This window comes from Xiphophorus hellerii, chromosome 1 (assembly GCF_003331165.1).
Source record: "Xiphophorus hellerii strain 12219 chromosome 1, Xiphophorus_hellerii-4.1, whole genome shotgun sequence".
NCBI classification, from domain to species: Eukaryota; Metazoa; Chordata; class Actinopteri; order Cyprinodontiformes; family Poeciliidae; genus Xiphophorus; species Xiphophorus hellerii.
This window is the reverse complement of record NC_045672.1, coordinates 25815431-26100578: the sequence shown is the minus strand read 5'-3', so window position 1 is coordinate 26100578 and position 285148 is coordinate 25815431. Positions and strand designations below refer to the sequence as shown.

General features: G+C 37.4%; 15 protein-coding genes and 3 long non-coding RNA genes across 28 annotated transcripts; 8 read left to right on the top strand and 10 right to left on the bottom strand.

Moving 5' to 3' along the window:
* The first annotated feature begins 1265 nt into the window (after nucleotides 1-1265).
* Nucleotides 1266-16004, top strand: LOC116711591 (uncharacterized). 2 transcript variants are annotated; one of them, XM_032551044.1, is made up of 9 exons: nucleotides 1266-2076; nucleotides 3218-3442; nucleotides 5884-6024; nucleotides 9016-9087; nucleotides 9652-10710; nucleotides 11491-11598; nucleotides 12788-12837; nucleotides 13571-14660; nucleotides 15592-16004. In XM_032551044.1, exons 1-9 carry the CDS (start codon nucleotides 1438-1440, stop codon nucleotides 15745-15747), a joined length of 3540 nt encoding a protein of 1179 aa, XP_032406935.1. In that variant the 5' UTR covers nucleotides 1266-1437; the 3' UTR covers nucleotides 15748-16004. The 2 variants fall into 2 exon arrangements, with proteins under 2 accessions (XP_032406935.1, XP_032406852.1); XM_032550961.1 differs by having other exon boundaries at nucleotides 5884-6042.
* A 2044-nt stretch (nucleotides 16005-18048) lies between these two features.
* On the top strand, nucleotides 18049-20402 carry LOC116711501 (uncharacterized). The gene is made up of 2 exons (XM_032550854.1): nucleotides 18049-18288; nucleotides 19523-20402. Exons 1-2 carry the CDS (start codon nucleotides 18053-18055, stop codon nucleotides 19803-19805), a joined length of 519 nt encoding a protein of 172 aa, XP_032406745.1. The 5' UTR covers nucleotides 18049-18052; the 3' UTR covers nucleotides 19806-20402.
* Nucleotides 20403-26157: 5755 nt separating this feature from the next.
* On the bottom strand, nucleotides 26158-49230 carry LOC116711193 (uncharacterized). 4 transcript variants are annotated; one of them, XM_032550676.1, is made up of 26 exons: nucleotides 49167-49230; nucleotides 46742-46876; nucleotides 44947-45092; nucleotides 42948-43113; nucleotides 40629-42334; nucleotides 40267-40393; nucleotides 39483-39536; nucleotides 39296-39333; nucleotides 38889-39038; nucleotides 37622-37675; nucleotides 37372-37521; nucleotides 37187-37294; nucleotides 35867-35996; nucleotides 34274-34393; nucleotides 34145-34189; nucleotides 33990-34069; nucleotides 33490-33602; nucleotides 31527-31710; nucleotides 30260-30344; nucleotides 29729-29874; nucleotides 29565-29655; nucleotides 29314-29462; nucleotides 29143-29228; nucleotides 28006-28075; nucleotides 27800-27918; nucleotides 26158-27310 (listed from the first exon to the last, which is right to left on the bottom strand). In XM_032550676.1, the coding sequence occupies exons 2-26, from the start codon at nucleotides 46863-46865 to the stop codon at nucleotides 27169-27171; spliced, it is 4383 nt and encodes a 1460-aa protein (XP_032406567.1). In that variant the 5' UTR covers nucleotides 46866-46876; nucleotides 49167-49230; the 3' UTR covers nucleotides 26158-27168. The 4 variants fall into 4 exon arrangements, with proteins under 4 accessions (XP_032406567.1, XP_032406655.1, XP_032406516.1 ...); XM_032550764.1 differs by lacking the exon at nucleotides 49167-49230 and adding an exon at nucleotides 48951-49151; XM_032550625.1 differs by lacking the exon at nucleotides 49167-49230 and adding an exon at nucleotides 48977-49151.
* A 29620-nt stretch (nucleotides 49231-78850) lies between these two features.
* Nucleotides 78851-81966, bottom strand: LOC116711134 (uncharacterized). The gene is made up of 2 exons (XR_004337177.1): nucleotides 81837-81966; nucleotides 78851-79355 (listed from the first exon to the last, which is right to left on the bottom strand). It is a non-coding gene; the product is annotated as an uncharacterized LOC116711134 (long non-coding RNA).
* A 636-nt stretch (nucleotides 81967-82602) lies between these two features.
* On the top strand, nucleotides 82603-121698 carry nol4la (nucleolar protein 4-like a). Of its 2 annotated transcripts, none has more exons than XM_032550375.1 (11): nucleotides 82603-83061; nucleotides 102640-102795; nucleotides 107086-107197; nucleotides 109059-109168; nucleotides 111845-111986; nucleotides 113076-113356; nucleotides 114620-114805; nucleotides 116387-116575; nucleotides 116663-116782; nucleotides 118276-118465; nucleotides 120656-121698. In XM_032550375.1, the coding sequence occupies exons 1-11, from the start codon at nucleotides 82720-82722 to the stop codon at nucleotides 120889-120891; spliced, it is 2064 nt and encodes a 687-aa protein (XP_032406266.1). In that variant the 5' UTR covers nucleotides 82603-82719; the 3' UTR covers nucleotides 120892-121698. The 2 variants fall into 2 exon arrangements, with proteins under 2 accessions (XP_032406266.1, XP_032406186.1); XM_032550295.1 differs by having other exon boundaries at nucleotides 116660-116782.
* LOC116711072 (uncharacterized) lies at nucleotides 104857-107126 on the bottom strand. Its single transcript, XR_004337163.1, has 2 exons — nucleotides 106838-107126; nucleotides 104857-105475 (listed from the first exon to the last, which is right to left on the bottom strand). It is a non-coding gene; the product is annotated as an uncharacterized LOC116711072 (long non-coding RNA).
* Nucleotides 121699-134394: 12696 nt separating the features above from the next.
* Nucleotides 134395-136732, bottom strand: ppdpfa (pancreatic progenitor cell differentiation and proliferation factor a). The gene is made up of 5 exons (XM_032549931.1): nucleotides 136575-136732; nucleotides 135906-135987; nucleotides 135758-135835; nucleotides 135578-135671; nucleotides 134395-134777 (listed from the first exon to the last, which is right to left on the bottom strand). Exons 2-5 carry the CDS (start codon nucleotides 135958-135960, stop codon nucleotides 134648-134650), a joined length of 357 nt encoding a protein of 118 aa, XP_032405822.1. The 5' UTR covers nucleotides 135961-135987; nucleotides 136575-136732; the 3' UTR covers nucleotides 134395-134647.
* Nucleotides 136733-138027: 1295 nt separating this feature from the next.
* Nucleotides 138028-147983, bottom strand: LOC116710551 (tumor protein D54-like). Its single transcript, XM_032549709.1, has 9 exons — nucleotides 145189-147983; nucleotides 144125-144240; nucleotides 143889-144037; nucleotides 143249-143296; nucleotides 141442-141543; nucleotides 138903-138929; nucleotides 138635-138670; nucleotides 138504-138552; nucleotides 138028-138417 (listed from the first exon to the last, which is right to left on the bottom strand). Exons 1-9 carry the CDS (start codon nucleotides 145199-145201, stop codon nucleotides 138340-138342), a joined length of 618 nt encoding a protein of 205 aa, XP_032405600.1. The 5' UTR covers nucleotides 145202-147983; the 3' UTR covers nucleotides 138028-138339.
* Nucleotides 147984-148245: 262 nt separating this feature from the next.
* On the bottom strand, nucleotides 148246-154893 carry dnajc5aa (DnaJ (Hsp40) homolog, subfamily C, member 5aa). Its single transcript, XM_032549812.1, has 5 exons — nucleotides 154719-154893; nucleotides 152706-152828; nucleotides 152405-152618; nucleotides 151451-151622; nucleotides 148246-149731 (listed from the first exon to the last, which is right to left on the bottom strand). The coding sequence occupies exons 2-5, from the start codon at nucleotides 152813-152815 to the stop codon at nucleotides 149628-149630; spliced, it is 600 nt and encodes a 199-aa protein (XP_032405703.1). The 5' UTR covers nucleotides 152816-152828; nucleotides 154719-154893; the 3' UTR covers nucleotides 148246-149627.
* A 2219-nt stretch (nucleotides 154894-157112) lies between these two features.
* On the top strand, nucleotides 157113-160942 carry LOC116710477 (glucose-induced degradation protein 8-B homolog). Its single transcript, XM_032549589.1, has 5 exons — nucleotides 157113-157293; nucleotides 157586-157713; nucleotides 158783-158979; nucleotides 159157-159354; nucleotides 159771-160942. The coding sequence occupies exons 2-5, from the start codon at nucleotides 157593-157595 to the stop codon at nucleotides 159942-159944; spliced, it is 690 nt and encodes a 229-aa protein (XP_032405480.1). The 5' UTR covers nucleotides 157113-157293; nucleotides 157586-157592; the 3' UTR covers nucleotides 159945-160942.
* Nucleotides 160943-164241: 3299 nt separating this feature from the next.
* On the top strand, nucleotides 164242-175712 carry LOC116710402 (solute carrier family 17 member 9-like). The gene is made up of 13 exons (XM_032549458.1): nucleotides 164242-164542; nucleotides 168098-168295; nucleotides 168417-168556; nucleotides 169552-169651; nucleotides 169738-169862; nucleotides 170710-170806; nucleotides 170895-170991; nucleotides 171075-171162; nucleotides 171251-171285; nucleotides 172473-172588; nucleotides 174005-174060; nucleotides 175010-175039; nucleotides 175120-175712. Exons 1-13 carry the CDS (start codon nucleotides 164427-164429, stop codon nucleotides 175287-175289), a joined length of 1368 nt encoding a protein of 455 aa, XP_032405349.1. The 5' UTR covers nucleotides 164242-164426; the 3' UTR covers nucleotides 175290-175712.
* Nucleotides 175713-178205: 2493 nt separating this feature from the next.
* On the bottom strand, nucleotides 178206-187751 carry ythdf1 (YTH N6-methyladenosine RNA binding protein F1). 2 transcript variants are annotated; one of them, XM_032549276.1, is made up of 6 exons: nucleotides 187434-187751; nucleotides 187111-187138; nucleotides 185321-185415; nucleotides 182564-184171; nucleotides 180782-180826; nucleotides 178206-179462 (listed from the first exon to the last, which is right to left on the bottom strand). In XM_032549276.1, exons 1-6 carry the CDS (start codon nucleotides 187461-187463, stop codon nucleotides 179448-179450), a joined length of 1821 nt encoding a protein of 606 aa, XP_032405167.1. In that variant the 5' UTR covers nucleotides 187464-187751; the 3' UTR covers nucleotides 178206-179447. The 2 variants fall into 2 exon arrangements, with proteins under 2 accessions (XP_032405167.1, XP_032405245.1); XM_032549354.1 differs by lacking the exon at nucleotides 185321-185415.
* A 1265-nt stretch (nucleotides 187752-189016) lies between these two features.
* On the bottom strand, nucleotides 189017-197485 carry LOC116719215 (sodium/potassium-transporting ATPase subunit beta-1-interacting protein 3-like). 2 transcript variants are annotated; one of them, XM_032561694.1, is made up of 6 exons: nucleotides 197323-197485; nucleotides 194705-194842; nucleotides 193547-193627; nucleotides 191582-191775; nucleotides 191095-191152; nucleotides 189017-190032 (listed from the first exon to the last, which is right to left on the bottom strand). In XM_032561694.1, the coding sequence occupies exons 1-6, from the start codon at nucleotides 197374-197376 to the stop codon at nucleotides 189847-189849; spliced, it is 711 nt and encodes a 236-aa protein (XP_032417585.1). In that variant the 5' UTR covers nucleotides 197377-197485; the 3' UTR covers nucleotides 189017-189846. The 2 variants fall into 2 exon arrangements, with proteins under 2 accessions (XP_032417585.1, XP_032417594.1); XM_032561703.1 differs by having other exon boundaries at nucleotides 189889-190032; nucleotides 191578-191775.
* A 4266-nt stretch (nucleotides 197486-201751) lies between these two features.
* On the top strand, nucleotides 201752-224097 carry LOC116710072 (verprolin). Of its 4 annotated transcripts, XM_032548914.1 has the most exons (8): nucleotides 201752-202152; nucleotides 212788-213014; nucleotides 214827-214884; nucleotides 216326-216404; nucleotides 216529-216570; nucleotides 218525-218988; nucleotides 219836-219973; nucleotides 221859-224097. In XM_032548914.1, the coding sequence occupies exons 2-8, from the start codon at nucleotides 212881-212883 to the stop codon at nucleotides 222390-222392; spliced, it is 1449 nt and encodes a 482-aa protein (XP_032404805.1). In that variant the 5' UTR covers nucleotides 201752-202152; nucleotides 212788-212880; the 3' UTR covers nucleotides 222393-224097. The 4 variants fall into 4 exon arrangements, with proteins under 4 accessions (XP_032404805.1, XP_032405038.1, XP_032404881.1 ...); XM_032549147.1 differs by lacking the exon at nucleotides 216529-216570 and having other exon boundaries at nucleotides 216326-216359; nucleotides 218435-218988; XM_032548990.1 differs by lacking the exon at nucleotides 216529-216570.
* A 2278-nt stretch (nucleotides 224098-226375) lies between these two features.
* On the top strand, nucleotides 226376-227850 carry LOC116724704 (uncharacterized). The gene is made up of 2 exons (XR_004340264.1): nucleotides 226376-227095; nucleotides 227532-227850. It is a non-coding gene; the product is annotated as an uncharacterized LOC116724704 (long non-coding RNA).
* A 1202-nt stretch (nucleotides 227851-229052) lies between these two features.
* uckl1a (uridine-cytidine kinase 1-like 1a) lies at nucleotides 229053-245230 on the bottom strand. The gene is made up of 15 exons (XM_032548798.1): nucleotides 245086-245230; nucleotides 242198-242385; nucleotides 241123-241229; nucleotides 239702-239872; nucleotides 238460-238531; nucleotides 238139-238328; nucleotides 237998-238059; nucleotides 235184-235200; nucleotides 233847-233945; nucleotides 233685-233778; nucleotides 232757-232819; nucleotides 232547-232669; nucleotides 232254-232361; nucleotides 231014-231170; nucleotides 229053-230063 (listed from the first exon to the last, which is right to left on the bottom strand). Exons 1-15 carry the CDS (start codon nucleotides 245103-245105, stop codon nucleotides 229987-229989), a joined length of 1548 nt encoding a protein of 515 aa, XP_032404689.1. The 5' UTR covers nucleotides 245106-245230; the 3' UTR covers nucleotides 229053-229986.
* Nucleotides 245231-245741: 511 nt separating this feature from the next.
* On the bottom strand, nucleotides 245742-265088 carry samd10a (sterile alpha motif domain containing 10a). The gene is made up of 5 exons (XM_032548682.1): nucleotides 264561-265088; nucleotides 261321-261502; nucleotides 250183-250351; nucleotides 248686-248826; nucleotides 245742-246026 (listed from the first exon to the last, which is right to left on the bottom strand). Exons 1-5 carry the CDS (start codon nucleotides 264571-264573, stop codon nucleotides 246004-246006), a joined length of 528 nt encoding a protein of 175 aa, XP_032404573.1. The 5' UTR covers nucleotides 264574-265088; the 3' UTR covers nucleotides 245742-246003.
* A 2730-nt stretch (nucleotides 265089-267818) lies between these two features.
* Nucleotides 267819-282116, top strand: emilin3a (elastin microfibril interfacer 3a). Its single transcript, XM_032563426.1, has 5 exons — nucleotides 267819-268068; nucleotides 276264-276348; nucleotides 276459-276578; nucleotides 277850-278361; nucleotides 279357-282116. Exons 1-5 carry the CDS (start codon nucleotides 267819-267821, stop codon nucleotides 281159-281161), a joined length of 2772 nt encoding a protein of 923 aa, XP_032419317.1. The 3' UTR covers nucleotides 281162-282116.
* Nucleotides 282117-285148: the final 3032 nt, after the last annotated feature.

Here is a 285148-nt window from a genome sequence, read left to right as displayed (position 1 = left end):
GAGTGAAAAAAGAAATCAAATGCTGCTCAAGTACTGAATAACTGATCAAAATATTAATCATTTAATATTTAAAAATTACATCATCGAAAGGACCCAAATATAGTTATGTGGAAATGTTGGTATTTTAGGAACCAAAATTAGAATAATTAATATAAATTACATAGTTATAATATAACAAAATAGGGAAAAAATACTTTTCCCATAATTTCAGTTTCTTTCAATATAAAACTCACGAAGCTTTAACAAAAGCTGCAGGTGTGTGACAGTGTCTGGCAAATTCTTGGTTAAACTTTTGTTGTCATTCAGTGAAAATACTAACAGCGGAATATCCAGAGATCTAACTAAAGTAAAAGATACTTCTTAATAAAATAACTCAAGTAAAAGATACAGCATAGTAAGAATACTCGTATAAGTCATTTCTACCCCCCAAAAAAATCAAGTAAACGTAATTGAGTAAATCTACCAAACTTTTGTTAAAATAAATACCACGAATCTGAAGAAACACTGAATAAAATAAAATATTTTTTTTCTTTTTTACTGATGCCCACTATATTTATATTTTAGGAAATGTGCGCCTCATTTATTTTAAAAAGTGAAGGGCTTGAATGACTAAATATTTTCTTTTTATAATCTAAATCAATCAACCAGAGGGTTATGAATATTTTTGTACTTATAGATCTTATAGATTTATTTAGATCTTGTGTACATACAGGTTAAGAAAAAGTCGCTCAAAACTCAGTGAATTTCAGAACAAATTAGTCTGTTTATGAATTAGTTTGCTTTCATTTGTTGCAGACAGTGTGGGTTTTAAAATAATGACACCATTACAAATCTTCATATTCCTCTGAATGTAAAAATTGTGGATGGGTTATTGTGATGGAAGCTGTTCACCAAACATGTAGAAAGTAATTATTTAGTTGCTTGTTTGTTTTTTTAATAACACAAACATTTTCTAAAAGAGGCTGAACATGCAACCTTATTTTAACAGGAAATGAGTCCAGAAAACAAAACTCTGTTAAAATAGAAAATTTTATCAACTATAAAGACAAAAGAGAGGGTTACCAATACTGAAAACTTTGGGATTATCCTTAAAACTATTCAGAGATTACATTTCCAAACCCTTTACCAGGATATGAACATGTGGAGTCATGACTCAGATATTGAGTCATTTGTTTTTGCCGCAAAGAATGTTGAGAATAGTGACTAAAAATGATGGGAAGAACCAATAATCACCGTGCACCGTTTTATTTTGCAATGTAACCGGAAGTCATTTCCCCCAACACGATTTATTTCTGTCTTTACGCGCGGTGGAAAAGTTTCAGTCTTGAAGACGCAGAGCTCTTGGCCAAACATCCTCCAGCAGTGAATTTTGAGTTATAACACTGAAATATGGTATTTTCACCCCGAAAAATATTGTTTAAAAACTAGAAGAAGAGAATGACTAAAGACGGTGATAAAAGCGCAAAGTCTGCGCTCCGCAGTCAGAAGCAGTCCAGGACGCAGCAGCAGCAGCAGCAGCAGCAGCAGCTTTTGGTCCAGAAGAAGAAGAAGAATCTGACAGGTGAAGAGGACACACAGTCCGGTCAGTGGGAGAGTAAAGCAGACATGAAACCAGCCGGACCGCAGAGAAAGCAAGCGGGGAAACCCTCTGGAGTCCCCGCGGAGAGCCACCGGAGCCCCGGCGCGCAGAGGAAGCTGTCGGACGCCAGCAACGCCTCGGAGGATCTGAGCAAAGACTCCGGCTGCCCCTCCGGGAAGCAGTCCTCCTCGGACAGCAGCTCGGAGGTCTCCGACTGCGCCTCGGAGGGCAACAAGCGCGACTCTCCGAGCAGCGATAACGAGTTAAGCTGGATCGACGGCAGAGCTTATGAGAGCCCGGACAGCGGGGGGACGCGCCAGGACGCGCCGTGCCGCGCAAAATCTGCGGCAGATAACTGCGCGCTCCAGCCTGATGCGGCGGCGGCAGCGGGACTCGGTTCGGGTAAAACAGCCTTCATGGATCTCCTGACGGGGGAGACAACCGAGGAGCTGCAGAGGGAGATTGAAGACTTGAGGTCAGAGAACGAGTATCTGAAAGTAAGTCGGAGCTCAGTGCGCTATTTATAATGTTTTTAATTCCCTTTGCTGATTTTCGTTTGGAATAACTTAATTTGCAAATTTGGAGCATCTCTGAGTTAATTTATTCTCCACAAACTTCAGATTTCCAGTATTATTTTGCGAAAGTAACTCTGCTTAAAATTTAATGGCTATATATATATATCACTAAGTTTCTCTTTTTTGTATATCTTAAATTGTTTGCACTATTTTTGGTGTTTCCTTTCATTTCAATGTACATGTGTGGCAAGTAAATTCTAATTTTGGCATTTCAGTCGTCCTCTTTCACACGTCACAACTCAACTATTGATCACAATATCTAAAAACCAATAAAGATGAGGTTATTGGCATATTTTCTTCTAAATAAATGGCAATGAAACGTCAAGTTTTACTGTTAACTTGTTTATTGTCCATAAAAAATGTTGGATCATGTGGTCAGGGTTGGTGGGAAACCTTCAGTTATTGTTATTTTTAAGTTAAAACTTGAACAACATAACTTCTAAGTAAAGATTGAATGTATAATAAACTTCATTATTTAATAATTATTTCTTCTTATTTTTTGTTAGAAAACCTTGTATTTACGTAAAAAGCAAAATGAAAATATGAATCTTAAACTCCTTCCTTTCTTTAGACATTGAGAATAAAAAAACATATCTTCAAACTAGTTCTGTCACTAGAATACATTTTGCTGGACCTAAAATGTTCCTAGAAGTTATTTTAATAAACAATAATATTGTTGTTTTGTGTACTATAATGATGATAGCACAATAATGCAAGTACATAATTTAAGATCAATGAACTTTAATTTCTAATGAATATTTGATACTGGAACTGGAAGACATTTTAAATATCTAAAATAAATAAAACAAAACAATCAAAACAACAAATAAAATTAATTATGAAGTCTTTGGAAACAAAATTGCCCTTCAGAAAAAGGAGCTGGTTGAAACCAAAGCACCAGACTGAAGAATTTTGTCGTCCAGTTTTTGGTAGAAAGAAAGAAAAGAGAAAAATCATAAACTATGCAAATGGAAATTGTTAATTTATTTTTATTTACCATGCAGTTAATTTAAAAAGCCCCTTTAATTTCCCTGAATCATACCAGCTGTGTTGTTTGCCACAGGATGAGGTGGAGGAGCTTCGCTGCGAGATGCTGGAGATGCGCGACATGTTCCAGGAGGAGGAGGTGTACCAGCTGCAGGAGCTGCGGCTGCAGCTGGAGCAGGCCAAGAAGACGTGTCGCATCCTGCAGTATCGCCTCCGCAAGGCCGAGCGGCGCAGCATCCGGGTGGCTCAGACGGGGCAGGTGGACGGGGAGCTGGTCCGGAGCCTGGAGCACGACATAAAGGTCTGAACCCAGCAGGAATCAGTCTGAAGTGATTAATTGTGATTAATTGTGGTTAATCAATTATTGAAATAACCGTCTACTAATATAGTTTTTGATTAGTCACTAACTGGAGTTCAAAGACTCAAAAGAAAGGCCATTTGCTAAAAACCCCCCCCAACAAAGTCAGAGCAGTAATGAAGCCAAACCTGTAAAAACATAAACATTTTTTAATTAAAATATAAATAAAACCCCTTTTTTTGTAAATATATTCTATCCAAAACTTCTCCAGTGGCAGTTTTAGCTTCCCCTGGTTCTAATTCTGCAAAATAATCTCCTATTAAGCATCTTTTGCTATTATTTGGTTAATTCAAAAAATAATCAACAGATCTGTGAAAAAATCAAGGTGCTTTGCCTTCTCCCAGTACAAACTAGAAACAACCAATCAGAGCTAGGAGGCGGTTCTTAGTGCTGTCAATCACTCCTGTGTACTCTCCCTCCTTCTTTCTGCTAAAGATATTTACCTGACATGGTAAAAACATAAATGGTTTTTCTGTAATGGTAAGTTGTTTTTCAGCCATTAGCAAGTTTAACAGCAAGTGCATGAAGATGATTGACAGCGCTAAGACCCGCCTCCTGGCTCTGATTGGTTGTTTGTGGCCGAGAGCGTTACATTTCTTCAGACAGTCATAGTAGCTCAACGAAGATGTTCAGGAGATCAATCTTCACAGATTATCTGTCTCATGTTAAACTGTTATGGTGACAGTTTTAACAAATATGTAAAAAAAAACAACATATTTTCATAAATGTTACATAACTTTAAATAAAACATCTGCAGAATATGCCAATGATTTATCTGATTAATCATCAGAATAATTGTTAGTTACGGATCTAAAAACTAACTAAACCAACAGTAAAAGCTCAAACCTTTTCTGCGTGAATCATCAAATTGACTTTCAAAACCTTTTCTCCTGTTATTGCTTTTATTCTGCATACTTGCTCATACTGACTGGAAGAGCTCAATCAGTTGACTGTAGCCTGATTCATGGATGTTTGCTCTGATATAAAGTCGTTCCCGCTGCTCACCAGGACCACAGTCATGTCATTAGACTAAAACAGCCTTCTCATGCATCCTGTTTATATTTTTAACATACAGGATTGTAATTAGGCGCTGACTTGTTCTCCCATCTACCAGAAACATGAAAGTGTAGCGACTGTTGTTGAATGTTTTCAGTGCGGTGCCTGACCTGACTCTGACTCCCCCTCTGCATTCACTCAAATGGAGAATTCCCGTCACAAGAATTTCCTTGTAAAGTGTGTCAGCCAAGACCAGCTGCTGCAGAAACCACGCTGCACGAGCTCATTAAAAATAACGACACTACTGCAGAGTGGAAGCAATCCACTCTTCTTTTTCCCTCACTGGAGTTGCCGGTGTTACACCAGATTCTGTTACCACTGCATATTGTGACGCTGTTGCATTTCAACACTGTGCTTCATCAAAAACATAAGCTTTATGGGGCGGGGGGGGGGAATAAAAAAATCCAAAGAATCATCAGTAACATCTGACCGCTAATATTATGACTTATCATATATTGTAACCACAGTTGGGTAGTAACTAGTTACATCTACTTAATTACATTTACTTGAGTATCGTTTTGGAAAAAATTTACTTTTAGGAGAATTTTTACCACACTATACTTTTCACTTTTACTTGAGTAATTTTATCATGAAGTATCTCTACTCTTACTTAAGTAAAATTTGTTTTAACATGTTTTAACCAAAACTTCACCAGACAGACACACACCTGCAGTTTTTGTTAAAGTTTTGTAAGTTTTTTATTGAAAGAAACTGATTGGAAAAAAAATATATTTACCAGATTTTGTTATTTTTTTAGTTACTTATATAAATTACTGTCATTTTCACCCTTAAAATACTAAAATTTCCACTTAACTTTATATTCTGGTCCATCTGATGATGTAATTTTTAAATATGAAATGATTCTTCATAATTTGATCAGTTACTCAGTACTTGAGTTGACTTTTTACCAAATACTATTTTTACTTTTACTTGAGTAAAAAGTATGTTGAAATAATTCTACTCTTACTTGAGTACAATTTCTGGGTACTTTGTTAATTTCTGACTGTAACTTATAGTAAAATACAAAATATTTAAACCAAACTGTTTCTGCTGCCTCTCTCCTTCCTCCAAAGAGTAAAAAGTAACTATTGGATCACTAATATTATAACGTTACATTTTATTATTCGGAGGAAGGAGAGACTTAGCAGAAACAGTTTGGTTTAAATAGTTAGTATTGACTAAATACCAAATATTTTTTAAATATGATACGTGCTGTAGGTATGGCAAAGTGTGGTGGAAAAACTGCAACAGCGCCCCCTACGGTCACAGTTGTTACACAGGATATGACGTAACAGCTGTTGCTAACCATCTGTTCGTTTCGCTCCCAGGTTGCGAAGAGCGTCTCCCTCCGCCTCTACAACGAGCTGGAGGCGGTGCAGAAGAAAAACTCCCAGCTGGAGTGGGAAAACGAGATGCTGCGTGAGAAAACGCAGGAGCTGGAGGTCGCCAAGCAGGTCCTGCAGAGTGAGGTGGAAAAAGCCAGAGAGGTGACTTTTATTAAAAGTCATCAGTTCAACCATAAAATTGCGCAGCGTGACATTTCGAAAATAAATTTGCTTAAACATAGAGCATATAACTTTTAATTAAAAAATGTTTTTATATATATTTATATGTTGGCTAAAACTATTGCCATGGTGTGACAGTAGGTTATGAGGCAGATTTCGTCAAACAAGATGGCCGCCATGGACGTACTCAGAATCGCTCTGAAGTATGGAAACCCGAGGAGCGCATTGGTGAAAAAAATACAGATTTTCCAACAGTTAAAGCTGCAGGTTGTAACTTTTATGACGCTGTCAGTCAACCTCATGTAGTCGCTGCTAAATGTGCTAGTGGCGGAGAAACAAGTTGCCATTACAGGAAAACCGTTTATCCAGCGTCATCTGTACTTAACTAGGTTAGCTGTCATGACAAGCTATGAACCGAGAGAGGGCGGAGGAGATGCATTGTTTTGCAGATTGTCTGTTGCATAACAAACTGTCAAAACATGGTGAGAGTTTTAACGGATATATACAAATCTTTTTTTTTTTTTAAATAAAAGTTACATACTACAGCTTTAAGAAATGATAATTAAAACAAGCTGCTACATTTGATTGCACTTTAAAAACACAAAATCTTACCAAGTATTCTTGGTCTAGTTTTGATTGCAAATATGTTGACATGCTTGAAATAAGACTAAACTGACAGCCAGATATAAGAGCTTGATTCAAGTAAATAATTCCTTAATACAGATGAAAAAGTACTAGTTTCACCAGAAAATGTTTTCATTTATAAGATGGAAACAACGTCTTGCTAGAACTGAAATAATCTGCCAGTAACTAGTACTTTATTTGTTTTTAAAGAAATATTAAATTAACTTAAAACAAGCTCATATATCTTGATAAAAAGTTACTTATAAGTTAGTTTTGTCTTATTTCAAGTGTACTAAGGTGTTTACACTAGAAACTAGACCAAACATACTTGGCAAGATTTTGTATGTATGTTGTTTACATGAAATATTTTCATTTAAATTTCTACATAAGTTGCTCAGTACATGAGTCACCTTTTTACCAAATACTTTTTTACTTTAACTTAAATATTTCCTTGGACGGTTACCTTTTACTTAAGTAGAATATGTTAAAGTAGTGCTACTCTTACTTGAATGCATTTTTTGGGTATTTTGACCTCTGCTTGTAGAAAAGTGAGACTTTCAGCTGCTTCCATTCACTCTCGCTCTATTTTATACAATATAATATTGTCATAAAGGCTGTTCTGGTAAAACAGTAGGGCTATTCTTACTCCTTACTCAGCCCACCCCTGTCTGACATTGGTGATTGATTTATAGTTTCCAGATATACATTAGATCAGGGGTGCCCAAAGTCTGTCCTTGAGGGTCGGCATCCTGCATGTTTTAGTTCTCTCCCTGCTGGTAGTAACAACCTTTTCAGCATGTCAGTGTTCTTCTCAGGCCTTCTAACGAGCCATCATTGGATCCAGGTGCGTTAAACCAGGGAGAGAACTAAAACATGCAGGGTGCCGGCCATCGAGGACCCACTTTGGGCACCACTGCAGTAGATGAAAGGAAAGCTTTCAGCTGTAATAAACGTCCATTTTTGTGGTCAGGCATCATCCTCTCCGTTACCCACCACCGCTGCACCCATCCAGCCAGCTGTCCCCTCATCCCTGGGTAAGGCGACCCTCAGTGATATGAGAGGAGGGCTGGGCGGCAGCTGCTTGGTGCCGGGGATGGGTGAAGCTGCCCGCTGGTATGCTTGGGCCAGAACCCTGAGCACAGCTGACACAGTCGCCTGAGATGACAGAAAAAAAGGCACAGAGATTACAAAAATAGACCCTCTGTGACTTTCTGCCGTTCTGCTTACAATAAGCTGGGCTAAATCTGGATCAGGACGTATTATGGCATCCAGAAAGGCGTCGGTGCCCACATGCACTGACCCAGAACCTCCATCAAACGTTGACGATTCTCCAGCACTGAACCGTTAGGCTGAGTTTTACCCATTTAGATCCCTCGACCATCTTGGAGGACGGTGACATGTGTTCGGTTTAATCCTGGATTCAGCACTTTGGCTCTGAGACAGCCGCTAGTCTCTTTGATCCCAGCAGTGAAATCCACTTAAATTACCTAATCCAGGGGTCTGCAACCTGTGGCTCTGGAACCGCAAGTCGCTCTCTGCGACTTCCACAACGGCTCTTCATAATCTTTGGCTGGAAATGATGAAAGAATAAAGAAAAGTTTGGCAGTTTTTCTATTTTTTATTGCATTTTAATACAGAAATAATTAGATTAAAAGTCAGAATTCTGAGAGAAAAAAATATGAATTCTGAGATCAAAGTCGTAATTCAGAGATTTTATTTTTTTTATTTTCTCTCTTTCATCACCTAAAAATAGAAATAAAATAGCGACTTCGCACAAATAACAAATTTCCCTGACACAGTGCAGATAGAAGTGAAGGAGAACAAACATTTCAGGAACTGAATCTGCTGTTGTTTCACAGATGACGTGGTTAAAAGTTTTAAAAAATCAAGTGGAACTAATATTTTTTTCATCAATATTAAGGAATTATTGACTTAGAAAAAGCTCTTATATCTCACTGAGAAGTTACTTTGAAGTTATTTTGTCTTATTTCAAATGCATTAAGAAATTTGCACCAGAAACTAGACCTAAAATATTTGGTAAGATTTTAAGAAATTAATTTACTCAGTAAGTCAATACTAACTTTTTCCTGCCAACAGTCATCAGTAGCTACAATAACTCTTTGAAGAATTTGAATTCATGACTTACAACATTTAATTTCCTTTTGCGATCAATAAAGTATTTTTGAATTAGAATTTAATTGATCTTAGTTGCTAAAATCAAGTAATCAGTATAGTAATTAAGCTACGGTGCCTGTAGGTTCAGTGAAGTATCAGGATGACTTAAAAGTTTCTGCTGAAAATCTGAACTGAAGCGTTTCTTTTCTGTCTCAGAGCACGTTGAAAAGGAGAAGCATCCGCTCAACGGTCAGCAAGGCAGAGAAGCGACTTTCTCAGCAGATTGAGGTATTTTCTTCTTCTGAAACTTTCAATACTTAGTTCTCATGAGACATCGCACTTCCGTGAACCTTGTAACTGACAGCCATCTTGGTAGGCAGTTGCTATTGAGTTGCTATGACAACAGTAATCCAGCCACCAGCTTTGAACTAAGCTAAATTATACATAGATCTCAAGTGATGTCAACTTTGTAGCTGACAGCCATCTTGGTAGGTACCATAACTGGCATGACAGTTGCTATGACAGCAAGCCACAAGATTAGAACTAGCTCTTGCCTCATTTCTATCCAAATTATAAACAATAGACGTATATTACAAGTATTACTCAATTACACCTCTGTATAAAACAAGGATAAATATCAGTGCTATTTACTACAGTCCTTACTGTGGAACTAGCAAAATTAGCTTAGCTAATGTAGCTTTTATCTGAAAGCTAATAGGGACATGTAACCATTGTGTTTGTTAAAATGTACTTACTCACATGGGTCCACTATGCTTTGCACTGTTTTTGCCTACCAAGATGGCGCGGATCACTTCTGTTTCACTTCTGTCGTCTCTGATTGTCTCGTTGAAGGAGGACAGCACTGACCTGAAGTGCCAACTCCACTTTGCCAAAGAAGAGTTGGCTCTCATGTGCAAGAAGCTGACCAAGCTGGTGTCAGACAGCGAGGCCATGCGAGAGGAACTGGCCCGATACCAGTCGACGTACGGAGACGTAGACATCCTCCTGCTGCCTGAGGGCAAACACAGCTCTGCCCATGCCAGGGAAGCAGAGGTCAAAGTTCATTTGAAACTGGTGGAAGAAGAGGCCACGCTCCTGAGCCGCCGCATCGTTGAGCTGGAGGTGGAGAACCGCGGCCTGCGAGCGGAGATGTGTGACCTCAGGGAGAAAACAGGAGGAGAGGAAGACGCTGCTGATCAGAATCCATCGCTGACTGCAGCAATTAAAGATGGAGAAATGAAGAACCAGAGAGAGAAACCAGAGGAAGGACAAGGGAACGCAGGGGGAGAGTCGTTCTGCAGCCAATCGCAGACTGACAAGCAGATCAGCGAAGGTCGGGAAGGTCCGGTGGGCGGAGAGCAGGAGTCTCCATCCAGCCAGGAGAGAGACGCTAACCAGACAGCTAGTGCTACGCTTAAAGAGATGGCCGCCAAAGACTACGAGTTTCTGCTTGCTCTCAGAGATCATGCCTGCATTTTATCTTCAGCCATCCAGGTTCTGTCGGTGCCGCCCAGAAACGGGCACAGCTCCCCTTCGTCGTTTTCCCTCACATCTCCGATGGACGTGACCCCAACCGTCCAGGCACAGCGACATCTAACGGAGACGCTGGAGCTCCTGCAGGCCATGCTGCTGGCCTTCATCGAGAAGATGGATGCTCTCCTCAGGGGCGACGAAAAGGGCCCTCAGAAGGAGGGATTCGCTTGGGATTTTTCCTCTTTTCTCTCGGCAAACTACGAACGTTTGAAGGAGTTGCATGTGGAAGAAGTCTGCAGCATGCAGGCGAAACAGAAAGCGAAGCAAGGGGAAGTCGTGGACGGCCGAAGGGATCCGAAGCTGCAGCTGTCGTTGCATATTCTGTGGATCCTTCATCAGTGGTGCAACGTCAGAGGAACCAATCTGGAAGGAAAAGAGGTACAATGGAAAACAGATGAAATATTCAAACCTGTGGATTAATCGATTTATCAGATTTTTTTTTTAAAACGGCACATTCTACAGATTTTTCTGCAGGTGAAGCTGAAACGATGCCACTTGAGGAGTTCTAACTATTTCTATCCATTTATTTACTGGCTAATCAAAGAATACTCTCATCTCTACACTGTATTTATGATAAATTAATTTCTAACACCTGAGCTTTTCACATGTTAGAAGTATTTTTTAGCTGCAGATGCATTCTTTGCTACAAATGATCAAGCGTTCACTTAAAGAACGCTATTTTATTTCATTTTAGGCAATGAAATGTCTATTAGTTATTTGAAAAATTAATTGTATTATTTGCTTATTTGCATTTTTAATGTATTTCTAGGGTTAAGTTCAAGTGGTCAAATGAGAAATCCAGTTTTCTTAATTCAGTTAATCGTCTGAATGATTAGTAAAATAATTGACTAGGTGCAGCCCTACTTGAGGTATTATTTTTTAAGTTACTCTACATTAAATGTCTACACAACTTTCTCCAGAGTCTTAAGTGTTCCTTGGTCTCCGTGGTTTGTTTCAGATTTTACTACTTACATATTTTCCACTTTCCTTCCACTTCATAAACATACAAAGCTCTACTTTGCATTAATTTGTTCCATAAATGCCTAAAAAATAATTAGGTTGCAGCATGGCAAAGTGAAAAGTTGTCAATTATTGCATGTTTTTTTTTTTTTTTCCAAGCTTGGTTAAGAACGTCTCGTTTTCTGTTTTTATCTCCAGTGTAGAGATAAAACCCTGTCAGCGCTGCTCGGGTTGCTGCAGGACCTCAGCGCCGAGCTTCGAGATGACAGCAAGGCGAAGTCGGCTGCGTGTGAGGAGGCAGCCGAGGTAACGGTGCCGCTCAGACTCCAATCCTCCCGCTGAGTGTGAGGCTGTCTGACACAGTGGGAAGTCCTCCCCATGATCTCTGTCTCTCTGCCTGCTTCATGAGAAGACTCATGCCAAAGTATTTAGGGTAATCTCTTGTAGGAGCTGCAGCCAACCAGGACAGGCGTGTTCAGATATACAAACTCTATATGCAGGAAAATTCTCCAAATGGAGCTTTTCTGCTTTGCTGTTCACACCTGATTTTTATATTAAGCATCTATAGCTTCAAAAATTGCATTTTATTATTTATTTTTCCCTCTTTCTGAGAACATTTAGTCTGCAGTGATGAAAAGACTCTAAAGGCATGCCAGCAGCTTTATGTGGCAGCGTTTCAGCTTCAACTTCAGCAGGATAACATGCTGATAATGTGACTTATCACCATTATTGCTTTTAGATTCGTTTAAGTCGGATTCGTGATTACGGGCTGCACTGTCAGGGAGGATCCAGAAACACAGAAAATGGGGTTTGTAGACTTCAAGAGCCAGTCTGGTTATTGACAAATATTAACAAAAAACTTTTATTACTAAGAAATTACTCATTAAGCTAATTTCCCAGGGAACCACATGGAGAGTCTGAACTCATAACTGGTGGGTCTCCAGAATGGCTGCTCATACATGTGGTCAATTATATACAAAACAAAACATTAACATAAATACTATATCTAAAGACATAGTACATTTAAATAATAATTTGCAAAACTAAATTTGTGCTTTAGTTTTAGTCTTTAAAGTTAGCGCTTTAGCATTATCATCCGCTAAATTCTATGTTGATATTTAGCTTTGCCTTTAGCACAACTAGCTTCCTAGTTAGCGGTGCCCACCACTGCCGGTTTTACTTCCTTGTGTCATAACTAGCTTCGTATTGGACTGTATATTCATGCAGATTTGCTTATACATTTTGTATCAGATTTATAAAGTATATTGAGGTTATAATTCTGTAAAGTGGTGCTGGACAAATAAATTGAGTAAAAAATGCAAAATAGCCCTGAATAAGGCAAAACCTTATTCCCATTCGAGGGAATTGGAGACTTTAAGTGGCTAACTTGAGCAATAGATCTGCATTCAGTTGGAATTTAGCTAAAAAATCAACAGTTCAGATGAAGCATTAATTTGCTTTATTTGTTTAATTTGCTTTCTCTTTCTTTGCTCAGCTTTCCGTTGGTGCCGTTTTCCACGATGGGCAACACGTTGAAGATCGCAGGTCGGTGTTTTCCTTTTGTTTGCAATGCTTTGCTAGCAATGGTAAAAACTACGACAACTAGATAACAAGGTCAGGAAAAAGTTTTAATAATAAAAAATGGTGACAGAGAGGGAAGTGGGTCCGTTATGCTAGCTTGACTTTTACAACCATAAGATGTAGAAGTGGTGCAGAATTCGATGCGTTTTGGTTCAGTTAAAAAAAAAAGGCGACCTAAACAGCAACTCCGTTACTGATTATAAGTAGAGCAGGAGTTTAAATCAGCTAATCAATCACCTGTGTGTTCAGACAATCACTTATTAATAATCGTAAAATAAACATCAAACCTAAAACTGTAACAGACTGAATATTCTGTTCTTTGTGTGGGAAACGTTTGCGTGTTTTTTGGTGTTGAATAATGACACATTAGTGGAGCTGTTGTCAGTCAGTTGCTATGGCAACGAGACACATAGAGTGAGAGATGAGAAAAATAGGAGTGGTTTTGAGTTATTCTTCAAAGGTTATTTTCCCTTTGCAGTGGCGCACTGCACTAAATAAATAATACCTACATCTCCAGGTTTCATTTTGTTGCGCAGCTACGGATGACAAGAAGAAGAGGAGCCTTTTTGCCCTTCGACATTGTTCGCGTGTGCGCAGTTTCCAGATGTAAACAATAACATGCAACATGTCTGTAAATAATCAATTAATCACGATTTGTCTGATTAATTGTTTCATTTTTCTCTTGCTGCTTCCACAGTATCTGCAGACTTCGACAGCTGTTTTCCCCACGCGGCCCACGAAGGAAGAACTGGTGCTACCTGAGCCAGGAGGCGGCCCAGCTGGACCGAGATGATCCGGTTAAGACATGGGACCACCTAATCATGCCTCTCAGCTTCCCTGGTCTCAATTTTGAACAGATGTCGACGGAGCGCAGCCACACCGCCCCAGAGAAGACGACTTTCCGTATCTACTACAGCCCCCCGTCGGCCCGCAGAGTCCAGCTGGCTCAGCTGAAGCAAAGCCCCGCTGCAGACCGGGCATCGGTGGAAACCTCGTCTCCCTGGTGCACGCCGCCGACATCCTTCTCTCAGCTCTGCCTGGGCTCCTCCGCTAACCTGAGCGACGACATGAAGGAGATCACGGCCGGCTGGAGGCAGACGGTTCACGCCGGCTCTCCGGAGAAGAAAGGGAGGATAGCAGGCCGCTGGGTGGACGTAGCCTGCTCAGGTACACAGACCCACACGAAGCCGCAGATGGTGAGCGTTGGCCAGCAGACAGATGAGACTCAGGGGTTGAGAAGTGGCTCCTCGCTGGTTTCCGCTCGCTCCCAGCACATCTCCACCTCGCTGGACGGGTTAGCAGGTCGAAGGAGCTCCACTTCCTCCCCCAAACCGTTCCGCAGACACTCCTCATCTCCTTCCTCACCCCCCAGTTTGAGCTCATCTTTGTCGTCCTCCGGCTCCAGAGATCGAGGGTTGTGGCACCCGTCGCAGCAGAGCACAAACGGCCTCACCTGGACTCGGCAAACTGGTACCAGATCAAACCCAGCCCAGAACCAGAGCCCCTCCAAGCTGCCCACCAGATCTACCAGCGCAAACCGATGCGGCTTGGTGACCGAGTTCCTGCGCCGGGTGAGCGGCCGGGCGGACAGAGCCTCTGCGGGGTCGGGCCAGAAGACGAAGAGCGGGCTGAAGAATCTGGAGCGGGCGCCGACCAGACCGCTGCAGAGGAACGACAGCGTGACCCGGATCGTCAACCAGAGGTTCATTAAGCAGAGAGAGAGAGAGGAGAAGGGAGGCAGCGTGAACCAGAGAGCCAGAAACAGTCAGAGCGCGGCCGCAACAGAGGTGAGGAAAGAAACATCGTACCACCTCCGGGCGGGGCTGGGCGATAAATAGGTTTCATCGATTTCTTTTGGTTTTTGAAGATAACATTTTTCAAAATCTGAATTTTTGTTACATTAAGGGTGATTTCAGCACATCCAATGCAATCATCTTGTTTCACAATTGCGTTTTACAGCTTCTATTTATTTGGACTTAGTAGGGCAATTGTGGATAAAAAAAACTCAGAAATTTTTAGATTAATCTCAGAAATTTTCTAGAGAAAAACAAGAAAATTTCTGAGTTTTGAAACTCAAAGGTTTCATATTTGTGGAGCACTTTAGAATCTATAACACTAAAACAGCGGCCGAATAATTCCTCATAAATTAGGGTTGGCATAAAACACTTAACTGTAGGTTTCAGACTTTAAAAAGCTGTTTGTTTTCATTTACTTAAATCATTATCAAAATAACACAGCCACTGAAACTAACAGCCAAAGTGAATTTATTATGCAAAATTCACATTTTGCGTGTTTTTAATACTTTTATTTGGTTCTCAACTGCTTCTAAAAACAGCCCAAGCGCTTAAGAAACACTTAACCGGTTTTTACAATAATTTAATGTTTTTAGCTATAAAGGAAAACAAGCCGTTTCAAAAACCTTGAGTCGCATTGGACAGGCAATGTGCCGTTACCTAGCAACCCCAGCCTTGCCTGGCCCCGTTACCTAGCAACCAAAGCAGAACTCTACTCTATTTCCATTCTGGCTTCATTTTTGTTTAATAAATATTGACAAAGTGGAATATGTTGTTTTTAAATTACCATCACAAGAAGGTGTAGCTCCTTTTCATGCTTTTTGTGATGGTAATTTAGAAACCATTTAAATTACAAAATATTGTTTTTTTGTTGTTGTAATTTTTTTTTTATTTGGAACTTCCTTCCTTTATTCTGTCTGACCAGGATGGAAACTACGACTGCAGCTCCAGCAGCACTCTGACCTTCTGCTTCGCTCGTCCGTCTCGTCAGAATCAGAGGCCGACATCCATCCCGCCCAAACTCCAGCGACACAGATACTCGGCACCAGTGGGACCTGCTGCAGACTCCAGCTGTGGCTGAGAAGACAGAAAATATATGGTGCTTTTTTAGATTAGAAAATGCCAGATAAGAACAGTGTAGGAGGGTTTTCATAGTTACTGTACAGCTGTTTTAAAAGGCAAAATCTGTTTTGTGTGGAGTGTTTAGGAGAGCTCTGAGCAAACTGTTGGTGCAATCTGAATGCTCATCTCTTTTTATAAGTGACTGTATTTACTTATCTTTTAATTAATTTTTGTATTTTCTAAATTCTATTCAATAAATTTTTGTTCAGACCTTGACCTATTATGCTTCCTTGCACGAGTTGGGATAGATATACAAAACATGTTAATTACATTTTTTACAGAAAATAATTATTAAATAATGAGATTTTAGTTTGGTCAGTTCTGCCTATTTTGATTTCCTTTCAGAATGAGCTGCAAAATTTTTTTTTTAATTTATAGTGAATTACCGGCAGCTGTGGCTGCAAGAATTTCACCGTATAAACACAGATTTTACCATATTTATTCTGTAAAATTCTGGCAACCATAGCTGCTGGTATTTTACCGTAAATTAGAGAAATTTTTTTGTACAGTGTACTTAAGGGCCTCTTGTTCACTTTAAAAACAAATACCATTGACACTCACATGTGAAAATGGCTGCAAACGGATGCCCAATTATACAGCCATACATCTTTGAACAGCATTATTAGAGCCTCGTGCACAACCAACAAGAATGCAGGAAGTGGTTCCTGAATGGCAAGTCAACAACAAAATATTTCCCCTTTCCAGCAGCCATTGTACAGCCCATACACGGGTAAAACCAGCTGACCAAACATGCTGGGACATTGCTTGAGTTGCCAGGTGACGGACTGGGCTTTGCTGGGGTTGCTAGGTAACGGAGCAATGCCCATTGAATCTGACTTGGCATTTGGGAAGTTTTTGAAACGACTCACTTTCCAGACACCAAAAAACAAAAAGTGTGGGTGTTTTTCTTTTTAAACCTTTTTTCTTTAGCAGTTGAGATCCAAACAGAAGTACAGAAACACACAAAATGTGAATTTTGTATAATGGGTCGTCTTTAACCTTCAAAAGTCTGATTACCTCCCAGTCTTTACTTCCAGGACGTCTGCTGACTGTTTACGCCACACGCTCCAAAAAGGAAACGTCACCTTCTGAGAAGTTAATAGGATGAGATTTCCTCACTTGTTGAGGTCACCACCTTCCTCTCCTCCTGCCTCTTTATCTGTTTGACTCTTTGCTTTCAGTGATGGGAAAAACAACAAGCAGGTCGGATATGAATTTCTGACTCTCCCTCAGACTGATCTGCTCAAACACTTACCCCCTCACTCAACAGCTGGTCAGCTGCGGCCAACGACGGCGCCAGCACTGAAGCACACAATCACACGGGGGTCAGATTTCCGCTCAACCACATGTGCTTAAGATCTACGATTTCAAACAAAACATGCTGAAATATCTGCTTTTCATTAAACACAACAGTGAGGAGCTACTACAATGATTAAAAACGACAAATACTTTCTAACCCATATAGTAACTATTGGTTTGTTTTTTTAACAAATCACTGCAGAAAGATGAATCCAAGCCAGTAATCTAAAGTAGTCTGCAGTAGTTTTTATAATATAATGGTAACTTGCACATATTTTATAGCAAACATATGTGTGCAGTGGAAGGAAAACTACAAATGACTTTTTAATTTTTTTAAAAAATTCAAATTCAGAAATACTTTTATGATTCCGAAAGGAAATTAAATATTGTTGTAACTCATTAATTCAAAGTCTTCGAAGAGTTATTGTACACAGTGATGGCTGTTGGCAGAAAAGATCTCTTGTAGTGTGGTCTGTATTACAGTGAATTCACAAATTAAACTTAATTAACATAATTATTAACATCCTCTTATCACTAAGGATGTTTCACATCTGATATTCTGGAAAACAAATAACATGCTTATTTATTAAGAATTTGAATAATATCACATGAATAGTTTCAGCATAAATTAATCTCAATATTTTAAATTGTGTTAAATTTAAGATTTAAAGTAGGTGGAAAGTTTACTTTGTAAAAGGACTAACACTAATCTTATACATATAGTTATAGTATGATTCAAGGATCGAGTTTAATCATTTTTTATCTTTAAGCTTGGTTTATTCTTTAAACATTTTAGCAATGCAGATTTAACTAAATCTGTACTGAAACGCTGTGAGTGGAGATGACTGTACCAACGGGACGAGAGGCCCCAAATCTTCCCTCCCTCAGTTATGCATTGAGTTTCGGTGCAGTTCCACATCTCACCATCGGTGTCGCTGCAGCGGAAGCTGTGCGGTTTAAATCAGATGAAGACCTTCTTCGGCGCATTGGTCATCAGGAAGTTTTCTGTTTATGTTCACCAGGTGAAGCTTTTGTATATATACATATATATTTATGAAGCTAAAGTAAACATGGAGTCCGTATTTTCCCGGTTTGACTCCTATAATTTCGAGGCAGATGAGCGTTTTGTCGACGGCCTGAAGACTTTAAACTACAGAGACCAAACCGAGCTGCTAAAACTGAAGCTGTTCTTCTATAACAGGTCAACTCTGTTGTGTTTACCCACATATCCATCCTCATATTTATTAACTTCTTTTGTTTTCCTTAAAGCTGTTAGTACACCTGCAGTGTTTATTAGATTATGGAGATGCTTAATCTTTCTGTTTATTTTGTTAAAGTGATTCTAAGCTACACATTTTATACATTTTAAAGTATAAATTTGGCTTGCGTCGTCTGCAAATGAATAAAGATAAACGTTACCATTAAAAAATCGCAATCATTATTCTTTTCTCTTTTTTTTTACTTCTTTTACTTGTTTGAGGCAAAAATAAAATAGTCAAATAAATGGAATGAAGATATGATGGAAAGCTGTAACAGATACATGAAAGAAGAAGAAATAAACATAAGTATATGATAAAATAGAAGGATGTAAAACAGGAGAAAAAAATCGTACTTGATCAGAAACAGCAAAATATAACTTTTAAAACAGGTGGGAAAAAAATCTTAAGATATCTTGCAACATTTCTCTCTTTCACCATACAACCAGACAAGATATTTAAAGAGGAGCAGCAAAAGCAAATGAGGTGGATTAGAAGTGCCAGCCAACAACTGATAGTCATCCAGGAAATATTACAGTCTTCAATCAAAGGGTTCTGCGTTAAAACCATATTAGATTTTCCTTTTGTATTAATAAAGCATTTTTTAATTTAACTGAAAAAAGGAGACAAGAAGGTTGATCAAAAATAACACAAAACTGTTAATCAGATATGCAGCAGAACAACACATCAATGAAAAAGGAAAGAGCAATTGAACAAAAAAATCTGATAAAATGGAAAACTCTCCCTAACATACCAACTATAAAAAATAATCGTAAGAAAATAAGATCAATGTACCCCTAATTGTGATGTTATCTACTAGTCTTGGTTGATTCCATATTCTTTTCTCTACTAAATATAAAAATATCATAAATGAATTATTGTAAAGTTTATTTTGCAAAGCCAGCATGTTCTGGTGTTAAATAAAATATTTTTGTGTTATTAAGGATCCAATAGTTCTGGGATTTTATGGTCCGGTAGGCTTGAGCTGCTGATCAAACTGGGAATCTAAAATACCATAATTAGTCTCAAACATTTGTTTTTATAGCTATTCATAATGTTTATTCTGTTTTATTTTGCTACATTAGATGTTAGCAACCATAAATAGTATTTGTTTTAATTAATTCTCCTTTAACTGTGGCATTTTTCTTTTTTAAATCCCTCCTTCATGTCCGTCTTCAGGTTTGTGGAACCAATAGATCAGCAAAGCTACAAACAGTGGATCTCTCCGTCTTGTAACAACCAGCAGGACCAAACTGCTCAGTCAAATCCAGATTCAAATGAAACAGAAACGTCTGCAGATGGAGAAACGAAGCAGCTTTCTTTTGCAGAGGTGATGCAGCTGGTTCAAGAAGGAAAAGAAGTGCCAGGAGTGACGAAGCCGGACGTCCAGCCCAGCAACCAGAGTCCCACTCCGTCTCAGATGCAAAGAGTGCAGAAACCGTGGGAAACTACACCATCATAACTGAACTTCCACTTAAAAACCAGTGTAAGATTTAAATGGCTGAAAAAATTACATGAACTCAAAAACTTTTTACCAAGTAAGAAATCCTAACAGTGTTAATCTGTCGGATGCTGTGGAATCAACAGTCTAGCCATTTTTTTGTGGTAAGACTAAAAAATTAAGTTGTTAATTTATTATTTTTTACGCTTTAGTCAGTTTTACATTGACTTACATGTCCTTCAGTGAGGTTTGGTATAATGCCTGAACTTTCAGTTTTCAGTCTTTTCCTCTTTTTGTGTGTCAATTTTCTAAAAATAAAACTTGGGAAGAAGAAAACACTGATCTAAAGATAAAAGAAATGTTCACGCTCATCCGTCTGGTCCTGTAAATTTATGCAGACTTTATGCAGGCATCTGAGAACATTATTTTGTTTTGAAACTGCTCCAGCTATAATCTGTGCCTTGAATGATGCACTCTGTAACAGAAACTGCAAGTAGTTAAGTTAGAAATTGTGTCATTTGTGTGCTCATGTAATAAAAATAAAAGTTCAACTTTGTACATTTTATACAAAATCTAGATGAGGAGATATGGCTAAAAAATAAAATGTCCGATTTTTTCTTACCAGATCCAGTTTTTTGTTTTAATTTATATTTTTCTTGCTTCCTAATATAAAAAATAAATGACAGAAAAACATTTTCTGTAGTATCCATATGTCGTCACGTTTTCGGAAACTTTGTAGCCGACAGCCATCTTAGTGGATACAGTGACTGCCATGACAGTTGCTATGGAGTTGCTATGACAACAGTGAACAAGCCACAGACTTACGCCTCGCTCCTATCTAATTTATGAACAATACAAGTATATTACAGCTATTACTCGATTACAATTTGAGTACTCTACCCACCTCTGTGTAATACTAAGATAAATATCAGCTATATTGTAGTACTTACCGCCAAACTAGCAAAATGAGCATAGCTAATGTAGCTTTTTTCTGCTAGCTAAGACGGACATTTAGCCTAGCTTTGTGTTACTACATGCACTTACTCTGCCAGTCACCAGAACCTTGTTATTCATATGAAGAGTTCGTACGTCCTTTATAAAGCAGTTGAAACGTTGCCTGTATGCGTCCATAGATTTCAGGCTTAACTCCTCCATGGTATAGCACTCTGTGTTCACTAAATAGTGAACTACGTCATAGTAAGAGATCGGAGGCAGCTTGTCCACATCGTCTAACAAGTTTCCATTATTTGTCTCAGCAGCGATTTTGTTGATATATCTTTCTCTTGCACATTGATCAAAAATGTCAAGAAACTTTCTGTTTGTCTTGAAACCATGAAGTCATATTCCTTGCTCTATGCTTACCTACTAAGATGGCGCGGATCACTTCCGGTTCAGACTTGTGACAATCATATTTTTAATTCTAATTACGAGAATATAGCAATGATATTGGCAGAAAAAATATGCAATTTTATCAGAAAAAAGTTTTAAAATTACAAGAATGAAGCTAAGATGGAGTCAACAGGATCTGATGTGAGCAGCACATCAGTCCCTGTGGTTTTCTTCAGAATAGACTGAATAAACCAAACCAAAGTATAACTTCACAAGATGCTCAACATTCCTCATTTTAATTTTTGTATTCTCATCAAATTAATACTTTATTCTGGTAATATTATGACTTGTAATACTATAATACTAGTATAATACTGGTACTTGTAATACTGGTAATACTATTCTTGTTTGGGCGTGCTGACATCACTGAACTATGGAAACCCAAGAAGCCCATTGGTGGAAAAAAAATAAATCCTGATTTTTCAGAAATTAAATCTTCAAAAACCAAAAAGCTGGTTTAAGGTGAGGTCAGTCGTCAAGTCAGGATTTTACAAAGTTAATCTCACTTTGTGTGACATTTACAGTTACATGTTCTAATATTGTTTTAAAAACCAGTGAAACCATCAGAGAGAATTTCATTCTTATGGATGAACAATAAATGTTATAATCTGGCTTTTAGGACTTAACAGCAAACAGAAAGGTAAATAAATAACAAAACCACACCTTCTATGATGAATCCCACAGATTTATTTATTGTTTCACATGAGAATCAACTAGCGTTTTTTTTTTCCTACGTTACTTTAAAACAAACAACTGAACAGTCGACACGCTACTGAGAAACCCAGCTTAACTGAGGTGATGTTAAAACTGCGTCTCCTAAGGGACAAAACTAAAAGTACACAAAAAAACATCAGCACCATGAGTGCAGCACCATCATACGAAGAGCGAGGTAAGCGTGTCATTTCAGTGCATCCTCTCATGCATCCGGAACACACTGAAATGTTTGTCAAACACATGAAATGACACAGACCCACTTCCTGATTATGCACCATTACAGTAGATAGCATGTAACATGTAATGTGACCAAAAACAACAACAACAAAAAAATCTGATGTAAGCCCACAGGTTATTTTTGTAAGTTTAGGAGTTCAGAGTTTATTTTAAACTCTGAACTTATGTTCAGAGTTTAAAATAAAACAACATAAATCCTGATGACAATGCATGACTTAGATGGTTTTCCTGGAGCATAAAATGAAACTTTCCATGTCAGGTTTTTGGCCGCAACATCATTTAGCTAACAGACAAAAGTATTGACAATAATTTGATTATTTTTGAGATCTGGATAACAAAAATGTTTTGAAATTTGAGACTTTATTCCTTTTTCTGTCATCTAGGATAATCGATATGAAAGTTTGAGCTTATATCTGCTCTTATGGCTGATAACTGATATTTACAGATATTACGAATTACGTTTCTCTACACTTTTGACACTGTGTAAAAGTAACCACAAAAACCACACTGCAAAAACGCAAAATCCTACCCAGTGATTTCGGTCTAGTTTCTAGTACTAATATCGTACTATAATTCAAATAAGAGAAAACTAACTTACAAGTAACCTTTCAGTAAGATGTAGGAGAAAAATACTAGGTAAGATTTTGTGTTTTTGCAGTGTATATTGCTTCTCATCCCATAATGCTTTGCTGCATCACTATTATGGTAACATGACCAAACAAAAACATGGATGGAAAGCAACAAGATTAGTTGTTACCATCAGCCCAGTTTTACTTATACATATATTTTGACAAAATACTAACATCTGCTGGTGCTGATATATTGTACAAATAAAAATGTTCCTATAAAAATAGTAAAAAAAAACCAAACATTTGCTTTTAGGTAATAATGGGTAAAAGTACATTTAATTAAAGTAGAGATGCAAAATATATCAGCACAATGTCTGATAACTAAAAATGTGCTAATATTAATTTCCATCTTATTGGTGTTTTTGTGTGTGTTGGATGAATAATGATATCAGTGCAAATTTTCAAATCGGCACAGACCAAATTTGAAGATTACAAAAAAGCCAAAGTTTACATATAATTCATCAACTGGGTCTGGTTTAAACTTCACACTTACTATTGATAGTCCTGGTTTTATTTTTATTTTTTAGAGTTTCAGGAAACAAAAACATCAATCTGTATGTATTTTATCATATTCGAAATGTTTTGACATGTCGAGGTTTTGCAGATTTTCAAATGGAGCTGATCTGAGTTTGTCTAGATGCTAAAAAAGCTTTTAGCAAACTGACGAAACAGAAAACAATTTTATTCCCTCATTGCTTATGAAACATACAGTTTTCCACTAAAATATCCAAAATCTTTTAAAAACCTTTTTTTAAAACCAAAAAATTAGAGTGTAGAATCGCGTCATATTCAGAAATTGAAACGATTATTGTAAAATCTTAAAATGTGTCACTATGAAAGTTAAACTGCTGGAAAAATTCAAGTTTTAAATCAAGGATTGACTTTAAGCAGATTTTTTTCCAAAACACATCAATCAAGCATTTCAAATATCAAATTTAAGGTTTTTATTATTTTCACTGCATATTTTATGTTATTATTTTCTGTTTTTTTTAATCCAACCGAAGAGAAACCTTTTTTTATTAGTTAACTTTAAAGAATATTAATATGGTAAAAATGATAACATGTTTTTTATTAAACTAAATCTTGCAAAATTTACATGATTTAAAAATTAACCAGGCTGAATGTTGATTCCGATGTATGTAAATTGTAACATGTAGCGGTGGTGAAAGGTCAATAATTTTCCACATTTCTGATGATCTATCTTTAAAGAATTTGATAAAATTGTTTCCTTATTTGCTTTATTCCATCAGTTAACTGGAATTTTAACCATTTACAATCTAATTTATGCTTTTTATTGAATAAGCTGCAAATTACACCTCAAAGCTATGTGTATTATTTCAAAGCTACGCTCATATTTAGCTTTTATTCTGCATTTTGTATTTATTTCAACACAATTATGTGGCTCAACTGGTTAAGTAAGAAAACCGTTGATACAGTACTTTAAGCTCAGTTCCTACTTTAGATATTTACTGCAGCAAAACTCTACAACTAAAATATTGTTAACAGTCACAGTTCATTTTTGCATACACAACAAAAAGTCCTTGAAAAACACAAAAATGTAAGTAAAAATGCAACAAATATGAGATTGTTTTAAGAGAAAACGTGGCTCCACACTGGGATTAATAAAATGAGTTACACAGAAAAACCAGAAAGTCAACAAATTTCATTTTCATTACATATATATTGATATATAAAAACTAAACAAACTGAAACTGCTGATTTAAAGTCAGGGTTGAGGTAGAGAGCGAGGCCTGCGCCACAAAGTGAGTTCAGTGGTTCTTTAGGTCGTCCTTCGCACTGGATTAAAACCAAACCGGGACAGAAAACGGGGGGGATACTGGTGAGATGTTCATAAAAAAAATAAAATAAAATGCCAGGTTTATCGGATGCTAAAAATGAAACTACAATAAATCAGTTGAAGTTATTTAATCCTGTAAAGTTCAACTGAAAACAAACAATGTGCTAGAAGGAAAAGTAAATAAGTATAATCTGAAAAGTTATTTTTAACTTTTTCTCCAGTTGTTTGTTCAACGAGAGCATCAATATATATCAGTAAATGTAAAAATATGATTACATGCAGTTACTGTGTGTAGATTAATGATATAAATCACACTTTATATCACTAAATATAAGCCGGTTTCAAATGGGAATGATTTTTTCTAGAGCAGTGAAGGCTGTAACATGCAGTCACAGCCATAGAGTTACCCAAAAAAAGAAGAAATATATTTCTTCTTTTAATCATAATTTTCATCATTGTAGAACATATCAAATATCAGGATAAAATTCTACGTCGCCCAGCCGTAGTGAAAAACCGTGAACTGGATTTCAGTTTGATCACATCCACTATAATGAACCCAGGAAGACTTAGTGCTGAAACTGAATCAAATTTGCTTCAACGAGAAAATGTGCAGACTGTAAGTCACGTGCAAAAACTGTAACAACATTTCATCACCACAGCCTGGCATTTTAACAGTTCTGAGAGCCACTGCAGCTTTCAGGTGCATTCCTGCTGCAACACACCTGAATCAAAAATAGATCATTTATGTGGAGATAAATTGGGGCCATAAAATTTGTTAACGTTATTTTTAAGCTGAAAAAATAATCCTGAAACTGGAAAAATAAGTTTAAAACTACTTTTCAACTTGACAACAGAGCAACTGGACAAAATATTTCCTGCTGTTGTCATGGTAACTGGAAATGTCTTTAAAACATATAATCTACAGTTACCTGTTTATCACAAACAGGGTGAGAAGTTTGAAGCTACACAAAAAACTTTAAATCTAAAAAGTATATATATATATATATATATACATATATATGTATATATATATATATATTTTTTTTTTCAGTTTAAAATATATTTTACAGTTTCAAATTTTTTTGTGTTCCAAATTATTTTTTGGTTTCAACATTATTTTATTTCAAAGACTTTTTTTTTTTCCAGTATCAATTATTTTTCAGTTTCAAACCTTTTAGTGTCAAAATTATCTTTAAGTTTCAAAATATTGTTCGGCTCCACATACTTTTTGTTTTAATGTTTTTTTTATGTTTTATTTTTGTGTTAAAATGTTTTTGTTTTAAAATTATTTTTTCAGTTTCAAAAGTAATGTTTCAATTTAATTATTTTTTCATTTTCCCAAACTTTTTTTTTTTTTACCCCTTCAGGGGGTCTTTTTTTGTGGGCTCTAGTGTCCCTTATACGACAGTAGGCTGACAGGAAACGGGAAAGGAGAGGGGGGAAGACATGCGGCAAATATCGTTGGGTCAGGGAGTCGAACCCGCGACGGCCGCGTCGAGGACTCAAGGCCTCCAAATATGGGTCGCGCTAACCACTACGCCACCAAGGCACGCCCCATTTTCCCAAACTTTTCTTTAAATTCAATATAATGTGAACAATCTTTATGGCCCCATTTGAGCTCCATAGTTTACCTCCTCAACATGTCATTGAGGTCTGCAGACACCTAATTAACACTCATTAGGTTCAGTCGTGTTAAAACAATAAAGCAGGACATCAGTTCTTGCGGACTGACATTGAACAGTGTGTTAATTGCATTGTAAAACTGAAATTTTCCAAATTTGTTGTGTTTTTGCCTTGTTACAGTAGCAAATGTAGGTCATCTGAACCTTAGAGGGGTCTCAGACACAGGGGTAAAAATATATGTGATAATTAATCACAGGAGCGAGCTAAACTTCGCTTTAAACCGCAATAAAAATGCAAAAGCCATAGATAAGGCCTGGAAAAATAATTTTTTAAACACCTGGATATAAAAAAGAAAAGCTAATTAGGATAAAATATCTGACTGCAGATTAAAATTGATAAAACATCAAGCAGGAGTTAAAAATTAGCTTTTTGGTCACATGATTAATCTAAGCTCAATAATTTCTTTAACATAACTGCAGATTAAAAAGTACTTTATGATGATAATTTATAATTGTGTTGTGTTTATACAAAGTTAAAAACTGTGTGCGGTTAATAGTATTTTTAAATAAACTTATTTTGTTTCTAAATCAAATCATGTAGCAGATTGCTGCTTTTCTAGTCAGTTTGTGCTGTTGCCATGGCGATGCAAAATTGTAAACATGTCAGTAGTGATGAAAAACCTGAGCTAAACCTGAAGATGTGGCGCTAATTGTCTCATCTCACTTTGTGACACAGGCCTGTGTTCTGAGTAACATCATCGGATCACAGCATAAAAAAACAAAAACAAACAAAAACACAAATAAGTAGAAAAATAAAACATGTAGAAAGACGACCCTGGCTGCTGGCAGTCAAAGGGTTAGAGAAAGTTAAAAGACAAAATGCCAAACTGGATCTAAAGGAGAAAGAAGCCCAGAGAATCTAAACTATTAAAGCACCAAGAGATAAGGCGTTGGGTTTACCGCTGCTGATCCGCCTCAGGATCGCCTCACTGCTCCTATTCACATTCAAAATAATCCTTCAGCGGCGCGAATAAGTGGCGAATCACGGGAACGCTCCAGGAGCGACCCAGAACCTTCTGCCTTTGCATCCGGCTCATGTTGTTCACATCAGTGTAGTGTTTGGGGAAGCCAAAGATCCTGAAAGAACAGGAAACTTTCTTAAAACCAGATCAACGGTAAATAGATGTAACCGATATGAACACCTCTTCAACTCATCTTTGTTCCCAAATGAAAGCTAAACAGTAATAACAAAAGGCTTAATCTCATCATTTATTTGTCTTGCAGAACTTGAGCCATCTTATAAAAATTACAAATAGGTAGAAAAAATAACATATAGAAAGATGTGTCTTTTAACATAGAAAAACTAGTTTGAATGAAACTTTTTGTGTCAAAACACAGCGTAATCATTTATCAAAGTTGAATAGTTTCTAAGTTAATGCAACTTTTTTTCCCCCTCTTCATGATGCTTTTTAATTTTTGTATTGATACAATGTATGGTCTGGGATATACGGTAAATGAAACCCAAAACAGATGGAGTCTTAAAACCCTAAAACACTCCAAATATCAACCACTGCTGGAGTGCCAGCACTCCAGCATGGCAAAAACTGGTAAACCAATGACACTCACTGTTCCATTTCAGTGCACCACAAGTAGTCCTCCTTTCCGTTCATGGAGACAGGAAGTGGCCCCATCTTCCCTTGCCTTATGGAGTTAGACTTTGTTGTGATTGTGCGAACTTTATCAAACTGCAAAATCACACCGTTAAAAAAAGCACAATTCAAACTGCAATGAAAACAATATGGAAATAAAACACATAACAAACATGAGGTTACCTTTGCCGTCCGACCAACTTCCAAACAATCCTGCAGAGTGACTTTATCGTCAAGAGAGGTAGCCAGAGGTCTGGCGGAAAGCAGACAAACTTAATTTATATTCAACTTTAGAGCAGAGTTATGTTCAGCAAGGCTGCAACTAACAATTATATTAGTTATCGATTGATTTATCAATTATTCTAATGGTTAATCAGATAAAAATAACGTGTACATTCTGCAGGTTTTTCATTTAAGCCTTTTTTATTCAATGCTATAAATTAATGAAAAGATGTAAATAAAGAAATGATTAAATTTCCTCTTTAAATAAGAAAATAAACATTTTAGTTCCTAAAATGCAATAATATAACATTCCTTCAGCGAACATTTTATTATCTGTTATGGAAAGAAAAGCGCTCTAAAATTTGATGTCTTATTAAGTATTATTATATATTTCACCAAAAAAATAAATCATAAATCAACAAATTATTGTTTATATGTAGTTTTTTTTTCTTTTTAAATCACAAATCTAATTTTGGGAGTCAGTTCTGCATTTTTCTAATTAACATTTTTGAATCCTGAACAATAAAGTGTAGAATTATTTGTTGTGATCATAAGGGGATGCAACAAAGGATTATTTTAGTTATCAATTATTCTGACAACTAATTGATTAATTTGATAAGGAACTGGCACATTCTTCATATTTTTTATGTCAACTTTTTTTATACAATATTAGAACTACATTAAAATATGCAAATAAACAAATAGTTCAACAACGCTTGACCATTTGCAGCAAAAAAAATAAATAAAACTTCTAACATCAATAGGTGAAAAGCTCAACCCTTGCTGGTGGACTTAACATCAGTACAGTGTAGAGAGATTTTTTTTTACTGAATGTGAACCAGTAAACATTAAAACTACGACACTTAATAAGACAAAGAAGATATATTTTTTATTTTAAATGCTAAATATATATCTATATATATATTTTGGCTTATTTGCAGCTCTAAGGGCGCTATTCTTTCAACAACTGGCCTGGTTTGAGTCTATATCCTCCAGTTAACGGTTAATCTACTACTAAATTATATTTTAATAGTTTACATTTAATAGTTTCAGCTTTAACACATGGTAAGGAAGGAACGTGATTGGATTAGAACGTACCTGCTCATTCCAGGTATGTTTCCCCAGAAGTATCGTGCTCTGTGAGCAGGGCTGACTTTCACTGCATCAACAAGCACTGGGTTGCACTGGGAACAGAGCAGAATTCCCATGTTAAGCATCCACATTAACCACAGCGGTTTTACCTCCATCATGCTGTTTAAAGGTCTTCACCTCCAGGAACCTGCAGATGTCGGTTTTGTCGTGGGCGCTCATCAAAACCACGTTCTCAAAGAGCCAGAAGAATGGACGGTTGTCGTCCTCCTTTGGCTTCAACAGGGTCAGAATGCGGTAGAACTCGAAAAAGAGTCTCCCGGTGCCCTCTGCAGGAAGAAAAGGGAGGAAAAATGAGGCAATACATAACAACAATCAAATCTCAATAAACTTATCACCCCTTAAATTAAAAAAATAATTTTTAGACGTACCAAAGAGTCCTTTTCTCAGTGGGTTGACCATGGACAGGTCGTTGCATGGGCTGCCTCCGATCAGGAGGTCAAAAGGGCCCCATTCAGCCAGCTTAAGCATACATAGAATAACTTAAAATCAGTTTTTTGTGTAACCTAACTTCAGCTTTAAGTGAGGGTCTCACATGTTTTCTTGTAATGGTGCGGACGTCGTTCACATATTCAATCTTCCCCTCGTGCTTAATCATTCCCACAACAATCGAGTCATCACAGATCTCAGAAGCGATGTATCTTTTGATCTTGAAGCCCAAGTCTTTGAGCACCAGATATCCTGTCGCAATGTCAAAGCATTTATTATTAGCTTTAATGAATGTTTTTTTTAAGCGCTTGGTCTGTTTTTATAAACAATATGCTTCCTTGAAGAGGTTAGGATAAGTTTATGGACAAAAAAACCCATTTAACAAAATTATTCTTAGATAATGAGTTATTTTAGGGCCTCTTGTCACTTTAAATCCAAATAAGCGCTTGGGCTGTTTTTAGAAGCAGTTAAGACACAAATAGAAGAATAAAATTGTGTAGTTTCCCGCTATAATCATAGATCCAACCCTTTAATCAATAAAAAAGACACTTTTGTGTAGCTCAAGCTCAATTATTGTCACACTGACACAGAAATTGCTTTGTGTTTTCATATATAAAAACATCTACAGGGAACCTACCTGTTGCAATCCCATCAAAAAGCGAGAGCACTTTGAGTGGCTTTCGTTGATCAGCAGGGATAGATGGGTAAATCCTGTGAGGCTCCTGTGGTTATTAAACCAAAAGAAAACAAAAGTTTTACAGAGAAAAAACTAAATTTCTTCCAACATTTATCAACAACACATTAGATCCAGTGGAGAGCTTTTAGGAAAACAAAACAAAACAAAACAAAAAAACCTTTATTATCAAAGTGACAATATATTGTAATTTCTACAATGTAATGACAATTAAATACAAATTGCAAAAATATTCACCGCCTTCACTGCAAAAACACAAAATTTTACCTATTTTTTTTGGTTTAGTTTCTGATGCAAATATCTTACTACAAATGAAATAACACAAAACTAACTTACAAGTAACTAATTAATTAATATTGATTACAAAAAAAACACTAGTTCCTCTGTCAGATTATTTCATTTATAACAATAAATGTTATTTCATTTATAACAATAAATGAAATAATCATTTGTTGTCATTGATCAGCTCATAAAGTGGTAAAACCAACTTACCAGACCTGCTTGGAACTCTGCCTGGGTTGCTAGGTAACAGCTGAGCAATTATACTGTTACCTAGCAACCCAGGTAACACTAGGAAACATGAAAAAAGTTTCCTACAAAACACCAAAAGAAGCACTTCCCTTCACTAAGTTCAAGTCTGAAATAATTCCTCAAAAGAAAAATAACTTGAACGTAAAGAAATGAGATGTAGATGTTCATGAGCTTTCCAGAAATCTAAAATATTTGCACTTATAATTAGCTTTTCTTATGTTTTATAATTTAATTTGATCTATTTATTTTATGTTGAGATGCTTTTAAGTACTTTAAACATTTTCACTATTTGTCTTGTACAATTCTGCTTTAACTAAAGAACTTTATGTTTATTAGTCAATGTTGCCTTTATAGACAATGTTAAAAAATAATAAACCTGTAAAACTGCATTGTTAAAATACAATGGGTTTACTCTGGTTTTATGCTGGTACAGGTACAGTAGAGAAAACAAAGATAAGCAGACCAGTGAAACCAGTTAGTCCGGAGTCCTGGGAGAGTTCAATGCCCAACCTTAACAGCTCACAGCTGACTGCACCCATGCAAATATACTTGTTAGCATTTTATCTGCCACCATTCAAGAAACAATATTTTACAATTTCAGTACAAAGACAAACAGTATGAATGTAAAATTAGAAGTTTTTACCAAATGATGCACCATCATGTTTAACATGGTACTTACAAACTCCATGGCGCTGTTATTAGTGAATAAATCCTGAATTTTGACACTCCAGTCTGGTCTCAGTTTGAGGTTTCCGTCGCACTGCGATGGTTCACACATGAAGCAGCTCCAGGGGTCGATGTCTTTCAGTTTGTCGAAGGTTCCTTCGGCTACCAGGATGTCCAGGCAGTCCTTACAGAAACACCTGGACGAAGAAACAAAGATGGGAGGTAAACCAACTTGAAAGGAGAAGGGAGAAATGCTCTAAGGTGGATGAGACATCTTTGAGAAAACAAAACAGATAAAATTACACTCCAGAAATCGTAATTAATCAGAACCACCAGAAGATGGGAGTTTTATTTAGATAAAAAACGATACTGAAATATGTGAGATAAAGACATACTGTTGCTTTCAGTGTATCTTTGCCTTTGACCTGACACACAGTCCAACACACACTCATGACCTCAATATGTTCCCTTAAATGACTTTCAGCTCTTGACTTTGAACATTATTATGTATACAGACAAAACACACTTTCTTTCCACAGCTTTTTACAAAGCTATGGTGATAATTCACCATAGCTCATCATTTATGTTTTGATGAGAGACATGAGATGTTTTTCTTCTGTAAAGACAAAGTACACAGTGTGTTGGCAGTAGATGGTCACTGGCTCATTGTGACAAAGAACTAAAGGTGCTAACAGGAACCATCCAACCTGGATCTCCATGTTTGTGTCAACTGATCATCCTGGTCCGTTTCTTCTCATCAGCAAAACAAATGCAAATCCTCGATGACGGATTTGTAAAAGTGAAAATGTATCCAATATGCGTTCTAGAAAAATATACGTAAATGTGTAATTAATTAATTAATTAATTTCCTCCTGAAGCATGATTTTCTCTTTTTTTTTTTTTGTACATTTTGCCAAGTTGCTGAAAGTTTAATTTGGATTCATGAGACAGACCAAAACAAAGCAGTGCATAAAGTGGAGGGAAAGAAATACTAACGGTTTTGCGCAGAGTTAGGTTATAAAACAACGTATCAAGATTTAAACATCTCATGAAGCTGTATTCGAGCCATCATTTGAAAATAGAACTCTATCAAATTCAGCCAGAGCTAAAGAGAACGGTTTGGTTAAAGGATGTATATGTGTTATAATGGTCTAGTCAAAGTTCAGACTTAACAGCAACTGAGATTTTGCTGCAAGGCTTCAACATTGATGTTTATAAACACTCCAATCAGGTCAGGTTTGGATGTGTAAAATGAATAGAGGGAACCCTAAAGACTCGGCTGTCTTTGGAGCAAAAGCTGGTTTCATAAAGTATGGAATTGTAGGGACAGTTGAAAAATAAAACACCACACTTTTAAGATTTTACATTGAAAACATTTTTGAAACCCATCTTCTGCTTGACAGTTATACATAACATTCTGCTGATCTATCGAAACATTTTTTATGCATTTTGTTTTGTTGAACCCACTGAGTTAAAGCTGAAAGTTTGAACTTCAACTGCATCAGAATTGTTTGTTTAATCAATGAACTGGACGTTAGAAAATGTTAAAGGATATCTTAGCCTGTAACTTGTATGTTTATTATGACCTGCAGCATTTACAGACCCAAGAAATTATTGAAAAGTTAAAGTAATTCAGTGACATAAACAACTAGATGAAACACATTATATAAAGTAACTACACATAGCCTTAATTTCTGTCAATTATGATGATTTTCTGGTTACATTTAAGATTAACATATGACATCAGACCAAATAAATAACATTTTAATACAAAAAATGAGAGCACTACGAAAAGTAACACTTGCCTAAAAGGTTATTTTCAAAAACTACTTTTAGTCTGACAAACAAATGAATATTTACATTTATTGACAGAAACTCTATTCATCAATAATCTTATTTTATTCCATTTATTTGCCTTCTGTGTTTGTTTCATGATATAAAAGCACTAAAAACAGAGTGAAGACTTTTGTGTTTACCTGCAGCAGCTGGCGTTCCCACACAGAATGACCTCCAAGCCCGCGCAGCAAACCGTGCAATACGACTGGTAGCCATCTTCATCGTAACGATACAGCGTCTCTGTGAAGTTCTCCTGCAAACGGAGACATTTCAAGGTTTCCCCCAGAAAACGTGCTACGCCCGGTGGTTAGGACACAACAGAGAGGATTCTTCTGTTGTGTTTTTGAATTAAAAAAGGTTTAAAGTTGACAGGAAGTTTGATAATATCACGTGATAATTATGCGTCATTGATAGATTGGAAGATTAATACCTGAACATCAACTATAAAGTCTTAAAAAATGCAAACATTTTAAAAAGACTTAAATAAATAAGTAATGCTTAGCCTGGTGGAGGCACAAGCAAAGCATGGTGACCCGCCAGGCTTATAATACACTGGGGAAACCCTGGATCTGCTGTTGAACTGAACATCTAAACTCCCGGCCCGGACGCATAACGACATCAAGGTGGGTTGTCAGATTACCTTGCATCTTAGACAAAGACCGCCTTTAAACAGGGGATGCTGGATATCGATCTCAGATGATGCACAAGACAAGCAGAAATCTGAAATAAAACAGGGTGTTATTAAAAAAATAAAGTGTATGTCTGAGACTTTAAATCTACAAATTGCAAATTTACCTTCAATTGTTTTGCCTTTTTCTTTCACCTTTTCTTTCAGTGATTCTGTAAAGAAAATTATGAAAAGAAACCACATGTAAGAAAACAAAATTAATGTTAAATAACTAAAATGCTTCCTATATGCCAAACCTCTATTGTAAGGTGTGTTGGGGGCTGCTGCCCTGTTTTTATAGACATATTTTCGTTTTGGTGGAGGTTGATAGTCGGAGGAAGGAGAGTCGCTAGGATCTTGATTTGAAGAGGATTCTTCTAAATGAGAGGAAGAAAAAAAACATTCAGGAAAAGCAGAAATGTTTGAGACACAGATGAAGTTACAAACAAAGACTCTAATATTTGACACAGAGTTCTGGAGTCAATCATTTCACAGCAATGAAGCTTACCCAAAGTCGGCTTTGGTGTACAGAATTAGCATCTGTGTAAGACAGACCGTCATGTTGTGTAGTTGCATTTATTTTCCAATACACCACTAACTAGTTTAGCTAACGGTAGTTTTGCTAACCCTAAAGCACCAACCCTAAACATTAGCTCCGCTAACACTAAAGCACTACATCAATACAATATTTAGCAAAAGCTAATGCTAAATCGTTGATACCTTCCGTGTCCTGAACTCTTATATGTTGTTATATGTTTTTTATTATTTATGGTAAAGGTCATAGTCACACCTCCAAAAACCTGCAACTAAACCTAATTTTCAGATTTTATCATCTATCTTAAAATTAAGTTTTAATGCTGAAGCTATTCAAATTATTTTCCTTGAAAGACTACAACCTTCCAGCACTAATTTGAGTTTGATATTATAATGTACATGCTCTAAAAATGCCCTTAGATAATGTATTTATGTTTGTCTTGTTCTCTAATGTCTGTTTTATTTTGATTTTGTTTGTTTCTTGTTTTAAGTAAAGTTAAAAACAGAACTGCTGGTTAAACAGTCTTCACCCACTTCAAAACAAAAGCATGAATATAAACATAACTCTACTTGAAGAAATCGTAATCACCCAATAACCAGAACTTCAACAGAGATATCTGGAAAAATTAGTTTTGGGGAATCTAACTGCGCTAAACATTTTCAAAGTTAGCAAAAGCACCAAGTGAAGAATTAGCTCTGCGGTTAGCACATTGGCAGAAATATGACCAAATGTTTTCTCTTTGCTTAACCATCACTTCAAATAAGAACAAAAAACAAAACTGAAACAAAAATAAAACTGTGAAATTGAAATGAAGAAAATACAGAGTGAAAAACATGAAAAATATGCCAAAAACATGCAACGTTTTTATCCAATAACACTGTCAATCACAAATCCATATTCTTCTCACTCTTCTCTTTTCTTTCCATCACTTATGTAAGTACCAATAAAGACTCAAGACTAGAAAATATAAATAATTTGGTGATTCTAACTGAAACAAGAGAAGTTTGGTCAGATTTAATTTCAGAAAATGAGAAAAAAAAGGTTTGAGTGTCTTCTTTTGGTGTATGTAAACTTCTGGTTTGAACTGTACATTATTGGCATGCAGTGTGTGAACGCATTGGACTTCGACGATTACAGCTCACCAGAAACTGCCTCCAGGCAGCCATTGTAACTGCAATATTGTATATTTATGACGTAATTACGACAAGTCTGAAATATACAATTTGTTATGTGGTTATTTTATGCTGAAAAAACTCAAGAGATTGAAATGTAGAGATTTAAGGTAGAAGGAAAAACATGTCGCCATCAATTTTACCAAGAGGTGCAAATCCCTTGGCTCCTGTAGGCAGAAATCCTTCAGAAGCCCAATCTACCATCATCTTCAGCTCTCGCTCTTTATCACCTTCTGCCTTAGAAAAAGACTTCCCAGATCGTTCAGCTGCCAACTAGAAAATAAAAATGATATGAAAGTCAGAAATAAACATATAATGTTAAACTTCACAGGAACAGGTTGGTTTACAGATAAATTTATCACTGTGAAATAAACAAATTCATTCCACGTTTGTCACTCTAAATCTATTTAACTTATGATTATTGCTAAATTACACATGAATCATAACTTAATTTTAACTCTTATCTAACAATCCTTGGAAAAGTAGAGATAATTTTGACAAAAAAACACAGTAGTAATACTTTGCTTTATAATAAGAGTAAACATAAGAAAAACTGCATTTCCTGTTTCAAAATAAGAGCTCACAACACAGAATTATTTGTATTTTTAAGCTTTTTGATTGGATTTTTTTTCCTAATTTCAAGCTAGAAACAACTGATTAAGACATAATTACACCATTATGCCTTACAAAAGCATATACAGCTCTGGTAAAAACTAAGAGTCCACTGCGCTGAACCCCATTGAAAACAACCTGGTTATTCCACCAAATATTGATTCCTGGGCTCTTCCTGAGTTAAAACATTAGTATTGTTGTTTCTAAATGAATATAAACTTGTTTTCTTTGCTTTATTTGAGGTCTGAAAGCACTGCATCGTTTTAGTTATTTCACCATTTCTCATTTTCTGTTAATAAATACTTAATTTTTGTTTGGAATCTCACAGACATGTTGTCAGTAGTTCATAGAATAAAAGAACAACATATAAAAAGTAAAATCAGAGAAACTGATCATTTTTAGAGGTCTCTTAATTTTTTTCCAGAGCTGTATATTTGGTTTAAATATCCGGAGATTCAACTAATTTTTCTATTCGTCTTGAGAAAACAGCTCAAGCTCAGTCAGATTTTATGGAAAGCATTTCTCAAAGACAATTATTGCCATAGATTTTTATGTCTAGTACATGGATATTCATTGATCTACACCACTGTAAATCTGGTTGTATGTTTAGGGTCACAGTCCTGCTGGAAGGTTAACCTTTGGTTCAATCTCAAGTCCTTTCCTTAAACTTTAAAACTACGCACAATTTTGTGTCAGCTGTTTTGAGCCATGGTGCAGATTTCAAGTTGTGAGTAAATAATGCAAAGGGAAGGAATGCAGACAAGAGCTAAAAGACATAACAACCATTGAGGAAAGTGAAAACATTCCCTTTCCATGCTGGCTGCGGGTAGCAACATGTTTGTTCTGATTACCTCACAGATTTGGTAGATGGCGTCCTTATAGACCGGCAGACTGGCAAAGGAGTTTTTGCAGAAGCACAAAGTGAAGAAACTAAATGGCTTCAGCCTTTCTGTGCTGACCTGCAACAGAAACCCGACACTCAGTTACAAATAAATATTAAAAATTAAAACTGTTTGACCAGAGCAGCAGATTTTACCTCTGAAAACATCCCATCGCCGAACCATTCCACCCTTCGCATGCCTGGGGGAGCGTGCTTGGATTTCCACGGCATCACCAGTCCAGGCCACATGGACATCCCAGTCAGTTTCCCCCACACCAGTTCCCCCACAGAGAATCCTTTCCCATCCTGCAGAAAAACAGAAGAAAAACAAGACAGAGACATTTCATAAGACCGGGCGTCCGGTCTGTAAGTTAGATCAACCACACTGTCAGAAATGGATAATTACCTGGTATTGACCTTTGGATGGAGTGTTTTTACTGGACGGAGAGATTCCTTCAAGCTTAAAGAAATATCAATGAAGTCAAATTATTACAACTAACTTGAAAAACGTGTAATTTTTCTATTGTAGAAAGCTTTAAGTCTTGAGTGTTGAACTCAGTTTCATTTTGGGCCACATCAAATATCTAAATGTTCTTAAAGAGCCAGAATGTATTGATTAAACCCATTGAACTGTTAAAATATCTATAAAAAGCTATTTGTTTTTTGATTCAATAACTGTTGCTTAAAATTTAATAATTTTGAACATATGTTCTCACTGATCAATTCATCCAGGATTTTGTTTTTTCCCCCCCCAATCAAAATCACAGATTTTGTGGCGCTAATTTAGGAATATCTGTAAGGAATTTTAACAATATTTGCACTAATGTATGTTGTTTTTACTAATCGCCATATTTGTCTTGGACAATAACTTGACATCAAGTAAAGCTGAGGCAGCAGTCATTCAAACCCAATGTTTTTGGTCAAGTTTGAGAAAAACATTTGCATTAAAAATGTGGGGATTTGTTGATTTTGTGTGAATTTTGAGAATCTGTGAAAAACTGGAGGGACTAATTGATGTAATTTGGAGTCTGGAGGGCCACAAAAAAATCTCCAGTGGGCCAGATTGGCCCCCAGGCACTGAGTTTGACAAATGTGCTTTAAGCAGTATATTCTCCAGTTTTGTTCCCAAAAAGTATTTACATTTTTATATTGAATGTCTGCAATAATTACTCAGACCCTCCAGGATGTTGTGATGTTTTTTTCTGATTGTTGCAGCCTAAAATCACAAATTTTGCAGTACTTTTTCCAAAAAGTTGTGATTTTTAAGCCTTAACACAATCTTAGAAAAAAGTTTAAATTGTTGACCATAACCTTCCCAAGACGGACTTTAACATAATTAATACTACAGACGCAACAATCCGATATTTTCTGTATCGGTGATGATATTGGGAAAAAAAAAAAAAGAGTGAACATATGGCCGATCCAGAAGGGCAGATCTATTCCGTCTAATTCTATGCTTTGTGCTCTGTGCTTTACTTTCTGAGCCGTTTGAAAGAAGGTTTGTTGCTGTTTATTTTCACACGTTAGACCAAAGTAATCAACCTCTTATTTTAGTTTCTTTAACATTTATTTCGCATTGGCTCTTATACTCCTAATTACACTGACTGAACAAATTAAGATTATAATGGTTCCTGCAGCAAATAGCTCTGTATGTTACAAACAGGTATACCTACCTCTTCATCTATGGAGTCCGCACCACTTTTGCGGCCTTTAATTAGGCCAATGGGTTTGGACCAGGTACCAACACCAGCCTGAAAGACTTTTCGGGCCTGTGGTTTCTGGCGTAAGCTGCTCTCCCAGCCATGACCTCCCCTCCAAGCTCCCTGAGACAAAACACACTCATTTCTTATCCAAATACCATGCACATGCAAATACACAAACAAAACAGGAATGTCTTGATGTAGGACAACCAAACGTAACAATATACACTGATCAAGAAAGTCAGGTAAGAGGTTTAAAAACTGGATCACTGGGGGGAGATTCAGATGTTTCTCGGGTCCAATAGCAGAGTTTAGATTTGCATTTATGGTCTATAATCTAATCAAAGTCAGATAAGAAGCAAATAATAAACATATATTACCTCATGTGACAGAGAGCCGTTCATCAAACCATCACAATCTAAAGAAACAAAAGGTACTTTATTACTAATGGCATCAGACACTTTCAGTGCTTACTTTTTAAACTTTGAAGGCTAGAAAGATTTTTTAAATGTTATCAATAAAAATTTATTTATAGTTATTTAGGCTAATAAACGAATTTATTTTTACCGTTTATTTTGATAAGGCGGACTTCACAAGGCTTCAAATCGAAGCCATTCAAAGCTGGAAAAGCAAATCAAGAGATAAAATATGACAAAATATGATTCTAAAACATAAATCATAACGTAATGACAGAAATGTGATGTTTTTCTAGGGATGCGAACAACCGACTTACGATTAATTGTTGATTAATGGTGTATAAGACTAAAATGATCTGCAATCAATTAACTAATAACCTCGCTTAGAGGTTATTAAGCAGACGTTGTGCTTAGTGTTGTAGTGTGGAAAGCTTCCAGCAGAGGGGGCTGCTGGTCATCTTTAAGCGGTGCCAGTTGATACAGAAACAAACCTAGCGGGGCCATACCAGAACGGGAAAAAGAAACTGTCCAAACAGAGTTTGGTTCGGGTTGCAAAATGCACTTTATGTGTTTCTGTTTTGAAATATCTTCATTCATTCAGCAACCTCAGAGGTTTCTTTTTATTATATTTTATAAATATGTCTGAGTTTAATAAGGTGGGAAAACCACATTTTTATCCAGTCAGTATTTAATACAGCTGACACAAAATAATGTTAAGATTTAAAGATTATTTTTAACTCAGCATATTATGAAAATGTTTTCTTAAAAGACAGTCGGCTATCTTGATACATGAGAAAATTCAAGTATTTCAGAAAATGGCCACTTAATGAATCATTAGTCAATCGATAAGATCAATCAACTTTAGATTAACTCATTAATCAATAACTTGCATCCCTAATTTTCGTTCATCTGCTTCATGGAGGATCGCTTTGTACCGGCAGCGTAAAGGTGGAGGTCTTTTTTGCTGCCGTTAGTGAGAACACGGTCAGGTATGACCTCACTTTCGCTTTCTGTGACGGTATCACTCTCAGAACACGGTGCAACATCATTGTTGTCTAAAGCCTGAAGGAAAGAGGACAATATCAGTTATTTAGTTGAAGCTGCAGTTTTTATATATTTGTTAAAACTGCCACCATGTTGTGACAGACAATCTATGAGACAAATTATCTGCCTCATATAATAGTTTCATGACATGGTGGAAGTTTAAACAAATATGTGAAATTTTTTTTTTATAAAAGTTACATACTGCAGCTTTAAATGTAAAAGTTACAATATTTTAAGGAAGTTGTTGGAATACCTGGGATAAAACATGCTGAGCATCCAGTGGAGGACATGGGAATGACAGCAGGGTCAGAACCAGCTTCCTGAACACTGAGCTGGGCTTTGTGCCTTCAAGTACCCTCGCCCAGTGATTCTCCAGTGTGTCTCCATTCACTCCCTGGTTACTCCTCTCCTCCTCCGCCTGCTGATACTCCCTGAACTTCTGTTTGAGCTGCCTGACCTCCTCAGGGGAGCTGCAGACTCCCAGCTTCCTCCCAAGCTCCTCCATGGCTACATCGGTAACCTTCAGGCTGCTCTCCGGGTTTAGCAGCTGAGCAATGTTTCTTAGCACCGTGTCGCTTAAAGGCAACTCCTCTGCGATGCAACATGTTGCTGCAACATAAAACAGCAGCAGCTCTTCTTGTAGCTGTGGCAAAACCTCTGCAGCCTCCTCTGTTTTTAGGAAATCTTCCATGTCTTTACCACCCAGATTGAGGTCTGGGCGTGAGAGGTGGTGCTTCTTGTTTTTCAGGATTTGAGCATTGTGCTCGTTGAGGTAGCGAGCGGCAGCATTGGGCTGAAGGAAGCGAGACGTGTACGTGCTAAGCAACATGCTGGCTTCTTCCAGGATGAGTGGCATCTTAGCCCAGGACGATTCCTGAATTTGCTTTTGAAATGTTTCCAGTGGCTTTAATGCGTAGTCCAGCGACATAAACATCGCCTTGACTTTGGGATTCTTCAGCTGGGAACACAATGACTTGCCTTTTTCTTCATCCTCAGGACAGGAACTGAAGTAAAGTATCAAATCACTCCATATTTCTGTCAATTTGGTGACCAGCTGGTGGAATCTAAGGCAGCTGATGCTGAGGTAAAATGGCTTGCTGTTTTTAGTGATATCTGAGTCGAAGAGAGCCTTGAGGTTGTCGTTCTTCGTAGAGCAAGAGGAGTAGTGAGCATACAAGTCGACCAGCAGCTCCTGGATTTCACTGGGGAGCTTCTGAACCCCAGCGTGATACGCAGCATCAGCAATAGTGTACAGGCCTCCTAAGGCTATTATGTTCGGGTTCAGCTCCCTGAGATGTGAGCAGATTTGCTCCGAAGCTTCACTGTCACCGGGGTAACAAACAGCGAGGTTATCGGTAGAAAGCTCGAGTCTTTTCAAGGCCTGCACCACCGCCGCTGCTGTTTGGTCTCCGGCTCCGTCCTCCGACTCAACAGCGTCCAGAAGACAGATGCGGTGACCAGAGGACTCAGAGTCGAAAAAGCCCAACAGAACGACGGCAACAGTGTCGCCATTTCCAGCTGCCAGTGCTTCGTAAACGTAAACACAGTAAGGAGTGCGGTTGCTAACAGCGACGAGGTCTTTGGGGTACTTCAGCCCCAGTTTGCAGCGTGCAAAATGTCTGGAGACCTGTTCGCCTTTAGCAGACCCGGTGTAGCAGCGGTTGAAAATGAAGCGGACAGCCACGTCACTGCAGGGGAATCGTTTGCCGACTTCAGTTTTATTTTGACACATTTGGAAATCTTTTGCCCTTTTTTGGTGTTTGTTTGTTTCCATGTGCCGCTGCAGCTCAACAGCGCCCCTCCTGTACGAAGACAGGTTGGTGTGGCAGATGGAGCAGTAGGTGTGCTGCTCTCCCAGGGGGCTGGGATCGGCCCAACCGTATTCCTCCTTCCACTTTTCAGTGTACGGAAAAGTTTTAGTTGTCCTTTCAGTGCCGTTTGTTTCCATGTCTGAGTTATCTGAAAAGACAGAAGAATTTGATTATACTGAAGAGGATTGGGGCAACTGAAAAAAATTAATTCTGACTTTTTTTCTCCAAATTTTGGCTTTTTTCTCAGAATTCTGAATTTTATTTCAGAAATCAGACTTTAATTTAAGAATTTTGACCATTTCCACAGAATTCTAACTTTCATCTCAGAATTTAGATTTTGTTTCTCAGAATTTTGACTTTTTTCTCAAAATTCTGACTTTAATCTGAGAATTTTTACAACTTTCTCTGTATGTTGACATTTTTTCTCAGAATTGTTTATGCACCATCAGGCAAATCCAGCTTCAAAACTCAAATCTAAAAGCTTTCAGAGTGGATCAAATGGAGGTTTACAAATCCTATAACAGAGAAGAAACTGTTATGTTATGTTATTTTCCCCCCAATAACATAATGAACATTCACCTAAGAATATTTATTGTTTATTTGGATGTTGACATACATTGACACAGAATTAGAATCCCGAGTTTAAATTATGAGGAATAACCAAGAACGTTTTTTGGTTGCCCTAATCGTCTCCTGTAAATTAAAGCCAACTAACCCCTTTTTCTTTTATTACACGGAGGAAAAAAATTAAAAACGGGTACCTGAAGATGGTGAAACTGGAGTTATCTCCTCGCTGTTACAAATTGTTGCTTTCACAGGAGTAGATTCTTTATTTTTTGTATTTTCTGTGTAAAAAAGTTTTAACCACTTCATGAACTCATAGCAGGTTTTGAAATCTCCCTCTATGAGCCCGTCAACTGGGATGGTCTGTCACAAAACAAAAAGACATGAGAGAATTTAAAGACATTTTACAGAATTTTGCACAATCATTTATTCCCCTTTAACTTTTCACACTTTTTCACATTTCAACCACCAACATCACTTCATTTAGTGAATGTATTGTACATTTTCCAGATTTTTATTTGTGAATAAAAAATTTTTATTTTTCCATTTTCAGCTGTGATACTTTGTTTCTATAACATAAAATCTCAATAAAATACAACAAGGTTCCTGGTTGTAATGAAATGAAAAAGGAGAAATTCAAGAGGTGTGAAAACTTTTCCAAGGTGCTTCCTGAAAGAATTGTTTGTTATGAATACACTCTCCCTTACCTGGCGTCCTTAATCCCATCCATTGGACAAATCTAGGTTGTCTGAATTCTCTGCCGTCTTCTCCTCTTTAAACTCTGCCGGTGTCCATTATGACGCTTTTATTGGGCAGCCTAGAGCTCCACCTTTTGATTGACACCGCATTCGACCAATAATGTAATGAAATGACTTTTCCTAAGCCAATAATATCCAGAGAGCGACTTGAGCTCATTTCGACATGCCTGTATTCTTTCTGGAATATTTCTGACTGGTCAACTCGGAGACTAAATCTAAAGCCACAGATGTGTAGCCAACACGTGTCTTGTCATAAGGATATAAGGCATTTTAGGGTTTGTTTTGACATGAATCCACCAGCTGCATGCGTAACCACGTGTAATGTGTGCGTCTAAGCTGCGTCAAAGTCAGGCTCTGTGCGCCCTCATGCGTAACGGCGTTTACAGGACTTTTTCTCACCAACGGAGAGCCTCAAAGAGAGACGTTGTCAGAACATGTCAAAACTGGATGTATTTCTTCAGCAGAACTTCACAACTCACGCGAGTGGAGGATTATGGCCGTAAAAGTGCTGACAAGTTTTGGATCTGAGAATAAAGGAAACTTTTAGTCGTCCGCTGTTACTGTCATTGCGATGTGGGTAGAGAGTACCAAAGAGCAAGAATGGGGGGAGAAGGAGAGGTGGGTTAGCGTACAGTTAGAGGGGGTGCAGGGAGTGGTAGAGTATCGCAAGAGGGGGGATGAGGTCTCACTGTACACTAAACACCTTTCCATCCGTCCCACCCCCGCTCTGACGGTGGCGGCAACCTCCTAAATGTTTCCTGTATTCTCAAATCCAAAACTTGACAGATATGCTATTTTATTTATATAGTTCTAAGTAATTTCCACTATCAGAGGATTCCTCTGGTCAGAATCTTTCATTAGAGCCCTCAATGATGACTGTATGTTGAAGCACTGAGGAGTTACAGTCATTTGAAGTTTGTATATCAGGTGTTGTCTAAGTGTGCCATTTGGAGTCTCCAAACACCTGTACATCCTCAAAAATAAACATGTCCAAAATGACATTTCTTTTTGTGCTATTTTGATCAATCTTGAAATCCACGAGCAGAATACTTTATTCTACAGATTTATTGTATTTTCCAGTTCATACATTCAACACTCAATGTGCATTTACAAGAAATAAAAATGAAAAATCTGGGTGAAGCAAAGTTTTTCAATTTCTTTTGTGTTACAAAAGTACAAACTACTTACAGTTAAAGTATTTTTGACTGCAAAAATAGAAAATTTAGCTTGTCATCTTCATAAAAAGGCCAAGCTTCTGCATGTACTAGAAATTGTTTAAGAACAGCAGCTGATTTAATTTGGGTATAGCTTTTCAGGCACTTTTGGTGATTTTGGTCTTGCCAGTGAAGGGGTTAAAAATGTCGGCATATTCCTTGAGAACAACAGTACTTTTTTCCCATAAAGAGTGAATTTTGTCAATGCAAACACAGATCCATACCTTTTTAACACCCTTCAGGTTGAAGGCGTCCTGAAGAAGACTGAAATTGTGCCTGAAGTCTTCTTTACTCTGTGCATCAAACTTCACCTTAGCCATGTCAATGGAGCCAGGAAAAGTGCAGTCCATCATCTGACACTGGCATGCACCTGTTGAACCACACAAACAAATTTACAAGCTGTGACGATGGAAAGCAGGAAGGGCATTTGCAATAATGAAATCCAAATCATGGTGATAAAGGAGCCTCTTAGTATTGTATAAACCAGTTTTTTTTAAAGCCTTTTGGTGCTTGTATTACTTTAAGACAGGCAGCAGCAGAACCACGGTTTGTACTATACTTGTATTTATCGTTTTTGTTCAACTTCAGCCTTTAATATCCACTTTGCAATCACAAACTAAGATAAATCCCATTAAAATGATTCCTCATGAGATGCAAACTCAAAATAAAGCAATTATTAGGCAATGTTGTAGACCTCAGTATCCAAATATGTCTGGAAACTGAAGGTTTCAATCTGTTAAACCAACTTTTAAACAAACCCATAAGTTGACATGGGGGTTGTAAAGTGAAACAACAACTTCCCTATATGGTTTAGAGAAACTATGTTGCACAAAACTTCTGTTATGAAGTGTGTAGAATTCACTTTAAATGTAGTATGAACAAACTCAGTGCTTAAATACGTTACAGGGTGTTCAAAATGTATTTTTTATAATTCTATTTTTTACATTCGATCAGGTTTCCTCTTTGCTTTGATATTACCTGTTGATTTTTTTTAATGGTAAAATCTTCCAGTTAACTGTCTGTTAACTGGAAGATTAACAGACAGTTAATCTTCCAGTTAACTGGAAGATTAACTGTCTTCCAGTTAACTGGAAGACAGTTAAATGTCTTCCAGTTAACTGGAAGATTAACTGGAAGACAATCTTCCAGTTAACAGACAGTTAACTGTCTGTTAACTGGAAGATTAACAGACAGTTAATCTTCCAGTTAACTGGAAGATTAACTGTCTTCCAGTTAACTGGAAGACAGTTAACTGTCTTCCAGTTAACTGGAAGATTAACTGGAAGACAATCTTCCAGTTAACAGACAGTTAACTGTCTGTTAACTGTCTGTCCAGAAAGTCTGTCTGACTTTCTGGACAGACAGCTTTCTGAAAGCTGTTCAGAAAGCTGTTCAGCTTTCTGAAAGCTGTTCAGCTCAGAAAGCTGAACAGCTTTCTGAGCAGTTCAGAAAGCTGCTCTCCTGCTTTCTGAACTCAGCGCATTGATTTAAATATTGCAATAACAATTGTTTAATCTGTGTAAGTCTCTCTTCACATGACACAAACAGGAAGCTGCAAGATCCAATACAGTTTCTCTCCTATTGTGAACATTTTCATTAAGGGTGAAAAAAAACCAATAGCTTTTTAGGTAAAACCCAGAATTGTTAGGTTGAGAAAATACTATGCATAGCCACAAAAAAAAAAAAAAGTTTTGCAAATAAAAACAGGCCACGACTGTTTAAATTTGAAGAACAACTAACAGGTGTTGGGAGCTGAAAGCGAGGGACTCTAATGCTGACAGAAATGGCCTGATCTGATAAGGTAAGTCACAGATGATCCAACACCTGATTCAGGTCATTGAATTATCTCCTCAGAACCAAGTTCTTGCTAATGATGCAATTATTATTAGTAACATTTAATGCGTGCAGAGCGTCTGATCTCAAGGGCTGGAGTTGTCCATGCCTTCACCATGTGATAAAAGTAGGCTAAATGAGTATGATGAGCATGAAGTGACCAGTTCATATGCTGTAATTAATCACCTGTTCCCATCTCTTGCACATTTTTGAAGTCTGTTTTGAGCAGCCTGTTGATCCACGACACCACATAGAAACGGCTCGACTTGTCACGGATGGAGTTGGGGGTCACAACCGGAGAACCTGCCATGTTGTGCGTCTCTTTAAAAAAATGAAGAAGAAGAAATAAACATGTATTAATTTAATTCATCTGAAGGTAGCATTCATGCAAGGTAGTCACAGATCTGCAATAATTGGCTTAATTAAGGATTTGGATCTTAAGGTTGTGATGTGAACAGAAATATTTGGGCAAAAACATTCCTGGGCCACAGGAGTGGCCCAGGAATGTTTAACACAAACTGGATTTGTTGCACCTTAGTATGTTGAAACAAAACAAAGCATCTAGAAATAGTGTAGTTTCGTTAGTGGCGCCCATAGTTTCTTTGATGCCTGCTTTTATATTATTAAGTGTCAAGTGTCCAAGACAAGACTTTATTCTAACTAATAATAGACTTATCCCTTTGAGTTTAGTAGGGCATGACAACAATATGTGAAATATTAATATCACACAGAAAAGTCTGGCGTGAAATAAATGTAGGCGAATATATTCCAACTGTTATGACACAAATTTAACACAAATAACATTTCTCAACTTGCTAAAGTTTGCAGTTTGGTGGAAGTACAGATGAGAAAGTAGAAAGTAGGAATATATCCCAACCGGGATCATCTTCGCAATATGTACTAGGGATTTTAAAACATATCAGTATCAGCCCGATAAGTAAAACTTTGCAGACAAACGATGTCTATTTCCATTTTGTTGCCGTTTATGTTTCTGTTTCATTAGGACAGTGTGTTAGTCATGTGACAGTGACAGTGAGGTTGCTCAAGATTGTGGAGCGTTTAATTGGATAAGCAATGTCAGCAGTGAGATTGTTTTTTAACAGTGTCGAAAGAGTAGGGAGTACATTTAATACCGTTAACTGCAATATTAATATTGGAAATTTCCACATCGGTGCATCCCTAATATTTACCAATGTCACCATCATCACAAGACTTTCTGATAGTCCTACGTTTTTAATGAAACCGGATTTTACTACATTAGACAATAAAACAGGAAATTCAGGTAAGACCAGTTGTTACAGAGCTGCTGCTACCTTCTTTGGTTGCTTCAACACCACTTATTGCTTTGGTTCTTCCAGAAAACAGACCAATTTAGCAAGAAGGTGTTCTAGGATTTTGTAGAAGAGGCTTTCCACGAAAAAGAGTTTTAACACCAAAACTTCATGTAAACAGACGTCCCTGTCACTCGCAAATAAACAAAAAATAATGTTAATATCAGTATTGCCTTCTTTTACTTTCTTTTTTTTTAGCTACCTTGCTTCCATTTACTGTCAGAAAAGAGTTCTACTGCAATATTTTTGGTTAAGATAAACATAAAAATAAAAAAAACAAACATAAGTAAAGAGAAAACGCGTCACTTTTGGCATTTTTATCACACGTGGTTGCTACAAGTAATCACTGGCAGGCTTGGCTGGTGTTGGCGCTGCTCTCTCCATGACTGGTGTCTGAGGAGGGGGTTGGTGGGTGGAACAAGGCCGTTTCCTAATCTCCTTTTGTCTGAATGACCACAGGATAAAAGCTGAGATTTCTTCAATCAAATCAAAACGTTACTATTTGGTATTGCGGTTTAGTCGTATCTAGATCTCCCAGCTTATACACAGAAGGAAACCGCAGAATGTTTTATCGGAATATTGCGGGACACGAGTCATGACGCTGCGGGATATGCCCCCTCCAGGCCCCCTGCCATCTCCTCAATGTATGGAAAGCATGTGTGAAATCTCGCGTTATCTTTCTTGCCGCGAACTTCTTCACGACACACAACTTTTACTACCACAAAAACACGAGTTTTGGGGTCCCGCTCAGTTTAAGATCCTACTGTTTTGACGACAAGACACAAAGAAAACAATTGTGAGCGCAATAGTGACAACCGCGCCAGCTTGTATTGAATGTTGTCTCTCCTGGTTCAGTTTCCACATTTGTAATATCGACACATTTCGCAGTGGAGCACCAACAGTCCGTGTTTCCGTGTGAAGAAAGCGATGTTTATCTTTTCATAAACTATTGCGTTGTAGACAGGGATACATTTTACAACCATTTTATTGACGTGCACGCTGATACGGAACGCAAACGCGACTTTTCCCCACTAACTTGCTTTAGTAAACAAAATAGGACTGACTTATAGTTACTCCTAAGAATTCAAACCTTTCGCGGCTTGCACTGCTGGTTACGCCGGTCTTTGTTGGTGTTGCCTACAGACAACCGGGTTCACAAAAAGCCAGAACAAAGAAATGCACTCACTGGAGGGTATAAAAATAAAACTATTCTACAAGGAAAATGAAACAAAAACGGCTTGTTTTGTTATTATACTGTGGTTATATGATGGCAGACTTACCACGGCCGCTTCCCTATAGATACAAGACGGTCCTCCCTTTACTCCGTCATAGTCTTTTGGATGACCCAATAGGATGTTAGTTAAAAAAAAAAAAAAGGTGCTTGCCATAGCCCACACCCCTATAATTACTCTGTAATAGTCCTCACACAAATGCCGAATAAGGGAAAACAGTAACTGATTGACAATAAAGTTACCTCGTCCGTTTAATTCTTAGTATAATAATGATTTCGTTTTTTTTAAAGCTACTTCTGTCGAAAATAGTGTTTTACCTAGATATTATTTCATCAAACTTTTGAATTTCGAAAACTAAAAAACAAAATCGGTTTGGCGTATTGGCATACTACGTACATTTATTTCAACCTTGCGCAATGATATCCATACCCGATACGCGTCGCCGTCAGGCTAATATGTGGCTACGAAAGTGTTAGCGTGTTATGCTAGCACATAATCACAAATGAGATAATCGCGGCCGCTCTTGTTGTTTGCTTTTCGTGTCTGTTTGCTTTAGACGTTATTCGTAATAAATGTGTTTTACAGCCAAAGCTTATCCAAAAGAAGCCCTGCATAGAACAAACACTACCGAAAGCAAACACTGCAAACCTAAATGCTGTCATTGATTATTTCCATACTTCCAAAACGAAATTTGATCACTCTGCCGCTTGTACCATTGTGTGCCATATACATTATTAATTCCAACCATTGCGTACAATGAACATGACAGGACAATACAGAGTGTATCTAAATTATTTAACCCAGTGGATATAAACCGTTCTAACTATTAACAATACGGTTGCTATACATTTCCGGTTTTCATGGTTTAAAATTTCGGCCGTTAGAACTTTCCTTTCTGCCGCGGCCATTTTGTAACATGGTCACAACACACCAGACGCCATTACATGTTCAGTCCAATGCAAGATTGACACATGGGGGGAGTTATAAGAAATCATCATCATCATAAAAAAAAAACAAGCAAAAAATGGTTTGTTTATCATTGAATGTTGGTACTTTTATTTTTGTATCAAGTGTATGTCACATTTGTACAGAAATTCAATATTACAGAGCACCAAGTTGGAAAAATTAAACACAGTGCCAGCACCCTCTTCTATGTTACTTGGCATGTTGGATTTCTCATGGTGTAGTTTATACTATCAGGTTGGATTATTTTCTTGCGTGTGAATTGTCAGGTTAGAGCTTCAACTTCTGAGATAAATTAATAGACCAACATATTTGTTTGGAAGTCAGATTTTCTAAGTTCCCAGTCAAAAATGGTTTGTTCCATTTGTTGACTGAACTCGGAAGTTACGACTTCTGAGTCGAGAAACCCGAGAAGTCGGACTTCCCAAGTGGAAAGTCTGATCATTTTTCTAACGCTGACTTTAAGATCCAATATGGCTGCTCCTCACATCAACAATAGCAAACTGGTGAAAGCATGGTCATTTTACAAGCCTTCTGCATTTGTAGCGGAAATCTCAAACTTCAACTTATTGGACCAAAACATGTTCAGGGTGAAATTTAACAAACCCTCCCATTCATTTTACTTGTAAGAGTGTCTGTAAAACTAATGTTACATGTAGGACCTGTAACTCTATAAGGTGCATTTGCTATACATGTGGAAAGTACAGCTTAAAATAATGTTTGTTAGAGGTACTACTTACGACTACTTAGATGTCGTCATATTGTAATTCCTACTTCTCAACCATTAACTCGGGTGTGACGTCATTTCACGCTCCAAGTTCTGACTTCTGAGGCAGTTGGAAAGTATCAAAATAAAGCAGGAAACTGAAGGTTCCCAACCTTCCGAGTGGGTTCAATTAGGTGGCCCAAATTTAAAAAATGTTGTTAAAGTTGCCTGTTTAAACTACTTACTTGCACTTTTGACAGTTTGTCTATAAATAAGCTAGACATAACGATGTACAAATGCTGTTCAAATGGTACTTCAAAGTGTTAATGTATTTGAACTGTAGGAAAAGTAAAATGTTGTTGCTAAAAGTGGGTAGCACTCCAACAGTTAGCAAAAGCTTGTTGAAGTGCTAACAACTAGTTTTTTGGTTTTCAACAAAGCACCCTTATCAGATGTGACCCATTCCAAGGTCTAAAGTCCACAACAGATATGCTGAATTCATACTGAATTCTGGATATTATTAATATCGAATCAGTGGATCTCTAGACTAAACTTTGAACTTTTTAATCAATCAACACCCGAAAATCCTAGCAGTTTCCAGACAGCGTTCTGTAAACAAAGCCTAACAAACTTCCCATGGTCGTTGAAAAAGAAATGGGTATTGAGGTACTTCTCTTTTGCAACCAACCAACCTTCTGCATTTGTAGCGGAAATCTCAAACTTCAACTTATTGGACCAAAACATGTTCAGGGTGAAGTTTAACAAACCCTCCCATTTAGGTTTGTTACAGTACAACTCTTTCTTCCCCTCATTCGATCCAAACAACTGGTTGGCATGGAGATAATGTGCAATGATCCCCAAGGTACACTCTATACTGTAACATAAAAGTTTGGAGATTTTTGCCTTCTTTGCTGTCCTCATCACCGTGTGTGGAAGATGTTTTTGTCCAATAGTGAAAAGAGGCATAGACTTTTGTGTCACATAATATTTACACCTCAGGGAAACAAAGTTATGGATTGCAAATTAGAAGTTCCTATGAACTCTGATCAAGTCATCTTTTATTAACAAATCTTAATTTGTTGTAAAAAAAACAAAAATACTTTTAGTTGTTTGACTGACAATACTTTCTTTGAAATATGGAGTACTTTTTGTCCTGATAGTATTGTAGTACTATGAGAAACAGAATCCTGGAGTTAATGATTGCAGGTGAACACATGTTGGACTAAACGAGAAACTACTATATGTCACTCGACGTTCTTTTTAATCCCTTTTATTTCGACATCCGCGGTGGATTGAAGCTCACAGTGGGTTCACAGGGTTAAAGGTCAGGGTAGGCTTTGTTTGTCTTGCCCATCCTCCAAGAAGCAAGGGTCGCCAGAAAGTAAAGAGAGACAGAAGTCTTCACTTTCTTCAACAACACCTTTTAGTTTTGTTGTACTAGTTAGAAATGTTTGAAGACTCCATGTCAACCACAGTGTGAGTGTTTTTATGTCAATATTAAAAACTGTTGATATTTGTTGTGATTTCTTTCGGTGGATTATGCGTTTCGTCAGGATGTCAACCAAAGGAATGCGAGACAAAATGAGAGAAAAAGATCCAGCTCAAGTTAAGTTACTTAAAAGCTTTGGTTGGCAACTTTATTTAAAAACTTATTTAAAATAATAAGCTTCAGAAAGTAATATTAAAACATGTAAGCAAAGCTCTGTTGTTCTGGTGCAACAATTAATGTATCTGTAAAGCTGTCCTTCCAAAGAGATTTTCCCTCTTATCTGTCAGATTGTATTGATTACATTATCCTGTATTTGTTTAGACTGATTATAAATATATTTAGAAAATACATGAGACTAAAAAAAGACAAAGGTGTGCAACATGTGGTGTATGCCACGGGACAAAAAATATGAAGGGAAACTATGGCAGGAGGAAAGTGGGAAAACAGTTTGTTTTAAAGAGGAATAAATTGAAAGAAATAGCCAAACTTTTTCATTAAAACTTTGGGATATTTTTTTTTTATGAAAGGATGCCTGACTGAACTCCAGCACATGACCAAATATTCACAGAGTACAAAACAAAAGTGAAAGTGCTTTTGTTTTTGTCATTGCTGCCTGCCTTTTTCAAGCTAATTTGTTGTGTCAGAGTGCAAAATAGTCTACCTTTGTTATTCTTTGTAGAGTTCTCAAATAACATGATTTAAAAAAAAAAAGATTGATGTAACAGCTGTCCTTCAGCATGTCGTCATCATTCACTAAACCAGAACAGGTGAAGCAGACGGTAATCTGCCAATAGACATCCATTTAATGAAGCCCCAAACAAAAAGGAAATGAAAAACCTCTGTAAACATGAAGGAAGTTATATAGATCCCATGACATTTCATTAACCAGGACAGGAATACAGTCAAAATGACGTTTTGGAACGTAATCCATTTTATCTGTCTACACAATTACTGGCCACTTTATTAGATACATTTATTCGATTTAATTCAGTTTATCAATATAACTCAAAACAAATGTCGTCTCAAGGTAGCTTATAACAAACCCATCCATTTAATCCAGTCACAAAGACAGACTTAAAGTCCGTTACATACATTTAAATTTAATCCAGTTATCAAACAATGTGGTAAAGTTCAGTTTATTTTAATTGGTTAAACTTTTTCAAACCAAGCAAATTGCATCAAGCATCACATGCAGTTGTTTGCATTACATTGTTGCCTTCGCAGTAATCTCTTATACTGAGCATGTATGTAGCGACAGTGGACAGGAAAACTCCATTTTAAAAGGAGAAAATCATACATAAAAAACGCTAATCCAGGGGTACTTTCTATATAAAGTTAATGGCAATAACTGCACCTTATTGTTTGATCTGGGAGACAAATACAATTAATCAGACAAACTGATTCAGTCGTCAAGTGTTTAGAATATTGTATAAAGAGTAAATCAGCCAATCACTTTACCTATCAATAATTATGTGAAATTAAATAGGCCTAATCCTTTTTTAATATTATTTTTTTTACAATTTTTGTAATAAAATTAGGAAAATCAACTTTTAAATTGGGTATGTAAAATAAAGTTTCTAATCTTTGAAAAAAAGCTGTCCCATGTTTTATTTTTTTATTATGAGTCAAACTCTCAGCCTGAGTTAGTTATCCTTTAATCCTGTGTGTTGCTAAATTCAAGATCACAGTAAGATTTATGTCTTAAATATTTTACTTGTTCTCGCAAAGGAAATGATCACGGTGTCATGGCTGAAACCTCAGCCCCCAACAGAGAGAATAGAGTGAGGGAAATGTACCATATGGAACAAATTACAGCAAAACTTCAGATGAAAAGTGACATCTTCTTAGAAAAATCGTCCCCAATTCAAACATTAATTTCAAACCACAGCTGATGGAGATTACGATAAACAGGAGATTCTCCCTTGTGTTCTTTTTTAAGACTATGGACAAACAAAGCCTCTTATGGAGCACAATATGTGAGGTTGTACATGCAGTTTGTAAAATATATGATATGTATGATGTATGTGATGTGACTCGCACTGGAAAATCTGAATAAAAAGTTAAAAAAAATAAAAATTCTGTGTGTTGCTCATGTGTGGTGTTAAACTGGTTCTTGGATCAACTTACTACAATTTATTATTTATCAATTTATTACAATCTGCTGTTGCAAAACGTACAGGTTTCACTTCCCCACATGAACAAAGCAGAAGGAGTTTATTCCATCTCAATGTAAACATTTCTGTCCTCTGAATTCTTCTTTCAGACACAGATGCATGTTTTCCCACACAGATTTCTACTGTTTTCTCCAGTTAAGGTTACCTATACCACTTTCTCTGCAAGCAGAGTTTATACAGTATACATGGAGAAAGGAAGCCTGCCGTTTCCTGCCTTGACGGAGTCGGTTACTGTAAAGAATGGAAAAGCTGGGCACTCTAAAATTCACTTCTGCATTTCGGGTTCCCGCTTTGGCTGTTCCAACTTTCTGACTATTTCATAAGCTGCTTATCTACTGCAATATTAACTATATCCATCCCTTAACTTTACAGAAACAGCTTCAACAGAGTGAAACTCTTCAGTGAGCAGCAGATGAAACACCATGAAGGACAATGGGGAAACTGGTTTGACATGAAAGTAGGTAAATAGTGACTACATTACAAGTTTTCATAACAAGGTCTGCTTTGCACAAAAGCATGCTCCAATGTCTTTTTTCACACACCTTGTTGAATCTGTTGTGTGCATGATTAAAGGCAGTTCTTTTTAAATGAGAGAGATTGTGAAACAGGAATAAGAGTTGCATATGAACATTTCCTTACAGCAAACATTACCAGATTATAAAAACATATAGTTTACAAACATCCCCTTGTGAAGTAGTCAGAGTTGGATAATAACTAGTTATTTACTCAATTACATTTATTTGAAAAAAAAAATACTTTTAGGAGTATTTTTACTACTAAAAATAGTAGTAGTATTACTTGAAAAACAAACATGTTTTAACCAAAAACAAAAAAAGCTAATCTAATTTTTAACATACTGTAAATAACAATGAATATATATTTTTAGTGCAGGAAATAAAATTACATTTGTAACACTCTCAGACTATCACAAAATTGATAACTGAAACATAACTTTGTAATCAAAAATTAAAACATACCTAACAAAAGAAGAAATTAGAAGAAGTTAACATCAGTCCAGCAGCTTCTGCCACAACACATTAAATAAAAAACATTTATTTAATGCTTTTTATTTAAAAAACATTAAATAATGTTTAATGCTACATTATTTAGCCTAGTTTGTTTAACTAGGCTTAACAAACTAAGCCTAGTTAAAGGCTGAGCAGCTAATAGCAGTTAGCAGTAGTGCTCAGCAGTTAACAATTGTATAATCAAACAAAGGTAAAATCCACAACATTAATAATGATAACAGTTAAAAACATAAACCAAACATAGCAAAAGTACTCATGAAACACTGTATGTGATTACATTTGTTTAAAATATATGTTAAAATATAATACCTGTAAAGAAAACACAGATCTGATCCCAATATTTACCAGTTACCAATGGTAACAAAAAAGGGGGCGGAGCTGTCAGTTACTGGTTACTATGGAAACCACCAATCGTCAAGAGCAGCGTAACAGAACTTAATGGAGAAACAACTTCTTTACTAAACAAAATAGATTCAAAGAATAAAACAAATGTTTTGACAAACTTCACGTCTATAACATTGTTAAAATAAAAAAAAAACCCTGTTACACTAATTTTAAAGTCTTCTCTAGAAATTCTTTGAGATTTTTTGGCAGGGATTTACTCCTCCTTTTGTTTTCCTACCTACGACGGCCGTAACACGCTGTCTTAGAAAAGAAGGTCAACATGACAATTGAGGGGATCAGGCTTAAAGGACCGGGCCCGACCAGTGCAATCAGATGTGTCACACATCCACAGCACAGTGGATGTCAGTGCAGCCACAGGAGACCGCTATAAGTATGTCACAGCCGATCCGGAGGCTTGACAAAGAGCTGCTGAGCTTTGAGGCAGCTGGGAGTGATTATGTCTCTCCACCTTGAGCCTTTAACAGCTCACAAGACCAGGCGGTAGTGCAGGGAACAAACCAGCAAAAGAGCCGGGGCAGCACTGGTGGATTCAAACACGTCTGAGAAGGAGCCGGTGGTTGATTGAGGCAATCTGCTCCCATCAGGTGAGAGCCACTGCTGAGCTGGATGGTTGGCGGTTGGCTCGCAGACCAAACCTGAAGTACGGGATCTGGAGCCAGTTTGTCATGCCTGTCACTTTACGGAACAGATGTTGTGTCACAGATAAAGTACTTATCAGAGGTGGTTAGGTCAAGAGGGGGGTCATACATGCAATAAATTTCTTTGTGTCATGTTTCCTTTGGGCCCCTGGCAGCTTTTCCTCCCGCTAACAAGTTCCCAAAAGCAGAAGGAGAAGTACCAGAACTTCCACTGCTTCAATTAAACTGCTGGGCCTCAAACTCCGTCCCGGTTACTTTCATTAACCGCCGCCTCCACAATTAGCACCAATCCCATAAGATAACGTTTTAAATTTATCTTATTTGTAAAGTTATATAGTCAAACAACAACACCAATAATCTGCATTATTTAGCCAACAGAAAAAAATGTCAGCAGTTTTCAAAGTCAAAATTTCCCCATGTTATTCAATAATTTATCTTAAAGTTAAAACAAAATCTTTGAATAGTAAGCTAAATATTTAGTTTAAAAACTGAACTCCAAACTGACCATTTAGTTAGCACCTAAACATTTATCTCACTAACTAAATAGTTTGAAGCTAAATAATTAGCATATGAACTAAATATTTCATTAGTACACTAAATATTTAGGTTCAAATTAAATATTTAACTTTTAACTAAATATTTAACTGAATATATAGGTTAGAACTAAATATTTAGCTTGATGCTAAATATTTAGCTTCAAACTAAATATTAGGTTTGTTACTTAAATATGTAATTTGGAGCTTTATATTTAGTTTGTAAACTAAATATTCAACTACATATTTGGGTCTAAACCAAATATTTAGCGTCAAACTAAATATTTAGCTCTGTTCCCAATAGCTTGAAGATAAATATTTAGCTTGCTAACTAAAAGTTTAGTTTGCTTATTGCTTTACAAACTAAATATTATAACTGACATTTTTAAATGAATTAATGACATGGTAACAATATGACTGAAAAATGTTCCCTAATTTTTTTCTTATTACAGGCTAAATAACCTAAATTATTGTTAAGTTTATACTTTGTAACTTTTCAAACACAGCATAAACCTAGCTTTTTATGTATATGGTACTTTTCAACTTTATTTGGCTATTTTCATGTAACAGTATGATAAGTTGTCATCATGTAACACTATGATTTCCTGTTACCATGGGTTACATATATCACATGATAGATAGAGGTCCATTTATCTTAGCCTCTCTTCAGTTAAACTGTAACATTTTTATTTAATCACCTTATTAGATGTACCCAAAGGTGGGATTATGTTACTTCAGGAAGATTAATTTATGGCAAAAGCTTTGAATGTATGTTTACTAAAGTGTAGCCATGGTTCCTTTGCTGGCCACACGGGGGCAGCAGAAACACATAAACTGAAATAACTTCTGCTTTATTTCAAGGAACAAATGAATGCGAAGCAAAAGTTGTGCATATTTACACATTTACATTATTATGAGCAAATCTATGCATTCAGTTTTTTTTCATGGTGATTCTGCTCACACAGATAAAAATATCAAAATTACAGATTCAAATCTACAATAAACATATACTGTATATTCCTGTTATTTATTTTTCTTTTGACATTTTGTCACAAACGTCAGCGTGGTTTATTGGAAATTTACATGACAGACAAATTTCTACACAATTTGTGAAAGAGAAACTATAAATGGTTTTCAAAACTGGTAAAAATTAAACAAATAAAAACGTTGTAAATAAATTTATTTCTTGATGTCTCAACACTCAGCTGATCTCTCGTGCAGTTGGGATATTTTGCTTACTGTGCTGCTAAATGTTGCACAATAAGTCCGGAGGAGACAGAGATCAGCAGTGAGTAATCTCATCAGTTTTTCTCATGACAGCATTTTCCTCATTTTGGCTCATCGACACCAAATAGGAGATTCTTTTGGCAGAACAATAAACGGCGTTTCAGATTAATATCCCTGTTTGTTGTTTGCAGTTGTATATTAAAACCAACAAGCTTTAAGGCCAATAGTTTCTCTTTTTAGCTGAGAAACTACTGCAGCTGACAACAGAGTAGTGAGTTTCGCAATGATTTGAAACCTGGTAAATAATTTAGATGTAATTCAATGTCATCTGGGAAAGCTCAGGTTTTGTTTTTCACAAAGAAAATGAGGAATTCAAATTCAGGCAACATTAGGAAAACTTCAATTAAACACAGTTTTGACCTAAAACAGTTCAATAAACTAATCCTACATTGAGCTGTTGATTATAAGTTACATCTGGTTTCCTCTTCATAATCAAACTCTGCCGTATGTAAATAAACTGAACTGAATTTTAGTTGCTTCCTGTTCAGACAAGGGAAACAGAAAGTACACCCTCCTTCATGTCTGAGGTCCCTCCAGATTCTAAATGTATTTACAAAAGACACATTTTTTCTGACTCATTCTGCATTATGGAAAGATTTTGCCAAAAATGGAAGATCTGCTCATAAAAAGCTAAATGCAGTCTAGACCAGGGGTGTCCAAAGTGAGGCTGGAGGGCCATTAGTGGCTGTTGAACTGATTTTATGGGTCCACTCAACTGTAGTTTTAAAATCATAAAAGCTTAGCAGATGTCGACAAAGATAAAGACTTTTTATTTTTAATCAGAGTAAAATTTTTCCCAACACAATTTTGTTTCAATGGAAAATATTAAATACAGCACAAAATATTCATCTTTTTACAACCAAACCTGTACATTTACACTAAGACTTTGAATAATTTGAATTAATATGAGTTAAAACAGCATTAAATTTCCCTTTGGGGTCAATGGATTTGAATGTATTTATTTAATTAAGTACAACCATCTTTATCTACTTAAAAGCATAATTTGCTACACCTAAATCATCTTTTTTTTTTTTTTTTTACTAAACTCCACTAAATACAGCAACTGTTTTGAAAGAAAGTGACCCAAATCCTATTTTTATAACTGAGAATAAATGTATTCAGTTGAGTCCAAAATTATTTGAAAACTAGATTCCTCTCTTTTCATACAAGAGAGGAATCTAGTTCCTCAAAGTGTGAAAAAAAAAATCATTTTTAAAATCCTGGATAAAATAAAATAAGACTACTTTATCTGCTTCATTTTAGTTTATTTTTTTGTTTTAGTTTTTGACAATTTTGGCCAACGTTACAAAAAGTTTGGACACCCCTGGCCTAGAGGCCTGCATACAATTTAAAAAGAAAAGCCTCAGAACGGTGCTGCTATTGAAAACCGTTGATTTAACAAAAATAACTCCAAGAGAGAATCAACAACTCATCCAGGAAGTCACAAAAAACCTCACAGCAACATCGTTTTTCACAATTAAAGTCAATAATTACGATTAAGCAATAAGAGATGCAAAAAAACAAACAAATCTCTTACATTTTGTTTTTGACTGATTTAGAGCCTGATGACCTGCAGTGATCGGTGGATTTTCTGTTAGTTAAGCTAAAACATATGATAAATGTCTCCAAAAATATAAAAAGGAGGTATTTACGTATGTAAGCTAGTTAAACTTTAGGAAATAATTACTTTCTCACATAGGCGCCATGTTGGGTTGAATGGCTTATTTTCTCTTACTGCATTAGAACATACTGTATATTAAAAACTAAATTTTCTATTTTCCATAAATTCGGGTTATTTTACTCTGATATAAAATTTTTTGAATGATTTTGAACATTTCAGTGTGACGAAAAAGCAAAAACAGAGGAAATGCTGAACACTTTTCACAGTATTTTACGCTTCCAAATACCTGCTGCTGTTCTTCTTCTCTGTCTCCTCTAGATATTTACATAATGACAGAGACAATAATCAGTTTTAATGGAAAATTGACTAAATATTCACAAAGCCCTTTTGAGCACCATATGTTGCCAACTGGCGTGCTGTGAGAGAAATTTGATGCTCTGTTTATGGATTCGTTTCTTTTCCTAATGTCTACATGAGGCAACAAGTTTTGCACTGCAAAAACACAAAATCTTACCAAGTATTTTTGGTCTAGTATCTACAAGATATCTTAAGTAAAATAAGGCTAAACTAACTTCCAAGTAACTTTTCAGCAAGATATAAGAACTTTTAAGTAAATAACTCCTTAATATACATTAGTAAATTAATAGTTCCATTCAGATTTTTTTACTTATAATTTGGAAAAATGTTTTAAGTCAATCTGCCAGAGGAACTAGTACTTTTCATCAATATTAAGAAATTATTTACTTAAACAAAATGCTTTCACGCAGCTGAAAAGTTACCTGTAAGTTATTTTTGTCGTATTTCAAGTGTACTAAAATATTTACAATAGAAACTAGGCCAAAAATACTTTGTAAGACTTTGTGTTTTTGCAGTGTAGCTGATGATGACTTTGTTTTTTTAGCTATTTTGCACCAAGGTTTGCATAAAATTATGTTAGAAGTAGATTTTAAAGTTGCTGATCAGTTAAACTGTAAAGCTTTATCGCACTATTTCATTTGGAGTTATCACAGAAATATTGATTGTGTCCTCCTTCCGTAGTTACATTATCCTCTCATATGAAATAACAAAACTAACTTTGAAGTAACTTTACAGCAAAATATAGGGGCTTATTTTAAGTCAATAATGTCTAAATATTAATTTAAAAAGTATTAGTTCTACTGGAAGATTATTTTAATTATAACAAGACATTTTCCCATTTTAGAGGTGAAATAATCTGCCTATGGAACTTGCATTTTTTAAATATTAAGAAATTATTGAGTTAAAATAAGCTCCTATATTTTGCTAAATAGTTATTTGTAAGTTAATTTTGTCTTATTTAAATTGCGATAAGATATTTGAACTAGAAAAAAGACCAAAAATACTAAAGACTTTGTGTTTTTACAGTGTAGTTTTGCAGCAAACTCTGCATGAAATGATATTAGAAGTAGATTTTAAAGTTGCTAATCAGTTAAACCGTAAAGCTGAAAAATGCTTCCTTTATCACGTTGACATTTAATTTTAGTCGTCATAAAAATATTGATAGTGTCCTCCTTCCGTATTTTACATTATCCTCCCTTTGCTCTGCATATGAAATAAGACAAAGTTAACATTCAAGCAAATTTACAGCTATATATATATATATATGATCGTATTTTAAATCAATAATTTCTTAATATTAATAAAAAAGTACAAGTTCCACTGGCAGATTATTTTAATTATAACAAGACATTCTCCCATATTAGAAGCAAAATAATCTGCCATTGGAACTAGCACTTTTTAAAATCAATATTCAGGAATTATTGACTTAAAACAAGCTCCTATCTTGCTGAAAAGTTACTTGTAAGTTAGTTTTGTCTTACTTCAAGTATGATAAGATATTTTTACCAGGAACTGGACCAAAAATATTTGATAATATTTTGTGTTTTTGCAGCTGGTGATGACACCAACGTATTGATCGTGTCCTCCTTCCGTAGGTTACATTATCCTCTCTGCTTTGGATCGTGAGAGCTTTTCCACCCCCTCAACAAAGTGATGGGAACGGAAGGGTGGGGCCCACGATCTCCAGCTAGCATCAGCTCCCATGCCAATCTGACAGGCTTAAAGAGGAGGAAGTGATGCGTTTCCTGTCCCCCCCTCCCTTCCTATTGTGTCCCGTCCTTCATAATTAACCGCTGATCACCCTCCAGAGACACACACAGGCGTAAAAATCTATGATCTCCCTCCATATTCCTCTGCTTCCTGTTACTTAGTTACCAGTTGCCATCATTATCCTGGGCCGCATCTGTTTCCATGGCGACTGTGCCCGTTCTGTCGTCTCCTGGCTACCTCTCGGCAGCGAGGTCCCGATGGCCTGCAGCCACCCCGGGCCCTTGACCCCGCAGCTCGGTGCCCCTGCCTGGCGGAGCCGCACGGCTGTCACTGCGTGTTCACGTCCCGCCGCAGAACGCCGCGCCGCTCCAGACCACCCGAACCCAGAACTTCTGGCCGCTTCTGCCCGTGGCGGCTGACAGGACGGGGAGTCACAGCCGATAAATATGCAGCCAGCATGAGCAGAAAGAGGCGACAGTAAACAGAGGTGTCAGCACATGAGGAGGGAAGCAGACAGAAAGATTTAGGTTTTTATTCCATTTGGGTTTTTAATTACAATCTTCATATACTCAAGGCCTCATTATCGTCAAGAAGAGCTGCAAAAGCAAACAGTTAATAATGTAGTTTTATTAAAGCGTCACAGAGAAATCAATATGTCATTGTGTCAAATTTCACACTGGTCTCTGAGTGAAAACTAAAATCTGACCATCATGTAAGTAGATTCCTAATACTAGTAATAAATATATGTACAATTTAATAGCTTGATTTAATTTGTTATTTTATTAACATTTTAATTGGTTCTGTTGGTAACTGCAGATACATCAGAAAAAATCCTTAATAATAAAAAATGTAGATTTTACTGTGCAGTTTTTAAAACAAACTGAACACAGTTTGAGTTAATCTTTGAATGTATTATTTTATTAATATTTTAATAGATTTTATTGATCATGTAATTGCAGATTTATCAAATTTTGATCAAACAAATTACCAATAATAAAAAAAGTGTATTTGACTGTGCAGGTAAAAAAACAGATAGTTTTATTACATCTTTTTATTTATTATTTTATTCATATTTTTATTGATTTTATTGATTACATAACTGCTGATTCATCTTATTTTTGATCAGAAATATTTCTAATAATTAAAAGAATAGATTTTACTGTGCAGGTTTTTTTTTTAATTTGAAGATAGTTTGATTAAATTTTTTAATTTATTATTTTATTAACATTTTTAATAAATTTTATTGATCACGTAATTGTAGATTTATCTTATTTTTCTAATATGGCAATAAACATGTATTTTTGTCTACGCTATATACTGAAAAAAAAAATTAATGGAGCTCAAACTTAAAAAAATTACTTGTCTTTTTTTTTTTTTTTACATGTAATTGAGTCACATTTTTTTCTTTTTAACATAAAATTGAATTAAATACAAAACATATAGAGTCACCTTCCTAAAATAATGGCCAGTCTTTTTTCTTTTTTTTTTTTGCCAAAAGTGGCAACAAAAGAAAAAAAAAACAAAACAGAAGAACAAAGCAAAAAAAACCCAATAAACACTTTTGGCAATAATGACTTTGGTATTTGAGTTATAATGCTTATTTAAAAAAAGAGCTGCACTTACCCGGTTCTCCGTTAGGGGGCGGTGTAAATCAAATCGTTCTCTTCCTCCCGCTGATGGACGAACCGGGCCGAGCAGAGTGAACCTAACCGAGGCTGATTCGCCATCACTCCTCCTCAGAGTGTCTGCCTCTCATCCAGTCACAGCCGTTTCCTCTCTGCCTCGGTTTCCCTCCTCTTCCTGTTTACAGGTGGTTTGTTCTTTTAACGTCACAGAACCAGTGTAAAAATGTCATTAGGACGTCAATGAAGAGTCCTGACAATAACAGGAAATAATAATAACACAGTCACTTTATTAAGGCGTCTTAGGGTCACTGAAGGTGGAGAAAAAGGAGCAAATTTCTGCCACAAAAAGTTTGAGATAAAATTGTTTATTTATTTATTTATTTATTTATTTTTAAGCAAAAACAAGTATATCACTAGGTTACAAAATTCAAAGATATGCATAAAAGAAATAACTTTTTTTTTTAGATTAATTTTAAGAAATTTAAGAAAAGATGGAAATGTCTGTGTTTTAAAAGTTGAAAATTTGCTAGAAAAACCTGACAGTTTTTAGTTTAAGCTCAGACATTTTCTAGAAAACAACACAAAACAGAACATGTCTGAGTCTGAAAAGTTGAAAATGTTTTACTTTTACAACTCATAAAATTCCACTTTTGTTTCTGGGAAATTCCTGAGATTAATGTGAACATTTCTGAGTTTTTCCCCCCAGTAAATGTTCAACTTTTCAAGCTCAGAAATGTTCTTGTTTTTTTCTACAAAATGTACAAGATCAATCTCAAAAGTTTCTCTTGTAATTTTTTACTTTTATAGCTCAGAACAGTAAAAAAATTAACCAAGTTTCTTAGTATAAAGATGTAATAAACAATTTATTAATATTTTGTCTAATGTTCAATATGTCCTAATGACATCACTCCTCAGTAAAATACTGATAGTTTTCTTCTGCATCACAAAGATTTAGTGTTGCTTTCTGTGCTGCCCCATAAATCTGCTGTATGCAATATGTCAGATATGGAATAAATGAACAATTCCATTCATTTATTTATACTAAATAAAGTATATTACTTTATTTAGAAGTCAATAACTTTTACATAGTTTGTTTGTTGGATTTTGTATGATTTCCAGTTAAGTTATAAAACAACCTCTAAAAATGTCAAAAATATGTCATATGCATAAACTAGGGAGTTTTTTAAAGCTTTAAGCAGTTGAAAACAACTCAGTATCACAACATGAGACGATTTCACACAAAGAATAAAATGTCTGAGAAACAGAGGGACGCGTGTGCAGCTGCTTTTATTTGCACTGACTTCAAATTTCACAATAAAATGAACATTTAAAAATAAGAACGTTATCCGGTCAATGTCCTGAGAATGATTGTCTAAGACTTCTAACACAAGTTTTACTTTGTTTAATTTATAAAGGCAATAAGCTTAAAATTATACACACAATAAGTATATACTTTAAAAAAAATATGTAAACCTGTTTCCTCAGAAAATCAAGTTTTCAAAACTTAAAAATGATATTCTGCGCAAGCTGGACATTTTAAGTTTACACAACTCGACTAACGTGGTAATTTTAAGTGAGCTGTAATAGTAAAACCAAACTAGAAAATTTCGGAAGAAATTTAGCCGGGGCCTGCCAAGGCGCGCCCGTCGGGCATGGGCCCGGCGTCGTCACGCCACAAATCGGCATCGACGCCAAAGAACGCCGCGACGTAATCAGTGGCACGCGGAGAACCGCAAGAACGTTAAGCGAGGCGGACGTGCACCGTTCGGTACGATTTAAAATGTTGTCAAGGCTTTTATTTTGGAAGTTTTGTTAAACTTCATTTCAAAGGGCCAAACTAATCCCAAGCGTAATAGTCCTTGGGTTAAAATAGTTATATAATGCTCAAAACACAAGTAGCTGATGTAAAAATATTCAAGGCTTTTATTTTGAAATTTTTAGTATGCTTCATTTTAAAGTTCTGAACTAATACCACGTGTAAGAGTGCTTTGGATGAAAAAGTCAAATAAAGCGAAAAAGAGCAATTACGTCATGTAAAAATATTCAAGGCTTTTATTTTGAAACTTTTGTTAAGCTTCATTTCAAAGGGCCAAACTAATACCATGTGTAACAGTGCTTTGGATGAAAAAGTCAAATAAAGCCAAAAAGAGCAATTACGTCATGTAAAAATATTCAAGGCTTTTATTTTGAAATTTGCAGGATGCTTCATTTCAAAGGGCCAAACTAATCCCATGCGTAATAGTCCTTAGGTAAAAATAGTTATATAATGCTCAAAACACAAGTAGCTGATGTAAAAATATTCAAGGCTTTTATTTTGAAATTTTCATCAAGCTTAATTTTAAATTGCCACACTAATCCCATGTGTAACAATTGCTGGGTTAAATCAGTTATATAAAGCTCAAAAGAGCAATTTTCTGATGTAAAAATATTCAAGGCTTTTATTTTGAAATTTTTGTTAAGCTTCATTTCAAAGGGCCAAACTAATACCATGTGTAACAGTGCTTTGGATGAAAAAGTCAAATAAAGCCAAAAAGAGCAATTACATGATGTAAAAATATTCAAGGCTTTTATTGTGAAATTTTTGTTAAGCTTCATTTTAAAGTTCAAAACTAATCCCATGTGTAACAGTTACTGAGTTAAATCAGTTATATACAGCCCATAGCAGCAATTAGTTCTAAAGGCCAGTTCAGTCCTGATCTGTTTCAACTCAGGGTTTCACTATAGATAGAACTACAATGATGCGTATTTGTAGTCCAAATCAGCAGCCAATAGCCTCTTGAGTTCCGTTGCTATGTTAAATAAGTTTCACACCAAGGTGTGAAGTGTTACTGAAAGAGCCTGAGAGCCTCAGAAAATCCTGTCGCATGACTTTGCTCTGAAGCACCGTGACAGAAAACCGTACGGTCTAGATAAATTTCGAAAACATTTTACCGGAGCAGACAGGCGTATCAATGTCAGGACCGATTTTGATACTAATCGTGCGATATTTGTGGCCGTGATGGCGATTTCAAAAATGATTTGGGCTGAAAAAGTTGTCTTCATCTCTCACTCTAAGCAGCCAGAGAGACACTCTAACTTTAGGAAAAATGAGAAACTTTGGGTCGCTTAGAGACAAATTGTGGACAAACCGTAACTGGTATCGACGAGCCGTCTTCACTTTCGAAGAGATCACAGACGTATCTACAAAATGAAATTTGAATGGCATTTCTAGGTGAATTTGTGACGACACAGAAAATCCTCAAAAATAGGGTATTTCTAGGATTTTTCCCATTGACTTATAATGGGGTTTTTTTCGTAGTTTTTTGCGAATTATGTCGCCACGTTAACCCCAAATCCCACCAAAAGTAATAGCTCCAATGGCGTGAATTTTCTGCACGTTTTGATACCTCATTTGTAGGTGTGCACCCAGCGGTATGAGCCGCATTAACGGTTACGGAAGAAAAATAAAGAATACTAGAAAAACAAAATTTCTGAAGAAATTTAGCCGGGGCCTGCCAAGGCGCGCCCGTGGGGTATGGGCCCGGCGTCGTCACGCTACAAATTGGCATCGACGCTAAAGAACGCCGCAACGTAATCAGTGGCACGCGGAGAATCGCAAGAACATAAAGTAAGGCGGACGTGCACCATTCAGTATGATTTAAAATATTTGTCAAGGCTTTTATTTTGGAAGTTTTGTTAAACTTCATTTCAAAGGGCCAAACTAATCCCATGCGTAATAGTCATTGGGTTAAATCAGTTATATAATGCTCAACAGAGCAATTATCTGATTTAAAAATATTCAAGGCTTTTATTTAGAAATTTGCAGTATGCTTCATTTCAGAGGGCCAAACTATTCCATTGTGTAACAGTGCTTTGGATAAAAAAGTCACATAAAGCCAAAAAGCGCAATTACCTGATGTAAAAATATTCAAGGCTTTTATTTTGAAATTATTATTATGCTCCATTTGAAAGTTCCGAACTAATCCCATGTGTAACAGTGCTTTGGATGAAAAAGTCATATACGGCCAAAAACAGCAATTACCTGATGTAAAAATATTCAAGGCTTTTATTTTGAAATTATTGTTATGCTCCATTTTAAAGTTCCGAACTAATCCCATGTGTAACAGTGCTTTGGATGAAAAAGTCATACAAAGCCAAAAACAGCAATTACATGATGTAAAAATATTCAAGGCTTTTATTTTGAAATTATTGTTATGCTCCATTTTAAAGTTCCGAACTAATCCCATGTGTAACAGTGCTTTGGATGAAAAAGTCATACAAAGCCAAAAACAGCAATTACATGATGTAAAAATATTCAAGGCTTTTATTTTGAAATTATTATTATGCTCCATTTTAAAGTTCCGAACTAATCCCATGTGTAACAGTGCTTTGGATGAAAAAGTCATACAAAGCCAAAAACAGCAATTACATGATGTAAAAATATTCAAGGCTTTTATTTTGAAATTATTATTATGCTCCATTTTAAAGTTCCGAACTAATCCCATGTGTAACAGTGCTTTGGATGAAAAAGTCATATAAAGCCAAAAAGAGCAATTACATGATGTAAAAATATTCAAGGCTTTTATTTTGAAATTATTATTATGCTCCATTTTAAAGTTCCGAACGAATCCCATGTGTAACAGTGCTTTGGATGAAAAAGTCATACAAAGCCAAAAAGAGCAATTACATGATGTAAAAATATTCAAGGCTTTTATTTTGAAATTTTCAGTATGCTTCATTTCAGAGGGCCAAACTATTCCATTGTGTAACAGTGCTTTGGATAAAAAAGTCACATAAAGCCAAAAAGCGCAATTACCTGATGTAAAAATATTCAAGGCTTTTATTTTGAAATTATTATTATGCTCCATGTTAAAGTTCCGAACTAATCCCATGTGTAACAGTGCTTTGGATGAAAAAGTCATATACGGCCAAAAAGAGCAATTACCTGATGTAAAAATATTCAAGGTTTTTATTTTGAAATTATTATTATGCTCCATTTTAAAGTTCCGAAGTAATCCCATGTGTAACAGTGCTTTGGATGAAAAAGTCATATACGGCCAAAAAAAGCAATTACGTCATGTAAAATATTCAAGGCTTTTATTTTGAAATTTTCAGTATGCTTAATTTTAAAGTTCCAAACTAATCCCATGTGTAACAGTGCTTTGGATGAAAAAGTCACATAAAGCCAAAAACAGCAATTACCTGATGTAAAAATATTCAAGGCTTTTATTTTGAAATTATTATTATGCTCCATTTTAAAGTTCCGAACTAATCCCATGTGTAACATTGCTTTGGATGAAAAAGTCATATACGGCCAAAAAGAGCAATTACGTCATGTAAAATATTCAAGGCTTTTATTTTGAAATTTTCAGTATGCTTAATTTTAAAGTTCCAAAATAATCCCATGTGTAACAGTTACTGAGTTAAATCAGTTATATACAGCCCATAGCAGCGGGTAGTTCTAAAGGCCAGTTCTCAGTCCTGATCTGTTTCAACTGAGGATAGATAGAACTACAATGATGCGTATTTGTAGTCCAAATCAGCAGCCAATAGCCTCTTGAGATCCGTTGCTATGTTAAATAAGTTTCACACCAAGGTGTGAAGTGTTAGTGAAACAGCCTGAGAGCCTCAGAAAATCCTGTCGCATGACTTTGCTCTGAAGCACCGTGACAGAAAACCGTACGGTCTAGATAAATTTCGAAAACATTTTACCGGAGCAGACAGGCGTATCAATGTCAGGACCGATTTTGATACAAATCGTGCGATATTTGTGGCCGTGATGGCGATTTCAAAATTATTTTGGGCTCAAAAAACCTCTTCATTTCTCACTCTAGCCGAGATGGGCTGTCACTCTAATTTTAGAAAAAATGAGAAACTTTGGGTCGCTTAGAGGCAAATTGTGGACAAACCGTAACTGGTATCGACGAGCCGTCTTCACTTTCGAAGAGATCACAGACGTATCTACAAAATGAAATTTGAATGGCATTTCTAGGTGAATTTGTGACGACACAGAAAATCCTCAAAAATAGGGTATTTCTAGGATTTTTCCCATTGACTTATAATGGGGTTTTTTTCGTAGTTTTTTGCGAATTATGTCGCCACGTTAAGCCCAAATCCCACCAGAAGTAATAGCTCCAATGGCGTGAATTTTCTGCACGTTTTGATACCTCATTTGTAGGTGTGCACCCAGCGGTATGAGCCGCATTAACGGTTACGGAAGAAAAATAAAGAATTATAAAGAGACACCTTGTTGGGTGTAGAGTAATAGGTTCCTGCCATTGCTTTGCATGGCAGGCCCCAAATACTTAAAGAGACGCTTCTCTCCGACAATAGTAATAGGTTCCTGCCATTGCTTTGCATGGCAGGCCCCAATGATTTATTCTTACTTAAAACATATATGCAAAATTAACTGAGTGAAATTAACTTGTGCAATTTTAGTGAGCGTAACTTGATAAATCTAAATATGTTGTACTGAAACGGCACCCAGACAGGAATATTTTTTTATTTAAAACTATTTAAATAAATATAAAAAGACACTGTTTCTGTTTCTTTAAATTGGCTTCTCTGATGATAATAAAAATATTTAATAAGCAGAGGAAGGAAGAGTTCCCACAAATTGTATTCAAGTAAAGGTAGCACTACTTCAAAATATTTTTACTCAAGTAAAAGTAAAAAGTAGCCGCACAAGAAATTACTTAAGTAAGAGTAACTAAAGTACTTAGTAACTGATAAAATAATCTTTTAATATTTAAAAATCACTTTGTCAGACGGACCAAAACATAAAGTTAAGTGGACATGTTTGTATTTTAAAGATGAAAATGACAATAATTCACATAAACAACAAAAAATAACAAAATCGGGCAAAAGAAAAGTTTTCCAAATCAGCTTTTAATAAAAAATGTATGAAACTTTAACAAAAACTGCAGGTGTGTGTCTGGTGAAGTTTTGGTTAAAACATGTTTGTTTTTCATTCAGTGGGAAGAAAATCCAGAAATTTTACACAAGAGTAGAAATACTTTATAATGAAATTACATAAGAAAAAAGAAAATGTACAGCATGGTAAAAATACTGATAAAAGTAAATTTTCTCAAAAGAAGTTACTGAAGTAGATGAACCTGAGTAAATGTAACTAGTTACTCTGCACTGTTCTGAAAAACCCATCCTAGATTAACCGACTGTTTGGAGTCCTTAAACATCTTAAAGCTCATTTTTGTGACAAATAAAAAAAGTGGTTTCATTAATGGCAGCTGCTGCCGCCGCAATGCATTCTGGGATACGTAGTTGGACAATCAAATACTTAACTTCTTTTTAACTTATCAAGCATTTCTTTTAATCCAAAGGTTCACTCCACTTTTTTAAGATGAGTAAACAGTTAAGTTCACTTTCAATCTTTTATTAAACAGAATGTTTTGTTTTACAGTGTTGCAGCAGGAAGGACTGGTGCACCTAAAAACAGATGACATCACGATAAAAGAAGATTATGAGGTCATTTTGACTTGTTCAGTCAGCAAGCTGAAGCCTGGGCTTTAGTTACAAAGTGACTTAACGAGAACAAACCATTTTAAATTTCCTCAGGTCTACGTTAAACGTTTTTCAACAAACTTCATGAAGGAAAGAGAGCGACGGCAGGTTTGTTCCTGAATCTGAATCTTCTGAATGTTGTGGCTTAAATAAAAGTAACAGTATTTAACCTGGAGAAGCTCGTCTGAACGTCTTGTTGTGACTTTCCACTGAACAAACAAACTGAAGTGACACGAACTCAATATAATTCACTAATTAGACTTCAGTGATTTCATTTCTCAGGATAAAATTTGAGTTTATACACCGATTTATCACAAAGGCGGTCTATAAATACCGCAGGTATCAGAAGCTTGCAGCACTGTTGCTATGGAGCAGAAACCTGAGGAGGTCTAAACTGCAGCAGCAACATTTCTGCAGCTTATATTAAACCAGAGAGCGCTTGATTATGGCAAAGGTTGTGCAGGAATGAAACCCCATTCCTACACAACAGAGATCACAAGTTATGGAAAGTTTTACACCCAGAAGTTTTCCCTCCTGAATTTCTGAATCAGTTGCAGAGTAAGTCTGCGATCACCTCGGGAGTATTTGAATATTTCAAGGATTAAAGAGCAAATGTCTGACAGATTTAGCAAAGCTGCTTCATGCAGCGGACTCGATGACTGCAGCTGAGTTTTATGGTCTGCATGAGGGGCTGATGGGACGGCAGCAGCTCAGGAGGCTTCACTAAAACCTGAAAAGTGCGTCTGAGCTCTCTACGCTGCTGGAGCTGATTTTTAAAACTGGTGGTTTAAATGTAAAAACTCAGAACTTATTTTCTGTCTCTCCATGGAAGTTTTTATTTAAAACATTTTTATGTTTTATTATCCGATGTTACCCCTGTCCCTTAAAATAAAAGATTTACTGATTAAACTTTAGCTTTAATAACATAAAGCTACATATTTTTTAAAATTTAATCAGTAATACTTTTATAACAAATTTATGTCAGATCATCATTTTGTGGTTAATGTCAAGTTGTCATAACAAAGACATTTTGAAGAATGTGCACTTTGTATTAAAAGTGTCATGATTTACTGAATGACACTTTATGACAACAGTCATAAATATTCATGAAGACTTACTCATGTTCATGACAGGTGTTATGTCATGTTTATGATGGTGTCATGTCATGTTTATGACAGGTGTCATGTCATGTTTATGACAGGTGTCATGTCATGTTTACGACAGGTGTTAGGTCATGTTTATGACGGTGTCATGTCATGTTTATGACAGGTGTCATGTCATGTTTATGACAGGTGTTAGGTCATGTTTATGTCAGGTGTTATGTCATGTTTATGACAGGTGTTATGTCATGTTTACGACAGGTGTTAGGTCATGTTTATGACGGTGTCATGTCATGTTTATGACAGGTGTCATGTCATGTTTATGACAGGTGTTAGGTCATGTTTATGTCAGGTGTTAGGTCATGTTTATGACAGGTGTTATGTCATGTTTACGACAGGTGTTAGGTCATGTTTATGACGGTGTCATGTCATGTTTATGACAGGTGTCATGTCATGTTTATGACAGGTGTTAGGTCATGTTTATGTCAGGTGTTATGTCATGTTTACGACAGGTGTTAGGTCATGTTTATGTCAGGTGTTATGTCATGTTTATGACAGGTGTCATGTCATGTTTATGACAGGTGTTATGACATGTTTATGACAGGTGTTATGTCATGTTTATGACAGGTGTTATGTCATGTTTATGACAGGTGTTAGGTCATGTTTATGACAGGTGTCATGTCATGTTTATGACAGGTGTTATGACATGTTTATGTCGGTGTCATGTCATGTTTATGACAGGTGTCATGTCATGTTTATGACAGGTGTTATGTCATGTTTATGACAGGTGTTATGACATGTTTATGTCGGTGTCATGTCATGTTTATGACAGGTGTTATGTCATGTTTATGACAGGTGTTATGTCATGTTTATGACGATGTCATGTCATGTTTATGACAGGTGTTATGACATGTTTATGTCGGTGTCATGTCATGTTTATGACAGGTGTTATGACAGTCTTGTTCACCCATCAAATAAAGTGTTATCAATAAATGTAACATTATGTAGATAAGGAGTGGGAAGATTGATGAGTTTATACTTCCACCCACTCTATTAAATATGTACAACAAAAGTTTTGAAATTATACTCCTTGCTGTATATGCTTGTATACATATTCAAAAAATAAACAACCTTTTTTTTTAACAAAACTCTTTTGATTATCTTCTTAATACTTAGATTTTCTTCTCTCTTTTATTTATTTATTTTTTGCGTAAATGTATTTCTAACCACTTCAATTATAAAGAAAATGTTTCCATGAAAATGTCAAGGTTCATTTCACTTGAAGAGCTTTTATATTTCAGACTCACTTGTTGAAAGGAAGTTGTCATCACTTTGATTTTGCCACATAAAATTATACATTTTTCTCTTTTTTTCCATCTACAAAAATCTCTGATTAGTAGTCTTTGACCCAATGGGTGGTTTGTCATTTTGGTTTTAGGAAAACGGTCATTTATTCAGGTTAATTCTGCAGTTAAATAGAAAATGTATTTGTTAAAGGTTTTTATTTTAAGTCGTGTCATAGATGAAGTGAAAATCTATTGTGAAACAAAGAAAATGAACACAAGGAAGACAAATTTCTAAGATTTTTATTCCTGCTTTGTCTCGACTATCATAAAAACCTTTTTTAAGTGTTTGAATAAGAAAGATCTTGACCGTCTCCATTCAGTTTAGAAAGCCGCTGCGAGGCCAAACACACTAAAGAGACACATTTCTCCAGCTTTACTCCCTTTATATGTCAGAATTAGTTTTAAATTCGACTCTTTTCTATTCGAGCCGTGCGGGGTCAAGGTTCTGCCTCCGTCTCTGACCCTCTGGAGATCTTCCAGTCAAAAGGTGTTAATGGTTCCACCAACACATTTTAAGGCAAGAGGGAATAAATCCTCCATGATCTTGGAAAGATTTACTCCCATCTTTGCGCTGCTATGTTTCTTTTAGAAAGGAGTCAAATAATTATTTATTCAGACTGGATTTTACGCTGTTATTAATATTTGGCTTAATGTTTTGGGATTTTTTCTGTAAACCACTTTGTATTTTTTAGCCTGTGAAAGGTGCTATATGAATAGAGTTTATTTACTTACTCACTAGAAGAGGAGGAAGTCAAGAGAAAAGAGAGCAGCAGCCTGAAGACCTCACAGACCGGCACCCTGTCAGGAGATTTAAAGGAGCAGTGTTATGTAAAATCAACTGTTTTCAGCTTTACATCATGTCATAATGCTATTTTGATTCTCTCCTGACCTTTAAACACAACTCAAAACTCATCTGTTCAAGTTAGCTTTCTCACTTTAATTTGTTTTAGTCATTTCGTGGTTTTGTGTCTTTATAGCCGTTTTCTTTACCGTTTTAATTTATGTTTTTAATATTGTAAAGTGTCTTTGGGTGTTTTGAAAGACGTCAAATAAAATGAATTATTATTACTATTATTATTATTTGCTCAAAAACATACCTGTAGTGTTTCTTTGATTCTTTCATGCCAGGTTTGAGAAATCATTTAATCTCCATGGCAACTAGCCAGCTGTGGGTGGACCTAGCTCCACCTTCGAGGCGCAGCTCCTCCTCAGAGCTGCAGTTCCCCACTCTGCTCCTTCAGACTAGTCAGTAGCAATTAGCAAACAGCTGGTGGAACAGCACATCAGTTGAGCTCATTGTAGCATATTTCTCAGTAAAAACGCTGTTAATGGAGGAGCGACGTTGTGATGACCTCCTGAAGGCAGAGTGTTAGAACTAGTAAGAGTTTAAAGAGACAGAGGCCCAATTTCAAGGCAATAAACCACAAAGTAAAATTTCTTTTAAGTAATATTTTATATATAAAGCATTTTATAACAACTGAGGTTGTTATAAAAAGTAGCATAGCTACTCAATAATGCTGTAAAATGTCGGTATGTGTCTGGAAAGCACATAATATCGCCCCTTTAAGATTAGTCTCTCCGTAATTCACCACAGTTCTCTTTTAGAGAAATGTGGCTCCATGCATTTTTTTCACTATTACTGTAATAGAGTCAAAGGGGACTTGGTATCCATCTTACACTGTGGACAGGTCATTAGTTAATCAGTAGGCCAATAAAGACAGAACAAAAACATTTAAACTTGTACTCACCAGCCCTGTTTAGTCCGCTTTCATCCAACTCAAGTTCGTTTGCCGGTTTGTCTGGGGACAAATGTGGATTTTACTCTGATACGACCAAAAAAGTGACGTCTGCTGCGGTTTGAATGCATATTTGGATGCAAGCGGATCGGGGACCGCTCCAAAAGCAGGAAGCGGATTATAGTGCAGGGCATTCTGGGTAAATACAACCAAAACAAGCGCTAGCGGTAGAAATAGCTTGTTGTCTTTTACCGACAAAAAAGGAGAAATCGTGCCGCTAAAATCTGACGCTACTCCATTTTTGTTTACCTCAGAGGTTTTTGTGTCGTTACCTTCGATCGTCCTTGGTGCAGCGCCCCCACAGGCGAGAAGGGGAACAGGTTTTTCTAAGGGATTGGTTGGTTTTACATTGAAAATGTAACAAATGTTGCAATTTGTTCCCCAAATGACTCGACTATACCGGACTATCAGGTGTGAAAACACCCTTAGTCGATGAAGGAAACTGAAAAACTCAATTATGAACAGGAAGAACTTGCAGTTAAAGGCCCAAGGATCCCCTTTACCTCCAAATCACCGCTGGTTCAGCTCCTCTACCATCCTCCATTCATATTATTCTTCAGGCAAAACTAGATCAGGTTTTATCAGGACCGGAGACAAAGCCCAAACCTTCACCTATTTCCAAGCTACATGAAACCAACATGATTCATAATCAACACATTTTCAGTTTGTGGCCTTCATCAGAGTTATCAATTCAGGAATTATTGTTTTGGGGGTTTGATTTCCTCCCAGAATTCAAAACATTAGTGTTGAGTTTGGTGGCGATAGACACTAAATTGCCCGTAAATGTGTGTCCTTGTCTGTTTTATTTTAACTATCTCTGTGTGAAAGATTGACGTTGGAAACAGGCTAATTTTACAGAGACGACTCAGAGTGATCCACTCAATCCAGATGAGTGTAAACACACACATTTCTGCTTGCTTGTTTGGAGCACAGGATTAGATTCTTTCATGTGGGGTCTCTCAGTGTGAGACAGTCTCGACTGTGGCCCTCCGGGACAGAAGTAGTTCACCTCATGGGGATCGGAGAGCGCTCAGCGGGAGATTGTGAGCATAATTAAGGCATCTTTGGCTCATTAGGAGCGAGGAGGCATGACCCCTTCTGTCCACAGGACTAACAGCTGAGGAGCACGGATGGTGGCAACGATCTCTGCTTTAAAGCTGCAGTTTGTAACTTTTTTTTAAGTGTTTTTTTTACATATTTGTTAAATCTATCACCATGCCATAACAGTTTGTTATAAGACAGATAATATGTGAAAAACTCAAGCTTCTCCACCTCCTCCCTGAGCTGCTATTGCCGTCTGAAGTAATGCACCAGACCAAAAACAACCAATCAGAGCCAGGAGGAGGGGCTTAGCGCTGTCAATCATCCTCGTGAACACAGTGGTCAATGTGCTAATGGCGGAGAAACAACTTACCATTACAGAAAAACCATTTATCTGCCGTCATCAATGACCATTAGCATTCCGGATGCTGACATTGCATAGAGTTTTTTTGTGAATCTTTATCCACATATAAAGGAAAACGTGTTGCTGTTTAACTTGTATTATAGTTATTTTTTTTATCAATTTAATTCACTTCAAGATGAGTACTTTTAGCTTTAGCCTATTTTGCTTGTAAAATATTGTGGCATTTTTGTGACCAAACTAAAGGGTTAGGAATCTCTTCATTGCAGTTTGATAAACTAGGGGGCCCCGAACAGCATCACAAAGCTAGAGACGGCCCTGCATCCTACCTTCATAACTCTATTAATCATCAGTGATGTTTGTTAGCTCAGTAATTTCAGTGTCGCAACCCAATAACCACATTTGTAGCTCATAACATTCACATGAAACAGCTGTGCAATAAAATTTGACACAAATAATCAAACTGCGTTCTGAAGCAGTTTATTTCATTTAGTTTGGATAACATCAACCCAACGGTACCATGTTAACCCAAACCGGGTCAATAAACCTTAGTGTGTTACCACAATGTGTTACTTATAGCTTAGCTTCATGTTTTCAGGTTACAAAAAAAAAAACAGGAACTTCAGCAGAGTCTCTCAGATTCTAAATCTGTGATCACTTTTCACATTAGAAATAAACATGTACATCTGCAAACTAACAGATACAGATAGCACAAATAAACTGGAGACATAAAACCTCTCTTTAAAAAGTTACTGATTAATTTAAATTCATTAAAGCAACACAGAAATCTGAATGTCTGCTAAAGTGCTTGCACTTTCTGAGATAGAACAACCAACTTGGAGATTTATCACAATTTCAGCTTTTTAACGACAGAAAATGATCAGACTTAAGAGAGATTGTTTTCTACAGACCTGATAACTTCACTGCCTTTACTTACTACCTTGTAATATTTAAAATCTCACACATGGCCTCTCTGATGTAAAAAACAAAGTTGTGTTCTTAAGCTTTACAGTTGCGGGCCTCTGTGTTACGAAATTCGCAGATGTCTTGACCTCAAAATTCCTCAAAAAGTTGCAACCAGGAAGTTCTTGCAACACCTTTTGGGGAAGTAGTCATTTGAGCAGGAGAATCTGTGTCCTGCACTGCAAAAACATCAAATCTTACCAAGCATTTTGGTCTAGTTTCTAGTGTTAAAATCTTAGTACACTTGAAATAAGACAACCAACCAATTTACAGGTAACTTATCAGCAAGGTACAAGAACTTGCTTTAAGTCAATAATTCCTTGATAATGCTATAAGTACTAGTTATAAGTGAAATAATCTGCTTTTGGAAAAATACATTTTTCAATATTATAACCCAGATATTTAAGATTCGTCTGTTAAAACTTTGCTTCACATGCAAAAACTTATAATATAGAAAATGTGTTGTTCCACTGGCAGATTATTGCACTTATAACCACTTTTATATCAATATTAAGACGTTATTGAACTAAGGGGGCATTATTATGCCTTTCCAGGCACATAGTGCTATTTTATAGCATAATCAAGTAACTATTTTACTTTCAGTTATTATAAAAATGCTAAAATGTGACTTAGAAATTTCACTTCATAATTTAACGCCTTGAAATTGGGCCTCTGTCTCTTTAAACCTTCCTGCTCTTTCTGAAACTCCATCACAACGTCGCGTGTTTTTACTAGCATTACGCTAAGACGTAGCTCATATAATGAGCTCAGCAGATGTGCAGTTTCAACAGGTATTTGCTAATTGCTGCTGGCTAGTCTGAAGGATTTCCGTGTGGAGAAAGCTTAGAAACTTAGAAACTGCAGCTCTGAGGAGGAGCTGTGTCTCGAAGGCGGAGCTAGGTCCACCCAGTTGTTTTGCTCAGTTGAATAGTTGCCATGGAGATTAAAGGATTTCTCAAACATGCCTGAAAAAATCAAAACAACACTTCCAGATATGTTTGTGATGAGGGAATGACATTATAACATGATGTAAAGCTGAAAAAAGTTGATTTTTCAAAATGCTGCTGCTTTAAATCAAGCTGCTCCATCTCACTGAAAAGTTTAGCTTTGTTTTATTTCAAGCGTAACAAGATATTTGCACTAGAAGCTAGGCTAAAAATACTCTGTAAGATTTTGTGTTTTTACATTGCTCTTGCATGTGAAACAAGAAATCTGGAATATTTGGATCTTAAAGCTACTCTTTGAGATTAAAGCAGGTGCAGCAGTGCAGCTTGGGGAGCCTGTAGTTCAGCTTGTATGCAGGCCAGTCCTGAGTGAAGAGACAACATGGAACCAAATGATGAAATCAAATGAAATAGCATGGAAAGGCCTTCGTTCTTCACTCCGCTCCCTTCCGCGTATAATCCGTCTGTTGGACAGACACAAAAACAGGTTGGAGCTCCGTGCTTCTTGCAGCTGACGGAGTGGAGAGCGACTGATCACCCAGTCGAGGTGGGGCTTCTTGGCCCAGCGCGCGGCCGTCTGAGTCAGGATGGAGCGATGAGGATGGGGCATCCCACTCACCCTCTGCACGGCCGGAGACACTGCTGCTCTGCTGTCATGGAAACAGCAGCAGTCACCACCACCAGCATGGGCCCATGATGCTCACAGACACACACACACACACACACACAGGGAGCAAAATGAGATATTCTAAATGTGCTGCTTCTTCCTCAAACATCTGCACACATTGAAGCAAAAGCAAAACACCTCAGCGGCTGCTGAAGCCTTTAACATGCGAGACAAACAGAAAACACACGACGCCGCTCTGGTTCGTCTTTCTGACTGGGACACAAGCTCCACAGGTGATAATTCACGACTCATACGTGCTGGTTTTTATTCATAAATCAGGGTGTAAACTCCTCATGAGGATCAACAATACTGATTTATAACAGCTGTTCCACACAGAGTATTGCAGAAATATTTTAAATCTTACACATTTTATCGTTTATCAGGTAATTTATAGGGATTTTATATGACAGACCAACACAAATGCGTAGAATTAAAGAACGGATAGAAAATGAAAATGGTTTTCAAAATTGTAGAGTGAGACATGGTGGTGGCAGACTGATGCTAAGGGATGTTTTCCTTCAGTTTTAGGACCAGGGAATCTTAATCAGAGTTGATAGAAAGATAGTTGGGCAATAAAACCAGTTAGTAAAGATTTCAGACTCCAAACGTTCAGTCAGTCTTATAGTGGAATGATTTAGATAAATATATATATATATACTTATGTGTTTCAATGGCCCAGTCAAAATCCAGAATTAATTTCAATCGAGAATCTTGCATAGTTTAAAAAGCGATGTGCACAAACAGGGGCGGATTTACAAGGAAAAACTGGGCTGGAGCCAGTTTTGGTGCCTTATCAACTACAAAAAAATATTGTTAATGCAAACTACATTACGTTTGCAGTCATAAATATCAGCAGGTATGAACTGATGCATGGTAGGTTTAATATGGCTGTCAGTCAACAGCTTCCAGAGAAATCTACTATAACTTCATAACTGTAAACTACTTGAATATTGTTTGTATTCAGAAAAATCCCAAAATATAAAAGGGACAGTATGAAGTGTTTTCCAGGCTCAAAGCGCCATTTTATAGCAAATAAAATAACTATATTACCATCAGGTTTTATAAAAATGCTGTATATTTCAACCATAACATAAAAGAAATCTGATTTTGCTATTTGAAGGCTTTTAATTGTCTCTTTAAAATCCTCCTACTCTTTCTGACTCGCCACTTCAGCAATCATTTCAACATTTCTCCACTAAGCTGTTCTGAGGAGCGTTGGACTGAGAAATAGTTCATATGATGAGCTCAGCAGATGCGCAAATCCACCAGGTGTTTGCTAATTGCTGCTGCCGCTAGTCTGGAGGAGCTGTGTGGAAAAGGCTGTCAGAGGAGATTAAAGGATTTCTGAAACATGCATGAAAGAATCAAGGCAACACTTCAGGTATGTTTATGATTACAACATAATGTCAAGCTTAAAAAGTTGATTTGATCATAATACTACCCCTTTTAGACAACTCATCTGATATCGGCCTATGACTTTCACGTGAAGTACAAGGTTTGAAAAACATGCAAAAAACAAAAACAAAAAAGTCTTTGGGGTCCCCAAAATTGGGAGTCCTGCGATGGTGACCCCTTAAAGTCTGTCCCAGTTCATAAACGACCTCGTCCCCCTCAGAGTTAATGCAAACCACCAAAGTAAATTTTGCGCTTTACCTTCAACGTTACATTATCACTGTAGGCCTTTAATGCTCAGGTCCGATTTTTTGTGAAATCCTGTTTTGTTTTGCATGGCTCTGGATTTCCAAATATATGAGACTTGTATGTGATCTCCTAACGCGAACTGCAAACAACCTAAAAGTGTCCCGCATGTGCAGTAGAGGACGCAAGACCATCACGAGCAGCAAGCGGGTTCAGTGTTTGAGGAAGTAAACCTGAATGCTAACAGTGGAGCTCATCTTGCGATTTTAAAGTTGTTGCCATTATTGTCCACAATTGGTTGTTGTTTTTATTCCTGCTTTGTGTGTCTGGATGCAGAAAAGTGACGTTTGTCGAGTATCAATGACGTTCAGGTCAGATGAATTTGACCTCACAGGTGACATTTGAAAAGATCAATTAAGTTTCAGATTTAGAACCACATATCCAGGTGGGCTGGGTCGCATGTGTAAAAATCTCACCTGTGTTTTTCAGATTGTCATGAAAAGACCAGGACGCATAAGGACAAAAAACTGGATTTGGGTCAGTTCAGGCTGCAGAGTGAACATAGGCTGCACCCAGGCCAGCAGGAAATGTCCCGGTGGTCCCGATGGACGGTCCGCTGCTTATCTCCATGCAATCTAACTGAGCTCGATTTGTTCTGAGAGGAAGAACTGGCAAAAATAATCCATCTCTGCGTGTGCAGGGCCGACATATAACCCAGCAGAAGGCGGCTAAATTAAAACTATGCATCATTTTCAGAGTTGGTCGATCACATAAAAAAGTACTTTAAGTTTGAGGTTGTAATATGACAAAATGTGTATAAAGTTACCGTGGTGTGAATGTTACCATGACTTCTGCCACACTTTCATAAATGAGTGTTTTTCACCGGATGATTTCTTCCACCTGCCCATGTCTCGAAATCGGACATTTTCCTCCGCGCCTACATAACGCTGCCTTTTCCTGCAAATTAGCCAATAGTAGAGGTCTGCGTGTGCTTTCCTGCGTGTTAGCGGGGATCCGCCAGCAGAGCAGCGCAGCGCAGCGCAGCGCAGATCCCATTCAAACAGGTGTGAGGAGCAGAGACGGTCCCAGGTGGCGCATGTTGGTCGGATACGTGGCTGCAGCCTGGAGCCCGCAGGAGCAACGGCGTGAGCATCTTCGGCGCTTTTCTGAGGGCTGAGCAAGCCGCATCCGAAAATAGTGTTGGCTGTTAGAAAGTAGGTCGATAGGAACTGAAAGCGACGGTTGTTTCCACGCTTTTGTCTCTGTTCTTTGTTGTTTAGCGAGAGGACTGTGGTCTCTCTTTTTTTTTCTTCTTCTTCACAGCCCACCCTTGTGTGTGTGGAGCCTTTTTACGCACAGGTGGGAGAAACCCGCTCTGCGTGTAGGACAGCCCCCCCCCTCCTCTTCTCTCTCTGCTCCTCAGCGGATGATATGAGGAAGTGACATTTTTTTTTAACCGCTGCGGTTCGGGACAGCTCGGCTCCTCTGCAAACAGGTGTTCCGCTTCTCCGGGTCACTTTTCACCACGAAGCGTCCCAGAACCTGAAGGGAGGCTTCTGGGTTCGGGACAGCCGCGGGTTTTGGGGGGGTGGGGGGAATAAAAAAAGCCAGAAGAAGTCAGCTCTTTATTAGCCTGGGCTGCCTGATCGGGCTCAGACGGAGAGAGAGAGAGAGAGAGAGAGGAGAGAGAGAGAGGAGAGAGGGGAGCGATGGCAACGAAAAAGGCGTGCGTGGATGCGCCCAAGAGGAGCCGGAGTCCGGTCGTGCTGGAGGCTGAGATGTTCCGAGAATTTCAGGACTGGTGTCTCCGAACTTACGGGGACTCCGGCAAGACAAAGACCGTCACCCGGCGAAAATACAACAAAATCATGCAAACACTGTTGCAGAACGACGAGCCGGACGGGGTGTACGTGGACAACAGCCACATCAACGCCAAATTCAAATTTTGGGTGAAGTCCAAAGGCTTCCAGGTCGGAACCAACGTTCTGGGGGAGCACAACAAGAAGGGAGCGCCGGGGAAGCCCGTCCTTTACGTCCCGGTCAAGTCAACGGTAAACTGTATTTTTTTTTTTTTTTGTGCATGTTTGCGTTGCATGTGTGTGCGTGTGTGTGCGTGTGCTGGTGTGTGTGTGTGTGTGTGTCACGAACTGTCCCGCTGTAAGTAGTTGTCATGATGCGGGCTGCGCCCACGCACCCGATAAAGGGGAATAAAAACGACAACTTGTGACGCTTTTGTGGTCCTGATGAATCGCCACTTTGTCCATATCCCAACCAGAACAGCCCCGCACACTCTCCACTCTCATCCCTTGCTGCCATAGCAACGCCGGTGCCTCCTGGCGATGGCAATTGCAAAAAAAGAGAAAAAAAAGAAAAAGGTAGGCCATCATGAGCGCCAGCGAGGTTGAAGTCCTGTCAGCAGCAGGCTTCAGAGAGGGAGAAAATTGATTATTTAATTATAAATGTTTATTTCTGCTGGTGTCTCGTGCAGCCCGGTGTGGTGCGCGCGCACGTGGATGCAGCGGCATGTCGGTGGGTCTGCCAGGGTGCACTCCAAGTGTCTACACGGGCTGCAACGCCACTTTATGGACTGTGAACATTTCGCTTTAAACGTCTGGCTTTCATCCGGTGACGCGCTGTCCCGTCCAAACCCGGAGCTCGTGCTTTTTATTTTTTATTTATCTGCTAAATAAAAAGCGACGATGTGATCCACAAACTGTCACGCATGAGACGTTTTTTTTTTTTTTTTAGAGGATGTGATGCTGTGTACAGCGTTGCGTTGTCACCCCGCACCTCATTGTCCTGGGCAGGATGCGGCTCGGCTCGGCAACTCGTTGCTCTGGCAACACCTGTGTGCAACCCAGGACAGCCTGCCGCTGCCGCATTTTATTATCTGGGCCACATTCCGACATCATGAAACGTGTCCCGTCATGTTTTTTTTTATTAAAGGTTTCTTGCGCGTAAATTGGTGACCACGTGAATGGAGAGCGGGGATGAGGGGGGGGGGGGGGGGGAACAAAAGGCTCCGCTCGGGACTGAGAGCGACCCACGCCCACAGTTGGTGCTCAGACTTGGTGATAGGTGGTGATGCTCCTGTCGGGTCACATCCGTCCCGCTGTGCGGCTGCGCGGAGCGTGAAGGGTTAAATCACAAGAAAGATAAACATGTGCTTGACGGACTGTCATCCGGTGGTTTGGGGTGAGAGGGGGGCCGCCGCTGTGCCATCCGACAGACAACCACCATTTTAAATATGGGCGCCTTCGGGGATCCAGCCATCGTTTTGTGTTAACAAACCGGACCGGATACTGGCCCGGATTAGAGACAGAGCCGTTTGATTCGAGCTCGGCGGCGCTGATCCCCTCCACAGGTGTTTTACCTGTGTGAATGGACGATTGAGATTTGGGCCAACCGCCTTCGCTAAACTCCTCTAATCTCTGCAGGATATTGTGTTTCCCTGTGGGCAGGTGCAGATGGCGCCTCAAACGTGTTGTTGATTAGCTTTTTGTTGTTGTGTTTTTATCTTTCCTGATCTAAAATCCTGCCTGACATACATACATAAACCAGAGACCAATCACATTGATGTTATGTATAAAAAAATCAATGTATATTTTGACATTTTTCACATTTTGTCACGTTGAAAACCACAAACTTGGACGGATTTTTTCCCGATTTTTAGTAGTTAACCGACACAAGTAGTTGTAAAGTAAAACAGAAAAGATTCGGGATTTTATTTTAAAGTGTTACATTATTTATAGATATAGAAAAAAAAAGATTTGGACATATAGATGAGTTCAAACTCATTTTTATTTTGTGCCAAATCAAGATTATGAACGTTCTTAAAGAGTCGAATGTATTGATAAAACCTTTTAACAAACTGTAAAAAAATATTATCACATAGCTGCGTTTTGATAAGTGCTTCTTAAAATTAAATAAGATTAAAAATCTTTTCACACTGATCGGGATTTTAAGATTGTTTTTGTGATTTTTTTATTTTAAAATTGCAGATTTTGAGGTGCTATAATTTAGAAATACATTAAAGGAGTTTAGCAATATTAGCGCGTATGTGACTTTGTGTAACTGGCCATATCGATCAGTGATCGATAACTGGAAAACAATGAAGTCTGAGGCAAAAGTAAGGCCACCTACAGGTGGGAGTTGCAGTCACTTAAACCCAATGTTTTTGACAATTTTTGCGGAAAATTTGCGTTTAAGTCACAGGTATAATAGCGCGAAAAATGCGGGAATCTGTTGATGTTGCTTGAATTTCCATGATCACAAAAAACTACATTTATATCGAATTGATTGATTGTAATTTGATTGATTGAAAAGGATCTGACACCCAGGCCTTGAGTTGTGATCTAGGGATTTAATATATTTTTTTAACTAATAGCTCAAGCTCAATCAGATTCGTGTTTTAGTTTTGAGACTTTGACTGGACCATTTAACTCATAATATCTATTGATCAACGTCATTTCATAACTTCTGAACAGATTTTCTTCCAGTATTGATTTGTAATTAGCTCAGTCCATCTTCCCATCAATCATAATCAGCTTCCCTGTCCCTGCTGAAGAAAAACCTCCCCACAGCATGATGCTGCCACCACCATGTGCCTTATGGGCGAGATGCTTTATTGGATCATAGGCCAAAAAAAGTTCAGTTGTGGTCTCATTTAGGGAACTTATACTGTTTATCATTGCACCAAAAACTAAATTTAGTGTCTGGATGGTTACTTTTCCTATTTTATCCACTGCTGGTCACAGTAGAGGAGAAATAGATGCCAGTATCTTTAAAAATATGATTAAATGCAGTTATTATGTGCTGTTTGTTCTCTGCACCTGTTGCCAAAAACATTTTATCATTATCACAATTATATTTTGAAAATATAGCGATAAATATTGTATAATATTGTACCGTCTCTTTGCTGACTTTAGGCAATCTTGCCGGATTACCAGAAAGCTCAGATTAGAATTATAATATAGATTAGTATATTATTATTATTATTATAGGACTAATATTTGTCCTTCTGACAGATTCTCCCACTCTGAAGTTACACTTGCAGCTCACAAAATATGATGCTGCCACCACCACCGTGGAGATCATTTTTGCTCTCATCAGAAGAGCTGCTGGCAGGAGATAAAATGTTTACACGATAAAAAATCTTGTAATCTGTCGTCCTTAGAACAAAACTGGCCCGATTAGAGGCAGAAGAAAGCCAGAAGTCTGCTTGGCTTATCGGCTCATCTCTAATGAGAATAGATCATAAAATCACGATAAAGGCGTTAAAACTGAGCTCATAGTCAATAAAAAGAAATACATAAGGTAAGAAGAAGGAAAAAATCTATGTTTAATTTAAATACTTGGTATACAAGCTAATTAATTAAAGCGATAAACTAAACAAAATGGTATCTATATGGTAAACGGAAACAAGTCCGAGTTCTTGCCAGAAATTAGGTAAATAATTACTCAAAATGAGGTTAAATTTAGAACAGATAAAGTTAATTACTAAAAGTCTGCTCAAAGCCAAACTTTTAATAAAGTCTGACTGATATTTAAGACATATGTTTTAAATATCAGTGTTAGTTTTTCTTTAAAATCTGCAGCAGATATCTTTTATGAAAAGGAAACTACACATCTGTATTTTGACGAATACATATATATACTGTATATATATAACATATTTATTCATGTTCTGATAGTATAATATGAGACAGATAATTTGTGAAAAGATTGATTTCCTCCACCTCCTCCCTGACCTACGATTGAAATTAATGCTTCAAACAAAATCAACCTATCAGAGCCAGGAGGCGGGTCTTAGCACTGTCAATCACTCATGTACTCAGTGTGCTCATGGTGGAAAAACAACTTTCAGTGACAGAAAAACCATTCACTGATGGTTATGCTAACTAGTGTTAGCACGGGGTGATTGACAGCTCTAAGCCCCGCCTCCTGGCTCTGATTGGTTGTTTCTAATTAGCACTGTGAGAAAGCAGAGGGGCTTGATTTTTTTCAGAGACTATCTGTCTCATACCATACTCATACCATAGTGACAGTTTAAGCAAATATATATAAAATATATAAACATTACAAAAGTTACGGCAGCTTTAAAGCCTGGTTGACCACAGCAGAGGAGCGTATCGTTGCTGGGTCAGACTGTAGCGGGCTGAGAAAAGCTCAGTCCTCTCAAAATAAAACGTATTCTGCTGTTTACTGAGGGCAGAGCACATGTTTTGCAGCTAATATCATAAGGCATCGGGGGGGAAGCCTCCCCCTGACTCAGCTCCACTTGGGAAATTTAAACAACAAACAAAATATCAGCCAACACAAGCTGCTCCTAATGATGACTCAGAGGCCACAAATCAACCAATTTACTTGCATGCTCGTGCATCAGGAAAACACGACTTCGGCTTCAGCTTCTGTTTGTGGCTTTTATAAATAGGCTGTCCTGGGCCAGTGGAAAAGTGACATACACGTGCAGACAGACCCACACGCACACACACACAGAGACGCAGCGGTCGGTGGCTGCTCGCAGCGCTGCAGGGCCGGGGGCGTCTCTCTGCTCTCTGGAAGCCCCGCTGCAGCTGCTTCCAGGGTGTGCCAAGTTTCTGCATGGGGGCAGGACATGACAGGAGGCCGGGTGGGGGTAGGGACGGATCCTGGCTGATGTGAAGACAGAGAGGGTCTCTTCTGCGCGTCGCTGAGACACACAAGGGCGACTTCAGTGTGCGGCGGGACAGAAAGGGCAGGACGGCCGCAGCGCATCGCAAATATATTATTTTTTCTTTCTCTCTGGGCTTTTTTTTTTCTCCAGAGAATCCACGCAGGCCTCGGTGTGGAGATGCAACCTCGTTTAGCTCTCATTATGTCCTGATTAGGGGATGCTACAGAGGAGGAGGGGACCAGACACACACACACACACACACACACACACACACACACCCACATTCAGACGCAAGCCTTTCACCGAGTGCAGCCAGTTTCAAAGGAAACACTTAAACGCCATGTGCATTTTCCTGTTGCTTTCTGTTGCCATGTCAACTGAAATCTGTAAAATGTTTTTCATTTCTTCACATAAAGAAACGCGTCCCGTATTGTTATCAGGCCTGACGCTGGACTGACCGACAGCCGCTCAGCTGACGGACAGAAACATGTTTGTTTACCTTCAATGATGCGTTTGTTTAACAAACAACCCCAAACTGATAGCGGCAGATAGATATGTTGATCAGTTTTATTGTTTCATTGTTTCTGTCTCTCTTGTTTTTGATAAATTGACCTGCTTTATCTTTAATCTGCACCATTGGTATTTTGGTTTTCAACTCACTTAATTCACACTTATTCCTAAAAAGAAAAGAAAAAGTCAGTTTCACTCCCTGTTTGGTCTTTAGACAAGTTTAATTCCAGGTTGGAATGTGTCTGTGGTTCTAAAGCATTACAATTTTAATTTTATGAAAGTTTTACAAACAAAACTAATTTACCAAAATTCACAAACTGTTCTTAAAAGAAGTTGCATGTACGTAGTGTAAGAGGCAGATTTTTAAATAAAGTTGACATAAGTTCATCTAGATGCCTCAAAAGCAAATGGTCAAAAGATCAAAAGGCAATTTCAGCATCAAGTTTTTTAGACTTTAAGACTCAAATTAATTTAAAGCAGCTCCAAAGATAGTGTTGTACTCAAATGAGCTGGAATTTGATTAGAAAAAGCAGAACAAAATCTAAAAATGTGAGGAATTTTGTATTGAAATCTGAAGGAACTCGGCTTTCAGCTGCAGTATTTCATGCAGCCATGCCCTGCAAAGGATAGTGACGGGAGCTGAAAGAGTCAGTCTGTTCAGCATCTGTCCCACAGCCGCTGCAGGAACAGGGCCTGAACTTTGTCAGACTCCTGGCAGCCTCTGGATTAACTTTTTGAACGGCTGCTGTCAGACAAATACAACTGCAATTAAGTACTTTATATGATTGCAATGACAGTAATTGTTGTTTTTAAACTTATTTTGTATTTTTCCATATTTATTTTTCACAATGATCTTCACTTGAGCTGGTGTGGAACTCTGATGTAATGATAACGTGTAGTAAATATATTTTGGTTTTGTTGTATTTACACAAAAATGTAAACAAGATTTTCAACATTGTAAAATTAGCACAATAAAAACAAAAACAAACATTATTTGTTCTTTTCTATATTGACTGAATTTTAGTGAAGTCCGATGTAAAGTGAACTGGTTAATGTGTATTGTTGGTTAATGTATTTATAGAGCTAAAATAGAGGGAGTGCTTCTTTTGATGTATTTAAGGTGCAGGGGGAAAAAGCATATTTTTCAGTATTTTACCTTCTGATCATTACAAAATTTGCTAATTTTGATCTCTATATGGATGTCCTTTAGTTTCTACATCATAACTAAGTGTTTATGTACTTTGAACAGAAAGAGCGCACAGCAACAGGTAGGGGAGGGCAGAAACTGTATCACTCTACAGTCTGTACAGCCAGAGAAAACTCAGGTGACTCCAATTCTTTATCTTGTAAAAAGAACTTAAAGTTTATGTGGTTTTGAAACCACAGTATTATATAATTTATATAACCTGATCTGTTGTACGCTATTACAATGAAATGGCAGACATCCATTAAGCTAATCGCTAGCTTGTAAAGTGGCTAATTTTCTGCAGTGGACTGCGTGTATTTACGGTTCAGCATTCGTAGGTTTTTCTTCGGAACGTAACTCCGAATTATTCACGGAAAGTTCTGCCTAATTGTGGATTTATTTGGTAGTCATATGTAAAAATAACCGATAGAGAATGCAGCTTAGGAAGCTAAAATATCTAGGCGGCGGCGCAATGCTACTTAACACGCTATTGGCGGACGTTTGCAAAGTAGCCAATCCAGGAACGGCATTCATTGTCCATGGCGCTGATTGGCTGAAGAGTGTAGCCAGTGAATCCCTTAGCTACGCTCTAGAACCAATCAGCGAATACTGAACCGTAAATACACGGAGTCCACCGTAGCGAATTAGCTTCTGTGGCAATGCTAAGATGATTTCCGCTGTGTGTACTAATGCCTATTAAAGTATATTTGGTGTTTGAACTAATAAAACAATCAAATTAAAGCGTTTTTAAAAGAGGTTAGGGACTGTGGAGGCAATTTTACTGCTGTAAAAGAACTTTGATCCCTAACCCCGTGAATACCAGGGATAAACTGAATTTATTTGCTGTGAAATTTGAAGATTTCCATCTGCAGTTAATTGAGCACCTTTTGGTTTAAAATGAGTTCAGCTGAGTCTTCTACTGATCTTTCTTTTCAGATTTTTTGGCTCTAGGTGCCTTTAATGAATAGTAAATTGAATGGAAATAGGTTGGAGAAAAAAGCAAATAGCCTGAGCTCAGAAGTAGAACTCAACTGAATCCCCCTTTTGCAAATCTTTTATTTAAAATAAATTGCCTTATGATTAAGAATTAACAATTGAAAAAAATTCTATCAGCTCTGTCACAAAAAGAGGTTTTCCAAGTGCTGGATTCAAAATGGCATCTTCTTACGAAAACAAAGGTTTGTCCTGGGACGTCCCCTCCTCGCTTAGAAATCACAATGGCGGTTCCCAATCTTTGTCCTGGAAATTAGGCACCTAAACGTTGGCGCCTCACGTCAGATGGGATGAGGAACATCGTCATTATTATCTGATTAATTAGTCCGAATTTCCCCTGAGGGCCCGTCTTTTATGGAAGGGCCGCAGAGTCAAAAGAATACTGGCCCTATTAGCCGGCAGCATTTGCATTAATGCTGTTTTTGCATAGTGGATCTCCGGCTCTTTTGTCCTGCATTTTTTATTACTTTGTTTCTTTTGGTCTGGCGGAGCTGATTAGGAGCAACACATGGTAAAATGCTCCTGTGGCTCTCAAAAGGATTCACACCCAGTTAAAATTCAAAGCTTCTGAGACTAGGAAAAATTCATACTAATCATTTTCACTTTTTTCTCATTCAATTTGAAATATTCTGTACCATTCAACAGAAACACAAATTATGTTGGTGGAAAACATAGCATGAAAATAGCAGTAATACGAGGTTACGTGTGTTTGGTTGCCAAATTCTGTATTTAGTCTGATAGCAAATGTCGTCCAAATATATTGAATTATTAGGGTGTGAAATGGGACAAAAACAATGCAAGTGGCCACTACAGTGGTCAGGTACAAACATGTTTCACATGGGTGTGGTTTTCTTTTAATGATGTGCCAAACACGTCTTTGGACATTGTGGCATAAAAGTTTGATACTTTCAGATCATAACATATTTATCTGAAAGGTTTTCAAAGATTTTAGCCAAACCTGTTTTTTTTCTTAGCAACTTTTTTTAAATTTTTGTAAATGTAGAACACGATCAGCGCTTGTTGAAAACTTTTACAGGTCTTTATTTTTAGTTATGTTGTTTCTGCCTGAAATCTTGGTTTGTCAGTTGACTCATGTGTCACATTAACGGTGGAAAAAGTTTGAAATGGATTTTTTAATGGTTTGAATTTCATAAGTTTTGGTTTTTACCACCGGTGTTGTCCAGACCTGCTCTGAGTTTGGACGAGGCGAACTCTGGCTGGAGGTGAAATGTGTCAGTTTGATAGCAGGAACTCAAATTGATCGTTTATTTCATTTTCAAAGCAGTCAAGTAAATCGAAGTTTAAGAATTTACTTGGAAAAATTCATTTAGCGGAAGATAAGTGCTCAAATTTTTTTTCCAAAGTTAGCAAGGCGTTAAGCTAAAAATTAGCTCCGCTATTAGCGCTTTAGCGAAGGCATCCACTAGTAAGATTTTTTTGGGACAGTTGGACTGTTTTTTTTTTCAGATTAATGAGATTAGTTAATCTGAGATATAAAATCGACAAGACAATTTGTGACAACTGATTTATTTGTTTTTCAGTTGACTCATACACAACATACGTCACATTAATTGTGGAAAAAGTTTGGAAATTATTTTTTAATGGTCATTATTGTCTGATTAATTAATTGAATTTCATAGGTTTTGGTATTTTAACACAGGTGTTGTCCAGAGCTGCTGAGCTTTTCTGTGAACATGTTCAGTGGTGGATGAATTGGACTCTCACTGGAGGACTTAAAGATGAAGATGGGTCAGCGGGAGAGCAGGAACTCAACTCAGATTGAAAGTTTGTTTCATTTAGTCGTGTTTACAAAACAACTAAGTAAATCAAAGTTTCAGAACTTATCTGGAAAAGTTAACTTTGTGGAAGATAAATGCTGTAAACACTTTCATAGTTTGCAAAAGCACTAAATACAAAATTAGCTCTGCTACTAGCGCATTAGCAGATTAGCGAAAGCGGTAAAATTCCTCTGGGACAGTTGATTTTTTTTTCAGGTTAGTGAGATTAACTTGGAGATATAAATTTGACAAGACCATTTATGACAACTGATTTATTTGCTTTTTAGTTGACTCATACATCTCTTTAAAAATGGAAAAAGTTTGAAAATGATCTTTTTAATGGTCTGAATTTAATAAGTTCTGGTATTTTACCACAGGTTTTGTCCAGAGAGTTTTCCTGATGTTGGAGCAGGAGCTCAGCTCAGATTGATCTGGAAAGTTTATTTCATTTGTTCGTGTTGAACTTAAACTCGGACTTACAGTAGGTGCGTGATGAAATCCATACTGAGTGTGTGTGAGTGTGTGTGTGTGTGTGCGCAGGGAAGGGGGGTCGCCGATCGCCTGCTCTGTGTTTCCTCCCTTCAGCGCTCTCTCTGTTGCCATGGAGAGACCGTTCTTTGCTTTCCCATAGGAGGAAAAATTAACACCATTTTTAACTGGCCCGGGGGCCTCCCCCCCGTGTGGGAGATAGTCTTGAGTTGTGCTGCCACGTGCACGCGCGCGCGCGCTCACACACTCCTTTTAAGACGACAATAATCTTCCCGCTGTCATTTTTAATACCTCTGCGAGGCCAACGTTTAACGAACTGGGACAGAGTAATGATGGCCTGAAAATGCCGAGGTGGACTCTGGGATGTGATGATGTATGAGGAGAGTCATTTACGTGGCGTTTTCTTTTTTTAAAGTCGGGGACTGGAACATAAACAGTGGCTGTCTGCAGGGGCCAGTGGGATACTGGGGATGTCACACACTCCATCAAACATCCCTCATCGTGGGAGCTGCAGACAGAGACGCACACACACACACACACACACACGCACTCTTACGTGGGACAGTGAGGTCGAGCTCGGTGCACCTAATGTGGATTTAATGACGGGGCTTTATGAACTGAAGCCGAGTGCAGAGCATGATGGTGAAGAAAAGGAGAGGGAGTGGTTTCATATGTACATGAATCTGTGCACACTCTGTCATCCCTGATTTCAGTCATGAAAACCTTCATGGAGCACTGTACACAACAAACACACACTGGCTATTTTTAAAGTGGTCACTATGGCTCACTACCCAGGGCGGACTGGTCTAGGGGTGGCCCAATTCTGCTCTAGACCAGTGGTGTTAAAAGCTGTGATTGTCTATAATATTGGTTTTTTTCTTAATAAAAAATGCAAAAATAGGTTTTATGTTAACTGTTTTATTGTTATTTGCTCAACACTTTATTTTAATGGGGACATATAATGCAAAATTCACATTTTGCACATTTTTAAACTTCCATTTGGGCCTCAACTGCTTCTTAAAAAACAGACTAACACTTAAAAAAAACCTGTTTGTTTATTTGGCAAAATGTTAATATTTTTTGTTGTCTGAAAAACAAGCCATATTGAAAATCTCCTAATTTATTAAGTCACACTGCGCAGGCACCGTTCCATTACCTAGCAACACCAGCAAAGCCCAGCCTGTTACCTAGCAACCCAAGCTGAGTTCCAGCACATTTGGTCAGCTGGAGGTGCTGTATAAAGGCTGCCAAAAAAGACAAGTGTTTTGTTGTTGACTTACCATTCAGAAACCACTTGTTGCATTCTAGTTGGTTGTGCAGGAGGCCCTACTAATGCTTTTCAAAGAAATACATTTGTGTACTTGTACATGTGCTTGCAGCTGTTTTTACAAGTGAGTGTATTTAAAGTGAGAAGAGGCCCTAAAACATCTCAAAGTGGGCAAGATTAAAAAGATTAAATCTAAGAATGGTTTTGCGCAAAAAATTTTATGAACATGTTTTGTAAAGCCCATTAACCAAGGAAGCATAATAGGTCACCTTGAAAGGGGAGAAACATGTAAAATTGACTTTTTTTGAGCTTTACATCATGTTATAATTTTATTCCCTGATTGTAAACACAGTTGGAGGGTTACCGTACTTTGCTCTTTTCATGCATGTTTAAGAAATCCTTTAATCTCCATGGCAACCATTCAGTTGTGCAAAACGCCTGGTCGGACCTAGCTCCGCCTTCAAGGTGCAGCTCCTCCTTAGACCTGCAGTTTCTAAGTGTCTAAGCTCACGGCCTTAGACACAGCCTAAACAGAGCAGCCTAAGTCGGCTCCTTCAGACTAGCTAGTAGCAATTAGCAAGCACCTGGTGGAGCTGCGCATCAGCTGAGCTCATTTTACTACGTCTCAGTGAAGTAGCTTGTATGATGAGCAAGCTGTTATACAAGCTTGCTTGTATAAAGCAAACGTTATTAAAGGGTGAATAGAGGAGCAATGTGGTGACTTTCGGAAGGCGGAGTTTCAGAAAGAGCAGGAGTTTTTAAAGAGACACAGACCCAATTTCCAGCCGTTAAATTACAAAGTCACATGTATTTTAAGTCATATTTGATATATACAGCATTTTTATAGCAACTGAAGGTAACATATTTACTTCATTGTGCTATAAAATGGTGCTATGTGTCTGAAAAATACAGCTGCTTTAAAAAAACAGGATGTTTTAAGCTTCCTGCGGGGAGGGAAGCTGTTGGTGGGGCAGAAGCGTTCATAAGAACCAGGAGAAACGAGGTCTGTCCCATTTATGTGTTCATTAGCTGGTTGACAGATTTACTGCTGGAAAACGGGACTTTAAGAGGTGACCTGTTGTCACATCTGCAGTGAGATAATCTGAGTCATGAGGTTTGTTGACACAGCCATCTTTACTCCCCTCCTCTCTGAGCACACACACACCTGAACACACACACAATTCCCTACTGTTAAGCTACTTATTGTGCAGCCTTCTCATGAGAATAAAGTCTCCATCTATCTGCTTCTTGACTTTAAAAAAAAGTTCGGTTCAAAGCTTCATTTCCTGCCTTTCTGATCTTTGGCTCGTCACACTCGCAATTTCTTGTGGGTCTCGTCGCGCCGCGGCGGCGTGCCTTTGTGACCCAGCTGCTTCCCCTCCTCTTCCTGACCTGCCTGTGTGCAGGACTGCTCCTCTCTCCTCGCAGCTTCAATGTGTGTGTGTGTGTGTGTGTGAGAGAGAGAGAGTGCCAGCGGGGGTGGGGGCAGCAGACTCAACCCCTCCAGTCTCCTAGCAACAGAGCGGTTTGTTGCGGGACGGGGGGGAGGCGCAGGCGATGGGGGCTGGTTGTACAGCGGCTGGGGAGAGCAAAGTCCTGCGGGATTAGAAAGCTGGAGAGGAGGAAGGAGGGACAGAGTTTTGCTGTGCTGTTGGTGATTAGTGATGCTACCATGTGTCGTTTGCTCCGTAAAGCGGCGTGCTGCTGAGGAGGCTAAATGTCTGCAATGCTGCTCAGTGGCGCAAAATATGGGTTTGCACTAAATGCGACGCAAAGGGGCGCTACGCTAGAGGGGGCGCCAAAAACAATGGTGGAAATGTTATTTCTATTCAGCAATTTCTGCATTTGAAGAAAATGCAGAAAATTCATGCATTTCTGCATTTTCTTAATGCGTTCAGAATTAAGTATTTTTCAGACACATAGTAACATATAGCCGATTTATCGACGCCAATTTCCTTAATGTGGGAGATTGGTGATCGGCTCAAACTTAAATTTGAATCCGATCTAATTTACCTCAGCAAAGATCTAAAAATCATCCACTGTCCTCTTCTGCTCTCCTGTGAGAGACGTTTGACTGGCAGACCGGCCCACCGGATCATGTCTGCACGTTTGCAGGTAAGAATAATGACCTCACTGTTACCAACTCAGCGACTTTCTTGCTACTTTTATCAACTTTTCAGACAAAAAAAAATTGGCATCGGAATCAACAACTGTAATTGGCGATCGACCAGAAAACGGCAATGTTACCTATAAAAATCATATATGAGATATGACTTAAAAGAAGTTTGACTGCGTAATTTAAATGCTTTGAAGTTGGGCCTCTGTCTCTTTAAAAACTCTTTCTCTTTCTGAAACTCCGCCTTCAGGACGCCATGACAACATGGCTCCTTTATTAACCCTTTAACAGCGTAGCACTGAGAAGCAGCTCCTGTAATGAGCACAGCAGACACACAGTTCCACCAGGTGTTTGCTAATTGCTGCTGGCTAGTCTGAAGGAGTTAGGGAGTCATGAAGGAGGGTGGCCTTGAAACCGCAAGCTCTTAGGAGGAGCTGCGTCTCGAAGGCGGAGCTAGGTCCACCCAGGCGTTTTACACAACTGAACGGTTGCCATGGAGATTAAAGGATTTCTCAAACATGCATGAAGAATCAAAGCAACACTCCAGGTATGTTTTTCATGAGGGAGCAGCATTATAACATGATGTAAAGTTGATTTCACACAGCACTGCCCCTTTGTATTAATTTATAAATGATACGATCAATAACAGAGGTGGGGGGCCTGGGGCCTATAATCCACCTCAAAGTGTATAGTTACGGCCCTGATGCTGCTCAACATCTGAGATATTTCAGCTTCTGGCCAGAAAACCTGCTGAGGTTTAGCTGAATGTTTGCCTTCGCTGCAGATTTGTGTTTATGTTTCAAATTTCTTTTTTAGGCAAAAAGAGAAGACTTCGTATGAAACCTTCGTTTCTTTTAAGCTCATATTGCATAAGCTTATTTAATTGAGTCATATTTCTTTATTGCTTGTTTTGTTGCTGTGTTTGTAATTTATTTCTTTGTTTTATCAAAAAAGCTCTCTAGTAAATGAGATCTGTTGTTTAAATGAAGCAACCTGTATAAATGAAGGTCAAATGAAGATAGAGATAAAAACAAACAAGAAACTCATTTATTCAGAAGGACATGAGAATTTTGATTTAAGTTATAAATATTTGTTTTTGAATTTTATTATTACTTCTTTTTTAAATTTCTTAAATTATTTTAATTGGTAGTTTGCTTTAGGTTTTTGTATCATTTTAAAATATTATTTAAATTTTTTGTCTTTGTTTTTTTTTCTTTTCAACAAATGTTTAAAAGAAATTCATAATTTAGTTTAAATTTTTCTATTTATTTAATTCTGTTTTGACTTGTTTTCTAATTTTGAAATTTGTCATTGTAGTTTTAATAATTTCCATTTGCATTTTTTAAAATCTTTTTTACTTTTTATAAAACTTCTTAAGAAGAAGAAAAGTTTTTTGTCAATTTTTGAGATACTAATCTGCTGGTCCCAGTTGTAAAAACAATACGTTGTTACCATGGTTACACTTCATAACAACGTAAACACATTTTTATATTATGAGACAGATAATTTGTGAAATAAAATCACGCTCATAATGTAATATTAGGTTGTTTCTCCACCATTAGCACAGCTGCAACTTGTACATGAGCATGACTGAGAGCGCTAAGACCCTCCCCCTGGCTCTGATTGGTTGTTTCTGACAGGGAGCATTTACAGACGGCTGTAGGACCTCAGGAAGGAGCTGGATTTTTTTTCACAAGTTATTGTGTCAGGACATAGTTACAATTTTAACATCTAAAAAACATATCTTTAGAAAAGTTACCTACTGCAGCTTTAACTTTGTTCTGTTTTAAAGTTCCAGTGTTATTGTATAATGTAGTTTCACCACCAAACCAATAGGTGGCAGTAGGTACACAGAATCATCGACTAAGGATGTGTAAAAAAAATGTAAAAAGATTCTTCATCAAGTTGTCCTGGAGTGATGAAGCATTAACTTCTTAACTTATTTATCTAATTTCTTAATTTTGTTTAATTTTTTCTCTTTTTCCTAATGTCTTTATCCTGGATTTCTACTCCCATTATTTTCCCCAATTTTCTAATTTAGTTTTATTTTGTTTTAATTTCTTGTGTTTTTTTCTAACATCTTTGACTTGGATTTCTAATGACCAGTTTTATTAATTTTTTGGCACATTTTTTATCAACTTGATGATGTCATTTCCTGTTTGAATACAAACGTACTTCCTGTATTGTTCATGGCTTTAGAGTGTTTTAAGGACAGGAGTTAGTAACAAAACAAACATCGACCATGATGAAGACCTAGTTTGGTCTTAACTCTTTGGTCAGTCTTGTTTTTGTTCCCACTGCCCTGTAAAATATATTTTTTAAATCACTGTAGGTTTTCCTTTGATTGTTGCTGGAACCAGCTTGAGTTGCATTTTATTTACTTCAAGAAAGTTGAGTCCATACCTCAATAAACATCTTATGTATTCATTCATTTTGGGTTTTCTCACAGTATGCTGAATATATTATCATCTCTTACTCTTCAGCAGACAAAAGCAAGATACTCAGAGAATGATTTTTCCTGCAGGTTTATTAGAGAAAGTTGCAAAAGCGTTGCAGATGCTGGTCTCAATCTCTTGACTCCAAACCAGCAGGATTGGTGTGTTGTGTATCGATTGAGGTCAGAGAAAATGCTCCCAGCTGAATATCCTGTGTGTATGTGGAATATTTGGTGGAGGGATGCAGCAGCAGCAGCAGCAGCAGTGGGGATGTGGGTGCACCGCACACCCCACAGTCGTATGAGATTATCCAAATCCAGCGTGAATGGATCTGACACCATTGTCCCGAGCAGAAGCAGCAGCAGCTTCGGCGGCGGTGATGTCACAGGGGGAAAAAAGATGATGATACCTCCAAGAGCGATAGATTACAGCTGTGATGAAGAGGCGGAGGGTCACTATTATTTCATTTATTATCATTACGTGGCGGTCCGTGCTGACAGGACGGAGGGGCGGGGATGGGATGGGGGGGAGTACTACGGAGAGAGAGAGAGGGAGAGAGGGCCGGATTAAAAACAAACCCGTTCTGTGAGCTGGTTTTAGTTGCCATGGTAACGATCATTACCTCGCACTTGGGAGAGCAGGAGCAAGAAGGGAGAGAACAGGAGGAGAGGGGAGTTGGTGGAGGGGAAAGAAAGAGAAAACGACCGGGATGGGAGCTGCTGCGGGATGAAGGCTCGGGAGGTTAGCATGTTAAGTTTTCAGTCACAACTTCCAACTTGGATCCAGAAAATGTCAGTTTTCATCTGAGATTTTGAGGGAAAAGAAGCACTTTACGAAGCTTAGCACCTGCTGGGACAGCCGCCCTATGCTTGACAAAATCAACATGTGAGAGGGAAAGGTGTTTATGTGTATGGAGATCCCCGTTAGCATCAGCTTCTTCCTGGAGTCAACTTGCATAAAAAACATTAGCAGAAAGAAATCTGACTTCAAATAAAATATAAAAGGTGACCAATTATGTTTCCTTGTACAGGTTATAATAGGTCTATGGGCGATACAAAAGATGAGCAAAATTATTCTAAGATAATGAGATTTTAGTCTGTTTTGAGCTCCTTTCAGAATAAGTTGTTTTAGGGTCTCTTGTCACTTCAAATCCAAATAATCTGCTGCTGGCCACGCACCCCCCAGTCCCCCCAAACTCAACATTTTCACTCACACATGAAAATGGCTGCAAACAGATACGCAATTATACAACTGTACATCTTTGAAAAGCATAAGTAGAGCCTCCTGCACAACCAACAAGAATGCAACAAGTGGTTTTTGAACGGTAGGTCAACAACAAAAAAACATTTGTCTTTCTCAGCATCCATTGTAAAGCACATACAGTGGTAAAACCAGCTGACGAAAGGTGCTGGAGCTCCGCCTTGGTTGCTAGGTAACTGGTTGGGCTCTGCTGGGGTTGCTAGGTAACGGCGCAGTGGAGATTTTTGAAACTGCTACTTTTCCAGACACCAAAAAACATTAACGTAATGCCAAAAATCAGCTGGGTGGTTTGTAGAAGCGCTTAGACCTTTTTTAGAAGCTGTTGAAATCCAAATGGAAGTAGAAAAATGAGCAAAATGTGAATTAAAATAACACAATTAATCTTCTAGAAGTTATAAAGACAGACAGGCTTTAGTTTGAGATAGGGAAATATGTTAAATTTCCCTGAAATAAAAAAAAAAGTATACCTTCATTTCACTCTCATGTAAAGCACAGACATTCATAAATACACAAATATTAACTCCTTCTAACCCCACGTCCACTGGATTGGACATAATGTACATTTCTGAGTTTAAACCAATAAATTTCAACGCTTCTTGTTACCGATTAGTTTCTTAGAACCAATAACACTGAAGTTTGAATCTTAATATAAGTGAACTTCAGCACAAGCTTTGTACTGAAACTAGAGATTGAGAAGGAAGTGTTTACTTTCTATCAAAAACACAAATATCAGTAATAAAATTGCTCTTGGTGTAATTTTAAGTATTTCCAGTGATGGAATTTGAAGTCATTATTTTATCATTAAATTGCAGGATATTTTTCAAAGCTGAATGTCCAACCCAGTGGACATCAGGAGTTGGGATACACTAGCCAATGCCTAATTATTTAGTGTTACCATGCAACAAAAAAAATAAATACATCTGAAAGCATTTTATAGCTTATTTGTGATTTTACAATTCATTTGGTTATTTCTATGTTTTTATTCACATAAACTCAAACTTTATTGGAAAAGCTTTATTTCAATGAAGGTGGTAAACATTTGTTGATAAAAAATAATATTTTTTGCTCTGTAGATAAAAATCTGTTCTGAATGGGTTAAACTAAATTATTTTCATAGTATATTGTCAGTTGTTTCTTAACTCATCCAGTCATCCATTGCTCTGAACATTGCTAGCTTAAGCTAGTTTTACATCTTAGCAGAGTGAAAGTCCAACGATGGGACCAAGAGTTGTTTTAGAGGAAAACATGCGGGATCGGAGGCGCTGAGAGCCCCATGTGGTGCTGCGGATGGAGCCTGTTGTCCTGGCGGTGTGTCACATGACCTTCTGCCCGGCACACCTGCCCGGGAGAAATCAGTGGCAGTTTCTATGGCGACAGGGTCAGCAGTACGGGAGGCAGGATGGCTGCCAGAGGTGGTGGTAGGAGGGACTGCTGGTCTCGAGCCGTGTCAGTGGTGTTATTTTTAAACATAGCAGAGATGAGGGGATGGTTGCAGACCCAGCCGAGGATGAGACTCCTCCAGAGGATGGAAAGAAGAAGAAAAAAAATCTCAACTCGGCCGGAAGATGGACACTTTATTCTGTCTGCGTCCGCATGACCTATGACTCACGTGTCTTTAAGGTCACGTTCACACAGCTATCGATGATCAATTCTGATTTTTTTTGCGTAAATTGAATTTTTTATTTTGTATTTTTTGCGTGGTCGTCCATAATACTAATAAAACCCGACGGCAATCAGACTTCCGTGTCAACTTACGTACCTAAAGCGCCCCGCATGCGCAGAAGAACGGCGACGTCACGCAGCAGCGCACTGTTTACGGAAGTAATACTGGATTCTGCCGTCTGTGGATCAATTTTAAAGTTTATTCAGCAGTATCATCACTAGGTCATAACATCACGAATGAAGCTAAGGGGGAAAAAAGCACAATTTATTAAAAAGCAACGGTTTTTTGTGGAGTATTACCTTCAACATCTGTAGGAAAGTTTGCTTGTATGTGTAGTCGCAACCAGCAGCGGTTTGACTCTAATGCGCTTTAGTGACACGAACATATTTAATAAGTTCATAATTATAATTTTCAGCCATTGTCCACATCCAGATTTACGGTGGCTGAGTTTTCTGGTGCAGAATTGTGATGTATGTCAAAACAGTCGGATCTGCATCCGACTTTGGTACCACACATGAAGTAGCACAGATCGGATTTCTTTGGGGGGTGAAAATATCAGAATTGAGCCGTTCAAACTTCCATGACAAAGTCTGATATGGGTCACATATGGGCAAGAAACAAATTTGGTTCGGATCTGTATGCTGTGCAACGTAACATCATACTAGAGCACACGTGTCAAACTCAAGGCCCGGGGGCCAAATGTGGCCCATTGTAGCTTTTTATGTGGCCCTGTAGACTGTAGACACCAAATTACATCAATTTCTCCAGTTTTTTGCCATCATTAAAATTTATGCAAAATCAATAGATCCCTGCATTTTTTCGTATTAGTCTATAAGTTCATTGCAAATTTCTACACAAAGCGACCGCTAACTCCCACCTGTAGGTGGCGGTATTTCTTACTTTTGTGACATTTTTGCTTCTGCCTTACTTGATGCCGAGTTATAATTTGTGATCAATATAGAAAGTGACAAAAAGTCACATTTAATGTCATTCATAAGTGCAAATATTTCTAATTTAGCAGGACAAAAACTGATTTTGATGCAAAAAGTCACAGAAACAATGTGAAAACATGTTCAATATTCAATTTTAAGAATGTGATGCAGAGACAGCGGTTCATTATTTTATCAGTTTTGTTAATGGGTTTTCGCAATACATTCTAGAACATTTATGATCTTGATATGACCCAAAATAAAAATGAGTTTCACATTCCTGTCATGATTTACACTGACCACAGGCCTGACTACGAACTGAACTCTTGCTTTCGTTCGCATTTTCAGTGTTCGGATGGCAATTCGGCCCAGGACAACCCCTCCCTGAAGCGGGTCGCCGTTGTCGAGGACTTCTTCGACATCATCTATGCCATGCACGTGGAGATGGGCGCCGACCCGGGCCGAGCACCCAAACACGCAGGGCAGAAGAAAACCTACAAAGCGGTGAGTTAAAACACCAGCATGGATCTAAAATCAACTGCACACTCACATTCTGCTTCCTTTTGTCCCGTCCGCGGTCTTCAGTATGAGTGGTTCGGTTTCTGCTGATGGAAAAACAGGACAGTAAGCACATCCTGCCCCAGTTGGCTGCAGGTGCACAATTCAAAACCACATTCAGGAAAAAATAAGAGGTTGTCCATGCACGAAAAATGTGCAATCTCCCAGATTCGTCGATTTGCCTGACCTACAAGATTTACTGAAACAGTTGCCAACTATCTCTAAATGCAAACCCAGTTGGGACAGAAGGGAATTATATGAATTTACTGATGAAATTCAGGCCTGAAGCCTCTCTTTAAACACATTTGAAGATGTAAAATCCAGAGAAAAAGTGATAAAATTCAAAGATGAGTGAGAACTGCTTCGTTATAAAGTAAGTAAACAGTCGTGTGAAGATTAAACATTTTTGCCCCATACATCCTGCACCTCACTTCCCTGACACGGCCCTCATTTTCACACAAGGAATTGAATTTAAAAAACACACAAGGACAGAATTATACATACAGACTCAGACGTCATAGTCTGTATGTATAATTCTCGTGCTGAAACTATTAACTGTTTCAGCACCAGAATCTTTAACGATTGATTAATCGTTAACTGGAGTATACAGGAAAAGGCCATTTGCTGAAAGAACAACAAAGTTAAGGCAGTAATTAGGCCAAAATTATACAAATATTTTGCATTTAAGATAAAAACAACTTTGTAAATATTTTTTACCCAGAGCTTCTGAAGTCGCATAGTTTTAGCTTCACCTGATTGATCTCATAGTAAGCATTTTGTATTCATTTATTGAGGTATGGAGGCCTGTCCCAATAAACAACAAATCAGTTCATTGCACGATGAATGAAAACAAGCTCAATAATTTTCATTTGCAAAATTTATTGCTTTTTTCTTTTCTCTCTTTCTACCAAAAATTGGATGATAAAACTCTTCAGTCTGGTGCTTTGGTCTCAAATAACCTTTTTTCTTGAAGGATAATTTTGCTTACAGAAACTTCCTAATTCCTTTTATATGTTGTCTCTGTTATTTTATTTATTTTGCATATTCAAAATCTTTTCCACTTCCAGTGTTAAGTATTTATTAGAGTTTTAGGTTTATTGATTTTTCAGAATCTGCTCTTGCATTATTAAGGCATTACTGTTATATTACTTGAAAATGATCTCAAAATAACAATATTAATTTATTACTGACATGCCTAAATATGTATACAGCTCTGGACAAAAATAAGAGCCCACTCCACTGAAAAGCTCCTGGTTATTCCACCAAATGTTTATTTCTGTACTTCTCCTGAGTTAAAATATTAGTATTGTTGTTTCTAAATGAATATGAATTTGTTTTCTTTGCATTATTTGAAATCTGAAAGAACTGCATCTTTTTGTTATTTCTCATTTTCTGCAAATAAAAATACAATTTCTGCTTGGAATTTCAGAGACATGTTGTCAGAAGTTCATAGAATAAAAGAACAATGTTCATTTTACTCAAACATATACCTATTAAAAGTAAAATCAGGGGAACTGATCATTTTAAGTGGTTTCTTAATTTTTTTCCAGAGCTGTATATATATAAGTATATATATATTTATCTTCTAAAGAATCCAGATCAACATTGGTTAGTCGATGTAACTTGATGATCAAATGTGGTTCAGGTCCTTTAAAACCAATTCAACAGCCCTTTAATTGAGCAGTCCTCTTGCTGTCCCCCTGGCTCTACCACCCTGAGTGGAGAGCCATATCAACCACATCAAAACCACCAATTAAAGATGAGCAACATCAACCTTTCGTCCTATTAAGTAGTTGCAGCAATCTTCTCCTCCATGTGGAGTTATACGTCTCCCGGTTATCTAATGCTCCTTGGTGATAGACGATGGTTGTAAAAGTTTGCAGGAAGACTACCAGTTAAAATTTTATGAAGATGCAGACGCGATGGAGGCCATTTTTAATCCACCGTGGAACCGGCGGTGAACTATATGATATTTTTCACATTTAAAGCAGAGAATAAGACCAGCTCTGGGAGTATAATGTTTCATTTATAACATCAGGAGTTACCAGGGTAACAACCAGCAGAAAAACAAAGTACTTATGATGCTTTTTTTGTGCTACATAGTCCATATTTCTGGAACAAAGGCAGTCTGTTATCATGAAATCAGAGTTGTGGTCTTATGGTTGCATGTGTTGCCCTGACGGTGCAGCAGCAGATCTTTGTTTCCAGCCTCAGAGGTGCAGATGGGAGTATTGGGGTTGTTTAGGGTACCCCCTCCTCTCCTTCTACTCCACCAGGAATTAAAAAAAGAAAAAAAAATCTTCCTGCCCTGTAGAGAGGTCCTGTCACGTCTCATAGAGTGTACCCTTTTGAGGAGGCAGCATCTCTGGGGCAGGGCATAATATGGAGCTGTCACTGTGGCCTTCTGGGAGGTGCACGCTCCTCTGGGTGGCCTTTCCCTCCCCGCTGCCTCAAGGGGCCGTGAAGGGAGGGTGGGATGGTGGAGGCGGGCTGAACGGGACGGTGGGCACCCCCACCGCCTTCTCCATGGTCACGTGAAGGTCGCATTTTGCAGGAAAACGCCAGAGGGGGGTGACGCGGGGAGGGTGGCAAAGCAGCGGAAACAAAAACAGTGAAGGAGATGCACCTGAGGAAGATGGAGAAAACACAGGGTTTAAAAACCTTGAAAATGCTTGAATTTTAATTAGGTGTTTTCAAGGTTTGGAAAGTGCTTCATATTCAAACTGCACATTTTTGCAATAAAGTGAAATCTAATGTTTGATTAAAAAGCCTACATCTGGAAAACGTTCTTATATTTTTAATAAAAACTTTTCTCACTGTGTGACTTGTCTTAGGTCAGCTAGATTCACCATAATTATTTCTATTTGCTAAATGCCAGAAAACATAATTGATTTAATTATTAATTTTTAAAGATTATTATCACTTGTGGCCTTTATTTTGAAAGTAAGCCAACAAGTAAGGGAACAGAGAGAAGGAGGAAACGACATGGGCAAAGGTAGGAGGGGAATTCGTCATGCCAGATCATCTTTTAGAATTTTTTTTTATAACTTTCTTTGTATATTGTAATTAAGCTTTTAATTTGAGCAGGAAGATCATTTGCCTTGATACAATTTGTTTGGATTGTTTCAATATAATGAATATTTACCACTCTTAATGGCTCAATGCAGTGGCGCCAAACGGTATGCCATACATAGGGGCGCTGCGCAAGAGGGGCGCCAAAACAATTACTTAAAAATTATTTCTAGTCTCCACTTTCGGTATTTAACAGAAATATAGAACATTTCTGAGGTGTATATGAGCACGTATACACCTCAGAAAATACAAAGTTGCTCACCTTCTTAATGAATTATTGATTTCTGTAATTGAAATAAATGTTAAAAGTTAGACAACATAATAAAAATATGGAGAACATAATATTTTGTTAATTTTAGTTCACCTTGCCTCTTTTGTAGAATGACAGCAGTATTTATGTCGGATATCAAAATCGGCCAACATTTTCATATTTACGCAACCCAAACAATTGCTTTAGTGTAGTTTAGAAAATTAACCGGTGATAATAATACTTTTTAAAAGTCAACTGGGCAAAAAATTACATAAAAATCTGTATTTTTATCATCAGTTAATGAAATCCCCCTGATATCATGGACAGAATGTGAAAAGTTGACAAGTACGAGGACGTTTGTGTTATGCTAATAGCATTTAGCCTTCGTTGAAAACTGATTAGCGGAAGTGAGAGCGGTGTGCAACACACATAATTATCCGGTCGGAACACACGCAGGGTTGCCAGATTTTTGACAGTTTCCGACGTAAAACCCGGCCAACTAAAAAAAAACAAAACAAACAAAAACCCCATCTCGAATCATTCGATAAGTCGTCACAGCTCTAATGCTGAATAAATAAATGACAGCGAATCGAAAGTGTCTTTCTTTAATACAGCTGGATTGTTTTTAAATCCAAAGTTTGGTGCTGAAAAGGTTTGAAAACTTACCGTGATAAGTGCTTCAATTTTGCAGAGGTAAAAGTGTACAAACCCTGGCGGAAAGGATTCGGAACTGGGTCGTCGGATTGCTCCGGTTCCGGCCTGAAGGGAGGATTCCTCTCCGTGTCATGTTGAGATAACACCTAAATCTGAACCCAAACTTTCACACGAACATAAAATAAAATGAAGAAAGAAAACCTCCTCCTTCACACAGTTGTAGTTCATCCGCAGTAACCCTCGCTTCTCCCCCGGCGCAGATAGCTGAGACCTATGCCTTCCTGCCCAGAGAGGCGGTGACTCGGTTCCTAATGAGCTGCGGAGAGTGCCAGAAGAGGATGCACATTAACCCCAGCACCGCGGAGTTCAAAGGTAAAAGCATCATTAAACACCGCTCCGTTTTTAACACCAATCACACAAGTTTCTTAACGCCGATTCTTTCACACAATGACGCATTTATTACTTAATTATGTGGCAATAAATCATACAACCAGACTTCTCTGATTTATAATCGTGTTTACTCTATTAGGGCGCCTTAGCAGCATGGAGGGTAAGTTCTTCATCATCCTGTCAGACATTAAAATGAGCTGAAATAATCTAATGTGTTTGAATAGTTTCTGAATGGAGTTCCCATTAAATAAAACATGCGTATATCCATCACTGACATGATGTAACAAAGACTCGAGAGGATTGGCTCGCTGGGATTGTCTGAACCGCTGAAACGTGATCGCAGAGTCCCTCTAGTGGCCCGAGTGGGAACTGCAGAAACCTGCCGCGCCATTGTTTCCTTCCAGGTGTGACAGGCTGACAACAGAGGGTTGAATTTCTGCCTAACAATTCAAACTCACCTTTAAGATGCTGCCTGAACTGTAGTAAAGAGACACTTAGCTTAGACTGTGTTTGCTGCTGAGCTGAGAGGAAAACTGGCCGAAGCAGGCGTCAAGGAAAAGTGTTTCTCTGGTGCGCAGCAGCTTCGTTCCTCTGTGGCTTTTGTTCTTTGCTCTTTTGTGAAATTTTAAGACATTTTCACAGGTAAGCAGGTCTGGACTGCAGGTTTATTTTTCTGTTTAGGAGTCGTTCTGCTGTGTGTCTCATGTGTGGAGTGGAGTTTTGTGTCGTCAGCCTGAGGAAAGCAAAGGTGTGTAGTATTTGAATAAAAAAAAAATCCTTTTGGATCTTGTAATTGCATTTTTTCTGACTCCATTACATTTATTGATGAAGAAAAAAAAATCATGGTTTTTACCTTGTCCTCCTGTTAAAATTACATCAGAAAAATTACAGCAATTTGTTATTTAATCAGTTTTTTCTTTATCCAATAAACTTTAGAGCAAACGTTTGGCTGTGTTTTAAACTGAAAGGCCTTCTGTTGTCCTGTTTTCGGTGGAAAATGCAAAATAGAGAGAGAAAAGGAGACAGCCTGGAAAAAGAAAAGCTTGTGTCCAGGATGTGTGAGATCAGCAGAGATGTCAACAGCTCAATTTCGTGTCCATTAAGTATTCTCAAACAACATGAGTTTTTTCAACATTAGCATGTTTTTATTAAGCAAATTTATTTTTGTAATTCCAGTTTGCGCAATTTTAAATGTGGCTTATGACGTATGAACAGGAGAGAATGAATGATAGCCGTGTAGAAGATGACCAGATGCTGCTGGCGCAGGTTGAAGGAAGTATAGTGAGGCCTTCTGCAAAAGCACACAATCTTACCAAATATTTTTTACTCTAGTTTATAGTGCAGATAACTTAGTGCACCTGAAACAAGACAAAACTAAATTACAAGTAACTTTTTAGCAAGATATTGGAACTTGTTTTAAAATAATTCATTAATATTGATGAAAAACTTCTAGTTCCACTGGCAGATTATTTCACTTATAAGATGGGAAAAATGTTTTGTTATAGGAGAAATAATCTGCCAGAGGAACTGATAAACAGTCTAGTATGAAGATATGTCACTAAAATTTAACTCTAGCTTGATATTAAATAATTATTTACTTAAAATAAGCTCATATCTTGCTGAAAAGTTACTTTGAAGTTAGTTTTGTCTTTATTTCATGCAAACTAAGATATTTGCAATAGAAACTAGACCTTTTTTTTTTTTGCTTTTGCAGTTTGTTCTTAAAAGTTTTAAATTTTTTTCCCAAAATGTTACTCAAGTAATTGTAACCACCCATTGACGATAGAGTGATTTATCTCTGTATTCATGGAAGATGTGTGTTTTTGCTGCTTTTCTTTGTTAGAAAATGACCGACCCACCTCGCTGGTCCCCGACCTCATCGACTACAACATGCCTCTTACTGCCACCTACCTGAAGCAGATGAAACTGCAGTGCATGACAGCCACTGAGAGGGTGAGTGAATCTTCACATGCAGCAGCAAAATGTATATAAATAAAAGTCTTTAGGTTTATTTTCCGTTAAAGCTGAGGGAAGAGAAGACTCTCTGTGCAGCTGAATCAGAGACGATTCCTCTCTAACTTTGGGTTGAACGTTAAACGAGGGGAGCAGCCCTCCTGCTGGGAGGAGGAGCGATGTGTAGAGGATTTAGGGAAGCTTTTATGACAGTGACGTCACGTGTTTAAGACCCTCCCACGTGTCGCTGCTGTGACAGAAACACTCAAGAACTGCTCTCACTGAAGTGCAGGGAAGCAGCACTTGGTCATGATGGTGTAGGCCTGAGTCTCGAACAGTTAGGATTACACAGTCAGGATGAGCCGGACTGGGATCTGTGGGTGAGTACAGGGGAACCGATTCCCATCATTGAGTTTTAATGGGACAGGTTTTAAATAATTAAGCTTTCAGGGTGGGATGTCAGCATTTCAGGAGACCTGGAGGAATGTAGTTTAAAGCTCAGAATGCTGCAGCTTTTCTTTGGAAAAGTCTCATCGATGCTTTTAAGATCTAGATGTGATGCAGAAAACTAATGTTAGAGTGAAATTTTGGAGAAATATTTTCATACTACATGGTTCATCATCGACTTCACGTGGAATATTTGTGATACATGTGCAAAGGATGCTGTAATCTTAACCTTTCCTAATGTATCAGTTGTCGATTCTTCCAAATCCTGGATATTAATGTTATGTTGAGTCGTTGTGATTAGAGACTCTCCTTAATCCTGCACGGCTCACTTGGTGCCTAATAGAGCCGTCAGTGAGCATTCCAGTCATCCACAAACCCTCTCAGAGCGGGATGGACTCGTATTCCCAGGGGTCCGGGCCTATTTGTCTGCTCGTGTGAGGGGAATGAGACGGCAGCACGTATTTCTGCTCCCTTCCAGCCGCACAGTCGTCGCTGCGCTGCCTGTGAGCGAGACGCCAGCTGACACAGAACGGAGTGAATGCGGGTCGTTTGTAAGCAAACCGGCCCGTTCCCCCACCCCGTGTTGAAGAAGCTTTTGTTTTTGGTTTTGTCATGTATTTTTGAAGGTCGGGTCAGATTTGGAGTTGTTAAGCTTGGGTTTCCAAAACCTTACCTCAGTGATGGACTCGTGTTTTTTGTTGTGGTACAACAAGCATCTTCAGGGTCCCTGCATAGCGGAGTTAAAAATAGCAATGCTCCAAGAAACATAGTTAACCCCAAGACTCCTGCAGACCCTCTTATATTCTCCTAATCCTCCTGAAAGCCAAATATTAAATTTCTATTTTCTGGTCTTGAACGAGCTGAAATATTTTCTTACTATACTTGCCTGTATCAATCAATCGATCTTTTTTGTACAGCACAATTCAGCCACAAGATAGTTCAAAGGGCTTTAAATCGCACAAATACAAAACTAAAAAGCCATAAAAACACCATACAGTCACCAATTTGAGAAACTACCAACAAACATCACTATAAACATCAATACACATCAAATATGTTGATCAATACTCACTTTATTATGTTTAAAATGGGATTTTGGAACAATTATTTAGTAAAACAAGGGAGTTTGAAGAAAAAAGTTGTAGTGCTCAAACAATTAATCAGAATATTCGTGATTAATCGATTATGGAAATAATCGCCAAATAATTTAGTAACTGATTAATTGTGAACTGAAGTATACAGACTATAACAAACACAGTTTTGCTGAAAGAGCAAAATAAAAAGTAAAAAAAAACACCATTCAATCACCAATTTGAGAAGCTAGTAGCAAACATTATTAATGCCATCATTATAAATATCCATACACATCAAATATGTTGATCAATGATCCATTTATTAATATTTATTATAAATTGGGATTCTAGAGCCATTATTTTTTTGCAAGTAATTAGTAAACAAGAAAGTATGTGGTAAAAAGTTATAGGGCTAAAACGATTAATCAGAATAATCGTGATTAATCAATTATGGAAATAATTGTCAACTAATTTAGTAACTGATTAATTGTGAACTGAAGTATACAGACACTCAGAGCAGTATTTAAGCCACAAATGAAAAAATATATACATACATTTTGTATTTAAGATAAAAAATAAAAAAAAACCTTTTCTGTAAATACCTTCTACTCAGAACTTCTCAAATGACATAGTTTTAGATTTACCTGATTCAAATTCAGTATAAAAAATCTCCTATTCATCACCTTTTGCTATCCAATTATTAACGGGTTAATAAAAAAAAAACATCAACAGATCAGCCCTACACTGTAAAAACGTTAAATCAAGCCATAATGCATCAGATTTTCACGTTGACTATAAAAGAATTTTTTTGCTGCTTTGCTACAAATGATCAAGCGTTCACTAACGGAAGGATAGGCAGTAACATGTTTACTCTGTTATTTAAAAAGGCATTAAATTATTTGTTTTTTGCACATTTTTAATGTATTTCTAATGCATAAATTTGTGATTAAATTAAATTATGTTCCAGAACTAGAAGAAAACCTATTATAATCAGAGAAGCAATAGAATAAATCATATCCTGGTCTGTGCTGAAGTCCTAGTCAAAGTCCAGACCTGGTCTCCATTTAATCAAACTAAGCTTTGGCTACTTTTTGCAAAGAAGACTTGAAGTGAATATTTGGTTGTATTTCTGAGTTGCTTCCTGCTGCCTGATCAGGATGACAGTTCGGTGAGCAGCGAGGACATGAACAACGCTGAGCCCGGTTGGGTCGCAGCGGAGCAGCCAGCAGTGCCTGAACCGAGCCCACCCAACGGGGAGCGGGTCAGCAACCCGGCCGCCATTGTCAAAGAGGAGGATGGTAAGAGGACAGAGTGAAACATGTATTAAATCCAGTTTTAGATTCATTTATCAATATATTTTAAAATGACAGATGGAGAAAAAGGGAAAAGGAGGAAAAAATAAGGAGAGATAATAATAATAATAATAATAATAATGTTCGCTTTTTGATGAATAGCAAATTCTCAAATTTGCCAAATGCTTTTGTAAATTAATAGCCACTTTGCACATAACTTATCAGCAAAATATAACAGCTTGTTTTAAGTAAATAATATATTAATGTTGATGAAAACGGCAGATTATTTCGCTTATGGGAAAAATGTGAAATAATCTGCCTGTGGAAGCAGTCATTTGTTTCCACAAGTATTAATGAATTATTGCCGCAAAGAAAGCTGCTATATTGTGCTGAAAACTTACTTCTAAGTAAGTTTTGTTTTATTTTAGGTTTAGTAAAATACTTGCATTAGAAACTAAACCAAAATTATTTTGTTTTTGCAGAGCAGGTCTAACTTTTCAAATTTAAACGTCTTCCTAAGCGTTTTTGCTTTACCACTTTTGTTTTTTTATATCTTTGTTTATATCTCTTCTGCTGTAGAAATGACGTGAGCGGTACAGATTGTGCAGATTGGTTCTGTGCAGGAAACAGCTTGCCTGTTTCTAAATCCAGATAAATCCAGTGGCTGCTTGCTTCTAGGGTGGACCCTTGCTTCTAGGGTCCAAAGCTTTAAGAAGTGGGACAAAGGCCAGATTATAAACATATTCAGAATGGGGAGGATTGGTTTTCAGGATGATGGAAGTGATTCATTGGTCAAACAAGCATAAATAATGTGAAATACACACACTTATCTTTCTTAAGAGCTATAATTCTCCTCATTTCACTCTTTGATATAAAATTCCCTCCTTCGACTTCAGCTTTTATTTATCCTGACAGCTGACCCTAATGCACACTTCCTTTACAAATCCAGAGCGCGCAGCATGAGGCAGGAAGCCCCTTCCCCCTGCAGCAACTCCCCCCCTCCAGTGCTTTCTGTTGCAAACAAAGCTGAATTAATGCTAAAGGATGACAAAGCATTCGCACAGCTCATTGGTGCGTCTTCGCCCTCTCTGCCAGATGATGACTCCTCGGAGAGCGGCAGCGCCAACGGGCTGCCGGCCCTGACCTCGCCGGAGGCGCTGGCTGCGGGTGCGAACCCCCAAGATGGCGGGGCTTCCTACAGGGAGGTGGCAGAGAACGGGCTGAGCGCGCCGCTGGACTTCAGCACCACCTCGTCCTCGTCATCCTCCGAGGATCAGCAGCCGGTGAATCTGAGCGACAGACTGCTGCCGGCCGGGAGCTCGCCGCCGAACAGCTACGCAGCAGAACCCAACAAGAAGTTCCCCATCAAAACAGAGGTGAGGAGGAAACCGAGCTTCTCTCTGAGAGATCTCATTCTACGCTGGTAATTTATAACAACTGTAGTACTGAAACGATTAATCAACCTAAGTCAACTATTTAAATCAACCAGTTTAGTGATCGATTAATCGATAACATGCCCAAAAATATTCGATTAATCGTTAACAGGTTAATCAATTACTGAATGATTCATCAAAATAAGTTGATTAATCGTTAACAGACTTAAAACAGGCCATTTGCTGAAAGAACAATATTGTTAGGTGAGTACACAAGCCAAAAATGTACAAAAATAAATACATTTTGCATTAAAGATAAAAAGAAACCTGTTTTATCTGTAAATATGTTCTACTCAATACTTCTCAAGTTGCATAGTTTAAGTTTCAAGTGTTTCAAATCCTGTTAAGCATCTTTTGGTATCTAATTACTATTTAGTTAATCCAAAATTAACCAACAGATCAGCCCTGCACTGTTTTATGACGGCGTATTTGGGCTGTCGTAGATAGAACAAAAAGGAGTAAATTTTCACCAAACAACTCAGACATTTTAAGATTAATCTCAGAAATTGTCTAGAAAAAACAAACAAGTAAATTTGGACTTTTCATGTATTTAGGGCTAGTTGATATGACTGAAAAACATATTATGATATAAGCCTTTGATATCAATCGATATTGATAACTATTGATTAGTTTTTGTTTTAAATATGTGAAATACTGCCAAACATTTGGTGTGACCTTTCATGTTTTATCCACAGTTTTCTCTCCAACCCGTTGTTTTTTACTTTTAAGTAGTTAAGAGGCAAAGTGGCGGAACTTTAAACTGCTGCTGGCCGGTTACACAGCAGCTTGTTGCTAGGTAACCAAAGAATGAGTGAGTTTCTAGGTAACCAAAGAATGAGTGAGTTGCTAGGTAACCAAAGAATGAGTGAGTCAGTTAATTCCACCAATTTTGTTTAGCTAGTTGTTAGAGGTTGAGCGGCTAAAGACTTTCCTCTGCTTACATGTCCCAGAATGCCTTGCGGTTCTCGATCAGAGTTCAATAAAATTATTGAATATTTTATCAGACATATTATCTATTGATATTGACCATGTGTCTATCGAGATATTATAAATTATTTATTGTCCAGCCTTAAATGTGTCATTATTTCATATTAAAGACTGAAATAAAAAATCTGCAAAATGTGCCAATTTTTTAATCCAGTTTATCGATTTACCGTAAGAATAATCAATAGTTTAATCAATAACATCATTCTGGTTTGTCTTCAGTCGCCTCCTTACAGCTCAGGGAGTTATGACTTGGTGAAAACAGAGCTGAGCAGGAGCGCTGAGGACTTGACCTCCAGTCGGGCGCAAATAATTGACGACGATGACGACGATCACGACGACCATGATGACAACGATAGGATCAATGACGCTGAGGGGATGGATCCTGAGAGACTCAAAGCCTTCAATGTGAGTATCCAGTCAAACTGATACTGCCAAACATGTCTGCCATATCAAGTGGGAAATCATGCAACTTCAGGAAACTAAGTTAAATCCATCCCCTTTAGGACTTTCTGCTAAATAACAGAACAAAATTGGACTATTGGTTCACTTTCGGAACCTGCTGGATCAGTACTGGAGTCCTGCTCCCACATTAGATTAGCTGATGGGGCAATCTTAGCAAAACAGCTGTGTTTCCAACCTAAGGTCACTCACATTGAAAACGTGTTGGTACTGGTTCAGTTATTGGATGTCTTTAGAGCAGTGGTGGGCAAACTTTCTGCTCGGCATTTTGTTAGTTACACTGGATTAACAGTTCTTGTTAACCGGCGTTGAGCTCCCTCAGGTGGTTGTTTTATGACATTGTTTTGGCTGCCCCGAGAAAGAATCCAAATCTAAGATGGCTGAACATAATGCTGCAATGTTGAAGTGTTCAGAAGTTATGCTGACATCAACAATGAAGTATTCCTGGTTTGTACAACATTTGTCCGTAATTAATAATTTTTTAAGGGACTTGGTATAAAGCAGCTTGTGTAGTTAAATAGTTTGATTTTAAAGTGTATTCTCACCAGCCTTGTTCAGTACACTTTAATCAAACTGTAGTCCATTTGTGTAGAAAGTCTGGTTCATTTCGGAGGTGTGAATGCATGATCAGACCAAAAAAGTGAGCTCTGGTCCACCTGAAAACCTCTGATTCGGTAGAAGTGAACTTTGGCGCGGTGCGAATGCACAATGGGAATACCAAATGGACCAGAGATTGCTCCAAAACTAGGACACCAACTGTAGCGCAGGGCATTCTGGGTAGATACAACCAAAACAAACTCTACAGTCTTTTGCTAATTGGAGAAATAGTTATTAGTCCAAAGACAGAAGAGAAATCTCACAATCACTAAAATCTGATGCTACTCTTGCTTTGTTTACATTTTGTAAGAAGGAAGCTGTGCTCAGTGTCTTCTTCAGGGGTTTTCATGACGTTTCCTTCAGTAGTTCTTTGTACAGCGCCCCCACAGGCAAGGAGGGGAAACAGGCTTTTCAAATGTTTTGGTTCATCTGACACAATGCAGTGTGAAAGCAAATCACAGCAGCTGAAAATGCTACAAATGTTGCAACTTCAATCACCAGTTGATCTGAGTCTACATACTATCAGGTGTGAAGACACCCTTAGTGTTTATGTGTCCTGTAATTAAATGTGTTGTTACTTTGAGCTGGTATTATACAAAGATGAGAGAAATGCAACCCAATCTGTTCTGCTTGCTTTGTGTGATTTACTGTCTGATCCTGAACAAGCCTCAGAAAAACCAATATAACCAGAGAGTTGCAGAAATGCAAATGTGAGGGAAAAAGCAAACACCAGAGATTTTATCCACTGACTTTATTTCTGCTCCTCCACCCCCTGCCTCTCCTCTTTCGCTCCCCATCATCCCCGCCTCCTTTCTGCCTTTTGTTTCTCACCCATCATTCGACCTCGCTCCCCCTCTCTCCATTCTTTCTGCTCCACATCCCCTCTCTCTCTCTCCATTTCCCCTCCCCCTTGCTCATGGCGTCTGTCAGATGTTTGTGCGTCTGTTTGTGGATGAGAATCTGGACCGCATGGTGCCCATCTCTAAGCAACCCAAGGAGAAGATCCAGGCCATCATCGAGTCCTGCAGCCGCCAGTTCCCAGAGTTCCAGGAGCGCTCCCGCAAGCGCATCCGCACCTACCTCAAATCCTGTCGCCGCATGAAAAAAGGCGGCTTCGAGGTAAAAAAAAGAAAAAGAAAAGTTATCATCCCAGTTAAACTCCTTTATATAAAAAAGTATGAATAATGCTGCCAAACATGTCAGCAGATCCGTCCAACGCCCCCTCACCTCACCTCTGCCATGGCTGAGAACATCCTCGCTGCCGCCTGTGAGAGCGAAACCCGAAATGCTGCCAAGAGGATGCGGCTCGACGTCTACCAACCGACGGTAAACGTCTTGGCGGGCGGAGTGTCCTAATACACCCTGGAGACTGCACAACCACCAGTAACCAAAAACTGCACAAAACCAACGATGCACCGATGAGGCAAAACATTACGACCAATCACAAGTGAAGGAAACAGCATGGACGGCATCTTCACCATGGCTGTTGGGTTGAATATATTAGACAGGAAATTACTATTTCACTGCAAACGTATTTTTGGTGTAGTATCTTAGTACACCTAACGTCAGACAAAACTACCTTCCAAGTAACTTTTCAGTAAAATATAAGAGCTTGTTTTTTTACTTTATGTTTATTGATTGTGTTTCATTTATCAATCACATACAGAACACAGTGGAACAACTGTCAACAAGAAGAAGTACTTACATTCTGACAAAGATGAACAGATACAGGATGAAAAACAGCATGCAAATTTACATCCCAATCTTTGGTTTTTTTGAGCAGCATTTAAAGATAAGAGCTTGTTTTAAGTCAATAATTCATTAATCTTGATGAAAAATACTAGTTGCACTGGCAGATTATTTCACTTATAACAATTTTTCCCATCTTAGAAGTAAAATAATTGGCAACTTCTGCTGGAGGGCAAAGAGCTGCTATAACCAATGACTATCATTGGTTTTAGCTTTCCAGTTGTCAATATATCGCGCTAAATCTTAAATGTATGTGTGATACATACTATCACACATACACGCAACTTTAGCTTTGCTAGTAATTGTCAATTCAATGACAACTAGATAAAGTTTTAATTAAGAAAAAAAATAGTGTTGGAGAGGGAAGTAGCTCAGTTATGCTAGCTTGACTTTGGCAACCTGAGCATCTAGATGTGCTGCAGAACTTGGTGTGTTTCGGTTCAGTTAGAAAAAAGACGGCCAACACACCAACTCTCTGACAGATCAGATCAGTAGAACAGTTTATTTTAGTTTTGATTAGCTAATCAATCACCGCTATGTTCAGATGATCATTTATCAATAATTTTAAAATAAACATCAAGGCTGAAAACATAAAACTGTAACAGACTGAATGTTCAGTTCTTTGTGTGGGAATTGTTTGCGTGTTTTTTGGTGTTTGTTCTTGATACATTAGTGGAGTTGTTGTCAGTCAGTTGCTATGACAACCAGTCTGTGTGTAGTGTAGCTGACATAGAGTGAAAAGTAGAATACAGGTTATTTAATGGTTTTCTGTGTTATTTTTCCCTTTACCCTTTATTAAATTAATAATACCAACAACTCCAGGTTTTATTTTGTTAACGGATTTGTTCTATAGCAACAACGCAGCTATGGATGAAAATAAAAGAATAGTCTTTTTTCCCTCCAGCATTGTGCGCATGCACGAAATTTCCGCACGCAAACGAAAACACAAAACATGTCTGTAATAGAGTCCAAGCATTGACAGGTCATTCTTTTTAACAGATGGTCGTAATAATATGCATAATCTCTGTACATTGTTCTACCCAAATTGAAAACAAGCGTATTTCTCCCAGGACGAGCCCGCCTCCGCTGACAAACCCATCACAAGGGATCCAGCTCCTGTGGCGCCGTCAGGGTTCACTATTGCCAGCGCAGCTTTTGCCCAAGACCAACTTTACACCAACGGAGGCCTCAACTATAACCTGCGGGGATACGGGACAGTCGGCAGCACCCAGCAGAGCTCCAGTGCTGCACAAACCAATGGTGAGTCCAGATCTATGAACAAACATGGCAGACTGAGAAGTAATTTTAATGCTTTTTAACGCCTGGTTCAATTAATTCAAAAGGACGTTAGAAAATCTGACCTCATATGTTATCAACGTCCGTCTGTTAGTGTTTTTACAATTTTAAAACATTCTTGATGAGAAAGACGAACCTATATCGATAATCAGAGAGGAGGAAATGTTGAGTCACTGGTTGCCATGGTGATTCCTGACTTTTCTAGAGAGCTCTCGGTAGGACAGGCAAACAAGAACTTAAGCCTCGAATGAACAAGAGCTGTATGAAAACTGTAAGTCGTTCTGAAAAACCTGTGGAGTCAAGAGTTGTAGAGCTTTCTAATGGAGACATATGCAAATTTATATGTTCCTGCACCATTTTATACAGGAAATCTGAGAGATTTAAGACGCCATTTAATTCTAAGTTGAAAGCTGTGAGCTGAAACAAGGGGAGTGAATTAGAGTTTGAGCGAACATACTCAACGCTCTGAGAAGATTCAACACAAAACCATCAGTCCTACAGCAGCGGGTGACACACTGGGTAAAAAAAGACAAAAATCCCTTCAAATGGATGTAGAAATTGTTGTGGTGGAGATGAAACTACGAACACCCGAAAGTATTTTAAAAAATTTTGTAGTTAAATGTGTGTAATGAGTGTGAGACATTATCACTATGTAAGTTGAACATCACATGGAAAAATCTTAAAAATAAAAAATGCAATAAACAATGACTGTAATAAAAAGTATAGCAGAGATATGTATATAAATGTATATATGCATGTATATAAATTGAGAGATTAAAATCAGAATTGTGAGATAAAAGTTAGGATTATAAGAAAAAAATATGAATTCTGAGATTAAAATCAAAATTGTGACTTCTTTCAGTTTCCCTAATCCTCTTCCTTATTCAACAGTACTCTTATATTGGTACCTTTAATTACATACATACAAAATGTTCTTGCTATTTGAACATACATGGACTAGTATTCTTTGGGTCTGACTTGACTTTCTTTATCTCTAAATTTTTATCAAGTTTTGTCCATAAAATCCATTGTTTTGTTAGTATTCAGTTTCAGATTGGTGATAAATAAACTCTGTTTTCCTCTCTTAAACTTTATACTTCAAACTTGCAATATGAAATAATAACCACAGTAGTATATCTCCTAAATATTCAATATTTTCAGCCTAACTTTACTTTCATGTAGTTCCTATAGTATAAATCCCAGCACGCTCTAATATTTAATTAATATATTTTCAGGTCTTACAGCTTTCGTTGTCCACCTTCTGCTGTTTTCACTGCTCACACCGTTACTCACACTTCAACCACATCCACAGTTTTAATGTTTAATCAGTTGTAAATGTTTCAACATGAAGATTTTACATAAAGCTATTAAAAAAACATGGGATGTGTCAAAGAGAACGTAGATAAATGCCAGAATGTCCCTCTGAGGCAATATTTTTAATTTTTAATCTGCCAATGATGTGCTCAGAAATCTACTTTATTTAAGATGTATGGAATAAATTGTGCAAAACGCTTTAGTTTTTATTCATAAGCAGAAGCAGTATTATTTTCCACTAAAGAAGTTATGCATTATTACGTCATTTCCATTAAATCAGTGTAAAAAGGTCTTCAAACAATATTATCGCTTATCGCAATAATTTCTGAGACAATTAATCGTTCAGCAAAATTTGTTATCGTGACAGGCCTACTCATATCTGTCGACCTCAATAATTATTGATCGGTTTTTAGTTTCAAATATCTGAAATAATCCCGAGCTGGAGGCGTGACTGTTCCTGTTTTAGCCACAGCTTTCACTCCACAGTGTTGGTTTTTATTTTTAAACAATTATGAGACAAAATGGCGGAACTTTAAACTGCTGCTGCAGCAGTTACTCAGCAGGTCGTTGCTAGGTAACCAAAGAGTGAGTGGGTTGCTAGGTAGCCAAAGAGTGAGATAGTCAATTGGTGCCAATCAACTTTGCTTTAGCTGTCAGAGATTCTGGATCAGAGTTCAGTGAATATTCTATGTATTGAATATTGGATACTCTATCTGATGTATTGATATTGATTACGTGTCGATCGTGATTTAAGTTATTATTGATTTATTGTCCAGCGCTAGGATAAAGACGTTCTTAGTTTAAGAAGTAAGCCGAATGTTCAATCTGTTACCTCCACAGGTCCCACAGATCTGAGCATGAAGTCCGTCGGCCCAAACTCCTCTTCATCCTCCTCCTCGTCCTCCTCCGCCTCCAACAGTCACGGTCAGGGCGGCGGCGGTGGCGGGGCGTCCGCCCAGCTCAGCCCTCCGGAGGTGACGGCGGTGAGGCAGCTAATCGCCGGGTACCGGGAGTCCGCGGCCTTCCTGCTCCGCTCGGCGGACGAGCTGGAGAACCTGATCCTGCAGCAGAACTGAGTCCAAACCAGACCGTGCCAACGCCCTCCCCCCCTCAGCCTGTCCTCCTCTGTCTCTCTCACATCCTGGCAGACTTTCACACACAAAGACACGATCCTACACGAGCGATACCGCAGTGCATCGTGGGTAACGTAGGCATGGAACCTCCACTTGTTCCCACACGGCTATGTTCTGAAACATATCACGGGCTGAAACACGACGATTTATGCATTTGGTTGACCTTAGTGCCCTGCTTTGTGTAGCCATCCCATCAACTTCATCACACCAGTGGAAACCTCCATTTGTCTCAGGAAGCGATGATCAGAAAAAAACAAAACAAAAAAAAAAAACGATGTGTACTGATGAGGTGTTGGATTAGTTTAACCCCAAAAACATCAAATTAGCGATCAGCACCGTTATTTCTGGTATTAAACCGGAAAACGTGTGCAGTGCAGGTTTAATCGGGTTTTATTCTGAATCTTTAACACCGTGTTAACCTCAACAGCTGCTGATTTTACAACATACGCCAAAAAAATAAAATAAAAAATACAAGAACGAACGAAAGGATTAAACACAGTGACAAAAAAGAAGATCTGACAGATTTGCAAGAATGTCTTTAGCTAGGTTGATTTTATTTTCAGTAAATTTTTGTGTAAAACGCTCTATGGCAGGCTGTTAGTTGTCATGAGTGAAAAGGCAGAAAAATCTTAGGAAACGTGGGTCAGAAATCCATCCTGATGAATTAGAAAGTCGTTGAATTGGTGATTTATTCCAGTATTTCAATTCAAAGTGAAACTTATGTCTTATTTAAAATGATACGTTAATGTTTCTGATAATTCTCAAACATGTAATTATTCCAGTTTTTCCTTCCACCCAACTTTCCATAAATGCATAACTACAGCGCTGCGTGAACATGTACTATTCAAATGTTCTGAGAAAGTGATTTCTTTATTATATAAACTTATAATGAGTCCCTCCAGGATTTTATGGTGACCTTTTTGTGATTGTTGTGGCCAAAAATGACAGATTTTTCAAATTTAAACTTAACATGATCTTACAAAAACATTTAGATTGCAGCACATAACCTTCCCTAAAAAAATGGATTTTAACATAGTTAATATTTAAAGTGCAAATAGGACTTTCAAGTAGCTTTTTAATGGAAAGTTTGGTGAAAGAAAAAAGTTTGAGAGCATTCTTGAGATAAGAATATTGGATTTTGTGAATCCATCACATTGAAAGATGCTTCAAATATATATGGATGTGTAATTAATCTCTGAGTTTCACAATTTAAATTCAACTAGTGGAATAAATAAACTTTTCGGTGATGTTATTATTATTATTAACTGAGATGCACCTCTACTTGTCAGGGAGAAAAATATTAATATAATATTTAGACTGTTTGGTTAGGAACCAGTGCTAGAGGGAAGTAAAAGAAAAAGGTGCAATATGGAGTTAATTTGATTTTAAAATGAAGGCGTTTCACCTCAGCCGTCTTTTGCTCCAACAGTCGAGTTTGTAAAAACAAGAGATATCTAATGCAGCATTGTAGCCAATTTCAATGTTGTTGTTCGTCGTCAATGCTGACCTCATGACTGAGGCGCCATCAGTCGTTCTTGTTGTGACAGAAAGGACCTGGCAGAAAACGAGACTCGATGTTGCACGTCTTGTTTTACTTTTGCGTGTTTTGAAGCGTTTTCTATAGATTTCTGTTTTTAAAAAGACACAGAGTGAAGCTTAGGCGCGTCTGCTGCTGACAGGCGGCACACACCCCTCCTCCTTCTCCTCCGCCTCCCTCCGTCTGCCCGTCTGTCCCGACGACCTCGGCGGCGTCCGCGCGTTCTTCATCACGTCCTGACACACGCTATTCGACAAGAAGCAAGAGACAATCTGAAGAAGATGCGATCGCATCGCAGTTTACTCTCCCGGCTTTCTGCTACGGTGTGTGTTTGTACAGAGTGTCAGAGCACAGACGAACATCTCCTACTGGTGAGTCACTCAGCACAAAAACTGTTTGTCTGTGTGTGTGTGTGTGTGTGTGTGTGTGGGCGTGGGTGTGTGTGGGTGTGTGTGTGTGTGTGTGTGCGTTTTCCAGTTGTCTTAATGTTGTGCTGATTTTGTGTTTGCGGAGTGGAAGTGGCATGACCCAGTTTGTACAACCTGTGAAGATTTGATTCAGTCGGCTGAAACATTCCTAACAGAAGCTGCGTTTCCATTACAAATGTGCGTAAATCTTCCGCTAACATCCAAAATACACAATTTCGCAACTGCGGTCTTTCCATTAGAGGAGAAATTAAATTAAAATCAAACATGAATAAGCTTGTTTACGCGATAAGTCATTAAAAAAACATGCCAGCGGCGGATGTAAACAGTTACGTGAGATATACTTATAATTCAGTCGCCAATCAGAGGAGACGTCTGTGTTTTATTCAGGCGTTGGCGTGACAACCCCCCGCCTTCGTGGGAGCGGCTACATATGCGCATTTTGGGGATTTCACAGATAAACTTTGAATTTAACACGTTGGACGATACACAACTTTTTATGAACTTTTTATGCTTTGAGAGCTCTGGTGGAGCCAGCTGCAGATTGCCTGACAAAAACAAAAACAAAAAAAAACACGCCATCATCCTAATACCACTTCCTGTTGTCTTCTTTGTCGTTTCTGCTAGTAGTAACATCCGGCGGCTCATCATATGACTCGTGTGATGAGAAAAAATTGTCTTCATTCAAACCACATCCTAGTGGTTGTTTTTAAGAATGTTTTATCAAAAAACGTGAGTTCTTTTTTAATTGGCGTGTTTCTACTAAACAAATTTTAATTTGTGCAATGCTGTCAATGGACTCGCCCGTGGTGCTACCAAATGCACTTATTACAAATGACAAAACTTTGTCAATATTCCACTAATGTCGAAAGAAATAAAAAAATTTAATTGTGATATTTCCATTTAATAAAAAATGCAATTAAAATCACCCATGAATAAGTTTGTTCACGTGATAAATCATTAAAAAACATGGCACGTCATCATCCTCCAACTACTTCCTGTCTTCTTCTTATTTGTGTTTTCTGCCAGTAGTAACATCCGGTTGTGAGACTCGAGTGTGTCTATTGCAGATAAACCAATTTCGCTACGGCCATAAAACCACCTCACCCTAAAATGATTTTTTTGACGAGTTGTTTTTAAATTGCCATGTTGACTTTAAGCAAATTTATTTTCATAATTTCAATTTGCACAATTTTATGGTTAATGGAAACGCAGCTACTAACTCTTCGAGCGGCCACAAAGCGGCTTGCACCTTATCAATTAGTCTGAGAAGATAGGAAATATATTTCTGTATCTTTAAAACTTTTCACACGTGTTTTTCATCCGTCTGGTTTCCAAGTTGGACACACATGACCTAACGGTTCTTTTATTTGTCTTCTTATGACTGGGCCGAGCAACATTCCCATTTACTTTCTATCATATATTGCAAGTTTGGAAGCACTTTATAGCTCAGGATTAGGGAAATTTAAGATGGTGGCTTCAGCGTGTCAATACCTCATTTGAGATCTCAGCTTCAGTTCACACACAAATATAGCAAACATGTCCTTCTCCGTCCATGTCCTGTCCGAGGGGTGTTTCAAAACAGAGGCTCAGACCTAAACTCTACGTTAAAAAATATCTGTAACATTTGTTTGGCGTGCAGTGGAAATGAAAAATCCATTGCAGGTTAAAAAGCAAGGTTTCTGTGATGTAAAATGAGACAAAGAGAAATAATCAAGGTATCAGTCAGGAGAAGGCTTCCTAAAGCATTAGATATATGTGGGGCTGGGTTATAATCAATTTTAAAGTTTAATCAAATTTTGGGGTTTTGAAGATTTAATTTTTGGAAAATCTAGATTTTTTTTCACCAATTCATTCTGGCTTTCCATAGTTTAAAGGGTGGCCATCTTGTTTTACAAGAGCGTTTTACAGTTTCCATTTAGTTTTAATTTTGAATTCAGGCCAACTCTATGACGGAGGCTAAGATTTTTTTCTTTATTATGAGAATAAAGCCATACAACTACAAAGCTGAAATAATACGGGAATAATAAAGTACTAATTTTATGAGAATCTCAACAGATAAATTTCTGAAGAAAACCAATACACATAATACATAATACTAGGGCTTCAGAAATCAGGACATTATAAAACTGATCTGATTCAAATCTAACATTGTCTATAAAAATACACAGTGGATTCCATATTATATGTGCCATTACTTATTAAAAGCTGAAGTAAAACCATATATGGAGGAACTAAGCACACCATTTGTTGCACGGACTTTGTTCTTTGGATTGCAAACCTGAGTTCAAGCTAACTAAAAAGTTAGTTGCTCTGACCCCAAAGCACTAAACATCAGTTCTTCTAAAGCTAGCTTTTTCCTTCAGTTCCTGTTGTTTTTTTCAGTAGTTCTTGGTGCAGCGCCCCCACGGGTGAGGAGGGGAACAGCCTTTTCAATTAGTTTAGCTTGTTTGACACAGTGCAGTATAAAAGTGAATTGCAGCAACTAAAAATGTAACAAATGCTGCAGTTTTTGTCCTTAATTGAACCAAACATACCAGACTATGAGGTGCCGTTTATAAATGGGAGTTTGCATAGAGGCCCTCAAAACTTTTATTTTGATATTCCATTTCTTCTTATCGGCAATCTATTTTGCATATTAACTAAATATTTAGCTTGGATCTAAATATTTACCTATAGGCAAAATATTTAGCTATACACCAAATATTTCACTAAATATTTAGCTTTTTGCTAAATATTTTGCTTACAGGTATGAGCTAAATATTTTAGCTTATTGAAAATATTTATTTTCAAACTAAATATTCAACTTGCTATCTGTTTAGGTTGCTAGGTAGGTTATAGCTAAATATTTAGCCAACAACCTAAATATTAAGATAGCAAGCTGAATATTTAGTTAAAAAATTTAATGTGTTAGTAAAGTAAATATTTAATTTGGTGTTAAATATTTAATTTTGAAACTAAATATTTAATTTGAAATCTAAATATTTAGGTTACTAATTTGAAAGTTAGGTATATAGTTTGTAAACTAAATATAGCTTCTGAATTAAATACTTTATAAATGTATGAATAAAATGGTGAAAATATGACTTTAAAAAATAACAAAGATCCTGTAAATTTTTTACATTGTAACTTTACTGTAAAAACAGCCTCAGTTAAGATTCATTTTTATTTAATTAATGACAATGTGGGATCTGTTGTGTGTTTTTCTACACAGTTTAGGTTTAAATATTGATATAAGCTGGTAAATATCTGATCATTTTGACCGTCTTCAGCTCCAGAAGTGAATTTTTTCCGCCTCCTCTGGTATTTTTTGCGACACCCCTCAGGACGTAACCGCAGACGAGCTCTCACACGTCTTCCACGTCCCCCGTCCTGTTTGTTAGCGTAGCAGAACCTCTCCTCCTCTCCACCTGCAGCTCAGCGCCAGGCTGAGGCCCGTCCATCCAAACCAAACCCCCGCCTGCAGATCGGCTCCCCGTGCCCTCTGACCCCCCGCTGAGCAAACACGTTTAGCTGTGTGCTGAAGTTACTGTGACCAACAGCGAAAAAACTTGTCGTCATGTTGTTGTTTTGTTATATTTCCCAACGACGCCCAATGATTTTTTGCTCTTTGTATTGACTTGACAATGTAATCTATTGGTGTTGACTAAAATGCCCTGGTAGCTTGTGGATTGCTAAAGTGGTCAGATAAATGTACTGTAAACCTGTACAAAGAGTGATAAAAGATGTTTTGAACCTTTTCTTTTTCTGTGGGTACAGCACTGTTAAAAAAAATCAAAGTGGTTTTAGCCCTTGCCTGTTTTAACTTATCATTTTGTGATGGTCTGTATAACTTCTATTGTTATTTATATTATTTGAGTTGTTGCCTCTCCTGCACTGGTAAGAGACTGTAGCTCTGTGCAGGGGTTCGTACTGTAAACCTGTGTGAAGCTTTGTATTTTCCCTCTCTGGTTTTGGACTCAGTGAAAGTGTGATGTTTACATGTACAGTTTTTGAGAATATTTTGCGTTTTTTGTTTGTTTTCTGCATCTTATTCTTTCCCCCCCTCTCGCCCGCTCCTCTCACCTAGCCTCCCCTCGCCCTGATCTGTGTTCATTCGCTTAGAGAGTTTTTGCTTTCTGTTGTTTCACTGCATCGTGACCTCTCCGACGACTCGGTCACGCGGTCAGAGTGAGCCGTGCACGACGGCGTTGTGGTGGCTTCCAGCATTTAAAATGGTAATATTTAAGAGAAAAAAAAAAACACAAGGGGGAGTTTCACAACTTCTCAAAGTGGACCAGCAAAGATTTATTAAGGATTAAGATGACTTTAACAGTTTTAAACCCTGTTGTGGCCTAAACAGAGTGAGCAGAGACTGGTGGGATGTCGGTACATTTATTATTCTACTATAAGTGCTCGTATTGACTTAGTATCCTGGCGTGTTGTCGGGGAAAACTCCTCGTTCTTAATCCGACTGGTGCCCTGAAAGGTTCACTTTGACCTGTTGTAACATCTCCTGGTAACATGAAAGCCATTCCCCTCTTCTGGCCTTTAAAGGGGAACCCATAAACCTCAGGAAATACTGATTCTCCGACTTTAGTTTTATCCACTACTTTCTTCTAAAGTGAGAGTTAAGTCTCTAAACTTAAAAAAAAAACAACAAAAAAAAAACATTAACATTTATATGAGATGTCTATTGTTTTGTACATTTATCATTGTGATTTAAAGGTGGAGCTTTTTCCAGTACGTGTGACTTAATATTTTGGGTTTTTCTTTTTGAGTGTTTATTGGTATTGATATTTATTAATATATGTGAAACTACAAAAAGAAAAAAAAAAGACAAAAGAAAAGGTTGGACCTTTTTTTCATTGGTATGTTTCATGCAAAACCGTCCAGGTGAGATTTTCTCCGCCTCTTACATATCACTAACGAGGGACCTGTGTTCGTTTGGAAATAGCGCTTTTTTTCAGTGTTGCATCAACGCTATGAAAAACAAAAAATTTTAAAAAACGGATAAAAATAAAAAACAGTGAGAAAAAAAAAACAGGAAGCAAAACAGTGGTTTACCAACTGCAGAGCTGCGAAGCTCTCCTCTTCTCCTGAGATGTCAGTAATTGAATAAAACAGTGCGATGAGCTATCAAACTGACATTAGTGTCCTGGTTTTCATTTTCTCCTTTTTTTGTCTGCAAATATGTCTTGGGTTTTACCTACTGTCTAATGTATTATCTGCTTCCTACACTAGAGGGCGGCAGAGAGTCAAAATCAACTGTTGCCGAGGTAACGAGCTGCAGGAAACAAGCCCAATGTTGTTTATAACGTGATTTACCGGTAGGTGATACATACACGAGTAAAATAAAGACAAATAAAAGGATGACACAACCAACAGAAATAGTTTGACTCTCTAAAGTCTGAAAGCTTGTTAAGGATATTATAGGTGAAAAAAACGTAAAATTTGACCAAAATGCTCAGACATTTTGAGATTTATATCACACATCTTTGTGAAAAAACAAGAAAATTTTTAAAAATTGGATATCAATTTTTTAATTAATCTCTGAAATTCTGTTGAGAAAATGTGGAAATTTTTTAGTTGAAAATTTGTGAGAAAAAAAACATTTTAAAATTTTAGATTAATCTCAGAAATGTTGTAGAAAAAGCAAGAAACTTTGAGTTTGAAAAGTCAAAATTTGCGAGAAAAAGAATCAGGAAAGCGTAGACTAACCTCAGGAGTTTTTTCCTTATGAAAAAGCTTCAAAAATCTAAAATGCCATACAAATTTTTAAACTAATCTCTGAAATTTTTTTGAGGAAAAAAATTGAAATTTCTGAGTTTGATAGGTTGAAAATTTGGGAGAAAACGATTGAAAATTTTTAATTCATCTCAGAATTTTTTTTATAGGAAAACCAAGGACATTTCTGAGTTTGAAAAGTCAAAGATTTGTGAGAAAAAACCTCGGAAACCTTTTTAGGCTTTTAAAAATATATAAACAAGGAAATTTCTGAGCTCCAAAACTTTAAAATTTGCTAGAAAAAACTCAGAAATTTTCAGATTAACCTCAGGAATTTTCTAGAAATGCTTTCAAATTTCCACAGTCCAAAAGTCGAACATTTGATATAAAACACTGAGAAGTTTTTAGATTAATCTCAGAAATTTTCCAGTTTCAAAAGTAAAAAGTTTTAGACTTTTTAAACTCTGAAAATGTCCAAAAGTTGAACATTTGTGACTTTTGAAGCTCAGAAATGTCCTTGTTTTTTCTAGAACATTTCAGAAATGGAGCTAAAGGAAGAAGAACTTGTTGTGTTGTGGGTCGTTCTGTTTTAGTGATCTACTTTCTTCCGGGACGGAGTGTGTTCATGTGACCCGTTCAAGTTTCTGACAGGAATATTTGTCACGGCGGTTTCATCTGGGTCGGCTCGCGCCTGGCAGAATTCTCAGCTGGTTCTGCAAACAGAGCTTTGAGTGAAACTGGACATCGTGTTTCCCCAGAACCGGGCCAAGATTCCCGACCAACACTGACCTCATTGCTGCATGTGAACACAGTTTATTTACTTTAGTTCAGATTTTGTTGTCCACCAGCTCCTATAGTTAAGAGAACAAAAAGCGAAATTCCTGGTGGACTTTTTAAAATTATTATTAGAAAAAAAGCATTTAAAAATTTTGAAAATAAAAATTAATGTTCCTGCAACATATAAATTTGGAACAAAAATTTAATTCTTTACAAAATTCACTGCACATATAGCTAAAACATCTCTGTCCAGAGACATTAATTATATGAAGAACTTGAACCAACATGAATTACAATGACATTTAATTTACATTTTTAATCAATAAAGAATTTTTGAATGGAATTAAATTTAATACTTTTATAGTATTTAATCATATTAACACATGCAGAAGTAGAGCATCAGTCCTAAATAAAGAAATTAACTAGGGCTGCAACAAACGATTATTTTAGTTATCTATTAATTTATCAGTTATACTGACGATTAATCGATCAATCAGTAAGAGAAATTTGGTATACCCTGCTGATTTTTTTTGTTTCAGTATTTCTCATACAATATTAGGAATACATTAAAAGATGCAAAAGAACAAATAATTCAATTCCTTCTTTATATGAGAAGATAAACATTATGAGCTAAAATTCAACAACACAACATTCCTTTAGTGTTTTTTTATATTTTAAATTGAAAATGTTTATCCTTTTCTTACAATTTTGTCTTGTTTATTTATCTAAGGATGTTGTAAATTTCCTCTTTTTGAGTCTGGATTTTCCAGTTAATGATTAATTGATTACTAATTTAGTAGACATTTAAAAAATGATTAATCACATTTAATCATTCCAGTCCTAAAATAAACCAGCTTAAAATGAAGGGGAAACACATATTAATCGTGTTTATTGAGTAACTTTGAGTATTTCTTGGGTTCAGCACGTTTCAGTGTTTACAGTTCAGCTGTGAACCGAAAACAAAATGGATTCCCTGGATTCGTCTGAGCGACCTTTCACCCAGATCCTGCTTTCTGGTCGTCTTTTGGGATGAAAAACAGAATTAAAGTGCTTTCATCTGAGTGATTAGTCACATTATTTGTGACAAAACTGATGAGAATTTTAGTTCCTGCATGAAAGTTTTATTTTCAGTGTTTTAACATTTTTATAGATTTTGACTTGTTGATTCCAAAATGTTTATTCCTCCCTCGTCTAGCAGAATGATTTCTAAACAACATTTAGCAAATTATAAGACGTTTCGAGGGGAAATCTTTGAGAGCATAACATTTTTAAAAACCCCAAACAAAACAAGTGGATTGTTGTTTTTCTGTTTATAGAAGAAATATGGAACAAAAAAAACAAAAGAGAGCAGAAACTATTTATTTATGTTTTATGTTGTTATATTTAGAGGGAAGCTTTAGTAAAAGATTTGACCACAACCAGCCTTTAATAGGATGTTTATGGTCTTGTTGGGGCCCGAAATGAAAATGAGTTTTAAGTCAACATGTGACAAAAACTCAAGAAAAAACCCCTGTAAACTGTAAATCAATTAAACAAACACTCTTTGCAAACAGTATGTGTTTTTTGGGAATGAGCCTCAGCTAAATTCTCTAAAACCGCTGCAGATGCTGGTGTTGAAATGTGTTTTTGTTGAATTTAAGACCAGAGAACTTGGCTAACAGAAGGGAACACAAACAGAAAACACAAACACGCCGCGGCGGTGTGGGGCGATAAACCGTCACGGTGCCAGCATGCAGCTTTTTCTGTGGCTCGTGGGCCCAGGCGGGTCCATCCGTCCGGCTCGTGTTGCTGATCAAATATGACCCTAAAACAGGACGGCACTTTAGACCCGGAACAGGAACGAACCTTTTCACCTGAGCTTAAAATATACAATGAGTCACTGAGTCTGGTAAAGCCGAGCTCTGCATGTCTCTTTTCTCTCATCTTATCTTATCTGGGCTGAATGAACTTGTGTGTTTGGGCCCCGGATGTCCGACCGTGCCGGGCCGGACACCTTTGGTCCAGATTCTTTTAGAGCCAACTGATGGGCACAAGCAGCCTGTGCTGCAGGAAGCTGGCAAGAGCTGTTCCCGGCAGCTAAGGCAGACAAAAAAATAATAATTTATAACTAAAAACAAAAGATATGATTGAACTACAATGTAGATAGAGAACAAAATGAAGAGTAAATTCACACCCAAAAACAATGAAGATTTTGTTCTCCAAAAGCTCAATGTTTGTGAGAAAAAACTCAGAAAGCTTTAGATTAACTTCTGAAATTTTCTAGAAAAAACTTGGAAATATCTGAGTGCAAAAAGTAAAAAATTTGCAAGACAAAAATCAGAAATCCTTAGATCAATCTTTGAAATTTTCTAGAAAAACAAAGACATTTCTGAGCTTGTAAAGTCAAAGATTTGCTAGAAAAAGGTCAGACATTTTCAGATTTATCTCTGAAATTTTCTACAATTAGCTTTGTTTTTGGAACTTTAGTTCAGAAAGTCAAACATTGTTTGACTTTTGATGATATCAGTTTGAAATGAGTTTGAAAAGTAAAAAACAAATTCTACTTTTGAAACTCAAACATTTCCACTTCTTCCTAGGGCATTTCTGAGTTTAATTTCAAAGTTGATATAGGAGTACTCTGTGTTCTCAGAGGAAGAACGACTCCACTGCAAAAACACAAAATCTTACCAAATATTTTGATCAAGTTTCTAGTGCGAATATTTTAGTATACTTGAAGTAAAACACAAAACTGTCTTGCAGACAAATTACTTGTAAGTTAGTTTTGTCTTATTTCAAGTGTACTAAGATATTTGCAGTAGAAACTAGACCAAAATTTTGTTTTTTTTTTGCAGTGTGGCAGCAGTAGGAAAGTTTCACAGACACCAAAATGTAGATATGGAGAGAAAAATAACTGAGCGAAAACAAAAAGTTGTCAGTTGAAATAACAGCAAATAATACGAATCGGAGAGTAGTAAAAGAAAAAAGTGAGGAAAAAGTGATCAGTTTTAGTAACTTTCTTTCTTTCCTGCATCTCTCTGTGACTTTCAGCATTATGAACGTTTTATAACCTAAATCAGCTTTAAACGTCTCCACAGCTCCGTCCCTGATCCGTCTGCTGAGTCTCCATCTTCCATTAATTAACTAAACTTTTATTTAGGGCTGTCAGGGTGAATCTCACTTGGAAGATTTTTTTATTCTTAAAAAGCATTTTCTCTCTCTGTTTTACCCCAGAATGATGTCTGAACCGGTTCTGCAGCCAGAGCCAGAGAGCTGTTTGTGTTTCATGTTTGAACAGAGAAGTAATCGTTCAACAGGACTTTGGTCGGTCTATTCTTAGTTATCAATGTTCATTTTGGTAAAACGTTCACTGTTTGTTGTAATTCTCAGAATAACACGTACTGGGAATCAATGATTTCATTGATTTCTTTCTGCTGCCAGTATGGCAAGATTTCTTAGCTTTTAATGTTGCACAACTCTAAGTTGTATAACAAGATTAGAAGACACTGCGACTCAAAACGTGCTGCTTTTCATGCAAATTAATCTCCAAGTAAAGCTTTTATATGACTGAATATTTTGGTGGGAATAATCAAAATAAACAAAAATCTAATTATAGTTGTTAAATAAGGGGTTAGTTTTGACACCGTTTGGATTTTTAAGTAAAGTTTAAGCTCTAAATTATTCATACTGGCTAAAATTTTAATCAAACTGAGAACTGTCTTTCTTTCTAATGAGACACGCCTCTCACAGAAGAAAATAGAATAATGTAAGGTGTATTTTGTTTGGAAAATACAATAGAAATATCCTTTTTTGGAGTGCAAGAGGAAGAATAGCTGAAAACTTCAGTTAGATGTACAAAAACCATGTCTTGTTTAGTAGGGTTATAACAGAAGGGATTTTATAAATGTTTTTTCCTGAGCAGAGAAACTTTATATCACCTTTCAGAAGGAAGAAACTGAAAAACTAGTGAATGGAGATTCCTAGGTTTAGGTTTCAAAGTTTATGGTAAGTTTTCACCGTTGCAGATATAGAAGTGCATCTTTCAGGTCAGACACTGATGTGGGACAATTGGCCTTCCTCACAGTTTTCACTCTCATTCATCCCAAAGACGATCAGGCCTGATGATGATGGTGTGGAAGATCATGACTTTGACTACAAAAAACACAAAATCCTACCAAGTATTTTGGTGCAGTTTCTAGTGCAAATATCTTGAAATAGGACAAAAATAACAAATAACCTTTCAGCAAGATATAGGAGCTTGTTTTAAGTCTATATAATCCCTTAATATTGATCAAAAAGTACAAGTTCTTTTGGCAAATTATTTCACTGATAATATTATAAAAATGTCTTGTTATAAATGAAACAATCTTCCCGTGGAACTAGAACTTGGTTGCTAGGTGACGAGCTGGGCTTTGCTGTAGTTGCTAGGTAACGGCACACTGCCCGGCCGTCTAAATGAGTTAAATAATCTACCAGTGGAACTAAAACTTTCCCATCAATATTTTCAAGCATTTACAAACTCCTATGTCTTGATGAAAAGTTACTTGTAAGTTATTTTTGTCTTATTTCAAGACAAAACAAATTTGTCTTGATTTTTTTGCCTAGAAACTAGACAAATACTTAGTAAGATTTTTTTCTTTTGCAGTGTGTGTATTGACCACTTTGTATAATTAAAAACAATGAGGGACTTAAAGACACCTGGGTCCAGTAAGCACCTTGTTATTTGGTTTAAGTTAATCTCCCTGACCTTTCCTCTCCATGACGTCTTCCTCAAGCTGCTGACCCACATTAAAGCTAAACCAAGACGTTGCATAAACTGCATTAGCGCTTGAATTAATCGTTTCTAATCATGTCAGCGTTATAAACAGATTAAGTCCATTGTTGAGTCACCTGTGTTCTCTCTAGGTTATATAAGCCAAAGCTTTGAATGAGGGAAATATGATGTTTACAGAAAACATTAAGTTATTGTTTTGTTCTCACTATATAAAGGTCAACACATAAAAAAAAGTGGAGGACAAAAAAAAGCGTGATTAGAATATAGTTTTATTGTCAGTTGTAATTTATTACAACATATGCATAAAAAATGTTTTTACATAGGAGCTTTTTCATAACTTTTGGTCAATATATAAACATACTATATACAGGCAAAAAGGACAGGGTGAGGAAACCCCATCAACGCAACCACCATCGTTACATCTCCATTGCTGGACTATGTGAGAGGTGGCAAGTGGATGGTGAGGAAGGTGCAGAGGAGGAGGAGGAGGGGGAGGGTTGAAGACTAGGAGGAAGTTGGTGGCGGGGACATAGGTTCATGTTTTCCACCGTCGCTGCTTTCGCTGAGTTGTCTGGTCCAAACCATTTCCTTGGCGATGCAGGTCACCTGTCCGTTGGCTAAAGTGTAACCGTTCCTGCAACACAAACAAACCTTTAGTTTACCATCAGACAGCATAAAATGCTCCCATCCTGCAAAAACACAAAGTCTTACCAAGTATTTCTGGTCTAGTTTCTAGTACAAATATCTTAGTACATTTGAAATAAGCAAAACTAGTTTACAAGTAACTTTCTGCAAGATATAGAAGCTTCTTTTAAGTAAATAATTTCTTAATATTGATGGAAACATGCTAGTTCCACTAGCAGATGATTTCACTTATAACATGAGGAGAAATGTATTGTAAGTGGCCCTAGTATTTTTTCATCAATATTAAGGAATTATTTACTCAAACTTTCAAATTCAAAAAAACTTTATTGATCCCAAAGGGAGGTTAAATGTTGTTGTAACTCATATTAATTCAAATTCTTTAAAGAGTTGATGTAGAAAATTTAATATTGATGAAAAAGTATCAGTTCCAATGGCAGACTATGTCACTTACTTCATGATCTACAGCAGGGCACTGCACCGTTACCTAGCAACCAGCCAAGTCCAGCCCGTCACCTAGCAACCCAGTTCTATTTCCAACGGCAGATTATTTCACTTATACACTTATGCATTTTTACCATGTTATAAACGACATAATCTGGCAGTGGAACTTGTACTTTTTCATTGATATTTAGGTATTTACTGAAAACAAACTCCTATTTCTTGCTCAAAAGTTACTTATTACTTTTATCTAATTTCATGTGTTGTAGTGGAAAGTAGACCAAAACCACTTGGTCAGATTTTATGTTTTTTTTGCAGTGTAAGGTGATTACATCTGCATAAATCACTCACTTTTGATTTTCAGATCCATTTTGCATAGCGAGCTGGTTCTGCTTTGCAAAGAAGAACGAAGTCCACCAGTGACCGGAGTCTTGCCTCGGAAGTGCTACGAAGAACGAACGTTTATTTTTTAATTGTGATTCATTAAGACGCCATTTTGAATAAGTTTCAGCAATATGCCGCTTTCCATACCTGGATGGTGTGGGATAACCTCCCCAGTGTACTCGGCGCTGCCACAAGAGCTGCTGCTGGAGTTGGACCCGAGACGTCCTTTTGGAAAGAAATGGTAACGTTTCATTTTTGTACACTTATCCAAAGATAAAAAGCATCATATACTTACGTCTATAGTAGTCGTGTGTGGCGACGAGAGAACCGCTTGATGGAATTGATGCCATTTTCTCCGACTTTAAGTGGAAAATAATCTAAAGAGGAAAACAGACACGTCAAACTCAATTTCCATCTAGGAGCCTGTTCAGTTCAAGTTAACCCTCTTGACCCAGTTATGTTCACGGAGTTATAAAACAGCAACAGGTGGCGCCGAGTGTCAGGTTTCCCCAAACTCAAATTACAAGAATGTATGGGAGAACGTGCCCACGCGTACAGCTGGCTGGTGTGCATGCACTGGCTGCATGACACACTGGCTGTATTCAGACTCAACTTACAAAGTCATAAAAGAAATATAAATCCTTATTTTCTACCATTGTTACTTGAAAAATATGTATTATTGTGCAGAGACCAGAACCAGTTCAAGGCTGTACAGCTTAACAGTCTGAACAGCAGAAGGCTTACAGGGATTTCACTGACCTATGCCAACACGGCATGGCAAATGACACACAATCTAAAAGAAAATAATGTCAATTTTGCTACAATTCCTTACATTTATTTATTCAGGATTAATTACGAAGGTGAACAGTTGAGATTTTTTTTCCCATGCAAAATAGTTTTAAAAAGCAAAAAAGACAAAATCATAAACATGAAAATATACTCTAGAATAATTATTTTAACTTGCCTTTAGAATGGGTGGATGATGCTTGCACCTGCTGCGGATGGCTTGCAGTAGAAGAGGGGGTAGATGCAAGCTAACTACGGCCCATTTGTGGACGAACAACCTGTGTGGACCGCTGTGGATCACTGCACTGCTGTGGTCACATAGACTGGCCCACGAACGGCTTTTATACCAGCAGGCGCGTTCGTCCTCAGCTCGTGGGCGGGGCTTGAAACTTGAGGACGGGAACGTGCTGCCCCCGCCCGTGACACGCATAAGGTGGCCACGGTGACACCAGTGCGCTTAGGGAGATTACACAGGCTTTACTTAACCCGACCAGTGCAGGACTTATCCCCGTCCCTGTTCTGAACCCAGACGGAACTAGAAAAGCAGTCATGCACAGAAATGGGCACCGGCTGAGGAAGAAATGCCTTAATACAGGTTGTCAAAAAGAAAATAACTCCAACCAGAATACCATATTCGATACGCATCACCTTCATGATACGTATCCCCGGTGGTCTAGTTAGGATTCGGCCTCGGTTCGATTCCCGGTCAGGGAACTTAAATTTTGTAATTTCAGAATAGATTAAACTTTATTGATCCCCGATGGGAAATCTACTTATTGACAAACTACTCCATTCAAAGCATTAGCAGCAAATATTAGCGAATACAGATAATCATAAGCAATATGAATTTTATAGAAATACATACAAGTGTTAAATTATAAGTTAAATATGACCTAAATATAAAATAAGTAAAATAAGTAAATTAGAATTTACTTTACATTTCGTTGTTGAGCCCTTAAAAGGCTGTTGCACAGATAATTGATCCGATTGACCTTATTTCATATATAACTTTCTATTTATAATGAATGAAAATAAGATTCTCTGTTTTTAAGACCTGGGACATGTCAATACTTTTACATTTCAAATTTCCAGATTGTTTATTTAAGCTTCAGGAACTCTAGAAAAGAAAGTAAAGCGAACTTGTAAGCCAACCTAATCAAAAACCAACTATATAAAATAAAAACAAATTATCTAGCGCCACCCAAAGGTACATATGGGATATGTCACTTATCACGTTTCTCAATTACGTTCATGTATTATTGTTACCATTGGCTTTATTTAATCATATAAATCACTGTTAAAAACTTTTAAATATAATAAATGTTACTTAGAAAATAATATTAATGATGCATCATTATTACTGTGCACAGATTTAATTATCTTAAAGTTAAAAATGAAATAAAACAGAAAGGCACATGAAATAAGACACCTAATATTTGCTTTTTCACTTTTATTAAACAATTGCATTATTATTAACCTTTTTGATTTACAAATTATAAAACGAAAGAAGCTCCAATTCCTGTCAGATTATATATAAAGTAATATATTGGAGCTATATTTCTAGGCTACTTTAGCTATTTTTTTATGTCCATTTCCAAAATTCATAGAAGTCAACAAACGGAGACATTGAATGTATTCTAAAGCCTTTACTTGAAAAATCTGACATTACAAAAATACCTTGTAGTACATCTGATTTCAGAATATGGAGATACAAGCATGTCAAAAATAACCAGCATATTAAAATGAACACATTTTAAAACATTCAAAGGTTTAAATACATCTAAATTATTTTACTTAGACAACTTGTATTGTACATTCAATTTCTTAATCTGCATCAACAAAGAAACTGAAAAAAACAAACATGCATATTGATGAGGGAGAGAATTCACTTTTTTTTTTTTAACTTTGAGAAATTTTTGTGATTTGCATAAAATCGATTCATCTCAGGTTTGGTTGCGTGAGGATCTTCTTTCAAATCCAGACGCCTCTTCACTGTTTGACACGCCTCCAGTCACTTTATCCTTTTAATTCAGAAATAACTGATCATAACTTACACAATATAAACCATATATTGTGTTTTTTATGTTTGTTTAACATTAACACTCACCTTCACACTGCCAACAAGTTCTTCAATAGACTTGAATGTGGATGAATGCCTAAAAATAAATATTAACAATTAAACACTCCATTAAATATGTTGAATACTAACTTGTTTTTAAATATATTGTGATGTTTTACCTCATAGATGGCACACTAATGGTATGGCTCAGGGTCCTGAGTGGAAAACAATGATATTATTATAAAATGTTTGAGGGTAAATTGTAAATTTTAAGGTGGAAAACTGCTTTTCTTTACACAACGCTTTGAATTATCACATATTTAAGTTTTAACTGAGCAGAATGTAACGAATATGATCCAAAAACATATTATTACGGGCAGTTACGAACTAAGTAACATTTCTTTATTTACTTCCTAAAATGAAGACGTTTTGAAGCTCAGATCTTACCGTGGCGGGCTGGGAAGAGGCAAGGCTCTGTTGAGTTTGCAGCATAAATGAGAAAAGAAAATGCAAAACAATGTTATTGGATTACAGCTTGAATATTCTTTAAAAACGATAAGGTGATGCTATGCTCCAACTGCAAGGTTATAATGAGGTTAGTAGTCTCTGGACAGCGTAAAATAAATACAAATTATTTTTAAAAAATGTTCCCATTTAATATTCAATTTTAAAATACTTTATTAATCCCAAAGGGAAATTAAATAACTAACAAAACACAACAACAACAAAAAACACTTCTGTGCATCTTATGTCATTAAGATCCAACTTGGCATGTTTGTGGTTCTTTCTTCAAAACAGACTCAGTGGTTTCACACTAAATTTGAAGCTGACGTGTCCAAACCAAATCCAATACCAAATTTTGACGTCACAAGATGCTCATTTTAATGTTTTATTAGTTTTTGTTTTGAAATTCTCATAAACTTAGCAATTCATCCTCCTAATATTACTCTGAGAGGTGGGTAGAGTACTCAAAAATTGTACTCAAGTAGGAGTAGCACTACCTCGACCTATTTCTAGTAAATTATACTCAAGTGTAAAAAGATATTTGGAAAAAGTCTACTCAAGTACTGAGTAACTGAACAAATCAATCATTTAAAAATTACATCATTAGACGGACCAAAATATAAACTTAAGTGGATATTTTGGTATTTTAAGGATGAAAAATAAAATTAATAATATAAATAAAAAAATAAAATCAGTTTCTTTCAGTATAAAACTTATGAAACATTAACTGCAGGTATGTGTCGGTGAATTTTTCATTAAAACATGTTTGTTTTTCATTTAGTGGGTAGAAAATCCTGAAATTTTACTCAAGAGTAAAAATACTTAATGAAATTACTCAAGTAAAAGTAAAAGGTACAGTGCAGTAAAAATACATCTTTTCAAATAAAGTTACTCAAGTAAATGTAATTCAGTAAGTGTAACTAGTTACTACCCAGCTTTGCTCTATTCTGGTAATATGACTTTACTCTTGTATTATTTCAATATTCTTCTTACTTTTGTGATTAATTTAGTCTGTTTTTGTAGTATTTGTTTTTCCTCCTTACACTTTTAGCTTAAGTTATCTTCGAAAGCTTTACTTCTATATTATTATTTTTGTTGCGACCCAAAGTGGGCTACTGCCAGACATCCAGAGACCGGTGCCAGAAGGGACAGCCTGTCAGACTGACCTCAGATTGACCTTTGGTAGATTGAACTGAGGAGACCTGAGCAAAGGTTTTGCTGTAGCTCAGTGGAAGGAAAAGGTAATTAGACGGTTTGACTCCATCTTCCCCCCTCAGATCCATAGAAACCCTCTGGATAAACCAATCTTTCTACTGGTATGAATGGGACTTGTAGTGTAAAAATATACATTTGTGTTTCTTAAGGTCAGCCTATTTGCATTTTATATTTTTAGAGCTGAAATGTGATTGTAGCTGTAGTTTGGAGCTGGATTGTGAAGACTGAAAGCATTTTAGTTCCCAATTTTCTTAATCTTAGAACAGAAAACGTTTTCTTTGGACTTCAGAGACACCGACAAACTCCAGATAAATTTGAGGTTTTGATTAGATGATAGCATTTTAAAAGTTAATTTCCTTGTTATAATACTGTAGCCGTTAGCAGTGGTAGTAGTAGTGGCTAATCAACTGATCAGGCCCAAAATCTGGGTGTAATGATGGACTCAGACCTGAACCTTCAGAGTCACATAAAGACAGTTACAAAGTTGACCTTCTATCACCTGAAGAACATTTCCAGGATCAGAGGACTAATGTTTCAGCGAGATCTAAAGAAACTCATTAATTATGAGTTTCTTTAGACTCATTGACCTGTGTTGCAGGTTGCAGGTCTGCCTAACAAATTAATCTGATCCAGAACACTGCTGCTGGCATTCTGACTAAAACCAGGAAGTTAGTGTATATCACTCCAGTTCTAAAGTCCTTGCACTCAGAGAATAGACTATAAAATACCGTTGGTTTATAAATCACTTAACGATTTAGCATCACAATACATTAAAGATCTGCTGTTGTCATAGCAACCTTCCAGACCTCTCTCTCAGATCTTCTGGTTCTGCTCTGCCTCCCCAGAACCAGAACCAAACATGGAGAAGCAGCATTCAGCTTCTATGCACCACAAATCTGAAACAAACTTCCAGAAAACTGCAAAACAGCCAAAACAGAGTTCTTTTAAATCCAGGCTTAACTCCCCCCCTCCACCTATTTAGAGTTGATTTAAAACCATAATAAATTGAACATTAATCAACATATTTGATGTGTGTTGATGATTTTGATGATTGCACTTGATAAAATGTAATGTTTGTTAGCCTGGCGGGGCAGACAAATAAAGCCTGGCAGCCCACCAGGCTTATAATACCCTGGGAAAAACACCTTGTAGAATAATACATTTCAGCATTTGTTTGGTATGAAAATTACATGACTATTTATAACTAAACTATTTATTGAAAGGTTTTTCTCTGTTTTTAATGCAACCCAAATAAAAGTGGGCTGACCTCATCTGCTCCAGCCTTCTGGTGATGGCCACGCCCACGTTGGACAGAGCAGCAGATGTCACCTGGCCGGCTTGAGACAGACCGTCTCGTGTCCTCACGTATCTGCGCATAACAAATTAAATCAGTCAGTGCGATAAAACAAAGCTCTGTGGGTTTCCGAATATTTAACAGCAGCAACCAGTAAACACAGAACAGAAGGCAAACACTGTAAACAGACAAAAACGTTTTCTAGTAAAAGAAAAAGTACCACATGAACACTTTAACTTGAGTAAAACCACATACTTGCTTTTAAAAGTACTTAAAGTATTGAACGTGGAAGTACTTGTTGAATGTATTCCCTAATAAAATGGTCTAGAATATCATCAAGTGTGACTACATGTATATTTTCTTGAATACCTTAATTCTGCAGCTAATGCATGCTTCTGTTGTGTTTACAATCTGTGGCAGTTTTCACTTGATTCTGTGCATCAGAAATGCAGAGTTAAATGTTAGAGTAAGAAAGAGGAATAACTATTCCTTTGAACATTTTTGTTTAAAACAGAAGTAAAACCAATGTGTTATTTTAACTGCAGTAAAACCATTCAAATAAAAGTTGATCGTTTATTTCAACTCCAGTTTGCCATCAACTCCACAGTTTAAAAAAATACTGTATATTCAACCTTAATGGGTCAGTAATGAATAATATTTTAATTTCTTGTCACCATTTGCAAAACTTGGACCCATTTTTGAAGTAGTTAACTCGAAAGTAAGTAAGTAAGTTATTAATTACTTTAAAACAAATAACGCAATGTGATGTGAATGAAACTCCACATATTTCTGTGAACAAATTACAAAAATATAGTAGAGTTGAAAGTATAGATAATTAATGTAAAATGAAGTGAAGTAAAAGTCAAAAGTAACTCAATTAAATCTACTTAAAACTGCAGTATGTAACTTTTATATTATATATTTTTTGACATACTTGTTGAAACTGTTGTGATGTCAGTATGTTATCGACACAGGTAATCTGTGACCAAAAAATATTCAATTCCTCTGCCTTCTCCCAGTGCTATCTAGAAATAATAAATCAGAGCTAGGAGGCGGGTCTTAGCGCTGCCAATCATGTCTGTGTGTGCCATGTGCAGCAGAGTTTGTTGTTTATGCTAAGGTTAGTTAGCATAGCCACCGATGTTGGTGGATAAACAGTTTTCCTGTAATCGTAAGTAGCTTCTCCACCATCAGCACATTTAGCAGCACGTTCACAAGGTTGATTGACAGCGCTGAGACCCTCCTACTGGCTCTGATTTGTGAGAAAGTAGAGGAGCTTGATTTTTTTCACAGATTATCTGTCTCATACCCTCATACCCTGGTGATAGTTTTAACAAATATGTAAAAAAACATTTTTTATAAAAGTTACGTTCTCCAGCTTCAAGTAAAGTAATAAAATTTTATTTAAGTACAGTAACAAAGTACTTGTACTCCGCTACATCCCACCGCTAGATACAAAAGCAACTCGTAAACAACAATAAGCTTCATGTGCGTCAGCTGTCCATCTGGCTGCAGCAGATCCTTCCTCCTCTGTTTAATACAAACACTGGAGGCTCGTCATGCTGTGACTTTGTAAAGCCGCTGCCTCTTGTGCTAAGTCAGGCTGTGGGGCTATTATCAGGGCACCAATCCTATTTGACCCGGAAAATCCCATCAGACGGTTCTTAGAAGTGATCCCTCTTGAGGAAACATGCACAGAAATAAACGGCGAAGAGATCCAGTTGTTTTAAAAAGTGAATATATTTCTGGGGATGATTAAATTGTGATTATATGGACTCACACGCTGGAGTTGCTGATGTCCTCCAGAGTGGCAGAGGCTGTGAGATATCTGAAACGACAGGACATGCAAAGGTCGGCTGATTAGTGTGCTGACTTAAGAGGGCAGCCCTGATTATCGCCAGGTTGCCTCTTTTGGTTATGTAACCACAGCTGCATTTCCATTGTCCATAAAATTGCACAATCTGATATTTTGATAATAATTTTGCTTAATAGAAACACAGCAACACAGATTTTCTGATACGTTTTGGTGCTAGGATGAGGTGGTTTTTGAGCCATATCAAAATTGGTTTATTTTGCAAAACTGAAAGGAAAACCTTTTTGGCAACAACCGGATGATAATACAGGCGCAAACCATGAAGGAGAACAACAGGAAGTGATTGGAGGATGATTGAGCAGCATGTTTTTTAACGACTTACAGCATGAGCAAACTTATTCACATGTTATTTTAATCATGTTTCTGATTTTGCGAAACTGTGTTTTTCCAACAACATTTTGCGTACGTTTGGAATGGAAATTCATGATAAAACAATGCATAATAAAACTGGCTCTATGGTACATCCACACCTTAAATGACTGAAAACTTCACTGAAATTTTATATAAATCTTAGTTTCTGTGTTTGTGAACGTGTGGGAGAACGTACGGAGCTGAGGTCTGGACTTCCTGCCAACCTTTGGAGAGATTCTGCTTCACGTTACTGAGCGGACTCATCCCCAGCTGCCTCCTGATGTCTGCTGCATACTTCTCTTTTGCCAAAAGCACTTGCCTCAATGTCTGAATCTCATCCTCCGTCTATGCAGGAGGAAAGAACAATAAATTCAGATGGGGGAAAAAACTTTTTTTTCTGTCCTTGCTTGCCATTGAATTGTGTTACATTACCTTTGTAAGCTCAAAACGCAGCGTGTCCCAGTCATCCTCTCTTAGATTTGTGTGTGAACAGCCATTGCCTGTAATTCTTGTGGAGAAGTTCAGCGATGAAGATGTCCCGTTAAAAACTTAGAGACAGAAGAAATATCAAATTAGACTGATGTGAATCAGGAAGGAAAAGTGAAAAATATAGATTAAGATTCAGCTGTAATGAGTTCAACATTACAATGTGTTTAAGAATGAGTATTTATATCTTAAATAAATGTTCAAGAGGGATTTGAGATGTTAAAAAAAGTTACTGACCTATCAGGGGATAGATTAGTGATTAGTTATTTAAAGTAATAGTCAGTACAAGACAGTCAATAACAGTTAAATATTTATAGCTTTACCAGTTTATAATAATTTTCTTTTTTAAATAACTACCATAGATACATTGCTGCAAGGAAAAATTAAGCTTTTACTATTCAGAAATTAAAATTGAAGATACCGTGTATAAAAATAGAAAACGACACAAAAGGAAAAAAGAAAAAAATCATTCCACTAAATATTTCAGATCCACATATGAAAGACTAATTCGAAAAAATGTTCTGTTTAAATAAATTAACATAAAAATATTTATAGTATATCATTGTTTTTCCTAAGGTTTCGGCTTCAAGAATCACATTCGGTTTTTCTTGAATTTAAATGATATTTCTAACGTAATGACAACTAAACTACTTTATTTAATCAAGAATTTACGTTTGAGACGACGATTTCGACTCATCATTGTAATTTTAGCAATAAATGTAGATTTATAAGAAAGTTGCATGTTATTATTCACTGTAGTGTTAAGCACGTCGGAGCTGCTATCCTCGGTGCTGAACTCCTCCCTCACTTTCTGCTCACCAGCTAACAGGCTAGCCGGCTAACGGCTAACCTGTTGCGTGCTATGCTAACGTCAGCATAAAGTCACCAAAACTAGCAAACGACAAAAAAACAAACAAAAAAAACCACTTGTCATTAACCCTATAAAACCAACCAAACGCAGACATATAATAAAAATGCAATACCGTATGATCAATGCGAGTTGGTCTTACCTTGTCGGCTCATCGCTGCTTTGTTCACTTCGAAGTGTTTTAATAAGCTAACCGCTGCCAAATGTCTCCATCCAGTTAGCTGAGCTCAGAGAATAGCCGGGGGTAGTCTGATCACTGAGGCTATTATTGGTTTCACTCTCTCACACTCGGTAATCTCGGTAATTGACAACAGCAGGATATAAAGAGATCACTATAAACTCATGCCAGCTTCAGGTATCTCTGTTTGATTTCACCATTTCGTCCCTACACATAATTAATGTGAGCACACTTGGCATCGTTTAAACTGAATACAAACTCTTTAAAATATAAATGGTTATCAAATAGATTCAATTATAAAAAAAACACAACATTTGACTATTTATCTTTTGCTTCACTTTATTGTTTTGGGTATATTTGGCATCTATTTGTCAACACTAGTACACAAGGCAGTGTTTTACATAATCATAAAGGAACAACAAATAAGAGAGATGTTGTAAACCAAAATATTTTCAGTCCTGTTTCGTTTTAGTTCAGTTTACTTTTTGCAGGTTTCCAGAAAAATTCAAGCTAAAGACAAGTAAAAACTGCATCACTACGTTATTTATGCACAAATGCCTCAGTGAAAACACAAAAACGTGATTATTTCACAACAAACATGATGTCATCAAATGAACTTTAGAAGACACACATTATATGATACACTAAATGTATCATATAATGAAAGCAACCCAATAACTTAAACATATTCATATTTAATTTAACCCTAGTTATATCACAGCCCAGATAAATTCAATTATTGAAAGTTGGTGGAAAGAAATCCGTGATTTCATCATGTTTGGGATTTTTGCAGCATTCCCTTTTCCTGAGGAAGTTTGTGGTGACAGTGGAAACAAACAACCTTCTTTTAACAAGAACCCAACTCAGCAGGAGTTGCTGTTCAAGGGATTTAAAAAACAGTACACTTATTCACCAGTGGCTTTTAAGGTTAGACACAATTTATTTTATCAGAAAAATCAAAATAGCCTCTTAGTAAAGACATTTAAGTTGATATTTAAATTTAGCTTGATTTTTATTTGCCTCTGTTTGACCATTATATGTTCATTATTTTAGTTTTTTTTCTCACATTATTGTCATTTACTTGAATTTTATTTCACTAAACGGTTTTATTCCTTGGTTATTAATAATAAATGTAGCTTGGTTTTATAAACTCATTCTAAGAATGACAAGTGAGACAAAAACCATTTACCGGTTAAATTTGTTGCGAAACATTTGATGGTTAGCACAGAGCATCTTCATTGATTAAACACAAATCACATTTGAATTTACAAATAAAATGACTTGAATCTGACTATTTAACATCACTGTATAAATATATTTGTCTCCATCTGGTGGTAAAAATTAGATCCACGTAACGAGCAGCTTCTGAAAAAAGCTGCATCAAAGCATAATATAAATAAATTATAATTCCAATGATGATAAGAAACTTGTTTTATGCTGTGCATATTCTACTTGTTATTGTTAATATGTATAAATAATGTTGATAAAGTATCACATGAAAAGGAAGATCAGTACATTAATGGCTTAGATGGTAAAAGAAAATGACAAAACTTTACATTATTAACACTGACTCTTTTCCACTTCATTTTTTTACTGTATTTTTATGAGACTATTAATAGATTCAGGTGGATAATCACTTTGTTTTCTGCCAACTATTAGAAATCTTGGCTTTAAAACAAACAAACAAACAAAAAATAGATTAAGACATGAGTCAAAATGTTGAGGAACATTTATTCAACAACAGCAAATCAGATCAATGATCCACTTGTTTTCTTCCAGACACACAGTTACCATGCTACAACATAAATGTTTATACTTTATATGGGCTGAGTGTATTTACAGGCAGCTCCAACCATTAAACCATCCCTTACTGGGTTTAATGGTTACATTACAACACCATACCATTTAAAATGACTGGGAGTCCTCCTTTAAAACATAACGGAATATGAAATAAATAAAAAAAAATCAAAAATGCATCATATAACCATTTCACTATAGTTACACTATATACTATTTTTTTGGAGTCATTTCCTGATCCATTATAGTTTTTTTCAACACACAGTGCATTCAGCTGAAAACATTTACAGTAGCGTTTTTCAGTATCTCAATGAAAAAGCCATGACAGGAACATCTATGTTGCATCGAGGGGTTACAGGAAACATCATACGAGGGCCACAGAGGTCAACATCCATACCATTAATAGCAGAGGGGTGGGCTACGGGGGCTCACCAATTGTAAACCATTTAAACACATCAGTTGTAGTCATGAAGCTGCAAAAGTAGCAAAGATTAATATGTGGTAAAATATGCAGTACGAGAAAAACGTTTCTTTTTTCTCAAAGATGCATTTCGCAGATTCAGAGAGTCAACAATGAAGAACGATCACAGCATCAGACAGAATATCAGGCTCAACAGATTTAAACTCAACGTCACCCAGGAAGAGAGGGACGCGCAACGTTTGGTGTAAAGAGAAAAAAGAAAATCATGTGATGCCATCAACCAGCATGGATGAAGTGCAGCTGGATAAACTGGAGCTGCTTGGATCAAATCAGCACAATAAAATTTAACTAAATTAACCAGAATTAGGTGCAACTTAATGCCATAAAATAAAGATATTTTATGGCATTAAAATAAAATATTTTAATGCCATAAAATATTATTTCTGCATTAAAATAATACAACAGAATAATATTGCATTATTTCAATGCAACATTTAAAAAATTAATTAAAATTATTTTCAAATATTTATTTTAAATTAAATATAATAAGTTACTTTATTTAAAATAAAATAATTTTAAAGTAATTTAAAATAAAAATATTTTTATTTATTTTAAATAAAATAAATTAAAAATAGCTTGGATGAGATCAAGTGTGACAAAACTGAGATATTGTTGAATAATAATAAAATAAAATAAGCTAAAATAAAATAACTGTTTCGATGAGATTAAGCTTTACATAGCCAAGCTTATATTTACACTATAGCATAAAATAAAAATATAAAAATAGTTTGGATGAGACAAAATGAGGTTAGCATTGCACAATAAAACTCAAATAAAATAAAATAAAATAAAAACTACTGGACGGGATTAATTTTTAATAAGCATACTGTGCTTAATAGAGCAAAAATAGAAATTAAATAAAATCAGCTTGAATTATGTTCAGTTTAAGAAAGTTAAGCTCCTTGGCTTTATGCAGTAAAATAAAATAAAGTCAGCTTGAATGAGATGAATCCTACAGTTAACCTTAATGTTGCAAGATAACGATAATGTTGCAGGTTGAATAAGATGAAGCTTGGCAAAGCTGAGCTTATTGCGCAAAAAAATAAAAGATAAAATAAAATCATCTTGAATTATGCACAGCTTAACTTTGTTAAGCTCCTTGGCTTTATGCAATAAAAATAAAACCAGCGTGGATGAAGTGCAACTAAATAAACTTGTTGCACTTCAACAAGTTGTTTTGTGTGAGGTTCCTTCTAATTGTTGCATCCAGAGTTTATGTCAATGTTAAGCTGCTGATATGAAAATATGAGATTTATAATGTAACATGGACCAAATCCATTACAGGAGTTTGCTTCAAAATAATCACAATACCTGCTGCAGTGAGGCGCAGAACGCAAACCTTTCCCTGTTGCATGTAAAAGGATATGAAGCTAAATTGAACCCTGGCTGGTATTTATGAACGCCTGTCCACGAATAAAGCTGGGCGCCTTAACGACTTGGATCAAAACCACTCAGGAAGGAACACAGAAGAGACAAACAGAAAACAGTGTCAGAGCTGTTTTTGTGCCGAAAACAAAATCGATCTCAAATTAGAAGTGAAAAGTGCAAATGTGGGGACAAACCAGTCCTCTAACGTTTAATGATGGCACTGACTGCCTGAACCTTCATGCATGTTTCCAACCATCCCTGACGAGCCGCGGCTCTCCACTCCTTCAGCAGAAAATATCTCGTAAACTTGACCTCTTTCTCCTCCTCCTGGTGAGCTGTGCTCATTTTAACATCACTGCACATATGTTATGATTCTTGCTAATAAGTAAAACTGTTGCCAAGGCATAAAGAAATTGTAGGGACAATGTTTTCGACACAGTGCATGCTACACCATGATGCAAACAATGGGAAACGGAGGGAACGGGGACCTGTGTGGTTAAAGTGCAGAAGAAGAACCCAAAGGGAAACAGTTTGGTTGTTTCTCTTTCCTTCTTGCACATGGGGAAAGCATAATGAGGGAAGGAGGGGAGTGGATGTGACTTCATTAGTTCATTTGAAAGGCCATGCTGACAAGTCCACTCTCCTCTGCATGGCTCTTCTGACGTGGAAGGATGGGTTTGCCTTTTTCTTTCATCTCACGGAGGTGGAGCAGGGAAGCAGGCAGGATCCCGTTCTGGGACTGACGGGAGCGGAGGGGTTAGTTGAAGCCGGTGTCGGTGTGGTAGGAGTAGTGCCCATCCGATGTTAGCTGAGTCGTCTCTGTTGCCGACGGCTGCAGCACTATGGGCTCCCCAGCAGCCTCTGTTTGAGAAACACAAACTTCATTTCAATACACAGTTCCCACAAGTCTGAACCGGAAGCGATCCACGCCATCTTGGTAGGCAAACACAGCGCAAAGCATACAAGAGCCATGGCTTCAAGACCAACAAAATAACTTGACCAATTAGCAAGATAAATATATATTAACAAAATGGCTGCTGTCGGGATCGTTCCGTACAAGACAGAGAGTGGAAACATGTCACACCATATGGACAAGCTGCCTCTGATCTCTTACTATGATATAGTTCACTACTTAGTGAACACAGAGTGCTACACCATGGAGGAGTTTCGCGACCTAAAATCTATGAACGCATACAATCAGTGTTTAAAGGTTGTTACTACCAGCAGGGAGAGAACTAGAACATGCAGGATGCCGGCCCTCCAGGACCGACTTTGGGCATCATGGGCTACACAAAATATGTTCAATACATTTTGTGCACAAAATCATTCTTAGATAATGATCATTTAGTACATTTTGAGCTTCTTTCAGAATAAGTTGTTTTAGAACCTAAAATGGTTGCAAACACACACACTATTATACAACTGTACATCTTAGAAAAGCATTAGTGGAGCCTTCTGCACAACCAACAAGAATGCAGAAATGGATTTTTGGATGGCAAGTCAACAACAAAACACTTGGCGTTTCCAGCAGCCATTGTATAGCTCATAACTCAAGCAAAAACAAATTTTCCCAAAAGCACCTGTTGTGTCTTTTATTTTACAGATCACTGAACGGCTTAGCAGCACAATACATTAAAGACCTACTGTTGTCATACAAACCTTCCAGACCTCTCAGGTCTCCTGGTTCTGCTCTGCATCCCCAATATCAAACATGGAGAAGCAGCATTCAGCTTCTATGCACCACAAATCTGGAACAAACTTCCAGAAAACTGCAAAACAGCTGAAACGCCAAGTTCCTTCAAATCAAGGCTAAAAATCCACCTGTTTAGAATTGATTTTCAGAGATATTAAATGGAATATTGACCAATATATTTAATGTGTATTTATGATTTTAATGATGGCACTAGACAAAATGTAATGTTTGTTACTGATTTTCACAACTGTTGACCATACAATGTGTTTATGACCATTTTTATGTTTTCACCATGTAAAGCACTATGAACTGCTCTGTTGCTGAAATATGCAAATAAACTTGATTGGTTGATTGATTACTTACAAAGCAATAAAAGAGTGGCACTCTAACATTAACTCTCATAAAAGCTGAACAGATGTCACTTTTCAAAAAGAAGCTGAAAATCTTTTTAGGAGCAACACACCTATAACTGAAATGGTTAATTATTGTACATTTTATAAATTTACCAACATTTTGTATGAACTGTGACTCATTTTGTGATGAATTTTTATTGCTGTTTATTCTAACTATGTGATGTGTCATACATTTGAGTGATTTATATTGCATGATGTATATTTCTAATGTGCTGGAGTTCCATTTCGGTTGCTAAGTTACAGGGCTGGGGTTGCTAGGTAACGGGGCAGTGCCGTGGGAGGTTTGGGAGGTTTTTTTAAACAGCTTCTTTTCCTGACACCAAAAAAAACATTAACTTATTGCCAAAAAAAATGTTTTTTTTCAAGCACTTGGGCTGTTTTTAGAAGCATTTGAGTCTTTATGCTCATAAGGAGTCCAAAAAGCTGGAAATGTTTTTAATTTTAACCCTTAAATGTTGGTTATTCGGGCCTCACCTCTCTCATCAGACTGCAGCTGAGCCTCCAGGTCCTCGGGGGACACGTAGAAGTCCTGCTCCTGGCCCTCCCGAGGCCGAGGTTTACATCGTCCGCAGCAGCAGTTACAGCAGCAGCACAGGCAGCAGCAGAAGTAGCATCCAGTGGCCAGGCCACAGAATACAAACAGAGCCTGCAGACAAACAGGTTCAACAAAATAAAACCTGAAGATCCGTCTAAAAAAAAAAAAAACACTATCAAAAAGCTTATTTACGTCAGTAATTCACTTCAAAAAATGAGCAATTTATATTTTAAGTTATTTCAAACACAGAGTGAAACTTTCCAAGTGTTAATATTAATTTTGAAGATTATAGTTTAAAGTAAAGAACTACCAAATGTGTTGGAGCTTCGCTGGGGTTGCTAGGTAACGGGCTGGGCTTCGCTGTTGTAACTAGGTGAAGGTCAGAGGCTGTTGATTTGTGACGTTACATTGGGAAGGCTTTTGAAATGGCTCAGTTTCCAGACACCCAAAAACATTAACTTACAGCCAAAAAAAATGGCTGGGTGTTCTTTCAAACTCATGGGTTGCTATTAGAGGCAGTTGGGACCCAAATAGAAATGTAAAAATGTGAATCCTAGACTTTTTCCTTCCACTAAGCTTTTCATTGAATTACTGGAGACAGCACGCCGTAAGCAGTTAGCTTCTTTAGCAATAACCTTTTCTTACGTACCCTAAGTGACAGTTTGATAAATAATTGTCAAATATCATTTTAATTTTCTGACAAAATGAATTTTGGGTTTTTATTAGCCATGATTGGCCCATAATCATCAAAATTAAGAGATAAAAACCAATGAGAGACGTCACGTTAATTTTTTGCATGTGTTTCACATTTTGAGTTGAATTACTAAAGTATAGGTATGAATTTATTAAAATGCACCTTATATGATTAAAATCAATGTTTTTTCACATCTTACCTTTGCCCACCAGCTTGAAAGGACAAAGTAAGTGTTAACATTCTCCTCCCCAAACTGCTCAGCCACATACAGTCCCAGAGAGCCGTATTTATCGTAAATGTTTCGCTTCGTGGGGTCGTTTAGGATGGCATGGGCGTTGTTTATCTCTTTGAATTTTTCCGCCGCCTCCGGATTGTCTGGGTTCTTGTCAGGGTGGAACTTTAGCGCCAGTTTCCTGTTGCAGAAGGCAGGATAAAAATGGCCGAACGGCGGCAGAGGGGATTGAATTAGTCTGATTGTAAATCACAGCGCTCAGCCTCACCTGTAGGACCTCTTGATGTCGTCCGATGTGGCGACCTTGTCGACCCCCAGGACGTGGTAGAGAGACTCCCCGGCGGTGGACAGAGAGCGCTGCCTCTGGTGCTCAGCCATGATGCCTCACAGGCTGCAGAAAGTGACAACAACAGAGAAAAGCACTGCTACTAAGGTCGGGCGATAAATTCATTCCAACAGTTAATCAAATACTTTGTTTTTGAAGATTTAATTTTTTTATTTTTTTTTTCTTTGGGTTTTCATAGTTCACGATGAGTCAGCTCTACAACTGAACATTAAGGCCAGGCTATGATGTTTTTTAAACATTGGGAGAATAAAGGCATAATACTACCAGAATAAAGTTGGGAATAAAATGGTAATTTTATGAGAACTCCATCACAGAAAAATTTAAATTAAAATGAGGAATGCTCAGCATCTTGTGAAGTAATACCTTACTCTTTTAACACATCAGCATGAAATTATTGTTCATAGCATGACTTTGAAATTATTGTGAAAATACCTGACTCTGTTCAGAACATAAATCTACACACTACTCATGTCAGATCCTGATTAATTGATGAGCTTTTTTACATTAAAAAAAAAAAAATTCTCATAATTTTGAGACATATTTTCAAGTAAATTTGTGTCTTTTTCTGCTAATATTCTGACTTTATTCTCGTAAATAAACAAAAATTCTCATAATTCATCCCACATAATTCATCGTACAACTCACTGAAGAGATGACTGAAACAAAAGCCACTTTTTGAAAATATTTTCCTGTAATTTCTTTTGCAGAAACGTATGACGGCGTATTAGAACCATGCAAGAAAATAAAAACCATAATTATGAGATGAAAGTCTTAAAATTACAAAAATAAAATCATATTACAAGAATAAAGTCCTAAAATTACAAGAATAAATTCATAATGTTATGAGAATAAAGTTGTACGAGTATACAGTCAGAATATTATGAGAATAAAGTCTGTAACTTTATTCTCATAATATTGTGACTTTATTTCCATAATACTATGACTTTGTACTTGTACGACTTACTTCTCATAATTAAATTTTATTTTTTAATGTATTTTTGTAATGACCTGAATCCTCTGGTGTAGAAAAAAAAAGCAAGCAAAAAAGAAAAATCTGTTAACATTTCAAACCTGACATGGTACAAAAAAATCTGAGATTTTATTTTTAAATCCTGTCGCCCAGTCATAAAATATATAATTTAAAGAAAAAAATGTATTACATTTAAAAAAAAAAAATCTTCACTGCTTTTTATTTAATAAATCATGACAATCATAAAGAGGCATTTGACGCTGAGGGCATCAGAGAACAACTAGTTCTATAAACACAAAGTCCCAACATGCATTTTTACAGAGAAATCAAATCTGTGCAGGTCCAAATGACGAGCTAATTTCTTTCACCTGCATTTATCTGTTTTCCCTTTGGGTAATTCACTGTTCTGGCTGATTGCTGACAGCATTGCAGCTTGGCAGGTCCACTGCTTTTAGTAAATTACAAGCTGACATCCTTGCAGGCTGAACAGCTACAGCACAGCGGGATAGATGAAAAAAATAATTCTACAAAGAATACATTTTATTTATTTAATCATTCTCAAGAACCAGACTGCGTCCAAATGGGTGTCAGCTCGACTCAATTGAAGAGCCACTGCTCTGTATTTGAAGCCCTTCTCGTTTTATCGTCACATTTTCACGGAAATCTCATTCATCTAAAAGGTGGCTTTCAAATATTCCTCCTCTACGAATCTCATTCCCGAACGTAAATTGTCTGCAGGAAGGATTAGAAATTGCGAGTTCAATCCCGGGAGCGTAATCTCTGATCGAGCATCATCAGCTGCACTGCCTCTGCGCGCAGCATCCATGTTGGTTCGCTTCCTGCATGGGGCCTGCTCTGGATCCTCAGGCAGGGATGGATCGTCGTGTTTTGTTCAAGGGCAAGAGGCAGCGTCAAAGGGGGAAAAAAAGGAAGAGAAAATACAGAATAGCAGAGGGAATCCTCACCTTTCAGTCGGCTCTGTTGCTCAATAGGAATACCGATCCGGACGGGTTCTGATGTGAGGCGGTGCAGCGTGACTATGGCCGCATCTCGCACGTACCCGGACCCTCTCTGGCTCTCACTATGCGACCATGGACAGCTGCAGCAGCTCGCTGGCTCCGCCCCCTGGTACCCCACGGAGGACCCGACGTGCGCGTGCACTGACGAAATGATGACGTAGAGAGCGCGCGGTGAGGAAAGCTGTCATTAATAATAATAATAATTATATTATATTATATTATATTATATTATATTATATTATATTATATTATATTATATTATATTATCAGAGTTGGGTAGTAACTAGTTACATTTACATGAGAAACCAGGATTAAGTCTAGGTTCTAGTGCGAATGCCTAAAACATTCACAATAATAATTCCATGAAATCCTTGTTCAAGTTTTTGTTTGTATTTCTTCTTCAGAAAAAAACAAAACAAAACAATGGCCCACTAGCTTTAACCCTAATTCCAATTTGAGTTGGAATTACCGTACTTCTGAACGTAATTCCAGCTCTCCTTCCCATCATAATTTCAATCAAAACTGGAATTAGAGTTCAATCCCAGGAGCATAGTCTCTTGGGATTGAACTCTAATTTCAACCCAAATTTTAATTAGGTTCAGGAGAGTTTGAATTAGGGTTGGAATTACCCTAATTCAAACTCTCCTTCTGACCCTCATTTCTCCTTCCAACCTCTGCCCCTCCAGCCCTATTTTCAATTTGGGTTGGAAACCCTATTTCCAACCCAAATTGAAAATAGGGTTTCAATAGAAGTTGGAATTAGGGTTGGGACTACCCTCCTAATTCCAACCCTTCTTACAACTTTATTCAGCCATCCTCCCAACCCTCATTTCTCCTTCCAAACTTCTTTCCAACCCTCTTTTCAAACCCCAATTACAACCCTACTTCCAAACCTTCCAGCCAGCCCCGGCTCCAGAACAGTTTAGCAGGGGGGGCATAAATTTTTTTTTTTGGGGGGGGGGGCAGACAAAACAAGCTTTTACTTTAATATAAATACATAAACAAATATCTATGTAACACTTCAAATAAAATAACCATGTTTATTAATACAAAAAAGGATATAAATAGTGACATGTTTAATGTTGAATAATTGTGCTCAAATTTACATTAACAACTCATATGTTACAGAAATCTAAGGTTTCCAATCTCCTAAGCCTATTTCTTTGAATGCAAAATCAATCTACTCAAGTAAGAGAAAAAAGTACAGTATAGTAAAACTACTTTTTTCCCAAAAAAGTTATTCAAGTAAATGCAATCAGCACAACCCACATTTGAAGATAGATAACAACAATATTAGCCTCTTCTTGTTAACAAGCTTAATGTGATTTATTTGCATTAGCTAAACATCATTTAGCTAACATTAGCATCCAACAGCATTACTCAATTCACTTGGTTAGCTTGGGGGGGAAACGTGCAAAAGTCTTTGCCTTTTGCTGGTTTGCTGCCATGATTCTAACACACACCAGCGTGCCGCAATGCACAGCAGCAACAACACGTCTCTGTTGCTGCCGCACAGGTAAAACACCGGAGAGAGCATCTTAGCGCTCCTGTTGCGTTTAAAGGCGGCTCGGAAAAACATGTTACAACATGCTAACAATGGATTAAGCAGTTGTAACAACTGAAAAAAGTGTGGGAGACAGAAGGCACTGATACGGCAGTGCTTCTCAATTCCAGTCCGCAGGCCTCCCTGCCCCCTGCTCATGTTTTAGATGTGCCTCTATTCCAAAACAGCTGGTTCCAATGACTGCATGACCATCAAGGACCGCAGAAGCCTGATAATCACCCACAGATACAATCCAGGTGTGGCAGAAAGGAAACACCTAAAACATGCAGGGCAGGGGGTGTGTGAGGACTGGAATTGAGAAATACTGTGATACGGGAAGTGCGGGAGCCCCTACTGTATCAAATCGAGATAGAAATAATAGTTCTCATGTTACTCTGAGGTAAAATGAACGCAATAGTTTCCGGTCCAGGGGGAGAAGGGCATTGGTGACTCTGTGGCAGGCAAGGCCCCCCAGTGCCCACCCATGCCGCTGGGCCTGCTTCCAACCCTCCTTTCTAATCTATTCAACTCTCCTACCAACCTCGGATAATATGAGTTACATCTAATTTCCCTTTTTTTAAAGTTGAATTTTTATTTGAATAAATTTATAAGTGTATAAAATTGTGCAAAAACAATTAATAAATATGAAAACACTATTTGTAGTACTATGAAACACGCATACAATTAGTGGCTACAAAAGCTGTGTAAAACGTTCTCTTATGAGACGAACCTCGTTGTTCCTCAGCAACCGTGACGTCACAGCCACAACCAATCGGAGGCTTCGCAGCTCTCTCACACACCTATCGCGAGGTTATCAAATTAGCCTCGTTAGTCAGGTAGCGGTCGGAGCTGGGTTCTGTACAGGCGTCTGACTGTTTTTTATTCTACTAGAAGCATCGCGACGACTTCACTTGGTTGATTTATTAGTTGTTTTTTCTCCCAGAGTGAAAGTAAACTCAGCGGACCTTGAGTTTGACGGTAAATTGTGAAAACGCGTACCGTATGCTAACTAGTTCCGGCTAGTGCTGTGGAGGAAGCGGGTTTGTTTTGATCGCCCCGGTTTTTTTTTGATGGCGCTTGCAGGGGTTTAATCATGATTCGAGTCGCGTAGATACTGTTTTGTTTGCCTGCAGCATTTCAGACTGTAATGTTTGATTCGTCTGTCTGTGTTTATTTTCTAATTAATTAGTTGTTGATACGCAGCAGTTCTTGCAGATCCACAGTTTGACCAAGCTGTGTCAGTCTTGCTCATGTTTCGCCTCTTCTCCAGGTTCCCAATGATGAGTTATGCTGAAAAGCCAGAGGACATAACAAAAGAGGAGTGGATGGACAAATTAAACAATGTTCACATTCAGAGGGCGGACATGAATAGGCTCATCATGAATTACTTGGTGACAGGTGAGACATTTCTCTAGAAAACAGTAACCCAGTTACCTGAATATTTAGCTTATCCCAGTGCATCTAAAAAAAATCTGAATATGATCCAAAGTTGATTTATTTTAGTAATTCACTTAAAAAATGTAAACGTATACTCGCAGCTGTAAATGCCAAGTAGCGCTACCTTTTATATTGAGAATATGTCATCATTGTAATATCTATGAGCGCAATATTTGTATTGCAAAGGACTGTTTAGAGTGCAATAATTGTTTTCTATCACATTTCAGGTTATGAACTTGCATTTTGCCTGCTTTTGCAGTAATATTTTGTCAGATGGGCAGGGTGTCGTGGCAGCAGATGCTTATACTGGGCACAAATTATGTTGCCCAAAATGCTGAAGGTCACAAGTTGATGAGAAAGAAAGGAAAGAAGAGATCTGGCAAATATCACCTTTGATATCATCAGTGCAATATTTACTGTTATCATCGCAAGATTGTCTATTGTCCTTCATCCCTGATGTCAAATGTTCATATCTGTTAATTTGGAGGGTATTAGTTACTCACTCTGGCTCTGGAGCGGCCTAACACAAGTAAAGTGACAGTTTTGTCCCATGTCCAGGTTGTGTCTACATTGAATGTCCCCCAAATTCTTGAATAGACTTTGCTTAGTAGCTCATGGACCATTTTTCTACAACATTTTTTCCTTCCATTCAACTTTTCAGCTTAGATACAGCATTCCGTGAATTGACAGCTTCTTGAGCATTTGTTTTGTTTGTGGCTTACCCTCCTTTTGGAGGTTGTCAGTGGCTGTAGGCTGGAAAACTGTCAAGTCAAATATCCAAAATTAGTTTTTTGTTTTTTATGCTATATTGTAATTTTTTAGAAAAAGAATATTAGTTTTATTAGCTGTAAGCTATAATCATGAAAATTAGCAAAAATAAGCACATCGATTTAAGTATGCCATGTTGTGTGGGTATTACAAGTTTTGATATTTCTTTGAACTTAAAGTAATAAACTTTCTCGTGATATTTTTGGTTAATGGAGTGTATTATTTATTAACATATTTGCATCTGTCCTGTGTATATATGAAGAGGGCTTCAAAGAGGCAGCGGAAAAGTTTCGGATGGAGTCAGGAATTGAGCCCAGTGTGGATTTGGACTCCTTGGATGAAAGAATTAAGATTAGAGAGATGATCCTGAAGGGACAGATCCAAGAAGCTATTGCGCTCATCAACAGCCTACACCCAGAGTTACTGGACACAAACCGATACTTGTATTTCCATCTGCAGGTACGGTTGCACCCGACCATTTACACTCATCAGTTGATGTAAACATAATATGTAGCTCTGGTATTTCCCAAAGTTCGTTCTAATGTTTTTTTTTGGGGGGTGGAAACGTTATATAATGTGATAAAACAAGATATTACTTGCACATTAACTTTACATCCTTTATTATCTTTCTTGTAGCAGCAGCATTTGATTGAGCTAATCAGGCTAAGAGAGACCGAGTCGGCCCTGGAGTTTGCTCAGACGCAGCTCGCAGAACAAGGGGAAGAGAGCCGAGAGTGTCTGACAGAGATGGAGCGAACGCTCGCCCTTCTGGCCTTCGACAACCCTGAGGAGTCGCCCTTCGGAGACCTGCTGAACATGATGCAGCGGCAAAAGGTCGTCCTCACTATGTCTGGTTGTAAACTATTGTATTTAGAAGTAGGGCTTAAGAGTCAACTGCACCGAACCAGACTGAAAGCCTCCTGGTTATTCCTCCAAATATTGATTTCTGAACTCTTCCTGAGTTAAAACATTACTGTTTCTAAATGAATATGAACTTGTTTTCTTTGTGTTATTTGAGGTCTGAAAGCACTGAGGTCTGAAAGCACATCTCAATTTCTGCTAATAAATACTAAATTTTTGCTTGGAACTTCAGAGACATGTCAGTAGTTCATAGAATAAAAGACCAATGTTCATTTTACTCAAACATATAGCTATAGAAAGTAAAATCAGATAAACTAAAAATTTTAAATGGTCTCTTAATTTTTTATTTTTTTTTTAAACGAACAAAGGTTTTCTGTTTTGTCACGCAGGTGTGGAGCGAAGTGAACCAAGCCGTACTGGACTATGAAAATAGGGAGTCGACCCCTAAACTGGCTAAACTCCTGAAGTTACTGCTGTGGGCTCAAAACGAGTTGGACCAGAAGAAGGTTAAATATCCTAAAATGACGGACCTCAGCACCGGCGCCATTGAGGACCCCAAGTGAACGTAAAAAAACGGTCGTCACCTACACGTCTACTTAATTTATGATCCGTCAGCGACTGCGTTACAACCGGGTAACATGTTATGTACAGGTTTTTTTTTTTTTTTTCACGTCATTTATACTCATCGTGCAAACGGTAGTTGCTGTATTTGCAAAATGACACAAATGATTCAGTTCAAATACAGTTTCTGGGTTTTACAAAATTCAAATGGCTGTTTTGTATATTTTGTCTGTTGAAACCCTTTGATGTTGAATTTCCAGAACAGGCGTCATTTTGCAGTGAGGAGGGTTGATTGTGTGAATGAAAGTGTTCAGCTCGAGCAGGTGGCTAGTTTTAAGAATCCATTAACAAAATGTGAATATTTTTAAAAAATGAACAGATAGCAACACTTTATTATTGTAATATAGATTTAATTGATGCTACATTTTATGGTTTTATTTATCTCAGTGTGTGAGAGTTTGCTATAAATCAGCTACACACTTTTCAAACCGTGAAATTACATGTACATTTGCAGTAAATTATTCTGTAAATTAATTATTTCTCATGTTCAGAGACGGGTTGAAATCAGAGAGGGTTTGTTTTGGCGGAGTTGAGTCTACTTGGCCTTTTCTGAGTGCTGCTGTGCTCCCAACATACTCCATGAGATTAAATTTGGTTTTTATATTTCAGGGTTTTGATGTTGGTTTTGGAAATCCCAGTGACTGATGGAGGATTTATACGCTGCAGCAGAGAAAGGGCTGCTTTGATCAATATTTATAGCTAAAAAGTCTGTTTAATCAAGACCTTCTTCAGACTAAATCTGTTTACTGTCTTGGACTTTTATTTGGTAATTTATTCTGCAAAGTTAAATCTTAACATGTGATTTTATGAGTGCATTTTTTTTTCTGTTAGGATTTTTCACTTTTTCTGCATGTCTGTGTTTACTTTTTTCGGTGAAGAAAAAGGTACCTGTGCTTGTTTATTTTATTAGATTTTATATTAAAGAAAATATCTTGCCACAGGTTGTTTGTCCATTTCTTTTATGGTCAAAAAAGAATATTATTTGGCGGGTTGTGAATCTCCACACATTTTTATTATTTTTCTTACAGTTGTGGTCAGTTGCATTTTTTTTCAGGGTGAAATGAATACCCAGCAAATTATTTAATTTATTAAACTGTTTGGCACATTAATTTTATTACTAAAATTATACATGCAAGCCTAAATATATGTTTTTATTCGCATTATATGGCTTTTGCCCAGGGCGTCACAACATTGGGAAGCCACACAATCAAAGAAACTTAAAAAAAAGTCAGTTGTACATCTGAGTTTCCTTATTGTTTATACCTGCTGTATCAGTTTGTTATGATCTCAAATATGCTTCAAAAATTGTTTTGCAAAATATAAAGCAGGTAAAATTTTTACTTCTAGAAAGGCCGTGACTAAAATTTACTTTAGATAATTTGAGAACTATGCTGAAAGTTTGTGTTCTCCAGTTTAGGTTAGATCTACCATTTTTGATGAGAAGAGCAGTCAAATTTTAAGTCAGAATTACACCAGTGTTACACCAGTAGGAAGTTTCTAGTGAAACTTTCAAAGTGCATAGAGTGATACAATTCTGGTAATGTAACGACTGCAGTGCTGAGAAACTTTATTAAAAGACACGTTTCAGTTCCTGGTATTCACCAAAAACAAACAGTTTATATTTAAATGGAAAAGGTGTGAAAAAACACCAACCAAGCAATCAGATTCTAGGGCACATGTGTCAAACTCAAGGCCCGCGGGCCACATGTGGCCCGCTACGTCATTTTATGTGGCCCTCTCCCCCCACCACCGTTTTACAGCCCCATTGATTGACTTAAAATAGGTTTTGAGCACGAATTGACTACAAACTACATCTCCCATAATGCCTTCCGATTGTTACCAGCCAACATTACGGCTTCTCGCCACTAGAGTGCAGCAGAGTCACCTCAAGCTGATTATTAATTTTCCCAGCGAGTAAAACTGAAACATCGACAAGCTAACAAGCTAAAGAGCGAAGTTCCGTGATGTTTCAATCGAGGACTTTTACCGTCTCCTGCCCCCTGATTTGATGCCACAGCTTCGACTCCATGCAGCTCGTGTTTTGTCCACGTTTGGAAGCACCTATCTGTGCAAAGAGATGTTTTCAATAATGACTTTAAACAAGACCAAGCACAGATCGCGCATTACTGACGAAAACCTACACGCCGTTTTGCGGATTGCCACAGAATAGAACTAAAACCAGACATCGACGAACTGACCAGGGGAAAACATTGGTAAGCACGAACAAACTAAATTTAAATAGAATGAATGTAAAACCAAAACTCAGTATACTGGAATATGCATATAGTTTATTGATTTTGCTTGTGTTTTGTTTTGTGTTTATTTACAGAACACAACACAATGAGGATGTGTGTGAGTTGGTGACAGGGTGAAGAGGGATCAGCGTTGTGTTCAAGGACAGGCAACGTCACCTCATTGTTTTGTTCTTATGTGAAATACATGTTTGTTGTGTAATAAATAACGAAAAAGTTTTGTGAATGAAGTTGAGAGTTAATATCAAAGCTTGTTTTTATTCTTTGTCTGCTTATCTTTAACGCAGACAAAGATTAATTTTCCCAGCGAATAAAACTGAAACATCGACAAGCTAAAGAGCGAAGTTTAGCTGAGCAGTTTAAAAATACTGAGCATATTTTTAAAAATATGTGACTTTTAAACTGAGCAGTAATTTTACATCCATGCAAACTCAAATGTAATATTTAAAACTTGAATACATAAAATCAGTTATTTAACAATATGAGGTGGTGTTTAATTTATTTTTAACATTGTATTTTCATACATTTATGCTAGGGTTGCCCAAGTCTAGTTTTCCAGACCTATCACTCTGCAACTTTAGATGCGTTCTTTCTCTAACACACCTGGATCATTGACTCATTCATAGGCCTCTACAGAACTGAGTTGCTGCTAATGAGGGAAGTCAACTTTTTGTCCGGGGTATGTTTTAGCAGGGATGCATCTAAAAGTTGCAGTCTGGAGGACTGCACTTGGGCATTCCTGATTTATACCGTCAATGTGGCCCGTTGAGGGTGGCCAATATGCTGAAGTGGCCCTTGGTGAAATTGAGTTTGACACCCCTGTTCTAGGGCTAACGGTTTATGATACCGATCACGTTTTGACTGCGGTTTCCATGGTGACCATAAACGGGGTTCCCCACGTAGATTTTAAGGGGCCTTGACTGAGTTTTCAGCCAAGATGGTTGACTTACATGAGACCAGAAGAGGGTAAAGTACCCAAAAGCTATACTCAAGTAAGAGTAACAATACTTCATTGTAATTTTACTCAAGTAAAAATAAAAACCGTCATATAAGATAAGATTTATTGTCATTGTCAACAGATTACAACGAGATTGAGATTTGCTCGACTCGAGTTAAGATGCAGGTTATGTGTATATACATAATATAAAAAGATAAAGAAATAAACTAATCATAAAAGTAAATGCACATCTTAAAGAACTATTATTAACTGGACTGGGATCACAGCTGGGCTAAAATATGTGTAACAAGTGGGTTTGTCCACATTTTCCATGATGTGTTCATTTATTTATTTCGAACAGACAAAAAGTAGAAACAGATAAAAATTAATAAGACAAATAATTGTGCCAACTGACATGCAATATTGTTCAAAAAGGAGCAGACAGAAGATAAAAAAGTCTTAGGATTTCCAGCCCCTTTCATGTTTGCTCACACAAAATTCACCTTTTCAAAAAAAATTACAGTATTATGAAATACTTTCAACACAGAAGTACACAATCATGCAAATGCTGCTGACTTAATAGTTGCAAAGCAGTCAGTCACTGACTTCCTGTTTATACAGCCACATAACTAAAAAAGCTGCTTGCTTGTTTTCAAGCACGTTAATAGAAAGTTGAGTGAAAGGAAAAGATGTGGGAAAACTGCAGCCTTTATCCCCCATTTTAAAAAAAGAACATAATACAAAGGAGGAGGAGCATATGATCAGTAAATTAAAATATATGCTCAAAGATGAGAGTCATTTGTCAGATTAAAAGTAGCAAAATGACTAATATTTCTTTAGTAAAAATGTTATTTTACTCGTCAGTTGTAATTCTGGTCTTAAATGTTGTCTGTCATTGGCTGTAAGCAGAAAATCATCAAGTGAGTGTGCTAGAAACCCACAAGACAAGATCCACTGTTCTGATATAAAGATTTAAAAAAGGAAGTAGAAGATGAACAAGAAGACACACCTCTGTCCTTATATAGACAGTCAACATGCAAATGTGTCTCCCGGTGAAAGCAGCCCTTACACATCTACTGTCAGGAATGGAAACTGCTTCCAGTAGCTGACAGACACCAGTGTCAACAAGTCGGGTTAGTTCGACTGGTTTGTGTCGGTGGATATGAGGAAGCCCAACTGGCAGAACGGAAGAGCTTCTTGGACTGCAGCAGAGAGAAGATACCGGTGCTGGGTGAATGGCTGAAAACCACACCGCGGGTCAGATCAGGGATTTAAAGGCTTCTCTGGATCTTAACATTTATGGACCCGAAGAGCAGGCGGGAGAGTTGGAGAACCAGAACCTGTGGTCCAGGTGAGGCTGAAAACTTTGTTGAATCAAGTTTAATAAAAGTGAAGAAGTTTTTTCTCTGTGGCGCAACACATTTATCTCACAAGCCTCCACTTGCTCTGAAAGTTCAAGATCCTCCTAAAAATATTTAGATTGCCACGTTGACGTGAAGGAAGAAACTGATCAATTTTGAAATTTTTAATTCAAAACTCCTAATTAAAAACAGCCGAGGATAAGGAAATCATTTCTGTTGAAGCGGCAGCAAGCAAGAATGCGGCAATAACCCACTTTATGAGGGTTAAACTGAAAGTTTGCATCACGGAAAAAACCAACTTTCAGCCGCAGACAGAGGTGGGAGTAAGAGTAAAAAAGTATTGGTAGAAAAAAAAAACGTTTGCGCTATCGTTTGTAAAAAAAAAAAAAAAAAAAAAAACCAGCAATAATTTGGTTTATTTAACCTGTCATAAAAATGCTGGCATTCATTTCTCAAAGTCATATTTTTCACCATTTTATTCATACATTTATAAATGTCAGCGCTCCAAACTAAGCTAAATAGTTTTGTAACTAAATATTTAATTTCTAAATAAATGTTTAATTTGTTTTCAAGCTACATATTTAGCTCAGACTTAAGTATTTAATTGGGAGCTAAATATTTAGCTTCCTACCTAAATATTTAATTTTGATAGCTGGTAATGACCTTTATCTTAAAAATTTCACCTTTTGATGCTACACTGTTTAGCAAAAGCTAATTCACATCTGCAGTCCCTTGACAAATTACAAAAATGGATATAAAGTACAATTATATTATATTTCACAAACTAAATACTTAGTTAGTGAGTTAAATATTTAGTTTGAAATGCTGTCATTTATAAATGTAGGAATAACATGGTGAAAATATGACTTTGAAAAATTAATACCTACTTTTTTATAACAGGCTGAAGAAACAAAATAATTTCAAGGGTTGTAATGACAATAACTTTTATAATATAATTGCAAAATAACAAGATCAGGCAAAAATATTTTCTTTTCATTATAAAACTTATGAAACTTTAACAAAAACTGCAGGTGTGTGTCTGTATCTGGTTCATTTTTGGTTAAATAAAATACACACAACGCTCACATGAGGTTCCAAATGTAAAATTTGAATGCAAAAGATTTAGTCGACATTTTAGCTGACTTTTCTCACATTTAACACACTTTTGTTTTATACTTGGGGTTTCACAAATAAGGATATCATCAAATCAATCTGGTTATTTACATCTCCAGCAGTTCCTCACGACCCTGAAGTAAACCATATTGTCAATTTAAACTAATCAAGTGACCAAAAAGACATGGAAAATAATATAATTACAGGTGATGTTTTTGTTCTGAAAAGCTCTAAACACGAAGCTGTTTGGCCAGACATTCCTATTTTGGTCTCATGTATCCATCTTGAGGGTTAGTGAGATCTAACTTCAGGGAAAATTTACACATTATTTAGAAAAAATATAGATTACAGCAGAAGTTGTAAATGACACACACTGCTGTGCATTATTTGAACATCTGAAACACCAACGCAGAGATTTGTTTATAAATAAAGTGAAAATCGTTGCAGATTTGCTGCCGTTTGGGATGATTATTCTGTTGCATTTTTGAATTTTGGCCAAGTTTCAGCTGTTCAACAGACGGCTGAAACACATTCAGTGGAATCAAGAACAACAGGCATAGTGAGCAGTTCATGGTTGACTCAATGGCTGCAAAAAAGCCCAGGCCATTATCCCTCTACCGCCGTGCTTGGCAGTTTGTCAGCGGTGTTTGTGTTTGGTTTTCTCCAAACGGTTTGGCCTGTTTGGTTTGATGTGAACTCCTAGGAAGACTGAGAGCTGTTTAAAAAGCTTTAAACTTGCCTGGAGCTTTTCTCACGTTGAGATTAGAAGTATTTGTTTTAGCTGCTACAAATGATCAAGTGTATATACGCCAAAGGAATTGTTTGAATAATCGATTATTAAAATAATAATTAGTGGCAGCTCTTGTTAGTAATGAGATCCCTGACTGTGATGCTGAGCTCCATCTGAGACTTCACCAGTAAGAGTTGTAGATATTTGCATCTCATTCAAAATACTGACGAACATGAAGCACCGTCTTCCTGCTTATTAGTGTCAAGTTCCAGGATGTTTATTGTTCAAATTTGAATTTGATTTTTTTCTGGATTTTTGTGCCTAAATCATGTTTATGTTTTGTTTTTTTTTAAATGCTGGTAAGTAGACCTTAAACGTGCTAAATAAAATAATTATGATTACCAGAAAATGAGCACGGTCTCTGTCCTGTGTTTTCCCAGGGTTTACTCCACATTTTGTCTGAATTTATTTATTTATCTGCTAGTTTTATGAGTCATGCTTCACTGGCCTTATTTTCCAGGCCAGTGAAAATTATGATGCATATTGGTTGATTTTTATTTATTACTTACATATTCAGTCAGTCATCAAATAATTTGCCATCCACATTTCAAAACACTAGTTTAAATAGTTTGACTGAAAACATACAGGCAGAAGCACAAGCTTTATATTTATGCCTGTCCTACACATCAAACTGAACTAATCTACCTCTCCATAATCATTGTAATGTATACAAAAAACCCAAAACATATAATTTTCTTATAGGCATCACTAAGCAGAAACACAAAACAACATAATCTGATATAGGAACAATATAAAGTTATTTACAGTCAAAAAAAATTATTTTAATTTTTTAAAAACCTACAATAAACTACTTGCTTGTAAGTCCATGCTTGAATAATTTTATAATTTAATCTGACAACTCTCCTTTGTTTTTTTTACTTTGTTTTTATACAGTTAAAAACATGTTGCAAGTCATATTTGGTTTCATATACCTAATACCTAATTTTGCTCTAAACATTATTTGCATTATTTTTTATAATGAATCAAGTCATAAAATTTCATGATAGAAGAGTTAATAAACAGTGGATTTGTCTGTTCACTTCTGACTCGTTTTTTAAATATATTGATTATTATATGTGTGGAACCCCACATTTCCATGCAATAGGATATGTAAAAAAGTATGAGTGAAGAGTAAATTATATGTAATGCAGGGGTTAATTTTTTTTAGGAGATTAAAATGAGTTCCAGTTAATTAATTAATAACGTCCGATTAGACGTTCTTTCAGTGTTGTAGTTTCGCCGCCATCCGACAGAGGGCGCCGCTGGTCATTTTAAGCGGAGTCGCTGATGTAGAAACAAAAATAGCAGAAGGAGAGACGGTCCTGAGTCTGGTGTGGGATGCAAAATGTGCTTTATTCGGTTCTGTTATGAAATACAAACACTGAAAAAGCTCCATAAGTTTCACCTCAATAGCGCTCATTCAATTCAGGTGCTGTACGACAGAGCAGCGTTAGCATATTATGTGCGTTAGCATATTATATGCGTTAGCATATTATGTTATGACCGCTGATATAACGGTCGTATTAGGCCTGAGAGAAAACTTAAGTTTGTAAGAAAATGGCCGCTTGTCAAAAAGACCAATCTGCGTTAAATTAACTCAATAATTAATTTTATTACGTCATTAAGCTGCAGTTGTTTGCAGATCCCTGGCTAGAAAATGGACGGTGATGCTGTTTCTGGGCACCTGCCTGCTGTACTGCGCTCGGATGACCACGCCGGTCTGTGCCGTCTCAATGGCCGCCACTTTCCACTGGAGTAAAATCGACTCGGGTCTCGTCCTGGGCGGCTTCTTCTGGGGATACTGTTTCACCCAGATCCTGGGAGGACATGCCAGCGACAAGTAAGCGATTCATTCACAGAAACACGGCTGGCTTCACTTCAACAATGTCCGCAGTCTGTTTATGTTAAAGTGAGGCTTAAAGTTTCAGCATTTGCCTCTGGTATTATTTGCTGCTCTGCAGAGTCGGGGGAGAGCACGTCCTGTTCATCTCTGCAGCCTCATGGGCTCTGATCACCGCTGGGACTCCGGTGCTGGCCCATTTGGGCCCCCACACCCTGGCTCTGATGACGGTGGCCAGAATCCTCATGGGTCTACTCCAGGGTTGGTGTAGACAGCGGTTTCTCTGAGCAAATAAGAACCAACAGAAGCATGAAAATTCATGTGTTTAGGTATTATTCAGTGCAAAAGTCATGTACAGGCACTTTTACGACATTAGGGCCATTGTATAGGGGAAACAATTATAGATTTCCACCAAAAAAAAAATCTAATTTTGAGCTTTTGGAATTTCTGAGGCTTCACTTCACTTTTCTGATTTTGAAAAGTCAAAAATATTCAACTATTGACACTCAGAAAATCTCCAAAACAATAAAAAAAAGTGACTTTTGAGACTCAGAAATCTCTTTTTTTTCCTAAACAATTTCTGAGATTAATCTAAAAGAATTTAAGGTTTTTTCCTGGCTAGTTTTTAACTTTTCAAAATTTGACTAATCTCAAAATTTCTGAGTTTTTTCAGATGCACAAAATTCCTTGCGTTTTCTAGAAGATTTCTGAGATTAATCTCAAAATTATGAAGTTTCTTTAGCGTTTCAAATTCAGAATTTTTTTTTTTTTTTTCTAAAAAAATGTCTGAAATTAATCTAAACATTTTTAAAGTTTTTTTCCCAGCAAGTTATCTTTTCAAACACAAATTTCTGAGATTTTTCTAAAAAAATGTTGAGATTATTTTCAGCATTTCTGAGTTTTGTGGCGGCGTATTAGGGACATTCTCTCTACAATGGCCCTAATACACCGTTGTACTCTTGACGTGATGAAACAGGCCTAATAACCATTTAGTAACAATCAGATTTAGCATCTAAACGGGTGTAGCTGCTCAGGGAAAACTCTGATGGAGCACTGCAAAGTGAATAATATAAAAGTGGAACTAGTACTTTTTCCATCCATATTAAGGAGTTGTTATTTACTAAAAATAATCTCCTATATCATGCTGAAAAGGTACTTTTAAGTTAGTTTTGTCTTATTTCAAGTGCACCAGAAATTAGACCAGAAATACTTGGTAAGATTTAGTTTTTGCAGTGAGTTCACTTAGTTCTTTGCAGGTGTGTTCTTCCCGTCTTTGGCCAGCTTGTGCTCCCAGCGCGTTGTGGAGGCTGAGCGAGGGTTCTTGATGAGCACCATGCACAGCGGCAGCCATCTTGGGTATGTTCTGCACACATGTATACATTACTTTACATCTGAACATGTATTTTCTACTGATAAGCAATAATTTCCGTTGTTTCTTTCAGCACGTTGTTGGCGGGTGGAATGGGGTCGGTGATGCTGGACAGGTACGGCTGGGAAAGCATGTTCTACTGCACTGGTGTCCTGGCTGGACTCTGGGCCATCACAGTGAAGTATTACTTATTAAGAGGTAAATCTGGCTTCTGGACATCTTGATGTGAAAAATATTTTAGACATCAATATTTAAAATTACTTAATTATTTTGTTATTGTTCTGTTTATATGTTGGTTCATTATATTTTCTGAAATTTATTGGGGACATTTTACATATAAAGAGGATAACATGAGGAGGTTTTCAGAAACAATAAATACCTTATTACATTAATATAAATAAATTTGGTTGCCATGTTTAAAGTGTCAAGGGACAGAAATGAGAAAAATAAATTGTACTGTAACACATAAAAATGCTAAATTGTGTACATAACAAATAAAAGGACTTGAGCAAAAGTTCACATTTCTAACACTGCAGGTTTAAAATCCTTAAAAATAATTACCATAGCATGACTAAAAATAACTGAAATGAAAGAACTACAGGATAAGTGGTAATGCAAAAAGTGTATAAAAAACAAGAATAGAAAGTAAAAATCCTAACTAAGTAGTAAAAACAATCATTAACAACTAGATAGCTAAAAAACAATACTTATTTCTTTCTTTCTTTTCAAAAGAAATATGAAAAGATGAATAAATACTGCTAAAATATTATTAGGAAAATGCAAAATGACAGTAAAAATAAAAGAAACATCAAATAAAACAGGACAAAATAAAAAACAACCAAGAAAAATAACAGATACATTAATAAATCAGTAAAAAATGCTTTTCAAAAATACACCAATAAATCAAAATAAAGTATCAAAAATACATAAAGTTACATGTTGAGTTTTCTGTCATAGCATTTCTGAATATTTTCCTAAAGGTCGTTTGAATTGTTAAATGTCTGTTTTGCTTCGTTTAAATCTGATACTTAATGTTGTTTCTCAGGCGACGTCACAGTGAAGCAGATGGAAAAAAAGAGCGAAATTCAATCAAGTTTGTCCAGAAAACGTTGGCTGCACCTTTTCAAAAAGCCTCCAGTTTGGTACAGCTTTGAAATCACTTTAAATTACTTGACGGTTGAATCCTTTTGAGTATTTTCTCTTCACTCTGTGGGTCGTTTTCTCTCTCAGGGCCATGGTGTTCGCTCACATGTGCACCTGCAGCACGTCCTACACGCTGCTGTCATGGCTGCCGATGTTCTTCAAGGAATCGTTTCCTCACGCAACCGTAACTCCTCCACAACTTCACTGAAGGCATCAGATGGATCTCTGCTCTTGATTAATTTCAGTATCTGCTGGTGTGTTTTGCAGCCTTGGGTGTATAATGTGGTTCCCTGGTTAACAGCGATCCCATCAGGTCTTGGTGCAGGATTTGTGTCGGATTTTCTCATCGCAAAAGGTACGAAAGCAAAATGTGTGGTGAATCCTAAAGTTGTCAGTCTTTTGAGGAAATCAAACTTACAGGTTTTTGTTTTCTTTTTCTGCAGGATACAGAGTTGTATCTGTGAGAAAAATAATGCAAGTAAGTGTAGAAATTACTGCAATGTTTTCATGTTTTATTAAACGGAAACGTGTTTCAGATCTTTTAGGGCTGGTGGATGGGTTTGCATTTTGTTCCACAATGAATTAGAAAATGGAGAGATCAAATTTAATTTTATTTCATTTTATTTTAGAGGTGTGTGATGCTGCTTATTTTGGTTTTGATCCGATGCCAAGTGAATACAGGACCAGTATCGCCGAAACCGATTTTTATTATTTAAGTTTGACTTATCATCAAACTTCTGGCCTTTAGGTTGTTTTGTGGTTTTTCCTCCGAATTAAAGCTCTGGAAAAAAATTAAGACAATGATCAGTTTCTCTGATTTTACTTTTTATAGATATATGAGTAAAATGAACATTGTTCTTTTATTCTGTGAACTATTGACAACATGTCTCTGAAATTCCAAGCAAAGATGTTGTCTTTATTAGCAGGAAATGAGAAACGGTCAAAATAACGAAAAAGATGTTGTGCTTTCAGAACTGAAATAATGTAAAGAAAACAAATTCATATTCATTTAGAAACAACAATACTAATGTTTTAACGTTAACGTACTAATGCAATAAAAAGAAAGAAAAAACGCAAAACAAATTTGTGTGGATTTGTTTCTTAATAAATGAAATGGGAATGAAAACAAAATCTTTTTTGAGGTATAGATGAGAAACTATGACACAAAATAAAATTTGAAGAGGGAATCTAAAGTATCAAACTTATCATGCTGGTATTGATCCAATATTTATTTATTTGTTTAAGTTTTTTGCTTTTAAGATGAAAAAAACCAAACCTGTCTGTATATGTTTCACCCAAAACTCCTCAAATCGCAGTTTTTGCTTAACCTGGTTCAACTTCTGTAAATAAAATCAAATAAATAAACAGATGCGCAGAAAGAGCTGAGCTGTTCACATGTTGATGCTTCCTTTGCTGCAAATAATCAAGAGTTCACTAAAGGAATGAAATGTTGTTGCATTTTGGACAATAAAAACCATATTTACAAAAGTAATTAAATATTTTCATGTGTTTCTGATGTATAAAATAAGTTTAAATGGTTAAATTCTGGAGAACGTGCCATTTTTTTGTCTGATTAATTGTCAGAATAATCTTTTATTAAAATAATTGTTACTTCTGTGATAAACGTTGTGCCTTTTTATAATCAGTCTGTCTGTGTGCCTGCAGTTTGGTGCCATGGGTCTCTCCAGCATGTTTATTCTGCCCCTGTCCGGATCCGTCTCCTTCACGTCTGCTGTCGTCTTCATTTCTGCTGCCGTCGGTTTCACCACCTTCACCGGAGGGTACGTTGGACAAAGTGAAATCATCTGAAACTAGCACTTTTTAAAATCAATCTTAAGGAGTTTTTGACTCAAAACAAGCTCATGTATCTTACTGAAAAGTTACTTGTAAGTTAGTTTTCTCTTATTTCAGGTCTATTAAGACATTTGCACTAGAAACTGGACTAAAAATACTTTGTAAGATTTTGTTTTTTGCTGTTTTTATCAAGCTGAAATTATATAGGGGAGACAGTTTGTCTAAAATCGTTGAACTAATTCTTTTGCCAAAATTTGCAAAGATAGTAATGTCTACAGACAATCAATTTGGGTTCAAGTCCAAACATGGTACTGATATGTGTTTATATGGCCTAAAAGAATTACTGAATAATTATAATAGCACAAATTCTACGTCTTTTCTGTGTTTTTTAGATGCTACTAAGGCTTTTGATTGTGTAAATCATAGAAAACTATTTTTAAAATTGTGCCAGGCTGGTGTTCCCAAATATACAGTAAGATGTCTGTCCTGTTTGTTAAACTATGCAGGTCAAATGGGACAACTGTGTGTCTGCATCCTTTTGTATCAGCAATGGAGTCAGACAAGGAAGCATTTTATCCTCTTTGTTACTTAACTTTTATCTGAATGATCTCTCTAAGCAGCTAAACCTGTTTAGAACTGGTTGCATGGTTGGAGATACAATTATTACTCATTTAATGTATGCTGATGACCGAGTGGTTTTTAGTCCAAGTTCAGCTGGTCTTCAGAAGCTGCTGCTACATGGTGTTAGATTCAATCCATCAAAAAATCTCATTTTAATTTGTCGCAAAATAGGGTATTTCTAAATTTCAAGCTGTCCAGGATTTTATTGAATGTCTCAAGTGAAGTAAAATATCTTGTTCATGTGTTGACAGACCGTCTGTCTGATGATGAGGACATTTACCGTCAGGTTCGAATGTTATAAATATTCTTGTCCGTAAGTTTGGATTCTGTTCTGATGAAGTGAAACTGAACTGAATTTTAAAAAAGCCAGTCTTCAAAGATTGAAGGTGGCTTATAATGATGCATTAAGACTTTTGTTAAATAAGCCCAGATGGACCAGTGCCAGTGAACTGTTCGTATCCGCTCGCGTCAGCACTTTGATGGCCGGTTGAAGAAAGCTTATGTTTGTCGTTTAAACAAGTTTAATAATAGAATTATCCTACTGTTGACTAACGTTAAATATAGTGCAGTAAAATACTCATCTGTACTTTGGACACATTGGTATGATTTCCTCCTGAATGGTTAGGAGACATTTTTATTCTTTTATTGTTTTTGTGTAATTTGGACTTCGAGTCTGTAATTCATTCCATCCATCCATCCAAAATAACAACAGGAAGTGCAATGTTTTCAAGCATAACTGTTTTGAGTTTTATTAATGTTTGCCGTTGTTTCGTGTGTTGCAGTGGTGTGTCTGTGAATGTGCAGGATCTCACTCCATCATGCGCTGGAGCGCTCTATGGTGAGGCTCCATTTTAACACCTTCTCGTTTATTGGTTGGTTTCTTTAGGCAGATTGTTACACAAATATCAAAAAGAGAAAATCTATTTTTACTTTTAAGACAATTATAAAATGTAATATTCTATCAAGAAATATGAAGGATATTCACTCAGAATGCTTTATCATCAACGCATGATTTCTATTTATCTAGCTAAATTAGCTTATATTTACTTAGCTTATATTTACTTATATTATATTTACTTAGCTTATATTAACTTAGCTTATATTTACTTATATTGTATTTACTTAGCTTATATTTACTTAGCTTATATTAACTTAGCTTATATTTACTTATATTATATTTACTTAGCTTATATTAACTTATTTTAGCTTGTCTTTCTTAGCTCATTAATTTGGCTTAGCTTATCTGTTTTGTTTGTACCTTAAAATTGCGTAATTTGACATAAATTGCCTTAATGAAATCACGGCCATTTCCTAAAAACTCTAAAGGTTTGTTGGTAGGATGAAGCTTTTTTAAAATTGTATTGTAATTAGTGTGTTTTGTGAAAATAAAAACCCTTTTGTTGCGTCACATGATAAACATCTGGATGTTACTGTTGATGGAAAAACGACGATGGCAGGAAGTGGTTGGAGGAAGATGGCGCTGGATGTTTTTTAATAAATTATTGTGTCAACAATCGTATTAAAGAGTGAATTTAGTTGCATTTCTTGTTTAATGGAAACACTGCAATTGCAAAACGTTTTTTTTTTTTTTTACTTTAGCAGAATATCAAAGTTTTGCATATGTTGGTAATGGAAATGCAGCTTATATGTCTGGTAGACTGTATAAGAATTTTTTTCTTCCAACTACTCTTTTTCATTAAAAACCTTTTGTTTACATGTTCATTTGAAATTAAATGAATAAAGTAAATAAAGCTTTTTACTGGACTTCTTCCCTCTCTGTGCCTCAGGGTTTATGAACATGATGGGAGCCTTAATGGGTGCGTATTTAAACCTGAACTCTTCCACATGTTGGCCGTGAATGTTTGTTTCTGAGTTCTGCCTGCTCTGTGTCGAGCAGGTCTGGTTCTGGTGTCGTTCTCGGGTTACCTGATCGAGGTCACCTTGTCGTGGTCCGTCGTCTTCGCCCTCGTCGCTTTGGTAAACGTCACCGGCCTCGGCGTCTTCCTCGTCTTCGGAGACGCTCGACATGTCGACCTGCAGGAGAACGACTATCTCATCCTGGATTAAATCATCCTCAGTTATTTAAGTTAGATTATTATATTTCTTTTTTTATATTATTATTTTGATAAGCCAGGGAACTGTGTAGAAAAATACTAGTGTTCATCAAAGCTCTGGATATTTTCCCTGTTGCAGAGAAAAACATCAATCAAGTCTGTAAACATGCTGAAATGAAGAAACTTTCTGAATATTTTTTTTCCAACAACACATTAAGCTGCTTTGTACAAATATTAAAAATATAATTTATTTAAGAAAGTTATATTTTCACAAGAGAACATTTACTTTAATATTAAAGTTGTTCATTGTTTCAAAATTAAAGCACAAGCTGGAAAGATTTTCTGAAAATATTTAATTCTGTAGAAAAAAGGAACTTTATTAATCACAAAGAGAAATTAAATGTAACTTGTATAAATCAAGTTTCTTCAAAGAGTTGTCATAGCTGCTGATGGCTGTGGGCAGGAATTATCTCCTGTAGCAGTCTGTGTTACTTTATTAAAGTTTATTTATTCACTCTGGTGAGGTGAGATCAAGCTGCACACTTTACAACAAACAACAAATATTATCAATAATGTAGAAATACTAAAACAGTTGAAACAGACCAGGGCCTGGGATCAAACTGAATTTTAAAGTTTTAGCTGAAATATGTGCAAGTTTGAGACTGAATCTTTTCTAAAATACCTATAAAAGTTCCTCTTGGGCCTCTGTCTCTTTAAGAACTCCTGCTCTTTGTGAAACTCCGCCTTCAGGAAGTCATCACGTCGTCTCTTAACCTCTCAGTAACGTTTTTACCAGCGCTGCACTGAGTCGTAGCTGGTCTAGTGAGCTCAGCACATGTGCAGTTTCACTAATTGTTTGCTAATTGCTGCTAGCTAGTTTGAAGGAGCTGAGTGGGGGAGGAGCTTCATCTCAAAGGCGGAGCTAGGTGCTGAATGGTTGCCATGGAGATTAAAGGATTTCTCTACGCATGAATGAATTGAAAAAAAATCTCCAGGTATGTTTTTGATGAGGGATAAAAGGATGGAAAAGTTGATTTAACATGATGCTGCTGGCCCTTTAAGAAGCACTCCCTGTTTTATGTGACTGTTGGGTGCCTTGGGTATTGCCTGTGACGTTTTGCTCAACTAATGAGCTCCTCACCTACATTTACATACCATCACTGTTCTTCATGTCCTACATTTAAACCCACATTATAATTTAATTATATGCTAATTCATTTCAGATGATTTGCATTTAATTTCAGTTACACTTTAGTTTTTGCTGTTTATTTTTTTGTGTTTAGTATTTTTAAGTATTATACATAAGTAGCTTTTATCTTTAAACCCTCTTCCTGTTAATCATAACACTCACCCAGTGATCTCATCCAAACCTGAACGCACCAACAACCTGTAATCCTGTAATAACCTCACCGCATAACAGGATTAGGATTTTATCAATGAAACTCATTGTGTCTGTGTGTGATAAAGTCTTAAATATTCTTTTGTTAGTTATTTTAAGTATCTTCAGCATTCTACCTGATGTCGAAACATCTCAGGTATGTCTGAAGACACTTAAAATAATGAAAGAATATTTCAGGATTTATTTATTAAACTCTCCATAAAACTTCACAATTTCCAGTCTTATCACATTTAGTAAGTTTTCTGTAAACTCTTGTCTTCATTAATACCAATGTTTACATCTGTTTATCTTCCCTCAGATGTTTTACACATTTATCTGTTTAAGACAATTTTTCTTTTCTTTTTCCTTTCTCAAATTGTGTGTTGAATCCCTGCTACATTGTATTTAATGACATGAGTTTGGTATATCATTGTGATTTATTAAAGTGATATTTATTTCACGAACCCCTGAGGTTTTACAACTTCAGCTGAACATGATTCTTGTTTTTGTTTAACTGCCAGGTTTTTATAGTGAAGTAAACTCAGCAATTCTTAGAAATAACTTTTATTTCATGCATTGCTTGATTTTTTTTTTCTGCCTGGGATTTTTGGAGGTTTTGTGTCAACGTTAATTTCAACAACCTCTATATCCTGTTTATCCACTGATTGTGTGTCAGCTGTAAGGCTGCATAATAACTCATATATCAACTGGCCCATATGTATTTGCTTAATACGCATTGCAACCGAAAAAAATAAACTAAAAGTAAAATATTAACACGCTACATCAACAACTATATGAATGATAAATAATAAAAGGATCTTGGAATTTTCTGCAAAAAACATAAAAATATAAGAATTTTCATTTTTTGATGCTCAGAAATCTGCATGTTTTTTCTAGAGAATTTCTACAATTAATCTAAGCATTTTTTCTAGCAAATGATCAACAACTGAAACTCAGAAAATGTCCAAAAATCAGACATTTTAAATGTTGAAACTCGGGTATTTCCATGCGCTGCAGGCGGCATCTGATCTGGACCCTTTCACACATTTGAAGTTACATTTTTGGAGGCACTGCTCATGTTTTTATTTTTTATACATTGTGAATATATATATATTTTTTTAATGCACAAACACACATGGACATGTGTAATTTTTTTTAAAAGTTGCCCTTGGATCGGAGTACGCCACTTTTGAAAACTGCTCAGTATTTTTGTTATAATCGTGTACAGTATATTGTGTTCACTTAATTTAATACCTATTAATGTTTCTCTTGGTATTTTGTTTTTTAAACAGTATTGATTGATTTAGGTTTTTATCTTTTTTTTAATATTTCAGCATTTTAAAAATAAAGTTATATTTTTAAATATTTGTTACAATTTTTTCAGTGAACCTAAATAACTCAGTGCTGCAGCTGAGTTTCCCCACTTTGGGAAAATAATGAATATTTCTATTCTATTTTTCTATTTTTAAAGCTCGTTTTTAATTGCCATGTCCACACAACTATGCAGTAATGTGTAAATAATTTAAAATTACCCAATAAAACCAACACAAACAACATACAAGTATATCTTTAATAACGAACATGATCAAATCTAAGAATGTGATAGTGACCTCTGATACAATAGATATTTAATACAAGGGTGACGTAAAATTTTGCATAAATTTTCTATATTCCAATACCATTATACAGTATAACTCTGATTTCCCCTGCTTTCTGCCACTCTTGCATACACACACAATACAGCAAGCAGTTAAAAAAAAAAAAGAAAAAAGAAATAAAACAAACAAAAAATTCACAAACATTTACCACACAGGCTAGTCTCTTGGTTTCCATATACTTGACAATTAATCGGTCAGTAATAATAATAATAATAACGATGCTGCTACAGCTTAACATTTTGAGGCGGTTTCTGTTCTGGTACATTAAAGCTTCTGAGAATGGAGTGGAAACTTATAATGTCAAGATTAAAATGGTGTTAAGAGAAAGAAAACCACACCTGGCTTAAATAAGCAGTATTAATTTCACAGAATTTGTAAATAGGATTTTAAGAGAACAGTTAATCTAAAAGAAAATTCTTTCCCTGAAAATGAAAATTTTCCCCTCTTGCTATGCTGAAAACAAAATTAAGGCTTCATTATTCCGCAAAACGATTATGCCAAGCCTTACTTCCAGATCATTCTTTTGTAGCCATTTGTAAAGATTTATGGTTTCATTTTCCACAGCCTTGCACATAAATATCTCTGCAAACAGAAACCTTCAGTTTTACACTAAAGTAAAAGTTTCCTACAATGAAAATGGGTATCAAGAAGGTATTTATTCCTTCTTCTTCTGATGTTGATGATATAAAACACAACTGACCACACACACAGATAGCAGACGTTTTGTCATTAAAGTGTTCTCCACTCATTTAGATTAACCAACACGAGCACTTAACATCTCTTCAACACACAAACCACAATGTGAACAGTCACTGAATATCAGCAGCAGGTTGTTGGTCAGACGTGCAGATATTTTGTTTTCTGACTTAGCTGAGTAAACTTCCAAGGATAAAAAAAGTTAACTGATGTTATTAAAATAACTTTACATGGTGAAATTTTGTTTCATCCCTGCACGCGTTACAAAGTAACCCAGAGCAAAGTAGCTCAAAAGGTTTGACACAGGCCAAAGTTGTTAATAAATAGAAAACAATTATATTTTTTCTCTTTTTTTCTGTAACGTCTGTGTTTCCATTCTGATTTCATTGTGTCCGCCCAAATGTAAGTGCCGATCTTTTCAGAGGCTAGCTTCTACAGTTCACTTCTGACGATCCTGGAAAAAAACAAACAGAATACCTTTAATCAATCTTGCAAAGTTAAAATCTGTTAAAACATTTTTCAGAATCAGAGACCTAGTATAGGTACACAAATATTAAAAAGCCGATTACATATGGAAATATTAACAGCATCAGGTGATAACTGATCGTTTAATCAACTGATTATGAAAAAAAATAACCTGACAATAATGTAAAGCTACATCTGGTTTTAAAACCGCAACTTTTTGAATCCCTTGCTTAAAGGATAAAAGTGGCGGCAGTTCCAGTGCTCAACCAGAGAGGGCGCTACAACTAGCTCTTTACATAAACACCAGAGAATCAGTGGTTTTCTACAGCAGACATTATAGCGAGTCCTTCTGGTAAATATTTCATCCTAAATTTATCGCAATCTGAACTGGGTTCTGGTCTTTTCCCTACTTTAGAGGTTTTGGTTTTGGTTAAAAAAGAAAACCTACAGCGGACGCTTCATATCGGCCGCACGTCATTTAAGGCTACGTGTCCACTCTCACGTTTAAACTAATGCTGCGTTCAAGTTGAACTCTGAAATGGGAAATTCCCACTTCCCAATCGGAAAAAAATCAACTGGAACTCTCTCTAAAGTCCTATTTCCCAGAGGAAAACTGGGAGGAACTCCGACTACTCCCAGTTACGACTTGTAAGGCGGTCTTGCGCTTCAATATGGCCGCTCCTCGCATCAACAGTGTGGTGAAATTTTATTATTTATTTTTTTTAGCCATACACACATGTAAGAGTGCGACTAAAATCAACTACATGGAGCGCTTGCAACTCTAAACTGAACACATTAAAAGTGATGTTTGTTTATGAAAAGTGAACATTAATCGAGACAGTAACTAGCAGCATTTATAGATTATGCAATTATGAGTGTAGTTCTGAGAGATTGTCACAAAGTGACGGCTGATTAAAAAAAAAGTGAAAATGTTTTTTCATTGCTAAATTTCATTGTTAAATTATTGGGTTTGTGCTACATTTACACCATTTGCTCATATTTTAATTGCTTGTTGTTCTTCATAAATGCACCACAAAGCTCCTATGGAAAATGGTTCTTTCCTCCAAGCCAAGCAAGGAAACCTTTTTTCATTTTCCCCTTTTCTGGGTGTTGGGAGTCAAAACATGTATAACTGGTGTTAGGAAAGCACTGATTTAGCACTGGAACCAGTTTATTTGAAGAAAAAAAAAAACACCCCATTAACAAAGCTCACTTATCCAAAGCTTAATTTTTTACTGAAACTCTAATTATTTTCTTTAACCATTACCCAAAACCCAGCTAGGAGGTGCAAGATTTAACTGAGTTTACCTGATCAACTCTGGATCGACTCTGTATCGAGACAGGCTCATAGCTCTGGTAAAAACAAGAACATAAAACCAGTGAGAAAATGTGGACAAAATGGTTAAAATGTTAAACAAAAAAAAAAAATCATTTTACCATTCGTATAATTTTTATTTAACCTGTTAAACTTCCATTTCTTGTGATGGGATAAGTGAGGACATGATAAATCATTTTTATCATGTTTAATAGAACTTTTTCCAGAGAACAAATACATTTGTTAGTAGGAAAATGATTAATTACTTGAATATTTCAATAGTCCATTCATCACAATTAATTCTATTAATTGTTTGAGCCATAATTGCGCTGTGATAATAGTGTGCAGGCAAAAATGTATGTTTAAAATAAATATTCCAAACAATAAATTTTTCATTCAATAGACATGTTGCAACATGACGTCACGTCCGCAAGATCCCTTGGCGACGATCAGTACAATTGGTTTTAGCTGTCAAGTTGTCAACATGACGTGCTAAATCTTAAATGTATGCGTGATATATAAAAGAAAAAAGGATGCAGTGCTTTGCTGCTAATTGTCAACACTACAACAATTAGGCATCACATTTTACAGGTCAGAAAAAGTTTTAATAAAAAAAGAAATAGCAAGGGAAAGAGAAGCAGATCAGTTATGCTAGCTTGACTTTGACAACCTTAACATGTAGATGTGCTTCAGAATTCTGCGTTTAGATTCAGTCTCAAAAATACAAGAAGAGGCAACCTACACACCAACTCTGTTCATCAGAAGAGCAGGGGTTTAAATTAGCTAATCAACAACCGTTGTGTTCAGACGTTCACTTATTACTAATCACAAACTAAACAAATCTGAAAACAATAGTATAACTGGCAGTGTCCTGTTTCTTGGTGTGGAAATCTGATACACTAGTGGAGCTGTTGTCAGTCAGTCAGTTGCTATGGCAACGAATCTGTGTGTAGCATAGCCAGCACAGAGAGAGGGAAAAAAAGAACACGAGTGGTTTTCAGTTATTCTACTACAGTTTTCTGCATTCATTTCACTTCGCTGTGGCGAACTGCACTAAATTAACAATACCTACATCTGAAGGTTTCATTTTGTTCATGGCATTATTCCACTGCAGCAGCGTGGCTGTCGATGACATGTAAAAAAAATCTTTTTTTTTTTCTTTTTTTTTTACCTCCAGCGTTAATCTAAACAATAAAATGCCATGTGTCTATACATAACTCCCACAAATCTGAAGCAGAAGTGATCCGCACCATCTTAGTGTGTGCACAATGCAAAGCAGACCAGGGGCTTTGAGTCCAACAAAATGAAAATATGTGGACACTCTTGACCAATGTGGGGGAGAAAGATACATAAACAAAATGGCTGCTGCCGGGATCGACCCGTAAGAGACAGAGAATGGAAAATGTGTCAGACAATGTGGACAAGCTGCCTCCAATCTCATAAGACGGAGTTAACTATGTAGTGAAAGCAAAGAGTGTTTATAAAAGCTACGTTAGCTAAGCTAATTTTGCTAGTTCGGCAGTAAGAACAACAGTAAATATCTCTTAGTATTACAAAGATAGAGTTTTCAAAAACGATAACCGAGTAACAGTAGTAATGTACTTATGCTGTTTATCAGTTAGATAGGAATGAGATGAGCTAGTTCTAATCTTGTGGCTTATTGTTGTCATAGCAACACCATAGCAACTGTCAAGATGGCCGTCAATCACAGAGTTCATGGTGTGACACGTCACATGAGAACTGTGTATATGGCTTGGTCTGGATCAGATAATTACCTTTTTCACGACGTCCTCCTCCTCCTGCTTCTTCTCGTAGTGGGAGAAATCATCAAAGATGGAGGTGGTGTGTTTGTACTGGGCGATGATCTTCAGCACCTGCTTGGCCTTCTCCAGAGGAACCTCCTGGGTGTCCCGTGAGTTGGTGACCGGCTTGTTGTCGTTGTTCTCCAGGCGGATGTGGCGCAGCTGGCTGTTGGGCACGTCCTTAACAAACAGCCAGTTCACATCGAACTTGCCCTTCCACTTGTCCTGCGCCCAGACTCCGGCGCTGGTGCCGTAGTCCACAGGGGAGCGCATCTCCGCCACGCCGCAGAAGTGGCCGCTGCCGTTGACGCTGAACAACAAGTAGACAGGACCTTTGGCGGTCATGGCCCGGTAGGCGGCATCCAGCCGCTTGTTGCCGTGCTCCGTGCTGCACCAGATGGAGTACTTAATGGAGCGATGGATGTCGTCCTCAGAGTAGCTCTTGATGATGAACACGCGGCCGTTTTTTAAGTTCCAGTCGAAGTCCTTGGGGTTGTAGCTGTGGGCTGCTCGCAGCTTCTCCAGAACCGGGTGGGACTCCGATCCAGGATTGGTGGGAACGAACCCAGCCATGCCTCCGTTTCCTACACCACCACCACCGTTGGACGAGCCGCTGCTGTCCAGGCTTCCGCCGCTGTAGCAGAGGTTGCGGTTGCGTGGCGCCACCCATCTGGTTTGGGGTGTTGGGGCGGAGTTGTGGTTCTGGTAGGACTGCGGCGGTCCTGGCATGGTCATCTGCTGAACGAGGGACTGGACGGACTGCAGGGACTGCTGCAGTGGCGGGATGAGGCTTGCGGTGTGGGAGTGCAGGTGGGACGGGTGGTGCTGGTGATGTAGCGGCGGCGCCATCTTGGCGGCGGTGCCTTTATTATCCCATGTGTCGATGTCCATGCTGTGCTTGATGGGCGGCGGCGGCAGCACTCCGCCGGATAGCGGCATCCCAGGCTTGTTCTTCGCCTTCTGCTGCTGCTGTTTGGCCGGTTTGCTGGCGATCGCCGCCCACGACGTCGGCTTTTGAGGCGGCATCCCGACTGGCGTGCCGCCGTTGCCCGTGGCAACAGCCGCGGCGACACCCCCGCCTATCATGGAGCCTGCGCTCTTCACGCCCGAGCCACTTCCTGTCACATCGCCGCCTATTTTCAGGCCCAGCATGCCCTGCTCCAGGCTGTTCATGCCTGGGGCTTTGCTTAGGGTGTCACTATGGAAACCGGTCTGGCCGTCAGGGACTAGAGTGCCCCCTAGGGAGCTAGGAGGGTAGCTGTAGCTGCCCCCATAGGCTGAGCTCTGAGTCTGCTGGCCCTGGGAGCCGCTGGTGCCCCAGGTGGAGAACGCCGGGTTCTCTGGGAAAAAATTGAAGCGGTGCGGGTAAATGCTGCTGCTGAGCCCACCGGGCTGCCCGAACACGGTGTCGGGCATGAAGTGGTGGTCTCCATTACTGAGGGGGGCGTACGGGGCCAGGTAGGGGATCGGCGGGTCGCCTCCAGTGGACCAGGGCGCCTCATTAAGAGGGTAAGGAAATCCAATAGAGGGGGCATAGTAGCTGGACAGGTAGGGGTCCGTCATGGACTGATAGCTGTTATTCTACAAGGAAAAACAGATTCAAGATGAATCATCAGATAAAACCAAACAAAGGGCAGGGCTGGGCAATTCAACGATTTTAATAATTTAATCAAATTTTTAGGTTTTGAAGATTATTTTTTTCTCTCCATTAACTGGGTGACCATAGTTCAGATTGATGCGATGTCGACCAGGGCCAGCCATCTTGTTTTACAGCTTTTATTTATTTTGAATTCTACGACAGAATATTAGGGCCAGGTTAAGATTTAATTTTTAATTACAAGAATAAAGTTTCGTGTCTGTAGAGTTAAGCCTGTCGCAATAAGCAATTAATTACATGACAAATTAAAGTGAGCTCAATTTCCATTAAATTTTTTTAACTAATTTTGTTTAGATATTTTATAATCCATTTTATTCACGGTTTTGCTTAATTCCTTGATCGTTGTGTCTTATTTTACACATTTGAAATCAAAAGAATATTAGTTGTTGAGAAGGCAAACTTGCGTTATTATGTCATTATCCTTATGTTAGTTGAAAATAGTCCCAAAATGACATTATCATTTATTACAATAATTTCTAGGGCAAAATATCATCCAGAAAAAATTATTACTGTATCAGGCCTAAATGGAGCAGAAAAAGGTCATAGTATTACCAGAATAAAGTCATTATTAGGAAAACGGAGGAGTAATTTTAGGAGAACTTCTGCACAAACAATAACAAAAAATTTAAATGAGGAATGTTGTAAAGTTATAAATTGATGTTGGTTTTATAAATTGGATATACTTAATTTTTTAACACATCACAATGATCAGAACAGGACTTTAAAATGATCATGCAACAAATGTGAGAAGCTTTTTTTCTCATTAAAATTATATTTTTCCTTTAATTTTTCAATGTTCTGGTAAAAATGTGTCTATCTTCCATTATTATGACTATTTTGTTGTTATTAAATAAAAATGATCATAACCTGGCCCTAAGAACTCATATAAGGGGAATAGAAATATATTTGTTGTTAAATTTCTGTTGTCTTGAGAAAATAAAATGTATTAAAAATAATCAGAAATCGGATCTGGCGTCAGAAAACCAGAGATTTTATTTGCAAGCCGTATCGCCCAGCCCTACAGAAGCGTTTCAGTGTCACAGATCTTTAAAATATCCCTCTGTAGCTCCTACCTGACTGGACTGGCTAGTGAGATACGGCTCAAAGTCATTATCATGCACAGAGTCCTTCTGGTGGAGGGAGCCATTCTGCACTGAAACTGGAAAGGCTGCAATAAAATCAAACTACTGTTAAAACCGGACACCATCATTTGCATAAACTTCCAACCAGGCAAATGGAGCCATGTTTATGATGAAGCTAATAGATGATGAACATGATGGAGATAAAACACTGACATCATCTGCATGAAAGCTCAACACCAGGACGTTAGCTTAAGCAAATGAGAACTGATCCACTAGCCTCTGTACACAAACAGGGTTTCATGATTGAAACAGATGAAACTACCTTTGTTTTCTTCACTGTCATACAGATTCAGAAGTTTACATACACTTTGATCACAATGCCTGAAACAATTTGGGAAGGCTCAACTGATGGCACGTCAAAGCTCTGTTTTCACCTCACAGTCCAGAAGTTGCAACTTTTGCTACATTTTCAGCTGGTTTGGTTCGCTTTCACACTGCACTGTGTCAAACAAGCCAAACTAGGAAAACTGCACCGATCGAAGTTTTCCGGCCAATTTCTGATTACCGATCTTTAAAAAGCCTCACCTGCACATTCCAATTTGGCCGATGCAATTTTTTTTTGTCTGAAATGTCGCTAAATATAACAAGAAAGTTGCTGAGTTGGCAGCAGTGGAGTGACTATTGTTAACTGCAAACATGCAGACATGACCTGGTGGGCCGGTCTGTCAGTCAAACCTCTCTAACAGGAAAACACAAGAGGACATTGCCTGATTTTCAGACCTTTGGCGAGGCAGATAAGATCAGTTTCATATGCAAGTTTTGTCTGATCTCTCAAAATTAAGGAAATTCACGCTGATAAATTGGTGCACTCTAGTTTTAATGGTACATATTTTAAACTTGGCTTGTTTTGAACTGTTGACATTAATTAAAATGGCTGACAAGCTCCTAGCCTCAAACCGCTCTGAGATTTTCTGCCTTTTCCATAAACTCAGAAGAATCTGACATCCATCAACTGAATCAATAATAACTAAACAAAACATAATTTTAAAAAATCCAATGTCAAGTCTGAATGTAATTATCAGAGGTGGGCAGAGTACCTAAAAATTTTACTTAAGAGTAAAACCACTTCAACATATTTGAAAAAAAAGTTTTTGGTAAAAAGTTTACTCAAGTGCTGAGTAACTGATCAAATTATCAATCATTTAATATTTAAAAAATGTAATAATTAGATGAACCAAATTATAAAGTTAAGTGGAAATTTAGGTATTTTAAAGACAGAAATGACCATATTTTTTATAAGTAACAAAATATAACAAAACCAGGCAAAACATTTTTTCCTAAATTTATTTATTTCAATATAAAACTAACAAAAAACTGCAGGTCTGTATATGGTAAATTTCTGGTTAAAATATGCTTGTTCTTTAAAAAATCCAGAAATGTTACTCAAGTAAAAGTAGAAATAATTCATAATAAAATTACTTAAGTAAAAAGTGCAGCACAATAAACTGCTCCTAAAAGTAATTTTTTTTTTCACACAAAAAAAAAGTTATTCAAGCAAATGTAACTAGTTACTACCCAGCTCTGTTTACATCACAGCTTCATGTTGTAGATTATTCTGGTGTGTTGTCAATCATCAACATATAAGGCCCGCCTTTTTTTCTAAATCTACCTGGTAAGGGGGCAGGTGAGTGTGTGTGTGTGTGTGTGTGTGGGTGTGCGTGCGTGTGTTTAATATTTACATAGATTAACGCCTGGTTTTTCAGTGAACATTAATCTCTTACCTTTGCTTGCATCTTGTCCTTTCGATGTCTTCACGGTAACATTAAAGAGAGAGAACACAAACACATCATGTTTTGGTCATGTTTGCACATTTAGCATGCTGTAGTTTAATTTGCGCATTTTAAGATGGACTCTAATAGGAATATTAAGCAGTGTTGAGGAGTCAGATGGCAACTGGAAGCTGTGGTCCAGGCCTTGGTGGGCTCCCAGCAGATGATTTTAGCAGCTAACCTCTCCTCTCTCTGGGCTAACTAACTTCCTAGCTCCGGTTTCACGGCTCAGTTCACCTCTCTACACGTAAATATGAAACATTTTCGCCGCTCACCTGAGGGTCTATGCTAGCGGCAGACATCATTTATCCACCAGGTGTTGTGTTGGAATGGAGCCCCGACAGGACGAGCTACGGAGAGGCTTTTTTCTCTGCCCTGCTAGCAGCGGCTGTTAGCCGGACTGTCGACTCGGCTCGCCTGCGCTTGTCGTGGCCCTGCTGGCAGGTCGCGCCGCCCTGTCCGCATTAATCCAGCCGGGCTTCAGTCCGCTCCGAGCCCCTCAAAGCTAAACTAGACCAGCCCCGGCGGCCTCGCAGCTCATTTGGCCCCAAAACAGCAGCTTCTTCCAGTGCCTGAGGAGCGGAAATGACGTAGCTGGGTCACGTGACTGCACAATGGCAAAATCAAAGACGTTGACTAAAGGAGGATTTTGTTTCTAAAAATGAATACCGCTATTTAAAATTATATTCAGCATTTTATATATACTAGAAAATAGTTATTTAACCATATATACATATATATACGGTTACTAACTAGATTACTTCGTTAGTTAATTTAAATATTTCAATATAGTTGTTTATATAACTAGTTATTTATAACTAGTTATATAAATAACTAGTTATTTATAACTAGTTATATAAATAACTAGTTATAAATAGTTATTTATAACTAGTTATATATATACTGTATATATATCGTAGATGTATAGTCGCATACATTTAGATATACTTATATACATATGTATGTACATGAATATGTATATATTTACACATATGTATTACATGGCTTATGTTTGTAAAAATCCCAAAAATATTTATATAATTTATCTCATATCAATCTATGAGTTTTATATAAGTACAATGTAAAATATGTATTCATAAAAAAATATCTAAATTTTATTTTTAAGTCTTTGGGGCCCCCATAAATTTGGTTTCTGGGCTGCTGTAAACCTTTTCTAAAGTCGGACCCAGGCAGAATACTGCAACACCACATCTAGGAGGAATTAAAGTTGTTAATGCCTAAATTTATACTGAATATACTTGTAAATATTTTTAATTTAGGGTATTTTTATGTTATATCTTCTTTCAGAGGAAATTATTCTTGTAAACCATGGAAAAGCTAATCTAATTTCAAACTAAAAAATTGGAAATTGTTACATATGAAAACAAAGTTTTTAAAGATCAAATAACTTTTTAAAGAAATTTTTTTAGTTTTGGACAGTAATTTTAAAATTTTGAGCTAGAGATCTTCCATATAGACTCCTGATTCCAGGAACCAACGAGACAGGACTTTACTGAAACATCCAATCAGAAGATGAAAAGCAGATAGTAGCTGTTGCTAGCCTCTGTATGATGTTATATATTGCTTATAATATTTATACTGCAAGCGTTGAGGAGGAATACAAATAGATGATTACCCAAATTAATGACTAATGTGAGCTATTCACCAAAATCCGCTTAAAGTCAGACATGACAGTTTTGTTGTGCCTAAGGATTTGCTTTCCAGAATAGGTGGAAAACTTCTGCCACATTTTGTGTTTCATTTTTTCCACCATTTTGGAAAACAACCTTTAAAACTTAGAAATGTTACATAAAAAATTGAGAAATATAACACAAAGTTTAAAGAAATACACAAAACCTTAAACAGACCATGACCAGTTGTGATTTAATGTGAAATCCAGGTGATTTATTATGACACAAATAAAAACCATGGAGTTGAAACTAAAGACAATTAAATCATATTTAGGCTACCGGTGCAAAATTTAATATTAATTTAAGCAACAAATAACTAAAAATAAAAACCATTTACTCCAGGTTGACTGGTTTCACTTTCTTTAGGTCTTGAGGTGCAGAAAATAATTAAAAGAACAAAATCAGCAAGAAGAAACAATGAAAAGTCCATTAAAAATAATCACAACACTTTTTCCCGATCAGTACATTTAGTGAACTAAACAAAAATGGGGCAAACATTTAAAACACTCCCTCCAAAGTCTAACCCACATGTTGAGATTCAAACACATTACAAATACTTTATTCTGTTGGAACTTTTTTTGGACCGGTCATACGCTAGATACAACTTTTATTAATTCATATAGCAATTTTTACAGCTCATTCTCTATAAGTTAGCCACAGTACACAGAAACAGAAGCATAAAATGTTTAATTTTATTATTACTTTATTGTTAATCACATATTTTTTATGCAGTTTTTTTACAACAAAAATGAAATGTTGAAATGTCCCATAAAAAAAATGCTGCACTTAGCACAGCCCTCTTTTTTTTCTATGAAATGTTTCTAGAGAAGTGATGCACCTTCTTCTTTTTACCCATTTGAGGTGAAGAAACGTCTATGCGCCACCTAGTGGTAACACATGTGTAGTACACTCAGTATTGGGAAAAACGGAGATTCATTTAAACAGGAGCTTTCGTCGAGCTCATCTTAAATGTTTTACAGACGAGGAGACACGTAGATTAGGACCCAATCTGATTCTTAAGCTGGAAGATTATGTCCTTGACACATTTTAAATCCCTGCCTTGATCACAAGTTTCACAACCAAAATTAAGACGATGAAGATGACGATTGGGTCTTAATGGTCCTTTTCTGCCTGGATTCTTTACAGTGTCTTTGAACAGATGTTCCTTACAGTCATTTGTAGTCTGAAAAAATAATAATAATTATCAAAGAAATGTGCATAAGAGATGTAAGAGCAAGCAGAGATCAAATTGGTTGCAAACGAGAAAGAATGAAATGGTGGAGGATTAAGGACTTTAATCTTCTGAGATCAAAACTCAGACTTCTCAAAATCTGAATTCTGAAATGAAAGTCCAAATTTTAATTCTTCTGACTTTGACATTAAAACAGAATTATCAGAAAAAAGTCAGAATTGTGAAGAAAAAAATCTGTTTTTGAGATTAAAGTCTGAATTCTGAGGAAAAAGTCAGAATTCTGAGATTAATGTCCAAATTTTGAGATCAGTCAGAATTCTGGGAATAATCTACTGAGATTAAAACTCAGAAATCAGAACTTTGAGGGGAAAAACTGAATTCTGAGATTAAAATCATAATTCTTTTTTTCAGTGGCCCTCATCTTCTTTCATAGTATCTTCCATGGCTTTGCAAAGTACCCTTGAACCTTTTCACATTTTCACAAATAAAATATAAAAAAGTGCTGCGAGTGTTTGTATTCATCCTTTGTATTTTCTTGCCAGCTTATACTGATTGGCCAACTTGTTTGGGTTTATTATTATTGTTATTAGATACAAGCTGCAGTGTGTGTGGAAGACCTTCATGCACCAGCTGACAGGCGTCACTTGACTTTTGTAAGTTTATTTTTCAGCTTTCATAAGGGAGCAAAATATTTTTCTAAGAATTTTTCAGCTTGGCAACAAAAAATAACGTGAAAAACATTTTATCTGCTGTCTGACTCTTTTTTTCTCTGAGTTACAGTTTATATCTGAGAAAAAGAAAAACATGAGAACACAATAACCTGACTTTAGAGAATTATCCTTGAAGTAGTTTTATCTATATCAACACTCAGACTCTTCAGTTCACCCACAGCAACAACAACAATTAACTAAGTGAAGGTTAGACAAAGCCAAAGTCAAAAGAAAATCACAAAAAAAGAAAAAAGAACCAGGCAACAGAACATATTATGACAATTTCCTATGAACTAATGACATTCTGAATGTAAATAAATTACGGTAGATTGTTTTTACGTACAGCTCTCTTCCTCTGGAAACCTGCTGACAGCATGACAGGAACAAACGACTCCCAGGAGCTGAGAACAAATTCAAGAACATCAAGAAAAAAGTTTCAAAGCTTCCTGCTTACTTCAGATTTTATCTTTTAGCCAGCAAAAGATAAAATAGCACATCACAATGTCCCAGGTGAATAAATGTTTTGCTGAATTTCTCTGTGAATTGTGGTATTTGAAAATAAAGATAAAAAAATACCTTCTTCTGTTTGTTGAGTGATCTAATGTTGCACAATATAATCAAAATTCTGATTATTTGTGCAAAGGTTTATATTTTTTAAACTGAGGTGAACTTTAAGCTTCTTGGTTACGTTTGTCCTTTAAACTCATCAATTAGTGAAGAGAGTAAATATTCAAAACCAAGTAAATGTGTTTGAGTTAAAATTTAAAGACCTGACAGAGGAAGTTTTGCTGTCAGTTTGTTTAACTGGTTAAAATGTGAGACTCACTGACAGAAGGAGCTGGGCGGCGCAGTGCAGAACCTCCAGGTACTGGTACTGCAGCCAGCAGCTCGGCACTGAGGCCAGCTGGGGGTTCTGGTGCTCGTTCCACCTGTCAGAGGGTGGGTTCTGGCTCTGACATCCCGGCCCATTGTTCTTCCACCAGGAGGAATGTGAGGAAACTCCCAGGGAGAGGATGTGGCTGTCCTGCAGCAAGACCAGGAGAAACGGACCCGGTTAAACCAAATTCTCCTAAAGTAATGTTTTCTTTATGACAGGGGTCTCAAACTCCAGTCCTCGAGGGCCGCAGTCCTGCAACTTTTAGATGTGCCTCTGCTGCACCACACCTGAACAGAATAATTAGGTCATTAAGGCTCTGGAGAACTGATCTACACAAGGAGGAGGTCATTAAGTCATTTCATTTCAGTGTTTTGTAGGTACATCTAAAAACTGCAGGACAGCGCCCCTTGAGGACTGGAGTTTGAAACCCCTGCTTTATGAGGTCAGTGCTGAGTCACATGATTTTTGTCACTTAAACATTAAAATGTATTAAACTTTAATATTGTTCTGTAAAAATATAATGAGAATGGCCTTAATGCACAGCATATAAACCGATAAATGTAATAAAATAATTTTTATTTGGAAAGATGCAGTTCCTGGATTGGCTTTTATATTTAACATAAATAATATGAGAAATTATTTTTGAAAAACCTACTTCAAACAAAACAAATAAAAGATGATTGATACAAGATTACCAAAATTATTATGTCATAAAAAGAATACATAAAATATCCTGCTTTTGCACACCGCACTTTCCAGTTTTTTATTTGTAAAATTTTTTGAATTATGTATAATTTTCTTTCCACTTCACAGACGTGCACCACTTTGTGCTGATCGTTCACACAAAAGTCCAATAAAATATGTTTATATTTGTTGTTGTAATGTGACAAAATGTGGAAAAGGTCAAAGGGTATGAATACTTTTGCAAGCGACTGTAACCAAACTTGTAAAAAAAAGGGCAGATTTTCTGATTCAAAACATTAGAACTTTCCTTAATGTATAAAAACTCTCCGACAAACCAAATTAGTATTTTGATTTTATTTTTTCCCCTTTTAGGTCTGTTTTGCTAAGTGGGTTTTTTTTCTGTTAAAATAATCATAAAAAAAATCAATAAATAAATTACAATATGAATTAATTGAATAATACACTTGTACATAGAATTGAAAATAGTTCAACAACCCAAATGATAAAAACAACAAAAATGAAAACAATAACAGAACAATAAAAGAATTTGAAATAAAAACTGTGAAAATAAAAATAGAGATATTGTCATCAATGAAAAACATTACATTTCTGTATTATTTTGTACTGCGCAGTGGTGTTACTGATCATAATAAACAAAAAAAATTAATAAAATAATACACATATATTTTTATAGTACTTTGAGAGTAATGTGAAGAAAAAATTAACTAGAATAAATTATTAAACTCAAAAGAAAGTAAATAATGTCAGATTTAAGTGAAACCAAATATGACAGGAATATAATAAGCAGGGAAACACAATAAATCAGCACTAACATCAGTATTGGCCGATATTAGTAATTTCTTAAAATATCGGTATTGGCCCAATAAATAAAAGTGGGTCAATATTAACAGCTGATCTTTATCTCCATCTTGTTACCTTCTGATTCTGGAAATTTTTTTCCCCCAAAAGCGTTAAAAACTTAGAGAAATATATATAATGAAATATAGGTAATATTAAAATCAAATATTGATATCTGCTAAAATTTTCAAACCTAATAATAAATATTTTTAAAGTAGATATTTAGCATCTGATGACAGACAGCAACTTTAAAATAATTTTTTGCGCCTGTTATCATATGGGATCAAAAGAGAAACAGATTTAAACACTGAGTTAATTAGAGACTTCAGTCACTGCAGGCGCCTCTAATTATCCGTCCTAAATAACCGGGCCTTACCTTCGAAAGGCCTCCCAAATCCAGGTAGAGACAACTCACAAAGACGTTCCAGCCAATCCACACAAACATCCACAGCAGGTACTGGGAATCAGAAACAGAAAAACGATTCATTTCACAAAGACGAGAAGCAAAGTAACTGAGACAGAAGCTCTAGATCAGTCTTTCTCAAACTTTTTTTAGACTGAGGCCCACTTAAAACCACATCACTAACACTCATGGACCACCTAACTCAAAACTTAACACAAAATCTGAATATGTACCACCTGGAGTGAAAATATTTGTCTCTTAACGCACTTCTTATTGTTTTCTTTGTTCATCCAATGAGAGGGATGGTGGTGTTTTGTAAATGTGACTGGCCACAACAAAGCCATGAATACATAATACAAGAAAAATGGACTCGAGTTGATTTGGCAGAAACAAAAATCCTCTTCAGCGTCATAAAATATAAAACTTATACACCGATTCTATCAGCTGTAAGCATTGTATTCATTTGCAGATTAAATCATAAAAAAAATTAAAATAAGAACAGCTGTTGACGTGCCAGCAGAGAATCATAAGCAAGTTCTTTGTTTTTTACTCAAAGGCGTAATAAACAAAGAACAGTTCTGACCAACTGAAACTCGTTCACAGCCTAGAGCGTTCAAAAGAATCAATCAATCAATCAAATTTTATTTGTATAGCACATTTCAGCAGCAAGGCATTTCAAAGTGCTTTACATCATATCAAACACAGAAACACAATGCAACATAGAATCAACAATCAAAACACGACATTAAGTCAGGTTCCATCAATACATTTGTAATTGATTACGTTTCAAATACAATCCTAAACAGGCGGGTTTTTAGTCGAGTTTACATGAATCGCACTGCTAGTAAACTACCAATTCTCTCAGCAGATACAACTCGGCTTCCTCCGATTATAAGTTGTCTTGGCGTTGTTTTCTTTCCACCCGTATCTTCATTTTTTTTCTGAGTGACCCGGTTTTAAGCCACGTATCCATTATTATTTTCAAACCCAAGCTTTAGCTAAGCTAGCCGTGTGGGTCGCACTCTGAGCTGACGTCACAGCAAAATAAACGGTCGTTTACATGCAGTACCCTGCGGACCGCTAGGGGGTGCCCGGGGAACACAGTTTGAGAGAGAATTTTCTAGGCGTTACCATGGTGACGTAGCGTGACTGGTACTGGATGGCCCCGAAAAGTCCCAAGATGACCGCGACGATATGGAAGAAGTTGACCATGATGGGAGCCCACTGGTAGCCCAGGAAGTCGAACACCTGCCGCTCCACCGCGGTAATCTGTCGGTAGGATGATAATTCACACTCTGTAGACTCTACAGTCCAAAAACTTTTACTAAAGTAAGAGTAGAACTTCAACATATTTTTACTCAACTAAAAGCAAAACACATCTAAGAAATTACTGAAATCCGAGTAAAAATGCTACTCACGTACTGAGTAACTGATCAAAACACCAACCATTTAATATTTGAAGACTGATCCAAAATATAAAGTTATGTGCAATTTTGGTATTTTAATCATTAAAATGATAATAATTCATGTAAACAACAAAAATATAAAATAAAGACAAAAGAAACATTTCTCCGAATCAATTTCTTGCAATATAAAACTTTAACAAAACTCCATTCGTGTGTCTAATGAATTTTTATTATTATTATTATTTTTAGCTTAAACAAGATTGTTGTTCATTCAGTGAAGTTACACTGTAAAAACTGAAAATCTTGTCACATATTTTTGGTCCAGTTTCTGGTCCAAATGCCTTAGAACATTTTAAATAAAATAAAACTAGTTTCCAAGTAACTTTTCAGCAAGATATACAAGTTTGTTTTAAGTAAACAATTATTAATATTAATAGTAGTTTCACTTATAACTTGGGAACTAGTACTTTTTAAATTAGTAGGAATTATTGACTTAAAACAAGCTGAAAAGTTACTTGTAAATTAGATTTATTTTCTTTCAAGTGTAAGTTATTTGCACTAGAAACTAAATGTAAAAATACTTGGTGATTTTGAGTTTTTGCAGTGCACTCACAGTGGGTAGAGTTCCCAAAATTTTACTCAAGTAAATGTAACTAGTTACTGCCCAACACTGATTCAGAGACAGCAGACATTACCAAAAAGAAAATCTGCTGCACCCCATCATCATTATCGTCACTTTTGTGTGTGTGGATGTGTGTGTGTGTTGTCATGGCAACCGGGCCACAGGGGGCGCAGCAACCAGTGGGTGCAGCCTGGAGTCTTCTGAGGTCACATAGAGGGATGGGGGGTGGGAAGCCGGGATTTTATTGTGTTAGCCTGCCTCTGCGTTTTAATAATTTATTAATTAGCAGGTTTTATTGAACGTGATGTCAGCCAAACACAATAAACCTGGGGGGGTTTAGCTTTCACTGGAACTATTTTATTTACTTTTTCAAGTGTATTTATTTCAAATGTCTGTTTTTATTATTTCAAAAGGACTTTTCTAAATATATTTCTAAAACAGTTTTGGAAATATATTCATAGATGAACTAAAACTGGGGTAAAATAACTAATATTTGCGCAAAGCAGAAATAAAAACAAGTCAATACTGCCATTTAAGATAATCTTGTAATAATAAAATATTATTCCAAAATATGTATGTAAAGAAAATAAATTAAAAAAAACATTTTATTCCTAATTATTTTCTATTATTTATATTTCATTTTTATCTGTTGTAGAAATTTTCAACATTACTTTCAGTTTAATCTCAATATTTTACTATTGCTTATCTCAAGTAATTATTTTTTCTCTATTTTGGTTGTCATTACAAATAAAACTGATGTGTTATGTATATTTTTATTTATTATTTTTAATGTATTATATTCTTCACATTTAATTCTACATTTTCTGTAATATTTTTTTTGTTTTATTTGAATATTATGTTATTTACTATGCTTAATTTCTGGAATGGTTGCTGATTTTTTTTTATAACCTTTATAAAACTGAAAAGTGCACTCTTAAAAGATATTAAATTTTACTGTGCAAACCAGTAAATTGTTATATTCAAACCAGTAACAGGTAATGAGTTTTCCAGGTAATGTTTTAGCAACATTTATTTAATTTGATGGAAAACTCTATTGTTTCCATATTAACTTAGTTTATAATCTAACAACGTCTGTGTTGTGAGCTCAAGATTTTCTAGTAAAGCATTATTAAACATAATCAACAGGTGCTTAAGTTGAATATTTTATAAAGTGTCAGTATTTTGCAGTGTGATAACCCCACACTGCAAAAACACAAAATCTTACCAAGTACTTTTCTAGTTTCTAAGGATGTTAATACATTTGAAATAAGACAAAACTAACTTTGAAGTAAATTTTCAGGAAGATATAGCTTATTTTAAGTCAATAATTCCTTAATATTGATTTTAAAAAGTATTAGTTCCACTGGCAGATTATGGGAAAAATGTCCCGTAAAAATTAAAATATTTTTTTCTTTTTTTCAGTCAGTATTAAGAAAGAACTGACTTAAAACAAGCTTCTATGTTTTGCTGAAAAGTTACTTTTGTCTTATTTCAAAAATATTTCCATTAGAATAATAGTGCTTCACCAGACTAAAAAGCACTTGATAAGAGTTTGTGTTTTTGCAGTGCAAAAAGCTGCATATTTAATTGTACAATAATGACATTCTGATGTAGATTTTGTAATTTTTTTTTTTTTTATACAGCTTTACAAACAGAAAGTAAACAAGCAACAGCTGGTGTGACGTGTTTATGATGCAGCATGATAAATGAAAACCTCTTACCAGCTGCACGCAGCACAGCAGGACCAGCATGCATCTTCCGGAGCAACAGCCCATCTTCCAATAGCGGATTTCCAGTTCTCCTCAGGCACAAGCGCCGAGCTTTCTGAATGGTAAACCCAGACGCACACAGAGCGGTTCAGCCTCCGGAGGAAAACACGGGAGGCTGTCCCTGCGTGGAGCAGGGGGAGGGGAGGTATGACGGGTAATTCATGCCCCGGTGGGGAGGAACCTTAACATATTCTGTAGTGGACTTACAGAATATATTAATCAGAGTTGGGTTGTAACTACACTGAACAAAAATATAAACGCCCCATGTCAAATATTGTTGCCATTTGGAGTTAACAACTGCAAATGAGCATTTTATTGTACAAAAGTAATATTTCTCTTGATTTGTGTATAATTTTTAATCCAACTTGCTGTCAGTGAGCATTACTCAGTGAGTTGTTTTTTACTCAGTGCATGGGTGGGGCATGTCCAGAGGGTGATCAGACAAAATTAGCAACAGCTGGACAATCCTTGGACTGGGGACAGTAAAAGTCCATCCCAAAATGTCGACTTTTGTCACAAGTCATAATGCCTCAGATGTTGCAAGTTATGTGGGAGCGTGCCAGTGGCATGTTGGATGCAGGTATGTCCACCAGAGCAGTAGCTGCACGGCTCAATGTCCATTATCGGACTATCGGCCGTTTAAGAATTGGTTTCCAACAGACTGGCACTACTGCAAATCGACCTCCTCCTGGTCGGCTATGTGTGACCACTTCAGCACAAGATGGCCACATCTGACTCGTCCATCTGCGAGATCGGCGAAGACCAGCGACACACACAGCTGATGAGACCATTGGTCAGCACAACAGACGCATCACACCTCAAACCGCCTACGAGAAGCCAACTGGGTCAGAATAAATTCCTCAACCTGACCGCTATCATGTTCAAAGGACTGTCAATCCACTGCAAATGGCCAAACCACGATGTCATCAACGCCAATATGAAGATCAGTAATTACTGAAAATATACTTTGAGTTTCTCTATATATTGCGTAACCCAAATGTTCATAAAACTCTACCATTTAACATGAGGCGTTTATAGTTTTGTTCAGTATAGTTACATTTACTCAGTTACATTTACTTTTGGGAGTATCTTTACTTCAGTGTGCTTTTAACTTTTACTTGAGTAATTTTATTTTGAACAAAATTTCTGGATTCTCTACCCACTGTGAGTAACTTCACTAAATATTGTTTTAACCAAAAATTCACCAGACTCAGACACACACCTGTGGCTTTTTGTTAAAGTTTAATAAGTTTAAGTTACTCATTACTTCTGTGTTGCAGGAATATTGTTTATATCTGTGATTTTATTTCAAAATACATTAGTGAAAATATGCATTTTCATTTTACTACACATGCTATTAAAAAGAGAGGCATTAGAACTGATGTACAGAAAATAAATATGTCGTTCTGTGTTATGCAACTTTACTCAGTGCCAACTGATGCTTTATGTAATGATGGTAAAACAATATTTTGGTAAACTCCAAACAATGTGATTTAGTGATCGGGAACTTAATCTATTACACTAGAGTTAATTGTATTCAACCTAAACTTACATGTCTTTTTATTTATTTAATTTCTGTAACAAGTTGGTGTGTGGACGACTGCTGCAGCTAAATGATGTCTAGCATACTAAATAAACTAAACATCAGCATTTTATTTATGCAGTTTATGCTAGAAATATGACTTTGATGACTTGCATAAGCAATAACTTTGTATTGTGTTTGATGCAATCTTACAAAGAAACTGTTTACTTTGAATAAATTAATTGAGCTTACTGTTTCTGTTTTTACTAGTCCTAAGCTTGTGCCTTGTTTATTGTTGTCATACCAACTCCATAGCAACTGCCATTAGTTAGTTACGGATACTTACCAAGATGGCCATCAGCTACAATGTTCCTGGAAGTGTGACGTCACAAGAGAACTATGTATAAAGTAGAATGGAAAAGAATCTTTATTGTCAAAGACAATGAAACATTTAGCAATATATTCCCCAGATAAAAACAATGTTTCACTTTAAGAAAGACTAAATAATCTCTTATATTGGACTAATTCCTTGTTAAAAAGTTGATAAAAACAAAAATAGACAAAGGTCAAGTTGACCTCTCAGCAGCCTTCAGTATGGCTATACCTGATGGGTGAAAACAGCTCTCATCTCATTCCTATCTAACTTATAGAAAAATATGAGTATAAGTGCTGTTTGTTTCATATACTTTCATTTTGTTGGTTTCAAACCATCGTTCACCTTTGCTCTTCGCTGCTCTTGCCTACTAAGATGGCGGTTCAGTGGCACACATCCCTTCCAGTTCGAAAAACCTTCCAATTATTGAGCTACATTTGATGGGCACTGTGCCATTACCTAGCAACCCAAGAGGAGATCCAGCACATTTGATCAGCTGGTTTTACAGCTGTATGCGCTGTACAATGGCTGCTGGAAAATACAATTGTTTTGTTTTTTCTTTACCATTAAGAAACCACATGCTGCATTCTTGTTGGGTGTGGAGAAGGCTCTACTAATGCTTTTCAGAGATCTACGGTTGCATAATTGCGCATTTATTTGCAGCCATTTTCATGTGAGAGTGTAAACGTTGAGTTGGCGGGCATGGCAACAGCAACAGCTTATTTATATTTAATGTGACGAAACAATCTTATTCTGAAAGGAGCTCGAAATAAACCTGGCCAGACTAAAATCTCAATGATTTTGTGAAAAAAATGTGATGAACGTGTTTTGTGTAGCCAATAAATCTGTCCTAACCTGTTCAGGGAAGCACAGTAGTTCACCTTTAAATAGATGTGGAGATGTATATGCATGCAGTACACATACGTAAGTGCCTTCGTGGCAGGACACTGGAGTCCAGGCCTTCAAAAGACCTCTCAGTTTGTTTCTGAGCGCGGCATGGATCAGCCCTCATACAGCAACACCGTCCGCTGCCTTCTGATAGGTGGCTCCTCATCCTCAGTGCTCTGAAGACTCCAGCAGGTGGGGACAGTGGAGGAGCTGAAGGCTTCAAAAGTGTTAAAAACCCCAAACTAGACCAAAAGAAACACACATCACAGGTCACAAACAAACTGTGGGGGGTTTTCTGGTTACACAGGATTTGAGTTTCAGTGTGCAGGAGTCAAAGTAGTCAAACTTCACTGTTACAATTAAATATTCATTTTACTTTTAATTCATTTTGGACTCTGGGCGTTCACTTTTCTGCTTCCAACCAAATATTTTAATAATATATAGCAATATTTCAGGTGTTTTGATTGACATTTAACTGTATTTCTGTATTTCAGTCTAAATAATGCCAGAACAACAACATTAAAGGGAACCTATTATTCTTCCCTTATTTTAAGCAAATTAGGATACGTCTATGTGTTATACAAAATATGTTCATTACATGAAATTATTATTAGAAAACAAAATTTCACCTGCTTAGCTTTGTATTTTTTTTTTTAGCTCCTTTCACAATTTAGGGCTTTGTCACTTTTATGCAAATAAGCTGGTACTGGCCACGCCCCCAACTTGATGTTTACACTCGCATTTTTTAAACATCAAAATGGCTGCAAATAAATGAGCAGTAATACAACAGTACATCTTTGAAAAGCATTAGTAGAGCCTCCTGTATAATCAACACTAATCCAGCAGATGGTTTTCAGATGGAAAGTCAACAACAAAGCACTTGTCTTTTCCAACAGCCATTGTACACTGTAAAAAAGTGTCTCTAATTTACAGTACATTTTACTGTATAAATGCTGCAAAATTTTGGCAACCACAGAGTGGAGTAAATTTAGAGTAAATTAGAGATTTTTAAAAAATTATTTTACAGTGTACAGCTCATACGAGGTAAAACCAGCTGACCAAACGTGCTGGAATTCGGCTGGGGTTGCTAGGTAATGGGCTGGGCTTGGCTGGGGTTGCTAGGTAACGGAGCAATGCCCCTGGAATGTGACTCAACAATCGGAAGGATTTGGAAACAGCTCACTGTATGGCCATAAAACATAAACTTATTGCCAAAAACTGGATGTGTGTGTTTTTGTTTTTTTTTTTAAAAAAAAAGAAGCTTGGGCTGTTTTTCGAAGCAGTTGAGACCCTATTGGAAAAACAAAAATGTGAAAAATGCAAATTGTTTATAATAAATCCCCTTAGAATGCAAAATTGACATTTTTTGTAGAGTTTTGGTGTAATTGATGTTCTGAGAAAGTTGTTCTTTCAGCATGTTTTTGAGTTTGTAAACTCCAGTTAACGACTAATCGACTGATAAATAATAATCGTTTCAGCCCTACTTCAACTAATCTGAACCATTCCCTTTCCAACCCATTCATTAGTCCTCTAATTGCACTTCCCCATCTTCCCAGCAGGGGGCGCTGGAAAGGAAAAACCAGGTTAATAATTGGGGGGTCTCCAGCTCTGCCTGTGTCACATGGAAGCGCGGTAGCCGAGCTGAGGGGATGCGAGCCGAGATGGAGGGAGCTTAAGGGACCGAGGAGCTGAAACCTGGCAGTCGGAGATAATTTTGGAGGCGCATCATCATCATCGCAGCAGCAGCAGCAGCATCAGATAAGGATAAGGATAAAGGGGGGGACGCGGACGCGCAGGGTGAGCTCTTCCCAGCCTCCCCTCTTGGCTTGGGGTGCGCGGACAGGATGCCACATGAAGTGCGCTGCATCCCCGCTCTGTGAAGCCCGTGAAGGTCTGGCGGTGATTATGCTCGCAGGGAGCTTGAGTCAGTCCGAGGGGAAGCAGAACCTGAAGGAAGCGACCGGAGCCGATGCTGCGCCTCTCCAAACCTCTGAGCTGAGTGAGTACGGGTGGCTGCTATAGCGCAAAGCAGAGTGTGACAGGCTGGAGGGAGGAGGAGGAGGAGGAGGAAGAGGAGCGGAGGGGGTGGGGGGTCATTCATGTACATATAGATTCAGCTCGATAAGCATCTTTTATTCTTCTAGGAAATATAAGCTGCGTCTCTTTGTGTTTCCTCCATCCAACACAAACACACGTGCGCAGCCGCCTCAGCATCACCGCATCGCCTCTTTATTTCGGGCTTTAACGCGCATTCATCTGAGAACTTCATTGTGTTTTAATGAGAGGGAGGCGATCGGCTGATCTTTTTTCTTTCTCTCTCTGTGTTTGTTTGAATGTGGAGCAAATAAAGATCATTAACGTTGGACCCTCCTTTAGCGTTCCTCCTTCACCCCCATCGTGGCTGATTAATAGGGGGTGTGGAGGGGAATCTGGCTTTGTCGCGTTAGTTACCAGCTGACCTCGGGGACACAGCATCCTCACTTTGATCTGGAAATTAATCGGAAACGCTTTGATGATTAAAGGACGCAGAAAAGGGAACCGGGCTCCAGGCTCAGTGAAGCAAAACCCTGAAAATAAGCACCGCATCATAATGGATTTTCTTTCTTTTTTTTAGCTTCTACCTACACCCAGAGACAAGAAAAAACAAAATCCCCTTGCATGGAGGTCGGTGTCAGTCGGCATCAGTGGAGTGCTGGTTTGTAACCTGTTGTCAGCAGCATTGCTGCAGCTTGAACCCAGAGGCGCGGCGAGCCGGCCAGCCAGCAGGCTGAGTGTGATTGATGCCTGCTGAGCTGTTACCATCATGAGCTTCCCTCCCTGGACACGCACACACAGAGAAGCCCTTCATGCATGAATATCTTTATTTTAGCAAATGAAGAAAACAGGAAAACACACATTGAGCAGGGGCGATGGTAGGACACAAGTTCTGACTGAAAATATAGCAAAGATTTCCAGCTGACTGAGTGTTTTCACACCTGATTGTCTGTTGATTGGTGATAAAGATTGCAACATTTCTTACATGTTCAGATGCTTTGTTTTGCTTTCACACTGAAAAATCTGTTCCCCTCCTCGCCTGTGGTGGCGCTGCAGCAAAATCCTGAATGAAAGGCACAAAAATCTAAACAACGTAAACAAAAATGGAGTAGCATCAGATTTTAGCAGCTGTAGGATTTCGTGTTTCTCTTTGGTAAGAGAAAAAATTAACACGAGCCAGTTCTCCCGCTAGAAGTAGATATGCGTGTTTGTTTTGGTTGTATTTACCCAAAATGCCCTGCGCTGTAGCCCACTTCCTGCTTTTGGAGCTTTCTCCGGTCTTCTTGCATCCACATATCCATTTGAACAGCAACAGAGTTCATTCAACCAAACCGAGAACTACGGGTGTCTTCATAACTCATAGTCTGGTACCCTCAGTTCAATTGAAAACCAAATTTGCAACGTTTGTTACATTTTGATCTACTGTGGTTCACTTTCGCACTGCACTGTGTCAAACGAACCGAATTAATTGTAAAATCTGTTCCTCGCTTCCCCCGTGGTGGATCAAGAACTACTGAAGGAAATTACATGAAAACCTTTGAAGAAGACATCAGATGTTTTTCATGAAGAAACTCAACTTCCTTCTTCACAAAATCTAAACAAAATTTGAGTAGCGTCAGATTTTAGTGGTTGTAGGATTTCTCTTTTGTATTTAGTAAAGTAACGACCAATTTCTCAATTAACTAATTAGCATTCGCTTCCTGCTTTTGGTGTGGTTTCCAGTTCACTTGGTGCATTCGAACCACAACAGAGTTCACTTCAACTGAACTGAGGTTTTTAGATGAACCAGATTTCACTTTTGGTCCGCATCAATGTTTGATTATGTATTCAGGCCTCCTCAATCAAACCCGAGTTTCTAGATAAACAAACTAGACTTTGATTATACAATTCTTTGCTGATGTCAATAGTTTAGCTTAAATAACTTATCCTTCCAGCATGTCGGACCTTGAAGCTGACAGGCTACAGCAGCAGAAGACCACACCCAGATCCAGGCTCATCAACATTGGGTATCAACAGATTGGAAAAATCTTTTCTTGTTGGTTGAGTCTCGATTCTAGCATCCATTCAGATGCTGGAGTCAGAATTTGGAGTAAATAACATAAAAACATGGATCCATCCTGCTTTGGACTTTGGGGGGGATCCCTTTGTGCGTTGCAAGGAGCCATACAGAGCTGACTATGAGAACTAGCGTCACAGCTAACATGACTATGAGTCTACAATACACTCATGTTAATAACGTTTCTGTCAATACGCCAAAGTTAGCTACGTATAAGTCTATTGTATTTCACAAAACTTCAATGGAAGCACTTTTTACATCACAAAAAAGTGGCAAAAGTCACGTGATGAACAGCAGGATGTTACTACTGGGGGAAACGTAGAAGAAGACGACAGGAAGTGGTCGTCATGGCATGTCTTGCTTTTTAATGACTTTTCGCTCTCCCAGCATCACACAGTTCATAAAGAAGTTGTGTCATTTAAACATTTTAAATCCATAGCTCTTCTGTTAAATCTACAAAACGCTACATATGTACCTGCTCCCAAGTAGGCGGGGTTTGTCGCTCCAACGCCTGAAAAAGACGCCGGCGTCTCGTTGAATTCTGAATATGTCTCATGTAACTGTTTACATCCATCACTGGTGTGGTTTTTATTGACTAATTGCATGAGCAAGCTTATTTATGTGTGATTTTAATTTATTTCTACTTTGATGGAAACATTGAAATTATGAAATTGTATTTTCCCAACATTAGCAGAACATAGACAAAGATTTTGCACACATTTGTAATGGAAACCCAGCTACTCACACATTGTTTTATAGGTGACAAACTCAAGTCTGAGGTGAGTTTAATTGATTTTGTGGAAAAGTCCGAGCAGTAGCTTTAATATTTGAGCTGTTATATTTGTGTCGGCGGTGTTTTCTTGAGAGGCAGCGCTGTAAACACCAGACCCGAGTTGCACATGCAGGCTTCAGCCTTCTTCCTCACAGGGGCATGGTTAATCTTTGCAAGCAAACATTTGACCTAATTCACATTCTCACACAATAGCATCCTCCCCTCTCTCTCGCTCGCTCGCTCGCTCTCCCTTCCTCCACAAACACACACACACACACACACACTTAACCGTGTCGCTGTTATTTGTGTCCCTCGGAGGGTGAGGATTTCACTCCACATCAACTCCCAGGTGGTTTATGAAAACCTGGGCAGATTGGCGGAGCCGGGCCGCCTGTTTCCAAACCGTCTCTGGTTTTATTAATAATGAAAACGCATGTAAACGCAGAACATGTTCCTAGAAAATTAAACTCCCGCTGACTGCTACCAGGGCTAAATGCGTTCCTCAAAGTGCCTTTTCCACGAGGATTACACCTTAAACGCTTGTCTGCCTTCAAGGCCTCGCTCGGCATCCTGAACAAAACCATAAACATTCAGCTAAAGGAGATTATGGTGACCTTTAAATGTGATATGAAATGTGTGTAGTCAAGCAAATGTGCTGTCTGCGACTCTTCAGTCTTCCTCCTAAGGCGTTTAGAGAATGAAACGGATCCAAGTCAACAGGTCAGCTGGAACAAACAGCTACCTTTATGATTAATTTATTAATTTCCATAAACAGAAGATAAATTCCCAGAATGCTTCATGCCGGTGCTTAGTTTTAACTGACTTTCTATTAAAAAAAGTACAGAAATTCAACTTTGTGTGATTTAAGAAGGGAAACATGTTTAACTACCTGATTGTAAATATTTCCTTGAATCATAACGCTTTCAGTTTTTCACATTTTGTCGTGTTACAGCCACAAAAAAAAAACATGAAGTACTGACTAAGTGGAAGAGAATTATACATGGCTTTATATGTTTTCTTTACAAAATAAAATCTGAGAAACTTCATTTATTTGTCTTAAGCTAACTGAGTCAATTCTTTCTGCAATTATTTTTGGTAAAATTGTAGCTGCAAACCTTTTGTTTACCAGATTTGATTATTAAACTATAATTTTTACCTGTTTTTCTTTATAAAAGTCAGATTGGAGGAACACAAAGATTCTCAGTTAGATTAAGATCCACAATATTTTAACAATCGATTCATAAAAATTTCTAAATTAATTGTAAATATGTTAAAACTTTTAATCGAAATGCATTTAGTTAAGTTATATTCAGCATTTTTTATGCAAAATTTATTTCAACACTTTTAAACGGTGTGAGGAAATACTAAACAAAGGCTATTTTTATTGTTCGGTTTTTTTAACAACGCAAATAATTAATGAGGTCCAACCCAGATTTAGTCTTTTTCAGCCTCCAACAGGATTTCTCCCGGATTATTTAGCTCCATCCATCAATTCCCACCAGCTTCTCTGTTCCTGCCACAGCAGCACATCCCTGCAACATAATGCTGCCACCACCATGTGGGGATGTTGTGTTGGTTTAGTGTTTGCTGCATCTCATTTATGGCTTGTGGAGATAATTTATGGAAAACTTCCTGCCAGTTTTCCATAAATTCCTGGCTTGTGAAAGCAGAGCTAACAATTTATTACAATTTATTGTTATGAATCTCTGCATCTCCTCCAGAGTTGCCACAAACCTGTCGTCTGATTCCTTTAAGGGCTTTAAAAAAACACCCTGGCATTAAGTTAACGTTTTTTTGGTGTCTGAAAATTTCCCAGTTGTTGAGTCACATTCCAGGGTCACTGTGCTGTTACCTAGCAACCCCTGTCAAGCCCAGCCCGTTACCTAGCAACCAAGCTGAATTCCAGCACTTTTGGTCAGCTGGTTTTAACGCTGTACAATGGCTGCTGGAAAAGACAAGTGTCTTTTTCTTAACTTACCATTCAGAAATCACTTAATGGATCCTTGTTGGTTGTGCAGGAGGCTCCACTAATGCTGTTCAAAGATGTAGGATTGTACAATTGCACATTTGATTTGGATTTAAAGTGACAAGACGCCCTAAAACAGATCAAAACAAACTGAACAGAGCAAACTAAAATCTCATTATCTAAAAATGATTTTGAAAATTCTGTAACGCCCGTAGATCTATCCTCATCTGTTCGAGGAAACATTACAGATCACTTCTAGGGTTTGCAATTGCAAGCATAATCTTTCATTTTCAGATGACAGATTTAACTTTAGTCATTCAGATACAGTTTTTTAAACTTCACCTTTGACCTCTCTGCTGTGGTTTTCAGTCTTTTGTTCTCTGATATTTTCTAACAAACCTCTGACGCCGCCACAGGACAGCTGGATTTATATTCAGATTAAATGACGCCAGTTTTAGGCAGCGTTTGAAAATTAGACTGAATTTATTTAATTCAGGTTTATCTGGGGAAAAAAGGGGAGAGGAAAGGAAATGTTCTTCGGGGGAAATAGAAACAATCTGGAAAGAAAATGTAAATGATGGAAAAGAAAGTAAAGGAAAAATATGGGAATGGGAAGTAAGTAAAGGAAATTATTAAAGGAAAAGAATCAAAGCAGTAAAGTGAATTAAAGGAAAGGAATAAAGTAAAGGAACGGAGTCCTCTTTGGGAAATGTGACATCTTGTTCTCATCATCTTCAAACACCTGCCACACGACGCCCACGCATGTCTTCCTTCCTCCCGTCTTCTTTCTTTTCCTCCACACCTCCACCTTCCCCCTTTCTTCTCTCTCATTACCCTCTCTGTCTCCGGCACTCAGCTCTGTTGTCAAATGAGCGAAGATACAATTATCCTGACACGGTCGAGAAAAGATGCATATTGTTCTTTAAATCCAGCCTGATATTTCAGACTTTTCATGATCCGTGCATGATGGATTCTACGCCGTGACATTTAACGCAGTCCGCAGACTGCTACAGCTATCAAAACAAGTTTGATAGTCATGCTGGGAAAACATATTCACTTTTACAAATCATACTTTAAAGAAGTAATTATAATACTTGGGCATCTGCTGCTGAAATGTCCCTTATTCATGGAGCTTAATAATAACAGTGATGATGATAATCAAAGTGATTTGAAGCAGAAAACAAAGCTGTTGTGTTCCCGCTTGTTAGGATTCCCTGAACAAAGCGAGGAGGCTCAGATCAGCGTGCACAGAATAACCGAACAGGCCTGTGTGGGAAATCTGCTGCAAATTAGATTTCATGCTGGGAACAGTTGGATTCATGTCTGGATGTCTACTGAGGGAAATGCAAATTACCAAAAAAGTCTGCAAACCCGCAACAGTAGGAAGCAGAGCAAACTTTCACCGTCTCTTTAATGTGTTTATTACGCTCACAAAAAGCTAGTCTTGCTTTCATATGCTGTGATGTGATGCTTATACAGATTAAATGTTACAAAAAACAACAAATAGGTGTGGCTGATTACATCATTTAACATGAAAATGTTTTTCTTTTCAAGGTAAGAATTTTGATTTATAGTTGTCATGGAAATGTCACTTATTTATGACGACGTATTAGAGATATGGGTAGAAGAAAATGAGCAAAATTCTGCAAAAATCTTTCTAAAAATGAGAAGGAAGTTTCTGAGTCTGAAAAGCTAAAAATTTGCTAGAAAAAAAAACCTCAGAAATTTTGAGATAAATTGCAGAAATTTTCTAGAAAGAACAAGGAAAGATCAGAGCTTCAAAAAAAACAAAATATTGCTGGAGAAAAACCCAGAAATGTTTAATTTGAAATGTTCTAGAATAAACACGAAAAAGGAAACATTTATGCATAAAACTACATATTTTCTAGAAAAAACACAAGGATATTTCTGAACTCCAAAAGTTGAAAAATTACTTTTAAAAAAACAGAAATTTTGAGATTAATCTAAAAAATATTCTAGAAAAAAATTAAAAATTAGTACATTTCTGCAAAAAAATACATTTTTTTTAAATAAAAAAGGAAATTTCTCAGCTCCAGAAATGAAAATTTGCTTTTAAAACATCCAGAAATGTTTAAATTGATCTCAGAAATGTTCTAGAAAATATGAAAAAAGGAGCAAATTTCTGAAGCACAAATTTTCTAGAAAAAAATCGAGAAATTTTAAGATTAATCTCAGAAATGTTGTAGAAAAAAATGAGTTTCAAAAAGTAAAAAAAGAAAAAAAACTTTTGAAACTCAAAAATCTAGAAATTTTTTGTGATTAATCTCAAAATTTTATAGCAAATTTTCTCCTTTTCAACCCCAGAAATGCCAGATTTTCTTCCTGAAAAATTTGTGAGATTAATTTTTTCAGGCTCTTTGAATATGACATTGCAACCAAACAATGTTTTGCAACTGAGATACTGAAAACAATACGTCTGTGATTTGATACATTTATATACTTATATTTATATTTTGTGTTTCTAGCCAGAATGAGTCTCATCAGCAATCAGGAAATGGTATTTATGGTTGGTGATAAAATCCAAAATAAGTGTATTATAAGTAGACATAAAATTATCATTAGGAAACAATACCTTAGAGCCCTCTGCCTCTCAGACTATAAAACATTTCCTGTTGATTGCATCATTATCTTCTTATATCACGTTTTGTAGTATCTGTGTTGCATATTTGTTATGATAACCTGTTATTGTTGCTGCTTCATGCCTGTGAATGAAGACAGCCTTGATAATTGTTCAGACATGATCCAAATAATTGAGATTACTCGGTTATTTGTGACAGTAACGGCGTGGGAGGAGATGAAGAGGAGTCGCTGGTTGTCAGACGGCGTCAAACAAACCAGAGGATGTTTTTCTATCGCTGAAGGTTTTGATTCGTCTCAGAGAAAAAAATCTGTGATTTTGATTGAAATATTTTTCTGTTCTGGAGAAACTGATAAAAAAATATGGGAAAATATTCAGAATTACAGAATTTATTCCTAATTTCCTCTGCAAAAAAGGTCATTCATCCATCCATCCATCCAACCATCCATCCATCCATCCATCCATCCATCCATCCATCCAACCATCCATCCATCCATACATCCAACCATTGAACCAATCATCTATCAACCAATCAACCGTCGAAACCAATCATCCAACCAAACAACCAACCATCCATCCATCCATTGAACCAATCAACCAATCATCCATCCATCCAACCAATCAACGGTCGAAACCAATCATCCAACCAAACAACCAACCATCCATCCATCCATTGAACCAATCAACCAATCAACCAGTCATCCATCCATCCATCCATTCAGTCAACCGTCAAAACCAATCATCCAACTAACCAACCAATCATCCATCCATCCATCCATCCATCCATCCATCCATCCATCCATCCATCCATCCATCCATCCATCCATCCATCCATCCAATCAACCACCCATCCAACCAAACCAACCATCCATCCAACCAAACCAACCATCCATCCAACCAAACCAACCATCCATCCAATCAACCAATCAACCAACCAACCAACCAATCATCCATCCATCCATCCATCCATCCATATGTTTGGATCATTATCCCGTTCAATAACCAAATGATCTTTTATTTTTTAAGTCCTGTTGTTTCAAATATTAACATATCCATACTGGGCATGTGGAGCGTTTTCGTGTATTAATTCATTGATTTTCTCCAAACCCTCCTGCCTTTATTTGTTGTAGTAAAGCTCAATTTTCACATCATCTGACTAAAACACGTGGTGCCAGTTAAAGTCCCACTACAGTTTAGCAAACTTCACATGTTTACATTTGTGATGTTGGGACGGAAATAAAAACTTTTCTCTGGCATTACTCTGAAACAACACAACATGTTTAATGTTACTCTGAGCCATTACCTCTACTTTAGTTTATCAACATGCTTTTTCTCATTTTGACAAAGACCAAAATACCAGAATAAACATGGAGGCCGCTCTAAATTAATACTTTAAGAAAGATGCTTTGTTAAGGGACAAGATACAAACTGTAGTCAGTTAAGAACAAAATAAATATTTGAGAGAAAGAGAAGATATGCAGCTTGATCTGAAGCAGTCCTTATGCAGGACGCAGCCGTCTTGGCTCTGACAGACAAGTGAGAAACACACATGAAAACACAGTGTCATGGTAGACAGATGGCGTGATTTGACAGAGATCAGACTTGTTTGCTTGGTCTTTTGGTGCAGTTCTGTGTTTTTTGTTGTTTATTTATAACATATTACGCTGCCAGAAGAAATTACGTGGCAGGCGGCGAGGAACAGAGAGTCGGGGGAGGGAAGAAAGGCGAAATGTTTCTGTATGCTCATTCTGCTTTCACACTCGTCTCCGTCAGTGTTTCAGGTTCCTCTGCCTGCTGGCATGTTCGGCTCTGACTCACTGCAGCTCCGATGCATGTTTGTTGGTTTTACAGCGGTTCAAATGTAGATGGGGGTAATTATTTACCCATATGGATCAACAGTTGTGTGACAAACAGATCGACTCTGCGATCTTCCCCTCGACCAGATTCAACCAAAGAGGCATCATTTTACTGTTGGTTTGCTGAAAATAAACATGCGAAAATGTGTGTTTGTGGGAAGTTGTGCTGTTGATGTCTGTAACTGTGGCATAGTAATCCCTAAACATGCTAAAGCAGAAACAGGGGCCTCAGGCTGGATGTCTATTCACTTCACTACTCCTGCGCTGGATGGGAAATCAGACTGTCCTTTTCAAACCACTGCTCTCCTTATGCCTTCAACACAGAGAGGACATTTTTGATTCTGGCTGCGCCGCTTTTAGGCTGCAAACGATTAATTTTTATTAGTTACCTAATAAGTCCGTTTAAATCTTTAGTGTTGCAGTTTGGCCGCCATCCAGCAGAGGGCGCCGCTGATCATTTTAAGCTGAGCCGTTGACGAAAGAAACAGAGATGGCGGCGGGCCGTAGCATCCCCGGGTAAAGATAAACGGTCGAGACGAAGTCTGTATGGGATGAAAATGCACTTTATGCGGTTCTGTTTTAAAATATAAACACACGACAAACTTCTTATTTTAATACCGTAATAGCGCTCATTCAGCCGAGCTGTATGGCTGAGCTGTGTTAGCTTCTCATTCAAATATTACTGATGTGCTAAGAAGAGGAGATGACAGAAAAGCGGCCATAACAGAAACATTTTAACATGACGCCATTGAGCCCGGTTGATTTTAAGGTCACCAAAGCGAAGTTTTTAAATTTCTTAAAGAGCAAACACAGAAGGTACTTTTGTATTAATATCTCTTTGTTCATGGTGAAATGTTTTACACTATTTTTTTGTGTTGTATTTTATAAATATGTCTTCAGTTTAATGTGAGAAAAACAGAATTTTCTGCAAAATCACTGAGTATTTTATACAGCTGACGATGTCAAAATGAAATAAATTGTTTTTGATTCAGCATATTATGAAATATTTTGGCCTTCATGTTCTTGATGCGAGTGAAAACTCAGGTTTTTAAGAAATGGACGCGTATCAATTAGTTGTTAATTGATCAATACGATCAACTTTAGATTAACTCATTGATGACTTGCATTTTTAATATTGATATTTTATTTTAAAAATTTAGCCCTTTATGTTATGAAAAGCCATCTTGATAAGAGAAAATTCACGTTTTTAAGAAAATTGATGCCTATGAATTAACTGTTAGTTAATCAGTCAATTCTAGAAGAACTCATTCATCAATAACTTGCATCCTTATTTGTAATGATTTAGAAAGGTCAGATAACGTTGTAATTAAGCACTTCTCTGTGTCTGCAGATCCCAGTGACACCGTGGCACCTCGCTGCGTGCATGAGTGTAAGGGTGTAAGTGTGTGTGTGTGTGAGAGCAAGTGAGCGCCAGCGCTCCCACATGGCCTCCATGCAGGACGGGCTGATCTTCACGGCTCCTCCCTACGGCAAGGTCCTGCTGCTGGGCGCTATCGCTGCTGCCTCAGCCTTTGTTGTTACCATCCTTATTGTGGTGCTCTGCGTGGGCTGCCAGAGGTGAGAGCAACACTGCATGATCCGTGCATTTTAACCACTGCTTGTAAAGCCACTTTTAGTTAAAAATGCACCAGAGGTGGGAAGGATACTCCAAATCCTGAAAAGACATAGTCGCACTAAGTTATTAATTCAAAATACTTCACAATATGAAACAATTAATTGGATTAGTCATCATAAACCAATTATTGAAATCATGCCATTTGCTGAAAAAACACAATCAGAGCAAATATTAAACCAAAACTGTACAAAAGAAAAACTTTTTGCACTTGAGAGAAAAAATTAAACCTCCTTTGTCTGCAAATATGCTCTACCAATAACTCCTCATTGTTCTTGGTAGAGTTTTAGTTTCATTTGGTTCAGATTCTTTAAAAAAACAATCAGCTCATTCCATTTATTAATCTAAAAAATAACCAACAGATCATCTCTACACTGTATTGATATTAAATTAAACAGAAAGAATTGTGCTTTTTCCACATGTTGCTGCTAAAAGTATTTATTTAGCTGTAGGTGCATCCTTTGTTACAAATGATCAAGCATTCACTAAAGGAATGCCATGTTATTTCATTTTAGGCAATAAAATGAAAGGAATTAATTGTTTATTTGCATCTTTTAAAGTATTTTAAATATTGTTTATAAATCATTTAATAAAAAAATCTGCAGATTTTTCATTAGATTAATTGGTTTATTTGACTGATTAATCGTCAGAATAATTGATTAATCGATAGCTAAAATAATTATTAGTTGTAGCTGTAAAGCGAAAAAATTCTATTTAAAATAAAATTGGAATTGAGCATCAAGATCTGCAGTGTGAACGCAGCCTGAGCTATAGTTCAGCTGCAGAAGAATGCTCTTCCTGATGTGATGAAACCATTTTATCTTCAAACAGAGCGACGACTTCTCAGCTAAAAAATATCAAAACATTTTCACTTCTGTCTTACCTATCATGACTGCGGCTTTTGCAGCATTTAACCAGTTTGAAATAAAGAAGATTATATTCAAAGCTTGATGCTTCTGCATCACTGAAAGTTATGATTTGATTTAAAGCTTTTTGGATATCTAAATGAAACCAAATAATAATAATGTTGACATTTAACTCAGACAGTGACCTTTTGAATACTGTACACTTTAAAAAAGGATTTGGCAACAGACTGCTCATGGTTTTTAAATGTCGGGACATTGCCTGGTTGCGTGAAAATTAGCTGTAACTATGTTGTTTGGCAAAGCTGTTCAAAGTGATCTGGAAAGTAGGAGATGAAAGATCAAATCAAACTCATGTTCATGCTCTGGCATGCCTACATACATAGAAATATAAAAAGAGAAATGCTTAAAAAAGCTGTGGAATAACCAACAAAGCTGCTCCTCAGACTGATAATGAAATAGATCTGGGGAGATGTTTTTCAAATCTCTTCTTTAGCTGCTGTAAGTTAAACTACTTACAATTTATCAACCCTACAAGTACTGGCTTTTTCTGCAAGACTTCTTTTTTTTTGTTGTTAAAAATACATTTTTCTCTCCCTGCTGTGACTGAGTTGTAATGAATTGTCAGATTTTTCAGAGACAGAAACATTATTTGTAAATGAACAATCATTTCTTCTTTGGAAATGCATTCAGCTCTTGGCTTAATGTGCTTAGCTACTCCCACCACTGGCAGGCATATGTGCAAATGTGAATCAGTGCTGTTCTCTTGAATGCAGTCGTACAATGACTCAGCTTTGTACTAAAAGAAAAAAGAAGGACTCAGGCACAAACGCTGCACACTATCAGAGCATCAGATTTGCATCCTGTATGACAGAGTGCTGTGTTTTATCACAGGAAGGGGAAGACGCACAATGTCCCCGGTGAAGGTGGAAAACACCGCCTCATGGACATGGTAGGTATCAAAACAATCATAATATCTTAATTGGAATGCAGCCAAAATATCTAAATTTAGGAGAAAAGTAAGAACAATTTAATATTCTTTTATTGCAACAAAGATTATTAGTGGGGGTGCACCGATTTATCGGCCAAACAATTTCCTTAATTTTGGGCGATTGGTGATAGGCTGAAACTTGTATGTGAAGCCAATCTTATCCACCAGTCTTATTTTCCTCAGCAAAGGTCTAAAAATCAGCCACTGTCCTCTTCTGCTCTGCAGTGAGAGACGTTTCACTGATGGACCGGCCCACCGGGTCATGACTGCACGCTTTCAGTTAACAACAATCCCTCACTGTTGCCAACTCAGTGACATTCTTGCTATATTTAACGACATTTCAGACTAAAACTAATTGGTATTAGTCAAAATTGGAATCGGCAGGTCAGGCTTCTTAAAAGAATCAGCAATCGGTCAGAAAGCTGCAATTGGTGCACCCCTACTTATTGGCAATGTATTTTATAAAGTTAAAAAACCTGAAAGAGTTGGGTATGTGGATTGAAAATGGCTAAATCCTTTAACTGAACCTTGGCCTTTAATTCTGAGATGGTTCTAGAGGTCACTCCAGAGCAGACAAAGACTCACAGCTGTAGCAACATCCGTGCTACTTAAGGAGCATTCATACAGCTTTCATCAAACTCTAGTTCGTTTGTCTAGAAAGTCTGGTTCATTTGGGGAGATGTGAACAAAACTCTAATGTGGACCAAAGAAGTGAACTCTGGTCCGCCTAAAATCCTTGGTCTTGGTTTGGTTGAAGTGAACTCTTGAGGGGTTCGAATGCATATATGTTCGCCAAGTGGACCAGAGAAGCTCCAAAAGCAGGAAGTGGACTACAGCACAAGGCATTCTGGGTGAATACAACAAAATCAAACCGATGTGTCTAGCATTAGCAGGAGAAATGTCTCATGATCTTTTACCAAAGATGACACAGAAATCCTACAAATGTGCGCAGTGTAGTGTAAAAGTGAAAATGTAACAAATGTTACAATTTTGGTCCCAAATCAAACCGAATCCGCTGGACTATCAGGTGTGGAAACACCTTTAGTGACCATTTTAACACGACTGTCAGTACCTGGATTACCAGGAGCTCAAAACAAGTCAATTGCAGAATTGACTGCACCAAGACCAGCTGCTTGGTGAAGAAGGTTTCATGGTTTTTATAGTTGTGACCCACATACTCAATTCTATCTACAAATGCATTTTCCTCACAAACATTGTGTCAATTAAGGATAAATCAGAAGGTTTTCCAATGGTATATGAATTACTGCCAAAACATATTGTTACAATAAAGAAATAATCAACCAAACTTAATTTTTAAAGTTTTGTGCTCAATTTAATTTAACATAATTCACCAAAATCATTCTGAGGACATTTCTTGGTTTCTGTGTGTGTGTGTTTTCAGGGTATACTCAAGCAGTCAAAGCTGCGGTCCATCAGTAAATCTGACACGGAGATGAACAAGATGAACTGCAATGGCAAAAGTGAGTGCATCTCTCACATATAAACCTTGTTGTGTGCTCCTGTAAAGTGTACCTCATTGTTGTCATGGAGAAACTATTGTTCTTGTTTCAACTGCATGACAAAATAATTTCTGTGTCATTCAAGTTGATTTTTGGGACATGAACACAAAGCATCGGGGTATACACTGTAAGTATCATTTATTTGTAACCATTAAAAACACCAAACTTTGAGTTTGAAGGTCTTTGCAGTGTTTCCTGGACTCTTTAATACACGTTCTGGCCCAAATTCCCTTAAAATATGAGAAAATCTGAGGACATAAGATGAGAAATTTACCCACAAACAGAATTCACATCATAGTTAAGATTCAGCTTTATTTAATTAGACTGTTCAGACCTAATTTATGAGCATTTCTCTCTCTCAAAGAGAGAAATGCTGGAATCAGAGCGCCAAGGCGACTCCTGGAGCTCCATCACTCGGAGTCAACAGGGAGCTGCGTTTGTGGGCACCGTGACAGGCGCCCAGGAGGATTTGAAGAGATAGAAACATATGTCCTGCCTCATATTTGTCCCGCTTCCACTGCAGCGTGATGAAGCCAGTTTGGATCCATAAACTCAAACATCTATGTCAGTTCCCAGTTTGCTGTCTCTTTCAGACAGGGCTGCGACTAACAGTTACTTTAGTAATCAATTATTCAGATGATTAACCAATTAATCGGGTAAAGAATAGGCATATTCTCAGATTTTTGAGCCTTTTTTATGTTTCATTTTTACAAAATATGGAATACATTAAAAGACGCAAATAAGCAAATAATGCAATTCCTTTTATAAATAAGAAAATAAATTTATTGCCAAAAATGCCACAACATTCCTTTAGTGTACGCTTTATCATTTGTGTCAAAAGATGCATCTGCAGCGAAAAACAAATGGTCAATTTGTTGATTTTTTTTATTTTTTATTAATAATTGGATAGCAAAGGTGATTAATAGGATATTTGTATTTACAGAATTTGAAACAGGTGAAGCTGAAAATGACACTAAGTTCTGGTTGAACATATCTACAGACAAGGAAGGTTTTTCATCTTGGATGCAAAATGTATATATTTTTGTACATTTTTGTACACTCTAAGCTTGTTATTTCAGCAAAAGGCTTTTTTAAGTGTCTGTGTAGTCCAGTTAATGTAGTAATCAATTACTACATTAGTTGACAATTATTTAAATAATCAATTAATCCGATTAATCATTTCAGTCCTACTTCAAATACTCTCTATCTCTCTATCTTCCCAAGAGGGGGCGCTAGAAAAGATTGGGGCATCTCCATCTCTACCTGTGTGACATGATTCTGTTATCCAGGTAGCCATTAATCTGTTACTAAATTAGTGGACAATTATTTAGTTGTCCACTAAATAATTGGACAACTTCAACTAATAGAAGTTGAGGCAGGCAGCTCAACTTCTATTACTCTGAACTATTTATTTTCCATTGATTAGGCTTCTAATTTCACTTCTCCACCTTCCCAGAAGGGGGCGATAGGAAAGAAAAGCTATGTTAATAATTGGGTGGTCTCCAGCTCTGTCTGTGTCACGAGTCTGCATCCAGTTAGCGATTAATCGATTAACCAATCAATCCATTTTATTTGTGTGACACATTTCAGTGGCAGTTCAAACTGCTTTACATCATAAAAACACAAAAATACAAAGTCGTAGAAATTACTACTAATTACTCATTTAATTGACAATTATTTCACTAATCAATTAATCACGATTAATCATTTCAGATCTACTTCAAATACTTTGAACTATTCCTTTTCCCATTCATTAGTCTTCTAATTTCACTTCCCCATATTCTTAGGAGGGGGCCACTACATAACCAGGTGGTGATTATTTCAATAATTGATTAATCACAATTTGTTCGATTAATCGTTTCAGCCCTACCGTCAGATTTTCCTTTCTCCCCTGTTCGTAAACCCTTTGAGGATCAGTCAATCGAGGGATGTGAATTCTGTTTTCTGGAGGGTGTCAGCTGAACAGAGAGTATAACAGCCGGCAGTATGAGCCCTGCGGAGGCATCTTAAGAAACGTCCAGCCAGCATGGACCTTCTGCCGCTGCCCAGCCGCTGGTCTAACTCTGACCTTCGTTCTCAAGGCAGGCAGCTTCCCCAGATCCCCTCTGGGACTGGAGAGGACAGCGAGCACACTTATTCAGAAGTGGGCCAACGTTCCTCCACTGCACGTACTGACGATGCCCTCTACGCCATGGTAGGCAGGGCCGGGCAGACGGACACTCCGGCCCCTCCGGCCGTTCCCGCCAACACCCCGGCGCCCCCGGACCCGGACGGCGAGGTGGACGGAGCGCTGCCGGAACCCGAGGCCCCGGTCATGTCTCCCCCACACCCTCCGGAGACGGTGGAGTACGCCTGCGTCAGGAAGCTGAGGAAGGCTGAAAAGGCGCCTCAGAAGAGGGACAGTGGGACGGATATGGCAGAGCCGCCTGCTCCACCTCCACGCCACGGGCCACCGTCGCATCCCGCCCCCCCGCCGCCTCACCCCCACAGCACAAAGTTGCCTCGTAGAAACATTGAGGCCTTCAATGTCCCATCATTCCCAAAGGTTGGTACAATTTATCCCATCATTTGGTTACTAGGTTGCTGAAATCTTTTGCTACATTTCTACAGAGTTAACATTGAAAAAGGTTGCCTACCTGGATGTTCAGCTCTCAGATTTCCTTTTGAAGAGGAGTAAAAATGCATGTTGGTGTGTAAGCTAAAGCCTAGTTCACATGGCACAATTTAAAATTTTTTGCCCTGGTGGCTGTAATTGTGCCAGTGATGCAGTTTCCCCCGGCCGTTCTCATACGTTGGCACTTCTGCTTAAACCTCTTTGAAGTCCAGGCTGTGAACCTGTTTATTTGTGGTCGGGTTCTTGTCTTTCTGCCCTCAGCGGTGTCACCTCCTCCATATGTTCGCAGCAGCAGGACTGCAGGTTGGCTGGCTGGTTTTTACTGTACACGCATAGCTCTTTGCTCCCCTCCAGGTGACAGTGGGACACCATTTGCTGCCCCCGTTTTAGGTCACAAAGGTCGCGCTGTCTGCTGTGACCCGAGTTCATTTACACGCAGAGTTCACAGGCTTACAAGCGTACGCAGTTTGCTCACAGGTCTGGCCGCCACAGATTTCCTTTTGGATGATGCAACTCGCTGAAATTGAGTCATCTACAATAAAAGCACCTGCTTCCTCACAGGCTCCACCTTTCAGGGAAAATCTCTTCAGCGCCGCATGAAATCCATTCAGCACGACTCCAACACTACGCCATGTCTTAAGAGAGGTTAATTTGTCACCCATGAGTCCGTTTCAAAATGCAGTTTTCACAGCTGGAGAGGTCTTCCCGTCTCTGCAGCAGCATGCCTGAACATGTGACCAACTCTGTCCTAAAGCGTGGCTTGTTGCTGTGCTGACAGGAAGTGATGTTTATGGGCAATGGAGAGCAGTACATCTGGAAGCCTCCAGAGGATGATGACATGCTGATGCTCCAGAATAAAGCGCTGGGTCCACTGGGAGCCCATTTAGTGGAGAATATACAACCGTCTGCCGCAGTGGTGAGTGACGACGACTCGTAATGCGATTCAAAATGTTTGTTGTTCTCTACCTCTACTACGTCTACAAATCAATTTATTTACATCCATTCAATGTAGGAAAGTATTCATTCCCATTGAACTTTTTCAGATTTTTGTCCTAAACACTAATGGCCCAGTCAAAGTAATGCACAATTATGAAGCAGCAGGAAATGGATATAGGATTACACTGCAAAAACACAAAATCTTACCAACTAGTTTTGGTGTAGTTTTTATTGCAAATATCTTAGTGACAAATCCAATTTACAAGTAACTTTTCAGCAAGAAATATGAGCTTGATTAAGTCAATAATTCCTTAATATTGATTAAAAAGTACTAGTTCCACTGGCAGATTATTTAACTTATAACAGACATTTTCCCATGTTATAAGTAAAATAATCTCCCAGTGGAACTAGTGCTTTTTAAAAATCAATATTAAGGAATTATTATCTTAAAATAAGCTCATATTATTGTAGCCTTTCCTTAACAATATATTTTTTTAAAACATGTGGTTTCAAATGTTTTATTTGTCAGAGGTAAGAACAGGATTTGAATCATTCTTTCATTGGCAGATTTTGGTCGCACAAATTCAGTTCAGAGGCCAAAAATGGCCCACAGACCGCACTTTGAACACCCCTAGTCTATAGAAACGTAAACAAAATATCTGACTTTCTTCCTTGCAATAAAAAATATCAGGTTTTAAACGTTTTTTGTACATTTTAGTGTCTGAAATGAAAAAAGTGTCAAATCTGTTGAAGATTGCAGACGTTGTCAACAAATATCTGTTTTACTAATCGTACTAAAGCTGTTTTATTTTAGCTTCAGCCCTTTGGGGCTTTACTGAAATAAGTCAGGTTTCTTTAATTGCTTTGTGACGCTGATGAAAACACAAACGGTGTCATAATGTTAGCGTCCATGAAGTTTTTTAAGAAAAGCTGAAAACCGGTCAGTGAGCTCCAGTGTTTTCTGCCTTTTCTTGTTTGAAGGTTTGTTTGTTTGCCGCTGGTGTTCGGTTTCGAAGAGAGGATTCCTCTTTTCCTTTGCTGGTGATTACTTTTAATGGAGGTCATATTTGTGCAGGTGTTTCTGCCACAGAGTATTTTATTTTCTTTCAGCTCCCTGAAGGACTTTTTCACTGCGTTGCTAGATGGATGGATTGAAAAACATTTACAGTTGTGCAGAAAACAGATTTAATATAATCATCCTGTGTCTGTCCAGAGAGTTAATTTCACTGGACTTGAACTATTTTTGCAGAGCGCTGAATACAAACAAATACTTTTGCAAAACAATGTAAGTTTTGGCAGTATCCAAACTTATTTATTCCAAAGTAAAAGTAAAAAGTAGCAGGAAATTACTAAAGTAGGAGTAAAAAGGCCACTCAGGTACAGAGTAACATTATTGGTCACACTGCGAAAACAAGATTTTACCAAGTAATTTTGGTCTAATTTTGTTACCAATATCTTAGTACACTTGAAATAACTTAACAAACTTAGAAGTAACGTTTCAGCAAAATATAGGAACTTGTTTAAGTAAATAATTCCCTAATACTAATGAAAACGTTCTGGTTCCACTGGCAGATTATTCCATTTATAACAAGATATTTTTCCCACATTACAAGTGAAATAATCTGTAAATTGTAAAATCAAAATTAAGGAATTACTGACATAAAACAAGCTCCTATATCTTACTGGAAAGTTACTTGTAAATTTGTCTTGTCTTATTTGAAGCGCACTGAGATATTTGCGCTAGAAACTAGAGAAGACAACCGGTCAGATTTTGTGTTTTTGCAGTGAAGCAGCTGTTTGCACCAGGATCCTTGAACATCTTTTTAACGTCTCTGAATAAAAAACATTTTCCTGTCTGATTCCAGGTGGCAGAGATGTACTCCAAAGTGTGCAAACCTGGGAAGAAGAAAAGAGCGATTCCGGGTTCTCCCCCGGCGAACCTCGGCTTCCGGACCTTGGGTCGAGGCGACCGGGACCGAGACGGTGGATTCAGCGTTGTGGTCAAACCGCAGACATGGGCCCCTCAAGAGGGCAAAGCGGTCGGGGGCTCCCTGGACGACCACTGCTACGAGTCCATCGGCACGGAGGACTGCGACCCGGCATACGACAATATGGAAGGCGGGGGCGCCTGGAAGCGCGAGCGGCCTCCGAACACGTGTGCCACACTGCGGCCGAGGAGGAAGAAAGCCCAGCAGCCCTTGCAGCAGCAGCACCCTCCGCCGCCGCCGCCCACGCAGCAGACGCCCAAGTTGCAACACCTTCCTGCCAAAGCCCTGCTGCTGCCGGGGGAGAACCTGTACGAGAGCATCGGCGACCTGAAGCAGGGCTCCGCCACCTCCAGCACCACCACCATCTTCACCTTCAACGACGGCATGGAGATGTACGTTACGGGGCTCTGAGGCAGCGGCTGCACTGTGACCCCCCTCTGAGCTGACACTGCTGGGTCCCATCATGCTCACCACACATACCGTTTACATTAAAGTCATGACATCGGGCCATTCATAGGCGCCACGCTACAAAAACACTACATATTACCAAGTACTTTGCTCCAGTTTCTAGTGCAAATATCTTAGTACACTTGAAATTAGGCAAAACAAACTTACAAGTAACTTTTCAGCAAGATAGAGCAGCTTGTTTTATGGCAGTAATTCTTTTAAGGTGTCCTGACCTTATTGACCTAAAACAAGCTGCTACATCTTTCCGAAAAGTTACTTGTAAGTTAGTTTTTTCTCACTTTAAGTGTAATAAAATATTTGCACTGGAAACGAGATCAAAAAAATGTTTGGTAAGATGTAGTGTTTTTGCAGTGCAGAGGCCTTGGGTGGTAATGTTGATCTGTTATGACCTGGGCTGAATACAAAGTCCTGTCTGCAAACCTTAAAGGAATCCAAAGGTAGTGAATAATAAATGAGCACAAGACCATTGCAGAGTGATCTGTAGGTAAACAGTAGCACTTCAGTTTTACTGATACATCTGTGCAAAGCACAATGAAGTCAAAAGCCTAAATTCTTCCTCAATTCTAGCGGATAAAAATAGCCCCATGTTCGGTTCAAGCTGGACCTCTAATTGAGGAAATATTTTAGTAGCACTTAGTCTGTGGTGAACAAGCCTTCCCTGTATATTTGACCAGGATATAAATCAAATTAAATATTAATCAAAACACTTGAAAGCTCAGGGACCAAGAAGAAAAACAAATTATAAAGAGTATTATAATGAAAAATTGCACATTTTTGCATTCCTCCTAAAAACTTTGACAAATTGAGACCATTCTCACCTTAACAGAAAAAAAGAAAGCCAATCGGATTCTTCCCTCCATGAAGTTTCACTCGACATGGACTGGACACTGTCTCCACTGCTGTCTGTATATGAAGTGTTTTACTTTGTTGATCCTGTTCCTGCACTTTGCCTGCTACGAGTTGCATGCCTAAAAAAAAAAAAAGCAAAAACAAACAAACAAAAAAAAAACAAGCACTGTCATGTGGTTTTTCTATATGAATGTTTTTATTTTCTTTTGTAGTTGGTTGTTTACCGTTTTTGTTTATTTTTTCTGTTTTTACTGTGTTGCTTTATTTCTCTGTGGAGCTCTAAGCCGGTTTGATGAAGGATGTGTTTGGCTTGGCGGTGTTTAGATGCTCTGCTGCGGCCCAAATGAATCCGGGAGAACGGTCCGCGGACCCCTCACGCCCCCCACTTCAACACGCCCCTGTCTGCTCAGTCACATCTGTGGACCATCCCTGCCTTGTGGTCATATGAATCCGCTTGGGTTTCCATCAAAGTGCAGCGTGGAGCGCTACAACAGGAACTGACTTGTGTGACCAAATGTCACGTCTCATCATCACTCCATTGATGAACACTCTCTCTGTTATCAGTGTTAAAATACATCGCAAAAAAATTAAAAAAATAAAGACGTAAACCGAAAGAGCATCAACCTTCCCCCTTACAAAACCATAAATTTACATCCAAAACCTGAACAATAACAGCGACTTCACTCAACCAAATATCCCCCAACAAACAATGTGATTATACTGTAATGTTGATGCAACATGTATGTACATGACAAAAAGAGAAAGAATAATAAATATATCATCAGTGTCAAGAAATCTATCTTTTTCTATTATGTTTAGTTGTGTTTTTTGGAATGACTTATATTGTGACACAAAACTGCAAAACAGCTGCAATGTAAAAAATATTCCGTGTTACTCTCTGTTTGTTGTTTTATCGAAGCCATGAAGCTACGGTGTGTTCTTGGAAAAAGCCCTGCTAAGTTTTAAATGTGGCAGCTAATGTTGTGTGTTTGCTATTCAGACTACAGGGTCTTGTATTCGAAAAAGCGTGTAATTTAAGTGCTAAAGTGCAAAAGATTGTAATGTTTTATATCAAGATTACTATTCATGAAATGTCAAGTCAAGTTTATACTTTTGTAATAAAGTGGCACTTTAAAAAAAAAACAAAAAAACGTTTTATTTCATAGTCTCGCTTATTAAAAAGTGGAGGGAGAAGCAAGCAGGAAGCTTTTCTGATCCTAAAAGCTGCCAGGAGATTTCTATTTTTAGATTTTTAAAAGGAGGAAAACTATTTGTAAACCTTTTTATTTCTATTTCTGGCATCATTTTAGAAATGCTTCTCTTCTGCACAACTTTAAATGGGATAGATCAGGAGTTTTGGAGTGAGGTTTTGTTTAAAGGTTATAAGCAGTTGGTGTCTACTTGTGAATGGAAATCATTTTTCAGAATAATTTCACACCTGAGTTGAGCTTGACTTGATGTGGTTTGCTAATTGTTTGTGCCAACAACTAGATTAGGATTTTTTGTCTAATTCATTTTATGCACAAATACAAAAGTTAAGTTGCCCAGAAATAAAATGGCGTATACCTGCAACTTCAAATCAATTCAAAAACTCCAATCGACATTTAAGAGAATTAAATGTAGCTCAGAAAGGATCTCCTGTAGCAGTCTGTGTTACTGTCGATCAGAAGAAGTCTCTGCTGGAAGACACTTTTGTTTTTTAACCATCTCACAAAGCGGATGCAGAGTGTCTGTAATTTTCTTGCTTTTAAGAAGAATCCTTCTTTGCACAATAATCCCTAGATGCACTTTCACTATTTTCATATGCACGACAGCCATATTGGATTTTGAACATAGTGTTGTTTCATAACGTCCAGTTAGTATTCCAACTTCAGGGGGTTCTCCTGATGCATTTCAGGTGAGAATATTCAAAGAGAACGGACCAAGCTAACATCTAATAGTGACTAAAACCAAAACAGACTTCGGCCATTTTCAAACTTTTCAAACATTTGCATTGGAGGATTATTTACAAAGGAAATGAAGTCAGTCCTTTTCCTGTATGAAACTAAAATGAGAAAAAATCTCCATATTTGGGAATCATCAGGATCATTGTAGATAACCTCCAGGATGGTCACTAAAGCACCATTTTAACAAAACTGATACGGTGTTTTTTGAGATTGTCTGTTTTACCGTTGACTTCTCTGGAAACATCTGGACAACCAATAGCCACCGTTTACAGCTGATGACTTATGGTCAAATTTACAATAGTTGACTGTTTCATCTGGATGTTTTGTGGCAGAAGGACCTGGCCTGCTTACTGTCACAATCCACCAGGGGTCAGAAGTTGCTTTAAAGGTGACCTACTTTCCTTCCTTCACCAGGTTAGGATAGCTCTATGGGAGATACAAATGTGTTCATTAGATTTTTTAACAAAATGATTCTTAGAGAATCAAATTTTAGTTTGGTCAGTTCTGCCCATTTTGAGCTCTTTTCAGAATGAGCTGTTAAGGGAAGCTCACTGGTTGGGCAGCTCACCGCTGTGGTCGCTAGGCGATGTGTTGGGTTTGGCTGGGGTTGCTAGGTAACGACGCAGTGCCCGTGGAATGTGGCTCAACAGTGAGGAGGTTTACAAAAAGGCTAGTTTTCCAGACACCAAAAATCATTGACTTATTGCCGAAAAGAAAACCTTTACATTGGAAGCTAAATGTTTTCTGTTTGCATCATTTTCAAGAACTCTTTGAAGTCTCTTGAATTAATAGGAATTACACTAACATTTAATTTCCCTTTGGGATCAATAAAATATTTTTGAATTTGAATTTCCAAAAACATCTACATCTCATGGAAGACAATGTATCAATCATCTTTTTGTAAATGTTTTATGTTTTTCCATGTTTTAGAACCTAAAACCAGAAATAAAATGGTGATTCTTCAAAAATAGCCACAAATTTCGTATTGTAAACATTAATAAGTTGTATTTTGATAAAAGGTTTTGTCTGAACGAGTTTCTACTCTTTGGTTCTTAAAGGCTGCAGACAGAAGTAGGAGGTTCTAACTTTTTCATCAGCTAGATTTGTTAGATTTTTTTCTTTTTTGTTTATATCCTTTGTTCACAAAATAAAACAACTTTATTTTTAGTTGTTTAATTCCAATTAAATTACTTTCCTGTCCAGAAATGTACTAAAAACAGTAGATTAAACACAGATATGTGAATATTTCTTAATAAAAATGTGAACATTTCATCAAGTTCCTGCCAACAGCAATCATTATTTACAATAACTCTGAATAATCCGAACTGATGTGAGTTACAACAACATTTAATTTCTCTTTGGGATCCATAAAGTATTTTAAATTTTACCCAATTTTTACATGACTTTATAACCTTTTAACGGAACCTCAGTTTAACAATCTTAGGCTTTTAATTTAAGCTAACATTTAACAAAAATCTGTTTAGAGCTCCCGAGTGTGTGTGTTTATATATATATGTGTGTGTGTGTGTGTGTGTGTGTGTGTGTAGGGGTGTGTGTGGGTGTGTAGGGGTGTGTGTGTGTGTGTGTGTGAATAGTGGGGTCTGCATCTGTGTTGCTGTGGACCGAGGAGGGTGGAGGGGAAGAATGAGAAAAAAAAATAGGTCACCCCTTAAAACAAAAAGCTTGCAGTCAACATCGTAACCGTCTGCTGAATTTCCATTGGCTGGCCTGTCTCCATGGTAACAGGTTAACCTTGAGGCAGTAGTCACATGAGCGAGCCAGTCTTCTGCTGTCTTGGAGGATACAGAGCACGTCGTGTGACATCCCCGTCCACGGTGCCAGCCAGTCACGGTGGGTTGGAGGAAAAAACCAAACAAAAACAAAAACAAAACAAAACAAAACACGGGGCGCCGCTCAGACTGTAGGTGTGAAGACGACACGACATTCACAGCTCCGGTGATGCGCGATAATCTCCCTGTGAGCAGCGTGAATGGCTGAATGAATGAATGCATGAATGAGGAGCTGAGACTGCCTTAAAGTGGGAGATTACCCGATAACAGGGAGCACCACCAGAAGTGGGTTTTATGGCGTGAACACAGCAGAGTGGAGCAAACAGTGCTGGTCATAAAACCCCCCAAAAACAACCTGAATGTTGTTATAGTCAAGCTTTTTACAGTTTGTAAAGCACAAACCAGAGAATTTAGCACCTAAAATAACAAATTAAATATATTTCCAAATGTTTTATATGTAATTCGGGTGTGTAAATGTACCTTCTGTGTTTTTACAGAACGCATTAGTGGAAGGAGCAGGGAGAACAGGAGATTTCTCCCTGGAAAGAGGGATTAGCCTGAGCGACACTGCCCCCTGCAGGCCGAACAGTGTACTGCAGCCTGGGAGAGCAGGGCGGCCTGCGTGTGAACCCTGCGAGTCTGAGGAGGTAAAAATATTCAGCTGCCAGCCTGTGACCGTCCGTGACCTCAGCTGGGAGCTTCTCCGTTCAAGCAGTGGTTTCTACTCGTGTGAGTGCAGAGAAAACTGAATACAGGCTCAGATCCCCCCCCCCCCTCTCTCGCTCTACGGAAGAGGATTAGGACAAAAACAAAACATTGGATTTAATGTCAGAATTCTGAGTTTAACCTAAGAACTAGGGGGTTTTTCCCCCTAGAATTTCAACTTCAATTTCTGAATTTCTTTTTCTGGATTATGAATTTTTTGTCAGAATTCTGACTTTTTTGGAATTCCAAATAATGTCAGAATTGTGTTTTTTTTCAGACAGCTAAAAATCTAAATTCTTTAATCTAAGAATTCTGACTTTTTCTCAGACTTCTGACTTTTCTCAGAATTCTGACTTTTTTCTTAGAATTCCGAATTTTTTTCTCTCAGAAATTTTACTTTTTTTGGAATTCCGAATAAGGTCAGAATTATGGATTTTTTTTCTCAGAATTCCTATTTTAATCTAAAAATTCCAAGTTTTTTCTCAGTATTGAATTTTTTTGTCTCAGAATTCTGATTTTTTCCCCCTAATAATCAGAATTTCTTAAATTTTTCACCTTTAGGCAAATCTGGTCTTAAAACTCAAATCTACCAAATACATTTATGACAGGCTGTCAAGAGTGGATAAAATGCAGGTTTATAAATCCTATAACAAGAAATAAACAGTTTTGCCATTATTTTCATGTACTAACAACATAATTGACATAAAATTAGCAATGTTTGTTAATTTGCATCTTGACATGTTTGGTTATTAGAACATTTTCCAGCATCTTTGTGTCTCCATATCTCTCAGTTTTGGCGCCTTGGTCACAACATTTTTTTTTAATCAAGAGTCGGCATCAAGGAGTCCATACCAACCGACCGCATGTATTATTTGCATTTTATATGAATGCATGACTCCTGAAATATATTAACAACTGCTGTGTTGAACCAATGCAATGCGAGTGCAATATTGTACTCTTCTTGCAACCACAATTTTGATGTGAATCTCCTGCAAATTAAAGAACTATGGCTATTTTCTCCACTTGTTTGCCCCATGAGAGCATCAATAAATAGTAAATTAAAAAAATATGATTAAATGCAGACACTGTGTGAAATTTAGTGATATAAATCTCACTTTTTTAAGTAAGTGGCGTCCTGAAGGAGTCTAATGGGAATGTTTTCAAGGACAATATTTGAGTTTGTGGTGGCATGAATACCGTCAAAAACATACAGTTACCTAGAAAATAAGAAATAAAATAGTTTTTTAAAATTATTTCTATCGTTATCACAATAGCACCACAAAATATTGTGATAAAATTCAAATTCCATGACACATTATTAAACCATTTCATTTGAATATGTTGCTGGAGATGAGAAAACTTTTACATAAATGCTCTTTTGTCATTATTTAATCTTATTGGAATGAGATGAAATCTTTAAGGCTCCAATAAATTTCACACAAAATCCAAATGTCCCAAACGTTTTGTGAATAGTGCACAGCAGACAGAGTACACTGCAAAACCCCAAAAGCTTTCAAAGTAATTCTGGTTTAGTTTTACTGCAAATATTTTTCATACACGTGAAATAAGACAAAACTAACTTACAAGTAACTTTTCATCAAGAAACATGAGCTTGTTTTAGGTCAATAAATCCCTAATATTAATGAAAAAGTTCTAGTTCCCTGGCAGATTATGTCACTTGTAGAAAAACATTTTATAAGTTAAATAATCAAAGTCCTTTTTCATCAATATTAGGGAATTATTTACTTTAAACAAGCTCATATAAAAGCTTGTTGATACGTTATTTACAAATTAGTTGTTTATTTCAAGTGTACTAAGATATTTTCTCTGACCATAAATACTTAGTAAGTAGCTTTAGCAGCTACGTTTTAATATTTTTGCATAGCTTTTTTTTAATGTTACATGAAGGTGCAGCATTTCTTGGAAATGAAGACACTTATTATATAACATGCTAAACAAAAAACAAAATGAATATTACAGTGATCTCATGTCTTTCCTGTTGACATTTGTTCTGTTACATTAAACCTAAAAAAATATATAAATCTGCACATTTCAAGCATGTTCAGTTTAATTAATTCATATCCTGGTTTGGATTATGAAATAAATGGGATTATTGCAATGCAGGTGATGGCACCAATCTCTATAGAAATATTCAGCACATTTGTAGCTGTTTTATAATACAAAAAATGGTCTGCAGTGTGTAAAATTAATATAAGAATATATTTGGTGTCTGTGCATTAATCAGAGTCACACTGACTCCTGGTTCTCTTCATCGCTCCAACCAACCAACCCGTCCGTCCCAAAGTACCGGTCCCCAAAGTCTCCTGAAAACACACAGCGGAGAAATAGCAAACAGAAAGGAAAAGGAGCAGCATTAAAATTTTATTTTACTAAACACATGCAGAAGTTTTTCATAAAATACACAAAAATATAAAACCTATAATCATTTTCATTTAAAACAGAAAACCAATCATTATTTCTACTGCTACTATTTACTGTAATGTTTACTATTATTATGGTTACAGTAATGTTCTATATTTTCTAGAGTTTTACCCCAGTTTACTTTTTTATTTAGGATAACAAGGTGTAAAAAGAGAAATACAGGATTTTAATACTTTAAAAGTTTGAACGTAATTTAACACAAATTATTTTTTACATAAGACGGTTCCAATCCAAACGTGTGTTTTTGATGGTTGAAGATTAGTCACAATTTCTGCACTCTCTTTTTTCTGTGTTGCCAATAAGCAGGCCCACATTTATTCAACATATTCTCATTAAAAATATCTTTTTCATCAACAACATATTCCTAGTTAAAGCTGCAGTCAGATCTAGGTTTTTTTTTAGAGTTTTGTAAGCACAACGCTCTTTTTGTTGTCAAGAATTGCTTTTAGCAATGCTTAGAAAAACAATTTTGCGACAATATTCATTTATATTTTCAATATTTAAAGTTGCAGAGCTCTAAAATGCCTTGATTTTAGTCCTTTAAAATGACAAAATTCAGATTTCCATATGGAGGTCTATAATGGACGAGACCTCCATGACTCAGACTGAAACTTTACTTAAATTTCATAAAAAGCTGCAGCTTTGTTAACAAACGTCACATTTGATATCTTAGCAACGTTTTATTTTATCCTCTTTTTAGCATGCCGTTCTTCTAAAGGATATTTAGTTTGACTAATTATAGTGTTTGAGGTTGCTAGTGGTAACTAGCTGCTACCCATCTCTGTTAAAATGAAATGGGTGAATTGAAACTTAAATGTATGTGGCTGCTTACCGATACCAGGAATAACGTGGAAGGATTCGTCCAGGTCCTTGTCCACAGCGGTGGTGATGATCTTGACCTTTGGGAAGGCGTAGGCCACAGAGTGCACTCCCAGTTCAGCCATCAGCAGCGACACCAGCATGATCTTTTCTTCCTGAACCTCATGATCCTGCTCAGACACACACACCAGAGGGACACAGCGGTCAGTGGCTTATGTAATCATTTAAAAAAATGTCTTCCAAACATTGTACTAATCAAACTCACCAACTAACGATGCAAATCGATTAATAGTTTATTATATTAAAATTTGTTTCACTCGATACGCTTAGACCTTCTTTTAGTATTGTCGTTTTGCCGCCATCCAGCAGAGGGCGCCGCTGGTCATTCTGAGCCGTTAATATAGAAACAAAGATGGCGGCGGAGCAATAGCACAACTGGAAAGAGAAACTGTCTAAACCAGTAAACGGTCCGGTGTGGGGTGGAAAATGCACTTTATGATGTTATGTTTTGAAATATAAACTCTCGACAAACTCATGAAGTTGTTATCTTAGTAGCTCTTATTCAGCCGCGCTGCTTCAACTTTATTAATCAAATATTATAGATGTGCTACAAAGACGAGGATGTGATTACAGAAAAGCAGAAAATATGTAAAATGATGGGGGGGCGGGGGGGGGGGGCGGGAACATGATGATTTTGAGAGCTGTCGTAAGTTAATTCATATAATGGAAATAAACTTTTACCCTCCTTCAAGAGCAACCAGAGACAGTACTTCTGTTTGAACATCTCTCTGTTTCACATATTATTTTCATCGTTCGTTTTTCTATTCTGTAACCTAAGAGATTTTTAAAATATGTCTAGGTTTAATAATGTGGAAAACCCCCACAATTTTCTATTTATTCAGTTAATATTTAATAGAGAGGATGACACAAAATAATGTGAAAATTTAAAGAATATTTTTGAAATTCAGTATTATGGAAAATGTAAGAATTTCAACTTTTGGAGCTCAGAAAAGTCCTTTTTTTATAGAAAATTTCTGAGATTAATCTAAAAGTTTTGGAGTCTTTTGGTGGAAATTTATTGCTCCTTTTTTATTTTCTACCTACAAATGCCCAAATGAACCATCATTCGATTGATAAGCTCAATCAACTTTAGACGAACTCATTAATCAATAACTTGCATCCCTATCACCAACCAAACACAGACGAGCGTGTCGGGGTTGAGTGAGGTTGACTCATAGCTAATCTCCACCCACCAGCAGAACCCGGACCGCCATCATGGCCGCGGCGCCGGTGGAGACGGTGCTGTCCATCAGGATGACGTGATCCTCGCTGATGTCTTTGGGCAAGCGCAGGTAGTGCAGCTGGCCAGGCCAGAGCGGTTGCCACGGTTACAGGCACAGGACAGGTAGTTACCACGGAGACAAACATCACCAGGAAGAATTTATATATATATATATATAAATATAAAAGAACAATGGTGGAAAGTCATTTTGAGACGCTGTGTAGAATGGCAAACGGGTCGGGTCGGGTCGAGAGTTTCCGCTACCTCTGGCTCGCCGGAGTCCATGTTGGTCTGGATCAGGATCTTCCCAATGCGGACGTCCTTGCACACAGCCCTCAGGGCGGGTTCCATGGTCTCTCCTGCCCTCAGGATGGAGACGCCGGTGATCTGAGGAGGCGAGGAAGAGGAAGAGGAAGTGGAGTGAAGGCGAGGAGAGGAGAACGCTCCACAGGAAGTCAAGAGAACGTCGCTCACTCCTTTCCCCTTGTAGCTGCGCCCGTCGTAGTCCGGGCCTTGCGGAGTCTGAACCACACAAGGCTGCAGAAAGAAACAACAAAAAGAGAAGCACACAGGAAAGTTGTTGTTTTTTTTGAGCTGACATGGACTGTAGCGGGTAGAGTATCCAAAAAATTTACTCTAGTGAAAGTAAAAGGTCACCGTCCTAGAAATGAATCCAGTAAGTGTAAAATAGTATAAATACTTGGTAAAAACGCACTACTTCAACATTTTTAACTCAAAAAAGTAAAAGAAAAAAGTATTTGGTAAAAATTTATCACTCTGATTAATCATTTAATATAAAAAAAATACATAATCAGACAGACCAAAATAAAAGTATATGTTGAACTTTTGGCATTTTAAGGATCAAAGTGAAAATAATTCATATAAATAATATAACCACAAAATAACAAAATCAGGCAAAAGAAACATTTGTCTGAATTAATTTCTTTAAATATGAAACTTAGAAACTGCAGCTTTGTGTCTGTTTGTTTCAGCAAGATGTTTTAAGTTAATAATTGCTTAATATTGATGAATAAGTTCCAGTTTCACTGACAAATTATGTCATTTAAAACGAGTCACTTTTACCATGTTATAAATGAAATAACCTACCAGTAGAACTAGTACTTTTTAATAAATTTTTAGCCATTATTGACTTAAAACAAACTCCTATATCTTTGCTGAAAAGCTACTTGTAAATTAGTTTTGTCTCATTTCAAGTGTACTAAGATAGTTGCACCAGAAACTAAACCAAAAATGCTTAGTAAGATTTTGTGTTTTTGCAGTGAATCGACTCCAGAACACTTTGGTTAAAGAAAAATAAGAAAATCAGTCAACTCAAGGACAGCAAGGTACTTAAAATGCAAGGCTGCATGTTTTGAACATCCGTTTTCTAATTTAAACCCACCTGAGAGGGTAGAAAAGTCAGAGCATGTTCGATGAGAAGACGCATTAATCTCTTTGAGTAGAAGATGAACTCATCTCGGCTCGTCTCTCTGTTCCTGCAGCAGAGAAACAACCTTCAGCTTAAAGTATGTAATTCTTCACGTGAACCTGCGTGTCGTCGTACCTGATGATGGTGTGCAGGCCGCGGACCTGCGGCGAGCTCTCCAGCACGCTGAGCGTCTGAGGCAGCGGCTGCGTCTGCTGGACCGAGGCGAGCAGAGCTCTGGAGAAAAAAATATGAAGAAAAAGGTTTTTACTTTTATTTACTCTGATAGAAACTCAAAAGTCCAGCCACAAGTTTACGTACACTCACCTTAGGACTCAGTACATTTTAAAAGCATGAAATGGATACAAATGTTTGAATTTCCACTGGATATTTGATCAGAATCAGCAGTATCAGAATAAGATTTATTGACCAAGATTGTGTGCAAAAACAAGGAATCTGACTTTGGTTTTAAAGCGCTCAGGCCTAAATTATAAATATATAAACCTCAGAGGAAATAAAATAAGATTAGAGGAACAATATACTAATATTGTTTCTTTTGCAGCCATTTTATACACAAAATGAGTAAAATAGGATTGTTGTTGTCCAAATATGTTTAATTCGCTTCCCGGTAGAGTAGCTAACCCTTCTAGCTGTTCATCAGAGTGAAATCTGACAAGTATTTTATGTTTAATTTCTAGTGCAAATATGTTAATACACTTGAAATAAGACAAAACAAAATAACAAGAAACTTTTCAGCAAGATAGGAGCTTGTCATACATCAATAGTTCCTTTCTATAGATGAAAAAGAACTAGTTTTACTGGCAAACTATTTTACTTGGGAAAATGTCCTGTTATAAGTAAAATATTCTGACAATGGAACTAGTACTTTTTCATTAATATTAAGAAAATATTTACTTAAAAAATGCTCCAATCTCTTGGTAAAAAGTTACTTGTAATTCAGTTTTGTCTTATTTTATGTTTGCTAAGATATTTTTACAAGAAACTCGACCCAACTTGGTAAGATTTAGTGTTATTGAAGTGTATCTACCATCTGTGTAGCACCGATTTGAAGGTAAATGTCCAACTAGAATGTGTCCAGAATGTGTGGGGTCTGCAGGGATGTTGTCGGCCCTTTTCCTGACCCTAGACCTCTACAACTCCTGGACGGAGGGAAAAAATTTGTTTTTGTTCTTGTTTCATCTGTTTGAGGGAGATTTGTTGGATGTTCAGAAGCAACCAACAAATTCCCTCTGAGAAAAGTTTTAATGGTTCAACAAAACAAAAACAACGACATACGTTCATGATCACTCAAAAGAAAATAAATCCTTAAAAGTCCAAAATTAATAAGATATTTGTACATATGAAGAATGTGTGTAAACGTCTGACTACGTGAAGGTCAAAGTGCACACAGGCAATAAATCTGCCATCGAGTCAAGTTGTAGTTGCTGGGGAAGCTAAAATATGTTTCAGCGTACCTGACACTGAGCTCACGCTGCACAAAGAGAAAAGAAATTAAATGAAAAGACAAAGAAAATCAAGGCAAAGGAGAAAAGACTGTCATTAAAACATAATAATCCTACAAAACTCCTGGATGAGACGGACATTTAGATGCGTTTAAAGGCCCAGTTCCAGTTTGAACAACGTGAAACTCACTCAAACTAAGTTAAAGATTGTGTTGAGGAAGGAAAACATCCAGAGATTATTAGTTTGGGATTTTTCTGGTCTATTTCTATGTCTCTACATATTGTTCATAAAATCTTCTAGGGCTGAAACGATTCCTCGAATGATTCGAGTACCTCGAATATTAAAATTCCTGGAGGAAAATTTACCTGAGTCGAAGCTCCATTAATTTATATGTTATTATTTAGAGACCGTGTTCCGGCCGGAACATTACTTGCGTCGTGCAGAGCTCTGACTTCCACCTCTGAGTTGTTGACAAAAGCTAAGTGTTAGCGGCATAACGTCCAATTTTCAAGTTCGGGGGATTTTACGTGGGGATTTTATTGATTAATGATACCGCCCGGGTTTTCATCGTTTCTGGGGGATCAATAAACATCCTTAAAATGACTGGCGCGATGCCTGGAGTACGGCAGCCTTTCTCCTCCGGGAGCTGCTGGTTGAAAGCGAACAGCGGAAAGAGGCTGCAGGAGTATTTATACAGGTGAGCAGATAGACTGAACATGGCGGGCGGCTCAGTAGTTGATGGTTACAGTGCAAGTGTAGCTTTATGGACGAACCGCACAATACATTTCATATCTTCTTGATCTGAACAAACGGGTGGCGGAGCGCATCTGGCGGTACATGGCTGGTAGATGAGTTTCTGAGTGTGACGAATGAAGGTGACGTAAATATCCCGTATTGCTCCCCCCGTTCTTACGTCCGTCCCCTGGTCTACCGGTCGTACATTAGGTTTGTTCGTTCGTCTTTCCCCCCTGGACTTAAGTTCGTCTGTCCTCTGGTCTATTTCCTCCTCTCCACCCCCATCTTACGCTCGTTCGCTCGCCTGCCCCCTGGCCCAACTCCAGGCGACATTTTCCGTGTTCTCAAACCCAAAGCTTGACAGGTATGGGGCAAGGTGAGAATTCATCTATTAAACTCACTGAAGACGAACATTTAAACTAACAGCTGGAGCATAGACATTGTTTATAAGCGTATTTGTGAGTCTGCCTCTTTATTATTAAATTTAATAGAATTTCAGATTTTTGTATAACTTTTCTTCAGGTTAACTCAGTAAGTGAGCTATTATTGTTACTAAACTACAAAAAAGTAACTGTTAGGGATGCTCAAAAATGAAAAATTGGACTGATATTGATTTCTGATAGTAACGCCGGTGTTATGCCAGATTTACCAATATTTTATTTCGTTGTTTTTTTTTTTATCCGATTACTTGATTAATCGTAAGAATAATCGATAGATTACTCGATTACTAAAATATTTGTTTACAACAGCCCTAAATCTTTGTTAAACTGTCATTTAGAAAACAAATTTTAATATGGGCAAGTAAACAATACAATATTGTTCAGTTTTAAATGGGGTCCGTACTGGGAGCAACGTAATTTTTTAGTATTTTATTGATGGTTTTTGTTTTTAAAGTACTAAAATTTGTCTAAAGGTCACTAACATCAGTTCACCATGTTAAAAAATTGGTTTAAAGTTGATAAACTGTATAAGTTTGAAAAAAGTATATGCTAACACTCTAGCTCTCACATCAAACCAACTTTTTGACCTATTAATTTCTCCACAATAATAATAATAATAAATTAATATTTGCTTGAGTTTTTGTTTTTTGCCTCTTTTTCTTTAAGTTTTTCTTATGTCTTTTAAACTACATATGGGGTTCACCAAGGTGCCGTACTGGGAGAAATGTTGCTTTTTTGAGTAAGTTATTGATTTTCTTCAGTTTTAAAAATACTAGAATTTGTCTTTTATGCCACTAAAATCAGTCGACTATGTTTAAAGATCGTCTTGATGTCAATAAACTGACTAAATCAGAAATAAAGGTAATATTCTAATACTTTAGCTCACACATTCAAACCATTTTTTAAAGTATTAAATTCTTCATAATTATAGTAATAATTATATATAATAAATACCTGGATATTTGCTTGAATTTTAGTTGTTGCCTCTTTTTCTTCAAAACGTTGTTTTTTAAACTACACAGAGTAATCTGTGTCCCATCAGATTTTTTGAAGCCACTGTCACACAATTAAAAAATCATTTTATTTTTTTGGATAGATACAAATTAATTTCTATTCTTAACTGCCTTTTTTTCATTCTATTGTCCAAATTGCCTCAAAATTTCATGTGTCATTTTTTTCCACCAAAGGAACATATTTTTTTCCTCTAGTAAATCTAACAATTTGCATATAAAAAGAAAAAGGAAAGAATTGAGCTTTTAATTATCATTTTTCATGCTGTTGTACAGAAAACAAATGTTTAGGATCAGTGTTGCAGCCAATTTTCCATACAGGCTAAAATAATAACCTACAAAAATTTTAATATACATATTTGGAATAATAAAAAATAAACCAACAAGTTAACTTTTGTTCTGAAAAACAAAACTAGCTTTTTAGAAATTCAGAAAATTTATTAGTATTTGTAAAGTGTGGTGATGACTGAAGTTAATAATGAAATTTATAAATTAAAAAATGGTAAACTTTATGTTGATTTGTAATATTTCTACAGCTTTAAAAGAGTTTTTTTTTTGTTTTATAGTCACAAGTGAACCACAATAAAATAAAAGTGCGTAAGTTACATCTGTTGAACACATGGGGGCGCCACATGCTAACCTCCTCCAGCTGGCTGTGGACATGCTGAACTATCAGATCGATGGCCACCATGTTCCCACCACCTTCACAAGAGAAACATACAGTAAGTCAGACGTTGCAGGAACATCGTTCCCTGTTCAAGATGGCCGCAGCGGCGCAAACCTCGAGGCACAACGATGTCGGCCAGCCTCATGGTGGGTTCAATGTACTGCTCAAAGGCAGGCTTCACAAACTTGTTGTACTGCTTGATGACGCCTTCAATGTCCCGGCCACGCTCTGTGATGTCCCTGCGGAGCCGGCGGACGAGTCGGATGTCTGAGTCTGTGTCCACAAAGATTTTCATGTCCAGCAGCTGCAGACGGGCAGAAAGAGAAACACCTTCAGTCGCTCCGACTTCAGCAGAGCTGCCGCAAAAAACAGCAGCTTCTGATTATTTCACAGAGAGTTCTTCAAATATGGAGGATTGAAAGATGTGCTGCATACCTGAAGAAGCTCTTTGTCTACAAAAGACATTATTCCCTCGAATATGATAACACTCGCGCCGTACACATTTTTCTGCAGAAAGAGAAAAAGCCAAAGTATGAGGAGGAGAAATGAAGAAAGCAGCGACAAGTCTGAGGGACAATTTAATTTCACTTTGCTTCTATAATCTCAAATTTTAAAATTCAGTCCTCAAACATACAACCGTACTTTCTTTTTCTTTTTCTTAAAATTCTAAGACACATTTTTTATTTAGTTGTTACACACTGCAAAAAAACCCACAAAATCAAGTATGTTTGGTCCAATTTCTGCTGCCGATGCCCAACTTTTCAGCAAGATATAAGAGTTTGTTTTACTCTATAATTCCATAATATAGATTAAAAAGTCCAAGTTCCACTGGAAAATTATTTCACTTATAACGTGGTGGAAATATTTGTGCTCTCAAGAGGAAAAAAATGTTTACTTTGAATTAATCTGACGGAGACACAAGCTTACATGAACTCATCTTGGGTTTGAATAATTAATGCTTATAAGCATTAATTGGGTGCAAATTTGTGAATTACCTGTGGATATTTCACCAAAATCAGCAAATTTAGAATCAGATTCATTGACCAAGAATGTGTGCACAAACAAGGAAAGTATACATTTATTAACTTTAGAGAAAGTAAATAAGGATAAAGGAACAATATGCATGCATTGCAGCTATTTTTAATATATAAAATGAGAAAAATAGGATTTTTGTTTATTTTTGCTTCTATATTTGGTGAAGTAGCTAACCCCTCTAGCTGTAATGTGTTCACTGTGCTCATCAGAAAGAGACACTACACTGTAAAAACACTAAATCTTACAAGGTATTTTTGGTCCAGTTTCTAGAGCAAATACCTTAGTACACTTGAAATAAGACTAAATTAATTTATAATTGAATTTTCAGCAGAATAAGACCTTGCTTTGAGTCAACAATTCTTTAATATTGAATAAAAAAGTACTAGTTCCACTAGTTGACTATTTCACTGATAACATGGGGAAAATGTCTTGTTATAAGTGAAATAATCAGCCAGTGGAGCTAGAATGGTTTCATCAATATTAAGGAATTACTTAGTTAAAACAAGCTCCTATATCTTGCTGAAAAGTTACATATAAGTTAGATATTTGCAGAAGAAACTAGACAAAAATATTTGGTTGATTTTGTATTTTTTGCAGTGCAGTAATAAATACGCTTTTATCCATGATCAGAGCAACACGTACCCAGTCTTTCTGCCTCCCATGGGTGGTGAAGTCATACACTGGGATCTTGACGCTCTTTCCCTGCTTCAGCTTTCGCAGTGTGGCCACCAGCAGCTCAAAGTCGAACGCCCCCGGATGGTCAAAGTTGTAGTCGTTCTGCGCTGCCAGGTTCTGCTCCTCTGGGGATAAAACCTGCAGCAAACACAGCATGGAGGCCTCTTCAAGACGCCGTGAAGCCTCAGGAAAACAAGCAGCTCTTTGGTAAATCATTCTAACTACTCGCAACACCAGAATCTCTGCTATTCGGTCCACGATCAAACCGAGTCTAATGGACTATCAAGTGACGTAGATTCTCATTTTGTACGTTTCTGTTGCTTCGTTTGGGTTTCTACTGCTTCTACAAACAGCCAAAGCACTTAAAAAAACGTGTGGATGGTTTTTTTTTTGTCAGTAAGTTAATGTTTTTGGGTGTTTGGAAAATGAGCCATTTCAGAAACCTCCGGAATCTAATGTCACAAATCAGCAGGCACTGCCCGTCACCTAGCAACCACAGCCATGCCCAGCCGTTACCTAGCAACCAAAGCTGAGTTCCAGGGCCAGCTGGGGTTTTTTCAGAATCAAAATTCCTTCCTTTCTTTTTCTTTCTTTCACAATGAAAGAAAGAAAGCACAATGAAATTTAAAAAATAGAAACCCTCAAAGGCATGTCAAATAAATAAATAAATAAATAAAATAATAATAAATATAAAAAATAAAGTAGAGACACACAGAAACAACTGGGATGTTAAGAAAAATTAAATGAATAAATTATGGTCAGGTTTTAGATGAATTATCTGTGTTTAAAGCAACAACAACAGCAGCTCTTGGGCCTTAGCTGTTTTGTTTTTGGTTTTGTTTTGCTGTACAATGGCTGCTGAAAAAGATAAGTGCTTGGTTGTTGACTTACCAGAAAGAAACTCCTTGCTGCATTTTTGTTGGTTGTCCAGGAGGCTTTACTAATGCTTTTCAAAGATGTACGGCTGTATAATTGGGAATCTAATTGCATCAATTTTCAAGTGCGAGTGTAAATGTTGAGTCGCTAGCAGCAGCTTATTTGGATTTAAAATGACAAGATGCACCAAAACAGGTCATTCTGAAAGGAGCCCAAACTGAAATCACATTTTTTAAGAATAATTTTATGCAAAAGAATGTAACAAACATGCTTTGTAAAGCCCATAGATCTATCCTAACCTGTTCACTTTTAATAGAAGCAATGGCATAAACATACATGATACATGCAGACAAACAGAAAGCGTGACGGCTTGTTAAATGGTTCTGTGACTGAAAACATCGGCATAACAAAACAGCAAGAGGATGAAAATACTTCCTTCTAAAGACAATTTCTTCCTGCAGTAAATCCACATATAAGCATGAGCAACGTATAGAAAAGGAAGAACTGCTCACCTTGTAGAAAGAATCCATAGACAGAAGCACAACCCACGGCACATCGAGCGCCTCGATGATCTTGTTGGCCACAGTGGTCTTCCCTGAGGCGCTGCCCCCACACAGCCCTGCAGACACAAAGATCTCAGCTTTTCTGGGTGAATCTAATGTTGTCTGGTGGTATGAATGACTGATTACATTAAAGTGTTCACGGACATCACAGCCGGCCCAAGGTATATGAGAGTTAAGCGGCTGCTTAGGGCCTCCACACCAACAGGGCGCCTCCAAAAACACCCAGCTAGCATGATAAAAAAAAAAACTACATATTTAGAATAATTTTGCATTTTTGGACTCTATTGAATGCTCCAAATTACAAATAAAAGTACAGCAACATAATAAGCAATAAAGGTTCAAAGGAATGAGTGTCAACTTATTAAAAGATGTCATAAAATAATACAGTCTAAATGCTTTACACATGGAAAAACAATTTATATTATTGTTATAGTTGTTTAACTTGTTTACTGTAAATTTACCATTTTGTTAGCTTATGTCACTTTCAAATAGTTAAGGTAATAAGGCAGACTTAAATACGACACTGCATTTTAAAATGTTCAAACAGAACAATGGATGCAAGCATTTTCTTTTCAGAGTGGAATCAGCTCCAGACTGAACTAAAGTTGTCAGATCTTATTTTGTTCGAATTTTTTCCAGCGGTTCTTAAAAACATGCAAAGGGATTCTACATTGGTTTTAAACTTGCCCATATGTTTTAATTTGTTTCACTGTTGTGTAACCGTGTTGTTATGTGTTGCAGATTTCTGACCAAGGCAAAAAAGAAAAATAATTTGTTTAGTTCACTACTCCTGTAAAATCAACAGCTCTAATCACACTGGTATGATGTAAGCTAATTACAAATTATGCTAGCTGGTATGTCAGGAATGATAAAGGATCCGGTGTTGGTATGTTGTTATGTGGGGCCCAAAATCAAAATCTGCTCAGGGCCCCCGAAAGATTTGGGCTGGCCCTGATGGACATGAAGAGAGAACGGTACAAAATGGTGGATTCTGTAACATGAAGGAGGAGAAACGGCGTCATACCGATGACAAAAGCCTCTTTGGACTGAGCGCCGTGCTCGTCGTACCAGGGAGGGCGGCCGGCGGTGTAGATGGTACGTGTGCCGGTGCGGAGCAGAGGTGGTTCTGTTTTACTCAGAGAGGTGGCGCTCTTCCTGCGGGGGGCCCCGGCGTGAGGCAGGAGCCGGTCCAGCGAGTCCTCTCCGCTCCCACTGCAGCACAGCAAGCAGCAGGCGGGTCAGAGACGACGCAGCAACAGATCTGATCTGATCCAGCTTTATCATCTACGGCAGCATTTCCAGAATAGCTTCAGCGTTCAGCTTTGACTTCTGATGACATTTTTCACACAATAAATCCAAATGCTTGGTGATGCTGTGAGGTTAGTTTTTAATATTTCTCTCTCTAAAACAAACACAAGTCACATTTGCTTTGGTCTCATTCTCTTAGGGTTATGATGCATGTTCCCTGTCAAAGTTAAAAACACATAAAGACTGAAATGTCCAATTTCTTAGTTAAATCTAAACATCTGTGATAAATTTGGTAAAATTTCTGGAAGGCTTTTAAAGATGGGGAGAGAAAGAGGGATGGATAGACAGACAGATGGATTGATGGAAGGACGGATGGAAGGAAGGATTAATAGTTTGATGGATAATTTGATGGATGGATGGATGAACAGTAATCTTAGGCTTATATTTCATTAGTTGACCTGAATTCAAAGTCCAAATAAAATGAAAACACGCATGCCAAACAAGATGGCCGCCCTGGGAGTGCTGCTATGAACTCTGGAAATCCCAGGAGTGCGTTGGTAAAAGCGAAGTTTAAAAAAGCCCAGATTTTACAAAAATTTAATTGCCAAAAGACAAATATTCAATCAACCGATATAGTAAATTTATCGCCCCGCCCTCATAGCGACGACACTTAGCCTGAATGTAGCTAGCAGTGTTGCTAGCTACATTCAGGCTCTTTCTCATTTTTTATGAGACACGAATGGAAATGAAAACTAATGACTTTCCCATTTGAATCTGACACCGAGCCAAATTAATCCCACACCTAAATCCAGAACCTGCACTTCCCCTGACCTCTGACCTCTGAACACACCGCGTTTAAATCTCTCTCCACATATGAAAACCGTCATGGGGGGGGGGGGCAGCATTCCTCCCACCGGTGATGAGCAACAACACGGCCCAGTCAGCGCTTACCTGCGGTCGCTTCTCAGTGACCAGCATCCGGAGATTCGGGCTCCGGTGCAGTCAAGCAGAGACATATCCGATCCGCTCGACATCTCGCTGCTCTCTAGCCGGTCGGTTACCGTGGCAACCTCCCCGAAACAACACCCGGTGGGCCCGGGGCCGTGGAGGAACCTGTTGCTGTGTGCAGCTCGGCTCGCAGCCTGAACTATCACCGGTAAAGCTGCTCCACGCTGCGACGCTAAGAGGATCACTGACGGAAAAGAGCCGCTCGGCTGGTATAAATAGAGACACCTGGAGGACCAGGTGCTCTTCACGGGATGACCGCCGAGTCCAGAACACATCAGATTAAGGCTGCAGCTATGATTATTTTAGTCATCTATCGATTATTCTGATGACTAATCAACTAATCGCATTTTAAAAAATAATTTTAACCACTTAAAACGGCAGTATGTAACTTTTATAAAGAATATGATTATTACATATTTGTTAAAACTGTCACAATGTCATAGCCAAATATTTTTATTCAAGTAACAGTAAAATGTGTCCAAAAAATTACTCAAGTAAGAGTGAAAAAGTATTTTATTAAAATGTCTATTCAAGTTCTGAGTAACTGATCAAATTATCAATCATTTAATAAAATTACATAGTCAGACAGAACAAAATATAAAGTTAAGTGGAAATTTTGGTATTTTAAGGATGAAAATGACAATAATTCATACGAGTAACAAAAAAAAAAAAAGAAATCAGGCAAAAGAATTATTTTTCCAAATTAGTTTTCCAATAAAAAATTCATAAAGGTTCAGCAAAAACTGCAGGTGTGTGTCTGTGTCTGGTGAAATTTTGGCTAAAACATGTTTGTTTTTCATTCAGTGGGTAGAAATACTTCAAAATAAAATTACTAAAGTAAAAGTAAAAAATACAGCATAGTAAAAAGTACATTGTTTTAAAGTTACTCAAGTAAATGTCACTATAGTACCAACCAGCTATACCATGTACACCATGTAAGTGTTTCATAATCTGTTATACAACAACAAATGAAAAAAACAAATGATAATAATAAGATAACGGTAATAGTACCACAAAATATTGTGATAAAATTCCAATGTCGCCTACTGCTAGTATAGTACCAAACAATTGTAACCACGTAAGAGCATAGGAGATATATCAACATATATTTACTTAAGTAAAATATTCTGTTCAAATGTTCAGAACATCTGATTTAATATTTAAAACGTCATCAGACAAAACTATGAAGTTATAAGCAAATTGGTTTATTTAAACGACCAAAATAAAAAAAATGTTACACAAGCAGTATAATTACAGAATAATAAATTCAATCTGAATTAATATTTTAATCATGAACCCAAAACACAAACAGATTCATGTTATTCTCTTGGTGGATGGAGATCTAGAGGTTTCCTACCAATCTGTGACGTATGCCGTGACGTAATTCCCTTCACTTACTTTTAACTCCGTGTTTGATCAGCAGCGATGTAAGTGAATAAATACACAATAATATCAACACTTAGTCGCAGCTGTTGTCACATGTGGATGACGGTTGTTTTGTTTGGATGAAGTAGCAGAAACAGAGGGGGTCAGTGTTACGTCACAGGATAACCAAGCTGTTGCGGAATGGATGCGGTTAATGAACACGTCATTATTTGTTTTCCTGTGTTTGTCATTTAAAAACAGGTAAAAGCAACGAATGGGAGCGGGGTGTACCTGTCCGAGCGGGAAGTCATTATTTTCCGTCTCTCTGCATCCGCCGGAATCCCGCATCGACTGCAGCCTTGAATGGAGTCCGTCTTAGGCACGCTGGAGGATTATGGGTAATGTAGTCAATCAGAACCATCATCATTAATCTGTCTCCAGAGATTGGGCAGAGCAGACAAAAATTGTACTCAAATAAGAGGAACGCTACTTCAACTTATTTTTACTCAAGTAAAAGTAAAAAGTAGCCATCCAAGAAATTACTCGAGTAAAAGTATTTGGTTAAAAAAAAATCTAAGTACTGAGTGACTGATCAAATTATTAAATGATTAATATTTAAAAATTACATAAGGTGGACCAAAATATAAGTGGATATTTTGGTATTTTAAGGATGAAAATGACAATAACTCATACACGTAAAATAAAATAAAAATTCAATAAAAAATAATCTAACAAAAACTATAGGTTTTTTTTCTCCATTCAGTGGGTAAACAATCCAGAAATTTTACTCAGGAGTAGAAATACTTCATAACAAATTACTGAAGTAAAAGTAAAAAGTACAGCGTAGTAAAAATACTCCTAAAAGTGTAACTGAGTAAATGTAGCTAGTTACTACCCAACTCTGTCCATCTCATATCTCAAAACAACTGACACACAAAGAAGCACCGGTATTTTAATAGTTTTGTTTAATAATTAAATTGTTGACATAAAAAAATCAGACAATGTTTAAAGATACACATGAATATAACAATTAAGCAGAAATCAGAGCAGTACAACATGAGATCAGATTGTCATGATGCTTTTTTCATCACAGTTCACAGTCTGTAAAGATGGCGTCTGTCCGTCAAGCCGATGTTGAGTTAAAATCTTTCAACATCATTCTGCAGCTCGGATGGATTTATTCCTCATCAGTGCGTCCAGTTTCTCCAGCTAAGATATTCTTCCAAAAGAACCTAGAAGAATAAAAACACCATCAGAAACATTCAGTGCCATTTAACTTGCTTATTTTTCGGTATCCCAGCTGTAAGCAGCTGCTTCTTATTTCATCCACGCAGTATGATTGGAAACAGCTGGGACGGCTTCACACACAAGGGAAGAATCCACCAACCGACCCGTCTGACATGCTAGAGCTTGTTAGTGAAGCCTGCGCCGTGTCAAAGTGTAAAAACAACAATTTGCTGTCACTGAAAAAGACAGAAGGAGGGTTTGTTTCTGAGCAGTTGCCAGGGAACAGACAGAAAACAATCAAGCTTACAATGCTCTGGAAAAACAGCACAATGTTGTTTTTTTTTATTTAAACCATTGAAGAAAAGCCACAGAATGAGAAGTGAGCACTGTTGAAAGTTCTCTTTTCTTTAAAGCTGATCCATTATGGTTCACTGATCAGTTTAGGAAAGATCTATGGTCTATACAAAACATGTTCTTCACATTTTTTGCACAAATTTATTCTAAGATTTCAGTTTTGAGATCCTTTTAGAACAAGCTGTTTTATGGCATCCTGTCACTTTAAATCCAAATACGCTGCTGCTGTCCACGCCCCGAAACTCAACGTTTACACTCAAACATGAAAATGGCTGCGAACAGATGCGCAATTATAAAACTGTACATCTTTGAAAAGCATTCATAGAACCTCCTGCACAAACACAAGAATGCAGCAAGTGGCTTCTGGATGGTAAGTCAACAAAAAAAACTCTTTGTCTTTTCCAGCAGCCATTGTACAGCACATACAGAGATAAAACTGGCTGTCCAAATACGCTGGAGCTCCGATTGCGTTGCCAAACGAGGCTGAGCTCGGTTGGGGTTGCTAGGTAACAGAACAGTACCTGTCGAGCGTGACTTGATAATTGGGAAAGTTTTGAAACGGCTCATTTTCCAGACACCAAAAAAACTTTAACTTAATCCCAGAAACATCTAGGTAGGTTTTTTTTTTTAACCACTTGGGCTGTTTTTAGAAACAGCTGAGACCCAGCTGTAAATATAAAACTGTAAAAAATGAGAATTTTATTTAATGGTCCCCAGTAGTTTAACAGCTATGATGAGGTCAACTGACCAATTATTTTTAAACAAATGAAAGTTCAGGCACTACAGGCAGAGCCAGAGTTAGATTAGATGTTTGTTTTTCTGACTCGTCCATACATGAAAGATAAACTGTACAAACATTTTTTCTGCCCCTATCATTTCATATCTACTGCATCTGCCAGGGTGAAAACAGATAAGATGTTGCAGACAGTATGGCTCTGTCTTTTAGTTGTTAAACCTTATAGACTTAAACAGACTTTGTGTTTTTATAGTGCTCTACCTCATTCGCATATGTAATAAAAGTGAAGTTTGAATTTACATTTAATACTTGAAAATATCCAGGAGAGTCATCGTTTCTGTGTCAGAAAACCGTTGATACAAGGAACTTACAATGGACTTTGTTTCTCAATCCTCTCAATACCTCTGTTATCCTTGTTGTTTGTACACATTTCTTCCTTCCACTAAGCTTTACAGACAGCTCTGGAAAAAACTAAGAGTCACTGCAGAGAACCCGACTGAAAACCTCCTCGTTATTCCACCAAGTATCGATTTCTGAACTCTTCCTGAGTTAAAACATTAGTATTGTTGTTTCAAAATAAATATAAACTTGTATTCTTTGCATTATTTGAGACCTGAAAGGACTGCTTTTTTTTTTGTTATTTTGACCATTTCCCATTTTCTGCCAATAAATACTAAATGTTTGCTTGGAATTTCAGAGACATGTTGTCAGTAGTTCATAGGATAAAAGAATAATATTCATTTTACTCAATAATACTCTTATTAAGATGCTCCTGCAGCTTTTGGTTGTTTAGGACAAATTTTTTCCCCTTTCTTTGTTATTTGACCGTTAAAGCCTAGGAGTTCAGAGAAAAATAAAATCAGGCCATTTCCTCAGTGTTAGTGATCATAAAAACAGAACTACAGTCAAAACAAAACATCAAATGAAGACCGAGAAGTCAGGGTAAACTAATTCAGCTTAATAGAAACAATATAAATGTTCAATTTAGTGACTTATTAATTTTTTGTTAAATTTAAATTTGTAGCAAAACAATGAGTCAAACAACTAAAAAAGCCTTCTGTATACACATTTAAATATTTGACTGTGTCTGGCATAATTAAAAAATAAATTGATGCTTTTTGTTTCTATCTGGTAAATTAAAAAGACAGCATTAAGTTTCTAAGTCAGAAAACTTTCAAACTACTTGGAGAACTTCACCTGTGTTGTCTGAGTCTGATAAGATGGGAGAATGAAAGTGAAAATGTAAAAGCAGGATAAAAAGAATCGATCGGCATCTCAAGTTATTTTCTCAGGTTTTGTCCAGATTTTTGTTCAGCTGCAGCTCGATCATGTTCTGCACAGCAGGGAGCCTGAGCTGCAGCTGTGAGCTCACCGCTGGAGACCAGAGAGGAGAAACATCCAGAAGGAGAGAAAATACAGGAGAATTTCTCTTTTTAATGTCAGAATAGCCAAACTAATTCCAATTAATGCCACAGTATTATTTTTATTTTAATAAACATGGCTGCAGAAACTACAGATTTTTGTTTTTGTTGTGTGAAAATGTCTGAAAGGTCCCTGAAGACGCCTCTGTTTACCTCTGCTGAGCAGCTGCAGGTTGCGCCCTTCCTCCTGCACCTGGAGCTGCAGCACCTGCTGCAGCAGCTCCTGCCGAAGCGTCTCTTGCACCAAACCCATTCTCTGCAGCTTCTCCCCGTTTAGACGCAACAAAGCTCGGCCTGCAAAGTGAAAGCTGCTTTCAGACATCTTAGTCTTTACATCATCATTTAGGCTTTTCCACTATTCTGACGAAAATTAGTCTAAGGATGTTTTCACACCTGATAGTCCGTTAGGCTCGGTTTGACTTTGGCCCAAAGTTGCAAAATTTGTTACATTTTCAGCTACTGTGGTTTGCTTTCGCCATGTGTCAAATGATCCAAACTAACTGAAAAAACCTGTTCCCCTTGTCACCCTTGGGGGCGCTGTGTCAAGAACCACTGAAGAAAACAATACAAAACTCTCAGAAGAAGACACTGAGCACAACTTTCTTTTTCACAAAATTTAAACAAAATGGACAAACGTCAGATTTTAGTGGTTGTGGAATTTCTCTTTTGTCTTTGGTAAAAGACCATTTCTCCTACTGGCACGTTTGTTTTGGTTGCTATTACTCAGAATGCCCTGCATTATAGTCCAGTTCCTTCTTTTGGATGGGTATCTGGTCCATTTGGTCTTCACATATGCATTCAAACCGCTCCAGAGTTCACTTCAACCGAACTGAGACCGAGGTTTTTAGATGGACTGGTTTGCTTTTTTGGTTGCGTCAGAGTTTGACTGCACGTTCACACTTGGCCAAATGAACCGGACTGGAGTTCAGTTAAAGAGCACCGAACAAGGCTGGTGTGAAAACACTGCAAGGGTCTGTTTAGTCCGCTTTAATCAAACTCAAGTTCATTTGTCTAGAAAGTCAGGTTCCTGAGGGGAAATGTGAATGTGCAATCAAACTCTGATACAACCAAAAAAGCAAACTAACCTACAGGTCTGTAGGTCCTGTTCGGTTGAATTAAACTCTGGTGCGGTTTGAATTCAAGTGTAAATCACAAGGAGATCGCAAAAAAGCAGAAAGTGGACTACAGCGCAGAGGATTCTGGGTAAATACAACCAAACGTTAGACTTGTGTTACCACAAGTCTAATGTTAAAGGGAGAAATGGTCTTTTAAGAAAGACAAAAAATAAATCCTACAACCGCTACTCCATTTTTATTTACATTTAACGTCTGCTTTTGAGGTTTTTATGTCATTTCCTTCAGTAGTTCTTGGTGTAGCCCCCCCACAGGCAAGGAGGGGAACAGGTTTTTCAATTAGTTTGGATCATTTGACAGCGCAGTGTGAAAGTGAACCACAGCAGCTGAAAATGTAACAAAAGTTGCAATTTTGGTTCCAAATCAAACAGATTCTGAAAACACCCTTATTTTATGTAATTTTATCAATTCTCTAAAGAAATTGAAAATTCTAACTGAGCTAAAACAGGAAAAGTTTAGTCTGATTTACTGTCAGATCACTTTAAAAAGGTGATTATGTGTCTTCTGATGGGTGAACCTGTGATGGCGTGCTGCGAGAACGCCTCCACGTAGGTCAGGTAGTTGTGTGGACAGTGTTTCTTCAGCCATTTACAGACATCCTGCTGCGACCAGAGAACGACGGGCCGGATCAGGCTGGGCTGCGTTGGACTCGTGTGATAGATGCCGTAATTGTCACTGGAGCGGTACTGAAAAAAAAAACAGACAAGCAGCAAAACTTTCAGGACAAAACAAGAGAAAATGTAGCTCAACGTTTAAATCTTTACTGCGGCCTCGCGCTGTGTTGAAAAGACGGCTGCAGCCGAGCATAAAGGCTGAAAAAGTCATTTATATTCATGAGGGAAACCACCACCACTTCAGAATGTAAACTGCTTTGTTCAAAGGTGATTTGCAGGACTGACCAACAGTTAATGGAAATATTTACTTGCAGAAACGGGTCACAACACAGTCCTGAAGACAGTCATGTTTGCAAGCTTTTTGCCAGATATTGGAAATGCATCTGAAATGTATGCAGAAACACAAACGTCTCTGAAGAGTTTTCAATCTTTCGTGGATCTGAATTTAATTTTAAGCTGAACTCTGACAACCAGAATCAGTATTTATGATGCTGAGTCTCTGCATGTGTTGTGGAAAACTCAAACATAGGCCACTGGGATCAGTGGCCTATGCTGATACGGTATGTATTGCATACATACCGTATGCAATAGTGCTGAGCAACATGGCTTCATAGTTAAATCTAAGATTTTTTTCATACCAAATCCGATTTTAACTGTACGAGAATAAAGCTGAAACAATACAAGAGTAAAGTCAGAGCACTACAGCTTTATTCTGGTATTATTTTGACTTTATTCTCATTATTTTTCATAAACTTGTTGCTTCGTATGTTCTGCATACTCTATCGCAAATGTTTGAATTTAATCTGTTTTTATTTTTTTCAATTTTCTAAAGCAGAAATTACAAATGACAGAAAATGTTTTCAAAAAGTGGCTTTTATTTCAGTCATCCCTTCTGTGAGTTTTATGGTGTAATTGCGAGAATAGTAGACATATTAAAATACAATTTTGCCAGAAGAACGACTTAAAATTACAAGAAAAAGTTGTTTTAAAGAGAAAAAGGTTTTGGTAATAAATCATTTATTTTTCCATGCTGGAGTTCTCGTAAAATAGCCACATTATTCTCCTTCTGTTAAGACTTCATTGTCATATGAATTTATGAAAATCTTCTTGGTGTGTATTTGAGTCGATGACATCACAAGAGGCACAGAATGGAGATGAAATCAGTAGAAAATGGCCGATGATCAACTGTTTTCAGCTCTGCAGAAAACATGAATGTCATTGTTGAAAACTGACCAAGTAATCACTAGAAATCTCCAGTGATAAAATCTGACTTTTAAAGTCTTCTTCACAAACGACCTCCATGTGTTTTATCACACAAACCCAGCTTCTTGTTGCAGATTACAAGAAAACGTCTTTGAGGAAGGAATTTGATCAAAAACAAGCGATAAAGAGAGAGAAACAAGATGTACTCAGAAGAAATCAGGACAATCAGCTTCCTTAAACCTCATGTGATGTCATCAGAGGAATGCACATGTGGAGGCTTGTTTTTATGTGGAAGACGAGACCTGCAATTAAACAAAATAAGAAAAAGTTAAACTGCCCCTAACGTGTTCTGCATGTCCCAAGCAACATCTGGAGAAAGTTTGATTAGGTTTGAATTAAGGTCTGGGTGGTGAGTAGCTTTAAAAATGTCCAGGATGTAAAACTGTACATCAGTAATCCTGTTGTCGTTCATCAGCAAGTCAGTTTTAAAGTTCACTAAGTTCGGCTTTTTCTCCAACTCTGATTTTCTTGAATTTCACAGAATAAAGATGAGCTTACAGTGAGGACTCAGCAGGGAGCCGTTTATATGCAAGAGGGAATATTATATATATATATATATATATATATATATATATATATATATATATATATAAATATATACTGTATATACGTACTGCCAACTTTTAAAATGGCATTCTTAAAATCCAACCACATGTACAGTACAGACCAAAAGTTTGGACACACCTTCTAATTAAAATGGGTTTTCTTTATTTTCATGACTATTTATAAGGCAAGAAATCCCACTTATTAACCTGACAGGGCACACCTATGAAGTGAAAACCATTTCAGGTGACTACCTCTTGAAGCTCATCAAGAAAATGCAGAGTGTGTGCAAAGCAGTAATCACAGCAAAAGGTTGCTACTTTGAAGAAACTAGAATATAAGGGGTATTTTCAGTTGTTTTACATTTTTTGTTTAGTGCATATTTCCACATGTGTTATTCATAGTTTTGATGCCTTCAGTGTGAATCTACAATGTCAATAGTCATGAAAATAAAGGAAACTCATTGAATTAAAAGGTGTGTCCAAACGTTTGGTCTGTACTGTATATGGATATCTATCTATCTCTATATATATACATATATATAGATAGATATATATACTGTATATATATATACAGTAGATATCAATAGATAGATATAAATATCATATATAAATATACATACATATATTTGTATGTATATATATAAAAAGATAGATTGATATCAATAGGTAGATATCTATATATAGATTTATATACATTTATAGAGAGAGACACAGATTTACATATAGATATAGACAGATATCTATATGTAGATACATATAGATAGATATCTATGTCTATATATATAATTAAATTTAGATATAGATATATATCTTGCCCAGAAAGATAAATAATTTTCTAAATTTTTTCCAATTTGTATAGTTTAGACTTCTAAAAGGCTCTTTTTGTCCCATGTTGTTTACATTTTCTTTGTCCAATTCTCCCTTTAATTAATAAATGTGGTTGTCTTATTGTCTGTTTAGAATTAGAAATAAAAATCTTACAACGAATGAACATGAGTACTGATGTTGAACGTGGGGGAAGCCGGAGCACCCGGAGTGAACCCACAGCTACACGGGGAGACCGTTTCCCACCGTGCAGTCCTGGCTTTTCATATTAAAATGTCCAATTAACAACAACAGTAGCTTTTTTTCCAATTAGCACCAACCAGCCAACCCACACATGGCCCCACCCCCCTTTTAAATCTAAGATACTGGAGACATAAATTGATGTCTACGCTGGATGGACGTTACTTCTGCCTTTGAACTGGCGCAGACATGAGGGAGTTAGAGCCTTTTTGATTCGCCTCCACAGAGAAATCTTTTTCATGGGGCTCTTTTCTGGTTCAGAGACGTTGTTCTGCTCAGCTGATTCTCCAGCTGCTTGAGTCTCTGATTCCTCAGGTGTAGTTTGGATTCGATCTTCGTTAAATGTAACATTCATCTGTGGAGGCGATGTTTTCTGTTTTTCTACAAGGCCACTCTCCCCTTCTGTGCAAACTACAGGAACCCTACCTGTTACATCTTCTGAGACTTTGCAAGGTTTTGTCTCTATTTGCTCAGAAGCTGTTTGTGGGATCTCTAGTGTTTCTAAATCAGATTTTGGTGTCTCAGTGCTGTTGATAAAGTTTTGATCCGTCTCTATTTTATTTACAATGGTTTCTAGTTTAGCTTTCTTTGCCGTCTTTCTCTTTTTCTTACATTTTGATTTAGTCGATGGTCTTTTATCATCTGGCTGATCCCCATTCTGTTGTATTTCTGTCACCATTTTGTCTTCAGTCGCCTGCTGTAATTCACCAATCACTGTTTCATTTCTATGAATCCCAGGTATGATGGAGGCTGTCTCATCACCGAATATTTCGGAAAAGAAGTTTTCCGGTATTGAAACTTCATCTTCTTCAGTGTCTTCCACAGAAACTTTATCAATGTTGAGGGTCTCCGGCTCACAGGCAGCTTTCATTGCTGCCTTTCTTTTGTTCTTGCACTTAGATTTCTTTGATGGTTTCTTGTCATCTTGCTGGTCCCCACTTAGTTGGGTTTCAGAGACAGTTTCTGCTTCATTGATCTGCTCTACTTTAGCGATCTCTGTTTTAATCATATGAATGTATGTTTTAATGGAGGCTATATGATCCACAACTGTTCCTAGTATAGAAACTTCCTGTTGTTCATCGTTTTCATTATTGGGGATCTGCAGCTCACAGGCAGCTTTCATTGGTGACTCTGTCCTGTTCTTACCTGTAGATCTCTGGAATATCTTGGTCAGCTGATCCTGATGCCCATTCAGTTGTGTTTCAGAGGGCTGTTTTTGTAGCACTAAAGAGACAGTTTGTGTCGAAATACTTTGACTGACTGGTTTTAATTCATAACTGGATTCCTGTAGATCCATCTCAGTTTGTGTCGAAGTTGTTTGACTGACTGGTTTTACTGGGTAACTGGTTTCCTGTAGATCCATCTCAGTTTGTGTTGAAGCAGATTGATAATTTGCTGTTTTCTGCTTTGGGATTTCTTGCCAATCTGTCTGAGTCTGAACAGAAACCACTGACTTCTTGTTTTGTCTGCTCTCTGAGAGTCCTTTCCTCGCCAGCTCTTGCTGCTGTCTAAGTTTAGCACTTAGTTTCTTATTCGTATCAAACATCTCATCAAGTTGTTTCATTAAGTATTTCTCCATTTTGTTGTCCGACGGTTTCAAGTTACCTCTGGTTTCCAGCACATCCATCTCAGTTTGTGTTGAAATTGTTCGACTGACTGGTTTTAATGGATATCTGGTTTCCTGTCCATCCATCTCTGTTTGTACCGAAGCAGATTGATAATTTAATGTTTTCTTCTTTGGGATTTCTTGGTAATCTCTCTGAATTTGAGCAGAAACCACTGAATCCTTGCTTTGTCTGCTCTCTGACAGTAGTTTCTTCACCAGCTCTTGCTGCTGTCTAAGTTTAGCACTTAGTTTTTTATTCGTATCGAACATCTCATCAAGCTGTGTCATTAGGTATTTCTGCATTTCTTTGTATTTCAATTCAGTCTCTTTAAATTTGGCAAGACACGAACAGTTTGCTTGACTTGTCTTGTCAGAAGAGTGGGGCCGATTTTGAATTTCATTTAAACTCCCTCTTTGAACATTTTCTGCTGTCTGATCATCAGGAACCTCAGTTAAATTGTCTGCCTGGATGTTGTCCTTGGGCTTACCCGTAGATGGACTTTTGTCTTTCTGATCCAGTGTCTCCAGCGATTTGGCGATCGATTCATTTTCAGTTATAAGTGAAACGTCCTGCGGTTCGGTATTTTCAGCAGAAACCTTAAGTTCTTGCTGCTCCAACCAGACTGCAAATGGCACCTTCTTCTTCTTGTGCTTGAGCGGATTGGGTGGCTGTATTTCCCTTTCAACAATGTTGTCAGATGCAACGTCTTCTATTCTTGGTTGGTTGGACTCCATTGTAACCTTTGTTTGTTTCAGGGTCTAAGTTAAAATTAGTTCTCTAGAAACTTGGTAAAGATTTCACGGTAAGTTTGATGTAAATCTCCAAATGAAATGTGCACCAAACAAAGTTTAAAGTCTTACTGTGAACTGCTAAATAAATTCTCGAGAGAAATGTGTCAACAACGGCTGCTAAACGGCTGTGATGAAAGTAGATGATGTGAGGCGCTTATATAATCGCTGGTGATGTCAGAATTCTGCCTTTGGAGTTATATTGTGATGTCACATTGTGATGTCACAGTTTATATATATATACAGTATATACATACTGCCAACTTTTAAAATGGCATTCTTAAAATCCAACCACATATACATCTTCAGTTTTATCTAACACTTTACTCCAGATAAATTCCTTCAGACGTTCTTTCTCAGAATTCTAATTCTGTGTCAATATTCAAATAAATAACTAAATATTTTTCAATTATGTTAGTATATGAAAATAATATAGCTGTTTCTTCACGCTGATTGAATTTGTAAACCTAAAATTTATTTGGTAGATTTGAATTTTAAGATTAGATTTGCCTGACAACAATAAATAAACAATTTAAACTATTATAATTCTTGAGATTAAAGTTAGGAATCTGAAGAAAAAGTCAGAATTTTGAGAAGAAAAGTCAGGATTTTGAGAAAAAAATAATTTTCAGGAACATTTTTTAGAAAGAATTTTCAGAAAGAGTCAAAATTTTCTGAAAAAGTCAGAATTCTGGAAAAAAAAGTCAGAATTCTTAAATCTAAGAATTTTGACTTAATGTTTAATCCTTACTTAATCCTTAATATTGAACCTCCTGAGTAAGGATGTTTAATATTCCACAATGAAACATGTTGCTGCTCTGAGCCTCCAGCGAAGGAACAAAAGAACGCCGATGATGAATACAGGAAGAGTAAATGAAAGGACGACATGTAAAAGATGAAGGTGAAGTGTGGAAGCAGTAATAATGCTGCTCACAGAGCTGCACAACCGTGTAGCAACGATTAAGTTCACGTTCTATGAGACGAAAATAAACCAGCCGCTGCATTGTGTGCGCTGCAGAAGAGACAAACAAAGCAATGCCTGCGACTCTGTTATCAGCCCAGCCCAGTTCTGTTTGCAGCTTTAGCTTCAGCTCCTAAAGGCCTTTTAAAACGCCTTTCATAGGCTGGAAACAAAGCCGACTTGTAACCGCGGGCTCTAAATGAGGCCAGTTCACAGCATAAATGAACCGCGACTGCTGACAACACTGACCGCGTGAGGAGACAAAGCTGCATCAGATAACAAGAGACTTTAATTTAAGCTGGAACCGCTCACGCTTCTGACCGGGTTTCACAAAGAACTAGGAGGGTAACGAGACCGGCTCGGCCGACTGGATGCTATCTGCCGCAATAATTTCCGTTTCCCAATAAACAGACACAGTGGTGCAGCAGCAAAGTGTGAGCGCTGGAAGACCTTTACTATTTAAAGCTAAAAGGCGGTAAGAGCCGCCGTGCCGCTGGGGGAGAGCAGCGCCCATTCTCTGCTAACAAAGTGTCCATTAGCCACAAAGGAGGAGGACTTGTTAGACTGGGATTTTTATTCTAGTCATGATTTTATGTACAGAGGAAAAGATGCAGACCAGCAGAAAGGAGAAAGTTTTCCTCAACGAGACATCACATCGTCCATCTTAGGGCGACATGGATTACAAAGAAAGCCTCAGATTTTTATCATAACAGATCTGATTTCTATGGCGGGGTATTAGGGACACACTAAGAAAATAAGTGTGTCCCTAATACACACTTATTAGGTATAGGTATAGGTTTGTAAATACCTATACAAAATATAGGTATTTTGTATATTCAAAATATGATTATGTTGGGTAAATTGTATTATTAGTATTATCAAATATTCGTTGTATCATGTAGCCTTGTAGTTACATTTAGATAATGTTTCTGTGTGTTAAATAACTTTGATTCCTTCCTGGGAGATAGCGGAGACAACTCTTCTAGCAGAGTTTATTGCCCAGCAATAAATTCTGCTTTCTTGTGTTATATACAACGTGTCTTACCCGGCGCCGTGTCTGGTACTTGACTGAAGCAAGAAGGATCTAGAGAGTAGATAACATGTGTCTAGATAGTAAATGTCATTTAGCGCTGCAACCATGTGATAAATTGTTTTGCCCCTCCCTTTTAGAAGTTGCAAAGCGCCCAATGTACGAGGGTTTCTAAAAGTAATAAAAAGAGAGGAGCAGACAGATGTGTTTCAGAGCGTTTAGAGATTTGTAACTGTAAGCACATCTCTGTCCGTTCTCCTCGCGAGTACAAAGAATCTAACTCTCTTGTCTTTCCTGTGTTTGTTTAAATTGTCCCTAATAGGTATTTAGACCTGACAGATTATAAATATATCAAGTTACTAATACAGTCTAGTCATAAACCAATTTCAGATACCTGGATCTTAGATGAGGTGAAACCAATTTTATGTTAAAACAACTTGCCATACAGAGCAGTGATCATCTCCAGCCAACAGATCGGAGTAAATGAATTTCTATCATGTCCATATGAATGAAAATCAAATTAAACAATGTAGTGAGGAATTAAAGTAGTTCTTTAATTAGGAAACATCGGGTTTACTGATGTTTCCTAATGGGAGGTTGTTAAAGGCTCCTCGCCAGTGGAAAAGGCTCATTATTTATAACATTTACTGTTAGAGTGGCTTAGGTTATTTTAATGCATGGCTAATTACACTGCTATTAGCTTAGCCACAGCATCTTAGCGACCCCGAAATGCCACTTTCTGGTTCAGGTTTCTAACAGGAACCTTTTGTTAGTTTTTTAGCCTGTTTTCACATCCTGCTCAATGTCTGGAGGCAAAATAAATAATAAATAATAATCTAGCCAAACAGCCAGCAGCTAAAAGAAATTGATATGGGTTCTGTTGGACTTGTTAAGCACCTCCAATCTGGAACAAACTTCTAGAAAACAGCTGAAACACTGAGTTCCTCTAAATCGAGAGTAAAACCCCTCTTGTTTAGCAAATAATATTTAATATTTTGAACCATGATAAACAAAACATTGAGCAACATATTTAATGTGTGTTGATAATTTTAACAATGGCACTTGACAAAATGTAATGTTTGTTACTCATTTTTGACTATATGATGTGTTTATAATGTTTTTCTGCACTTTGAACTGCCTTGTTACTTAAACTAAATAAACTTGGTTGTTTGTTAGAGATGGTAAGAACTTCAAAACTTGTACTTTTGAGAAAAAAATTAATTTTGTTAATGTGGGATTTGAATGTAATCAAATTTTAAATCGAAGTTTCCAAGTTATGCTACTGCACCAACAAAAATTTATTTATTTATACAGGGAGAGTCAATAAGTGTGGGAATTGCTGCATTTATTCTGGCTTCTTGGCACAGGCACATAATTATTCTGACCGAAAAAAAACAAAACAAAACAAGGAAATATGTTCAAATCACATCCAGCAGTCAGAAAAAGCGACGTTATCGACTCTGCAGCTGCAGCGATCAAAGTTGAGATCAAAAAGAAAATACCAGGATTATAAAAAGCAGCTGCAGCGTAATTACAATAATGAGGCAAATGTCTGCAGCCAAGCAAAAATCTCTCATATTTGCAAGTGGCGAAGTTCGATAAATAAGTTCTGACAACATAATGAAAAGGAATTTGACTGAAATAAAAAAAAATGTATCAGCAGAGAAGTTGTCTGAATCTAGCAGCGAGAGCACAGGCAGCTGCTCTGGGAGGAATGAATGGGGTTTGTGTTTGTGTTGTTTTTTTCTCTGGCAACAAAGTTTTACATAAAAGCTTCTAACAAGCTGCCAGAGTCTGAGCTAGTGGCGATACAAATACACATGTAACAGCTTCTGTCCATAAACTCAGGAGTGGAGATCATCAGATTTGCATCTCATTTGGTTCAACGTCCTCTAGCCGTACTTGTTCTAGGAGCTCCCTGTGTGTTTAAATAGCTGGAGAGGGTCGTTGAAATCTGATGGCCGGTCCAAATTAGCTGCTTATGAATTCATGCCCTGAATTGTTGATGTAGAACAGGCGTCAAACTCAAGGCCCAGGGGCCACATCTGGCCCCCCGTAGCTTTTTATGCGGCCCTTTAAACTCCAAATTACATCAATAAGTTCTTCCAGTTTTCACAAATCTGCAAAATTCACACAAAATCAACAAATCTCTGCATTTTTTCTGATTTAACTGCAAATTGTATCAGAATTGTTCCAAAATATTGAGTTTAAGTGACTGCTGCCTTAGCAGTACTTGATGTCAAATTGTAGTATGTAATTGAGTAATAAAACTTCACTTTTTTTTTTTTTTTTTTTTTTTCTCCGAAGAGTTTTTGCGGCGCTAGTGGCTCGTATTTTTTCCACAGTAGGCAGACAGGAAGGAGGGCGAGGAGAGGGGGGAAGACATGCGGCAAAGGTCGTCGGGACCGGGAGTCGAACCCGCGACGTCCGCGTCGAGGACTAAGGCCTCCAAACGTGGGGCGTGCTAACCCCCTGCGCCACCACAGCACGCCCCATAAAACTTCACATTTAACATCAGCACAAATATTGTAATAGTGCTTTACAAACATTTTTGAATTGGTACCACAAAATCTGTAATTTTGATTGCCAAAAAAACACTAAAACATCACATAATCCTGGAGGACTAGCTATTTAGTGATATTTTAACAATTTAATTGGTTTTATCAATATATTCTGGCACAACCGGCCCTTTAAGAACATTCAGATTTTTTATATGACCCAAAATGAAAATGAGTTTGACAGCCCTGATGTAAAAACAACTTTTGAATTTATTATATCATTTATCGTTTATCATGATACATTTCTTATCATAAGAATTATAATAAAAATCACAATAAATTCCAATTAATGATGTTTAAACCCCCTAAAACTCATAGTCTTACTTTTTTCTTCACTGTTAGTTCAATAAATATTTAATTTGAAAATATGATTAGAAGCAGTTACTGTGTGAAGCTAAGTCATACAATTCAAACTTCTTTATGTGATATGATAACAGTAATAAGTAGCTTATTACTGTTTACATGATAACAGTAATAAGTAGCTTATTACTGTTTACATGATAACAGTAATAAGTAGCTCTTATCATTTTTATTGATGATGGAAACAGAAAATATTGTGATAAAACTTTAAGCCCATATTGCTCACACCTACTAACATTTTTATCTATAAATTGAAATAAAATAAAAGGATTTCATGTAATATAAAACGGCAACATCAGAGCAGATTCTACTTTTTATGCTTTTACACTTCATTAAGTCTAATTAGCTTTTCGTCACTAAGATTTTTCCACATTTGGTCAAATTGACATTTATGTTAAAACATGATTGATTGATTGATTGATTGATTGATTGATTAAAGTTTCGGTTTGGGATAGAAGATAAAGTCTAGAAATGGTAACATTTCTCCATTCTCCAAAGTTTCAACCACATTCAATCCTTTTCCTGATTTTTCAGTACTGCATATGAATCTTCTCACAACTTTCACATTTAGCTAAAGATTTAAGAAATACTAACAGTACGAAATCTGTTGTGTGTTTTTATATAAATTATTTCACGTTTAAATCATGTTTAGAACCTGGTTTAAGACCATATTATATTTACTGGGATCTGATCCATTTTTATCCAAACCCTGGAATCGGAACACTGAGTTCTCTCTTCTTATTAAGACTGTAAATATTAACTGAAACTAATCCTGTACATCTCCAACATGAGCGTAATGACACCAGGCAGGTATTACATGGCCGCAGGTGTTTGACGTGCTGACATCATGTCGGTTCTCTGTACCTGCAGGACCTCCGTGCCCGGCTGCTGCAGAAGCTTCACGGTTCTTCCCCCAGCCGTTTTCTGTCCTCGGCCGTCATGCCAGGTTAGATTCCCACCTGTCCGCCGACTCAGCTGGTGCTTGAAGTCCTCAGGCAGAGCCCTGTACTCCACAGCGGGCCTGCAGAAACTGAAACTGGAGGCAGCTGGAGAGACAACAGGAGAAGGAGTAAAGCAACCAGATTTAGATATTGAGTGCCTTAAAAACAAAAGCCTACGGATACAAATGATTAATTAAAGGGTTAGTCTAAAGTTGACTGAAACTGTAGGTGGACTAATGACTAATTTAGAAGCGGACATTTTCTTTTGTATCAAGAGGGACGACCGTTTTCCGGTAAATGTTTAGCGAGCATTTTTTTAATTTCAACATTTTTTTTGGTGTCAGCTGGGATAAATACCAACTAAGTAAACAGAAAACTGTGGTTTTCTCACATTAATAAACACACTCCACTTTTCTGTTCATCACATCCTCACCTTTTGTTTAATATAGTTGATGCAGCTCAGTGATGCACTTCGGCTCAATGAGCTCTACTAAGGCGATAACTTAAAGAATTTATCGAGTGTTAATAAGTCTAAAGAGAACCGCTTAAAGTGCATTTTCTATCCCACACTGGACTCTGTTTGGACAGCTCCACGTTCCCGTTATGCTACGACCCGCCGCCATCTTTGTTTTTGCGTCAACTGCTCCGCTTACGAATGACCTGCAGCGCCCTCTGCTGGATGGCGGCCAAACTACAACAATAAAAGAAGGTCTACGCGGCCGTTATTAGTTAATCGATTGGAACCGATTTTAATCTAACAAACCATCAGAGGGTTTCTTAGATTAACAGGTACCCAATTTATGAGTACACGTTTTGGGTACTCAGGTAATAGGAACACAAAAATACATTTTTACTCAAAGTAAAAAGTGGCTATCCAAGAAATTACTCAAGCTTACCACGATATTTGAAAAAAAAAAAAAAAGACTGCTCAAAAGCTGAGTAACTAATCAAAAGATCAATCATTTAACATTAAAAAGAATTACATTATCAGATGGACCAAAATATAAAATTATGTGGAAATGTTAAAAATAATAATTTTTCCAAACAATTTCCATAAATATAAAACTTATTAAACATTAACAAAAACTGCCCGTGTGTGTCTGTTTCTGGTGAATTTTTGGTTAGATACAGCATAATAAAAATACTCATAAAAGTAATTTTTTCCCCATAAAGTTTCTCAAGTAAATGTAATAACTCTCTATACCGGGGGTGTCAAACTAATTTCGTTTTGGGCCAAATCAAGGTCATGAATGCTCTTAAAGAGCTAGTTGTGCCAGAATGTATTGATAAAACTTGTTCACAAACAGTTAATGAATTTTTAAAATTTAACATCGTTTCAGTTGCTCCAAGATTTTGTGATTCTTTTTGTGATTTTTTGCAGTAAAAATCAAAGTGTTTATGGTACTAAATTGGAAATATTTGCTATTTTTGCGCTTATCCATGCAACATTTTATAACTTGTTGTATAGATTATGGATTATAATCTGACATCAATTAAGGCTGAGGCAGCTGTTTAGTACAAGTAAGAAAGTTTGACAATTTTTGAGAAAAATCTGCAATAAACTTCCAATTATGTATTAGCACAAAAAAAATGTTGGGATTTGTTGATTTTGCATCAATTTCCACAATAATTCTCAATTATTATGGACCGATTGATACAATTTCGCAGTAAACAGATAAAAAAAATGCATTGATTTGATTGATAACGTAACATTTAAGCACACTTAGTATTTAGAATCTAGAGGGCCACATAAAAAGCTAGGGTGGGCCAAATTTTGCCCTTGGGCCTAGAGTTTGACACATGTGCTAAATACCATTAATCTGTAGTCAGTATCACTCAGAGTCGACGTCATTATGAAATACCTGATCTGACCTGCTCCATTAACCACTGCAGGCCTTTGAAATCCAGAGCTCAGGTGGTACAATTACCTTTAGTGAAAGGCTGGTAAGCAGATGTCAGAGCAGCGAGACAAGCCAATTTCTCATCATTACGAGGAGGCCTGCAGGCAGAGATCCAAGCCCCCTCAACAGCAGGTGGCTTCTCCACATCCAGTAATTAAAGAGTGCGGAACTATAGTAAACACGCCGTTACTGGCACAGATTCTGGCAGAAAGCCGTGGGTCATTACAGATTCATGAGCCAGATTGGACGGATTTTCTCACTTTGAAAAATATGCGTGCAGCTGTATCAGTATGTGCTACAAAGTTGACTGACACAATTTGAAAGGATGGCCAGAAGGAAAAGAGAAGTGAGGGGGAGCTGGTTTCTGAGCAGCTCATGAAAGAGTGTCCTAGTGAGTTTTTTGTTTTTAGCGCCGTGCCTCTCCTCGCTGTCATTCTGGATCTCCCGCTGAGCAGTCCAGCAGTCATTATGGCTTCATCTTCATCATCAGGTTATCTAAGAAAACTCTGCATGGCATTCTGGTTTCTTTGAAGCTTTGCTGCTTCTGCTGATGTAAACACTAATACGCCCCTTTCACTGCTATAAAACACATAATTAAACCCATTTGTCAGAGTTTTTTTTTTTTTTTTACCCCTTTTCATATCCTCTTGTTTTCTCTCTTTTTTCTGCGGGAGGAAAATGTCCTCATTAATTACAAATTGCTTTTTTCCGATTGCAAACATCTTCAGTGAAGCCTGATTACTGTTTAATTTCACTGAAGTGAGTGCTGCAGATAAAAGCTCCTCTTGGTTAACGTTGACATTAAAAATCCCTCTCAGAAACCTTGGATCTGACTAAGGAAGCCCTCTAGATTCTAGACTAAACACTAAGTGTGCTTAAATGTTATGTTATCAATCAAATCAATACAAACGAAGCTTTCGAGCTGACCAGAGCTTTGATGATGTGTTGCAGATGCTGATTTTCCTCTTTCAGCACCCTGTCTCTGTCCATCAGCAGATTGTGCCCTGCGGGCATTTATGTACGCTGCCCTATAGATTGAGAACAACCCAGTTTTTGGCTGATAATGGATGCTTTGACCTCAGCTGAATCTCCCTGAGAGCGCACAGGAGGCGCTTTGTTACCAGCTGCTTGCATTTACCCAACGAAACTGGTTTGACAAGTGAACAAACCGGAACTGCACACCGTCTCGCTAAATTCAGCTTGTTTTCCTGAAAAAGACAGGAACAAATGAATGATTAGGACAGGAATATAAAGCTTCCTACCGTCCACAGCCATGGCGAGTCCGAGCTGGAGTGAGTTTAGTGAGTGTCTCCCATGGTTTCCGCGGAGCGACGCGCCTCTCCTCCTCTCCAGCAGAAAGTTTCCTGCGCTGCGTCGCTCCACATCCTCCCGGTTCTGGTGGTTAAAACCAGCTGACGTCCTGCGCCGAGAGTGGGCTGAACTCACTCCAGGCACGCAGGAATATTTCCCCGAGACGGGCTCCGGGAGCTTCCTGCGCGTGCGCCTTCTTCTGTGTTTGTTTTTGTTTTTTCTTCCTCTCCTTCTCTCGTGAGAATGACACGCGCGGCTGTTTCTCAGGAGGAGCGCGGTGAGCTCAAAGAGCGGCCCCGGGCCCTGTAATTAACGCGGCTCGCAGAGAGACTGAGAAACAGCGCGGATGAAAAGGCTTCTCATCATCTCTGCAGCATCCACCAGAGGGGATTCCCCTCTGCCTTTCCTCACAGAGAGGGAGCTCTGTCTTTCTGATGGACGCTTTTAGAGCAGAAGAGCTGCAGGACAAGTTGCCTCTCCCTGAGTACTGACCCGGTCTTATGGTAAAGACTGGTTAGGCGACCTATAAGCTGCTGTCAGGAATAGTCAAAGTCATTATTATGAGCTCATCTTGGCTTGTAGATTGCTTAAAGGGACAGTGTTATGCATTTTCCAGGCACATATTGCCATCTTATAGCACGATCAATCAGTCAGGGGCGGCCCAAGGATTTTGGGGGCCCTAACCAGATTTTAATTCGAGGCCCCACATAACATGTGACATTTACTACATTCTTAGCTACAATGATCTAAGCATAATGCACATGCTTCATTGTGCTCTAATTAATTTGCATTTTGAAATGCATAGTGGTAATTAAGTGTTGCATATTAATTTAAGTATTTAAAAGTAACATCTGCAGACAAACAATGAATTTACAGTAAACACATTAGCAAGTTTAATATCTTTTGCTTTAAAAGTAAGAAGATATTTGTAAAATATGCGCAACGTGAAAACCCTACAATAAAATCATATGATGTTCTGGTGTTGGGGCCCTAGGCAGCTAGGGGCCAGCTCTGCCTTCAATAGTTATACAACTGCTGTATATATAAGCAAGACTTATAAGAGATGTAATTGCGATTTAATGCACAATTAGGGGCTGGAGTGTAGGAGCAATCTCTCCATTTTTAGTTAAATCTTAGAATTTAGATTATTAGTACTTTGTTGCTTATTTTCTAGCTGATTTATAATTAGAATTTTTGTTTATATATAAATATATAAACCCGTTTTTGTATATATATATATATATATATATAATGCGGTGAGGTGCAAAGCTGGTGGGGCACTGACTTAATCAGATATATAAATGTAGACCACCTGAATGTAATTGCTTACATAAGGAAATTTAGCGCATGCGGACAACGCTGGAAGGCAAAAACAATCCTTTTACATGCCATCCATAGCCGCGCCGCCGCTGTATCCTCCTGAGACCCTGCATCCTCATATGAGGACATTACATTTTTGTAAACACAGATGTAAATAATAACATTGATTGAATGGTCTTATCGTCACACAGATAGACCCAATGTCCTCGTCTGAGGACATTGGGTTTTGAGATAACCACTTATTGTAGAAAGCTAAAATTTCATTTTTAGGCTAATTGGGTCCTTATGATCCCAAATGACAAGGAGAAAATGTATGTGCAAAAACAGACCCATTGTCCTCATATGAGGGCATTGGTTTTGACATAGTTCAAGAGCACACAGAAAGCTAAAATTTAATTTCAACTAAAATTAGGTCATACTAATCCCAAATAGTAAGGAGACATAAAAAATGCACATCAAGCAAAAGCCCGGGTCTCAGGAGGGTATAATAATTTTGTTGACTCAATGAAACATGGAAATTTAGGCATTTTTAATTTCGTGCTCTGCTCCACAGCAAAGGGAAAACCCGTTTAAGTGCAACTCATAACCACGTCTTTCTCGCTCTCTGCGTTGGTCAGGCTACACGCAGACTCGTTGCCATAGCAACTGACAACAACGCCCCTAAAAAAACACTGAAATATTTCCCACACAAAGAGCAGAACATTCAGCCTGTTGCAGTAACATGGTTTTAGGCTTAATGGTTATTTTGCCTTTATTAATAAGTGATTGCTGAGGTAAAAGGAGAAAACTATAAATATATTGCTGCACTTTACTATATGGCTAGCTCCATGGCTAGCTCCATGGTTAGCTCCATGGTTAGCTCCATGGTTAGCTCCATGGCTAGCTCCATGGTTAGCTCCATGGTTAGCTCCATGGTTAGCCCCATGGCTAGCTCCATCGCTAGCTCCATGCCTAGCTCGCTGTTACTGTCTCTTAATCTGCAGTTGTGGAGTCACAATGTCTGGGATCATGAGCGCCCTCTGCCATGAGGCAAGAGAACTGCCTGCCTCACCTCTAATCTGGTCTCTGCCGTTTCTGATCGCTCCTCAGCCCACGAAACACGTTACACACACAGTTGGTGACAAAAAACACTGTACATTATATACATAGGGGTTCATATATGAAATGTTTTTTTAACCATTTTATTGGCGACGTACAGACAGGAGGAACTTGCTCTCATAGGCTGGCAGTTAGCGAGAGGTTGCGCAATCTCAGGTGAGGCTCACCTCGCTGCTGCCTCACCTGCTGGGCTTCCGAGCGTTGAATGGAAAAATGCGAGAATTCAATAATTATGAAGAAAAAAATAATCAAAATTGGTTAAGCTAAAAAAAAAAAAAGACTTTCCAGTACAAACCACAGGGTGAAAATAGCAATATAAATTATTTTATCATTATATTTCTCCATTACGACAGGTGAGGCTCTGGCTCACTTGCGTCCCCTGACCGCACGTTACTGGAAACTATGGCAACCAGCGACCGTTTAAAAGCCCACTGACTCTTTTTGCAGTCAGGTTGCGCGCGCATCCGTCGTGTTAATAAAAAATTCATCAAACTAGCACCAGTCGAAACTGTGACGTCACAATGTGACATCACAATATAACTCCAAAGGCAGAATTCTGACATCACCAGCGATTATATAAGCGCCTCACATCATCTACTTTCATCACAGCCGTTTAGCAGCCGTTGTTGACACGTTTCTCTCGAGAATTTATTTAGCAGTTCACAGTAAGACTTTAAACTTTGTTTGGTGCACATTTCATTTGGAGATTTACATCAAACTTAACTTGAAATCTTTACCAAGTTTCTAGAGAAGTAATTTTAACTTAGACCCTGAAACAAGCAAAGGATACAATGGAGTCCAACCAACCAAGAATAGAAGACGTTGCATCCGACAACATTGTTGAAAGGGAAATACAGCCACCCAATCCGCTCAAGCGAAAGAAGAAGAAGGTGCCATTTGCAGTCTGGTTGGAGCAGCAAGAGCTTAAGGTTTCTGCTGAAAATACCGAACCGCAGGACGTTTCACTTATAACTGAAAATGAATCGATCGCCAAAGCGATGGAGACACTGGATCAGAAAGACAAGAAAAGTCCATCTACGGGTAAGCCCAAGGACAACATCCAGGCAGACAATTTAACTGAGGTTCCTGATGATCAGACAGCAGAAAATGTTCAAAGAGGTTGTTTAAATGAAATTCAAAATCTGCCCCACTCTTCTGACAAGACAAGTCAAGCAAACTGTTCGTGTCTTGCCAAATTTAAGGAGACTGAATTGAAATACAAAGAAATGCAGAAATACCTAATGACACAGCTTGATGAGATGTTCGATACGAATAAAAAACTAAGTGCTAAACTTAGACAGCAGCAAGAGCTGGTGAAGAAACTACTGTCAGAGAGCAGACAAAGCAAGGATTCAGTGGTTTCTGCTCAAATTCAGAGAGATTACCAAGAAATCCCAAAGAAGAAAACATTAAATTATCAATCTGCTTTGGTACTAACAGAGATGGATGGACAGGAAACCAGATATCCATTAAAACCAGTCAGTCGAACAATTTCTACGCAAACTGAGATGGATGTGCTGGAAACCAGAGGTAACTTGAAACCGTCGGACAACAAAATGGAGAAATACTTAATGAAACAGCTTGATGAGATGTTTGATACGAATAAAAAACTAAGTGCTAAACTTAGACAACAGCAAGAGCTGGCGAGGAAAGGACTCTCAGAGAGCAGACAGAGCAAGAGGTCAATGGTTTCTGTTCAGACTCAGACAGATTGGCAAGAAATCCCAAAGCAGAAAACAGTAATTTATCAATCTGCTTCAACACAAACTGAGATGGATCTACAGGAAACCAGTTATCCATTAAAACCAGTCAGTCAAACTATTTCGACACAAACTGAGATGGATCTACAGGAAACCAGTTATGAATTAAAACCAGTCAGTCAAACAACTTCGACACAAACTGAGATCTCTTTAGTGCTACAAAAACAGCCCTCTGAAACACAACTGAATGGGCATCAGGATCAGCAGACCAAGATATTCCAGAGATCTACAGGTAAGAACAGGACAGAGTCAGCAATGAAAGCTGCCTGTGAGCTGCAGATCCCCAATAATGAAAACGGTGAACAACAGGAAGTTTCTATACTAGGAACAGCTGTGGATCATATAGCCTCCATTAAAACATACATTCATATGATTAAAACAGAGATCGCTAAAGTAGAGCAGATCAATGAAGCAGAAACTGTCTCTGAAACCCAACTAAGTGGGGACCAGCAGGATGACAAGAAACCATCAAAGAAATCTAAGTGCAAGAACAAAAGAAAGGCAGCAATGAAAGCTGCCTGTGAGCCGGAGACCCTCAACAATATTAAAGTTTCTGTGGAAGACACTGAAGAAGATGAAGTTTCAATACCGGAAAACTTCTTTTCCGAAATATTCGGTGATGAGACAGCCTCCATCATAACTGGGATTCATAGAAATGAAACAGTGATTGGTGAATTACAGCAGGCGACTGAAGACAAAATGGTGACAGAAATACAACAGAATGAGGATCAGCCAGATGATAAAAGACCATTGACTAAATCAAAATGTAAGAAAAAGAGAAAGACGGCAAAGAAAGCTAAACTAGAAACCATTGTAAATAAAATAGAAACAGATCAAAACTTGATCCACAGCACTGAGACACCAAAATCTGATTTAGAAACACTAGAGATCCCACAAACAGCTTCTGAGCAAATAGAGACAAAATCTTGCAAAGTCTCAGAAGATGTAACAGGTAGGGTTCCTGTAGTTTGCACAGAAGGGGAGAGTGGCCTTGTAGAAAAACAGAAAACATCGCCTCCACAGATGAATGTTGCATTTAACGAAGATGGAATCCAAACTACACCTGAGGAATCAGAGACTCAAGCAGCTGGAGAGTCAGCTGAGCAGAACAACGTCTCTGAACCAGAAGAGAGCCCCATGAAAAAGATTTCTCTGTGGAGGCGAATCAAAAAGGCTTTAACTCCCTCATGTCTGCGCCAGTTCAAAGGCAGAAGTAACGTCCATCCAGCGTAGACATCAATTTATGTCTCCAGTATATTAGCTTTAAAAGGGGGGTGGGGCCATGTGTGGGTTGGGTGGTTGGCGCTAATTGGAAAAAGAGCTACTGTTGTTGTTAATTGGACATTTTAATATTAAAAGCCAGGACTGCACGGTGGGAAAGGTCTCCCCGTGTAGCTGTGGGTTCACTCCGGGTGCTCCGGCTTCCCCCACGTTCAACATCAGTACTCATGTTCATTCATTGTAAGATTTTTATTTCTAATTCTAAACAGAAAATAAGACAACCACATTTATTAATTAAAGGGAGAATTGGACAAAGAAAATGTAAACAACATGGGACAAAAAGAGCCTTTAAGAAGTCTAAACTATACAAATTGGAAAAATTTAGAAAATTATTTATCTTTCTGGGCAAGATATATATATCTATATCTAAATTTATCTATATATAATTTAATTATATATAGACATAGATATCTATCTATATCTACATGTAAATCTGTGTCTCTCTCTATACATATATATAAATCTATATATAGATATCTACCTATCAATATCAATCTATCTCTCTTTATATATACATACAAATATATACAGATAGATAGATAGAAATATCTATATATATCTATATCTATTTATATCTATCTATCCATCTATATAGATAGATAGATAGATAGATAGATAGAAATATCTATCTATCTATCTATATATACTATATATATATATAGCTACTGTATCTAGATAGATAGATAGATAGATAGATAGATAGATAGATAGATAGATAGATAGATAGATAGATAGATAGATAGATAGATAGATAGATAGATAGATAGAAATATCTATATAAATCCATATATATATATATATAGTGGGGAGAAAATGGTAGGAGAAAAACTGAGTTGTGAAGGTCTCTTACCACCAGGGGGCAGTCTCATTCTGTGTACAGTTCTGTGGATATTACTGGTTTCTAAAACCGTATTTATTTTAGCTGTAGCGTTAAATTGAATCCAAATTATGTGGAAGTCCTGTAACATAACTGGCTGCACTATGTGTACTGGCTGTAACCATGACTGTTTTTAGGAAGGTGAGTTTGTATTGTTAATAGTAAATATAAATTGACTTAATTTTGACACTTAGAAACAAGAACTCAGAAGTCTAGAGCTTGAAGTTTGGGTTTTTCTGTTTGGAGTTTGCATGTTTTCCCAAGTTTCTTTACATTTTCTTCTCATGGCTTCATCATTTTTATTATAAATACCAAAACCGTTTTCAAATGGACAGTTCTACATAATGAAACTCTACTACAGCTTCAAAAAACTATTTTTTATAAGTGTATGGCATAAAATGTTTTATTATGAAAGCTAAAAAAATCTTTTTATATTTGCTTTGTCTTATTTTAAATATACTAAGATATTGGCACAAGAAATTAGACAAAAATCTTTAGTAAATTGTGTGTTTTTCTGCAATGTGTAACTTGTGGAACCAATTATTTATATTCTCTAACGTTGGATTTTGAATAAATGTGCTAAGTGCTGAGTCTCGTACATTTTGTGTGAATTTAAGCTACTGCAAAATAGATCAAGTTGTCAGTAAATAAACAAACAACAAGAAAGACTGTGGCGACTCTAAGCTTATATGTGAGTTTTGGTGTGATTGTGTACACACTCCTGCTGCCATCTGTCCGTAAGACCACGACGTGTGCGCGACACTCTGAGTTCCCCTGCGGCACTAAATGAGGTTTGTTCATGCTAACATTGGTCGACTCTAATGACACCAACGTCTCTGAATAAATAAATGTTTGCAAATTAAAAAAGAAAAAGAAGAAAAAAAAACGTGTGTGAAGTTAAACAGGAAACAAGTTTGTGAAATTTACTGCATGGATGTGAACATACTAAAGTCTAAAACAAACAATACGGATATAACAAGCAGGCATCCTGTAAATAAAAACTATATACAAAACAAAATCTTATCAAGTGTTTTGGTTTATTCTGGTGCAAATATCTTAGTACACATGAAATAAGACTAAACAAACTTGTAAGGAATTTTTCAGCAAGATATAGGAGCTTGTTTTAATCAATAATTGATTAATTAAAAAAAAAATACTAGTTGGGAAAAATGTTTTGTTAAAAGTGATATAATCTGCAGAGGAGCTATACTTACAAAAAATATCAAGGAATTATTGACTTAAAACAAGCTCTTATATCTTCCTGAAAAGTTACTTGCAGGTTAGTTTTGCATTATTTCAAGTGTACTATCAATCAATCAGGTTTATTTGCATAGCACATTTCAGCAACAAGGCATTACACATCATAGAAACCTCCAAACGCGGGTAGAGCATCCACATATTGTACTCAAATATGAGCAGCATTACTTCAACTCAAGTAAAAGTAACAAATAAAGCGCATTAAAAAAATTCAAATTTTTCCCAAAACGTTACTCAAGTAGATGTAACTGAAAAATACCCAACTCTGAAAACAACATACAGTAACCAAATGAGAAACCAGTAACAAATATTACATTTCGTTACATCAGATATTTGCTTCAGAAAGAAACTAAAAATGCTTAGTAAGATTTTGTGTTTTTGTATCTTGCCTCTTGCTCTTTCGCTCATTAGAAGTTCATTTAAACCCACTTATAAATTAAGAAGCATTTTCCAAAAAAAAAAAAATTATTATTTTTTAAGAAAAGCAGAATGAAATGTTCGGTTCCTGCTCCGGCTCAGTGCTACAGGAACGTGAGACAAAACTGGCCGGTAAGTGTTACCGAAAAGCCGCAACTAACGCGATTAACAGGCTGGTTCAGAATCTGGAGCATTATTGCTAAACTCAAACTGAAGTAAGGGGCAAACAAAAACACGGCAGCCCCTCCATCTGCTGCACAGACTCACACTTTCACACCCGGCTGGCCTCGCCCTGTTCACCAAGTGGCCGAGCCGAGAGGTCCAGGTTTGTCACGAGCAGCGTGACACGCAGGTGAGCCACGCAGGAACAGTTGGGACTGTGTGACGTCACAGAGAGGAAACTCAGGGTGGGGCCGCCTTCATGCTGCAGAATAAAGCTGGGCTTTGAGCTCTGGGCCGAGCATGGCTGCTTAGCTCGCTGCAGCCTGTATCCCGTCATACAATGGGAGCTTGTTTATGAGTGAAGAGGGCCAGAGAGCTCGTGGAGAATATGTAAACACAAACTGTTTTGTTCCTGAGCTGATTCGGGTGTTTTCAAGAGAAAGAAACTGGTCTGCTTCAAAAGATCACAGCTAAATAATGAACACAGGTAGCGTGTGTAGCAGAAGGTGCTAATATTTTGTAGTAATAGTTGTGATGTTGAGTTTCAGTGAACCTGAGAGGTGGGAACTCGGAGCAACAGCGTCGGAATTTCAACATGGCGGCACCCATATAAAACATAATTTTAACCTTTACTTTCTATAAGCAAACACCACTTAAATTTTTCTCCAGTTTAGATCTTGTGGGCGCTACATGTGACATTGATTTTAGACGCACGTTAACACGTGTCTTGTAAAATTAACATATTCCTGCATTTCTATTGTTGATATGAGGAGCGGCCATTTTGAAACGTAAAGTTCGCCATTAGGTAACTGGGAGTAGTTGGAATCGCTTCCTTTTTCCCATTGAAAAATCCGACTGCTGAGGGCATTCCTGTTGATTTTTCCCACTGGGAAGTCAGAATTTCCCAGTTCCGGGTACAACCGGAACCTAGCCTAAATATACTAGCTAAATACCGGAAGTTTGTATTTTTTCTGAACATTTTTACACGTTTTAAATTCTTATGTTTTATTTGTTTAATTTAGTTATCATTTTTGTTCAGCACTTTCGTTAGTGGATACTGTTTTTAAATGCTTCATAAATAAAGTTGGTTTGACTAGGTTCCCCTATAAAGCACTTTAATACATTTCTTCACGTCTGACGTCATTGCAAGATAAAATGTGCTGTTTATCCGGTGCATACTATACTCATTTGCTATACCTCCATATTAACGTTTAGCAGCCTTTTACAGCTGGGGCCCATCTGCTTCGAGGTTGAAGGTACTTCAGAGATGGTTTTATGCAAAGTGGTTATTTTAGCAATTATCAATTTGAACCAATCTGTCTTTTCTACCCTGGTTTCTGACATAAACAAAAAGCTGCTGCTCACTGGATATTTTCTCTGTTTCACATCATCTGGATCTGAAAGATGTGGAAATCCCGGACAAGACCAAACCTTGCACTATGGCTGCATCTAACAATCATTTCAGTAATCAATTATTCTGATGATTAATCAAATAAAAAATTGGGCACATTCTGCAGATTTTTTTCATTTAAGCATTTAGACTTTTTTATGCAATATTATACATACAGTACATTCAAACAACAAATTATTAAATTCATTTTAAATAAGAAAATAAACGTAAAATTCAATAGCATAGCATCCTTAGTGTATGCTTGATCACTTGTATCTGCAGCTAAAAAATAATTTAAACAGTAATATTTTATTAAAATATGTTAACACTGGTATGAGACCCAGTCTTAAATAAGTACAAATTCATATTTTCCAAAATATTGGAAAGATATTTCAGTAATATAAGAGTGATTACTGCATGGCACTAAAATGTGACTAAGTTCAACTTGCTTTTCAGTAGAAAAGGACCTTATTGTGAAACAAACAGGCTGCCGGGCCTGTTCTCTATACTCTGGGTGGTGAACTTACTAAAAGTGCACAAAGACTTGTGTTGTGAATGAATGTGTGGTTTGTGGGGCAAAGCACTCAGGCCTGGGTGTGCACTGTCACGATCTTAAACACAGAGTGTTTGTTGGTGTTTGCTCTGGAGGTTTGCTGTTAAGTCAGGTTTAAAGCTCTCTGGGTGTGTGAAGTTGAAAAGATGTTTCTCAGTTTCTCTACACAACCTGTAGAAAACACCAACATTACCATCAAGGCTAAATCCATATAACCTGAAAAAAGTGGCAACATGCAGTAGAATTATTATATGGTAATTTTAAAAAATTTATTCTACAGGTTGTTCAATTGAGATTCAAACATATCTCATTTACAAGAGAGACCCGTTTTGATTTTTAAAAAATCTAACTACATGTGATTAAAACGTTTGACAAAATTAAGTAAGAGAATAAAAATACGTCCACAAATCGAACAAGTTTCATACGTAGATTTTTTTCCTTTTCTAAAAGAAGTTTATGATACAATAGAAAATAAATATTCTTATTTAAAATTCAACCATTGTTTCCCAAAGGTTTTCTGAGAAAAATGTCTTTCTGAAAGATTTTTTTAAAGTGCTTACATTAAAGGGTTAATTTTTCTATATGCAACAGCAATAAAGTTTTTTACTCATCTTTACCAGGATTGTCAATATCAATGGATGCTTTAAATTCTTAGCATAATTTCACAGTTCTCATATACACTACATGGTTATGCATGCATATATTTATGCGTTTAAATTGAATCTGTTTGACTTTTGTGATACAAATAAATCAAATTACACAATAGTAACAACAGCATTTGTAAAAAGATAAAATAAAGCGGCTCACAGGAGCTACACTAAACAATGCAACATTTCTGAACTAAAACAAAAATGCTTTATTTCACTTGTATTTTTTTATGGTCAAAAAAACCCTTGAAATTGTCTTTATGTTCCAAAAGCTAAGTATAGCTACAAATTACTCATTTTAAGACAAGGTCTTCTGTTGTGCCCTGAGGATGTGGTGTGTTATTTTTTCCTTCTGACATCATCAAGGGAAAAAGCTAATATGGGTTCAGCCACCGCAATGACTGGTATATGGAGTATCCCTGGGTCGATGTTTAATAAAAACTGGATTTTCTACAAAGCTTAATGGAGGAAAGCATCCCACATTTGAGAATAACTTAAGATTTTGTTGTTTTTCTTCTTTTCATGTGGTTTATTGTCACTCTGGTGTGAGGAGGGCCAGTGGGAGGAGATATGCAGATGTTTTCCAGGGGGCCCTATTAGTGACGTACTGAAGTCCTTCAAGCCCACAGTGGACTGCTGTCACCCGAACACAGTCCACCTCAAACAGCATCAAGTTCAGCAGTTCTCTTTTTATGCTGCTAATATTTCTACTTCCTTTTTTTCCAAAGGAAAATTTAAGTAATTTAAAAATATTTCATCATCCTGAAGTGAAATATCTAGGATTTTAACAGTTTTTTGTCTTCTGTGTTATTTTTTTTTCTTTCTTTCAAACTGATTTTTATTTTTTAAATGATGCATTTTGCAGTTGTGATTGGGTTGTTTTTCCCACTAGTTGAAGCCAAATACTCCAATTTATTCACAATTCATCAGGGGCCCAGTCCACACCAGGAGCAACTGAAACCAACCAGCAGACACAAGTAAGTTCAGATCTCTCAATGTTAAATAAGCAGCAGCACATTTTAGGTAAAACTAGATCTGGAATCTGTTTTTGTTTCATTTGTCATGTTTTATGTACACTTTTTAAAAGGAACCACTGTGCCTACGTCATTGAGAAGACGGTGTCCTTTACTGTCCAGGATGGGGCAGCGCCATATGTGAAGGCTGAATACAACAAGTGTTCCTGGGCCAAACAATGTCCAACTCTCCTGTAAGTGTAGACAAAAGCAAAGGGATGCAAACAACTAATCGACTTACGATTAATTGCCGATTAATGGTTTGTTCAATTCAAATTAGTTCCAATAGATAAATAACTTTCACTGAGCTCTTCATTTAGTGTTGTAGTTTGGCCGCCATCCAGCAGAGGGCGCCGCTGGTCATGCTTAAGCGGAGCCGTTGATACAGAATCAAAGATGGCGGAGATAACAGAACAGGAAAAAGAAACGGTCCAAACAGAGTCCGGTGTGGGTTGCAACATAGACTTTATGAGGTTCTGTTTTGATGTATAAACACTAAAACAAACTCCTTAAGTTTCACATCATTATTCAGCCGAGCTGCATGACCGGAGCAGTGTCACTTTATCATTAAAAAATTATTTATCTGCTACGAAGGCGAGGATGTGATGACCGAAAAGCGGGCTGTGTAACAGAAAAATTGTAATATGATGGGGGGGAAAACATGAGGGCAATAAGCAAGATTTATTTTGAGAGCTGTGGTGAGTTAATGCACTTAATGTAGCGAAGTTTTAACATTCCTTCAAGAGCAACAAGTATTCATACAGTACTTCTGTATAAATACCTCTGTTTCTCACATTTTGTTCTTTTCATATTTTATCTTAATATTTAGCAACCTATTTTGTTATATTTAATGATATGTTTGGGGTTTTTTCAGCGACTTATGAAAAATTTAGTTTTCCTGCTATGGACAGTCGGTCATCCCTCTTGATAGAAGAGAAAATTCCGGTTTTTAAGAAAATGGCCGCTCTCAATTAATCACTAGTCAATTGATAAGATTAATCAACTTCAGATTAGCTCATTAATCAATAACTTGCATCCCTTGCAGCCTGTATTATACTGCTCTGAAGAGCCCACTGCACTGAACCCCATTTAAAACCTCCTGGTTATTCCACCAAATATTGATTTCTGAACTTAGTTAGAACTGAGTTAAAACATTAGTATTATTGTTTCTAAATGAATATGAACTTGTTTTCTTTGCATTATTTGAGGTCTGAAAGCTGTTTCATTATTTTGACCGTTTCTCATTTTCTGCTAATACCAAATTTTTGTTTGGAATTTCAGAGACATGTTGTCAGTAGTTCATAGAATAAAAGAACAATGTTCATTTTACTCAAACATTTACCTATAGGCTAAAGAGTAAAATCAGAGAAACTGATCATTTTAAGTGGTCTCTTAATATTTCCCAGAGCTGTATATGAGGCTTCAGCTCTTTGACACAGTGACTGATAACTCCATGTATGCTCAGGTATCGCCTGCTCTACAAGCCGATGTTCAAGGTAGCCCATAAAACAGTGACTGAACTGGAATGGCGCTGTTGTCCTGGGTACTCTGGTTACAACTGTATGGATGGTCACCAGATTTACCAGCATCCAATCAGGATGATGTCACCATTCAAAGGTCCACCAATGAAAGGCCCACAGTTTGGGGGTCCACAGCACGAAGGGCCCATGTTCAAAGGTCAAATGTTCAAGACTCCACCTATGAAACCAAACCCTTGGAGTCAACCGAAGCAATCTCACATCAGCAGTTTCAGCTCCTACCCACTGCCTCACTTTGGGCCGCCAAAATCCTCGTCTTACTCCGACTCATCCTTTGAGCCTTACCCACCAGAACCTCAGCCAGAACCAGAATACCAGGAGCCACATATTACAGACGGCGACCCAGAGCACCAGGGGGAATACAACCAAAGACCACAGGATGTTACCCCAGAGGAAATTGCCGCTCCAACCGAAGAACAGCCAGAGGGGAAGATCACAGGTAACTCAGAAATGACTGATGTAGACGGAGACTTTCTATTCTCAATTTGGGACAAAGAAAAATCTTCTTACAATAGAAACTGTTTGCAACATAATTTTTTTTGTCTTTAAATAACCATGTTTTCTGTATTCTGCAAGGATCACATCTATGCAGTGACCTTTACTAAAAGCTGACTTTGCACACAAATCTGCTTTTAATTAATTTATTAAACTTGATTAAAGCAAGCAAGGAAATATTAATCTAAATTATGCACTGCATAAACACAAAATTTTACCAAGTATTTTGGTTGAGTTTCTAGTGCAAATACTTTAGTACAATTCACATAAACCAAAACAAACATACAAGTAACTTTTAAGCAAAATATGAAAGTCAATAATTCCTTAATATTGCTGAAAAAATCTTAGTTCCATGGGAAGATTATTTCATTTATAACATGGAAAAATGTCTTGTTGCAAGTGAAATAATATGCCAGTGTAATTAGTTCTTTTTAATCAATATTGAGGAATTGTTGACTTAAAACAAGCTCCTATATTTTGCTGAAAAGTTATAACTTTTCAGCAAAATATAGGAGCTTGTTTTAAGGTACACTTGAAATAATACTATACTAATCTTCAAGTATACTTGAAGATTAGTATAGTAATCTAGATATTTGCACCAGAAACTAGACCAATCAGTGCTTGGAGTGTGTTTTTTATTGCTCAGAAATTACTCAGTTTTGTTCTACTTTTTTCTAATTGGTAGAGAAAAAACATGCAAATTTCTTGTAACAACACAAAGTTCTTTTTAAGTTTTGCATCTAGAATCATTTACATGTACATTTCCAACAACAAACCTGACTACTTTATTAGTTCATTTAAAGCATTGCATGTGTTGTTTATTGATGAGTGGGTACAAAAACATTTCTTTTTGGCACTCAAGTTGTTGACCAAAAGTTTAGACACCTCTGACTTACACATTCTTCCTGAAAGTGAGCTTGTCTGATTTTCTGTTTATAGGCCAGGCTCTGGGGAGTGAGACAGAGGAGAGGATATTTAGAATAGAGGAGGACCTGCGGCATCTGAACCACGGTCTGCAGACGCTCAGGGGAACCGTGTCTGGACTGGAGAACAGCCTGAGAGCCTCGCTGAGAGACGATGCCAACAGGATGCTGTCAGCTCTGCTCTCTGCTGCTCCAACGCCTCTTGCTGCTCCCGCTACAGCGTCTAACCCACCCACCGTTGGGTTTGTGGAAATTCCTGCCAGGGATCTCGATATGGAGGGCTTCGATGGCAGCCACGTGTTTCCAGACCTCACAGAAATGAGTGGAAGGGTGGAAGAGCTGAGGACGGAGCTGCAGGAGCTCAGAGCAACGGTACAGGGACAAGACGGAGTCCTGAAGATGATCTCAAATAAAACCAGGGGAGGTGTGGAGAGTTTGATGGATGCTAAACTGAGTGCAGTCAGGGTGGAAATACTCAATGGATTGGAGAAACGAGTTGAGAGTGCAGAGGATCGCTGCGGGGAGAAGGTTGGAGCTGAGCGGCGGCAGTGCCAGAGGGATCAGCGGCAGGAGCAGATGAGAGGCGCTCTGGAGGAAAGCATGTCAAAGCTGAGGGACGAGCTGGGGAGCATCCAGTCGCAGATCCGTCCATCAGGTGAGCTGGCAGAAAGAGTCCTGCATCTGGAAACATCCGTGGCAGACCTGAACCGGTCCCAGACGCACCTGAGAGTGGCTCTCAGCGGTCACAAGGACCATATAGAGGCGATGCTGGAGGGCCGCCTTCAGTATGTTGAAGACAAGCTCAACCTGACTGGGCAGATGATAAGTGGAGATCCTGTGGAAGAAGCTGCAACAGGGCGGAGGCTGGAGGCCAGAATGGAGGCTAAGCTTCGAGACCTAGAGGACCGCTTATTGACGGCTCTAGAGGAGCTTAGCAACGCCACCGCCCCCACTCTGCTGGAAGGCCATGCTGTTCCAACACTGGAGACGGAGCTGGAGTCCCTCCGCGGGAGACTTGAACTCGATGTAGACCGAGTTCAGAAACACCTAAACAACCTGGAGATTCTCTGCTCCTCTCCTTGTTCTCCTGCCACCCAAGGAGACGCTGCTGGGCCGGGTGAAAACCAAGAAGTCGAGCAGAACATAAAGCAGGTTTTAGACTCACAGAACGACCGCTTGAGCAGTCTGAACTTCACCCTGCAGAAGATCTTAAACACCAGAGAGAGGCAGGTAGACGCAGAAAGAGGTCCTCCATTTCAGGCAGAGCTTATGGTTCTTAAGTTCAATGTTCGTTCAGTCAACCACACCCTGATGAGTCTCCAAGACTCCCTGGGCACAGTGGTCCATCAGGTGGGAGTGGCCAACAGCTCCTGGCATGAACGAGAGCTTCGCCTGGCGAAGCAGATGAAGGGCGTGGTTCAGCTGGTTGGGCATCAGGCCTCCATGCTGGGGGCAGGCGAGCGCAGGCTGACCAGACTCAAAGCTGAGCTGCAGGACATGAAGAAGCGGCTGGCGGAGGAGGTCCGCGGGTGCCGGAGCACCGCCATGGTGGTCAAGAAGGAGGTAACTGAGGTTGGAGGGCGCGTTGCCAGTGTGGAAGATCAATGTAAAGGTCTGAATTACCTGGCAGAGGATCTGGAGAGAATCAGGGAGGAGCTGGAGAAACAATCCAGCAGTCTTCTTCTGCAGGTTAATGGGACGCTGTCCAGCCACGCTCAGCAGCTGTACGAGCTGAAAGACGAGCTGAGAAGCTGCACCGTGAGGGCCGAGCCGACGAGGAGCTCAGAGACCAAACGAGGCGACACATTCACTCTGAATTAGTTCAATCGGTAGGAATGTTAATATTTTCCCGCTGAAACCTTTAAAGGTGACCTATTATGCTTCCTTGAACAAGTTAAGATGGGTCTATGGGCGTAAGAAAACATGTTCATCACATTTTTTGCACAAAATCAGTTTTTGATAAACAGATTTCAATGTGGTCAGTTCTCAATATTTTGAGCTGTTTTATGGCCTCTTGTCACTTTATATCCAACTAATCAGCTGCTGGCCACGCACCCCAACTCTACGTTTACACTCACATGTGAAAATGGCTGCAAACAGATGCGTAATTATACAAACGTACATCTTTGAAAAGCATTAGTAGATCCTCCTGCACAACCAACAAGATTCACAAATGCTTTTTTGATCCCAAATGAAAATGAAATGTTGCTATAACTCATATTAATTCAAGATTCTTCAAAGAGTTACTGTAGATGGTGATGGTTGAATGCAGCAAGTGGATTTTGGATGGTAAGTTGACAATTAAACACTTGCTTTTCCAGCAGCCATTGTACAGCACATAAAACAGTTAAACAAGCTGACCAAATGTGCTGGAACTCCACCTGGGTTGGGTTGCTAGGAGACCGGGGCTGAGGTTGCTAGGCAGCATGACTTCACAAGGAGGTTTTTGATACGGCTCATTTTCCAGACACCAAAGAACATTTAGTTATTGCTAAAAACTGTTTGGCCTGTTTTTAGAAGCAGTGAAGATTCAAATGGACGTAAAAGAAATTTGCAAAATGTGAATTTTGCATAATAGGTCCCCTTTAAACCTGCACTGAAATAGAAATATTAACATGATATGCAGTGAAAAAAAAGAAGGCAGCTATCTGTGATTGAAATTGTTCCATTCATGACGGTGCTATATGACAAATTATTTTTTGTAAACAATTTTTTAGCTCGATTGTAGGATGAATCTGTGAGTGTGAAGCTAACAATCATTTAACAATGTTTCTATGTTTTTTGCTTTTATATAGAATTTTCTTATGCCAAGGCTATAATATCTATATATATATATATATATATATATATATATATATATATATATATATATATATTTGCTTAGTTTGTTTACTTTGACTTTTATTTCTGTGATCCTGATCTTTAAAGTTAATTTTCCTTCAGTTTCTCTGTATCTAGGTGTCGCAACTCTACACCTGTTGTATATCTACTTACCCGTGGAGTATAAATAAGTATAAATACTATTTTGTTTCAGTCACACATTGTCAGATCCTACTGTTGTCCACACGGGTTTGCCGGTTTCTTCAGCTCTTTATTTACGTCCTCTATAAAAAAAAAAACTCATCATGAGAATTTGGTTGTTTTTATTGTATGAATGTTCTTAAACTCCATTTCCTTAAAAAAAAAAATCCAATAAAAAAGTCTGGAGTATTTCTGTTTTTCTTTTAACAATTAGTGAAAAAACTGTAGCCACGCATCATCTCATCTGATGTAACATCGTTATCTTACATTGACTGCACAGAAGCCTGCAACAGATCCCATCAAAACAAAAGGTGTGTGTATAAATGTAAGTACACCCCATGACTCAATTGACTTGGAAAGCTATATTTGGCTATACAACATCGAACTGTAATGGCAGTTTATGCTATGTAGCTTAGCATAAACAACCGTCTTCCAGTGCAAAGAGAGAAGTGTCGATCTGAATGAGGCGGCTGTTGATGCTAATTCAATATGTGGAAGAAAAGTAAGTACATCCCATGAATCCACTGACTTGTAAAGCCATATTTGGGTTTACAAGTCAATTTACCCAATTGCTAATGTTTGCCAGTGACTTGTGTAATGCGCCATTTCGGCGCTAAGAATGACCAACCGTCCTCCACTGCGAAGAGAGAAGTGTCGATATTAACAAGGCGGCTGTTAGAGCTAATTTAACATGTGGAAGAAAAGTAAGTACATCCCATGAATCTATTGCTTGTAACACCATCTTTGGCAGCAGCAGCTTGAATTTGGGTGACGCTTCGTGTGTTGGTCACAGGACATGTTGGACGCGGTTGACCCCACACCATCACTCCTTCGCCGCCGTGCTTGGCAGTTGGTTTTAGGTGTGTTTTCTGCAAACTAAGCATGGAACTTCGTTACAGAGTTAAACATCTCTATTTAGATTTTAGCTGTTCAGCAGAACCACAAGAGGGCAGTACAGACATATTAATATGCTTTGCTTCGGTCCCGTCAGGATTTATGCTGACAGTAAATAACACTCCAGTGCCTTCCAAGAATTAAGTCAACAGGGACAAAGCTCGCTTGCCAGAAGAATATTACAAATTTGTATTATTGCCAAGGTGATGAAGAAAGACAACCCAGGAACAGCAGCCAATATCTAATTTCTTCTGGTTACACATCACGCACGGCTCTCATTGGACACTGCAATATAGTAAAAGGTGACCTTGCTAATAACCCTCTCCTGTTAGCTCCTGCTCTGCAATCAGGTGGTAAAATGACAGCTTCATAGGAAATGAGTCCACTGTTGTGTGAAAACACTTTATCCCCAGACATGGGCTGCATATTAACTGAGGAAATGAAATAATAGAGGATGAAAAAGAGAGCAGACAGGAAGTGAAAGGCTCCACATTTATGTTGTTTGGGGAGCTGGTGAGCTGATGAGAAGATGAGCGAGTTTGAGAGGGAAACGTACACCTGAGGGAAAGACACACAGTTTCTACAAAAAGTTAACACTTCACAGTTAAAAAAAGGGACCCATGATATCTATCTAATTATCAGTGCTCTCTTCTTTGTATTCCCCAAATGTCTGGATTGGGTTCACAGTAACACCAGACCAGACAACAACCCATTAATCTTTGTTTGTTTCCAACAAGACACTTGGACAGAAAGGGCAGACATGGCTCTGGTGAATTTGTCTCTCTCTCTCTCTCCTCATGGTTGAGTTACGCTTCCTGCTCGACACGCAGAGCGTCGCTGACCACCGCCTCCCTCCACCCAAATCACAAAAGGCACAGCTGGCACGAAGACAGACGACAGAGGATATTGGAGTAAACACAGGGCGGCAGCTTTTGAAAATGTGAATCATCCTGTATAATGTCCTCTGCAGAAGCTTAAGGTTAAAGTACTGTGCAGCTTTTGTCCTCATTACAGTGATGGCCAGACAACAGACAGAGTTGATTACAGCTGGCTCGCAAACCAGGAAGCCCAGGAGAGAGTTGCGTTAAATCAAGGACTTCTACGGGATTTGACATTTTCCAAGGAGATGTTACAAATAAAGCTGAGCTAAAGGATTTATCCTCAGCCTGAAGTTGCAGTAATAACGTCAGAGTTTTAGAAAATAATCCAACTAACTCACTGAACGGATGCAAAGAAGAAGTAAAAAGGAAACAGAGCCACGGCTGAAACAAAGTGTGGCCCAGAGGCCAATTCTGGCTCTTCAAATGATTTGACCACAAATCAAGAATGGTAAAAAAAATTTAGCCAACAAAGCAGAAAACAATTCATGAAGCAAAAACTTTGGAAATTCTCATTTTTTCTTTTGAAAAGGCAACAATCAGAAGCCCTTTCTGCATTTTGTATCTTTAAAGATTTCATTCAAGTTTTATTATTGTTGAGAAAAACGTTAAAAAAAAAGAAAAAGAATAAGAAAAGAAAGAAAAATCACAACAAACAAATTTTTGTATTTTTATTTGATGAATTTTGTGGCATGCCAGTATTAAAAATTCGCCCATTTCGGCTCCTGAGGCAAAAGGTTGGACACCACAGATCTAGAGAAACTCATCCATGTGTTTAAATTTAGTCGCACTGATTACTGCAACGGTGTCTTCTCAGGTCTGCCTAAAAACAGTCAATCCTCCAGCTGCAGCTGACCCTGAACGCTGCTGCTGGAGTCTGACTAAAACCAGGAAGCTAGAGCACATCACTCCAGTTCTAAAGTCCCTCCACTGAATAGATTTTAAAATACTGCTGTTAGTTTATAAATCACTGAATGGCTCAGCACCACAATACATTAAAGATCTGCTGCTGTTC

Excerpts from the sequence above, each read along its gene's own strand:
- LOC116710477 (XM_032549589.1), top strand. The coding sequence starts at position 157,593 with ATGATGAGTTATGCTGAAAAGCCAGAGGACATAACAAAAGAGGAGTGG. Across the intron at positions 157,714-158,782 it reads CATGAATTACTTGGTGACAG|AGGGCTTCAAAGAGGCAGCG; the intron begins GTGAGACATTTC and ends GTATATATGAAG. Across the intron at positions 158,980-159,156 it reads ACTTGTATTTCCATCTGCAG|CAGCAGCATTTGATTGAGCT; the intron begins GTACGGTTGCAC and ends TCTTTCTTGTAG.
- uckl1a (XM_032548798.1), bottom strand. The coding sequence starts at position 245,105 with ATGACTTCCCGCTCGGACAG. Across the intron at positions 232,362-232,546 it reads TGGACTCCGGCGAGCCAGAG|CTGCACTACCTGCGCTTGCC; the intron begins GTAGCGGAAACT and ends TGGCCTGGCCAG. Across the intron at positions 230,064-231,013 it reads CCACGTTATTCCTGGTATCG|GAGACTTTGGGGACCGGTAC; the intron begins GTAAGCAGCCAC and ends GTGTGTTTTCAG.
- LOC116711193 (XM_032550676.1), bottom strand. The coding sequence starts at position 46,865 with ATGGCAGGTTCTCCGGTTGTGACCCCCAACTCCATCCGTGACAAGTCG. Across the intron at positions 39,039-39,295 it reads ACGGCTCTCTGTCACATGAG|GGAGCTTGGAGGGGAGGTCA; the intron begins GTAATATATGTT and ends GTTTTGTCTCAG. Across the intron at positions 34,190-34,273 it reads CAACACACCTTACAATAGAG|AATCACTGAAAGAAAAGGTG; the intron begins GTTTGGCATATA and ends TTTTCTTTACAG.
- nol4la (XM_032550295.1), top strand. The coding sequence starts at position 82,720 with ATGGCAACGAAAAAGGCGTGCGTGGATGCGCCCAAGAGGAGCCGGAGT. Across the intron at positions 83,062-102,639 it reads ACGTCCCGGTCAAGTCAACG|TGTTCGGATGGCAATTCGGC; the intron begins GTAAACTGTATT and ends TCGCATTTTCAG. Across the intron at positions 116,576-116,659 it reads TGAAAAAAGGCGGCTTCGAG|CAGATCCGTCCAACGCCCCC; the intron begins GTAAAAAAAAGA and ends CAAACATGTCAG.
- samd10a (XM_032548682.1), bottom strand. Across the intron at positions 250,352-261,320 it reads CGGGCACGGAGGTCCTGCAG|TACCGCTCCAGTGACAATTA; the intron begins GTACAGAGAACC and ends TTTTTTTTTCAG. Across the intron at positions 246,027-248,685 it reads CCTGCAGCTGCTCAGCAGAG|GTTCTTTTGGAAGAATATCT; the intron begins GTAAACAGAGGC and ends TTATTCTTCTAG.
- LOC116711501 (XM_032550854.1), top strand. The coding sequence starts at position 18,053 with ATGAAGACCTTCTTCGGCGCATTGGTCATCAGGAAGTTTTCTGTTTAT. Across the intron at positions 18,289-19,522 it reads AAGCTGTTCTTCTATAACAG|GTTTGTGGAACCAATAGATC; the intron begins GTCAACTCTGTT and ends GTCCGTCTTCAG.
- LOC116710551 (XM_032549709.1), bottom strand. Across the intron at positions 143,297-143,888 it reads GAAGTCCAGACCTCAGCTCC|ATATCTCACAGCCTCTGCCA; the intron begins GTACGTTCTCCC and ends CTGTCGTTTCAG. Across the intron at positions 138,930-141,441 it reads AGAAGGCTGGAGCAGATGAG|AGCCTTGCCTCTTCCCAGCC; the intron begins GTCAGCCCACTT and ends CAAACTCAACAG.
- LOC116710402 (XM_032549458.1), top strand. The coding sequence starts at position 164,427 with ATGGCTGAAAACCACACCGCGGGTCAGATCAGGGATTTAAAGGCTTCT. Across the intron at positions 168,557-169,551 it reads CCTCATGGGTCTACTCCAGG|GTGTGTTCTTCCCGTCTTTG; the intron begins GTTGGTGTAGAC and ends AGTTCTTTGCAG. Across the intron at positions 170,992-171,074 it reads AATCGTTTCCTCACGCAACC|CCTTGGGTGTATAATGTGGT; the intron begins GTAACTCCTCCA and ends TGTGTTTTGCAG.
- emilin3a (XM_032563426.1), top strand. The coding sequence starts at position 267,819 with ATGGAGTCCAACCAACCAAGAATAGAAGACGTTGCATCCGACAACATT. Across the intron at positions 276,349-276,458 it reads AAACCAACCAGCAGACACAA|GAACCACTGTGCCTACGTCA; the intron begins GTAAGTTCAGAT and ends ACTTTTTAAAAG. Across the intron at positions 278,362-279,356 it reads GCCAGAGGGGAAGATCACAG|GCCAGGCTCTGGGGAGTGAG; the intron begins GTAACTCAGAAA and ends TTCTGTTTATAG.
- ppdpfa (XM_032549931.1), bottom strand. The coding sequence starts at position 135,960 with ATGGCATCAATTCCATCAAGCGGTTCTCTCGTCGCCACACACGACTAC. Across the intron at positions 135,836-135,905 it reads CACACACGACTACTATAGAC|GACGTCTCGGGTCCAACTCC; the intron begins GTAAGTATATGA and ends TCTTTCCAAAAG. Across the intron at positions 135,672-135,757 it reads GGTTATCCCACACCATCCAG|CACTTCCGAGGCAAGACTCC; the intron begins GTATGGAAAGCG and ends CGTTCTTCGTAG.
- LOC116710072 (XM_032549147.1), top strand. The coding sequence starts at position 212,881 with ATGGCCTCCATGCAGGACGGGCTGATCTTCACGGCTCCTCCCTACGGC. Across the intron at positions 218,989-219,835 it reads ATGTCCCATCATTCCCAAAG|GAAGTGATGTTTATGGGCAA; the intron begins GTTGGTACAATT and ends CTGTGCTGACAG. Across the intron at positions 219,974-221,858 it reads TACAACCGTCTGCCGCAGTG|GTGGCAGAGATGTACTCCAA; the intron begins GTGAGTGACGAC and ends GTCTGATTCCAG.
- LOC116719215 (XM_032561694.1), bottom strand. The coding sequence starts at position 197,376 with ATGGGCTGTTGCTCCGGAAGATGCATGCTGGTCCTGCTGTGCTGCGTG. Across the intron at positions 193,628-194,704 it reads AGTCACGCTACGTCACCATG|TACCTGCTGTGGATGTTTGT; the intron begins GTAACGCCTAGA and ends TCTGATTCCCAG. Across the intron at positions 191,153-191,581 it reads TGCGCCGCCCAGCTCCTTCT|CTCCTGGGAGTCGTTTGTTC; the intron begins GTCAGTGAGTCT and ends ATTTGTTCTCAG.
- dnajc5aa (XM_032549812.1), bottom strand. The coding sequence starts at position 152,815 with ATGGCTGAGCACCAGAGGCAGCGCTCTCTGTCCACCGCCGGGGAGTCT. Across the intron at positions 152,619-152,705 it reads GACATCAAGAGGTCCTACAG|GAAACTGGCGCTAAAGTTCC; the intron begins GTGAGGCTGAGC and ends CTTCTGCAACAG. Across the intron at positions 151,623-152,404 it reads TTTCAAGCTGGTGGGCAAAG|GCTCTGTTTGTATTCTGTGG; the intron begins GTAAGATGTGAA and ends GTTTGTCTGCAG.
- ythdf1 (XM_032549276.1), bottom strand. The coding sequence starts at position 187,463 with ATGATGTCTGCCGCTAGCATAGACCCTCAG. Across the intron at positions 184,172-185,320 it reads TCACTAGCCAGTCCAGTCAG|AATAACAGCTATCAGTCCAT; the intron begins GTAGGAGCTACA and ends TTTTCCTTGTAG. Across the intron at positions 180,827-182,563 it reads AGGAGGACGTCGTGAAAAAG|AGCTATGAGCCTGTCTCGAT; the intron begins GTAATTATCTGA and ends TGTTTTTACCAG.
- LOC116711591 (XM_032550961.1), top strand. The coding sequence starts at position 1,438 with ATGACTAAAGACGGTGATAAAAGCGCAAAGTCTGCGCTCCGCAGTCAG. Across the intron at positions 10,711-11,490 it reads CCAATCTGGAAGGAAAAGAG|TGTAGAGATAAAACCCTGTC; the intron begins GTACAATGGAAA and ends TTTTATCTCCAG. Across the intron at positions 11,599-12,787 it reads CGTGTGAGGAGGCAGCCGAG|CTTTCCGTTGGTGCCGTTTT; the intron begins GTAACGGTGCCG and ends TTCTTTGCTCAG.